Genomic DNA, 288,358 nt, shown 5'->3' on the forward strand with positions numbered 1-288,358 from the left:
GCAATGGCACAATCTCGGCTCACTGCAACCTCCACCCCCTGGGTACAAGCAATTCTCCTGCCTCAGCCTCTGGGGTAGCTGGGATTACAGGTGCCTGACACCACGTCCCGCCAATTTTTGTATTTTTAGTACAGATGGGGGTTTCACCATGTTGGCCAGGCTGGTCTCAAATTCCTGACCTCAGGTGATCCACCTGCCTCAGCCTCCCAAAGTGCTGGGATTATAGGCACAAGCCACCGCACCTGGCATGTATGATAACTTTATTTTTGAGATATTATTAATTAACTGTTCTGTTAATTCTTTTGTCTAAAATTATAAATTATGTATCTGCTATCCACCAGGCATTAGGGATCGATACAGCAGAAACAGAACAGAAAAAGCCTATTCGTGGGTTCATTGATCTTGTGCTCTGGCGAGATGATAAAGTCAATTGAAGGTACAAATAAGTAATATATCAGAGGGTTGTTAAGTGCTATGAAGTACAATAAAAAATTAAGCTGTGTAAGTCAGGGTAGTGAATTCTTAGTGCTATTTGCCCACAATTTGGTTGAAGAAAAAATTAAATAAGTCCTTTATGAAACCTGTGACCAGTGTCATGATGGAGAGGTGACGGGGGCCAAGGGAAAGCACTACAAAGGGAAACACACAATATTAAGTGGAGACCCAAAAAATAAATTCAATGTATTTAGCAGAGGAAATACCACTTCTGAAATATCATCTAAGGCAGGAGGGAGCTTGTGGTGAGAGACTGAACATTTAGGCAGAGGCTGATTATATTTAATGATCTGGTGAGGCACCCTGTTGGCTTTGTTCCATTTGTGATTGCCTCCAGGTGATGGGCATCAGAGGGAACCCTGGAATGGAGCCATGTATTTGGAGATGGCAATGAAGGTATTGGACTAGATGAAACACCTCCCAGGGAGAGGACCATGTGTGAGAAAAGAAAAGGGACTGGGCAGGCTTTAGCTAACTTTATCATTTGTGGCACACAGAGGAAGAAGTCTACGCAAAGAAGGCTGATAAAGGGCCGCAGAGTAAGGAGAGAACCCTGAGAATACTTCATGAGAAGTATTTCATGAGAGTACTTCTAGAAAGAGCTGTCAGCATGGCCCAATGCTTCCTGGAGGTTAAATAAGAAATAGGCTGACAAATATCTATTTACCCAAAAGAGGTCTTTGGTGACTGCTATAGTTTCAATGTTTGTCTCCCCGCAAAGTTTATATGTTGAAATGCTAACCCCTTAGGTGATGTTATTAGAAAGTGGGGTCTGGCGGGCGCGGTGGCTTACGCCTGTAATCCCAGCACTTTGGGAAGCTGAGGTGGGCAGATCACGGGGTCAAGAGATCGAGATCATCCTGGCCAACATGGTGAAACCCCATCTCTACTAAAAATACAAAAATTAGCTGGGCATGGTGGTGCATGCCTGTAGTCCCAGCTACTTGGGAGGCTGAGGCAGGAGAATCACTTGAACCCAGGAGGCGGAGGTTGCAGTGACCCAAGATCATGCCACTGCACTGCGGCCTGGGTGACAGAGCGAGACTCCATCTCAAAAAAAAAAAAAAAAAGAAAGTAGGGTCTATGGGAGGTGATTGGGTCGTGAGGGTGGAGCCCTCATGAATGGGTTTGGTGCCCTGTCTATTGAAGAGACCCCAGAAAGGTCATTGGCCCCTTCTACCATGTGAGGGCACAGCAAGAAGGTATAATCTGTGAACCAGAAAGCAGGCCCTCGCTAGACAACAAATCTACTGTACCTTGATCTTATACTTCCCAGCCTCCAGAATGGTGAGTAACACATTTCTGCTGTTTCTAAGCCAACCAGTCTATGGTATTTTGCTGTAGCAGCCTGAATGGGCTAGGACAGTGACCATACAGGAGAGCCAATTTGACTGAGAAGTTGAGTGGAGGTCAGATTGCTGTATAGAAAGAAGTAGCTGGTTAGAAGGTTAGAAGATGAAGAGGAGATCAGGCTCTCAAGAAGTTACCGTGAAACTGATGGACAGGGAAGGCATTTAGCTATGTGGGCATGAAGGACAGGAGGTCAGGGAGCATAGCCTGCCCTCTTAGTATTTTTAAACACTGTACATCATCCTTCCTACATCTGCCAGACCTGTAGGACCTAAGTTCTCCCTAATTACCAACCTTATATTGAATTAAGAATCATGAAAAGATCTAAGCTGCAGCTGTCGCTAAATGAAATTGCCTTCTCTGGTACTATGCAAGGTGCTAGAAGAGAGATTCTCACCTGGGCAGTCTACCAGCCTCTTGAATGGAACTGTCCTTTAAATTCTGGCAATCCCATGCTGCTGGTGCCTGGTTTTCTTATGTATGAAATAAGAAGGCTTGATGAGTGGATTGATTAGGTTTCTTTTAGCCTCAAAACTCTATGCAGATATCACTATTTTATACCAGTTTGACTGCATCAATACAAAATAATTCAGTTTCCTCAGAACATAAATTAGAACTCATTATTTATATTTCAGAAATGCTTTAAGAAATGCTCTTTCAGATAACTTGAAAAAGGCATTAATTGTGTGTGTGTGTGCGCGCGTGTGCATGTGTGTGTCTGTGTGTTTTAGGGAGATTGGAAGTAGGAGGAATAAAGAAAGACCAACTTAAAATATTAAGAGACACTACCCATTGAAACATAATTTAGGAGAAAATAAGGTATTAAACTAAATTAACTAGAAAATATTCCAGTTTACATAATTTTATTAACACACACCTATGTGAAGATATATTATCCTTGCATCATGTGAAATATGTGTCAATTCACACAAGTTTCTCAAAATAATTACATGGATCTTTGCCATGAAAAAAGTCATATATAACAATTTAGCTTACTCTTCTGATAAGATAAAAAAGCACAGTCTCTGGAGTACATTAATAAGATAATAATTTGAACTGTAATTTCTCATTCAAAATTTGTGGCTGTTTTGGCATTCTGAATGTTCAGCATAGATATTTAAGTAGTTATTAAGATTTTATCATGACAAGTGTTTGCAACATAGACAAAAAAACTATTAGTGTCATGCAGAACTTCAGGTTACAGAACTTGGTATTCCAGACGTGTTTTGATGGTTTAAAGTACTTTTATCTGAATGCTGTAGGGCAGTCTTTTAGAAGCATTATTGTTCTATTGACAGTGGTCCTAGAGAAATGGCCAGTCTATTCCAGAATTTCACAGGGTTCTGAGAAGTACCAACCTTTCAACCTGAGAGTGCCCATAGTAGAAATGAATTGCCTTATACAAGGTATGTGTAAATAACAGAGACGTTTGACTAGCAATCCTAGATTTTTGAGATCTGGGGATACAATTTAAAAGGAGAAATAAAAACAGTCCGATCAGGTATTATAACTTGAGGTTTTTGAATTTTTCTATCCAGGCACTATCTTTGGATAATAAGCCCTAACTCTGAATTCCAGGCTAACTTTTGGACAGTGAAACATATCCAGTTGGATTCGTTTCCACTTAGTTTCTCTAAGTCTTAAAGAACTTTTAACCAAGAGTTTATGACTTGTTTTTATAAAATATAAAATGGATATAGTTAAAGGGTTCTAGATGTGTGTTTGTTTATTTTAAACTACAGCTTCTTTGTTTCTTTTTAGAATTATTTATTATTTTTATTTTTAGTAGTTGTGGGATCTCATTATGTTGCCCAGGCTGGTTTCTAACTCCTGGCCTCAAGCAGTCCTCCCATCTTACTCTGTTTCTTATTTGGTTATTTTGATTGATGTCTAATGGGCTGTTTTCATCACCAAGATGTTGCAGAACTTTTTCCTTAGTTCAGCTAAAACTGGGCTCTTGTCACACAACCAAGAAAGATTAGGCTTGCAGACACGTAGAAGGGTGAGGAAAATGGAATTTATTGGATGAAAAGGAAACAGGAAATATAATTCTCAGCAAAATGAGAGAGAGTCCTGCTAGCAGGTTTCCCACCTCACAGATTGACTCCCAGGTCACCACACAGGAACAGGACAGCCCAGGCTCCTCCCCGCCGCAAAGGGCACGAATTTCGCATGGCTCCACTCCATCCTCCAGCGTGTGGGTGGGCATTATTCAGAAAGAATCAGTTGGGTGGTCGGACGTGGTGGCTTGTGCCTGTAATCCCAACACTTTGGGAGGCTGAGGCAGGTAGATCACTTGAGGTCAGGAGTTCGAGACCAGCCTGACCAATATGGTGAAATGCTGTCTCTACTAAAAATACAATAATTAGCTGAGTGTGGTGGCACGCACCTGTAGTCCCAGCAACTCAGGAGGCTGAGACAGGAGAATCGCTTGAACCCGGGAGGTGGAGGTTGCAGTGAGCCGAGATTGTGCCAGTGCACTCCAACCTGGGAGAGAGACTCTATCTCACAAAACAACAACAACAACAACAACAACAACAACAACAACAACAACAAAAAACTCGGGAAGGGTAGGCTTCATCCAGAACCAGCAGTCCGGTTTTTCAGCCTTCAGGTTGTTTTAGGCTTGAAGGCAGGGTTTCACCAAGGACCCTTTACTCTCTCCTGTCTCTATTAAAGAGAAATTCTGAATTACTATTAAACACACTATTCTGTGTACCACCACATTCAGTTAAGTGAGAATAGACACTGTGCTTACTTCTCAAGGCTCCTGAGAGGATAAATATAATAAAATCAGGACCTGTCATATAAGAAGCCTTGGGCAAATGTTAGCTACTTATAATGCGTAGGCTTTTATAATTATTTCTTCTTTTGCTTGTGATTTTTCTAAGCTTTATTTTGTTTTTCAAAGATGTATTGGTTGTTTCTTTTCTTTTTGGCATCACCAATTGCAGATGACTAGTGGGGTCATGTTACTGTGGTCACATAGCCCTTTCCTCAGAACACTGTAGATATCTCTCCATTGTCATCTAGCATTAAGTAAATATTAATATAACGAGTTGTGAGAGCAGCCTGATTTTTTTTTCTCTTTAGATGATTTGTTCCATGATTAGCAATTTTTGTTTTGTCAGTCTTGAATTGCAATAAGTTAGCTACATTATGTTACAGTATTAATCTTCCTGTTAGAGAAAGATTTGGTTCTTCTAATTCAACTCAAGGAAATTTTCTTGCTTTTTATCTTTGAAAATTTTTTCTTCTCTGTTAGTTTTGTTCTTTGTTTCATAGACTTGAATTATCCTAACATCAGATCAATTTTGGTGTTTTGGGGTTCTTTTCATTTTCTTCTAGTTAGTTAAATTTCTGTCCTTTTCTTTTACTATTATCATAATAGGCCTCTCTGTATGGCATTGATTCAGTTTTCAGGATTGTTTAGTTTGCTCTTTGCAATTTTTAATTTTGGTTTCAGTTTGTTTTCTTAGCTCTTTATTGCCTCTTAAATACTGTTTTGTTAATTGTTTGGCCTTTGAGCACTCCTTTAAAAAATATGTGTTCATTCTCATTAAAGTGTTTGCTGGATTGAAATATTATCAGGAATTCATTTCTGTTCCTCAGGTTAGGTTTTCTTCTATAAACCCAGAAAATTTGAGACAGGTCTCAGTTAATTTAGAAAATTTATTTTGCCAAGGTTGAGGATACATACCCGTGACACAGCCTCAGGAAGTCCTGACAATATGTACCCAAGGTAGTTGGGGGAAAACTTGGTTTTATATATTTTAAGGAGACATGAGACATCAATCAATATATGTAAGAACTACATTGGTTCCGTCAAGAAAGGCGGGGACAACTCGAAGGAGGGAGTGGGGCTTCCAGGTTACAGGTACGTGAGAGACAAATGGTTGCATTCTTTGGAGTTCCTGATAAGCCTTTCCAAAGGAGGCAATCAGAATACACATCTATCTCAGGGAGCAGAAGGATGACTTTGAAGAGAGTGGGAGGCAGGTTTGCATTGAGCAGTTTCCAGCTTGAATTCTCCTTTTATCTGTATGATTTTGGGGGCCCAAGATATTTTCCTTTCACACTTCTATACCAAGCTCCTAGGAACCACTTTACGTTTTTGCATTTTTATGCTGTTTCTCTCACCTGCCTTTATGGCTGTGCTGCTTCTGTTTTGCAGTCATGCTGGCTCTTTTTCATCAGACTCAGGCTGGGGCAGCTCTGTCCAAGGTGAATGATATGGGTCTGGCTGGTGACCACTAACTCATTTAATTCTTTTCCCTCCATCTTTCAGCATCAAGACCAGATACTGCAAGTTGTAGACACTTTTGAGTGGCCGGAGGGAATGAGAGTGGAGTGCGGGAGAGGCTCTCCTCTCCTTTCTAGTGAAATGTTGTTAAACGTCCTGGACCAGAGTTTACAGAAACCACCACAATGGGTTTCCTAGAGCCATGAAATGGATCCCTGGACTTTGCACACTCCCTAAAAGTCAGAACCTTTCATAACAATCATATCCACTACCCTGAACTCCAACCAAAAAATCTACCTTCTTTCCAGAATTGAGGGATGGGTAAGGATTCTTGGGGTTTTGTGTCTACCTCAATGTGCACCTGTGCACCTGAGGTGTGGGGAGACAGAGCCTGGGGTAGGACTGACAGCAAGGCATGCCAGAATATTCTACATTATTACATTACATTAAACAATGGCATGTTTTTTCCCCCTTTCTATATGTATTTGCTGCTGCGGTTTGCTTCCTCTTTGTTGATTTTTCTTACTTGGGTCATTTTATTAGGGACTGGGTGCCATGCAGGCAACAGCTTGGTCTTCAGCTTCAGCAGGAATGCGAGGGATGGCTGTGCTGGGCATCATCTGCCCACCCCCTGCATCTTCTCCACCCTTTCCCACCGGCTCTTGGCTCCAGTTATCTAGTGCTGCATAACAATCCCCCCAAAACTCAGTTGTATAAAATAACCATTTTATTTTTCCTCATGATGTTCTGGGTTGAGCATTCACACAGGTCACAGTGGGATTGGCTAGTCTCCTGAGCTTCCTATAGGGCAACTCTAATGGCTGGACAGGGCTGGGATGCTTGACTGTGGCCTTGTGCCCGGTACAGGACTAGGTTCCTTTAGTACTCTCCATCTGTCACCTGCTGGAGTTGGAATGTTGGAGACAGCTTTCACTTGCTTCTGCACTCTTCACTGAAGAGGGTGGTTGGGCTGGGAGGACAAGGACAGCTGGGGTCTGGTCAGGCATCTGTCTCTCCATGCAGCCTCTCCAATGCTCATGACTTGGCAGCCCAGGAATGGCAGCCTCCATGGCCCTACTTCTTACCCTGTAGCTGGCTTTTCCCAGAGTGAGTGGCTCAGAACAGGGGGTGGAAGCTGCTGATCTCTTATGGCCTTAAACTGGAAACCTGCACTGTGTCACTTCTGTTTGGTCAAAGTCACACAGACACAATCATCAATCCAACACACTCCCCTTAAATTCAGGAAGACATACTTAATGAAATGGAGAGAGGTCCAAGACATGGCTGGAGATGACATACACTTTTTCCACTCCAGGTGCCCTATTATCTCAAAATGATTCAAAGTTCAATACTTTTTAAAATGCTGCACATATTGAGACATACAAAAGACAGTAGTGTAGGTGAATTGCTCAGATATTGGATTATTTGGGCTAGAAGTGGTTTGAAGAGCATATGCTGTAGCCCCATTATTTCAGAAATAAGTGAGCCACATTCATCTAACTCTTGCTATGTTTAAAGTCTTGGCAAGATTCGCTGGTATTTCCATTACTTACAATAGTATCGAAAAGAGAAGCTCCATTTAGAATGTGTTCCATGAAAGAACCACTGCATTGTGATGCTCAAAGGCGTCTCTGGATGATGCTTATTTTATTCTTCAACAGTTGACTTCTCAAGTGTACAAAAGGATAAAAGTCCTAATAATAGTGTATACCCTAGAAAATATATTTTCCAAAGGATGGCAAGAAGTTGTAAAAATTAGCTGTCTGTTACAGGAGGATCTTCATTTTTATCTGGAGTGGTCCATGTAACTAGAGCATCAGCGGAGTACTTTTCGTAGCACCTGCAAAAGTGGAAGTTTAATGTGTACCATGGACTTTTTAGACTCTGCTGCACGTATTTTGTTTGTTCTTTTATTTATTATGAAAGATTATTTCTTCCTCTTTTCCTTTCTTTCCTCTTTTTTAAAGTTTGGACTGAACTGTATTTATTTGTTTGTTCTTTAACTAGTTTTTCTTTTTTAACTTGAGAAATAATAAGTGAATATAATAAAAGGAAAATGCCAATGTTAAAGATAGTTACCCTGTAACAAAATAATTTTTTCACTCCCCAGAGGCAACCATAGTTGCCAATTTCTTGTGGGTCCTTTAAAAACATGCTGTTTCTGATTGGTATCCAGACACTAGACATGTGTGTGTGCATACAAATGTGTGAGTATGCCCCTCCAATTCCTTTTCTCAAAATGTGGGGACTAGATAGAACAAAACACACAAAATTGTGTACATTACTTTTTAAAATTCTAATATTTGTTGGATAAACTGCTGTGATCACTGTAGAAGCAGGAGGATTCCCACACAAAATTTGGTTCAAATATTGACATTGATGACACCATCACACCCTAGGCCAGGAGCATGTGAAAAGGTTTATCACTTAGATAACTGCTTTCTGGGGAGAACAGCGCAGACCTCTCAAGCAGATCCTGGCCTGAGAGAGCCAGGAAAGGACATTGGCCTCAAAAATTAAATTATCTTTTTCTTAATGATTTAAAAAACGTATTCTGAGCATTAGTCTTTTGCCACCTACATATAATATGTATCACAAATCTCTTCTACTCTGCAGCAAGCCATTACTTTTTTATGAGATATTTTGATAAATAATGCTTGATTTTAATGATTCTAATTGATCAATCTTTTCCATTATGTTTTTTATCTTGTTTGAGAAATATTGTCTTATCATAAGACCATATGTTATTTTTTGAAACGTTGTTAATTTATTTTTCACATTTAGACCTATAATCTATGAAGACTTAATTTCTCTGTATCCTGTGAAACAGAGTGACCATTTTTATTTTTTCTCTATTTATATTCACTTTACTTGGTACTGTTTTTTTTAAAGAACCATACTTTCCCCTGTCCCATGGTGTTACCGCTGTCCAAAATCAAGTGTCTTTTTATGCTTGGGCCTGTTAATAAACGTTCTATTGTGTTCCATTGGACTATTTATCTATCCTTGTCCCCACACTACACTGCCTTGTCAAAAGACAAAATGCAACAGATTTAGTTTAAGAATCGAACTGGCTTTTGTTAGTGAATCTAGAATGGGACAACATCTCATTTTACCAAACAAAATGAATGCTCTGATGAGCTGAGCAGAGAAGTCTGGCTTTATTGGCAATAAGAAGAAAGCTGAAACAGGAAACGAGATGGAATTTGTCTTTTCAAAGTTACGTTCTCTGTAGGGTTAAACAAGCGGGACTTCTTGATTATGCTGGCTCAGGTAAACTGGGCCCCTTTTGACAGGTGAATCTCCCATTTCTCAGAAAACTGGCCCATTTCAAAGTTCAGTTTGATCATGTGGTACCTAGACTTGTGACTCCATTCTGATTTGGTCTGATCAGCTGGGGCCTAGTGGAGGAGTTCAGTCCAAAACAACTGCTTCCCATGAATTCTATTTAACAGTCTTTACAATATCTCATATCTGATCGTATAAGTCCTCAAACTCTGTTTTTCTTATTAAGATTATTTAGGTTATTTCTGGCCTCTTATATTTCTGTATGGGTTTTTAAAATGAGCTTGCTAATTTTTGCAAAAAACGAAAAATGTAAACAAAACAAATCAGGGAAGATCTGCACAGGACCAACACTGATTCCTTAGTCTCAGTACAGGGAGAGCTGACATTGCTACAGAGTTGAGTCTTTTAACCCTTAAGTACTATATATTCTTCTATTGGTTTAGGCCTTGCTTAATTATTCTCAATAATATTTTTTTAGTTTTTTTGTGTAAAATTCTCATGATTTTGAGAGTGTTTTATGCTTAGGTATTTGATTTATTTTATTTGTTATTGTAACAAGTAGAATTTTAAAGCAGCATTTTCTTATTTCCTCCTGTTGGCATGTAGCAATACAATTTAGTTTTGTATAATAAATTTGTATCTAGAGACTTTGTTAATTTCAATGATTAACATGCTAAATTTATTTGTGGATTCTTTTGGATGTTTTCCTTGCACAATCATGTCATCCTTTCTCAGAATGAGGACATTCCTATCTGTTACATGTGAGCTGAGAGTTTTAATCATAGTGAAGGGTTTGTAAACCAACCAACCAACCAAACAAAAAGAGACTGAGGCCAAGTCTCAACTGGTTTTGAGGTTTATTTTGCCAAAGTTGAGGACACACTTAGGAAAAAAGAAACACAAGTTACGGTTGGTTTTGTGACTTGTGATTCTTCCAAAGAGGGTTTTGAGGACTTCAGTATTTAAAGGGGGAAAGAGTGAGCAGGTGGGAAAAGACAAACGGCAAAAAGAGAGTAAGAGTATAGGCAATGAGGAAGTGGTTACATTCTTGTTAGGCTTTTGTTAGCACTCACTGAATCCACATTTTACTTATGGAAGGAGGGGATAGAGCAAGCTTGTCCAACCCACAGCCTGTGGGATGCGTGTGGCCCAGGACAGCTTTGAATGTGACCCAACACAACTTTGCAAACTTTCCTAAAACATTTGTGAGATTTGTTTGTGATTTTTGTTTTTTTGTTTTTGTTTTTAGCTCATCAGCTATTGTTAGTGTTAGTGTATTTTATGTGTGGCCCAAGACAATTCTTCTTCTTCTTCCAATGTGGCCCAAGAAAGTCAAAAGATTGGATATCCCTGGGGTAGAGGAACAGTCTACTATGCATTCCTCCAGTGCTTGGTGACTGTACATTTCACATAAGATAAAGTAAGCATATGAAGTTACAGCTATCTTTCTGGGAACAAAAGGAAGGCAGTTTTTGTGTGACTCAGTCCCCGACCTTAACATTCCCTTTGGTGTAGTGAGTTGGGAGTCCTGAGATTTTATTTTCCTTTCACAGGTTGGATTTTAATTCTTTTCCAGCATTTTTAGGATTATGTGATTTTTCCCCTTTATTCTGTTACTATCGTGATTTTATTTATTTATTTTTGAGACGGAGTCTTCCTCTTGGTGCCCAGGCTGGATGCAATGGCGCGATCTTGGCTCACCACAACCTCCACCTCCCATGTTCAAATGAGTCTCCTGTCCCAGCCTCCCGAGTAGCTAGGATTACAGGCCTGCACCACCAGGCCTGGCTACTTTGGTATTTTTTTTTTTTTTAGTAGAGACGGGGTTTCTCCATGTTGCTATGTTGCTCAGGCTGGTCTCGAACTCCCAACCTCAGGTGATCCACCCGCCTCGACCTCCCAAAGTGCTGGGATTATAGGCTGAGCCACCGCGCCCGGCCTATAGTGATTTATATTGATTAATTTTCTAATATTAAACTGACATTGCACTGCTGAAATAAACAAAACTTGGTTATGATCTAGTATCATATTATGCATCTCTTTATTTTCTTTGCTACCATTTTACTTGGAATATTTGTATCTATGTTCACAAGAATGATTGGTCTACACTTTCCTTCCTTTTAATGATACATACATATTTTGATCATCAGATTATATTGTTCTTATTATTTAGTGGAGAACCCCCTTTTGCTATACTCTGAAAGTATATGTGTAAGGTTTATGTTATTTCTTCATTAAGTGGTTTTTTTTTTTTTCCTCAAGGCAGGGTCTCAAAATAATTATCTGCTGAAGCCATCTGGTGTGGAAGTTTTCTCTGTGGAAAGAATTTTAATAATGGGTTTCTTTAATAGTTACAGGACTATTAGCACTTTTGACTTATTGTCACTTATGTTTGGGTTAGTTGTGTTTTTCTAGAAATTTGTCTAAAATTATTGCCATGAAAGTTTTATAAGGATCTCTGATTATCATTTCTGTCTATATTTGTAGCTTTGTTCCCTCTTTCACCCTGAAGTATTTATTTATTCTTTCTTTGCTGTAATCAGCATTGCCAGTCATTTATCAATTTTTTAATCTTCTGAAGAGCCATCTTTGTCCATCTCTATTAAGTATTTTTTCTTATTTCATAATATTCTGCTCTTGTTTTAACAATTCATTCTTTTTACTTTATTGGAGTTTAATTTGCAATTACTTTTTACTTTCTCAGCCCTTACGGATTTTCCAACCTTTCTTCTTTTCTAATATGCACTTTTAAAGCTACACATTTTTCTCTAGACACAGCTTTAGAAAAATTTCATGTTTGATCTATTGGATCTTCATTATTATGAAGCCATTGTGATTCTTTTGACTCATAGACTATATCCAATGTCATTGCTTAATATTTCCACATTTAGAGATTTTCCAGCTTTCTTTTTATCATTGACTTCCAGCTTCATTGTGATCACAGAATCATACTTAGTATAATTTCAGACCTTTGAAATTTATTGACTTTTATGGCAGATCATATAGTCAGTTTTGACAAATATTTAATGGACGCTTAACAAGAATTAACATCCTTTTCTCTGTGTGTGTGTGTGTGTGTATGTGTGTGTATGTGTTTCTTTTCTTTTTTTTTTTTTTTTTTGACACGGTGTCTTGCTCTGTCACCCAAGCTGGAGTGCAGTGATGTGATCATAGCTTACTGAAGCCTTGAGCTCCTGGACTCAAGCAACCCTCCCATCTCAGCCTCTCAAGTAGATGGGACTACATGTGAGCACCACCATGGCTGGCTAATTTTTAAATTTTTTTATAAAGATGAGGTGTTTCTATGTTGCCCATGCTGGACTGGAACTCCTGGAGTAAACTGATCCTCCCTTTTATTTGTTCCAATACTTACAGCTTTTCTGTCTCCTTCTTAAGGCTTCTCAAAGTGCTGGGACTACAGGTGTGAACCACCCCACCTGGCCAAGAATGAATATTTTATGTAATGGCTTATTTCCATCCTTTGCTTTCTTTCCTTGATTTTGGAGCCTGGTTGCCCTTCCCACTCTTTATACTCTTTTGGTTGAAATTTTTGAGATAATTGTTAATTCATATGTAGCTATAAGAAATAAAACAGAGAAATTTCTTGTACTGTCTGCTCGGTTTTCCCAAACGATGACATTTTGCAAAGCAGGAGTATGTCACAACCAGGAATGACATGAGTGTGGTGCTACTCCCCCTGCCATTATCCACAGGCAGACCTGCTGTCTCTGGGCAATGGAGGAGAGTCTCAAGGCCAATGGGGACAGAGCAGCTTCCCCAGTCACGCACATTGCTATGGCTGTGCCCCTCCTCCTGATTTCACCTGCCTTCCCAGTTATCTTTCTTCAGAAAAGGGAGTTTCAGGCCCAGATTGGGAGGAACATGTCTCCACTGGGCATGTATTTCTGGTGGGTCCCCAATCCACTCCACTTGCCAGTGGTGTCTGATGGAGTCTTCTTCCATTGGTGTAGGAATAAGCCTGCTCAGATGGCCTCTGCTGTACGTGGGAGTTGGGAAATGCCAGGCCTGGAGGGCCTTCTTCTTTTAGAAGATGCTTATGCTGTTGGGCCAGTCCTGGAGTCCCCAACCAGTCTGCTGTCCTGTTTCTCCCTTTCAGAGTCCTGCCTTGCTTGTCTGGTGTCATTTCCAGGGTCTACGGTTGTGCATTGCAAGGAGCAGGGGGAGAAACCAGTCTGTACCATCTTGTCTGGACCAGAAGTCTCTGATTTTTAAAAAATATATTGTCTGGATTACTAGTTGGTTTCAAAAAGTCAGAGAGGAATAAAACTAGAAAGCCAAAAACAGAAGAAAAATGGGAAAATCCACAAGTATGTAAAAATTAAAAAGCATACTTTTAAACAACAAATGAGTCAAAGGAGAAATCATAAGAGAAATTAGAAAATATCTTGAGATAAATAAAAATGAAATGACAACATGACGAAACTCACGGAATGCAGCAAAAGCAGTACTAAGGGGGTAATTTATCACCATAAATGCTTACATTTAAAAAAAAGGTGTTAAATCAACAACTTTAAAATGTAAGGAATTAGAACAAGGAGGACTAACAGGGGCTGGGTGCGGTGGTTCACGCCTGTAATCCTAGCATTTTGGGAGTCTGAGGCAGGTGGATCACTTGAGGTTCGAGACCAGCCTGGCCAATACGGCGAAACCCCGTCTCTACTAAAGATACAAAAAAATTAGCCGGGCGTGGTGGCGTGTACCTCTAATCCCAGTTACTCGGGAGGCTGAAGTAGGAGAATCACTTGAACCAGGAGGTGGAGGTTGCAGTGAGCCAAGATCGCTGCCACTGCACTCCAGCCTGGGTGACAGAGTGACACTCCATCTCAAAACAAAAACAAAAACAAAAAAACAAAAACAAAACAAAAAGACAAACAAAAAACAGAGGAGAGAAAAACAATAAAGAAAATAAGTGAAACCAAGGGTTGGCGCTTTGAAAAGATCAACAAAATTGACAAATTTTTAGCTTAAGCAAAAAAAAGAAAGAAGACTATTTAAATTCTAAAAGGCAAGACTATCATGGCTTGAGATGCTCTGTGGAGTCACTCCTGATCCGTTCCTATGTTATCCTTTCCTTTATTATCTCTCTTTGCTACAGTCCCTGTTTATACCTGGTCTTCCGCAGAGTCTCACTTCAGTCTGTCCCAGCAGCTTACCAGAGGGTTCTCTCAGCACAGGCACTCTCAGTACTCAAATCTGCATTATTCAAACACACTTCAGGAAAAAAAAAATGCGTTGTATCTAGAAACCAGGGTCTGAAGCTGTGAAGGCAAATGAAGCCATGGAGGATTTTTAAAAGGATCTGGAAGTAGAGGCCCAGGGCACGGTATGAGCCGTTCTGTACAGGGCTGCCTGAAACCCAACCCTCTGCAGAAAGGAGCCTCCAAGGTTCTGCTGCTGCTCCTTAGCCTTGGTAAATTTCAGATGGCTGAGCATAAACAACCAGGGATGCCCCAGGCCACATTTTGCCTTTATATTTTTTCTTGGGGGAAACCTTGTTTTAAAGGCACTGTTAAATTTCTTTAGTCCTTTCCCTGTAATATTGAGCTATTATTAAAATATCCCCAAATCTTGATAAATTTTTTAGAATGTAAAATGAAGGGTTTTTTTGCCCTTCACCATTAATGATTCTATAAAATTGAATTGCAGAGCAAACTGATTTTGAACCTCCCAGACTTGATGTACATGTTAATGTTCAGCTAACTCAGCGTTTCCCGAGATACCCCCGGAATTGAGAAGCTGCTGCTGACCAACATTTCTGCTGCTCACCACGTCCCTTTGCCTCATTAAGAACGGCCTGAGAGACCCAGGGGAGTTCTGAAGCATAGGGTCGCAACTGAGTTGGACTTCAATTCATGTAATTGCTTTACCCTTTGGTGGTTGATTTAAAATTTTTTACAAATGGTAAATAGTAGCCGTGAATTCCTTCAAATGACATTTTTTTGAGTACTGTTCTAAGCATATCTCTTATGTGTAAATAATGCTAAAGGTCTCAGCCTTTGATTCTATTAATACGGGATATACTTGTGGACAAAAATGAATGTGCAGTTTGTTTCAAGATGGTGGAGGCAGCGGGAGGTAGGGTTTAGGCAATTAAAAATGCCAGGGAAGGCTGGATGTGGTGGCTTACACCTGTGATTACGGCACTTACGGAGGCCGAGGTGAGTAAATCATTTGAGGTCAGGAGTTCGAGACCAGCCTGGCCAACATGGTAAAATCCCATCTCTACTAAAAATACAAAAATTAGCCGGGTGTGGTGGCAGGTGCCTGTAATCCCAGCTACTCAGGAGGCTGAGGCATGAGAATCACTTGAACCCGGGAGGCAGAGGTTGCAGTGAGCTGAAATGGCGCCACTGCACTCCAGCCTAGTAGATAGAGCAAGACTTTGTCAAAAAAAAAAAAAAAAAAAAAAAAGCCACTAAGGAAGTTTGTCAAAAAGTCCCTCACTTCTTTTCAAAATCTACTCTTGTAATTTTTGTAAGAAAAGTTCCATCTCATATAAACTAGGTGTTTTTGTCTTTAAACCTACCATTATTCCTCTGAACTTTTAATATTGAAGCAGCTGGCAGAGCTCTAAAGTACTTTTGATTATTTAATGCAAATTTTTGCAAGAAACCCCAGCAGGCTCTCCACTTTAGTGGAACACAATTCTTTCAAATTATTGCTGAAGCTGCTCACATTTAAACTAAATGTGCATAAAATTTAAGCAAATGCCACATTAAAGAGTAACTGCACATTGTCAATCAGGGCAGGGTAATCACACTGCTTGGGGAAGGGTGATGGGGTGGGCCTTGGGGAGGGACTAGGCACAGGCCCTGGGAGGATTAGTTGCTGAATATACTCAGCAGGTGTGGGCTGGGAAGAAGTCCAGTTGTTGGAACTCAAGATGAGCCCAAAACTGCATACTGGGGGAGGAGTGTGTCCTTATTGGTCACAGATCTCCTTTGGGGACCAAAACAGGCTTCAAGTGCTCCGCCCTTGTCTTCTGGGCATTCAGTTCTCAGCACCTGGGGCTCCTAGTGAGAGCTTTGTTTTGCTGACTGATCCCCCTCCAACCCATCCACAGCAAGCTGGAAATGCCCTCCAATAGTGCAGGGCAGGAACTGTATCTTGCTAGCTCCTGGCTGGGATCAGTCTTACAGGTGCTCCACAGCCCCCACAGCCCTAAAATGTAACTTTCTCATTAACTTCCCCCCGCAAGTCTGGGCTTCCTACTCTGCCCACCTCTCAGAACTTCCTGGGCTCATCTCTCAAATACGGTCCCTTGAAAACAATTATTCCCAACCCTTGTTGGAGATGGTAAGACAGACTTGATCCAAGCAGGCCACAGTGATGGGGAACACAGCAACACGGTTGTGCAGTGGAGGAGAGATTGGACTCAACTCCAACTTCAACAAAGACAAGGGGGGTTTTAGCCAAGCAGCAGGGTGGGGTCAAGGGGTGGGAAGTGATGTAGAAAAACACCAAGAGTAAGAAGTTTCTGGCTACATCGACTCAATGGGATTCTTGCTGAAGGCAGGCCAGGGTGATCAGGTACCAACAGTGTAGTGAGATACTAAGGGTGAGGTGTCTTTATTGAACTGACTTCGCAGGATTCCTGATCAAACTGGATTCAACAAGACAGAGAGGGAAGCCCAAGGTCAAGTCTCTTGGAAAGAACTCACAAGGTTGACTCAAGTTCTGGTCAAAGGAAAGAGTGTTTGCCAAGTCACCTGTGCTTGCCATGAAAGCTCAAATTTGTGCCAATGGGACTGATGTACAGTCATGCATCGCTTGACGATGCAGACACGTTCTGAGACATGTGTCGTTAGGTGATTTCATCATTGTGCGACCATTGCAGAATGCACTTACACAAACCTAGATTGTGTAGCCTCCTACACAAGTAGGCTACATGATGTAGCCTCTTGCTTCTAGGCTACAAACCTGCAAAGCATGTTGCTGTACTAAACACTGTAGGCAACTGTAACACAATGGGAAGTATTTGTGCATCTAAATATATCTAAAGATAGATACAGTAAAAATACAGTATTATAATCTTATGGGACCACTGTCATATATATGGTCTGTCATTAACCAAAATATGACTATGAGGTACACATGGTTAGGCATGTTAGGTAACATTTAGGTAACTATGAGGTATACAACTGGGTGTAAGTGGGCTTTGAATTTGCTTTTACTGTGATTTACAAGACAGATGCCAGAAACAAACACCAGCTGACTGGCACTGAACAGGAATCTAAGGCTCCTGCCTGCATTTCCAACACACCCTGGCTCCCTGAGCACTGTGCACCTCCGGCCTTGCAGCTCGGGGCCACCAGTAGCCCTTCATTACTGCTCAGTGGCTCCAGGCTGTAGTCCACACCCTCTGCCCACTCTAATTTTCCCTCTTTCCTCCTGTCCTAGTTCTATCCATCCTCTGTTCTTTCTTGCTCTCTCTTTTGTTTTCTTCCTCTGGCACACAAGACATAAGAGCAACATAGCCACAAGCAAGGCTTAGTTAGGTCTTTTTCAAGGTGAGATGCCATGGGTACTATAACGCTTTTGTACATCTTAACTGTATAGCATGGAAAAACTGTGTTACTATTGTTATTAGCTTTCTGTCTTTTTATGTGTCACTGGCAGTCATGGAGTGTTGTGCCAATAACCCCATTTTCCCATCTGCCCTGCAGCTTTCACTTAGTGACTTTAGGAAGGCATGTGTGCATTATGGCAAAAGTGGCTTTCAACTTGGCGACTGAATTTTTGGCTCAGCCTCTTCTCAGCTAGCTCAGTATGCTCCATTACAAGGGAAGAACTGATAGGCTAATTGGGCTAAATTATAAATGTCTGCTAAAGATTTAATGTCTTCTGTCCTCTGAAGGGTGTTTGGAGACTCCCACAGAGAACCATGGGAAAGCATAAGCAATACATTTCTGAGATTGGGAAGGATACTTGCAAATCATATATAGGAAGCATTATGTTCTATAACCTCTGTACCAGGAGGAAGTCCTTTCAGATCACTTACTTGGAAGTAGATCCAATCTCTCCATGCTCCTTCTCTCCCTTCTTTTAACTTAGGTGTGCAGGAAAGCAGAAGGAAGGAAAGCCAAAAGGAGAGATTCTCCAACCACAGAACAAATCCTTAAGCCACATGGAGCAAATATCTGATAGTGAATAGTCTAGAAAGCTGTTGAGGGGAAATAAACAGAACTGAGCTAATGCTGGCTGGAAATAAGCATGAGCAGTGTGTTTCAGGGCACACTGGGAAGTCAGATTTCCTGTGGTCCTGATTGAATGGACTTGTGCAGTAGTGAACCAGGAACAAGAAACTCTATGGAAAGAATAAGACTTTAAGAACTATTTTTACATGCAATTTGGAAAGAATAATACTTTGAGGACTATATTTAAATAAGTATGGCCCTTAAGGAATCACAGGTAGAGTTACCAAGACTACCTTAGAATAGGCATGGGAGCATTGATATCATGAAGTCTCCTGCACACTGTAGGGTCGCATGGGCATGAACATGGCACTTCTTGGCATTCAACACAGAGGATGTGAGTAGCATAGGGATGGAAATCTCTTCTGATCATATTTAGCTCAAGTGCTTCATTTTTATGCTCAGTCCTCAGGCAGACAATATTAATCCCAGGAAAACAAAAGAGATTATATATGATTTGATTTATACATGTTAATGCTGCTTTTATCATTTTAGTAAAATGCATTTACAAGTTCTCATTTAAAAATATAGGTTCAGTCTAGTCATTCTCATTCTTTTTGATATTTTTACAGAATAGATTATTAAGTATTAATGATTCCTGAGATTCTGGTGTTCAAAATGAACATAATTTATGATTCTGCCCTAACATATTTGTTTTAAGAGGACAGCTCCTTGATGTGTGTGTGTGTGTGTGTGTATATATATATATGTATATATATGCAAATGTATATTTGTATATGTATATGCTTGTGTTTATTTGCTCATGTGTATACCCCCCCCACACACACACACATATGTATTTGGTTTTTAGGCATAATTTGTTATATAAGAAGGGTTTGCTGTTTTGTTTGTTCTGTTATTCTTGTTTGGTTTGCTTTTTCTTAATGAAGGACTCTGAACACAGCATGGTACAACAGAATGCCTTAGGGAATTTTAGCTCCACCAGTGTCCATCAGACCTCACCAGTCATTCCAAATAAATCATGAAGAGGAAACAGTGCAGCTGCTATGCAAATATGATGTCAAGAGAAGAATTCTCCTCTTTCACACACCCAATATGCTGCTACTGCCCCAAGACTTCGTTAGACAGAAATCCCTGAGCCATTGATTGCATCTGCAAATGATGTAATAATATTATTTCTAAATAATATTTGAAGAGTACTTCATATTTTACAAATTGTATTCATGCATCACCTTTCTGAATTTTTACAACAGTCTTGTGAATTAGATAATATCAATGCCATTTTACAATAGACTCTGGTGCCTTTGTGCTTTGATGAAAAGAACACGTTTGCAGGCAGATAGTGAACTGGAATTGGATGTCATTTTGGTCACCAATCCCACTTATTTTAGGATGAATTTAGAATTCAAAGATTGGAATAATGCATGTATAAGAAAGGGATCTTTCTCAAGACCCATTTGCAAAACAGACATGAATGCTGATTATTTTGAGGGTGGAAAACAGAGGTGAACTATTACTTGTTGCAAAGTGTTAGGAATTTTATGTTTATCTGAATCCTGTTAGCCTCTGGTTAATGGGGATCCTAGTCATTTTTTCAATTTGCAATTTTTTCAGTTTGTATAAGAGTTGCCAGACTGTAAACAAAGTGAGAGTGGCTGTGCCAGTGCTGGGCTCGGCAGTGTGTGCTGCTGTCAGGTTGTAGCAGCTGGCTAAAGCTAATGTTAAAGGAGTTTCACCTTCTTCTCATAAAACCACTAGTAGCTAGGCCAGGCACGGTGGCTCAGACCTGTAATCCCAGCACTTTGGGATGCAGAGGGAGGCGGATCACAAGGTCAACGGATCGAGACCATCCTGGCCAACATGGTGAAGCCCCCATCTCTACTAAGATACAAAAAATTAGCCAGGCATTGTGGCACGCACCTGTAGTCCTAGCTACTCGGGAGGCTGAGGTAGGGGAATCACTTGAACCCGGTAGGCGGAGGTTGCAGTGAGAGGAGATGGCGCCACGGCACTCCAGCCTGGGTGACAGGGCGAGACTCCGTATCAAATAAATAAATAAGTAAAAATAAATAAAAAATCCCTCTCTACTAAAAATACAAAACTTAGTCGAGTACAATGGCCCACGCCTGTAATCCCAGCTACTCAGGAGGCTGAGGCAGGAGAATCGCTTGAACCCGGGAGGCGGAGGTTGCAGTGAGCAGAGATGGCGCCACTGTACTCTAGCCTGGTGACAGAGAAAGACTCCATCAAAAGCAAACAAACAAACAAAGAAAAAAAAACATTAGTAGCTTGAAGTTGGCCATAGTGGGAGAAATTACATCATGAAAACTGGCAAATTCTTCAAATGAGTGCTTTTTATTTTTATTTATTGCAGAGAGCTGGCTTACCAGAGCACCGATGGACTTGGATACCTGAGATATCTGCTTGGGATCCCACACTTTCAAGGTCTCTCCTCTGGCCTTCTTCTGGTTCTGCGACTCCTTACAGTGCTGGGAGTTGGTGATGCCAACAGGACATACGCTCCCAGAGCCTACCTCTCCCAGATCACTTTAAAAGGCACCCAGGACCCCAGAATTCTCATCCTCAAAAGCATGGAGCTCAGCTCTTGGCCCTCAACAAATCTCTTCCCCATAAAGATCCTTTTGAGAGCTTAGGATGTCCCCTGGATGGTTTTGGTTGCAGATTGTGGTGGTGGAGGGAGCTATACAATTTAATCTATTACCATTAATTGGATGCGCTAATGGCAGATTGGGTAGTGATAATGCCATAAGAGGTAGTGTGTGAGCCATGTGCTGCATCTGTGCTAGCTCAGGTAAGTCAGCACACAGCACCTGCAGCCTCCTCTCACCTCTTCCCTGAGCAGCACCTTTTCACCTGAACATGCTGATCCCCTAGTGCTTCATCTTGACAGCAACTTAACAAGCCCTGGGCAGCTTTTTAAAATAAATGACTATGATATTGACTATGAATCTACATAAAAGCCACTTGTTTTTTAGTCATAATCTGTGTCTAACTGCAGAAGAAATTCACACCTTTGAAAAACAAAAATGTAAAAAGTGAAAATTGTTTGTAACCACAATATTCTGAAATAGAACCTTTTTGTTAGATCATTTTCAAGAGGATTTTTCATACTTTCCTACAATAATACCAATGTATATGCACTTGTATAAATTCATGGTTAAAATATTCATAGGGTGTATGTGTCTAAATATAGAATCATACCCTATTGTACAGTTCTAGTAAATAGCTATTTTTTTGCTTTTAACTCAGAAAATATATATTTTTATTATGCTTTACGTTCTGGGATACATGTGCGGAACGTGCAGTTTTGTTGCATTGGTATACACGTGCCATGATGGTATGCTGCACCCACCAACCCATCATCTACATTAGGTATTTCTCCTAATGCTATCCCTCCCCCCACTCCCTGACAGGCCCCAGTGTGTGATGTTCCCCTCCCTGTCTGTGTCCATGTGTTTGCATTGTTGAACTCCCACTTATGAGTGAGAACATGCAGTGTTTGTACCTGTGTTAGTTTGCTGAGAATTATTGTTTCCAGCTTTGTCCATGTCCCTGCAAAGACATGAACTCATCCTTTTTTATGGCTGCACAGTATTCCATTGTGTATATGTGCTACATTTTCTTTATCCAGTCTATCATTGATGGGCATTTGGGCTGGTTCAAAGTCTTTGCTATTGTGAACAGTGCTGCAATAAACATAAAGTATGCATGTGTCTTTATAGTAGAATGATTTATAATCCTTTGGGTATATACTCAGTAATGGGATGGCTGGATCAAATGTTATTTCTGGTTCTAGATCCTTGAGGAATTGCCACCCTGTCTTCTACAATGATTGAACTAATTTACACTCCCACCAACAGTGTAAAAGCATTCCTATTTCTCCACATCCTCTCCAGCATCTGTTGTTTCCTGACTTTTTAATGATCGCCATTCTAACTGGCATGAGATGGTAGCTCATTGTGGTTTTGATTTGCGTTTTTCTAATGACCAGTGATGATGAGCTTTTTTTCATATGTTTGTTGGCTGCATAAATGTCTTCTTTTGAGAAGTGTCTGTTCATACCCTTTGCCCACTTTGTGGTGGGGTTGTTTGCTTTTTCTTGTAAGTTTGTTTAAGCTCCTTGTGGATTCTGGATATTAGCCCTTTGTCAGATGGATAGATTGCAAAAATATTCTCCCATTCTGTAGGTTGCCTGTTCACTCTGATGCTAGTTTCTTTTGCAGAAGCTCTTTAGTTTAGTTAGATTCCATTTGTCAATTTTGACTTTTGTTGCCATTGCTTTTGGTGTTTTAGACACGAAGTCTTTTCCCATGCCTATGTCCTGAATGGTATTGCCTAGGTTTTCCTCTAGGGTTTTTATGGTTTTAGGTCTTAAATTTAAGACTTTAATCGATCTTGAGTTAACTTTTGTATAAGATGTAAGGAAGGGGTCCAGTTTCAGTTTTCTGCCTATGGCTAGCCAGTTTTCCCAACACCATTTATTAAATAGGGAATCCTTTCCCCATTGCTTGTTTTTGTCAGGTTTGTCAAAGATCAGATGGTTGTAGATGTGTGGCATTATTTCTGACGCCTCTACTCTGTTCCATTGGTCTATACATCTGTTGTGGTACCAGTACCATGCTATTTTGGTTACTGTAGCCTTGTAGTATAGTTTGAAGTCAGGTAGCGTGACACTTCCAGCTTTGTCCTTTTTGCTTAGGATTGTCTTGACTTGACATTCATGCAAAATATTGTATATTTAAGTTCTTTATTTGCAAAGGATACATAAATTTCATTTCAAAAGCAATACAACAAAGTGTTCCATTTGACAAAAACAGGGTAACTTAACTTTTCCAGGATAAATGATTCATGCTTTTATTAATTTATACATTTTCTTCTGAGAGCAGCTTCACATAGTCAAGTCTCCTTTTCAAGGCACCTGTTGGTTATATTGCTATTTAACCCTTAACCACATGCTCCTATGGAATATTTTTTATGTGATTGACATGCACTTTTACTTGACTTTAAGGAATTTTTCTTGCTTTTCTAACCAGATTGTGTCATGAGGTCAAGAAACTTGTAATATCTTATTCTATTATCTATGGAGCTTAAAACTCTACTATGTGATGGTAGTTTTATTGGATAGGAAACATGTGAGGGTAGGGAACAGTATAAACACTCAAAAGTTTCCAAATAAATAAATGATGGGTGCTCTATAAATGAGCACCAGATATGAGCTGCCATCACAGGCTGTCTCAAATCTGGAGGTCATTTCAAAGCACAAATAGACCCAGTGCCCTTAGAGATCTTAGTATGACCAAGGGTTGTAGAAAAAAGGAATCTGTGTTTTGAAAAGTGTTTTTGGGTCACTGTCATTTACCTGTTTTTTGCTTGTTTGTTTACTTTATTTTTTATCTTATTGAGATCAATGAGCTGAGATTATCACCCGCAGTTAGACCTCAAAGGGACTTCAGGGATCCCTCAACATTTCCCAAACTGGTGAATAGTAAAAATGTCCACCTTGAATTCTCCGGTCCTTCCCTGGAGATTCTGACGTAATAAGTCCAGGGTGGGCCTGGGTCCATCTACTTAAATAAGGACTTTGGCTGCTCTGTTTATGGGGCATTTGAGGCATGTGAGGAAGCATGTCCCCAGGAGCACTGGTAGAACAGACAGAAGGCATGCATGGCAACAACAAAGGTTGCTCTGGCGTTTGCCAAGGTTTATTGTGTCACTGTAATTACAGGTTGAGCACAGCTACATTCCTCAGCACAATAAAGTTGTCGGAGCCCACTCCGAGGCAATTGTTTCCCATTAGGGAAACGTTGGGTTTCCTTTAGTGATGAAAGGCAATAACACAACATGTAATTCCTGTAGCTGTAATATAATGCGTCCAGAACCAAAACACAACCCTCCCGGGAGCCACATCTACAGAGTGCCCAGAAAGGTGAGATTTTCTCTCAGATTGAGAGGTGACCTCTTTATCTTTTGCTGATGTGAATTGACATCTCTACTCCCCAGAAAGCTGAAATGTGACAGTCTTTGGACCTCATTTTCTCCCTCACAGCAATTAAGCAACACGTACATGCTGAGATTCACAAGGCTTCAGGCTTAGCTATGCCAAAAGAAAAAGATGGTTTTTGTCGGATTTTTTTTTTTTTTTGCTGAAATCTTTATAAGTATTGTAGATAATTCTAGTCCTAGAGGTTTTGTAAAAGTGATCTGAAATTTCTCCTTCTGAAGCTTTCAGTATTATAGATAATTATAGCTCTGCAGTGATCTGTAGAAATGATCGTGGACACACAGCATTTTCCCTGCCTCTCTCTCTCCTCTTTACGGCGTACTCTTTCTTTGGGAGCTTTAGCCTCACTCAAAAAGACTCAGGCCTATATCTTCTTATAGACTCTTACAAAAAGAGTAATGAATCAACAAGTGGACATAAATTAATAGTAACTTAGGCCAGCTTAAATATAGAGAGATGCAAACTTTTATGTTAGAATCCTAGTATACCTTTGTTTTATGTTTGTGGGTAAACACATTGTAATAAGAGGATAACAAGGGAAGTTGTTGAAGGTGGAAGGGAGAAGATAGTAGATCTTAGGGCCTTTGTCAGTGTCATCTGCAGACAGCTGCACACACTGTAGATGTTTGCATAAACTTCTGATTTCTGATCTACATGTGCCTCGTGGGCTAGTTTCAGAAACTCATCTCTAACTGAAAGCAGTTTCACAATTTCATGTTGTGTTCATGGACAAGAGACAAAATGGGAGTTGTTTGCCTCGGATTTGTGGGGAAAATTGTTTTGGAAAGATCTTTGTCAACTATTTAAAAAATTGATTTCCAGCCAGGCGCAGTGGCTCATGCCTGTAATCCCATCACTTTGGGAGGCCAAGGTGGGTGGATCACGAGGTCAGGAGATCGAGATCATCCTGGCTAACACGGTGAGACCCTGTCTCTACTAAAAATACAAAAAATTAGCTGAGCGTGGTGGCGGACGCCTGTAGTCCCAGCTACTCGGGAGGCTGAGGCAGGAGAATGGCATGAACCCAGGAGGCGGAGCTTGCAGTGAGCTGAGATCGGGCCACTGCACTCCAGCCTGGGCAACAGAGCGAGACTCTGTCTCCAGGAAAAAAAACAAAAGAAATTGATTTCCAAGAAAATTATATTGTGATTTGACCTGGCAAGTGAGGGTCAGAAAGTGTCATTTGGAGTCTATATAAAAAATAACTTTTGCTTAAATTGTTTCCAGTCCAATCCAGTCCAGTCCAACCCAAGTGTTACTGAAAACAAAATATCTCTTTATGAAAACCTCCACAGAATACTGAGAGCAGAAGGCCACAGCAAGACTGGCGCCTGCAGCCTTGAAGGGTTGTACCCAGCAGCGGGGAAGGGGAGGCAGGGATGGTGCTGCTGACATCCATCAGCAAGCTAGCCCAGCTGTGAGGTCTTCCTTGGTCACCAGCAGGTGGCCACAGGGACTCTGGCAGTACACAGGAAATGACCCTTGGACTCCATAACTATCAACGGGCAATCACTGCTTCAGAGAGGCTGGGAGCAGAGCCAGGGAAATACTATGGACATGCAGGACTGCTCTGCACACCACGTTGCTGTGTCATGGAAACAGTTTTAAAATTTTGAGAAAATTAGATTTTCTATTTTGCAATAAATACCAAAAATAATTTCTGCAGGAAATAAACCTTTTTTTTTTCTTCAAAATATTTACCAAGGGCCTTCTTATATGTGCCTCATATGTTTTGGGCTTAAATTAAAAAAAAAAAAAAAAAAGAACCTCCTTATTAAATACTGCCTTACTTAATTTTTATTCACTTCTATTTCAGAATTCTTCTGAGATTATTTAATATAACTTATTACTTTTGCAGAATTGTACAGTCTCCTAGGACAATGTAATAGCAAAACCTAAAAAATAAAAATAAAAGTCAAAAACAAAAACCCAACCCAATCCATCTTCTACTAGCAGCTGATAAAATATACACTGCAGAGACTTGAGTATTATTTATCACTTCTTTCTCCTAGATACACATCACAGTGCACACACACACACACACACATCCCCCCTACAACACACATATTCCCACACACACAAACACCACATGCACATCCCCCACACAACAGAATCTTATAGACAGGCATTAATCAAATAATTCTAAATTGCATGGGAAATTTCCAGAGTGATCAGTGCTATATAAGGGAGACCATCGTGCCCTGAATACATGCAGTTGAGTCATCTAATTCAAGAAAAATGCCTCAGGGAAGGTTTTCCTGAGGTAATGAGGAATAATCTGGAATACAAAGGATGAGCCTGGATTTACTAGGAAAACAGAAGTGAAAAGGGCCTCTGACCACAGGAAAAACAGCACGTGTGCAAGTACAATGGCCGTGAAGGCTGACCAGCTCGTGGGGCCCGAAGGGTGTGGACACATGGCTGGAGAAGAAGGCATGGGCTGGTCCTGGACCAGCGGGTCACATGCTGCCAGGGTAAGGACATTTTTCCCTAAGAGCAGTAGCAACACAGAGCCATTGGGTGTTTTGACAGGCACAGCAGGAGGACCTGGAAACTGATGGAATCAGGCTTGCATTTCAGAGCATCAGCGCAAAGGATGCAGTGGATGTGAGTGGGAATGCATCCTTGTAGACCCATTAATGGGGCTAGGGAAGGAATGATGGTAGGTAGAGGTAAGGTGTCAGCACCTATTCCCTCTACCCGAAATTCCCAACCAGATCATCACATGACTGTCTCTTTCTCATCATTCAATCTTAGTTCCAATATATTCACCTCAAAAAGACCTCCTTTCACCACTCTATATATTGTTGCTCCCTCTTCTTCTCATGGTGTTGCCAGACCTTTGGTCTTGAATTTCTTATTCATAGCACTTGCCATGATCTGATTCAGCAGGGCCTCAAACAGCATGGTTTTGTTACAACATTGATAAGAAAAACAAGTGGCTCCCGATTTCCAAGGGCCACTGAATGTGTGGCGTTTGCAAGTTCTCCCTACAGAGAAAGTGGCTCTTCTCAGGGTACTCTGGTTTCTCCCATATCACAAAGGTGCGTCCGTTAGGTGGATGGGTGTGTCCACACATCCCAGTGTGAGTGAACGGGTATGGGTGGGTGTGAGTGCACCCTATGATGGATGGCATCCTGTCCAGGGTGGGCTCCACCTTTCACCCTGCATTGCAGGGACAGGCTCTGGCCACCCACTACCACAAATTGGAATAAATAAGAGGACTCAAAAAAGGAATGAGAGGATGAATACAAATTATTGTAAAATAAAAATGTGCAAGGTCTATGATCATCACGCAGATGTGCGACAAGGACCGATGAGGTACGAAGATGCTCAGCGGGCCCGTCAGATTGGTTCTTGCTTGCTTTTGAACTGCGTTGTGGTAGGAGGTGCTCCTGACAATTTTTGCCTTGCAAACACTTATTGCCTGATTTAACCAACCACTACTGCCACTGCAGTCCCTTGCTGATTCACCAAAAATGGAATAAAAAATTATCTTAAATATATGTATATCTCACATGTATTTCAGTGTTTAATATTACAAGTGTTTGGGTCTTTTTATTATTTTTTTCTTATAGAGTCTCGCTCTGTCACCCAGGCTGGAGTGCAGTGGCACAATCTCCGCTCACTGCATCCTCCGCCTCCTGGGTTCAAGTGATTCTCCTGCCTCAGCCTCCCGAGTACCTGGGACTACAGGTGCCCACCACCATGCCCAGCTAACATTTTTTTGTATTTTTAGTAGAGACGGGGTTTCTTCATGTTGGCCAGACTGGTTTCAAACTCCTGACCTCAAGCGATCTGCCTGCCTTAGCCTCCCAAAGTGCTAGGATTGCAGGCATGAGCCACTGCGCCAGGCCATGTTTGGGTCTTTATTTAGAAATTTGGTGATGTTTTTGTGACTAGAAATGTGTCATGGGAATTTAACTCTTGTTTACATAAATTAGCTTATGGCAAAATTGGTTTAGTTATATATCATTTTGCTTAAAGTCACAGTTTCCAAGAACCAGTTGATGACATTAAGTGAGGACTTACTGTACTCAAATGTTCGCTTCTGTGAGTTCATGTTTTTCTCCTCCCTAGAATGTAATCTCCAGGGAGCATGAACCTATTCTTCTTCCTGTATCACTGTGTCCCCACTGCGTAGTAAACCCCTGGGACATGAGAGATGCTCACTGACTTATATTTTATGAATAAACAGAGACCAATAAGCATATTCTAGAGGTACCAGAGAGGCCACACAGGCAGGTGTCAGCAGTAGATTGGCTGCAGTGAGGAAGGAAGGCATTAGGGGCTACTTTTAGGCTTGCATCGCTGGTAGAAAGAAAATGTTAAGATCATTTAGGGGGCCCGGGGGACAATGAGTATTTGGAATAAACAAACAAATAAATAAATAAATAAACGAGTAAATAAATCAATCAATATTTGTACCTTATGGCAAAACAATGGCAGTTCAGAATTGATGGAATCATAGGAGCTCTACTCTAGGCCAACAGTTTTGGGTTTTGGGAGACCTGACGTTCCAGTTTCAATCAACCTGCCCAGCAAAACAAACAGGAAGGAGAGCTGAGGGCCCTCATATTTTGCTGCTTACTGGCTGCGTTTCTATCTCTGGCCTTGCCAGGGCAGCCCGCTGGAAATGATCTAAGATAAGTCCTCTGTGTTCTCTAGGAAGCAAGGTCTCAGAAGCCACTGGATCCTGGAACACCTCACTCTTGCTGATTAAATTCTGCAGCCTGCAGAGAACCCCCTTGTCTCTGGCAAGCACCTTCTGAACACAAAATAGAAAAGACCTCAAGCAGAGCTGTGGGGAGAAAAATGTTCTGCCTTCCAGTGATGTGAGAAAAGAAAACACAGTGAAGCCCAGGGTAAAGGAGAAGATGGAGTTGTTTTGATTTTCCCACAGGGGATATTCAGCAGATGAATTTGCCTATTTTCTTTCTCCTAAACAGCCAGGCTACCTTGAGAGAAGCAAGAGATCCTCTCCCTTTTGCCAAAATCTGCCTCCCCCAGGAGACTGTGCTTTGCTCATACACATCATTAGAAATTATCCTTAAATATTAAAACATAAATGAATATTCAGTGAAAGACTAAAGTTTCTCTTGTTTGAAAGCAAAGCCTGTAAACCTTTATATATTCGATTATACAACGAAGATGAAAATGAACTGATTCATGGGCAACCCTAATTAATAATGAAGAAGGCCAGAAAAGTGGCCCTGTCATTGGGGGTGGCTGGAAGTGATGGGGAAAGCCTAAGGGAACTTTCAGGAGTGATGGCAAAGTTCTATATCTTCATGTGAATTCGGTTACACAGGTGTATACCAAATTTGTCAAAACTCATTGAATGGTCCCCTCGAGCTTTGTGCATTTCCCTCTCTGTAACTTTAACTAGAAAAAAACATAGAATAGGTACATCTTGAACTCAAGTCAATGATATGTACCCCAAAGTATTTAGGGTGAAGAGGACTGACCTCTACAACTTACTTTAAAATGTATTAATAAGTGAGGTGGCCTGGTGGTGGCTAGAGGGAAGGAGGGATGAATAGGTAAGTCAAAGCAAGGGTAGTAACATGAATGGTTGGTTCTGAGTCCTGGTCGTGTTCGTGTTCACACTGCCATGGCTTTTCTGTGTTTGAACACTTGCAAAATGAACTGATGGGAAAAAATGAACTAGTTAGAATTGTGCCCAATGACCATTTCCCACCATCCGAAATATCTCTTTTCTTAGAAATGCAGGAGTATAATCACAAGGGGTATTTCTGCTTTGAACTTCTGACTTAGATATTGAATTTGTATGTTACCCCAAATCCAATCAAATGCTAACAAAGGCAAGTTCCTTGCTGCAGAGAGACCAGATAGTATTGTTAAGGAACATTATCCTAAACTAGTCTACAGCAGTGGGTTCAAATGACAGTGCTGTGGTGTTTACAGTTTTAATTCTGCTCTCTTCCCTGAGTTATATTTATCCTCACTGAAACAAGTTTTGCAGCATGAGTCCTCATGTTCAGATGCATTGTTTTGATTTAGTGAAGATATATTCCATGTATCTAAAAGTATCATGCAAGTATCTAAAAATATATTTGAAGAAATGCTTATTATTATCTCCAATTTATAGATGTGTTTATACTGGACAACAGCATCATTACCATTAAGCGGAATGAAACTTTTTAGCAGCAGGTCATATATTAACAAAGAAGCTTGCATAATTATCATGTAGACAGTAAAATGCACAAATATAATTCATCTTTATAATTTTATGTTTGTAACTCTGATTTGCCTATAGTAGCCCTGAAATGGACCTGTTCACCCACCCATATGGTCATAATGGCTATTTCCTGGTTTAAATATATTGTCAGAAATCCAGGTTCCCATGATAGGTGGTTTCAGGCACAATGTGTGCAAAGTGGATGCAAAGGAATAGCAGTTAGACTGAGCACTGATGGTAAGCACATCTTAGCCAATGTTTGAACTAAGGTGTCTGGAATGAGAAAACTAGTAATGATCCTCCAAGTATGAGAAGGCCTAGAATTCCATGAAGATAATGTGGCAAAATTCAAAGTAACCTTTATGTAAGCCCTTTTTCATGCAAGCCAGGAGTGGTTGAATAGTGACCTGTGCAAGAACCCACACAGCATCTCAGATGGATGTTCAAATAGTCCAATGCTCTAAAAATCTATGCTGAGTGGTGGCAGGGACAGCTTCATGGGCTTACAAATTGTGCAAGCATCATAGGCTTGCAGCAGGGTCCTGCTCTCGGGAGGGTCCCCGTGTTGGTTTAATGATTTGCTGAGATTCATTGGAACTAACTTAAACTTTTACCTTTAAACTCATGTTTTTTAAGTGAGGCATGGACATTGGAGAACACACATGAGTGAAAAGCTCTGCTTGGGGACAACGCTTCCACACACAGGCTCAGGCTTAGGAACATGGCTGCAGTGTGTGCACCAAGCAGTTGCCCTGAGCACACCTGGGGCAGTCCGGGGAATGGTGGGGCCTCAAAAGCACAGGACGGTCTGGGATCTGGGTCCACACTGCTGGGGGGTACTGTGGCAGTAGACAAAGGAGGAATTCTTCACGGGCAACAGTGGACTCAGAGCAGGAATCTCCGGGGCTCATGACGTCAATTTTGTCAGCAAATTGTTACCAAAAAGTGCACATATGGGGATTGCAGTAATGCATATCAGAAAGTTATGAGGTTCCTTGTAAGGATTTAGAATCCATAGTTTTAAAAATTGCTGCAACATTGCAAAGCAAATACTCATAGTACCAGAAATAAAAATTACATTTAAAGTTTATCACATTGAACAGAAAAAGCCACATTTCCATAAGGGGCTTCTGATGAATCCATTATGAAGAAGAGAACAACGTTGGAATTAACTTTTCCCTGTAATTGAAGTTGCAAGGATAACTTGCAAAACAGGCCTTTGAGTTATATACAGATCACAAAGCCACTTAGCTCTTCTTGTACACCCTCCGCAAGCTATCAGAGAATGTTGCCATTGCATTTACATTTGAAGTTAAATTCAGAATTGGATGAAACCTGTTTGTGTCAAGAGTTAAACCATTTTAGAAAATTTATTCCATAGGAATCGTCAACTCCAGATGGCCTAAAATTAATATATTGAAATCAGTTATAAGAAATTTATCCCAACATTTTATGGAAAATTTCCACAATTCCCATAAACACGCTTAACAGCCTCACTAATGTTTTCATTAGCATAAAGGTCCTTCTCACTTTAAGCCATGAGTAAAAATTATTTGCAACCTTGTATTTGCCAACATTGACTGACATTGCTTTCAGTTATATCAATCATAAACAAGTCGTAAAAGTAAAAATTTTGATGAGATAATAAATGAATTTCAGAATAACAGGTCAGGAAAATCTTACAATCAATCAAAATCTCACATTAATAAAGTATTATTTATTATATTATATTAAATTATGACACCATTATGTATAATTTTTTCATATGTATATATATATATACATATGTATGTATGAATTTGCAAGTGAATTTTGTTGTTACTCAGGTAAAACTATTACCCCTTGTGAAGGTTAATTTTATGTTACAACCCAACTATGCTGTAAGGTGCCAAGATATTTGGTTAAACATTATTTCTAGGTGTGTCTGTGAGGGTGTTTCTGGATAAGATCAGCATTGGAATTAGCAGATGACCCTCCCAGGTGCAGGTGAGCATCGTCCAACCTGTTGAAGGCCTGAATAGAACACAAAAGGTGGAGTGACAGAACTTGCTTTCTTTGCCTGTCTTTGCACTGGGAGATTGGTCTCCTTCTGACCTCAAATTCAAACTTGGATTGGAACTTACATTGTCAGCTCTCCTGGGTCTGTAACTGCTGACTGCAGATCTTGCAACTTCCTAGCCTCTGTAATTGTGTGAACCAATTCCTTATTGTGTATCTCTCCTCTTCCTCTTACTATTTATCTGTATTACTTCGTTCTCCCACTGCTATAAAGAGCTGCCCGACACTGGGTAATTTATAAAGGAAAGAGGTTAAATTGACTCACAGGGCTGGGGATACCTCAGGTAACTTATAATCATGGCAGAAGAGAAAGCAAACACATCTTTCTTCATGTGGCGGTAGGAAGGAGAAGTGCCAAAGCAAACGGAGAAAAGTCCCTTATAAAACCATCAGATCTCGTGAGAACTCACTCACTATCACGAGAACAGCATGGGGTTAACCACCCCATGATTCAATTACCACCCACTGGGTCCCTCTTATGATACATGGGGATTCTGGGAACTACAATTCAAGATGAGATTTTGGTGGGGACACAGCCAAACTATATCACCATCTATCTTCTATCTATCTGTCTACCTATTTATTATCTATCTATCATCTACCTATTAACCTATTGGTTCTGTTTCTCTGTAGTATATTGACTAATCACCCTCAAGTTTTATCAGTAATAAAATAGTTTTAAAAGAAAATGCTTTACATTTTAATACCTTTAATTATACCTTTTTCTATTTTGTGAATGAGGAGCCCCACATTTTCTTGCATGGAGTCCCCAGTCATGTAGCAAGCCCTTGGTGGAGGTTTGAGAATGGCTTCTCAACACTAGCCCATATTCCACTTTGTTCAGTTGCTTGTCTGGGTGGGCTGGGATGGAAGGCAGGACACTTCATATTCTGAGGCTGTTGGAATAAAGAAAGAGGTTCTTGGTTTCGTTTGGGATCAAAGCGATTGTCTAAAAGATTTCACAGGACTAGGATTAAATTCTTAAAGATTCTGTGTCTATTCTGGTAAAAGTATCTGTCTCCTTCTCTGCCTTGAGTTGCATCATAGAAGAGCCCTCTCTCCCATCTTCTATTTCCACCAAATGCATCTCATTTCATCATGACTGTCTCCCCAGATCTTCCCTGGGTCTGAACAGATCTAGGTGAGGAATACAAGCCCCTAGAATGATTTTCCTACAATCTCTGTGCTAGGCTGGAAGACTTTTTTCTGGACATATACGGTAATCATTGCAGCAAATATATTTTGTTGCTTTGAAGTCAAGCTTTGCAGACAAATGACAATGGGGGTTATTTTTCTGGATTTTCTGGTCTGAATCAACTTGGCATGGGTGGATTTTGTGAGAAACACTTTCCACCAAATACGGACGGTGCAGGGGGTCAAGTTTATTTTCTTCTCTATCTAGCTTCTATCCCTAAAGAACTATATCCTATTTATCTTTAACATCAATCCTTTCTATTTTCTAAATTAATTAGCATTGTGGGGTGGTATTTCTCAGGCAGCATCCACTATTTCCAGAGCAGGTGCTGCAGTAATCGCCATAGCATTCCCTTATTATCAGTGTTTTCTGTGGGCAGAAGCTTAATGACTGGGGAGGTAGTCTGGATCCACCCTCTTCAAGAGCTGTCTGTCTATCCCACAACTGGTCCACGGCAGCAGCAATGGGCTCAGTGTGATGGATCCAAGGCCAGCATCTGAATAGCCTCTGGGGAGGGCCCAGGCTCTGGAATTGCCCTGGGTCAAGGTGGCCCCTCTCATAGCTCAGCAATATCCATGCCGGCCTTCAGGGGGACTTGCATGGGGAGCTTGCCATCTTACATGGCTCTTCTCTTATCTGAGTCATTTTCAGTGCTAATATATCTACTTTACGAGAGAGAAGCATTGGGCCTCTCTGTTAGACAGGCCCCCAAGTGGCCAAGGGCTTTTGCTGTTATGCGTTCTTATGACACATGTCAATGATTCTCCAAGTATGGTCCCCAGACCAGCGACATCCATGTCACCTGGAGCTAGTTAGAAAAGCAATCACTTGGGCCCTCCTCAGGCCTTCTGAGTCAGAAGCTCTGCAGATGGGCCTCAGCAAGCATGTTTTCACAAAGCTTCCAGATCACGCTGCCACACAATGAGGTATGAGAACCACTGAACCACTCAATGCCCACACACCTTCCATCTATCACTTTGTACCTGAAGAACTGGAGTCACGTGTCAGCTCTGCAGCTGTCAGAACAATTTCCCATGATGTCAGCCCCCTGGCTTCCTCTGACCTTTCCCCAGATGAAGTCAGGGCTGATGGGATCAGCTCTCCTCAAGATCCCAGTTCATCTGAGGCCAAGCCCCAGACCCCTGAAGGGTTGCTCTATCAACCAACAAGCTGCCCTTCCACATATCAGTAGCAGGTTTTCCTGTCTGCTGTGTTTACTCTGCAAAATGATGGCATGGATTAATGAGCAATTCCTATCTAAAAGTCTAGGATAGACTAAGGACCCAGGGCATTGGTGTGCTATGTGCGGTTGGTTCACAGTCTGACATTCCACACTCATCACACTTGTTAATGTTTCCTGCCACAGGCCCCTCACTGAGATGTGGTTGGAGTTTTTTGATGTGATTGTTTGATGTGTCTGTATCCGACAGCAGACTTCCTAGGAGGTTCCCTAAAGCACTGCTCATGAAGGAAGAGCCCTCAGGTCATCGTATGTAGTTTTCTTTTCATATCTCCTTTCATTTCTCAGACTTCAGGGAGCATGAAACTTCTGATGACTTCTCCCTCCAGATACCCTTCGCTGAAGAGTCATGAACAACCCATGGGGTGAGCAGGCCTCCCTCGGATGGGTGCACTCACATGGATGCCTGTGTCACTAGGAAAGGGCCAATGTTACCCCCAGCAACCCCAAGAAGGGGATCCCCAAAAAGTCCTTGCTCCAGTTGGGCAACAAGGTCCAGAAACACCACCAGAGCAGAGGCTCCAGTTACCTCAAGGCACCCCAACATGGTAGCTCTGCACCGAAGCCGCACGGAGACCCCTTGTGAGTTTGCAGAGGGTGAGGATCACAAGTTGCCCCATGGACTGACTGAAAATTGGCAATGATATGAGGTTCCAGTTTTCAGCATCCCAGGGGGAGGCTCCTGCTTAATCTTAGCTGGCGTGTGTCCCTGGGGCCTCACCAATCCCTGTATCGAGAGAGCTGGGAGCTGCTCATGACCATTGGGGTTGGGGGTCGCGCCTGGACAGGGTTAAGCCCAGGTCAGCTGGGGGCAAGCTCTCCTGTCTGAAGCCCCAAACCCTTTCCCTGGCAGGTCCCAGCCCATCTGAATTTCTATCCAGGAGGAATTATCCCACTGAGGACAGAAGTGTGGGTCAGTAGAGAGCACACGGCTCATCCCCTGGAGAGGGTGGGGACTTGGGGAAATTCAGTGTCCCTTGTCTGAGAGCATGCTCCTGCTTCTCACCATGGCTCTCTGGTGACACTGCACTGCCCACCACTGTGGCAGATGGCAGCCCAGCTGCACAGGACATGTATACAATGTTAGCACCACTGGTTTTCTCCTCTTTCCCTCAGCCACAAAGGCCAGAAAAATTCTGAGGGTTCTAAAGGAGATAGCATGCAGCCTGATGCTGGTCAAGAAAGCTGGGTAGGAAATTACCCCAGGGCAAAATGAGCTGGGAACATAATCAGGGATTGTGAGTGGTGGTGTCCACTGCTTGGCCTGTAGCTACCAGGTGGCCAAGGATTCAGCAAACGCTTTTTGGACATCCTGCGCCCTCACCAAGTCTTACTCTAGAAATAAGAACCATCATGCATCAAACAGGTGCTTCCTTCCTGACTTTCAACCTTCGTCCCATGCAGCTCTGAAGCATTCTGCCTTGCTCCTCAGCCTCTGACCTTCCTCCTCCATTCTGGGCTGAACTCCCAACTTCAAGTACCCCAGTGGAACTCACATAACCATCTCAGGCCTTTGGTACTTGACAGCACTCAGCAAGGGCTGCCTCCTCAGACTTACTGCCGACCCAGGTCCTCGGGCCATGGTTTTTGAGAAGCCACCATTGAATCCAATATCTGCCTGAGTCCTTCTGCCAGCTCTTCCAGGGTATGGCTTATCATGGACCTTCTCTTTCAATACCACATTCTCTAAACCATTTTCATAGGTCACTGTGGGATTATAAGCTGCTCTCTGACGCTTCCCCCTCTCCTACTTGCTCATGGGATCTCATATGGAAATTGACCCAGTAAACAAACATCTTGCTCAGCTGTAAAAACACCTTCTCTGCTATCCACTGTATCCAGTGGCTCTCGCGTGGAGCATACATCTCTTCTTGATCCTCTTCACACCCTCAGTCCAGCACTAAGAGAAAATCTAAGCCTCATTATTTCTCTTCTGGGGACATTGTCACTTCTCTTCTTAACTGTGTAGACATCCGGCATCTAAATATTCCTTGACTCATCTCTAGAAACCCTTTTTTGGTCCTCTAGCAGGTGTCTTGCAATCAGTAGTCCTATCCTAGATGAAAGCCTCATATCTCTCCTCAACATAACCCAGCACAGAGCTCAGGATCATCAGGGGAGGCAAGACCCCTGAGCACTGGCCTCAAAGTGGATTATTTCAGACAGAGCCAACCTCTTTACACTTCCCAAATTAAAGACTGTTTAGTCTCTTTTGTTCATTTTTGTGCAAAATAATGTATCTCTTTCCCTGCCTCAAGTTTTATTGATAAAGAGCCCTTCTATCGGCCGGGCGCGGTGGCTCACACCTGTAATCCCAGCACTTTGGGAGGCCAAGGCAGGTGGATCACAAGGTCAGGAGATTGAGACCATCCTAACCAACATGGTGAAACCCCGTCTCTACTAAAAATACAAAAAATTAGCCAAGCGTGGTGGATGGTGCCTGTAGTCCCAGTTACTCGAGAGGCTGAGGCAGGAGAATGGCGTGAATCCAGGAGGCGGAGCTTGCAGTGAGCCGAGATCACGCCACTGCACTCCATCCTGGGTGACAGAGCAAGACTCCATCTCAAAAAAGAACCCTTCTGTCATCTGCCTGTGCTGTGTACAAGGCCAAGGGGTGGCAGGGGAGCTTTCTGTCTGACAGACAATGGACATGTGTTTAACAAAAAAGAGACAGATGCTCAGTCAGAAAGCTATAAAGATAATTATGTCCTCCAGGCCAGGGTCACAGAGCTGCTGCAAGTGATTCACAGGTCACTTGGGAATGTTCTCAATAAAAGCTTGATGCATTTCTGACCTGAGAAAGCAACACAGCCTGTGCCCTGTTGGCATTTTATATGATTTAGGGCAAGAAAGGAGATTCAAATACCATCACCAGTGCAGCTCAACTATAGTCAAATTAATTAACACGACTGTGAGAACATGAGGTGACATGAAACGTATTTGCAGGGGAGCCACTTTTTAGTGATAATTAAGTAAGAGGAATTTAACACATTACAAATCAGAGACGAAAAATGTCAGAGCATAGCTTGCTGACTCCTGGAGAGAACACGTTTGCAGACAACCTGGTGAAAGGCCTGATGATCCTGTACAGAACAGGAGAACCAGAGTGAGATCTCATAACGTGGGCATTACTGTCATGATGTGATTTTCTGTGTCACTACCTTAGTCATGCCATGTGGCTTGTCAGTGTGTCCTGGTGGGTTATATTGCTTGATTTTTATAACATTTAAAGTAAATGAATGCTCTTCCCTTTAGATGAATTCTTACAAGGTTGAGTCTCTATATAAAGACACAAAACAGAATTGCTGCTAGAAGGAAACCGGGTTGGGGAAGGAGGACCCAATCTGCCCTGGACCCATAGAGTAGCCCCTAAGACAAGAGAGGTAGGGGCCGGGCACGGTAGCTCATGCCTGTAATCCCAGCACTTTGGGAGATGGAGGTGGGTGGATCACCTGAGGTCAGGAGTTCGAGACCAGCCTGGCTAACATGGTGAAACCCCATCTCTTCTAAAAATACAAAACTTAGCTGTGCATGGTGGAGCACACCTGTAATCCCAGCTACTCAGGAGGCTGAGGCAGGAGAATTGCTTGAACCCAGGAGGCGGAGGTTGCCAAGAGCCAAGATCATGCCATTGCACTCCATCTCAAAAAAAAAAAAAAAAAAAAAAAGGGTGAGATGTGTGTGTGCATGCTCAGGTAGGGTTGTGTGCATGAACATATGTGTGTATGTAAATTCCAAAACAGAATTGCATTAGCTGCAAAACTTAATAAAAATTTCTACCGAGAGTGAGGTCATGTCTTCCCGGACCTCTGCTTTAGAGGCTGCACAAGGGAAAAGGTGTAGAATTTAAGTGACTAGGACAGTGATTCACTGCTTGGGAAAAGGGCGGATTGTAGGTTGAGATAAGCTCTCTCTGGTCTGCAAAGCTGTCTTCCTCCTTCCTGTGTTTGAACAGATCATTTTTTCCCCCTTGAATATCAGCAGTGAGTGGGTATGTTTTTAGAAGCCATGTGGAAAGAAAATCATATATCTTCAAATCCTCTATTCACACATAACAGGGAAGTTTATGCTGAAATCCTGTAAGATGCACGGGAACTGACAGGTATAAGTGGCAGATCCCCATCTGGCTTCTCACAATCCTTCTGGGCAGACACACTCTGGGTGGGACGGGGCAGAGCAAATCTGCTATGTTGCTTCCCACTGCCCAGGGGTTTAGCGATTGTGTGGCTTCAGTGGAATTCACAAACAATGAATCCACATAGGGATCCACTGTGCAAATCAGTCGCGTGCCCTGACTGCTTTGGGGACTCTATTCATCTAATTCTTTATTTTAAAAAGTGACTAGGTCCACAAAAATTCTACTCCACAGCTTCTGAGCATAAAATGGAATTTTAGAAACTTGAAAAAGAGCTGATTTATGGTGTCTTGCAGTCTGTTTCTTTCAAATGTGCATAACTTATATTAAGGAGCATGCTCACAAACTACAATAAAATCTGATTCAACACTTCTGAATAAACATTCATCCAAGAGCCCTTCAAGGGCAGTTTTGAATCTGCAAGTCTTTCTCTGTCTTCCTTATTTATCACACAGCTCCAGTGGGGACCCTAAGACTAGAGGCTGGGGCGGTCTAGCAGTTGACATTCCGCCGAGCATCCTAAGAAGATCAGAGAGGCTCAGAAGCACTTCAACAGTTGATGATCTCAGTAGCATCTTTGGATTTTTCATTTGCTAAGTGTCTGATAAGGAGAATGGATAGCAGAGTGTTGATCTTCTCTTTGCATTTACAAAGCAGATAAGGTGTTAATGCTTCCACAAGTCAATGAAAATTATGTCAGACAAACTTCGCTTCAGGTTCTCCAGCATTAAAGAATATGGTTCAGAGCTGTGCCTTCTCCGTATAAGTAGTGATGTTTGGGGCCTTGCAAAGTCCATTGGCAAAAAACAAACCTTGAAAAGGTGTCGAATGCATCGGGGGCTTTGTAGCTTCCTTGAAAAATAGGCCGCTGACTTCCATGACACTGATGCACACACGACACTGTCCTGTAGACCCAGCTTTCACAATGTTCACCAAACTCCTTAACACAACCAAGCAAGCACCCTTATCTTACTAATCCTGACACCCACGTTGCAGCTCTCATCTCTATCTGGGGCAGCACCTGGACTCAAGTGTGCCCCACCTGCACACAGACTCTACCTGCACGGAACTCTAGAGTTACATGGTGCACCTGCTTGCCGTCACTAAATTTCACTAACACTGCTTGGAACAGCTAAAGCCTCTGGGATGCCCTTGGGTTGTAAAGCGGAGGCTACCATATTCTCAATCTCAATTGAGCAAATATCCTGTGGTCACACATGGAAGCTGGACCAAGAAGAAGTATGTTTTCCATCAACAAAAGCTGATTTGTCTGCCATATGCATGTCCAAACATATGCTGAGAAACTGGAGACATCAAATTTGCTTTAAATATCCATTCTGATTTTCCCCAATATTAGCACCATATTTCCAGAGGTGCCAGACTTTGTCACTTGTTGCCTTAAGAACTTTGACCTGGAAGAGAGCACAACAGCCTTTGGAAGCCTACGTTGGCCATAAGGTTCAGGTCCAGAGGAGATCATACATACAAGGACCTCTAGATGGGAAAGGCGGAGCTCTGGAGCTAGGAGTCAAGAAGCAGAGAGGGGCCTGGGGAACTCGAGCAACAATAGCACTTGCAATTACTTCTGCTTCTCTTGGTAGAGGTTAGATCTCAGAGAAGATGCTGCTGTTGTGATGGTTTTACAGGAGTCAGAGCACTAAGAGTGGGATTTCCTGGCTCATAAAAGATTATTAAAAGCAACAAACAAACAAAAAAACACACAAAACATATTTCCAGCCAGATTGAGTGCAGAAATGGTGTGTTGTCCTTGAATCGAGTAGGCATCTAGAGGTGGTCTCTCCATGTCATGGGTGGCGTTTGCGTAGCCCGCAGCATCGCCAAACTGTCAGTGCCCAAATATCACACACACACACACACACACACACACACACACACACATACACACACACTTCTGGGATGTAACTGACCACACAAGGTTTTTGCAGTGCTGATGCCAGTAGCAACCAGGATATACTGGAGGATGGAAGCCTTCTCTCTTCATCTGCAGGGACCAAGGAAGCCTCCAGGATCTCATGCGTCTCCTGGGAGAGACCCTGGGGAGAGATCCCAATTGTCATGGGCATAGAATCTTCTCATGAGGCTGCTGGGACTTAGCATCAGAATATAAGCTGATTTAAGTGATCGAAAGAAGAGGATATTTCTTGCCTACTGAGTTAAGAGTTAATCGTGCCCGGCTCATCATCTTTTTTAAAAGCCGATCTTTTTAAAGTCAGATAGCTAACTATAATCTCGTCATTTCCAAAAGTTCTCTTCACAGGCTTAGCACCAGGAATGGCTTTTGGCAGATGTTGTCAGGTATTTTCTAACTTTAGTTGGTTGTCTTTCTAAATCAGGGTGGTGGTAAATTGCTCTCAGATTAGAAACAAAGCCAAAGAGTGAAGACACAGACAGGAACACACTTAAAATAACAAAAGCCTGTTTGATGTTACAGCAACACAGTTTGCCTCTGGCACTGAGGGTGCCTAGCTTGGACTTTTGATTTTCCAGAGGATAATTTAATTCCAAAAGGGTCTTAGTTTAATCTCAAATTCTTTTGATAAACACCTACATGGAGGGAAAATGTTAAATGATGGGGTGGCGGTTGGTGGACAGAGCTTCCTATTTTCTAACAGGGCAGGAGGAAAAGAAAAGAACATAAGGAAGGACATGGGAAATATATTCCCTGGACATGAGGCTGGGAAGCCAAGCTTCACTCTAATAAAAGAAAAGGGAGAACAGTCCACAGTATCCTTATGTCCTCATTTGAAGCAACCAACACGCCACTACATTTTGCTAAAGAAAAACCAGAGCTAGACAGTAAAGTGGTGAGAAAGAATTATTCAGGAACTACTGCAGTCAGGGAAAAGACACCTCAGTGCAAAACTGGGCTTAATTCCAAATACAAGGAAAAGTGAGAATTTATAGCTGAGAAGCAGGATGGAGGGGTCGGAGGATGAAAAATTACTAAGAGGAAACAGCTGGGGTTGGAAGAATTCTATTCTCTAAAAAGATCTAACAGGATTCTTGCTGAAGACAGGCTGGGGTCACCAGACATCACCTGGGGGAGGGGGAGGATGAGGAGGCCGATGAGATATGGAGGGTGGGGGGTTCTCACCGCACTGACTTGGCAAGATTTCTGTTGTAACTGAGCGACTCAGTCCTGACAAAGATGCACACCATGGTAGAAGCCTGCAGTGCTTAGAGGATGCTGACTAAAGTTAAGTCAAGCAGGTGCGGGGTCTTGTTGATTAATTCTTTGTTTGTAGACTATAGTCATCTACTCTGGTTAATTATTACAAAATAGGTATGTGTCAAAAATATCAGAGATACCTCACAGAATGAGCCACAATCTGGAAATCCACCCTGGCAGAACACAGGGCAGTGCCAGGGGTGTAAGTGGCAGGTGCCAACACTTGGCCATCTCCTCACGGCTCATTTGACAATTGCATGAGCATTACCTCTTGTCCTTGTGTCAATCCATTCAGCATCTGAGGGCCTCACCCAGACCTTTGCTAAGAGAGAGGAGGGCATCTTAATTACACCCCCACCAGACAGTGCACACTGGGAGGAGATGATCCCACAGGTGTTCTGAAAGATGAGAAAACACTCGTCCTGGAAATGGGCAAAGGGGTGCTATAAAGAAAAATAAATAAAACAAAGTAAGATTAAGTCTCTGAAAGAAGCCTTTAAATCATGACTTCTCTGCAGAATAGTCTAATTTAGGGGCTAGACAAAGACCCAGATTCCTGAACCCTCAGGTAACTGTTTACAATGTGGATGATAGAATCAGCTACAGCCAACATTAACTGAGATATGCACACTACTGGCTTTTGCTAATTGCATTTAACTTTTTTTTTCTACAGACTAGTAAAAGAGAATATCAGCAGAACTTTAAAGATGCAGACTTGAGCTTGAATCTCAGCTCCATCATATACGATTTTTTGTGAGTTTAGGCAAGTTAATCCGAAATTTTGAGACTCAGTTTGTTTTTCTGCATAACATGATCCTGCCCCAGAATCATGGGGATTAAACGTAATAATGCATGTGCACTGCTGTATGTCTGGCACCTGGTAACAAATTGATACATGTTAAAGGTTATTAAGGTTATTTTCCCCTCTTTTATAACTGTTTGTCAATAATATGGTTTAAATGTGCCCCCTCCAAAATCCAGTTGATGCCAATGTGGTGATGTGAAGAGGTGGGACCTTTAAGAGGTGATTTGGCTGTGAGGGCTTCTCCCATGTGAATTGAATTAGGGCTTGTTAAAGGGAGTCCATCTCTTCTCACCTTTCTGTCTGCTATCATGCAAGGACACAGTGTCCCTCCCCATTAGAGGACTCAGCATTCTAGACACCATCTTGGAAGCAGAGAGCTAAGTTTCTGCAGACCAGCGAACATGCTGGTGCCTTGATCTTGAGCTTCTAGCCTCCAGAATTGTGAGAAATATATTTCTGTTCTTTATAAATTACCCAGTCTGACATCCACCATCCCAAGACTGAACCAGGATGAAGTTGAATCCCTGAATAGGCCAATAACAAGTTCTGAAATTAAGGCAGTAATAAATAGCCTACTAACCCAAAACAGCCCAAGACCAGATGGATTTACAGCTGAATTTTACCAGCGGTACAAAGAAGAGGCAGTACCATTTTTTTCTGAAACTATTCCAAACAATTGAAAAGGAGGAACTCTTCCCTAACTCATCTTATGAGGCCAGCTTCATCCTGATACCAAAACCTGGTAGAGATACAACAAAAAAGAAAACGTCAGGCCAATATCCCTAATGAACACTGATGCAAAAATTGTCAATAAAATACCAGCAAACTGAATTCAGCAGCACATCAAAAAGCTTATCCACCACGATCAAGTTGGCTTCATCACCAGGATTCAAGGCTGGTTCAACATACACAAATCAATAAACATAATTCATCACATAAACAGAACTAAACACAAAAACCACATGATTATCTCAATAGATGCAGAAAAGGCCTTCCTATTTTGAATAAAATTCAACAACCCTTTATGTTAAAAACTCTCAATAAACTACATATTGATGAAACTTACCTCAAAATAATAAGAACCTTTTATGACAAACCCACAGCCAACATCATACTGAATGGGCAAAAGCTGGAAGCATTTCCCCTGAAAACTGGCACAAGACAAGGATGCCCCTCTCTCACCATTCCTAGTCAACATGGTATTGGAAGTTCTGGCCAGGGCAATCAGGCAAGAGAAAGAAATAAAGTGTATTCAAACAGGAAGAGAGGAAGTCAAATTGTTTGCAGATGACATAAACCTATGTCTATAAAACCCCACAGTCTCAGCCCAAAAGTTTCTTAAGCTGATAAGCAACTTCAGTAGTCTCAGGATACAAAAATCAATGTGCAAAATCACAAGCATTCCTATACACCAACAACAGACAAGCAGAGAGTCAAATCACGAATGAACTCCCATTCACAATTGCAACAAAGAGAATAAAATACCTAGAAATACAGATAACAAGGGAAATAAATGACCTCTTCAAGAAGAACTACAAATCACTGCTCAAGGAAATCAGAGAGAACACAAATGGAAAAACATTCCATGCTTATGGATAGAAAGAATCAATATTATGAAAATGGCCATACTGCCCAAAGTAATTTATATATTCAATGCTATTCCCATTAAACTACCATCAACATTCTTCACAGAATTAGAAAAAACTATTTTAAAATTCATATGGAACCAAAAAAGAGCCCATATAGCCAAGACAATCCTAAGCAAAAACAACAAAGCTAGAGCCATCACACTACTTGACTTTAAACTATACTACAATGCTACAGTAACCAAAACAGCACGGTACTGGTACAAAAACAGACATATAGACCAATGGAGCAGAATAGATAACTCAGAAAGAAGACCACACACCTACAACCATCTGATCTTCAACAAAGCAAGCAATGGGGAAAGGATTCCTTATTTAATAAGTGGTGCTGGGAGAACTGGCTAACCAAATGCAGAAAATTGAAGCTGGATCCCTTCCTTATATCTCATACAAAAATTGATTTGAGATGGATTAAAGACTTCAATGTAAAACCCCAAAACTATAAAAACTCTAGAAGAAAATCTAGCAATACCATTCAGGACATAGGCACAGGCAAAGATTTTATGATGAAAATGTCAAAAGCAATTGCAACAAAAGCAAAAATTGACAAATGGGATTGAATCAAACTAAAGATCTTCTGCACAGCCAAAGAAGCCATCATCAGAATGAACAGACAACCTACAGAATGGGAGAAAATTTTTGCAAACTATGTATCTGACAAATGTCTAATGTCCAAAATCTACAAGGAACTTAAACAAATTTACAAGAAAAAAACAAACAACCCTATTAAAAAGTGGACAAAGGACATGAACAGGTACTTCTTAAAAGAAGACATTTATGTAGCCAACAAGCATATGAAGAAAGCTCAACATCCTTGATGTGTTTTCATGTACCCTCTTCCACCCACTGCTTCAAGACTTATCTGTTTTTCATGTCTGTGCAGGGGAAAGCTGGGGGAAGAAATAGAGTGTCTGATTAACTTGCAAACAGGAGAACACCAAAGAGTCAAGAGGTGTTCACTGCAAAGAGAGGATGGTGCTAAGAGAAGGAGGCATCCATCACTAATTTGGAAAAATCCTCGGCCATTATAAATTCAAATATTTTTTCTGCTCCATTCTTTGTAACTTCTTTTATTCTAAGAAGGCATATGTTATACTCATGTCTTTGGAAAATGTCCCACAGCTATTGAATATCTGTTATTTTACTGTTTTATTCTTCTTTCATTTTGCATTTTAGTTTGGGGGAGGTCTCTGTACTATCTTCTTTAATTTCAAAATATAAAGTTATATAAAATAGACTCAGTTTGAACCACAAAGTGCCAATAAAAAAAGAAAGAAAAGAAATGATGAAAGATGTAAAAATCTTTTGAGAAGGTGACATAATTGAATGTAGGCAAGTAAGATGTAACATAGATGTAATAAGAATCCTTTAAGAAAAAACAGAAGCAAGAACAGAGCAAATAGTAAACACTATAATTTAAGACATTTTTAAAAAATTGAAAACAAAATGATTTTAACCTAAATAATGAAATACTACATATCTGCAAATATTGACCCAGAATGACCAACATAAAAATATTCTAGTAAGACAACTAAAATTTAGAAGCTTCTAGTCACAAAGGGTCTGTGACTTAGAAGAAAATGTATTAGGCTATCATCAGGCTTATGAACAAGAATGCCAGAATAAGACAGACTAACATAGTCAGGATGGTCAGGGAAAGAGAAAACCGAGCTTCCAGTGTCAAAGGCACAAATTATAATCAACATATAAGAATCTGGGTAATATTATTTGTGTGAGCCTTTCCTGAGAATTCTACTAGAGAAAGAACTTTAGAAAACCTGTGTAAGAGTGTTAATGGTGGTAAACATTGAATGTGTAATTATTTGTGGACATCTAAATGAAGGTTAAAAGTGAGTGATTAGATGTCCAATGAGACTGTGGTGTGACAATGCAGATTTAATATAGCCATTTAAAAACTATGGAAAATGGAGATATCTATTAAAAACCAATGGTTTCCAGTGATTATAATCAGTAGTGGGAGAATTAGCAGTGTTATTTTGAGTTTATTATATGTGTAATGTAGAATTACAAATGGTAATTATGAGATATTCTAATTCTGTTGTCCCCTGTGTCTTTGGGCACCAAGGTTTTCAGTGTGGAAGAAAAGAAATGTTAATATAATATTAAAAAGGTCAAATAAAGTCCTGCAGTCCTGAATTTGAATTGGGAATGGTAGTAGGAATTTACAAATTGTTTCAGCTTTATGTATAACAACAATAGATTAAACTGTCAAAAACTTAAATCCACGAATACATAATGATATTCCAAAATAAAATCAATGACTTCCTGAAGATGATAAGGAATCAATTCACTAGGTTGAAAATGGGGAAATGAAAGGATCTGCCTTCATCCTCTCTTTCCGCTGTGCTATCGATTAAGCAAAGTATAGAAGAGGGACCGCAAGCCCTAATAATGTCATTCATAAGGCTCCTGATGAAATGAAACACCACCAACCCTGATACTCTGATCATCATCTTCCTAAAGAGGTCCATCCCGAGTCTATTTGAGCCTCCAGATCTAGAGGCCAATGTGCAAGGAATACAGAGGGCAAAGGAAATGCTGAACTCAATTTGAGTTTGAATTAACCAAGCCAGACCGTGGGAGAGTACAGGTTAAGTAACCTGGATTTTCCAACACATAAATTCTAAGAGTAAGAGTAGATTGAAAGGCTCGAGAACAAAAAAAGACATTTTGAAAATCAACTAAGCCATAGAGTGTACAGAAGTACACCAGAGCGAAAAAACTGGGAATGGACACACTAACTGTGAAATTCTTATCCTTGAAGTTCACATGAGCTCACTTTGGCCAGTGGAAGTATCTGCCAGTGGCTCCTGAGCCTTCCTGACACGAGCTTGTGACCACTTTCTTGCATTCTGATGAGACAAGATGCTCCAGGTTCAACTTGTAGAGATCCTGGTGTAGACCTAGAATCAGCCAGGTCTCCAAAGAGCCTGGGTGCCATTCGGTTGGCAATACTAGTTTAAAATCACAAGCGGGGTGCTAGTTTTCTAGTCCTTTACTGTGAAGAGGGCTAGGCCTTTTTAGAGATAAATACATCATGAGTTTATACTAGTACTTTCAATTCAAATTCAGGACTATAGGTTTTTTTATATAACCTCTTCTGTCTTATATTTTTATCTACTTTCTCCCATGCTGAGTACCTTATGAAGACCTATTCAGATGCTAATGAGCCTTGTCTGATAGAGACAGGAACAACAGTGTGGGGGTTAAATTCACAGGCTTTGGATTCAGAATGAACTGCATTCAAATACTCCACTTGCCCAAGCAAGTTACCGAAGTATTTTAAAGGATTCAGCATTCTGATCCATAAACAATAATACTTCCATCATAGTGTTGTTATGAAAATTACAATTAACCTGGAAGATAAATACTTCCTTTAAGGGCATCTTGAAGGATCGTGCAGCTGGATCTAATGATTGCATTCAAATTATTGCTTGGACTGTATGGCTCTTCCCATTTTAAAATGTCCGTAGGAGGTTACCAATGATTTCCTAGCAAGCAGACAATCTTGGGTTAAGTTTGAACTTCTGATGTGAGAGAACATAATTCCAATTAGCCAACTCCTAATTTTTCTATTCTACTAACTTCAAAATTCCAGCTAAATTGCAACAAAATAAAATTGCACACTTAAAATTTGTTAAAATGTTACATTTTATATTATGTATATTTACCACAATAAAAAATATGTATGATAAATATTTAAGTGATTGGAAAGTAAATATCTTTAAAAAATGAAATAAATGATAAAATTTTCTTTTTAAAAAATTTAACTATTGGATGCAAAAGTTAGGGATCAGATCTGCATTAAATATTATAAATATAGCTATTGTTAAGACAAGATAAATAATCAGATTTAGGATAGTAATGTTTGGGTTATACATTAGAATTGCAATTATTCATCCTATAAGAAAGAAAATAGTGCAAATAAATTAAATTTTTAACATGCAAAGTATTGCCATTGGACCTCAGTCAACTTCTGCCTCCATCTTTTCCTTGCATGAAACATAGCTGATAGTATTTTCTGTTTTTTGTTTTTCTGGTGGCCCTTCTCTGGATGGGGGATGTTAATGGGAAAGCCTGTTGAGGAAAAGCCAAAAGGTAGTTTATGTGCCTGCAGATAGGAAGAGTAACTGCTGCCCTATGTGCTCCCATTCCCAGGAGAGTAGTTGAGTATTTGGAGAGACTCAGGACCATTCTCCTCTGCCCCACTGTCTCTGCGGGAACTCATACATTCCAGGGAGGAGAATAGCGGACTCACATTAACCCCAAGAAACTCTTCTGTGAAAGCGAAGCATATCTTCTTGATTTCCAGAAGGCAAGCACAAGCTTAGCCTTGGGAAAGAGTTCTGCAAGATGCTCCCTTTTTGAGGACTGGGAAATTCATGTGTGGGAGTAGGGGAGAGCAGGACACCAGGTGCTGCTTGATCAAGATGGCAGTAAACAGATCATCAGAAGTGAGATTTTATTTTTCCATTTTAAGGAGTTTCATGTATGTTATCTTTCAATAGCTCTCAATTCCGGGATGCTCTGCTGCTCAGGGAGCACATCAGATTTTTGGTTATTTCAGTGACTGGAGAGAAATTCCTGGCATATACTGAGCAAGATGTTTGCTAATAAGGCTTCAGCATAGAAAAATAGTCCTGCCATAGAAAGACTACTGCTGCCCGAAATGTTTCCCTCGACAAACTCTGATAGATGAACAAAATTTAATTTCTTTTAGTTCCTTGACATAAACCTTGATCTTTTAATGGTCTTTCCTGCTGTCAATTTTTTTGAATAACAGAAGACTGAGAGTATTTATAGAAATATTTAGTTTTATGCAGGTCAGAAGCACTGTGCTATGGCAGGAATCAGTGAAAAATGAGAGAAGTACAAAGCCTGGTGCTTTTGCTGTCAAACACAGGTCCTCAGCTGAAGCATGAAATTATCAAAATTGTTTTTTTCCTCTTTCATCTTCATTTATTTACATCTTCAGAGAATAGAGACAGTTTCTGAAATTTTCTTGTGAATACCAAAATTTTATGTTAATAAATAAATAATACGCAAATAAATAATATCCACAGTAACCATGCATACGGCAAATTGATTAGTAACTGTTTTCACATTGAAACCAGCTATAATGAAAGAACTGATTATCATTAAGTACTCAATTGCTTTTAGTATTTGAGATATCGGATGTTAGAACTAAGCTTAGAAATCTAGTTTGGAAAAGATGAATCATTTTTTATTCTTTCACTTGCTGTTTTCCCTGTTTATAACAATTTATTTTCCTATTCTTCTTAATGTTCTTGTATGTCTATGATCGCTTGTTAGTGTGCTGTAAATTTTTAAGAGTGTAAAGAATATAATCTCATATTCTAAGGAAATGAGGAATTGTGTAAAATTGGTTTTAAAAACTCATTGACCTTTCAAATTACTTTTGAGCTCAGAAGTAGAATTGGCTATAAGCGTACACTCCTTTTGGTCCATTACTGAACCACAGTGATGACTTGTGCCATAGAGTTTTAGTTCCGGGATGACCGTTTGAAATGATTTTACCCATCTCCCTCATCGCATGTGTGATATCATTCGTTCTACATGGAAAGTTGTGTCTAATCAAACTATTGGATTTCTACTTTCCTGATTGGTAACTCCAGGGAAGAGATTTCCCATGGAGCTGGGTGGAGGTGAGGATGGGGGGATGTTTTCAGGATGAAACTGTTCCACCACAGATCATCAAGCATTAGATGATTCTTAAAAGGAGCACGCAACCTAGATCCCCCGCGTGTGCAGTTCACAGTAGGGCTCCGCTGCCATGAGAATGGAATGCCTCTGCTGTTCTGACAGGCGGCGGAGCTGGGCGGTAATGCTGGCTAGGCTGGGCTGCTCACCTCCTGCTGTGCGGCCCGGTTCCTATCAGGCCACAGACAGGCCCGGGGTGGGGGAGGGGGATCCCTGCTTTAGTTGAAAGGAGGTGAGCCCTTATATAAATAGAAACTAACAAGAGGAATCTTCAGAAAGTGGGAAAGCCAGTGAAGCTCGACAAATGACCTCGGGGAAAACGTCAGCATTCCTCAAAGCCCCTCTCAGCACAGTAGGGCACTCCCAGCTCCCTGAGGGCCTGGCTCTAAGTCTGAGGAAACACACTCTCTCTCGAACTTGAACTTGCCAGACAGAACTCAGGCACTGACTGTGACGACGCGGGTGGGGAGAGACTGTGCACCTACACGTGTCACTTCACAAAGGCCTCCAGGTAACAAGCACAAACCTGAGTCCCAGGAGGAAGAAGAACGGCCCCTGGGTTTTTTCGTTTGTATATTTGTTGTTGTTGTTTGCTAAAGAGCATGTGATTCGTGAATTGGCAGTAAGAGAGACGGAGGATTTCTTTTCGGAGTTCCACCCTGAATACAGTCCTCTCAGTGGATGACTTAGACTGCTGCTGTGAGAGCTTGAATTTAATCACAGCCTCTGTCATCCTACTCCACCTTCAGGATGAGACCAGGTCCTTCTGAGCACATGCAGTGCCGTGCATGTGTGTGCGTATGTGTGTCTCAGTCATACAGGCATAAGTCAAGGGATAACATTACTCCTAATCTGCATGTACACCTCCGCCCGCCTCCTGACCAGCGTGGTCTGTTTTGCGAGTCTAAATATCCACAGAGAAAACTGGTTCATGAGGAAGAATATCTGTTTAAGGCAAACCCCTCTCCACCCCCATATCAACCCACTCAGCTTCTCCGCTTTATGGATAAAAACTTAAAATGGAGGCTTTCTGTTAACTGCTTTCAGTCTTAAGGCAGAAACAACTCCATTTCATACATTTGGAACTTGGCACTAGCATCAAAACTGGGTCAGGGAATTTAAGCCTAAATCAAGGACCCAGCTCGGAAGCTTAATTTTAATAAATCCAGATTATGGGAATAAATATCAATGTGTATTCACTCAAAGATGAGTGTCTCTTTATAATTAAAAAAATATCAGATTGTCACAATACATAGTGTTGTTTGATTTGCTATAGGTATGTTTGTATTTAGGAAAATTATAAAGTCATGGACAAAAAGAATCCCAGCCAATCTGCGATATTTATTACATCTCAGGGGAATGGGGAGTGTTCACCTAGTTTTTAATTTTGAGAAGATTTCTCAAATGCTGTTATTGATGCATCAGATCTTTGTCTAATGCAGGTATTACGTGACCTGATTGCATTACTACTAGTATTACATTAATTTGGGGAAGAGAAAATAGACATCAGATTTTTGTCTAATCATCACCTATGAGAAACTTTAATACCATGAGTACACTGTATATCTGCTTATGTAGTGTACATGTCTGTGCTTCATACGAAAAGAAAAAGACTAAATACAAACCTTACTAATTTTATTCATTGCCAGGTTAAGAATGACTAAATAAAATGCTTAAGTTAAAACTTAAAATTAAAAGCTATAACATTTAACTTTCTCTTTTTAGCCTAATAACTATTAATGTAATTTATTGCTTTATACAAACTGCAGTGGATCACATTGTTTATAAATATATAATAATAGCAATGTAATATACATTTTAAACATCATTCATAACTGCTTTTTCCCATCAAAGGTGAATAATTGAAAAATTAATTTCTTCAAAAATTTAGTGAAGTTAACTTTTGCTTGATAAGAAAAGATACTTTTTAACTATAATTCATCACTGCTTTTTTTTAGCACTTGACATAGTCAACAATGAGTTGAATAACATTTTTATAATTAAATGATAAAATACAAACAATTACATTTAATTCCCAAAGCCTAAGTCACACATAAAATCACTGAGATCATATGAGAAGCAATGCTTACAAGGTGACCAGGGCAGCCAACAGCACAGGCCAGCTCTCCCCATGTGACTTTGAAATGGAGCAAGGGATGGAGAAGAAGCCCCCTACTCATGGCCATTTGCCACATTTTTGTAACATGACCTTGGATACATTTTGGGTCTCTGCCAGGAACTCAGTGTCCATGCTGCTTTGTGATATCTAAGAAAACTCAATAGGAGAAATTAAATACTAGAGAATAAGGTCGGTTCTCCTGCCTTAGTCTCCTGAGTAGCTGGGATTACAGGTGCCCACAACCACGCCCAGCTAATTTTTGTATTTTTAGTAGAGACGGGGTTTCACTAAGTTGGTCAGGCTGGTCTCCAACTCCTGATCTCAAGTGATCCACCTGCCTCGGCCTCCCAAAGTGCTGGGATTACAGGTGTGAGCCACCACACCCTGCCAGAGAAAATAAGGTTTTGTTGGGTAAGGTTGAGCTTTGGAGAGCCACAAATAAATATCATATCTAATAATTTTTTTGCTTCAGGAATTTTTACCTCCTAGGGAGTGATATTGCCTCTATTGAAAATGCATGCTCTAGTTATATTTATGTTATAAAACTGGAGTATTTTGATTTCCTTCTTTTATTTATCACATAATTATATTACCACTATTCTTAGATCAAAAGGAAGATTACTTGAATCTTCTATACTTTTCTACCTCAAAAAATGAAGCAAACAAACAAATTAGATCTGTTTACTTAAAAAATACTGTTTGGGACCTTGAATTCTGTCTTTTTCTGAATTACAGTCTATTGATTTAAAGCACAAATCTTCACCTTTACTTTGGAGTTGCCAACTACTCCCTAAGAATTCTGGAGCATCTCATCAAACCATTCCATTTCCTGAACTATTAAACTCCAGTGCCTCTCCTAGAATACAAACCCTCAGTTTTCCAACCTTAAGCTCACTTATTCTCCCTGTCCTTTTGTTCAGAAGGCCCTGGGCAGCCACATTTCCCTCCTGCCCTGATCCCATTAGTTTAACACTGGACCTGACTGTTCCCAGAATCCTTAACTCCCTCAGCACCTTATTTCTGTACTGTGCTCAATTCTACAAATCCTGATTTCATACCAGCGCTATCATCTGTTGCTTCATGGCAGTTAATCCCGAGAGAAAATTCTACAACTCTACTAAAAATTTACGTTTCTAGACTTGGTTGGGGCCTCAAACTACTAGTCCATCTCTTTACTTGTCCATGATTCTAAAGCTTTTTTACTCTAAAACCATCCTATTATAAATGGACACATGTATAAATGTATTAGATTCTCACTACAATTGTTGAGACAGATACCATTTTAATTGCTTTTTACAATTTTTATACGGAAGCTGGAGCACAGAAGGTGTGATTTACCCAAGGTCAAACAGCAAGTGACTGCCTAATGAGACTGGACTCCAGGCAGTCTAATCCCAGAGTCTATGCACTTAACTACATTGCCTCTCTAGCTACTGTTTGCCCAACTTTTAAGTAAATAGATCTACATATGCAACAATTTATTCCTTACAGGATTTATAGTCATCTGCTGCTTGAAAGTTTAGGCAATGGAAAACTTATAAGGGGAACGAGGACTTTTGAGTTATGCTGGTTTAGATTCCTACCTTTTTTATCTCTCTTCCTTAAAAAGCTATTATTGGCTTTTAAAATCTTGTATTTTCGTGGAACCTAGATTCTGTAAAGGAATTTTGGAAAATAAAAGCACAAAAGTCTTTGCATGGAAATTTAGCCTAGACATTCCATCTGGGTGAGGTGGCGTATATTCTCTGACATATTCATTTCCAATTATGAGATGAAAATAGGGAAAAGGGGATCTGGTCAGGCAATGGCTTCCTTATTGGAATAGAGGGAGACACTTTCTTCCCCTGTTTCCTTAGCAATCGTTGGTTTCTGATATTGAGAGGATTTCATCTCCACTGGCATAAAGCATGGTTGAGGTTTTGTTTTTCAGATAATGAATTGCAGCCTTCTAGCCTTCCAAGAGACTTACTATTACCTTGACAAATTGCCCCATATGCTGCGTAACATAAAGAAAGCATGTTTGGCTGAACTGTGAATAGATTTTTTTCACCGTTATTCAGAAAGAGCATATTGAGCAGACAGAAGTAGCTAGTGGTGGAGCGAAGTCTCCTTAATGGTCCACTGATACCATATGGGAAGTCTAGGACCTATACAGTGTGTGGGTCAAAAGAGAGCATCACACAGGGACACTGTGACAGGACAGGAGATTGGAGTTGGATCTGTAATCCAACTGTCTTCAAATGGTATAACAAAAACTCTCCCAGGTATGAAACAGGCATTAGGGACTGCGCAGGTGAAAAACTTCCCTGCAAAATGTGGAGAGTTTGACTGAAATGGTCAGTGATTCAAAGAAATCCATATGCAACTGGATTGGTAGATTTTCTTCTACTTTACAACCTTTATTCCTCCCTCCAGAGAAGTCCCTAAGTCTGCTGTATGCACATTTTATTCATATATACATTAAACATATATAACTATATACATCTATGTGCAAATAGATGTATATACACACATGATGTAAACATGCATACATTGTCTCAGCTGGATTGAAAGGCAGGAAAAAGAGAGGTCATTAGAATAAAACAGGCCAAGGGTAAAAATCGAATACAATTTTTCTACACCTGTGAAAACAAAGTATTGCAGAATTCTATTTTCTAATAGTCTTAGTTTTCTTCTGAGAAGAATCCAGGAACCCAGGCTGGTTTTCCCATGTGAAGAGCTCACCTTTGGCTTCGGGCTAGTGTCCCGCTCTCAGATTCAGAACTTGGCTTGGACAAGGATGATGAGAACAGCGGCATTTTGCAGAGAATGCTTTGTCATAATTAAACAAAAGAGACCAAGATATGATGTCAGAATAGCAAGTGACATCTTAGGAGATGCAGAATCTTCTCAGCAGGCTGGCTGGTATAGCTGCAGGGTGACCCCAGTCCTCCATCTGCACAGATGTCGGGGGCTGCCCGCGGAACATGGGCTCAGAGTGGGAGTAGTTAGTTGCACAGGCCCAGTGTCCAAGGGCCTCAGGCCAAGGGGACAGCTGCAGCCACTGCATTCCAGGCTGGCTTTCCTTGCCACTACTGCTCCGGGAGTGGGGTCTAACCAAGTGATGGAGCTGTTTGCTGCTGTCTCTCACTTTTTCCTGGCTTCCAAACCTGGCCAGACACTTGACTGACACACATACTCTTCAGGTAATCTGGTGTGGGCGACCCTCAGGTAATCCGGTGTGGGCGACCAGTTAGCAGCTCAGCCTGCCGGTCTGTCTGTCTTCAAGACGGTCTCGAGGTTCTTTCTTCACCTTGCCTGATCTTTAGGGACTTTAAGAGGCTCATCTGATGTCTCTTCTTTTCAAGTCTTTGGGAAAAGCCTGTCTATAGTCTAAATGCAAACACCACAGATTAGTTACTAGTAGATCATGTGCTAAATTATTCAAGTAATTTAATTACTTAATGGGAAGAATAACACCCTCCCCCTCTTTTGGGAGGGAGTAGACCTTGAGGAGGTCAGCACATACCCAAGTCTGATACATTTTTAATGTGAGAGGTGTGTTAGTAGTGAGAGGTGAAGCCAGCTGGACTTCCTGGGTCGAGTGGGGACTTGGAGAACTTTCCTGTCTCACAAGAGGATTGTAAAACGCACCGATCAGCGATCTGTAGCTAGCAAGAGGTTTGTAAAATGCACCAATCAGCGCTCCGTAAAAATGCACCATTCAGTGCTCTGTAGCTAGCTCAAGGTTTGTAAAATGGATCAATCAGCGCTCTGTAAAATGGACCTATCAGCACTCTGTAAAATGGACCAATCAGTGCTCTGTAAAATAGACCAATGGGCACTCTGTAAAATGGACCAATCAGCAGGACATGGGTGGGGACAAATAAGGGAATAAAAGCTGGCCACCCCCAGCCGGCACAGGCAACCCAGGTCTTCTTCCAGATTGTGGAAGTTTTGGTCTTTCATTCTTCACAATAAATCTTGCTGCTGCTCACTGTTTGTGTCCGGCCCGTCTTTAAGAGCTGAAACACTCACGGCAAAAGTCCGCAGCTCCATTCTTGAAGTCAGCGAGACCACGAATCCACCGGAAGGAACCAACTCTGGACACAATAGGTAGAGGAGAATTCTTACCACTGTATGTTTATAAGAGTGCATTTAATTTTTAAAAACATTTTTCTTCTGTTTCTTCTTTACTGTTATTGCTAATGCTCCTTCCTGTGGGCTTTTTCTCAAGACTTTCTAGGTTTTCAATATTCTTATGACTACTATTCCCACTCCCTGAAAAAAAAAAGCAGGACTATCTCAGAGCATTTCCCCTAGCAGGTGTGCAGTCCATGGCGAGGCTGGGCCTCAGGCCAGTGGAGTAGCCATGTTTATGACATGGTTTCACTTCTTACACCATCAGGCTCTCTTGGTCCTGCGTGTCTTCTGCTTTTTAATCTGTGGAGACAAGTGATCTCTATGTTCTCATGCCTTACCATGCCCCACACAGAGCCTACCATCGAAACAGATCACCCTGGTTCATGTAACTACTAAACATCAGTGTTTCCTTAATTAGCACAGCTATAAAGATTTATCATCTCTTGGGAGAGTAAGAGTGAGTCTGATTAAATAGTTCTTTGCAGAACAGCCACGTATGACAACTGAGCTTTTGAAAATGTGTCTAGTGCCACAACTGAAAATGCTATTACATTGAATATATTGGGACAAATGAAATAGCTTGTAAAAATTAATTTTACTTGATTAATTTTACTTTATTTTTTTAAAATTGGGTCACTAGAAAGTTTTAAATTGCACAGGTGGCTTAGAGTGTCTTTCTTTGGATGGCCCTGACTTAGAGGGTTGTAGTTAATTCTACCTTTGGAATTTACCGGTGAAACCCATTTGGTTACTGGACGAGACCACTGAGATGGGTTCTTGTGAAGCACCCTTACTGGTACCACTCTTTGCTCTGATCTAAATGTTCTGGCTGGGTGTTTGTTTCGCAGGGCTACCTGGTTAATTGACAGTTCTCAGTCATTGCTTATTCTTGCTCACATAGAAACTAGTACAAATAAATTCCTTACACACAGACATATACTAACTAGATGCAACCAAAAACGCACATGCACAAATAACTCTATAACTTACTAAAATCAATAATGAATTAAAAATGTCTATCATACTCATCTTTTTTATTATAATTATCTATTTCCTTTTTCTTTTCTTTTCTTTTTTTTTTTTTAAGATAGAGTCTTACTCTGTCACCCAAGCTGGAGTGCAGTGGTACGATAGCCCACTGCAACCTCTGCCTCCCGGGTTCAAGTGATTCTCCTGCCTCAGCCTCCTGAGTAGCTGGGATTACAGGCACCCGCTACCATGACCAGCTAATTTTTTTTTTTTTTTTGTATTTTAGTAGAGACAGGGTTTCACCATGTTGGCCAGGCTGGGCTCGAATTCCTGACCTCAAAGTCCTGAGATTTCAGGTGTGAGCCACCATGTCAGGTATCTCTTTACATTTTTAAATCAATAGTTCTCTTTTGTCATTATGAGATCATGCCTCATCAATTTAATTAATATAAGTTAATATGCCATTAACTATTATTATTTTGATGTTTCCTCAAATTGTCCAAATTTGGCTGTCTATTTTCAGCTTTTCCAGTAATAGTCTTAAAGGGTGGAAGCTCCACATTTTCTGGAAACATCTTAAATTTTTACATGAATTATGTAATTATGAATTATGAGATAAATACCCATCAGGAAGTCCTGATCTCTTCCAGGGGAGGAGAGGATTAGAGATCAATATCTGGGCTCATGAGAGCTGGTATTGGGTAGAGAGCTGTCCTTGCTGCAGCTGCTATATTCGGAAAATATATTTTGTGTTAATGACTTGGAAAAGACCCTTTCTTTTACATTTTTATTTCACATTGATTTTCCAGTTTGATATGATATATCTATTTGTTAGAGAATAAATGGAATAAATGGTTTCATCTGTAGAAAAGACTGCGTTCTCTACTAATTCATATGATGACATTGCTCTCTTCTCCATATTTGTTCAAGTATAGAGGGAAAATGGAGAGGCAGAGAGTTGAGAACACACACACACTCACACTCATATACATGCAATGCTCGTTTGACTCCACTGCCCCAAAAAGCAGGATCTAGGTCTTTCAAACACCTGTAAGGAAAGCCTCAGCAACTTGAATTTATATTTAAGATTCAGTGGATCAAGATTTTCACAAGTCAAATAGGTGCTGCCTGACTGCAGAGTGATAGTCACGTGAGTAGTTCCTATTATTTCTTCAATTGTGATTAGGAGCACTTCCTGGGATGTGTCTAATTTTACCACAGATCACCTCCTGTCACACTGATTATATAAAACTTCCAGGATTTAGCTGGGACTTGGGGAAATGTATCTCATTGTGGATGAGAAAATGACTTCTGTATTTTATATACATATATCTCTTCTCTCTCCATTTCTGTCATATTGAATCTTTGAATCTGTATAACAAAATGCAACTTCCATACTTTACTTCCTTTAATTTTCTTGACTCTCCTCTGAGCCAGATATTACCCTCTCTGTTTTTTGTGTGAGAAAGCTGGGGCCCAGATTGGTTAAGGACTTGCTCAAGAACTTACAAAGAAGTATCAATTCTCTTTGAAGTTTCCTCATCCTAATCTTTTAAGAAAAACCATAGAACCTACCAGAAAACTACTAGATGTTGACTGGTTCATACCTCTAGAGTTTGAACCCTAGCCAGTTGCTCCTTCTGAAAACTGAATCATTTCCAAATAATTCACAACACACCTGTAAAAGAAAGGGCACACACGAAAGGGTTTCTGGACACAGCCCAGAAAATGTGAATAAAGCAAATTTTTCAGCCATCTACTGAGGCTACTTGATTAGCTTGGCTTGGAGTGAAGTACTAAGAATCAGATATGTTGGAACTCAATATTGCTGCCTGATAGTCTAGCAAAAAAAGGTGTGTTGATCCCAAGAAGATGGAATTCCCAGATGAAGATGGTTAAAAGCATCTTATCTGCCCAGAACAAGTGTGCTTGTGGATGGGTTTCGAGTTGTTTCTGAAATTAGCAATTTTTCAAGGATTGCACTTTATTTTTACTTCTTCTCCATTATATTTACTAGTATTATTTCATTTTTCAACTCATGATTTTCTTTTCTCAATGGTAAATCTAAAGTAGCTGTCACTCCAAACATTGTTAGTTTTCTTCCATTAAAGGATATTAATAAAGAATTAGAGATAGTGTAGAAGTGAAAACAGTGTAGATTCAGAGTTATACACGTATTCATTCATTTGACAAATATTTCTTGAGTCCCTGCTATGAGCCAGTTATTATTTTAGATGATGCACACAGCAATAAATAATGAGACAAAAATCTTGTCTTTATGGAGTTGTCATTCTGATAGGGGAAGTGGACAAAAATGAGATAAATAGGTAAAAGATGTAATAAGTGAAGTTGAGTAAAAGTAAAGCAGTGGGAGTTTAAGGGCATTGAGAGAGTTGCTGCAGTTGTGAAAGTTGGCCACAGAAGAGACTTGTTGTGAACATGATGCTCAGACAAAGGTCGGAATGGTGAAAGGGAGCCCGGCACATACACGGGGGAGAAGCTCAGGCAGAGGGAACAGCAAATGCACTCTCAAGGCAAGCGGCTGCCTGTTAGGTTTAAGGGTTAGCAAAGAAACCAGTGTTGCTGGAGCAAAGCAAGCACGTAGAAGAGAAAGTAAAAGAGCTAATGTGTGTGAGTGTGCAGTGAAGGGGGTAGGGGGAGCCATAAGGCTTCCATATTTACTTCGAATGGGGTAGAAAGGCCGTGGGAGGCTTAAGCAGAGAAGAGAGTGTTGAGTCAGGAACTGTGAAGGATCTGAACTTTGACCCTACTCACCCGCCACGATGTTTTACATGTATGCTGACCAAAGACGTGCACCGTTAATTACTCACAGCAAAGTCAGCGGCTGCAGAAACATCTTGCCCTGTTTCCTATGCCCCAAGCTCTGCAAGGAGTGTAGTGAGGACCTCACATCACTTGTATGGGTGGTGGGATCTAACGGGGCATCATGGCAGAGGAACCACACAGTTAGGTGGCTGTGAGCTTTTATAGCGCTGCTATGTTTGCTTTTTTGCCTTTCCTCCTCTCTGAAGAGAGATGACTTACTACCCTGGAATGTAAGCGGGTATCTCCGGGAGGAAAAGAAGAGAGCTTTATTTTTACTATCGTGGATGTCTCTGTGGTGGTAGGTTCTTAAAATTTCTGTACAGGGATACACCACCTCTAGCTTCCAAAGCTGTCTACTATTTAAACATGTCTTTGCTCAGAAGGCCCAATCTTTGCAGAAACAAAAGTGATCCATGGAATTGTCTCCCAACAGTCAACTCTCTCAGCACAACATGACAAGTTTTTAATAGCAAGCTCAGTGCTGGATGGAGAACAAAGTGGCAGGGGTGAGACAGAGTGGAGAGGGGAGACCAGTTAGGAGGCTATTATAAGGACTCAGAGCAGGGATGATGGTTTCTTTCAACTTGTCTGTCTACTGTTCATGTGAGATTGGCCAAGTGTCTTAAGCGCTTTGACTCTCAATTTCCTTGTGTGTACCATGTGGACAAGAGTACTTTCTAGGGCTGTTGTCGTTTATAAAGTAATGGACATAAAGTAATCCTGCATCTAAAACTTAGTATTTCTGTCCCTATTCATTTAAAGTAGCACCACTCAGATTTCACTTTGGAAAACAAGCTACATGAAAAATGTTTGAATTGAAAATTAATACTTATTCTGGTAACTCAAGCATTGCATTAAATAAACAATACTAGACTTACCCATAATTACTTGATAAATCTTTACCACAATTATGATTCTCTGTGAAATCATAATGAATCTATGAATTTTATAATATAAATTTCATAATTAATCTATGAATTCTATGAATGAATCTATGCATTCATATGAATCTATGAATGAAATTCTATAAATGAATCTATGAAATCTATGAATTTTGTAATTTATGAATTTTACATTCATAGATCTCTACAAAGAGTAAATTAAGCAGTTTTCTTTGCAAAAATAATTTCATTTGCATCTTCCTTTATCAGAGAAATGTTCAAGAAAGATAAACCAAAATATTTTGGTGTATCTTTTAAAAAGAAATGTCTGAACATTTCTTTTGAGGTAATTATTATATTTCCAAGTTTAAAATATGTGATGTTTTGAAGGTTTATTTAAGATGGAGGAGTAGAAAAGATTCATCTACCCTACGTCTGGAAAGCAACAAATAACAAACAGAAAGTATAAAAGCAGAGGAGACATAGTTCAAAAAGCAGGAAACAGGCACAACACAACCCCAAATATGAATAATGAAGAGTGCCTGCCAACTATGTGCAATTTGGACCAAATTTACAGTATTTCCTCCTACCAGATGCATTGCAATACACCAGAAATAATGGCGGGTACAGATCTGAACACCCCACAGTGCTTCCCTGGTGGCCAGTGGACCTGCTATTTGCTCATAAAGGGTGAACTACTAAGAGTTTGAAATGCTGAGGACAAAAGGTATGCCTAGATGTGCCTCGGACATCATGCACAGCATGGACCAGGAAATGATCAGACATAACAGCATTTCATTGAGATGGCTGATACACCTTGTCATTCCCTTGACACTTATTTTTCACTCTGTTTTCTGAAAATGCAGGTCCAGAAAGAAAAATTTTTCCTCTGAGTACTAGACAGAAGAGTGCCACTAGGAGATAGGAGTTTACATGCTGATCCATTAACACAGACAAAAAGCAAGAACCTAATATCCAAGTAAAATTCCTGCAAGGAAAAATGATTAAGGAACACAGTGCCTCGTTCCAGAAGAGATGACTGCCAAGCATTTGGCCCTCTCTGCCTTGACAAATAGAAACAAAGCCCAGTGATTACTGAGACCATCTGGCATTGGCACTCTTGCGCACCCATGCAGAGCTCTTGATGGGACCCGTCTACCTTTGAGTGGAGCCCCCACCAACCCAGTTTCCTAGAGACCCTTCAACTGGCCACCAAGGCCACCTTCCCCGTGAGCCCCACTTTACCACTTAAGTTACAGGTCTTGGTAACATCCTTCCCAACTCCCCATTTGCCAATTAGACCCTATGGCAAAATGCACGACCACTGGCCAGAGGACCCTGCTGCACTTTGAGACCCATAAGCTCCCAGCATTGGCTAAAAATTATACACCCTTTCAGAGAAAATTACTGTCCTGTTCTTGGGCTTTTGTAAATATTGAACACATAATCCATGGTTGTAAAATAATCTTAAAATTCCAAATCCCTATTATATTGTGAGTCTAAAAAAAGTCTCAAAATACTAAGTGGGAACAACTCAGATATCTTCTACAGTAAAACAAAAATGATACCCACAAGAGCAGGCATGACTTAGGCTAGCTGGGATACTGCAACTTCATGGAAAGATCTCAGGAGTGTCCCTTCACCTCCGCTGCACATCACCTAAGGAGATGCTGTCTCCACTGGCTCAGATATAGAGACCTCTCTTACCACATGTGGGCCTGCTTCACTGATGACTCCTCCCAGGTAACCTTTGCTGGGCTGGAACAGGGTGTGCCTGTCATCTGCCCTAAAAGAAGCCTGTCTCTTACAGAGCATGGTAAGGGATATTCAGCTCCATGGCAGAGCTTTGTGGGGTTCTGATGGCTATACAGGCCACCCACAAAGGAGCCCTGTTGTGGTTTCGTGGACTCATGGGCTGTGGCTCAGCCCCAGACTGACATCAAACAAGCCACCCTGTGGGGATGAGACATTTATATAAAAATTAGCTCCACTCCTAATAAACGTTTTGTTGCCAATGTAAATAGTCTCTAAAAAGGCTGCTGAGCCAACAAGAGAAAACATAAGCAATGAGCAGACTGCTTGCCAAGGAAATGAGGAGACTGAAGTGTCTGCCCCAGAGCGAGCAGATGTGTGACTGTTCGCCTCCTGGATCCACAGGAAGGTGGCCCAGGCATATCCAGACACTTGCTAGACTGGGCATCCAGCCACAATGGCCACTGTCCTCAGAAGCTGCTGGATCAGCATAGAAAAGCCATACTCCTTGCCAGACTCTGGCCTAGGCTACAAACACGGCCCAGGCATTCTTGGCAGGTGGATCCCACTGGGCCCTTCTTCCCACCTTTGGGGCTCCTCTGGATGCTGACTGTGGTTGACACTTTCTCCAAGTTCAGCCTCACCATCTCCAAACGTTTCACTGGCCTGGGCCACACTATTCAGGCCCTACAAGATCACGTTTGTTTCCTAATCAGGTTTCCTCAACACATTGCATCTGATGATAGCCAATCATGGGGCATGGAGTGGACTGTCTTATCTCCACATCACTCCCAAGTTGCAGAGATGATGAAATATTTTAATAAACGATTTACAAACAGGCTTAAGTGGCTGCTAAGAGGAGACTAACCCCAACCTGCAGTACACATCTCAGGTGAGCAGTGCCCCAAGAGGGCACTTCTCAGCTGTGGCACGTAGTTGGATGGGCCTGGCTGCCCATCCTTTACCTGTGTGCCCTCCTACAGTCACTGGCCCTGTGGTTTCCGTGGAAGACCCAGCAGGGGCCTTCTATCCCCTTTGACCCATTTCTAAATACTTTATATAAATTTTTAAAAAATGTTTTTTAAACAACAGAGGGTGAGAAGTTATGGAAACTCATTTAAAAATTTTTTAAAAAGTGAAACCTCTGTGCTAGCCAATTCTTAAACATGGTGTGTTTTCCTACTTAAGTTATATAGAAATATTTTCCTGTGAAAATACTTTGTCTCTATGACAATTCTCCCAAACAAAAAAATCTAAATAAAAATTAAAAAATAATTTTAAAGAATACGAAGTTTTTGTTAAAGAAGACACACTAATGACAGCAACAACCAACACCAAAGGAAACACAAAACCCCAACTCCTAGAAAGGTACGGGGGAGAGAAAAGACGTTAATAATCTTTGTTTTGTCAAACTACATGCCCTGTAAAGCTTTCTCCTCATTCCCATGCCTCCAAAACAAACAAAAACCAAAAACCTTGCCACACTGCCTCTCCCAGCAGCGGTGAGTGCTGTGGGTTCAGACAGACTGCTGAGCCTATACCCACGCCTGCAACCCTGACCCTGAGAGACAGTCTCAGCTGCCATGCAAAACATCTCCAAATGACATCTACACTCCCAAGGCTGATAAACTGATGTCACAGACAAACAAAACTGTGAAACCTACTGCCTCAGGCAGTTCCTCTAAAGCCAGGGACTAAATTATTCAGATGAAACTAAAAAGCCCAGGATAAGGGGCCCCGTGATAAAAGACTCCATTCAAAACCCTGTTAACTTAACTACTTCATTAATAAATGTCCTACTTGGGGTGCCATGACATTACAGACTCTTTATTTCCAAGCAGAGGAACCATGTGTGCCCTCTGGGATTACATTTCTCCTGTATGAATCTGATTTTCATGACAATGCTTCAGCCCTGGGAGACATACATGACAGCTTCATCTTACTGGTCAGAGCTCACTTGCCTCAGGCCAGCTAAAAAGGTTCATATAAAAACTTTTTTTTTAAAGCTCTTAACTCTCTAAAGCAGAGCCAGATAGTCCAGGAGACATCTTTCCTGGTTTGGTAGACACTGTATTGAGACACAGAGCTCATACTGAGACCCAGTCCTCCAGGTGGGCCTCATCATCCTACGTAGAGTGACTGTGATCCCAGTCTGGGTCTTTGGTCCCCTGTTGGCTCTAATTAATTACCCAGCCCTTGACAGAGCCCCTCAAAGTCTAACCTATTCCAGTCCCTGATAAAATAGCCCATGTTTCTCACTTCAGTCCTAAAAAATCCAGGAGTCGAGTGGAAGAGGTGAGGCCAGAACCCTCTGTGTCATCTCTCGGGTCCCACGTGGGCAATCACAGAGGCACTGCACAGCAGACTTGGGGACCCTGCCCTGCCCTGCCCACATCAGACTGGGGGGCCTGCCAGGGCATGGCAGGCTCTGCAGGGAGCTGCAGTCAAGGACTCAGGCCTCCTGCCCAGCCATGCTGTCATTCATAGCTATATTTCCAGCCCAAGTGGCCATATATGGAGGCCAGCTGCAGAGGCATCCTCAGGCATTTTGAACAAGACCTTCTTCCGAGGGGAGGGGTGACCTGAAAGACACTTGCCCTACTCCAACTCAGAACTCAGTGCTCTTCTACTCCTAGGCTTCCCCCAAGCCCTGCTCTCAGCCCCCGGGGCCCACAAAACTGCAGAAGCCTTTTGTGTGGGGCTCCCTCCAAAGTGAGATGACCCCCTAGACCCTCACGTCTGGGCTGGTTCACCTGACCCTCTACCCACAAGCTGTTCTATGGGAGACAAAGAGAACGAGGGGAGGATCAATGCCTTCCCTGATTTAGCCTCTTGGATGGAAAATTCCAGAGTCTTAAAAAAAACTCAGTTGAAAGATGCAAAGTCAACATACAAAAACCAGTCATCTCTGTATATACTAGCAGTGGAAAATTGGAAACCAAAATTAAAAGCACCATACCATTTATTTTCATGCGCGTCCCTGTGAAGAGACCACCAAACAGGCTTTGTGTGAGCAATAAAGCTGTTTATTTCACCTGGGTGCAGGCGGGCTGAGTCCGAAAAGAGAGTCAGTGAAGGGAGATATGGGTGGGGCCGTTTTATAGGATTTGGGTAGGTAAAGGAAAATTACAGTCAAAGGGGGTTTGTTCTCTGGCAGGCAGGAGTGGGGGTCCCAAGGTGCTCAGTGGGCAGGAGTGGGGGTCGCAAGGTGCTCAGTGGGGGTGTTTTTGAGCCAGGATGAGCCAGGAAAAGGACTTTCACAAGGTAATGTCATCAGTTAAGGCAAGGACCGGCCATTTACACTTCTTTTGTGGTGGAATGTCATCAGTTAAGGTGGGGCATGGCATATTCACTTCTTTTGTGATTCTTTAGTTACTTCAGGCCATCTGGGCATATACGTGCAGGTCACAGGGGATGCGATGGCTTGGCTTGGGCTCAGAGGCCTGACATTCCTGCCTTCTTAATAAGAAAAATAAAACAAAATAGTGTTGAAGTGTTGGGGCGGCGAAAATTTTTGGGGGGTATGGAGAGAGAATGGACAATGTTTCTCAGGGCTGCTTCAAGCGGGATTAGGGGCGGCGTGGGAACCTAGAGTAGGAGAGATTAAGCTGAAGGGAGGTCTTGTGGTAAGGGGTGATATTGTGGGGATGTTAGAAGAAACATTTGTCGTATAGAATGATTGGTGATGGCCTGGATATGGTTTTGGATGAATTGAGAAACTAAATGGAATAACAGAAGGAGAAAAACAGGTATAAAAGGTCTAAGAATTGGGACGACTGAGGATATCTGATTAGAGAGTGCCTAAGGAGATTCAGCATAGTCCTGCCAGCAAAGATTATTTATTTACTTCAAGAGTTAAGAGTGGCAGTTTGGGGATAGCACCAAGAGATATCAGCTGTGATGGCTTGGAAAAACAGTGTAAACCGGCAGTGTAAACAAGAGCAGGGCATGTATGAGTAGTTGAGAACAGTGAATAGGAGTATGACTAGACAGAAGGTAATAGGGATGATAAGTATTTTTTGGGGCACAGTCTAAGTTGGTCTGGTGTCTGGAATGAGACTGGGGCCTAATAAAAAGGAGCGTCTATACGGAGCTTAAATGGGCTGTACCCTGTAGCATTCCAAGGACAGGCCTGAATTCTGAGAAGGGAAAGTGGTAAAAGTATTGTCCAGTCCTTTTTAAGTTGGTGACTGAGCTTGGTGAGGTGTGTTTTTAAAAGACCTTTAGTCCATTCTACTTTTCTTGAAGACGGAGGACCGTAAGGGATATAAAGGTTTCACTGAATACTAAGAGCCTGAAAAACTGCTTGGCTGATTTGACTAATAAAGGCTCGTCTGTTATCAGACTGTATTGAGGTGGGAAGGCTAAACTGAGGAATTATGTCTGACAGAAGGGAAGAAATGATTGCGGTGGCCTTCTCAGACCCTGTAGGAAAGGCCTCTACCTATCTAGTGAAAGTATCTACCTAGACTAAGAGGTATTTTAGTTATCTGACTCAAGGCATGTTGAGTAAAGCTAATTTGCCAGTCCTGGGTGGGGCAAATCCTCGAGCTTGATGTGTAGGGAAGGGAGGGGGCCTGAATAATCCCTGAGGAGTAGTAGAATAGCAGATGGAACACTGAGAAGTTATTTCCTTGAGGATAGATTTCCACGATGGAAAGGAAATGAGAGGTTCTAAGAGGCAGGCTAGTGGCTTGTACTATAGCATAGCCTGCCTTTGCTGGTGTGTGGCCATTAGGCCTGGTGGAACCACCATCAATAAATCAAGCATGATCAGGGTGAGGAACAGGAAAGAAGGAAATTTGGGGAAATGGGGTGAATGTCAGGTGGATCAGAGAGATACAGTCATGGGGGGTCAGGTGTGGTATCAGGAATAATGTGGGAGGCCGGATTGAAGTCTGGGCCAAGAACAACGGTAATTGTGGGAGACTCAACAAAGAGTGAGTATAGCTGAAGGAGCCGGGAAGCAGAAAGTATATGCGTCAGGTATGAGGAAGAAAATAGACTTTGGAAGTTATGAGAACTGTAGAGAGTGAGTTGAGCATAGTTTGTGATTTTGAGGGCCTCTAAAAGTATTAATGCAGCGGCAGCTGCTGCACGCAGACATGAGGGCTAGGCTAAACAGTAAGGTCAAGTTGTTTGGACAGAAAGGCTATAATAGGGTGTGGTCCTGGCTCTTGTGTAAGAATTCTGACCACGCTAACCATGCCTAGGAAGGAAAGGAGTTGTTGTTTGGTAGAAGGTGCTGGGGTTTGAGAGATCAGTAGGACACAATTGGCAGGGAGAGCACGTTTGTTTTTATGAGAATTATGCTGAGATAGGTAACAGATGAGGAAGAAATTTGGGCTTGATTGAAGTAATGGGGGCTGTCTGTGAAGCTTTGCGGCAGTACAGCCTAGGTAATTTGCTGAGCTTGATGGGTGTCAGGCTCAGTCCAAGTGAAAGCGAAGAGAGGCTGGGATTAAGGGTGCAAAGGAATACTAAAGAAAGCATGTCTGAGATCTAGAACAGAACAATGGGTTGTAGAGGCAGGTATTGAGGGTAGGAGGGTATATGGGTTTGGCACCACGGGGTGGATAGGCAAAACAATTTGGTTGACAAGGAGCAGATCCTGAACTAACTTGTAAGGCTTGTCTGGTTTTAGGAGAGGTAAAATGGGGGAATTGTAAGGAGAGTTTATAGGCTTTAAAAGGCCATGCTGTAGCAGGCAAGTGTTAACAGGCTGTAATCTTTTTAAAGCGTGCTGCAGAATGGGATATTGGCGTTGAGTGATTAGGTTTTAATGAGATGGTAAGGGGTGCATGATCGGTCGCCAAGGAGGGAGTAGAGGTATCTTATACTTGTGGGTTAAGGTGTGGGGGGGAATACAAGAGGACACAAAGGAGGCTTTGGATTGGGAAGAAGGGCAGCAATGAGATATATCTGTAGTCCAGGAATAGTCAGGGAAGCAGATAATTTAGTTAAAGTGTCTCAGCCTAATAAGGGAACTGGGCAGGTGCGGATAACTAAAAAGGAGTGCCTAAAAGAGTATTGTCTAAGTTGGCACCAGAGTTGTGGAGTTTTCAGAGGTTTAGAAGCCTGGCCGTCAATACCCACAACAGTTATGGAGGCAAGGGAAACGGGCCCTTGAAAAGAAGGTAATGTGGAGTGGGTAGCCTCCGTATTGATTAAGAAGGGGACGGGCTTACCTTCCACTGTGAGAGTTACCGGCAGTTCGGCGTCAGTGATGGTCTAGGGGGCTTCCGAGGCGATCGGGCAGTGTCCGTCTTCAGCCGCTAAGCCGAGAAGATCTGGGAAGGCGTCAGTCAGAGAGCCTTGGGCCAGAGTTCCAGGGGCTCTGGGAGTGGCTGCCAGGTGAGTTGAATAGTCCGATTTTCACTGGGGTCCCACACAGATGGGACGTGGCTTAGGAGGAATCCCGGGCTGCGGGCATTCCTTGGCCCAGTGGCCAGATTTCCAGCACGTGTTGCAAGCTCCTGGGGGAGGAGGTTCTGGAGGAACACCTGGCCGCTGCGGTTCAGGTGTTTGGAAGTTCTTGTGTGCTGGAGATGTGGCTGGGGTTTGTCTCACAGTGGAGGCAAGGAATTGCAACTCTTTTCTATTATTGTACACCTTGAAGGCGAGGTTAATTAAATCCTGTTGTGGGGTTTGAGGGCCGGAATTTAATTTTTGGAGTTTTATTTAATGTCGGGAGCAGATTGGGTAATAAAATGCATTTTGAGAATAAGACGGCCTTTTGACCTTTTAGGGTCTAGGGCTGTAAAGTGTCTCAGGGTTGCTGCCAAACAAGTCATGAACTGGGCTGGATTTTTATATTTGATGAAAAAGAGCCTAAACGCTATCCGATTTGGGATAAAGAAAAAGAGCATTAACCTTGACTATGCCTTTGGCTCCAGCCACCTTTTTAAGAGTAAATTGCTGGGCAGGAGGGGGAGGGCTAGTCACAGAACGAAACTGTAAGCCGGACCAGGTGTGAGGAGGGGAGGTGATAAAAAGATTATAGGGTGGAGGAGCGGAGGCTGAGGAAGAATTGGGACCTAGCTCGGCCCGGTGAGGAGCAGCCTGGGGAGGAAGGGAGAGGTCAGATGGGTCTGTAGAAAAGGAAGATTAGAAAGACTCAGTGACGCTTGGGGTTGGTACTGAGGGGACAGGCGGGAGGGAAAGAAGGAAGATTTGGGACAAGTTGCACTGGGCACAGAGACTAGGAAGGGACTGATGTGTAAAAGAATGCCTGGACGTCAGGCACCTCAGACCATTTGCCTATTTTACGACAAGAATTATTTAGATCTTGCAGGATGGAAAAATTCAAAGTGCCATTTTCTGGCTATTTGGAACTACTGTCGAGTTTGTATTGGGGTCAAGCGGCATTGCAGAAGAAAATAAGGCATTTAGGTTTTAGGTCAGGTGTGAGTTTAAGAGGTTTTAAGTTTTTGAGAACACAGGCCAAGGGAGTAGAAGGACGAATGGAGGGTGGAAGGTTACCCATAGTGAAGGAGGCAAGCCCAGAGAAAAGAGTAGAGACACAGAGAAGGGGTGGGGGGTTCTTGCCCTCCAGAAAAGCAGAGAAGGGGTGGGGGCACGGAAATAAGGGATTGGGGCACAGAGATAAGAGGTCAGGTGCAGAAATAAGGGATTGGGGCACAGAGATAAGAGGTGTTGGGGTGCGGAAATAAGCGATTGGGGGCTTCTCGCCCCCTAGGAAAGCGGGACTTGCCGCTAAGGGTGAAGGAGAAGGGGTTGAGGGGTACTTGCCCCTGCCCCAGGAAAGCAGGACTTGCCGCTAATGGTGAAGGACCAAGGCAGGCGTCCCTGCGTGGTCTGACACCCTTGAAACGTGAGTGTGTAATCAGAGAGGTGTCCCTGCAATGATTAAACACCAAGGGAAGCCTGCCTTCCCAGTCCGGGACTGGCACTGGAGTTTTGGGTTCATGGATAAAACATGTCTCTTTTGTCTCTACCAGAAAATGGAATGAATTGAAATTAAGAGAAGGGAGAGATTGAAGTGTGGCGCCAAGATTGAAAGGAGAAAGAGGTTGAGGGATAGTGAGGGAGGTTGGAGAAGAGAGTAAAAAGAGGCCGCTTACCGGATTTGAAATTGGTGAGATGTTTCTTGGGCTGGTGGGTCTGAGGACCTGAGGTCCTAGGTGGATCTTTCTCACGGAGCAAAGAGCAGGAGGACAGGGGATTGATCTCCCAAGGGAGGTCCCCCGATCCAAGTCACGGCACCAAATTTCATGCGCGTCTGTGTGAAGAGACCACCAAACAGGCTTTGTGTGAGCAATAAAGCTGTTTATTTCACCTGGGTGCAGGCGGGCTGAGTCCAAAAAGAGAGTCAGCGAAGGGAGATAGGGGTGGGGCCGTTTTATAGGATTTGGGTAGGTAAAGGAAAATTACAGTCAAAGGGGGTTTGTTCTCTGGCAGGCAGGAGTGGGGGTCCCAAGGTGCTCAGTGGGCAGGAGTGGGGTCGCAAGGTGCTCAGTGGGGGTGTTTTTGAGCCAGGATGAGCCAGGAAAAGGACTTTCACAAGGTAATGTCATCAGTTAAGGCAAGGACCGGCCATTTACACTTCTTTTGTGGTGGAATGTCATCAGTTAAGGTGGGGCAGGGCATATTCACTTCTTTTGTGATTCTTTAGTTACTTCAGGCCATCTGGGCATATACGTGCAGGTCACAGGGGATGCGATGGCTTGGCTTGGGCTCAGAGGCCTGACATTTATAGTTACTAAAAAACCCGAAAAGGACATAGCTAAAATAGATATTCTAACAAAGCCTTCTCAGATTCTGTTTAGTGAAAACTACAAAATATAAATGAAAGAAATCAAAGAGTAACAAAATAAACGGACAAACATACTGTGTTTATCTTCATAGTAAAGGTGTCAGTACTTCCCAAATCTGTAAGTCTAATGTAATTCTTATCCAAATCCCAACAGAATTATTTGTAGATATAGAAAAGCTTATTAGAAAATTTACGTGGAGAAGCAAATGAGAGAGATCAAATAGTTTCAGAAAAGACTAATGCAGGAAGGATAACACTATGCAATTTTTTTTATTGTGGTAAAATATATATAACAAAATTTGCCGTTTTTAAGTATTTTAAGTGTATAACTCAGTGGCATCAATTATATTCGCAATGTTGTACATTTATCAACACTATCTACAGTTATTTCAAAACATTTTCATCACTGTAACAGGAACTTCACACCTATTAAGTGATACATCTCCATTCCTCCCTATCACAGCCCCTGGTAATCTATAATCTGCCTTCTTTATCTATGAATTTGCCTATTCTAGATACCTTATATAAGTGAAATCACATAATATTTCTTCTTTTCTATTTGGCTTTTTTAACTTAGAATAACATTTTCAAAGTTCATCTATGTTGTAGCACATGTTAGCATTTCATTCCTTTTTAAGGCTGAGTAATATTCCATTGCATAAATAGATTGCATTTTGTTTACACATCTGTTAATGGACACTTAGGTTCTTTTTACATTTTATAATGCTGCTATGAATGTGGTGTACAAGTATCCATTTGAGTCTCTGTTTTCCGATCTTTTGGTTATATTACTAGGCAAGGAATTGGTAGGTCACATGGTAATTCTTTGTTTAACTTTTTGAGAAACTGCCAAATTGTTTTCCACAGTGCCTTTACCACTTGACATTTTAATCAGAAATGTATAAGAACTTCAATTTTATTGTATCTTTGTCAATGCTTGTTATTTTCTGTTCTTGCTTTCTTTTATTATAGTTGTCCTTGTAGTTGTGAAGTGGTATTTCATGATTTTAATTTGTATTTTCCTAATGGCTAATGAAATTGGCAATTTTTCATTTGCTAATAAGCCATTTATTTCTTCTTTGGAGAAATTCTATTCAAGTCCTTTGCCCAATTTTTAATTGAACTGTTTGCTTTTTGGCTGTTGAGTAGTAAGAGATTTTATATATTTTTGGTATTAGGTCCTTATCAGACATGTGGTTTGCAGTTTTTTCCATTCTATGGTTTGTCTTTTCACTCTCTTCATAGTGTCCTTTGAGTCACATAGATGTTTAATTTTAATGAAGTTTCATTTATCTTTTTTTTCTTTTGTTGTCTATGCCTTTGATGTTGTATTTAAGAAAACATTGCCAAATCCAAGGTCATGAAGGTTTGTCCTTGTTTTATTCAGAGTTTTATAATTTTAGCTCTTGAATTGAGGTCTTTTTATTTCATTTTGAGCTAACTTTTGTATATAGTTTAAGGTAAGGTCAAACTTTATTCTTTTGCATGTGTATATCCATTTTTCTAGAATTATTTCTAGAAGACACTGTTCTTTCTCCGTTGAATGGTTTTGGTATACTTGTCAAAAGTCAATTGCACTTTTTTTTATTTTTTTAAGACAGGGTTTCATTCTGTCAACTTAGGCTGGAGTGCAGTGGCACAATCACAGCTCACTGCAGCCTCTGGTTCCTGGGTTCAAACAATCCTCCCTCCTCAGCCTCCCAAGTATCTGGGACTACAGGCATGTGCCACCAAGCCTGGCTAATTTTTGTATTTTCTTTCTTTTTTTTTTTTAATTGTAGAGACAAAGTTTTAACATGTTGCCCAGGCTGGTCTCGAGCTCCTGGGCTCAAGAGATTTGCCCTCCTTGGCCCCTCAAAGTGCTGGGATTACAGGTGTGAGCCACTGCACCCAGCCTGAACATCTTTTAATGGTCATTATAACTAAGTTTTGTCAATTTTATTGATCTTTTCAAAGTACTAATTTCTAGTATTGTTTATGGTATGCATTGTTTTCCTACTCTTTGTATCATTTCTACTATAATCTGTATTATTTCCTTTCTTTTATTTTGATTTAAGTTTGTATTTTTTTTTTCCTTAAGGTGACAATCTAGACTACTGATTTGAGATCTTTCTTCTTTTCTTAATGTAAGTGCTTTGGGCTATACATTTCTCTCTAAGCACTGCTTTAGCTGCACTCCAAAATAAGGATTAACTGCTTTCACTTACGTCCCAATTTTTGGCATTTTGTGTTTTTCATTCATATCAAAGTATTTTCTGAGTTTTTTTTAAAACTTCCTTCTTAATCACAGGTTATTTAGTAGTAGGTTTTTAATTTTCACATATTTGTAATTTTAAAAAATTTCCTTCTGCTGTTTATTTCTAGCTTTATTCCACATGATCAGAGGAGACACTTTATGTAATTTCAGCCTTTTTAAATTTATTGAGACTTGTTTCGTGGCCTAGCACATGGTCTGTTCTGGAAAATGCTCCATGCATACTGAGGAGATAATCTATTTTGCTGTTCTTAGGTAGACAGTTTTAAAAATGTCTGTTAAATGGTGTTGGTGCCCAGTGTTGTTCAAGTCTTCTATTTTCTTCTATTTCTGTCAAATTATTCTATTATTAAAAATATGATATTGAAGTTACTAACTAGCATTGTTGAACTATTTCTCTCTTCAACTCTATCATTTTTCTCTGTGTATTATGGGGCTCTATTTTTAGGTTCATATATACTTATAATTGCTATAATTTCTTGATGGACAAATACTTTTATTATTATAAACTACCTCTCTTTATGTCTATTGACATCTTTTGTAAAAACTCTATTTGTCTGATATGTATAGCTATTCCAGCATTCTTATAAAGTTTGCATAATGTATTTTTCCACTTTTTTACTTTCAACTTGTATGTCTTTGAATCTAATGTATGTCTCTTATAGACAACATATAGTTGGATCATTTTTGTTTTGTTCTATTTTATCTAATGTTCTCATCTCTGACCATTTAGACTTAATGTAACTTTTAAAGTATGTTTTGTGCCTGTCATTGTGTCATTTAGTTTCTCTGTGTAATATGTGATTTTTGTTCATTTAATACTCCATTACTATATTCTTTTGTATTAAATCAATATTTCTACTGTATCATTTTAATTCTTCTGGTTTTTCTTTTACTACATTTTTCAACTTATATTCTTAGTGGTTGCCTTGGTGATCACAATTAACATCTTAATTTATAACATTTTGTTTTCATTAATGCTGACATAATATTATGGGTATATAGCAGCTTTGCTCTTATGAAGCAAAGCTGTGGTGCCATTATCATACAAATGACCTCTTTATACATGATAGGTCCATCAACATAGTTTTGTAATTATTACTTTATTCAGTTGTTTTTTTAAATCAGGTAGAAAAAGAAAAGTTACAAAGAAAAACAAAAATCTATTTATACCGTCTTTTGTATTTACCTATGTAGTTACCTTTAACGGTATTCTTTATTTTTTTATGTGGCTTTGAGTTACTGGCTAGTGTTTTTTCTTTTGAGCTAGAAAGAATCTCTTCAGTATTCTTGTAAAGCAGGTGGTCTAATGATAAATTCTCCAGTGTTTGTTTATCTGAGACTATCTTAATCTCTCGTGTTTTTGAAAGGTTTTTTTGATGAATATAGAATTGTTGTTGATAGCGTTTTTCTTTTAGTGCTTTCACTATGTCATCTACTGCTTTTTGGACTCCATAATTTTGAATGCATAATCAGCTGTTAATCTCATTAAGGAGCCTCATGGTGCTATTTTGTTCTCCTCAGTTTACCTGTTGCCACAGGGGCTCCCTCTAGTTACCACTGGTCATGCCTAAGGGGCCATATGGGGTTTCCCCTGGCTAGGCCACCAGTGTCTTTCTGTGAGGGATGGGAATCTTAGGCCTATGGAGATAAGGAGACATCCCTAATTTGGGGCTTGCTGTGGTAGGATCCTCTTTGTCTGTGGGGCATGGAGAATGCATCTGTGCTCTTGTGCTTGTTCTGGCAGAATACTCCCTGGTGGTGCCCGTTGGCTACTCTGATGTCTCTAGGTGGTGGAGTGGCATCTCAGGTCTGTGAATACAAAGCAGCTTCCTGGGCTAGGCACTTGTTGTAGTGTGGTTTCTCTTTCTAGTGCCATCTGGGCACCCTGTATTCTCTTAGTGGTAGAGGGGAATCCCAGGTTCAATGGTAAAAAACACTACCCCTGGCTGCTTAATGTTAGCAGTGGTGCTGGACTGACTTGCCCTTGTATTCAGGACTCTCATTCAGTTTTGGGAGAAATATGCAAATAGGGGCTACCTTCATATTGGTAAGAAACACCAGGGTTGGACAGCCTGTGTTCTTGTGTTGGGTGAGGAGATGAGAGACTCCAGTTGTCATGTTTCTCCTTCAGTCTTGTCATTCAAAGCAGTTCACCTTCCTCTTTCTACCCCTCAAAGATCACATGTAGTCACATCTTGCATTATTTCCAAGGTATACAGTTGTAACTGCTGGAGAGAAGAGGGTAAAGGAGTCTTCAGAATCTTATCTGGACTGGAAGTACCCCAACTGATTATTGACATTGGTGCAAAAGCAATTCAATAAAGAAAGGGATGCTTACTCAACAAATGATATTGGAGCAATAGGACCCATAGGTATAGAAAGGAAACCTCCAACTAAACTTTGCATCCTATATAAGTATTAACTCACTATGGATCACAGACTAAAATTAAAATATAAAACTCTCAGTTTTGCAAAAAAGATAAAAGAAAATTTGGGGAATTTGTAAAAATAAATGAAGAGTACTTGAACTTTACTCCATATGTGTGATTCATATAAAAATATGACAAATTGATCTCATCTAAATTAATAACTTTTGCTCGGTGATAGCCAGTGTTAAAAGGATGAAGAGACAAATTACAGAGAGAGAGAAAATACTTGTAAGCCACATATCTGACTAAGAACTGGTATATAAAATACATATAGATGTATTTTATACATTTTATACAAACTGCACTCTTTGGCATGTATTCCTGAGTAATGAAACTTTATGTCTACACAAAACCTGTGCATGACTTCTTTAAGAAGCTTTATGCAAAATAGCCATATCCAGAAACAACCTGAATGTCATCAATGGATGAATGATCAAACCATGATTCATGTATACCTTGGGATAGTCAACAATAAAAAGAAACAAATTATGGATACACAACTTGGAATAATCTTCAGGGAATTATGCTTTGTAAAGAAAGCCAATCCCAAGAGGTTACATACTGTATGATTTCATGTATTTAGCATTTTTGAAGTGATAAAATGTTATAACTGGAGAAGAGATCAATGGCTTCTAGGGTTTAGGGGTGGGTGGGGGTGGGGGTGGACATGAGGGAGGTTAGCATTATTATCCAAAGGCAACACAAGAAATCCTTGTGTTGCTGAAACTTTATCATGACTGTAGTGGTGGACACACAAACCTACACATATAATAAAATTGCGTAGAAGTAAACACATACACATATGCACACGGGTAGTATGAATAATACTAGGAAAATCTGATCAGTGGATTCTATCAATATACTGTTTGTGATATTTTACCCTGATATTTTGAAATGTTAACATTGTGAACAACTAGGATAAAAATATATGGGACCTCTATTATTTCTTCACTTAATCACAGTAAATGAGCTTTGCGTCTCTCTGGAATTTGACCTCAGAGGTCCTGGTTGACTGATACAGATGTTTTGTGTATTTTCACCTAACTCTTCTAGTTGCTCTCAGTGAAAGTATTGGTTTACTATAAGTTACTCTATTATAGTCCTGTTCGATTGATTTTTGCAAGATGATTAAAATAGAAAACTTTAAAAAATGACACTGTTAGATGAAAATCTATGTTTTTGCAAAATGGCTAATTGTCTAAGAAGTAAAGCTACCTGGTTTCATTATCCTCATCTACCCATAAAATTTGAGGTTTTATAACACAGATGAAATAAGGCATAGGGATTATAAACATTATTTTATCTTTGCCTAATTATGTTCAAACTTCTAGTGCACAAAGGACACACCACACCACTTAGATGAGATCATTTCCAAAGTCCCTTGGAATCTTCTTCCAGTTTACAATGGGATAAGATCAAACTGGTCTTCACATGATTGATTTTAGTTTTTTCTGTAAAAACAATAAAGTAACTACTCTTTAAAACACACACACATGCAGGCATGCACACACATTTTGCCCACTGACAAATATTTTTATGTGAATAACTTGTTATTGTAGTTTTTTCAGATGACACATTCAGCAACCATATTTAAGCAAATGCAGAAGACTTAATTTAACTGCACCATCTGTCCATACAACTTTGAATAAATTTCATTTGTTCAAAATATCTTTAAATATAGATCATTTTAAACATAGATTATTTGTCAGGATCCACCCATTCCTCTGGTCTTTCCACTCACATAAATTAAAATTTTTCGCACATTCTCTTGTAATATTTTTGAGAAGAAGTGTAATTTACCTCCTGTTGTTTGACAGCCTCCTTCCCCCAAATGCTAACTAGATGGAGGTCAGAGTGAACACATTCTATTTGTACTCATGGGCCATCTATCCTACAAGTTTCACTTCACAAAACCCTGCATAGAATCATCCAGCAAAGGCAGAGAGTTAAAAAGATCTGATTGTCACGGTAAGTCTAGGAAGATTGGCCAAGAAAATTTGGGTTAGGCTGTTATGAAAATGCACCATAGAGTTCTCTTATGTACAAGAGAGTATAAAAGCAAAACTTACCATTTTCTTCCTTGCAGCATAAAGCTGGGTGTTTAAACAAAACAGTGGGAGGGGATTCCAAATATATTCTACTTGAGTTAATTGTTTAATAATGGGCCAAGAAGTATTCTATCTTGCTTCCAAATATTTAAATTAGAAAAAAAAATTCCTTTCAGCTATTTAACAAACATTTTACTAAGAATAGTATGTAATTCAAACGATGATGAATTGAAACAGCTCTATGGAGCCAGATAACAACAGCAACAACAATGAAGGGTGAATGAATGCGCTGCATGAATCAGTACTAAGTAGCATTTGGGGAAACAAATAAAATGTATTCAAAGAGCATGCACTTCCTAAAATAAAAGGATGTTTCACAGAAACATAGCAGCTGATCTGTCTATACCATATAATCTGTTTAACATTAGTGCAGGACTTCTTCAACCACTATTGTTTAAGGGGCTATAAAATAGCCAATGAACTGTTCGCATTGGGAAAACATGGTGTATTGATCCAGGGGTCGGCGTTTCTGGTCAGACCTCCTGGGTCCAAGTGCTGTCACTAACATGGTTTCCTTGCAAGAAGGGCTGCTTCTCTGCCTGACCCCTAGATTCCCTATCTGTAAGATGAGGAATCTTATGAAATCTTTATGAAAAGTCACGGAGACACTGTAAACAAAGTGCTTGTCACAGAGCCTGACAAAGTGGGGCAAGATGGCCCCACAAAATTTGGTGCTGTGGCAAATGTCAAGTTACTTTGGTATCAGTAGGTGTCATCATATAGACGTTCTATCTCTACAGCCTTGGCTACCAAGAAGTAAGTCACAGTGGAAGCAGGTTTTGGTGCACATCCTGCCAAACACACACGTGCAGAAGCAAGCACGTGTAGGAGCCATGCCCACTGCCATCAGAACCTCAGAGGCACTTGGCATGAAAGGCTCTTCTCAGAGAAAATGTCCTAGATGCTAATGTCAAGCTCAGCAGGCAGGACTTACACCTGGGTCTGGTGGCAAAATGCAAACTGAAGTGGAAGCAGCAGGGTCAGCCCGGGACCCTTGTTTCTTATGTCCTGTGTAGGCGAAGGTGACAAGCTCTGCCATGCCACTCTTTCCAGTCACGGGTGCAAAAGGACAGCAATTGCACCAACTAAGAAATTAGTTTGAGCACCCCTATATGAATTATCTAAGCTTAAGGTATTGATTCAGAGAAAGGATACTTCATAAATGGATTAATCACCACTAAAGTGTTTATTAGAATGCCCTTACACACATGCATTACAGAGTGTTTTCAAGTAATTTGCTCCACAACAAATATTAATATAATGGAGGGTAACAGAAGGAATAGTGTAAGTCCTTACTGTGTACTGGGAATCTTCTAAAAGTTTAACATGAACTACTTTATTCAAGCCTCACCATCCCCTACTGTGCTAGATATGTTTATTCACATTTTACCGATGAGGAAAGTGAGGCTAAGAAATTAACAACTTTGCAAAGTCGTGAGGCTAGTGAATGACAGAGTCAGGGTTTAAATGCAGACAGCTTTAATTACATCTCTCCAAATGACTTTCTACTTTACTAAACTAATAGCAATTTTATCACACTGAATCATATATCAAAGTAGCTTGAAAGCTATAACTGTTATATGAACACAAATTGTATGTATTGTTATTATTGTTATTAATTTTACTATTATGGACATCATTTTATTGCCATAATATAGTGCCAATTAATAAATGGTAGCTATTAATACTTTCATCAATCTAACTTGTGTTCCAAATCTCAAAAGGCAGAAAGTATCAAAATATAAAACAAAAATAAAGAAAAAAAAGCTACTAGTTTGGCCCAAATACTTGTGGAATACTCTGTACTTTTATCTTCCAAATGGACAAATTGAAGTTATTACCTAATGATAGAAAAACACAATGGAAAATGTATCCCACCGCTAACATGGGCCTCATCAAATGACTGCCACATTAATTGCACTTGCTTGGAAATGTGTATGTATAAAAACAGTGAACGAACCCAATTTATGTAAAATTATGTTCTTAATAGTAAAATTAATGATAATAACACATACAATTTGTATTCATATAACAATTATAGCTTTTAGGCTATTTTGATACATGATTTAGTGTGATAAAATTACCACTTGTTTGGTAAAGTAGCAAGAGTGAATCATTTGCAGAGATATGCTTAGAAAGCAGTCTCATGCCTGCTAGCCAAATTCCCTTTCTACTGTTATTATTAGTAGGTTAAATACATTTTCAAACAAAACTGTGGTCATATACAGTGAGCAAACCAAAGCTAAATACATAGTTTGGATTATGTGATTCAGCTTACCAATAGAATAGCTTAAACATTATTATAGTTGGCTGGGAGCAGTGGCTCACACCTGTAATCCCAGCACTTTGGGAGGCCGAGGCAGGCGGATCACTTGAGGTCAGGAGTTCGAGACCAGCCTGGCCAATACGGTGAAACCTCATCTCTACTAAAAATACAAAAATTAGCTGGGCGTGGTGGTGCACACCTGTAGTCCCAGCTACTTGGGAAGCTGAGGCAGGAGAATCACTTGAACCCCAGAAGCAGAGTTTGCAGTGAGCCGAGATCACACCACTGCACTCTAGCCTGGGTGTCACAGCAAGACTCTGACTCAAAAAAAAAAAAAAAAAAAAAAAATATATATATATATATATATATATATATATAATAGTTGGCCATTTAAAATTTTAATATAAATTTAATGTCATGCACATCTTATTTAACTTAACTTTCCATATTCATACCATTTAATATAGCAGAGTTATCATTTTTGTGGTGAGAACATATTACACCCCTCGGCATTTTTCAACAATACAATCTATGGTTAACTAACTATAGTCAGCATATTGTACAATAGTTCTCTTAAATTTATTCCTCTTATCTAAGTAAAATTTTGTATTCTTTGACCAACATTTCCTCATCTCTCTGCCCCCAACACCAACCACTATCATCAAACACCCCAGATCCTGGTACCACCATTCTACTCTCTACTTGTATGAGATTAATTTTTTTTAGATTCCACATATAAGTGAGATCATGCAATATAAGTGAGATTTGTCTTTCTGTGCCTGGCTTATTTCACTTAACCTGATATCCTCTGGGTTCATTTATGTTATCAAAAACAACAGGATTTCTTTCCTTTTGGTGGCTGGATAGTATTCCACTGTGTATATATACCAAAATTTCTTTTTTTTTTTTTGAGATGGAATCTTGCTCTGTCACCAGGCTGGAGTGCGGTGGCGCAGTCTTGGCTCACTGCAACCTCTGCCTCCCGGGTTCAAGCGATTCTCTTCCCTCAGCCTCCCGAGTAGCTAGGATTACAGGCACGCACCACCACACCCGGCTAATTTTTGTATTTTCACTAGAGACGGGGTTTCACCATGTTGGTCAGGATGGTCTCGATCTCTTGACCTCGTGATCCACCCGCCTCAGCCCCCCAAAGTGCTGGGATTACAGGTGTGAGCCACCGTGCGCAGCCCACAATATCTTTATCCCTTCATCCGTTGAAGGGCCCTTAGGTTGACTCTGTCTCTTGCCTTTTGTGAATAGTGCTGCAAAAATATGGGAGTGCAGATACCACTTTTATGTACTGATTTCCTTTCCTTTGAGTATATACCACGTAGGGGAATGTCTGGATTATATGGTAGTTCTGTTTTTAATTTTTTTGAGGAAACTCCATACTATTTTTTCATAACGAGTATACTAATTTACATGCCCACCAACAGTGTGCGAGGCTTCCCATTATTTTTGCTTTAAACAATTGCCTTAACAGAGATTTTAAAATGAGAAAAAAATTGTGTATTTAACCATATACTTGTGATTTCTGATTTTCTTCATTCTGTCTATTATAATGTCTTGTGACTTTGAAGGGCTTCCTTTAATATTTCTTGTACTGCAGGTATGCTAGTGATTAGTTCTCTCAGATTTTGTATGTCTCAAAAAGGTTTTATTTAGCCTTTGTGTTTTAAAAATATTTTTCTAGGTATGGAATTTAAAGATCATTTTCTTCCTTTGCTACTTTTAAAAGTTGCTTCATTTTCTTCTGCTTTACATTTTTTTCTAATGAGACATTTTTATTTCCTGTTATATAAAAAATCTTTTTGCCTGTTTATGTAATATGTCCTTTTTCTACAGCTGCTTTTAATATTTTCTTTTTTTAAACCAAGTTTTCAGCAATTTTATTATGAGGTGCCTGGTATGACTTTCTTCTTGTTTCTTCTGCTTGGATGCTTTTGGGTATCTTGGAACTTTGGGTTTTAACAGTTTTCATCATATTTATAAAAATAATTGGCCATTATTTCTTTAAATATCCTGCCCCCAACCTTGTCCAGACTCTAGTTACTCACATGCTTTGTCACTTGTGCTGTCCCACTGCTCACTGATATGCTTTCTGATATTTTATTGATCTCTGTGTGTCATTTTGGGTAGTTTTTATTCCTATGTCTCTAGGTTCACCCATCTTTTTGTCTATAATGTCTCATGCTGTTTATTCCATCAAGTATACTTTTCATTTTGGATATTGTATTTCATCTCTATAAGTTTGTTTGGGGCTTATTTTACATGTACCATTCCTTCCCTCATGGTGCTTGTATTTTCCAACCTTTTTGATCATATGGAACACATTTATATCTGTTTTAATGTCCTGACATGCTAAGTGTATTCTTTGAATCACTTTGAGATCTGTTTCTGCTGATTGATTTTCTCAAATGTATGAGTCCTATCTTTCTAATATTTGATTCGTTGTTGAACATGAGGAATGTATGCTGTTGAGTGGCTGGTGTTGTTGTTTATAAAAATATATTTGAACTTTGTTCTGGGATGCAGTTAAGTTACACCTTTTAGGTGGCAATCGCTTTGTCCTTTTTAAGATGTACTTTAAATTCTACCTTTTCTATAGACGGAATTTAATGTCATTACTGACTCACATATTCACATCGCTAATACTTTCTGTACATAGCTAAATTCCATTTCATTTTCCTGAATTTTGCTTTTTTAATAAATTTTCTTTTCTTTTCTTTTCTTTCTTTTTTTTTTGTTTTCGTCACTCTGTCGCCTGGGCTGGAGTGCAGTGGCTTGAACCTGCCTTCTGGGTTCAAGCCATTCTCCTGCCTCAGCCTCCCAATAAGCTGGGATTACAGGTGCCCGCCACTATGCCCAAATAATTTTTTGTATTTTTAGTAGAGACGGGGTTTCGCCATGTTGGTCAGGCTGGTCTCAATCTGCTGACCTCATGATTCACGACCTCAGGTTATCTGCCCACCTCGGCCTCCCTAAGTGCTGGAATTGCAGGCGTGAGCCACCGTGCCGGGCCAACATTTTGTTTTATTTTCTAACTGTATTGGTGATATGTAAGAAACTTTGAATTTTATGTATTAATTTTGTCATGTTATAACCTAACTTCTGGCTTATCACACTCTCAGTGGTTTGAGATTTCTCCCCAGTTATTCCATTCTTTCATTTGCAAATAATGGCCACTTTAATGTCTTCTAACACTGCCCCCTCTTTTTTCTTCTCTTGCTAGAGTTTACTGGTATGTGGCTGGGAATCTTTGGGTTGCTACTAATGACAGTGGAAAAGCATTTCATGTTTAATAATTAAGTATAGTGCTGACTGTTGATTTGTGCTGGTGGATGTGGTGGAAAACAGAGCTTCAGATCATGGCCTCTGGAGCCATATTTACAGCATTCCATCCAAGCTTCGTTACTGCAACTCTGCGACGTCACAGAAATTATTTAAACTCTCTGTGCCTCTGGCTGGGCGCAGTGGCTCACGCCTGTAATCCCAGCACTTTGGGAGGTCGAGGCGGGCGGATCACGAGGTGAGGAGATCGAGATCATCCTGGCTAACACGGTGAAACCCTGTCTGTACTAACAATACAAAAAATTAGCTGGGCATGGTGGTGGGCGCCTGTAGTACCAGCTACTCGGGAGGCTGAGGCAGAATGGCGTGAACCTGGGAGGCGGAGCTTGCAGTGAGCCAGATTGCGCCACTGTACTCCAGCCTGGGCGACAGAGCGAGACTCCATCTCAGAAAAAAAAAAAAAAAAAATTAACTCCCTGTGCCTCAATTTCCTCATCTGTAAAATGGGACAATGACACTTACAGAGTTTTCAGAAATTAATATTTGTAAAACACAAAGAGTTCCTGGCACATAACAGGTGCAAAATAAGTTTGCTATTTATTATAGCTTTCTACAAAGTATTCTGTTAAAATAGTTTAATAGTTGCTGAACTTTAGCTATTTTAAATTTTAAAATGTTTTAGGTTTGCTATTTATGTTTTGTATATTTTTATTATCTTTTATTCTGATTAGTATTGTGATTTGTTTTATTAGATTTTGAAAAAAAGAAGTGATGAATTTGTCAAACCTCTTTTTCTACTGTCAATTAATTTGTTTTTCCCTTTTTGTTATAAATGCCATTCATAAATGTGTTTTAGTTTTATGAAATACGCAAAAAATCCATATACAAAAGAAAAATATAGAAAAGTAGAAATTTCCTCTTCAATTCTCAGTTTTAGTCTGCCTGGAAGTTTCCATAGCCACAAATTTGGTTGGGATCACCCTCTTTTACTCTGATGAATGTGCGTACATATTTATGTATTTATGCAGCTACAAATGCATTTTACATGAATATATATTATTCTAAAACTCTCCAGTTTACAATATGTCTTAGCAAGATACTTTGTTTGATATAAAAATATCTGCCTGTTTCTCTCCAACAGCTACCTAGTATATTCCATAGACAAGATGCAGACTCTGCTGTATAAGCACTTCCATGTTCACAGCTGCAATAAGTATTCATGCACTTGTTTCTATTAACTCATGTGCAATTAATTTCTAAGGGCAATTCTGGGAGTGAAATTATTCTATAAATGGCAAGCCTGTTTCATGACGTGGTACCCAGAGTAATACTACTTCCCAATGAGTTTCTACCATTTACAGAACCACCAATACTTCGTGAAGAGAGTACCAGTGCCTGCATCCTTTCTATTATTAGGGCTTATTAATGATTTTAATTTTTGCCAATGGATGGGTGACAAATGTTTCCTTCTTACTTAGGTATCATTTTCTGTAAACACTGGAGAGTCTAAGCATCTTTTGGTATAACCAGTTGCTTTTGGGTGTGGGCTCTTTTTGACCCCACTTTCAGTGGAGCAGGTTGCATGTGTAAAGTCTAGTTTACAGCAATTGATCACAGTTCATAGGGTTTTTGCTGAGTGGGTCAGTGAGCGCTTTCTTTTGCAGGGCCGCCTTTGAACAGCAGGTGGATTGTTGACTTGGCTCCAATCACACTTTTCAAGTTAATTTTAGGAGACAGACTAATTTAAAATCGCTCCTTTCCTGGTCCCTCTCTAAGTTCACTCACTGCCAATCTGAACTAAGGTGTCCTTCTCTAATGGGTGTCCATTCCGTGTTCATATATTGCATTTGACCCCTGACAAAGATTCTCTTCTTGACCAAACTCACCTCAGGGTCTTCTCTGCTCGTTTTCAACTGGACCTCATCTTTGGGTATGTTCTCAATAGCCCAGTGTTAGCCGTAATTCTGTCAAACCCATTTAGCCAGAATCTGCCACCATCAAAATCTGATCCCTGTGAAAAGAGAGTAAATCTTGGGACCCCAAAAATCACTAAGCCGAAGGGAAAAGTCAAGGTGGGAAACACATCAGGCAAACCTGCCTCCGTTTTATTCCTAAATAAGATAATTGCAAAGGTAAAAAAGCTGCATGTCTCCCTCACAATTTGCCCACAATGAAACTCCTTGTGGGCCTCACAATCTTTACCCTAAAACAGTTCTGTTGAATGTCACTGTCAATGTAAAAAAAATTTTTTGTGAGACAGAGTTTCTCTCTTTTTGCCCAGGCTATAGTGCAATGATGCAATCTCAGCTCACTGCAACCTCTGCCTCCTGGGTTCAAGTGATTCTCCTGCCTCAGCCTCCCAAGTAGCTGGGATTACAGGCACGTGCTACCACACCTGGCTAATTTTGTATTTTTAGTAGAGATGAGGTTTCACCATGTTGGCCAGGCTGGTCCCGAACTCCTGACCTCAAGGGATCCACCCACCTTGGCCTCCCAAAGTGCTGGGATTACAGGCATGAGCCACTGCACCCGGCCTGCCAATGTAAATTAATAGCTTATCTTCACAGGTATGGTACAAAGGACATAACTCAAAGTCATCTTTCTGCTCACCTGAGACAAACGCATATCTGATTGTTCCTCTGTCCTATTGTTTATGCAAAAATGCAGATTCACTGAGCCAGACTAAGGCATAAGTGACTATTTCTCTACTCCTTCTCTCACATATAAACTGTGATTCAGCGAAAGGCTGATCAAAGACTTGAAAGAATGCAAGTGTCTCTCATCTATCTGTCCCCTGGAAGTTCCCACTTTGAGTTGTCCTGCCTTTCCGGACTGAAACAATGAACATGTTATTATTTATTGACGTCTGCCTAAAATGACACATAATTGATTGATGTCTCATGTCTCCCTAAAATGTATAAAACCAAGCTGTACCCCCAACTTGGGCACCAGTCGTCAGAAACTCCCGAGGCTGTGTCACAGGTACATCCTTAACTTTGGAAAAATAACATTTCTAGACTGATTGAGACTTGGCTCAGAGACTTTTGGATTTACATCACTATCCACATCTGATCAAATTCCTCATGCTCACTACCCCCAGGTGATCTCTGGTTACCCTGGGCCTGCTCTCAGTTAGATCCTGTTAGATCAGGTTAGCAAAGCATTACCCCACCCTCTTAATAATTTTTCATTCACCCCCACCCCCACTTTGATCCTTGTCTATACACCCCCAAGTTTTCCTTCTTGTATTCATAGTTGAGTCCAATCTCTCTCTTCACTGCAAAGCCCTACTGTAGTAGTCCCCGGAATAAAGTTTGCCTTTCAGTCCCTTAACAAGTGTCAAGAATAATTATTTTCTTAAACAGAAGGTCAGCTCCCACTGCTGGGGTAGGGGTGCCTTCAGGGATCCATTGAGCTTATGCTTGGCATCATGAGGATTTTATCAGCTCCAAACAGTTTCTTTCAATTTGCTTCAAAACATTATTATATCAGGTGCAATGTGCTGAGAAGTTGCCAGTATGAAGTTTTAGTCATTTCCTAGTTAGAGTAGAGGAAATTATCTTCTTCAAAATTCATTTTAAGGAGATTTGCAAGCAGGCTTCTGTGTTGGTATCCTTCCTAGAAGTCTGAAGTCAATTCTTTATCACTGAGGGTCAGATTTTTATTCTATCCTAGGCTAGTGGGTTTTCCAGTAGTTTTGCTACTTACCAGTTCCGATGAGGTGTTAATATTAGTCAGAACCAGGCCTAAAACAAGGAACACTGGTATATTGCCCTTTGGTTAGTAGAGAAATCTGTAAATTTATACTTTTCCTTTTTTCTTTTTTTAGATGGAGTTTCATTCTTGTTGCCCAGGCTGGAGTGCAATGGCGTGATCTTGGCTCACCACAACCTCCTCCTGGGTTCAAGCAATTCTCCTGCCTCAGCCTCCTGAGTAGCTGGGGTTACAGGCATGCACCACCATGCCCAGCTAATTTTTTTGTATTTTTAGTAGAGATGGGGTTTCTTCATGTTGGTCAGGCTGGTCTCGAACTCATGACCTCAGGTGATCTGCCCACCTCGGCCTCCCAAAGTGCTGGGATTACGGGTGTGAGCCACCGCACCAGGCTATATTTTTTCATAGTAGTAAGATGATTCAGAAAAGTTGTTCAGTGATGTAACCATCAGATGTCTGAGTAAATCAAGCCCAGATGGGAAGTCTGAGTGAACTGCCTGCCTGCTGGCAAGGCTGGGGAGGGCACAGGAGAGTGGAGGAGCAGGACAGGTCCAGATGGGGTCTGGGAGAAGCACAGGTCCAGGAAGGGAGCTCGTCTGAGCAGAAAGGGCATGGAAGTGAGAGGAGATATTGGAGTGAGGACGAAAAGGGGGTGTCAAGACTTGGGAAGGTGAAGCAACAGCAGGGAGAGGAGTCCCAGGAAGGGCAGCTGGGAGTGACAGTGGGGAGGAGAAAGAAGGGGTACTAGGGGAAACAAGCATCAGACTGAGGGACAAGGAAGAGTGCAGGTGGTGGAGGAAGGCAAGAGAAAAGGGATGAGAATGAGAGATACAGTGAGGGAAGTGATGGTAGGTGAGGGTGTGGTGGGGGGTGTCTGTCAAAAGAAATTTGGGGCTGCTGCTGAAATACTTCTATTTAAGTCCACCTCACATTAAGAGGAAATTCTCCACTTTTTTAGCTTGCAGTGAGTCTCCATTGTTAATGAAAAAACCAAACACTGAAATATTTTAAAAAATTTATTCTGAGCCAATATAAGTGACTGCAGCCTGGAGAAAACACAAACTCAAAAGCCTTGAGTAAGTGTTCCCTAGGCAGTGGGGTTACAATTTGGTTTTATGCATTTTAGGGAGACAGAAATTGTAGGTAAAATTATAAATCAATACATGAAAAGCATACTTTGGTTAAGCCCAAAAAGGCAGGGCATCTTGAAATGGGGGCTTAGAAGGTATAGGTGGGTTTTAGAGATTCTTTGGTTGACAATGGGTTGAAAGAGTTAAGCTTTGTCTGAAGACTTCAAGTCAGTAGCAAGAAGTGCTTAAGTTAAGATAAGGGGGTCTGCTATCTGCCATATGATGTTATACTAGAGTCAGGTTGGAAAGTAAGCCACATTATACTCGGTTAATTAAAAAACCCATTTAACAAGATTTTATGGTTTGCAGGGCATGACTCAACTCTTTCCTTACATAGCTTTAGGTCTTTTTTATGATTTGCTGTCTTATTGCCACAAAGAGTCTGTTTAATATTTAATTTTAGTGGTGTAAGCTAAAAGTAAGATCCTAAGCCCCCAGCCAACTGAACAGACTCCCTGTTGGTCATGGAGATCCCAGAAAAACATTAAAAACTGAATTCCTGGCCATGACAGGAAGGGCGGTCAGACATGCCTCGTTACACTTTCCACCTTTTGGAGTTTAGGCACAAGCTACTATCATTAATGTTAACATAGAGATTATAAGATTTAATTCACCTTAGATTTTCTGGGGTCTCCTTGTCTGTTCAGTCTGTTGGGGGCTTAGGATTTTATTTTTAGCTTACACCATTAAAACTTCATATTCACTGTGGGGCAATGAATAATCTGCCCCTAAGATGAATTAAATCAATAGGGATAATGCATGCAAACAGTAAGTAAAGAGTAGGTTGGATGAAGTTAAAAAATAAAAGCAGGCCGGGCGCAGTGGCTCATGCCTGTAATCCCAGCACTTTCGGGAGGCCGAGGCGGGCAGATCATGAGGTGAGGAGATTGAGATCATCCTGGCTAACACGGTGAAACCCTGTCTCTACTAACAATACAAAAAATTAGCTGGGCGTGGTGGCGGGCGCCTGTAGTCCCAGCTACTCGTGAGGCTGAGGCAGGAGAATGGTGTGAAACTGGGAGGCGGAGCTTGCAGTGAGCCGAGATCGCGCCACTGCACTCCAGCCTGGGAGACAGAGCGAGACTCCATCTCAAAAAAAAAAAAGAAAGAACAAACAAACAAACAAACAAATACCCAAAAATTAGCCGGGCGTGGCGGCGTGCACCTGTAGTCCCAGCTGCTGGGGAGGCTGAGGCAGGAGAATGGTGTGATCCCGGTAGGCGGAGCTTGCAGTGAGCCGAGATTGCGCCACTTCGCTCAGTCTGGGCAACAGAGTGAGACTCCGTCTCAAATAAATAAATAAATAAATAAATAAAGATAAATAAATAAATGAATAAAAACAAAAGCTACTCTGATCCTGAGTGTTTAAATTATCTTTAACTCATACAGACTGTGTAAGTGCAACTTAATTAATTAATAAAGTAGTGTTTCAGACTAAGGAAACTGAATTGTTTGGGACGCCTGTTGCTCTCCCATCGGGAAGCTTGGAGTCGAAGGCTCGCTGCAAGCTGATTGAGAGTCTGGCATGTTCTTTCCGCTTCCTCAGTCTTTTGAGCCACATAAAGCAGGAGGAGGTGGCTCTTGGAGAACTGAGGAACAAACCTGGAATTGTCTCCCTGAGTTCAGCACTTATAGGCATGAGCTTTCTCAAGTTGAGTGGCAGCAGGAAGAAAGTTGCGTCAGCTCCATTGAACTCCATGTGACACCAGGAAGTGTTTCTACCCAGGAGCGAAAGCACACCTTAATACTCACACGGAAAGGTTAGGTCACCTGCGCCCAGTCTGATTCGTGTTCGGTAGTGACTTTCTTAGGCTATGCTGGGAAGTTTAAGGCCAAGTCAGGACCTAAAGGGAGAGAGGGTGGTCCTCACCTAGCGATGTATGAGTATCTGTATTTTAACTTTGTAAAATGTTTTCATTTAAAGTTGCTTAAGGAAAATATAGTTAAGTAGTGGCTGATATATAGAGTATTTTAAAAATTACTTACAACATGACCATAAGACAAAAATGCAAGTGTCTATCTCTCAATGTCCTTTGGGGGCAATTTAACAGGCCCAACAAGGGCTTATTTGGAGGAATAGGCCTTGTGTGACTCATTGCTAGCTAATGGTCCCCAGTTAAATGAAGTTACACTTTAACTTGTAGATTTTTTGGCTGATAGAGATACAAATAGTTTCTGTCTGGTAGAGAACATATGTCCCAAGGTGTTACAGACTCTGGACCAGTAGGATTTTAGCCAGTTTTCTATCCAATTTAACAAACTTAGAATACCATTACTTTAAATTGGGTATACAACCTACCTCTTTAAGGCCGGGCACGGTGGCTCACGCCTGTAATCCCGGCACTTTGGGAGGACGAGGCGGGCGGATCACGAGGTCAGGAGATCGAGACCATCCTGGCTAACCGGCGAAACCCCGTCTCTACAAAAAATACAAAAATTAACCTGGCGTGGTGGCGGGCGCCTGTAGTCCCAGCTACTCAGGAGGCTGAGGCAGGAGAATGTCGTGAACCCGGGAGGCGGAGCTTGCAGTGAGCCGAGATTGCGCTACTGCACTCCAGCTTGGGCGTCTCAAAACAACAACAACAAAAAAACCTCTTTAAATACTCTTTGAACCAGCTTTATAAGCTTACTGACTCCCTCATTAATAACTTGAATAAAATCTTTGATATCCTTTCATGTCTTTGAGTGTATGTTTGTGTTTTGAGATAGGGTCTTGCTCTGTTACTCAGGTTGGAGTGCAGTGGCATGATCACAGCTCACTGCAGCCTCGACCTCCTGGGCTCAAGCGATTCTCCCACCTCAGCCTCTTGAGTAGCTGGGCCTATAGGCGTGAGTCACTAAGCCCAGCTATTTTTTTTTTTTTTTAATTTTTTGTAGAGACGGTGTCTCACTATGTTACCCAGGCTGGTCTCAAACTCTTGGGCTCAGTAATCCCCTTGCTTCAGCCTCGCCAAGTGCTGAGATGACAGGCATGAGCCACCTCTCCTGGCCCTGCATTCATTTTATATTTGTATGATGGTCATTTTTTTTTTCACTTTTGAAAGTTATACTTTTAACATGAACATGGTATCAAATTGTGCCTAGATATTTGCATATCTCTGAATCTTCCTTAAAAACAGTTTTGCAAATGCTTAATTTTTATTTTAACAATTTTTCAGCTGAAGCATGATTATTGACAGAAAAAAAGTTTAGCATGTTTTATTCCTCTTAGGAGAAACCTGGTTATAGACTATATGGCTATTGACGTATATAACAGAAAATGAGTGGTAACTTTCTAATGCGTCTTCATAAGAAACTACAAGGAATAGTGAAACATCCTGCTGCTGGGATTAGGAGACAGGATAAAAAGTTGAAAAAAAAATACTTTTTTAAAGAGATAATTTAAATATTTCTATTTGCACTGCATTGGAGGTAGATAAGCCTTCTTGTCATTGCAACCCAAACTATAGTTTTGGCATTTAAAAAATGTTTTTGAACCAGTATAATGATTATTAGTCTTTGTGAAACCCTGGAATCACTTGAAGGACTTTGAAACTGCCAGTGCCTGGTTCCGTTCCCAGCACATCCAATTTAATTGATGTAATCATGGCCTGGACACTGAGATTTTAAAGATATATTTAATTCACAAATAAAGAATTGTATATATTTAAAATGTACAACATGATGATTTGATATACATGTACATTGTGTAATGATTAGCACAATCAAATTAATTTACACATTGTCTAGGTGAGAACCATGGCCAACATAGACAATCACCAAGATGTTCTCAGGACCTTATTAAAAACCAAAATTGGTGGTTCCCACCACTCAGAGGTTCTCATTCAGGTAGTTTCAAGTGGCGACAAAGAATCCTCAGTAAATGCTAATGATCAATCAGGTCTAGGATTTTAGTAGAATTGGTAACAGGATTGATTACACAAACCAGAAATTTTTGCCTTATCATATCCAGCTCCAGCTATTATCCTTAGCTGGCTTTGTTCATTCACATGTTGGAAATTTAGTTTTCAGTATTTTAGTAGGGAAATCTTATTTTGGGAAAGGAGGAGGTTCAATGTAATATTGAGAGGAGACAAGGTATTTTCATAGGAGGAAACAATAGCTCCATAATTGAAGTACAAAAATTGTATTTTATTGAACTTATGTAATTTCCACTGGCGAATATTTGTTAATTGGGGAAATGAATTCAATCACAAGGGGAGAAAAATCATTTCTCGGTTTTCTAAATTGAAATCTTCCAGAAATACTGAAGACTGATAAAACCTTGGCGCCACTACAACATCCCGATGTGGAATGGGGCTGCTGCTGCCCTAACACTGGATAATTATAAACATCTCTCTGAAACGCACAGAAAGCTTTCAGCATAGGAACCTGCTGTCTCTAAATTGGGCACTAAGAAGCACACTCCAGCTGGTGAGCGGCAAGCTCCATCTAGCCCTCTCTTTACCTGTTTGACTGTTTCTCTCAAAGGGGATGAACATGAAAGTTTACTTTCAGAAACAATAAACATTAATCGAATTTGTTCCACTTTTTAAATTTTATGTTCTCCTAATGGTATGGGAACTCTGTTGTCCCCACCCAAATCTCACCTTGAATTATAATAATCCCCAAGTGCCAAGGGTGGGACCAGGTGGAGATAATTGAATCATGGGGACGGTTTCCCCCATGCTGTTCTCGTGATAATGAGCAAGTGCTTACAAGATCTGACGGTTTTATAAGTGTCTGACATTTCTCCTAATGGTTCTCTTTTTCTCTCCTGCTGCCCTGTGAAGAGGGGCCTTCTGCCAGGATTTTAAGTTTCCTGAGGCCACCCCAGCCATGTGTAACTCTGAGTCAGTTAAACCTCTTTTCTTTGTAAATTACTCAGTCTCCAGTATGTCTTTATAGCAGTGTCAGAACAGACTCATACACATAAGGAAATTAAAATAACATTAGAGTTGCATGCTTAACATTGATGCTGGTTGGAAAATCAAATTTTCATTCAGGTAGAGATAGAGGATATAGAACTTGGGATTCACTGAGTTAAACAGAATTGCAAAAAGTAACTAAGTTAATCATTCAAGGTCAGATATTTCCTTGTTTGCAAGATAGTTTTTATTTTTATCTTATAACTTGACCATTTCAGGCTTCTCAAGGAATTTTTATGATAAGCATGCATTTACACAAGCATAAATAGTATATAATGAATAGCATAGAATTATATAAGTATAAATGCTGTTGAGGCGAACATGAATAGAAAAAAATAAACTTATATCTACATGCCACCAAACTACAAAATCTTAATATAAAATTGTATTTGTTTTGTTTTAGATTTTACAAATATTAAAACTAGATATAAAATTGAGGCTCACAGTGTTTCTATCAGAGATCCAGTTCCATTTATTCTATCCCCATGTATAACTTCATGCATATATGTTTATATACATCTATAGGCATACACACATACATGCACATATATATGTATATGTATACAAGAATGCACTGCATTCTTTTGCAGGCTTTTATCTTTTATATAAAATCATACAGTGTGGACAAAGAAACTTGATCTTTTCTCTTAAAATTGTTTTTGAAATTTGTACATGTTGATCCAGGAATCTCTAGCTTATTCATTTTAATTGCTCAGTTAAGTTTCATTTTAAGAATATTTTGCCAATATTTATAAATATCTTTACATACTTAAAATATTATATATTTTCATTTATTAGAGTACTTTGTGATGTACATTTTCATCAAACCAAACTTATCGATTTTGCTATCCCAACAGTCTATAGTATTTCCAGTGTATTCTGATTTTTCTACCCATTTCTGAAATTAGTCCATTAAAAATCTCCTATTATGATTGTGGGTTGGTCCCTTTCTCCTTAAATTTCTGGCAGGTTTTGCTGTATGTATTTAAAGGTTGTAAATATTAAGTGCATATAAATGTGACTAACACGGATACTGGGCGGATTTTTCCATGTATTAATATGTAGTGATTGTTATTGCTTTTTGACATAAAATCTATTTTGTCTGTTATTAACATTACCATACTGGTTTTTTGGTCAATACTGATATAGTATTTTTTTATTCCACCACTTTATTATTTTTTTCCTCTGTGTGTATATATAACAGGGCTCCTTCAATCAGCTTATAGCTACACTTAATATATCCAGTAAGATGCTTTCTGTCTTTTAATAGATGACCTTGAGTGCATTTCTATTTATGGTGATTCCAATATACCCCAAATTAACTATCATGTATGGTGGGTTTTCTTTTAATATCCTTTTTCCTCTTCCACGTTGCATTGTTTGTTTGTTTTCTTTTTCCTTATCTTCTTTTGGATAAAGTCTTTTTTCCTGCGCATTCCATAGTTTACTCAGTAAGCATTAAACCAGAAGTCACCTCTTATTCTAGAATAGTCTGATTGTTCCGTATCTAGGTTACCCTTGCACTTTTAAAAAAATCGACAGATAACATTGTACATTTTTATCATGTACAACATGATGCTTTGAAGCATGTATATACATTGTGGAATGGTTTAATCTCATCATCAACAAATACATTACCACACATGGTTATTATGTTTTTGGTGACAGCACATGACATCCACTTTCTTCACATTTTTCAGGCATACATTATATCATCATTAACTTTAGTCACCTTGTGGTACAGCCTATCTGTTGAAATGTATTCCTCCTATCTGTGATCCTATATCCTTTGACCAACATCTCCCCATCCTCTGCTCCCTGCTAATAACCCCAGCTTCCGGTAAGCACTGTTCTACTCTCTACTATGTGCTCAACTTTTTCCATATTCCTCTTAAGTCTTCGTATGTCTGAAAATGTTCTTTTTTTGTTCTCTTGCTGTTTTTAAATTCTAGGCTAACAGTTATTTTCCTCAGCAATTTAAAGATTTTTGAACTACTGAAATTTTGCTCCATTGTTGTTGAAAAGGCAGTCAGCTGTCTGTCCAGTTAATGGCCTTTGTACATAATTGGCTCATTCATTTTGATGTTCTACAGTTTTGCTTCAGTATGTCTAGGTATGGACTTAGTATTATTTATTCTGTTTGGGGCTTGACATACCTTTTTAAAAGCAAGGATTCATGTTATTAGTTCTGGAACATTCTCAGATACTATTGCTTAAAATAGTGTTTTTTTCTTAATTAGAGTTATGTTGTATTTTCTCGTTTTATCCTCCTTACCTCCTACCCTTTCTTCTTTTTTTCTTTAATTTGTTGTCTCTGTGATGAACCTCATGTAGTTCAGACTGTTGTATTTTTATTCCATCACTTCTCCCTTCAGAGATATCTAAGCTGCTATTTAGTATACCCGTTTACGATTTAGATGTCATTATCTATATTTTTCTGGCCAGAAGTGGCAGCGTCTCCAGCCATTCTTCATCCCCAGCAGGTCTCAGCTGCACTGGGGACCTAGGCCAGGAGCACCATGATCCTCTAAGAATAAACAGAACCAATGAGAAGAAATCAAAAATAAAATAAACAGAAAAAAGTAGAATAAAAACTTCATATAGATGAAGACCCAAAATGATGAAATCGTATAGAAAATAGTGGTAATTTTATTTAAAAATATGAAGTTACTTGTATTTTGGTTATTTATATTGCTTGAAATAATCAAGGAGCGAAAACCTTTGACAAGCCATTTAAAATGAAAGAAAAACCACACTTCAGAAATAATAACGGTCATATATTAATATCTGCAGCAATAATAGGATTATTAGGTTGATACAAAATGTAATACTTTTATTACATTGAAAGTAATAGCAAAAACCACAATTACTTTTGCACCTACCTAATAAAAAGCAATAAGGTTTTTTTGTATGAACCTACAGGAATAAACTGGCAAGTCTGCATAAAACTAATGGTTTTGAAGAAGATGTGCTGTCAAAATTAACTCAGATATAAGAAAAAAGTGAATAATAACACATGAGTAATAGAAATTATGTTAATGCAAAATAGTAAACGTAGTAAAAGTTTCAGATGTAATACAAGAAAGAAACTTGTGGCGGGGGGCATTTCCTGATGAGAGATGGGGACAATATGGCAAAGCATTGGCTGGTTCTTGCTGCAGGAGAGCTGAGGCTATGGTGTCAGAGTCTTTTTTTTTTTGGTTGTCACACAACCCCTAACTCCACTCAAGAGTTTTTTTTAAAAGCCACGTGAGTTCCTACAGATTTGCAAAAACAGTTGGTAAAATTCTACGTGCCTTCGTGACTAACAGTTATCATGCTGGTATCAGAAAGGTACATTTTAAAGAAGCTTGCCAATAGCTTTGTCTTGATAGGCAAACATTAGACATATTCCCAGCAAAATAAGAGACAAAGTGGCTAACATCACCACTTCAATTGTGGCTTTTATTTATTTTTTGAAAAGGCTCCACATCACTCTTGGTTCGAAAGAATCCTGCTGCAACTTTCCTGAAAATGATTTTACTGGAACGCCACAGAATCTACACAATTCAAGAGCACCGCTATTTAAAACCTGGCAGAGAGCATCCATTTAAGTTTCCTTTTCTCCTTTATGCGGAAATGATTTTCTGGGAATTACTGATAATTCATATTAATGAATTTTTCTCAAAATTGTCGCCCCCAGCTGGCCCCTGAGCTCTGGCTGTCCGGTGTTCCCAGAGCCACCTGGGCCCAACCTTCTACATTCCTGGAAATTGGGGCTCTGACAGGGCCAGTGTCAATATGGAGTGATTATATTGGTGCCATCCTGATCTCTTTCAGGGCAGTTTTATATTATCCACCATGAAACCAACTGCAGCCCTTTAAGGGAGTGTGGGTGGTGGATACAGGCTTCAGTGGGAGCGTTGACTTGCCTAGCATCTCAGGTGGGAGGGAAGAGCTGTAAGCAGAACCCAGGTCTCTGACCAGCCGTGCCTGCTCCATGGGGCCTCCTTCCACTCGTGTTGAAGCCAGGAGGAGGAGCAAATGCAGCCAGCAAGCTGCTTGGTGCCGGCCCCCTTGCCCAAGTCTACCCTGCGGTGCTCCGTGTACTACTACCTCTGGTCCTCTGGGCACTATGTCACTGTTTGCCATGTGGCTCCATCGAGACTGTTCTCTCCTGCTTTAATGATTTTCTTGATAGCTATGATTCTTCTGTCATACAATGAGGTTGATGATAAAAACACATGATTGTAACAAGTATGAGTTATTAGTAACAGCTGTGATTCAAAGATAAAATTAAGAACAAGGAGAGTTTCCACTGTTTTCTGATGATTAAAATAATTCTGCATTGATGGATTCTTTGTCATTGTTATGACTAGTGTTAGGGAATAATTTTATGTGAACAAACTCATGAATGAGTCCAGTCAATGTGAAAGTTGTCAAAGAGGATGGCTTTCTGAAAGGATTACATAACAACAACAACAGCAAACCAGCAGCAGAGAAGACAACCATTATTTATTTAATGTGTACAGTTTGCTAGGAAGGCAAAGTGTTGTGTTTTACTTTAAAATCTCACAAAAATATATGAAAAGTTTATTTTATTGTTCCCATTCCACAGATGGAATGGATTCTCTGTTTCTTCTACTAAAGAAACAAAGCTCTGATATAATATAATGTGCTCCTTCATGCAACAGCAACCGCGTACGGGGCTTTGGAAAGTTCACAAGCTTTGTGTTAGAGATGGAGGGATTTTAAAGTGAGACGTGTCTTGGAAAGGGCATTTCTTTAATTTACAGCCCATGTTATTTCCGCTCTGCCATGAGTATGACAAAAGCCAGCTAATGCAGAGTCTGCCAACATATGTGGACTAAATTGTGTCCACATGAGGAGCTGAGTCTGTGCAATTAGCAGTGACACTTTGTGATTAGTTAGGATGCAGAAGTGGAAATTCTGGGTCTGTTGCATATTAGAATGGAAAATCGTTTCTTCTAACACAAGTTCAAAAATAGCTATTCAGGTGGTAGCTTATGCTGAGGAGGAATCATATAATTCCAAATTTTAAACACAAATATCATTGCAAGTATTTTGAGACAATGTCTAATTATCCTACAGTAATCAAGATGTTTGAGAAGATTCTACATCATGCCTAAGGGTTCCTTATTCACTTCTCCCTCCACCCAGATTCCAACAAGTTGACAAACGGTGCAAATGTCAGAGATTAAAATATCTCCTTCATTGCTGATAAGGCTGAGTTGGAGAATTCTTCTTGGATCCAATACAAAAATGATATTGTTTCCATTTCCCACCTGAATTAAACTTACAGGGCAGAGGTGACCTGCTTAGTGAGCAGGCCACGTTCAGCAGTAGCAGATCAAAGACCCGTATGTCTTGTGATCTTCATGAAGTGGCTGGCAAGGCCAGAGATTCTGATCCCATCACCACGTGTTAATCTCCTGTCAAGAGAAATAAGGAGCTACTGAGAGAAAAGCAGATCCTGACTCCCCTCTACTTGTGAGTGACTACAAAATCCTATTTTGTGGCGTGAGGCAGGAGCCTAGAGGGATTGGAGAAAAAAGCTGCTCCTCTAGAATATGAAAATACAGTTTAAAGGGAAAGAGATTAATTAGTGATTCAGCGCATTCAGTGCTGTCTCTCCTCCTATTTATCTGGCTGCCTGTTGTCTGCATGGCCTCCTGCTACTCATTGTGGGTAACATCGGAGACCTTCATCTGCAGGAAGATAGAAAAAGGTACGTGCACACAAACATTGAATTCAGTACTCAAATAATAACACAACAAGCATATCACAACACACCAGATGCTCTCGAAAAGCAGAAATTTCATTGTATCCATATAGATGAGAAGCTTATGAATTCTGATGAGGACAAGATCATTACTGACTGAGTCATGAGGGGGATTTCCATGGGGCTGGTGCTTCCTTAGAAAAATGTGTTCTTGAAGGGCAGGCAAGGTCGTGTAAGAGAGGCTTGTAGGAGAGAGGTTGTATGGAGTGTAAAACTAAGGAGTCTTTGGGGATCACTGATGAGAATGACACGTTTCAAAGTTTCAGGCAATGCCTTAGGAAAGCATGAGGAGCCTGTGCCTTGTTCACTGGGAGAGGTAACTTGGGCAAAGAGGACTTTGGGAGGGGTTGGAAACAATAGCCTATGCAGGGGGTCATATCCTAAATTAGGAGAAAGGGGAATGGAATTAAAAGGGTGTTGGATGTGGGGATTGTTACACAGGTGGCTTCTATGTGATTCCATTCTCTTCAGATTTGTGATGCAGAGACTATTAACAATACAGTATCAGGGACAGGAAAGTGTCCAAAGGACTTGCTGAGAAAGATAACTGGGAGGCACAGTGGGTCACAGCTTCTCTGCACCATAGAGGGAGTTGCCTTGGAGCCTTGCAGATCATGGCCACATTCACACTGTCTATATTGGTTGGGGTTTGGTCTGTGTTCTGATGACTTGAATCAGTTTGGGACAACTTAATCTCACCTGGCTCATCTGCCGTCTATTCATCCTTCCTCAGGGAAGGTACAGCATAGAACTGCACCTCACACAAAATGGGCATTGATTATTTGTGGACTCTGGATGCATGTAATGGCAGGGATTGGTTGAGACATCAGAGAATTCTGGGGACAAATCCTGGCTTTAACACTTCCTAGAGAGGTCACCATACATAGACAAATACAATTTCTGTGAGTTCTTAAAATAGTGAAAATAATACCTCTCTCAATGAGTTGTCTTAAAAAATAAATAATGTAATGGAAAGTGCCTGGGACAAAGCATCAATGAATTGTTGTTCAGAAAATGCCAATTTACCTCTGAATTCCTTTTCTATGTATTCCATGATTTGTTGCTACTTGTGGCCTCCATGACCTTGAACAATCTCATCTATAAAATCCTTCGTCTCTGTGCTTTTCAGTTCCGTTTAGATAATTATGTACTTTTAGTGAATTCTCATAATATGCCAGACACAGCACTAGGTCCTGAATACACAGAGCACAGTAAAATATGGTCTCTCTCTGCTTTACAGGGGCTTATGATCAGGCAAAGGAGACACCAGGAAAGAGGAGCAGAGTGGCTAGGGCAGTGCACTGCAGATGCATGGACGAAAGCTCGCAGCGACACAGGCATGGGGTGTCTAATCAGGGATGAGTGTGAGCAGCAGAATGAGGAGCATGCTTTCCCAGAGGAAGAGAGGAAGCCACTGGAGAGATGAAGGATGCCATGGACAGGTAAAAGAGTGTGGAGTGGCATTTGTTGCCTACCACCACTTTCATATTCTATGCTTGTAGAGGGAGTGGCCTTGGAGCCTTGCAGATCATGGCCACACTCAAGCTGTTGATCTTGGTTGGGGTTTGGTCTGTGTTCTGATGGCTTGAATCAGTTTGAGACAACTTAATCTCACCTGGCTCATCTGCCCTCTACTTGTCAAACAAACATTTTGCAGCAACTCTATATTCTGCTACTTTTTTTCTCCTATGCTTGGTGCCCACAGAGAGCGACCACAGTGACAAACATAAAGGCAAACAAATATCAGTATATTGAGCATTAACTGGTTCACTCACTGTTTTAGATACTTCATGTATACTCTAATTTTCACTTTTTCGTACAAAAATTGGTTCAGAGAGGAAAAGTGAGTTAGCCAATGTTATACATAGTAAATAGTAGTAGAACATGTAGTTTGGTCCACACATTAGGATTCCAAGTTCAGCGTTCTTTCCACGGTGTTATATCATATCTTTACTGTGTTCCAATGAGGACATTTCTGTGAGATGGTGCAAAGCTATAATGTATCTTGTGTATGTGTGTGTAATACAAGAGTTTTGCCTAGCTAATGTATTTAAACAATTTTCATATAAAAATTATCCATTGTAAGTGTGCAATTCAGTGACTTTAGTTACTTTAAGTTGTATAGTCATCATCACAGTCCAGTTTGAGGCATTCCTTCACTCTGAAAGTGGCCCCTGCTCATTTGCAGTCATTTTCTGCTTCCACACCCAGTCCCGTGCAGACACTGATCTGCTTTCTTTATATATAAATTTGACTGTTATAGATATTTCATATAAATGGAATGTATAATAAGTAGTCTTCCTTCTTTCCTTCCTTTTTTTTTTTCTGAGACAGAATCTCTCTCTGTTGCCCAGTCTGGAGTACAATGGCGCAATCCTGGCTCACTGCAGTCTCCAATTCTGGGGGTCAAGTGATCTACCCACTTGAGCCTCCTGAGTAGCTGGGACTACAGGCACATGCCTCCATGTCTGGCTAATTTTTATTTTTCATTTTTAATTTTTTTAGAGATGGGGGTCTTACTTACTATGTTGCCCAGACTAGTCTTGAACTCCTGGGCTCAAATGATCCTCCTACCTCAGCCTCCCAAAGTGCTAGGATTACAGGCATGAGCCACTGCACTATGTCTGTAGTCTTTCTTATACAGCTTTTTCTGGCTGCAGTTAATGGAGCTTCCTGTATGTGTAGATTAATTCATTCATCAAATTTGTGAAGTCTTCAGCCACTATTTCTTCAAATAACTTTTCCTCCTCTTAGAGTCCTTTTTCTGGGACTCTCATATGCTTATGTGGGTATACTGGGTATATTTCTATAGGTCTTTGAGACAATGTTTATTTTTACTTTCAATTTTTCTGTCTCTGTGCTCTTCATATTGGATACTTTCTATTAATCTGTCTCTAAATTTACTGATTACTTCATCTACCATCTCAAATTGCTGTGAAGTCCCGTCTCTAGGAAACTTCATTTCAGGTTAATTTACTTGTCAACTCCAAAATTTCCATTTGGTTCTTTTTTATAATTTGTATATGTTTATCAAGACTCTCGATTTGTTAATTCATTGTTATCATACATTAATTCTTTAAACTTGAATAACTTTAATGCTATGAATGTATTTATAATAGTTACTCTGAAGTCTTTGATTACTAAATCAAAGACTGGGTCAAAATAACTTGTCTTCTGTGATGTGCAGCCATTGATAATTCAGCTTAAGTGCTTTTTGTTGCTGTTCTTGAATTTTTGTTTTCATACTTACTTCCTAGGGTTTGTATCTGTGTCAGCCTAGCTTAGTAGTCTATTGCTCAAATACTTACAGCCAACAAGGCTTCTATCCCCTGCTCATGGATCAGAGATCAGGTCATTTTCAAGTTGCCAGGCTTTGGCTTTCCATGGGGCCCTAGAGAGTCTCCTGTGTACGCATGTGTAGCCCCAGGCTCAGCCAGGAGAGTGTGTATAAACTGAGCCCTCTGTTCTTCACTGCATACATGTGCAGCCTGAACCAGGAATATGTGCTTTCCAACCATGACCACAAACTCAGGCTCATAGAGACAAAAGTTAGACTCCCACTTGCCCCCCACCTCTCCAAAGTCCCTTCCCCAGAGGGCAACTTGGCAGTGGGCATCACTGCTGCTCCACGTCAAGTGGACTTCCTTCCATCATGGCAGAAGACAGAGAGCCCAGTCCTAGCAGAATCTCCATAGTGACTGATCCGGGGCTGAGTCCCCCAGGCCAGAATGCCACACATCACCACTGTTCTTATTCAAAATTGAGTAGTTCGCCAATTTCCAGAGCAACAAATGGTGGTTATTGAAGATTTTTTTCACCTTATATTCGCTTTTTGGGGAGAGAATTCACTGATCTTTTCTCTTGGCCATGGCCACTCTCCTTACTATTTTTGCAACTGCTCTGGACATCTAAAGTTATCTCAAATAAAAAGTTTAGGCCAGGTGCAGTGGCTCATGCCTGTAATCCCAACACTTTGGGAGGCCAAAGCAGATGGATCACAAGGTCAGGAGATCGAGACCATCCTGGCTAACACGGTGAAACCCCGTCTGTACTAAAATTACAAACAATTCGCTGGGCGTGGTGGCATGCACCTGTTGCCCCAGCTGCTTGGGAGGCTGAGGCAGGAGAATCACTTGAACCCGGGAGGCAGAGGTTGCAATGAGCTGAGGTCGCACCACTGCACTCCAGCCTGGGCAACAAAGTGAGACTCCATCTCAAAAAAAAAAAAAAAAAGTTCAATTAATTATGACATTTCTTCCTTCCTTTCTACTTTTTTTTTTTGTCATGAAATCCTGGAACGAAGGAGGCAGAAGTGGGTTAATAATTCTGTATAATTCATCCTCTGCAAGTATGAATCTGGTAGAATTCTCTGGAACACTGACTTTGCTAGCCATTAAGAGTCCTAGGCCCTGTCCCATCGGCTGGGGGTGGGGAAGTTGGAAGGTGGGAAATATCTGCTGGAGCCCTTTCCCCACAGCAGAGGTAGATTAGTAAGATGAACCTTTCGGTCATAAATTTGGGACATCCTTCAGCATGTCTAGCAAAAATAGTTTAAATAGAGGAGATAAGGTAAAAACTTAATAAAACTTCTTATTTGGGGGATTATAACAAATGGGTGGATATACAAAAAGCCTGCCACATTCTGTAGATAAATGTCCAACTTTAGGGACACCCAGAATTCAATAACATGACATGAAAAAAAGTATCTGAAGTGTATAAAGCAATGATAAACCGCACAGAATCACTTACTGTCTCCTAGGAGATGAGTCCTGGTCCAGCCTGTAATAAGATGGAAATGAAGAGAGCTGCCAAATAATGAAAAATCACTCAAAAGGGGCAGATTCTGATGACGGCGCAGGGGCCACCAAAGACTGGAGATATGAAGGGTGGCTGTGAGCGTCAGGGAAAGGGGGGTGTGCCTGAGAGCCCCGTTCATCTCCTTGCTCGCCAGGGCTCCACTATCTGACTGCTGGGTTTGAATCCCAGCTTTGCCCCTTTACTGGCTATGTGACTGTAAACAAGCCACCTGAGTCCTCAGTCTAATCCTCCATGAAAATGGGGATTAAAATGGTACTTTTCTCGGGGGTGGCAGAGTGTTGTGCAAATTGATGATTTAATACATGTAGTGCCCTTTGAGGTAGAGCATGGTGCTTAATACATGTTCCACAGCATTTGCCATTTTGTGATGAGCCAGGCTGTGTCCTGTGTGTTACCCAAAGAGCCCCATCCTCAATCAGAGCTTACATTTGAGTCACGACCACCAACCAGGCACACCCAGGATGACATGCTGCAGGGGGGTGGCTGCCATAATAAGGTCCAAAAACTGGCTGGCTTAAAGCAATGAAAATGTATTGTCTCACAGTTCTGGAAACTGCAAGTCTGAAATCAAGGTGCTGGCAGGGCTGTGCTTCCTCTGAAAGCTTCCTTGCCTCCTCCTAGCTTCTGGTGACCGGCCAGCCATGTTTTGGTGGTCCTGGCTCACAGTTGCGTGGCGGTATTCTGCCTTCCTGGTCACAGGGCAGTCTCTGAGTGTGTCTGTCTTCACTTGGCTGTGTTCTAATAATGACTCCAGTTACATTGGATTAGGGGCCCCCCTTACAATACCACCTCATTTAAACAAATTATATCTGAAATGACCCTATTTTCAAATAAAGTCGCATTCTGAAGTACTAGGGGTTAGGACTTCAACATTGATTTGTGGGGGGCACAATTCATAACGTGTTGTTGAAGGGACTAACAACTATTACAGCAGATGTAGAAAGAGATCTTAAATGAACTTCTCCTGTCAGACTAGAGCGGAGACTCCAGAGAATTCAGCTGCCATAAAGCCCGAAACCAGGGTTTCCAGTCAGGGAGACAAATGAGTCCTTTAACATCATGACATTTCAAGTCAATGGTGTCGGTGTCAGCAAACCTCATCAGAACCTTCCATTCTTTCCCTAACCCTCTCTGCCCTCCCTTCTTCAGTCAAGCTCCTATGTAAGCCACAGTCCCTAGCTGTTCAGAGATGCACTTCTTTGGTGTGCTGCTACATGTGTGCAGAGAAATTTTGTCTTTTCTGCTGTCAATCTGTTCATTGCCATTTAATTCACAGGCTCCTGACCACTGGGGTCTAAACTGATAGAGGAAGATCTCCTTCCCAACATGGTAAAGAGAGAGCCAAAGGGGACATTTGAGCAGAGGCCTGAAACAGGGACAGCTGGGCATCAAGAAATACTCACCTTGTGCTAGAAGCCTTGTGCCTAGACTTGTGATTCATCCCAGGTTTCCTAGGTTACAAAAATACATGCTAGTGGGACTAACGTGGAGATTAAATTGAGGGAATTTTATTTTTTTTGACGTGGAGCCTCGTTCTGTTGCCCAGACTGGAGTTCAGTGGCACGATCTTGGCTCAGTGCAACCTCTGCCTCCTGGATTCAAGCTATTCTCCTGTCTCAGCCTCCCAAGTAGCTGGGATTACAGGTGTGCACCACCATGCCCGGCTAATTTTGTATTTTCAGAAGAGACGGGTTTCATCAGGTTGGCCAGGCTGGCCCTGAACTCCTGACCCCAAGAGATCCACCTGCCTTGGCCTAACAAAGTGCTGGGATTATAGGCGTGAGCCACTGTGCCCGGCCCACTAAATTGCAGGAATCTAAACCCTGAGTTGAAAGAATCTGATTATCTCAAATGCAGAAATTTAAGTCGCTGCAAACATCTTGCTTGTACCTAGCTTGCTGAAAGATGCTGATCAAGAACAATTATGAAAATACAGAGTGTGCAGTATTTAATCCCTTTTATCATTTCATAGTTGTGTGTCAATTAGATTTTGTTGCACAATGAACCATCTCAAAATTTATAAGGTGTGAAACAATATATTTTTATGATTGGTCATGGGGTTATGGGCAGCGGAGTAGTTCCTCTGCTATGGAGCTACTTGGGTAGTTAGCTGTGGGTCTGGTAAATTGGGTAGAGGGTGGGTCTGCTGAAATTGCTTAGACTCTGTTGTGTGTTTGGGGTTCATTTTTAAACAGGCTGGGGTCTCAACTCTCCTTTTCTTACCTTCCAGCAGGCTAGCCCAGGCTTGTTCTTATGAGATGCAAGAAAAGGAGCCAAAATGTGCAAAACCTCTTCAAGTGCAGGCTTAGAACAGGCATGCCATTATTGCACCACATTCTATGGGCTAAAAAAATAAAAATAAAAAGCACGAGGACAGCCAAATGTAAGGGCTTGGGAAATAGACTCTACTTCTTGATGGAAGAGTTACAAATTCACTTTGTAAAGAGCATAAATATAGGAAAGAAAGGTGAGCTCTCTTTGCAATCATTTTACACCAGCGATTATAGCTCCAAGTGTACATCAGGAGTTGACAAGTGTTTTGTGTAAAGCGCTAGAAAATAAGCATTTTAGGATTTGAGGGCATATATGTTCTTGGCTGCTTATAATTATTATATTTCTGCTTTTTCTCCTTCTCTTTTTTTTTTCTTCTTCTCTGTTTTCTTCTACTTCTTTACCCTTTAAACTTGTAAAAACATTCTTTGCTCAATGGCTGTACAAGAACAGGCTGTAGGCCAATTTTGGCCTGTAGACTCTCATTTGGAAACCATTGTAGATAATTAAAAAGGCAACTGGCAAGGCAAAGTTTAGTTCTCTATGTATTTAAGAATTGTGAGTTGAAACTGGTACAATTTGAAGCAAGAATTTTTAAAAATTTTATTCTAAATATGTGCTTATATTCAGCACTGAGAGAAGATGCTTATGTGAATAAACACAGTGTAATTTCACCATATGATATGTCCATTTGCAAGTCTTTAGTTGAAAAATCGTTGCATGGATAACACCTGAGGAAGAACACTGACAGGTCTTTGTTCTGAAAAAATCCACTGGTGTTATGCAGGTAAGCACTTTGATTTCTGTAGCTTTGTAACAGGTTTTGAAATTTGGAAGTATGAGTTTTCCACATTTGTTCTTTTTTCAAGATTGTATTGGCTATTCCAGATCCCTTGGATTTCCATATAAATTTGAGGATAGATCTTGTCAATTTCTGCAAAGACTCCAGCTGGGATTTTGTTAGTGTTGGTGTGAAATGTGTGTATCAGGGCAGTATTGCATAGAAGTGCCAAGAGTGGACAGCACTGCCTTGTTTTTAACCTTAGTAGGAAATCCTTCCATCTTTCACCATTAAATATAATGTTAGTTGTGAGTTTTTCATTGATGCCCTTTTTAAGGTGGAAAAAGTTCCCTTGAATTCTTAATTTGTTGGGTAAAGTCTTATCAAGAAAAGGTGTTGGATGTTTTAAAGTGCTGTTTCTTTGTCTGTTGGGATGATCGTGTCGTTTTTGTTCTTTATTCAGTTAATTGATTTCTGAATGTTAAATTCGTCTGACATTCCTAGGATTAATTCCATGTGGCCACGGTGTATGTTGTTGGATTCTATTTAAAATTATTTCTGGAGAATTTTTGTCTGTATTCGTAAAATACATTAGGCTATAGTTTTGTTCTCTTGTGAGGTCTCCATTTGATTTTCTATCTAAATAATACTGGTCTCAAACAATGAGTTAGAAAGTGTTTCCACCTCTTATGTTTTAGAAGATTTTGTAAAAAAAAAAAAAAATTGGTACTAATCATTTTTTAAGTGCTTGGTAGAATTCATCAGTAAATTCGTCTTAGACTGGGCTTGTCTTTGTAGGAAGTTTAAAAATTACAAATTCAATCTCTTTACATGTTATGGTTCTTACTGAGTTGGTTTTGGTAGTTTGTATGTTTCTAGGAATTTGTGTAAGGCATCTGTGTTATCTAATTTGTTGTCATTGATTTTTCATAGTATTTTCTTATAATTCTTTTACTTCCATAAAGTCAATATAATGTCCCTTCTTTTGTTCCTAATTTTAGTAATTTGAGTCTTTTTTCTTTTTCCCTTGATCATTATTGCTAAAGGTTTGCCAAATGTGTTGAACTTGTCATTGGTTTTTTCTACTATTTCCTCATTTCAATTTTATTACTTTCCACTCTAATCTTTATTATTGTCTTCATTTTGTTTGCTTTAGATTTAGTTTACTCTTGTTTATCCAGTGACTTTGCAGGAAAATTTTGTTATTCATTTGAGATCTTTATTTTTCTTTAGCAGAGGCACTTACAGCTGTAAAATTTCCTCCAAATTCTGCTTTAGCTGTATCTGATGTATTTTCATATGTTGTCTTCATTTAATTTATCTTAAAGTATTTTCATCAAGACCAGCCTGGCCAACATGGTGAAACCTCGTTTCTACTAAAAATACAAAAATTAGCCGGCATGGTGGCAGGTGCCTGAAGTCCCAGCTACTTGGGAGGCTGAGGCAGAGGAATCGCTTGAACCCGGGCAGGGGGAGGTTGTGGTGAGCCGAGATCATGCCACTGCACTCCAGCCTGGGTGACAGAGCGAGTCTCTGTCTCAAAAAAAAAAAAGAAAAGAAAAAAAAAAAGATATATATATATATATATACAAATTTCCATTGTGATTTGTTTTCTGATTCTTTGTTTAGCAGTATGTCATTTAACACATATGTTTGGATTGCTCAAATTTGCTTTTGTTATTGATTTATGTAATTCCATTTTCGTCAGTACACTTTTCATTATTTTAATTCTTTTTCATATGTTGAGGCTTGATTTGTAGCCTATTGTACGGTTTGTCCTGGAGAATGTTCCATATGCTATTGAGAAGAATGTATATTGTGCTGTTGGTGGGTGATGTGTTTCACAGATATCTCTTAGGTCTACTTGCTTCATGGTGCAATTCAATTACTCTGTACCCTTTTTGATACTTTCTTAGTTGTCCTGTTCATTGCTGAAATTGGGATATTGAAGTCTGCAATGATTATTATTGAATTGTCTATTTTCCCTTCATTTCTGTCAGATTTTTTCATGTATTTTGGAGCTCTGTTATTAGGGTACATATATGTCTATAATTCATTTCTTCTTGATTGATTCATTCTTTTATTATTACTGTGTGTTCCTTTTCATTTCTAAACACAGTTTTGGTCTGTTTTAAAGTCTGTTTTGTCTGATGTTAGTACCACCATTGCAGCTTTCTTATCTTATGGATGCTTTGGCATGACATATTACTTCCATTCTTTTACATTTTTTTTTTTTTTTTTTTTTTTGAGATGGAGTTTCACTCTTGTTGCCCAGACTGTAGTGCAATGGCGCAATCTCGGCTCACTGCAAGCTCCACCTCCCGGGTTCAAGCGAGTCTCCTGTCTCAGCCTCCCATGTAGCTGGGGTTACAGGTGCATGCCACCATACCCGGCTAATTTTTGTAATTTTAGTAGAGACGGAGTTTCATCATATTGGTCAGGCTGGCCTCGAACTCCTGATTTCAGGTTATCCGCCCGCCTCAGCCTCCCAAAGCGCTGCCATTCTTTTACTTTCAACCAAAAATAAAAAGATAAAATGTGTCTTCTATAGACAGCACATAATTGGACTTTTAAAATCAAGTCTCACAACACTGTCTTTTCGTTGGGTTTTAAAATCCATTTAAATTTAATGTTCTTTATATGCTTGAATTTACACCTGCCATTTTACTTTTTGTTTTCTATATTTGTATATTTGCTCCACTATTCCTCCTTTCCAGGCTTTTTTTTTTCTTTGCATAAAGTGAATATTTTCTAGTGTAATATTTTAATATCTTTAACAATTTTTTCACTATGTTTTTGTTATTATCTTATTGATAGCTCTAGGACAGACCATATCCTTCTTAAATAATCAGAATGTATTTTAGATTTATACTAACTTGATTCCAGTGAAATACGGACATATTACTCTTCTGTAGTTTTCGTGTCTCTTAACCATCCTTTGTGTTGTCGTTAGACATATTACGTTTATATATTTTGCAAACCCCAAAATACATTCTTCTAATTATTATTTTTTTACTTTTACAATTTTATGTCTTTTAAATAAAACTATGAGAAGGAAGATAAGTAATACATACTTAGATAGTTTGATGTATTGATTTTCTTACTTTCCATTTCTGGTTCTCTTCATTTGTTCCTTTGGATTCTAGTAACTATTTGCTGTCACTTCCTTACCCCAGTTCAACTTTAGTGCCACTAATGTCCTCTGTACTGAGACTGTAAGGTACACATACATACCCAGAGATATTGTAGGTTTGGTTTCAGACCACTGCAATAAAGCAATATTGCCATAAGGCAAGTAACACACTTTTTATTTTATCTCCCAGTGCATATAAAAGTTACGTTTAAACTACACTTTAGTCTATTAAGTGTGCAATAGCATTATGACGAAAAAAGTATGTACCTTAATTTTAAAATACTCTGTTGCTAAAAAATGCTAATGATTATCTAAGCCTTTAGTGAGTCTTAATCTTTTCGCAGGTGGAGGATCTTGCCTTGATTTTGATGGCTGCTGATTGATCAGGGTGGTGATTGCTGAAGGGTGAGGTGGCTGTGGAAGCTTCTTAAAATAAGATAACAATGACATTTATCCCATCAATTGACTCTCCCTTTCACGAAAGATTTCTCTGTAGTATGCAATGCTGTTTGATAGTATTTTACTTGTAGTAGAACTTCTTTGAAATTGAGGTCCGTCCTCTCAAACCCTGCCACTGCTTTATCAATTAGCTTTATGTAACATCCTAATCCCATTATTGTCACTTCAACAATGTTCACAGCATCTTTACCAGAAGTAGACTCCATCTCAGGAAACCATTTTCCATGCTCATCCCTGAGAAGCAACTCCTCATGTGTTCAGGTTTCATCATGAGACTCAGCAATTCAGTCACATCTTCAGGCTACACTTCTAATTCAAGTTCTCTTGCTATTACTACCACATCTGCAGTCACTTCTGCTGAAGTCTTCAACTTCTCCAAATTATCCATGAGGGTTGGAATCAACTTCTTTCAAACTCCTATTAATACTGATATTTTTACCTCCTTCCATGAATCATGAATGTTCTTAATGGCATCTAAAATGATGAATCCATTCCAGAAGATTTCCAATTTACTTTGCCCAGATCCATCAGAAGAATCACTATCTATGGCAACTATAATCTGACAATATGTGTTTCTTAAATAATAAGACTTGAAAGTCAAAATCAGTTCTTGATCCATGGGCTGCAGAATGGATGTGTTATGAGGCATGAAAACATTAATCTCTTTGTACATCTCCATCAGAGCTCTTAGGTGAGACTAGGTGCATTGTCAATGAGCAGCAATATTTTGAAAAAATATCTTTTTTTCTGAGCAATAGGTTTCAATACAAGGCTTAAAATATTCAAGAAACCATATTATAAATAGATGTTTTGCCATCTAGGCTCTATCTTTTTATTTATAGAGCACAGACAGAATAGATTTACCATAAATTTTAAAGATCCTAGGATTTTCAGGAGATAAATAAGAATTGGTTTCAACTTAAAGTTACCAGCTATATTAGCCCCCATCAAGAGAGTCAGCCTGTGAACCTTTGTAGCCAGTCATTTACTTCTCTCTAGCTATGAAAGTCCGAGATGACAATAGCATATATAAGGCTGTTTTGCCTACATTAGAAACCTATCAATTATCTTAGCTAGATACTCTGGATAACTTCCTGCCGCTTCTCCAGCAGTGCTTGTGGCTTCACCTTGTGCTTTTATGTTATAGAGGCAGCTTCTTTTATATTAAACCTCATGAACTAACCTCTGCTAGATTTAAACTTTTCTCGTGATGCTTCCTCAACTCTCTTGGCCTCCATAGAATTGAAGAGAGTTAGGACTCTGTGTGAGACTTTGGCTTAGGGGAATGTTGTGCCTGGTTTGATCTTCTATGCAGACCCCCAAAACTTTGTCCATATCAGCAATGAGGCTGCTTTGCTTTCTCATCATTCATGTGCTCACTAGAGTAGCACTTTTCATATTCTTCAAGAACTTTCTCTTTGCATTCAGAACTTGGCTAACTGGCACAAGAAACATAACCTTCAGCCTATGTTGACTTTAAATGTGCCTTCTTCACTAAGCCTACTTATTTTCTTATTAAAGTGAGATATGTGTGACTCTTCCTTTCATATGAACACTTAGAGGCCATTGTAGTGTTATTAATTGGACTAATTTCAATATTATTGTGTCTCAGGGAATAGGGAGACCCGAGGAGAAGGGAGATGGGAATGGCTGGTTGGTAGAGCAGTCAGAACATATACAACATTTACTGATTAAGTTTACCCTCTTATATGGGGGCAATTTGTGGCACTCCAAAGCGATTACAATAGCAACATCAAAGGTGACTGACCACAGATCACCATAACAGATATAATAATAATGAAAAAAGTTTGAAAGTTTGCAAGAATTACCAAAAGGTGACACAGAAACACAAAGCGAGCACATTCTGTTGGAAAAATAGCAATGATAGATTTGTTCAACTCCGGCTTGCTACCAAACTTCAATGTGTAAATACCAAGATATCTGCAAAGTGCAACAAAGTGAAACTCAACAAAATTAAGTATGCCTGTATTACATTTCTCTATATTGTAGACCTAATGATGAAATTATAAACATATTGTTTTATACAACTGCTTTATAAATAAGTTAAGAGAATGGAGGAACAGAAATATGCACTTAAACTGCTTTTCATTATTACATTTATTGGTGCCCTGTGTGTGTGTGTATGCATGTGTGAGCACATGTGTGAGCACATGTGTGAATTTATGTTACTACCTGGAGTCACTTGCTTTCAGATTGCAGGATTTCCTTTAGGATTTCTTGTAAGGCAGGTCATATAGTTACATATTCCCTAAGTTTTGTTTATCTGAGAATGTCTTTATTTCACAGCGATTTTGGAAACTTACTCTCATTTTCATGTAAGAGTCTTGATTAAAAAGACTTTGTACGTGATGAGTTCCTTATCTTTTTCCACTTTAAATATTTTTCTTTAAAAAAAAAGTTTGAGTGTGAAATGATTACATTTCTCTTACTTGGAGTTTGTTGAGCTTCTTGAATGTGTAGATTCATGTTGTACATCAAATTTCAGAAAATGTTAGCTATTTTTTAAAAATATTTTTTCTGCTCCTTTTTCTCTTTCCTTCCTTTCAGGTAATCTCATTAAATGGTCATCTGCTTAAGGGTATCCCACATTTTTCTGAGGCTTTAGTTCTTTTCTTTCATTCTTTTTATTCTCTGTTCTTTGGATTTTATAGTCTTTATTTATCTATTTTCAAGTTTATTGATTTTTACTTCTGCCAGCTAAACCCTGCTTTTGAGCCACTGTAGTGATTTTTTAAAATTTCAGTCACATTTTTCTATTTTTAAATTTCTATTTTGTTATTTATTATATTTTCTATCATTGTATTATCTTCTATTTGATGAGACATTATCATTATACTTTTGTTTACTCCTTTGAGAATAATTTCCTTTAATTTTTACATTATATTTATAATGACTGCTTTGAAATCTTATAGTAAGTCTGTCATTTGGCCCTCTCATGGGAAGTTTCTGTTTCCTGCTTCTTCTTCCTGTATGAGTAAAATATTTCATATTTTTTGTTGAAAACTGGGAATTTTAGGTAATTCACTGTAGCAACTTTGGATATTTATCATACCACATCTTCTAGGACTTGCTCTTGATGGCTTCTGCTTGTGTATTGTTTAGCAACTTGGTGGAATTATTTTAGTGATGTCTACTGATCTCATTATGTGGAGAATCTGATGTCACTTCTCCAAGAGCATACACAACCATGGACATGAACGCAGCTGCCCTAGGATGGCAGTGTATGGATGTGGGCTCTTTCTGAATAGCGCTTTCCTTTGTCCCTCTGTCAAGCTGTCTGCCTCTACTGGTTTTGAGCCCAGGTTTACTAATTATCAAGTAGTTACTCATTTTTTTTTTTTTGAAAATTCCCTGGAACATAATTTTCTCTATAGCCTGAGTCAATTAAATATTGTCTCTTTTTAGGGATAGTTTTTGAGACCAGTCTTTGAGGTTTGTTCTCAAAGGACAGTAGGGAAAGCTGTGTCATTCTCTGGTTCTCCCTAGTAAATTAACGAGCTTATAGTTTAGCTCATTGCTCTCCTGGAGAGAACAGCCTCCTCTTCATTGCTTGACAACAAAATCACCTTTGGTTTTAAGAGGACACTTAGGCATGAATTTCTCCATATTCTTTTCTAAATAATGTTAGTCTCTTTGTGGAAAGCTTCGGAACTCTGTTCTGTGACCTGCCTCTCCACTTGGGCTAAGTTTCTGAGCCCCTGCTCAGGGAGTGAGCCACTTTTCTCAGAGTGGCCACTGCTTTGAGTTGTGTGCTGGACTGTGGTGACAGCCTCTGGTCCTCTTGGATTAACTCTACCAGCAAGAAATGTTTGCTCTGTGACTGAAATGTGCCAAGGATGATCAGGGCCCTAATATTCTTGGCCTGTCATGCTCTTGGCAGAACCTTCACACTCTGGTCTAGGAGTAAGAGGGAAGCCCCAACCCTCTCAGTCATGCTTGCTTGAAATTTAGCCTCTACAGCACAGAGCTGGCGGGGGATGAGTGATGCTCTCAGACTCCCCGTCCAAGGAGGAGACCGCAGCCCTCAACTTGGAGCCTGCAGGAGAGGGAGCCCCATCTCCTTGGCCACGCCGATTTGTGGTGGAATTTCCATTATGCTAAGTTGGAAGATGAATGAGGCAAGAGGTGGGCAAGTCTCAGGAACCGCAGGAATCTGCTGTTTCTACTTAAGATTTGGTAGATTTTATTGAATAAATGTGTATTTTCACTTGGTGTTGATCTGAGAACAATTTCCAGAGATTCGAAATAGTTAAAAAACATGTTTTCATTGGTGATAGTTGATTTGATTGGGAGAGCGTTCATGCAGTTCCTCATGCTGTCATTCTAAGTCTTGTTCTGTAAATAAGCATTTTAAAACTGCAAAGAAGAGAGAGAGAGAAAAATCAATAGTTTGACATTTATTTGCTTGTAGCTACAGTTGATTTACTTAGTTGTCTTTATCCCCTTGATGTCTAAAATTCTTCAACAAAAGGCTCTTTTATACCTGAGTACTAAATATAATTAAGAAATTATTGTAATTGATGCTTGGCTTAATAAGCACTTACTAAATGAGAAGCTATCCTCTTAGACAATGCAAATCCACACATGAGTGTAGGTGAAGAGTGACAGGTACATTCTGTAAACAGTGGGAGTGAATAATTTAGCCAGAATCTGCATACTTTGTGGGAACCTGAAGCTGGCAGTTCTTTTTAAGAAATATCAGGCTAAGAATTCTAGAAGAGATAAGCAGAGTTATTAAGAACCTTGTAACAGTTGAAGCTGTGCCACACACATATTTGCATTTCAGTGATGTCAGCCCCTGGCTCACATTCCTATTTCATATTCACCTGCCTACATTCTTTTAATACTCTCATATTTTAGTCAAAATCCACTGTGGTCTTTGATTTGGAATTTTTCTTTAGAAATATCTTAATATAAAATACAAACAATATTATAATAATCATCCTTATACCTCCACCCAGAATAATTTGTTTTAGATCTTCATTTTTAAAAAGGGATATTAGCTTATGTATACTTTAAGATGCCTTTGTTTTTTTCTCCACTTCAATTTCCCTCTTCAGAAAAAAGGTCAATATCATAAATTTGATATGTGTTCTTTCTATATATATCTCTACATACATACATATGCACAAGTAAGCATGTGCATACACACACATGCATGCACACACACACATAGAGGTTTGCTTCAATGTTACCTGTTTATAAATGTGCTTACCAAATTTCTGTCAACAGTCTAATGCCTTCATTTCTTTCTAAATGAATGAAAATTTAAAGTTAATGCCTGGAATTTGGCATGTGTGACAGGGATATGGTAATTCCACTACTGTGAGCAGAGAAAGTAACAGGCAGACATATTTAGAAGGAAGATATTAAGCCTGGGTTTTTGTGTTTAAAGTGCTTCTGAGGCATTCAGCAGGTTATCTATGAACATATGCACACATGTAAATCTGGGAAAAGAGCTCTGTCTAAAAAAATCTCAATTTTGGAGACAAAAAATAAGTAATTATGAAAATAATTAGTGTGAAGGAAAACACATATGGGTGAAAACTTTTCTAAACCTCAGAAATGCTTGTACCAAACACCTCTAGCAAATGAAGTATTAATCATAAATCATTTAAAATACTCTATTAGAAAATCAAAATGAACAAGTGAGGTATGGTCTCTATCCCAGCTAATGGTCAACATACACCCCACTGAAGAAGGTAACCATGACAGTAAGACAAGAAATGCCAGCAGAAGAGTAAATATTGCGCGAAAGAGACAATAGCACTGTCATTATTCATAGATAATGCAACATTCTATGAGAATAACCACCAAAAAACGAAAAAGTGTTAGTCAATAGGATAATTAGTAATCCCAGCTTCTTGGGAGGCTTAGGCAGGAGAATCGCTTGAACCCAGGAAGCGGAGGTTGCAGTGAGCTGAGATCGTGCCACTGCACTCCAGCCTGGGTGACAGAGCAAGACTCCGTCTCAAAAAGAAAAAAAAAAAAGAAAAAAAGAAATATGCAACATCCCAGTTTCTTGTAACTCAAGAGCAACACGTTTGAAAATTGACAATGTGACAAATGAACCATATTTAAAATAGAACAAAATGTCTAAAGTACCTAGAAATATGCTTAACCATAAATTTTAAAAATTGTAGGGAGCAAATTATGAAATTACACGGAAAGACAGAAAATATGATTTAAATAAATCTAGAGGCATAAGCATACCCTTGTTTTGGGAGGTGACAGTTCTCCTCAAATTGTCTTACTAAGTCAATTAAGTATAATTCCAATAAAAGTCCCAACAGATTTTATTCATGGATCTTAGAAAACTTTTCAGAAAATTAACAAAGTAAGGAAATGTACACACTTTTATTTAAAACAATTTTATAAAAGTAATCAAGAAGGCAAGTATATTTGCTTTTTTAGATAGCAAAATGTACTGAAAACAATTCTAAGTAGACCAGTGTGGGTATTGGTGACAACACTTTACAAATAGAGAACAGAGTAGCTGGGACTACAGGCGCCCGCCACCACGCCTGGCTAGTTTTTTGTATTTTTAGTAGAGACGGGGTTTCACTGTGTTAGCCAGGATGGTCTCGATTTCCTGACCTCGTGATCCGCCCGCCTTGGCCTCCCAAAGTGCTGGGATTACAGGCGTGAGCCACCGCGCCCGGCTACAAATTCTTAAAAGGAAAATTGTTCTTGCTTTGATAACAGTGTGTGGAAATGCCTTTTCCAATTAGCAATGCTTTCGGGAAAAACAAACAACACATGATTAGGAAGCTTACTGACAGAACATTTCTTTGTTTTTGAATCGATATGTTTTTTGCACTTTCTCACGTAATGCAAGTGTAGTACACCTCTATTTTCTTTTTTAAAAAAAGAAAAATATGGTTTAGATTACCCTCAAATGTTACCATTTTAACACAATATTTGTCCCCAAATTCTTCATTCTTTTATCTATATGGATGTTTTTCTAGATACTTGAAAGGAAAATAATTGGGAATGTAGAAACAATGCAAACAGTCTGCGGATAATGACCCACAGAGAATCTTAATAAACTAGATAGCATCATGAAATGTAATTTCCAGCAATAATATAATGATCATGTAAACTATAAAAATAATATCATGTTCTAAAATGATATGATAAATTTTGAGTAGAAAAGCATAAATAGGATAGCAATAAAGTGGATATCATGACATCTTATTGGGAATATGAAAATTATTCTATTGCTTAACTTAATTGCATTTTGGTGGTGTGCCAGGAAAAGCTGAGTTTCTGTAAACATGCCTGGGCTAATATGAGTTCAGGCTGCTTTCACTGCATTCAGCACTGTAGCATAAGGGCACTAGATAGCCTTGCCCCCACAGGCGTTGAAGGAGGCTTGTCTATCTGTCTGTGACAACATCTCTTTCGTCTATAGACACATGGTCTTCGTAAATTTTCCCCAGGAGAGTTCAGCATTAATGCACTTCGGCCACTCTATTTCCACAAGGTCACGTAAATTATTTAAAAAAGAAAAAGGTGGGAACGGGATGGTCTTGGGCAGCCGATTAGCATCTTATGCATAATAAAGAATTTTGCATGTTTGCGGCCAGGCACAGTGGCTCACACCTGTAATCTCAGCACTTTGGGAGGCCGAAGTGGGTGGATTACGAGTTCAGGAGTTCAAGACCAGCCTGGCCAAGATGGTGAAACCCTGTCTCTACTAAATATACAAAAATCAGCCAGGCGTGGTGGCAGGCACCTGTAATCCCAGCTACTCAGGAGGCTAAGGCAGAGAATTGCTTGAATCTGGGAGGCAGAGGTTGCAGTAAGCCAAGATTGCACCACTGCATTCCAGCCTGGGCGACAGAGCGAGACTCTGTCTCAAGAAAAAAAAAAAAATTGATTAAATAGGATACTGAGTATCTTAATATAATGTTCAAAATGTGAAATATATAATACAACAAACACTCATAATACCAAGAACTAGGAAAATCAGAACATGATCAAGAAAAGACAGCCTTACAAAAACAACACTGAGATGAATTAGAAGCTGAAATTATCTGAAAATGTTTTTAAAGCCACCATTATAAAAATGATTTCATAAGCAATTATGACTTCTCCTGAAACAATTTGAAAAGTAGGAAATTTCAGCAAAGAAATAAAAACTAAAGAGAAGATCCAGTTGGAAAGTATAGAACTGAAAACTTCAATCACCGAAACAAAATAACCAAACAAAAGCTCACTGAATAATTTTAATATAAGGTGGAGAGATGACAGAAGATAGAATCAGTGAACATGAGAACAGATGAATAGAATTTGCCCAATTTAAACAATAGAAAAAAAACTGAAAAAAATTATAAAGTGTCAAGTACCTGAAGTACTATAAAGAAAAAGCTAACCTTTGTATTATCAGAGACCCAGAAGGAGAGAAAAAAGAATGAGATTGAAAAACTTCATCCTAAAAAGTAATGGCTATAATTTCCCCAAGTTTGAAGACATAAAGTAGTAGATTCAAGAGGCAAATACACCACAATGGATATACCCAAAGAATCACATAAAAAGACATCATCATTAAGATGCTGAAAATTAAAGGCAAAAAGAAAATCTTAGAAGCAATCAGAGAAGTAACATATTACCTATATGGGTATGCCAATTCAAATGTCAGTAAACTCATTTGAAATTTGGATGCCAGAAGAAAATGGCACATTTTTCAAGTCCTGAAGGACAGGGAGTGTCAATTGTGAATTCTATATCTGGTTAAAGTATACTTACTTCAGGAATAAAATAAAAATAAACACATTGTCAGATGAAAAAAACTAAGAGAGGTTGTTGCTGGCCAACCTACCTGTAAAGAATGGCTAGAAAAAAAATCATAACAGAATAAATCATATAACTTCAGAAAGAAAATAATAAAATTAGCATGTATAAAAATAGAAATAAATATACAAGAATGTGTGTGAGTTTTTAAATCATATTTTATGGTTGAAGTAAAAGTTATAATGTCAACTAATGTGATTCTCAGTGACCGTAGATGAAATACTTAAGATAATTACATTTAAACATTGTACAGAGTAGAGGGACTTAAATGGAAGTAAGCTTTCTATGCCTCACTCAAAGTCTAAAATGTTCATACCTGTCTCTCTGTGTCTGTGTGTCTTTGTGTGTGGTGTGTATATACATAGATATAAATACAGGGTGATAATTAATAATCTCTACAAGAACTCTCCAAAGAGATATACATAAAATCATTATAAATAAATGAAGATTGAATCAATTAAAATGTTTAAATAAACAACAGAAAGGCAAGAAAAGAGAAAGATAGAGGCTACCAACAGAAAACAAATAAAATGGCCAACTAAAACCATCAATAATTACTCTTTGTGTGTGTGTATTAGTCTGTTCTCACAATGCTATAAAGAGCTACCTGAGACTGAGTAATTTATAAAGAAAAGAGGTTTAATTGGCGGGTGGTTCCTACAATCATGGCAGAAGGCAAAGAGGAAAAAGGCATGTCTTACATGCCAGAGAAAAAGAAAGATAGAAGGGTGGGTGCTACATACTTTTAAACAGACAGATCTTGTGAGAATTCACTCACTATCATAAGAACAGCAAGGGGGAAATCCACCTCCATGATCTAATCACCTCCCAGAAGGCCCCTCCACTAACACTGGATATTACAATTTGACGTGAGGTTTGGATGGGGACAAATATCCAAACCATATCAGTGTGGATGGGATAAATACATCAATTAAAAGACAGAGATTGAGTGCATAAAAAAAAGATGCAACAATACATAGTCTACAAAATAACTCACTTAAAATACATGGTTATATTGAGTAAAAGAATAGAGTAAAGGAATAAAAAAAGATATGCCATGTGTATTATTCAGGGTTCTCCAGAGAAACAGAACCAATAACATAGGTATGTATATTGGCTCAAGTGATTATGGAGGCTGACACATTCCAAAATCTGCAGTTGGTGAGCTGAAGACCCAGGAGAGCCAATGGTGTCATTCTAGCTCAAGTCTGAAGGCCTGAGACCTAAGAGAGCTGATGATAGTTTCAGTCCAAATACCAGCAGGCTTGAGATCCAGAAAAAGCTGATGTTTCAGTTTGAGTCTGAAGAAGGGAAAAAACTGAAGTCCCAGAATGAAGCAGTCAGGCAGGAGGAGTTCTGTCTTACCTGTGGGAGGGTCAGCTTTGTGTTCTTTTAAAATTTCCAGCTGATTGAATAAGGCCCAACTACTTCAGGGAGGACAGTCTGCTTTACTTGATCTACTGATTCAACTGTTAATCTAATTTAGATGCACTCTTACGGAAACACCTAGAATAAGCTTGTCCAAATGTATGGTCACCCCAGTTAAATACCTAAAAATAATCATTACACCATGGATACTTTAAACAAAAAACATAAAAGCGGTTATGTTAATATCAAGCAAGATAGATTTCAGTGCAAAACAAAAATGTACTGGAGACAAAGAGGTACATTATGTAAAAAAAAAAAAAAAAAAAAAAAGCTACATCTATGTGGATCCTAAATGTGTAGGTGCTAAACAACAAAGCCTCAAAATATAAGAAGAAAATACTGAGGGCTGAAAGGAACAATAAAAACATCTACAATGATGGGTGGAGGCTTCTACAATCCACTCACGTCAATTAAGATAAACATTGAACAGTAACGATGAGGAACTAAACAACACATTCAGCCAAAAGGATTCCATATATAGAACACTCCTCTTAATAGCAGCAGAGCCTACAGTTGACTCTCCAACAACACAGGTTTGAACTGTGTGGGTCCACTTACGCATGGATTAAAAGTGACACTGAGTGTGCTTGCCTTTCCTGCCTCTCTTTATACTTGCTCCATCTCTTCTGTCTCTGCCACCCCTGAGACAGCGAGACCAACCCCTCCTCCTCCTCAGTCTACCCCATATGAAGATGAGGATGAATACCTTTATGATAATCCACTTCCCGTTAATGAATAGTAAGTAGATTTTCTATCCCTTATGATTTTTAATAACATTTTTTCTCTAGCTTACTTTATTAAGAGTACAGTATATAATATATATGACATATACAATATTTGTTAATTGACTATGTTATTGATAAGGCTTCTGATCAACAGTAGACTGCTAGTAAAGTTTTTGTGGACTCAAAATTTCACGTGAATTTTCTACTGAATGGGGAGTTGATGCCTCTGAACCTTGCATTGTTCAAGGGTCAACTATATATATATTTTTTCAAGTGCCCATGTAACTCACTAGATAACTCATAGCCTTGGAAATAAAATGAACTACATAAATTTAAAAAATATGAAATCATACATTGTATGGAGTGTGTCCTATGGTTATATCTGAATCAAATGAGAAATCAATAACATAAAAGGAACAAATCTCTAAGACTTAGAAATTGAACAACACATTTGTAAACAATACATGAGCCAAAGAGAGAAAGTCCCAGGGGAGATAAAAATGAAAACATAAAACTAAATAAAAATGGAAATATTACATTTCAACATATGTGGGTACAGCTAAAGCAAGGCTGAGAGGAAAATGCATAGTACTACTTGCTTTTATTAGAAAAAAGGACAGGTCACCAATCAGTCATCTAAGTTTCTAGCTCAAGAAACTAGAAAAATAATAGCAAAGTAAACCCAATGCAAGTATAAGGGAGAAAATAATAAAAATAATTACATAAATCCATGCATTTGAAAATATGAAACAGTAGAGTAAATCAATAAAACTAGAAGCTGGTTCTTTAAAAATCAACAAAATTCAGAAGCCTCTAACAAAACTGACAAAGAAAAAAGAAGGCACAATTACTAATATGAGAGATAAAAAAGGAAATATCAGCACAGGCATATATCAAAAAGATAAGAGAATACTACCAATTACTCAGCACATATAAATTTGACAACTTTCGTAAAATGGAACTATTCCTCAAAAGGTACAAACTTCCACAACTCACCAAATATGAAAAAGATCTGGACAGCCCCAAAACTATTAAGGAAATTAAACTTGTAATTAAAATACTTCTTCAAAAGAAATCTTCAGACCCAGGTGATTTCACTGAAGAATTCTATCAAACATTACATGGTTCAACATTTAAAAATCAATGAGTGTAATCCACAAGATAACAGACATTGATCAAAAATTAATATATATAAATAAACACAGAAGAACATTTGACAAAATCTATGGTAGAAAATTCTCAACAACTTAGGAACAAATTTACAGAGTTCCTAAAGCACCTTGCAGTAGCATCATTCTTAAAAGATTGAAGCTTTTTCACTAAGATTAGAAATAAAAGCAATTTTAATTCTCACTGCCCTTATTAAGCATAGTACTAGAATTTCTAAAAAACCCATTAAGACAAGAAAAGAGAGAGAAGGAAAAAAAATTGGGAAAGAAGAAATAAAACTTTTCCTATTTTCAGGTGGGCATGATTGATGCAGAAAATTTCGATGAATCTCCAAAAAAAACTCTCGTAGAACTAATAAGTGAGTCCAGCAAGGTCATAGGATATACTATCGACATACAAAAATCAATGACATTTCTTTATACACAATGAACATGTGAAAACTGAAATTGAAAACACAATACCATTTAAAATTCCTTCAAAGATAACAAAATATTTAGGCATACACAGAACAAAAGAAGTACAAAATCTGCATTTTAAATATAAAAAAACTAATGAAAGAAATAAAAAAATACCTAAATAAATGGCGAGACATACTATGTTCATAGGTTGGAAGACTAAATATAGTGACAATGTCGGTTCTCTTTAAATTGATCTAAGATTTGATGCAATTATATCAAAATTCCAAAAATGATTTTGGTAAACACAGACAAGCTTATTATGAAATTTATATGGAAAAGTACAGATCTTAGAATAGCTAAAACAATCTTGAAAATGAGGAATGAGGTGGGAGCGTAGCCTCCAAAAGGTATATACAGATGGCAAATAGCATCTGGAAAGATGATCAATTTTATTAGCTATCGGGAAAATGCTAATTTAAACCACAATGAGATATCACTATACACTTATTAGAATAGAAAACATTTAAAAAATAGGGAAAACATCAAATGCTGGCAAGGTTGCAGAGAAACTGCACCACTGACACATTGCTGATAAGAATGTAAAACCATACAGCCACTCTGGAAAATGGTTTGTCATTTCCTTATAAAACTAAATATGCACTTATCTGGTAAGCCAGCAATTTCACATTGGAGCATTTATCACAGAAAAGCAAAGATTCATAGTCACTGAAAAATTTCTACAGAAAGATTCATAATAGCTTTTGATTCATAACCCTCATAAACTGGAAACATTCCAAATGTCATTAAATAAATGAATGGTTAAACAAACTGTCATGCATATACACCATGGAACACTACTTGTCATTAAAAAGAAAGGAATTATTGACACATGTAATAATTTGGATAAGCCTCAGAGAACCTCAGAGAAATATAGTACATGAAAAAAGCCATTTCAAAAAGGTTATATAGTGAATGATTCAAATTATATTACATTTTTGAAATGACGAAATCTAGAAATGGAGTATAGATTAGTGGTTTCCAGGATCAGGGATGGCTGGGAGGTGGTTGGCTATAAAAGAGTAACACAACAGATCCTTCTGTGGATGGCAATGTCCGTACCTTGACTCTGAATGTCAATATCATGGTTGTTACACTGTGGGATAGTTTTGCAAGATGTTATCATTTGTGTAAACAGTGCATACGATTTCTGTATTTTTTTTACAACTGCATGCAAATTTACATTTACCTTAAAACAAAGTTTGATTTTAAAAAGGAAATTTGAAACAAAACAAACATAACTTCTTTCCTGGGGATTTTGTTCCTGTCAAGCAGCAGGAATTTTATTTTATTTATTTTATTTTTTATTTTTTTGGCCAGGATACACTTTCATTGCCAATGACAAGTACATGCTCATCCTTGTATCCTTCCCAGGTTATTTTGAATAATTGGGTCTGGGCTGGCACAGTTGTGATAGGACCACATTGTTGGTTATGACAGCTGCTAAAATGGTACTACCGCAGAATGGACACAAAAGATTCTAGTGATGGGCACCGTCACATCAACAATGAACATTGATTGAGTATTGGATTAAAAAGAACATATCATGAAATTCAGTAAGGACATTAAAGATCATTTTGTCTTTCCCTTTAATATTGCAGAAGATTAAACGGAGGCCTAGATTATCTCGTCCAAGATTAAAGCACTAGGTATTGGCAAACTCACAACTAAAAGCAAAGTTCGGGAATCTTAATGTTCCCATCTTTAAACCAGAAAAAGATGAATTTCTTTGCTGTCTCTCTTTCCCATCATCAGTGCATTCTCGTTTTGATAAAGAGACCTAAGGATCTGTAAGTTTCCCTCTCATCACTATATATCTACAGTAAGGATCCATTTTGTTGTGTTTTCATCTGTAAGTTTTATACATGCTACAAAACTAAAATTTTGAAACACATAGCATAATGCATTGTAAATTGTTTACAGAGATAAATGGAACAAATATTTGTTCAATGATTGAATTATCTTCAGAGTTCATCTATCCTTTGCTTTACTGTTTTGTCTTTTTACTATGTTTGTCTTGGCTGCTTTTCTAATTTTTCAATTTAAATAAATTTTACTATTTCTTGTGCTTCTATCTCATCACTATCTTGAAGTCAACTTTGAACCAACCAAATGCATTTTCTATGTCATCATCTAGATCACTAAACGAAAGGAACATGAATCGATCTTTCAGTATTCTTAGGATCACTGTGATCCAGACTAGTCTCTGAACCATCTAGGATGCACTGTTCTCAGTCTAGAAGTGTCTTTCCATGAGTATAATTTTTCAAGGAAAGAGTAAGGAATACTTCCCGGTTGTATACAGGGAGATGAATTAATGATGGTTTTTGTAAAGACTGCTTGACTGTAAGTTCTGACTCTGATGAACTATAAAAAATGAAATCATCGGATACTAAAATAGGACAATTAATTTTTTTATATCTGTGATATTTTAACACGTTTATGAAGTGTAAATCCTAGCTTTACTTTTTGCTTTAAAAATAATTTAAAAGAGATTCTTAGGTCCATCCTAACTAAAATAGTTACAAATGACAAATAAAGATAAGTGTATTATTTTGTTTTTTAAAAAAGGTCTGGCAGATGGAGTGAAAAAGGATAGAAGTTCTCATTTTCTCACTTACCTCCTTCCCCTTCACTCCTACTTCACCTCCTACTTCTCATGCATAGATATTCATAGACATTTAGCAGAAAACTAACACGCATTCTAGGCTTTCTTCCTAATTCAAGCAATGCCATCTGTACAGTACATACAGAGGTATAGGTGTCTTCAAAATGAAATTTATCCTTATTTTCATGAGCCAGGGACACACAGTTTTTTTATGACTGCTTAATACAATACAATTTAATTTGTTGAAAACAAGAATGTTGCGGATACATGGATTCAAACAGACAAACATTTTTTGCACCCCTTTGCAGTCAACCCCTCTCTCCACTCCCAGCCACTCTGCACGCTGCTCTGTTTTCTATCCCTATAGTTCTGCCTTTTTTTGCAATGTGGTATAAATACAATCAATTTGACCTTCATCTATGAAGTTGTGTATCAGTAGTTTGTTTATTTTAATGCTGAGTAGCATTCCTTTGCATGGATATACAACAGTTTATTCACTGGTTGAAAGATAGTTTCAGTGTTTCCAGCTTTTGGTAAGATGCATAATGCCAATAGAACTATCATACAGGTTTTTTAGTAAATATAAGTTTTTGTCTTGAGAAAATATTTAAGAGTAGGACTGCTGGATCATATGGTAAGTGTGTGTTTAGCTTTATAAAAAAAAGTTGCCAAACTGTTTGCAAAGTAGCCGTACCATTTTGGATTCACACCAGCAATGTATGAGAGTTTCAGTTGCTCTACCTGTTTCTTGTCAACATTTGCAACACTTGATAGTGTCAATTATTTTTTGCCATTACACAACACATACAATATTTGTTTTTTAAATTTGCATATTCTTAATGCAAATTTAAATGAAAATATTTTTGGGTACTTATTTGACATCCATTTATCTTCTTTCAAAGATTCTTTCAAAGTGTCTGTTCAAAACCTTTGCACATTTTATAATTGGAATGTTTGTCTGATAGTATTGAATTGGAGTTATTCATATATTCTGGATACAAGTCTTGTATATTTGGCAGATATTTTTGCTTAGCCTCTGCCATTTTTTATTCTGTTAACAATGTCTTTCATAGGGAAAAAGATGTAAATTTTGTCCATTTATCATTTTTTTCTTTTCTAAATGATGCTTTCAATATATGCCAGAGAAATCAAAAATATGTTCTCCGTTTTCTTTTAGAAGTGTTTTTGTTTTAAGTTTTACATTTAAGTCTGTAATCTACTTTGAGTTCATTTTTGCATATAGTGTGAGGTGTGGTTCAAGGTTTGTTCTTATAATTACATAGAACTTTTCCATCACCGTTTTTTGAAAAGATTATTTTTTATAAATTATGTTTTCAATTTGTTTAATACCAGTTGACCACATATGTGTAGATCTTCTTATAGACTCTCTATTCAGTTCTATTTATCTGCTTGCCTACCCTTTCAAAAATACCAACTGTCATAATCAGTGCATCTTAGTATGTCTTAAAATTATGTACTGTGAATTCTTCAACATTGTTCATTGTAAAAATTATTTTGGCTTTTTTAGTTCCTCGCATTTTCATATGAGTTTTAGAATAAGCTTATTGATTGTTATCACATTTTCTACTGAAAATTTATTTTGTGGTTTGCTTTAGTTTGTAGCTCAATTTGGGATAATTGACATTTTAACAATATTGAGCTTTCCATTCCATTTACATGGTGCATTTCTCAACTTTAGGTCTTCTGTGATTTCTTTCATCAATGTTTTGTAGTTTCTAGTATTTTGCACGTATTTTATTAGATTTATATTTAAGTATTTCATTTTTTGTGCTAATGTAGATGATAATTTTAAGAATAACTGTCCATTACTAGAATATAGACATACAATTGATTTGTATATATTGACATTGCATCTTGCAAACCTACTAAGCTCACTTATTACTTTCAGTAGCTTTAGAGAAAGATTTCATGGGATTTTCTCCATGATAATTATATCTTATATGAATACAAAAATTTTTATTTCTCCCCTTCCAATCTATATTCATGTTATTTCTTTTTCTTCTCTTGTTGCACTGATTAGGACCTCCAGTATAATGTTGAATAAGAGTGCTGAGAGCAAACATGTCCCCCAATCTTAGCTGAAAAGCATACAGGTTTTTATTAATAGTTGTATTATATATAAGTCTGTGTAGATGTTCATTATCAGGTTAAGGAAATTTCCTTCTACTCCCAGTTTGCTGAGAGCTTTTATCATGCATACACGCAGTATTTAGTAATGTGCTTTTTTGGCATTTACTGAGATAATCATATGTTTTTTTCTTCTTCTTTAGTCTATAGATACAGTAACTCACATTTTTTTTTTTGTGGTCAAACAGGCCTTGCATTCCACGGATAAATAGTGTCATAATGTATTGCCATTTTTATACATCGCTGAGGTTAATTTGCTAATATTTATTGAGGAATTTTCATCCATGTTTATGAAAGCTATTGGTCTGCATTTTTCTTTTCTTATAATTTCTGTGCTAGTTTTGGTGTTAAGATAATACTGGTTTCTGTAGATGATTTAGATGTGTTAACTCTACTTGTTTTCTCAAGGAGTATATGTAGAAGTGGTAATATTTCTTCCTTCAATATTTTGTAGAATTTGTCAGTGAAACCACCTAGACTTGGAACTTTTTGTTTTTGTTGCTGAGAGGTTTTAAATTATGAATTCAGTGTCTTTAACAGATGCACAAATATTCAAAATATGTATTTCTTTAGTAGTCTTTAATAGTAGGTAATTTCGAAGAAAATTGTTTATTATATTTGTTGTTGAATTTAGAGAGATAAAGTTGTTCTTAATATATCCTTATTATTTTAAATTTTATCTAGAGTAGTGATGAGGTCTCTTTGTTATCCTTGTATCAGTAATCTCTCTCTCTCTCTGTCTTTTTCTCTCCTGTTTTCCCTCCTTCCCTTTTTCTCTTATTTTTAAAGGTCAGGCTAGATGTTTTTCAGTTTCATTAACCTTTTTCAATGCATCAGCTATTGGCATTATTTATTTTCTCTATTTTTTTTTCTGTCTCCAGTTTTGCTTTTTTGATTGTTATCTTCATTATACATTTCCTTCCTCTTCTTTTGATTTTAATTTGTTCTCCTCTCCTAGTTGTTTATGGTGGAAGCTTTTATCATTGTTTTACTATCTGTGTGCCTTTTTAATTTAAGCATTTAATGCTATACAAGTCCCTCTAAGCATTGCTGTAGTAATATTTAACATGTATTATTAGGTTAAGTTTTCATTTTTATTTCATTAAGAACATTTTCCAATTTCCACTGTTTGTTCTTTGACTCCTATTTAAATGTGTTATTTTCAGTTTCTCAATATTTAGGTATTATCTTCATATAACTTTTATTCATTTTTAAATTTTCTTATGATCAGAGAACCATATTTTTACAATTCTCTTTTTGTTAAAATCGGTTTTGTGTTCATAGCATGTTCTATCTTAGAAAATATTCTATATGCACTTCAAAAGAATGTGTACTCAGTGGTTGTTAGAGTGTTCTATAAAAGTTAGTTAAATCCAGATAGTTGATGAAGTTGTTCAGTTCTTCCATAACCTTACTGACTTGCTGTGTATTTGTTTTACCTGTTACTAAAACAGGTAGATAAAACATCCAAGAATTTCCAAGTACACAAATTTAGGATTGATATCTGTCTATTGCATTGGCCTCTATTATTAGATAATGTCTCCTTTCATCTCTGGAAATGTTCTTGTTTTGAATTCTACTTGTATGATATTAAGATAGCCACTCTAACTTTATTTTAATTCATTTGTATGGCATACGTTTTTCTATTCTTTTATACTTACTATATGTTTTTCTCATCTTTAAAGTTAGTTTGTTGTAGTTAAATATTGCTTTTTGTCCATCCTGACAATTTCTGTCTTTTAATGAATACATTCAGACCATTCCCATTATTACTGATATAGCTAAATTAAAATCAACCATCATGATGTTTTTTTAAATTTCTATTTAGTCTAAACAGATTCGTTTGTACCTGCTTTTCTGCCTGTTTCACATTTTTAAATTCTAATTCGACTTTAGTATTGGTGTATTATGTATAATTGTATAAATTACTTTATTAATTGCTGTGGTATTTGGAATACATATTTTAATTAATCATGATCTAGCTTCAAATAGCATTGTAGTTTCACCTGCCGTATTAGAACAATATAACTGCACACAACTATTTCCTCCTTCATGTCCTGTGTGCTCCTTATCACACATTTTGCTTTTACATATGCTATAAACCCACAATACATTGCTATTAATTTTCCTTTAAATAGTCAATTAACTTTTAGAGCCATTAAACGTATTGCTCTAAATTTTTTTATACTTTATACTTACTCTCATTTTAATGAGTTCTGAATGTCTTCATTTATTTGTGTTGATCAAAGTTTTGATCTGATGCCCTATTTCTTCTGCCTGAGGAACTTTTTAACATTTCAGGTAGTGTAGGTTTGTTGGTAATGCATTTTAAAGTTTTGTTTGTCTGAAAACGTATTCACTTTGAAGGATATTTTCACAGTATAGAATTCTGTTGACATAACAACTTTGTTCTCACTTACTGTCACTTTAAAAATGTTGTTTCACTCTTTTTCGACTTTCATTTTAGGTTCAAGGGTACATGTGCAGGTTTGTTATACAGATAAATTGCATGTCACAGGGGTTTGGTGTAAAGATTATTTTGTCACCCAGGAAATAAGCATAGTACCTGATAGGTAGTTTTTCAATCCCCTCCCTACTCCCACCCTGCAGCTTCAAGCAGGCCTCAGTGTCTATTGTTCCCCTCTTTGTGTCACTATGTACTCAAAGCTCAGCTCCCACTTATAAGTGAGAACATGTGGTATTTAGTTTTCTGTTCCTGTGTTAGTTTGCTTAGGATAATGGCCTCCAGCTCCATCTATGTTGCTGCAAAGAATATGATCTCACTCTTTTTATGGCTGCATAGTATCCCATGGTGTATATGTACCACATTTTTTAATCCAGTCTACCTTGATGGGCATTTAGGCTGATTCCATCTTTTGCTATTGGGAAGAGTGCAGTGATGAACATACATGTGCATGTGTCTTTTTAACAGAACAATTTATATTCCTATGGGTATATACCCAATAATGGCATTGCTGGATGAAACGGTAATTATGTTTTAAGTTCCTTGAGAAATTGTCAAACTGATCTCCAAAATGGCTGAACTAATTTACATTCCCACCAGCAGTGTATAAGTGTTCTCTTTCCTCTACAACCTCAACAGCATCTGTTTTTTGAGTTTTTAATAGTAGCCATTCTGACTGCTGTGAGATGGTATCCCATTATGGTTCTGATCTGCATTTCTCTAATGATTAGTGATGATAAGCCTATCTTCATATTCTTGCTGGCCACATGTATGTCTTCTTTTGAAACGTGTCTGTTCATGTTCTTTACCCATTTTTTAATGGGGTTGTTTGATTTTTGCTTGTAAATTTAACTTCCTTATAGTTTCTGAATATTAGACCTTTGTCAGATGCATAGTTTGCAAATATTTTCTCCCATTCTGTAGGTTGTCTATTTAGCCTGTTGATAGTTTCTTTTGCTGTGTAGGAGCTCTTTAATTAGGTCCCATTTGTCAATTTTTGTTTTTGCTGCAATTGCTTTTGGTATCTTCATCATGAAATCTTTGCCAGGTCCTATGTCTGAAATATTTCTTGGGTTATCTTCCAGGATTTTGACAGTTTTAGATTTTGCATTCAAATCTTTAATCCATCTTGAGTTGATTTTTGTATATAGTTTAATGAAGGAGTCCAATTTCAATCTTCTGCTATGGCTAGCCAGTTATACAATTTATTGAATAGAAAGTCATTTCTCCATTGCTTGTTTTTGTTGATTTTGCCAAAGATCAGATGGTTGTAGATGTCTAGCCTCATTTCTGAGCTGTCTGTTCTGTTCCATTGGTCTATATGTCTGTTTTTGTATTAGTACCATGCTGTTTGGTTATTGCAGCCTTGTAGTATAGTCTGAAGTCAGGAATGTGATGCCTCCAGCTTTGCTCTTTTTGCTTAATTTGCTTATGATTGCCTTGGCTATTTAGGCTCTTTTTTGGCTCCATATGAATTTTAAAATAGTTTTTCTAGTTCTGTGAAGAATTTCATTCATTGTTCGACAGGAACAGCATTGAATCTGTAGATTGCTTTGGGCAGCATGGCCATTTTAGTGATATTGATTCTTTCTATCCACAAGCATGAAAAGTTTTCCTATTTGTTAGTGCCATCTGATTTACTTTAACAGTGTTTTTTAAATTCTCATTGTAGATGTTTTTCACCTCCTTGGTTAGCTATATTTCTAGGTATTTTATTGTTTTTTGGCAATTGTGAATGGGATTGTGTTCTTAATTCGGCTCTCAGCTTGGATGTTGTTGGTGCATAGGAATGTTACTGATTTTTGTACATTGACTTTGTATCCTAAAATTTTGCTGAAATTGTTGATCAGATCAAGGAGATTTTGGGCAGAGAATATGGGGTTTTCTAGGTATAGAATCGTGTTGTCTATAAACAGATATAGTTTAATTTCCTCTCTTCCTGTTTGGATGCCTTTTCTTTCTTTCTCTTGCCTGATTGTTCTGAATAGAATTTCTAGTAGTATGCTGAATAGGAGTGGTGAGAGTGGGCATCCTTGTCTTCTGCTGGTTTTCAAGACAAATGCTTCCAGATTTTCTGCATTCAGTATGATCTTGGTTGTGAGTTTGTCATAGATGGCTCTTATTATTATGAGGTGTAGTCCTTCAATCCCTAGATTGTTGAGAGGTTTTAATATGCAAGTATGTTGAATTTTATCAAAAGTCTTTTATGCATCTATTGAGATGATGATGTGGTTTTGGTTTTAGTTCCGTTTATATGATGAATCACACATACTGATTTGCATGTGTTGAACCAACCTTGCATCCCAGGGATAAAGCCTACTTCATTGTGGCAGATAAGACTTTTGCTGCTGGCTTCTGTTTGCTAGAATTTTATTGAGTATTTTTGCATCTATGTTCATCAAAGATATTGGCCTGAAGTTTTCTTTTTTTCTTGCATCTCTGCAGGATTTTGGCATCAGGATGAATGAGTTAGGAAGGAATCCCTCCTCTTCAATTTTTTGAATAATTTCAGCAGGAATGGTACCAGTTCTTCATACATCTGGTAGAATTCAGCTATGAATCTATCTGGTCTTGGGCCTTTTCAGTTTGGTAGGCTTTTTATTATTAATTCAATTTTGGAACTCATTATTTGTCTAATCAGGGATTCAATAACTTCCTGGTTCAATTTTGGGAGGTTACATGTTTCCAGAAATTTATCCATTTTTCTGGGTTTTCTAGCTTGTGTGCATAGAGGTATTCATAATAGTCTCTGAGTGTTTTTTGTGTTTCTTTGAGATCAGTGGTAACATCCCCTTTGTCATTTCTAATTGTGTTTATTTTTATCTTCTCTCTTTTCTTTCCTTTATTAGTCTGGGTAGCAGTCTGTTGATCTTACTAATTCTTTCAAAGAATTAGCTCCTGAGTTTATTAACTTGTTGTATAGTGTTTTTGCCTCAATTTCCTTTAGTTCTGCTCTGATTTTGGCTATTTCTTGTCTTCTGCTAGTCTTGGAGTTGGTTTGCTCTTGTTTCTCTAGTTCTCTAACTGTGATATTAGGTTGCTAATTTGAGCTCTCTGTAACATTTTGATGTGGGCATTTAGTGCTATAAACTTTGCTCTTGACACTGCTTTGCCTGTGTCACAGGGATTCTGATATGTTGTATCTTTTTTCTCATTAGTTTCAAGGAATTTCTTGATTTCTGCCTTAATTTTATTATTTACCAAAAGTTATTCAGGAGCATGTTGTTTAATTTCCACATAACTTTATGATTTTGAGTGGTTTTCTTAGCATTGATTTCTATTTTTATTGTGCTGTGGTCTGAGAGTGTGGTTGGTATGATTTTGATTTTTTCAAATTTGCTGAGGATTATTTTATGCCTGATTGTGTGGTTAATTTCAGAGCATGTGCCACATGCAGGTGAGAAGACTATATATTCTGTTGGTTCCTTCAGCCTTTGAAGTTGCTGTCCTTTGGATGTGTTTTTTTGCTTTTTTTTTCATCTTTGATGCCCTTGGTGGTTTGATTATGGTATAAGGTGAGTTTGATTGACTGACTTCAATTCTAGTCTGCTCCTAGGTCTTGGAGAAATGATCTCTGATTAGTCTCCATGCCCACGTTTCTTTTGTTGGGTGTTCTGGTCCATGGGGTCCCTCAGGCAGGGGTCTCAGTTGGCAGACAAGTCACATGCTTGCTAGGTTGGCCCTAATCTGCTGTCTGTGTGTTTCCTGGGGAAACACTGAGTTGTTCCTGCCTACAGAGTTCAGGCAGAAGCAAGGCCAGTTGGTTGGAAGCTGTAGCAGGTATGGCCCATCTGGATATGACAGGTGGCGGTGAGTAGAGTTGCTTGTCCTGCCATCCAGGTGTTTGCATGGCAACAGGCAGCTGCACCCCTTAGGAAATTTAGGCAGAAGAAGGACCACTGTGCCTAGCAGGCATGGCTCACCTGGCTACCAGCAGTAGAGGTGGGTGAGGATGCCTGCCCTGCCATCTGGGTATTTACTGGGACAACAGGAAGCTGTGACCTCTAGTGGAGTTCACATATAAGTGGGGCCATTGAGCCCGAAGCTCTAGCAGGTGCTGTCTGCCTTCCTGCCTATCAGTGGTGGAAATGGGTATGATCATGCACCCTGTTGTCCAGGTGTTTTCTGGGACAACAGGAGGCTGTGCCCACCAGTTGAGTTCCCATAGAAGCAGAACAACTGGGCTGAGAGCCCTAGCAGGTGTTGCCTGCTTGGCCATCAGCAGCAGGTGTGGGTGAGGTTGCTGGCTCTGCCATCCAGGTGCTTCCTGGGACAACAGGAGACTGTATCTGCTAGCTGAGTTCAGACAGAAGTGGGGACCACAGGACCGGAAGCTTTAGTAGGTGTTGCTCACCTGGATACCAGTGGCAGGAGTGGGTGGAGTGGCTGGCCAAGTTCAGGCCAAAGAGGGACCACTGGGCCAGAAGCTGGCACCATTCTCCATCTGACCAGGAGGGGTAGAGCAATCTTGCTGCTCATGGGCACCACAACTGCAGCCTCTATTGGGGATATGGCTCCTGTGATGGTCTGCTCTGGGTCATGAGGCTTATAGAGGTCCCCTTGGACTCAAGAGTTGCATCTGCAAAACAAATGGGTGGCTCTCTGCCTCAGTCTATAAGTCTGGTGGGGAGTGGGTGTGGGGAGGGGTGGCCAGGGAAATTCTCCCATTTCTAATCTTGCACAGGTGGAGAACATGAATCCCCTGAGGGCTCCCACTCACTCAGTATTTCCCATGTTAGAGAGGTCCTCCTGGCTCCATGTTGAGCCTAGACAGGCTGATGGCCAGCTTCTCTCCTCTCTGCTCTCTGTGTCTGCCTGCTGTCTTGATGTATCCCAGTGTGGTTTCTCAGATGATTGGCCTGCAGAGTCACTGCTCACTAGTACTTTTTTTTCCTCTCTCTGAGAGTGGTGCACATGAGCTGCTTCTAGTCTGCCATCTTGGCCTTGCCCCCTCCACTTTCTTCTGGATTGCATGGTTTTTTATTGAAAGTCTCCTATAATGCTTATCATCGTTCCTCTGTATGTCATGTGTTACATTTCTCCAGCTGTCTTCAATAATTTCTCTTCATCTTTTTTTAACCGTTTAAATATATTTATATTCCTCCTTTCCCCTTGGATATTTATCTTACTTTACATTCTCTGAGCTCCTTGGGTCTATGTCAATATGGCTAATATATCTTTAAATATTTCTTATATTTTATTCTCTCTGCTTCTCCTGAAAGTCCTATTACACATAGGTTAAATTATTTGGTGTTATCCCATAGCTCTTGAGTGCTTTGTTCTAGATTTCTTTAAACTTGTATTTTTCTCTTCGTATTTCAGTTTTGGTAATTTCAGTTGGCATATCTTTATGTTCACAGATTTTTTTCCTCAGCTGTCTCACGTCCACTGACGACCTTCTCAACAGAATTCTTACTGGTTTTTATTTCTAGAATTTCTGTTTGATTCTTGCTTTTAGTTTCTATCTTTCTGATAATACTCTACAACTGTTCATGTATGTTTTTCCCTACAGCCTTTAACATATTACCTATAGATTTCTTAAAAATTCCCTGGTTGATAGTTTAAACATCAGGTTTATACTAGAATTTAGTTTCGTTGATTGATTTGTCTGTCGACAGTAGTGTTGACAGTGGTTTATTTGTTCATGCTATCTTGTGTGTCTCATAATTTTTGGTTGAAGGCTGGACATTGAGCATAAAATAGTAGGAAATGAGGTAAATAGTATTTATGCCTGAAAATTGGCATAGCTCTTCTTCTTCTGGGTTTTAATATTGGGAGTGGAAAAGAGATTGGATCAATTTATCACAACTTTAACTGGGTTACATATTTTGTTCTTATGGTTACCATCAAACTATCACTGGATTCACATTCCTCTAGTGTTAACTCAAGCTTAGCGTGGGAGCCAATTTATCACCTTCAGGTTTAGAACTTCCTCAAGTACCTGATCCTCAAGGGGAATCTCTCTCCACAGTCTCACCCTCTCCTGTGGAGTGCTATATTCTCGGTCCAGAATGTGTTAGGCAAGTCCTCTATCTCTGGGTCATAGTGGTGGAGCTTTGTCAGTAGCCCTGCCCTTCTGCCAGCAGTAGGCAATCTCTAATTCCCTGAGCCCAGGATGGTTTCCTACCTCTCCCCAGAATTAAAAGGTTTCATTTTTTCCTATTTTCAACCTTCAGCAAATTTTCACCTTTGTTTTGGGGGCAACATGTTTTTCCTGCTCTTTGACCAGTAGCCTAAGGCTTTTGCATTGTATGGATGATTGATACAGGTGAGGCTATCTGCATTTCCTGCAGTAGCAGATCCTCCCTTTTTTCAGACCTATACCTCCAAGGGAATCTCCCTCTGGTTTCCTGCTTGACTCAAATTGGTTTTTATGAGGGCCATGGAGAAGAGCCTGCAAGGGAGTGTCTGAGACTCTTAAGGTCCTCTCATGTTGATCTGCTGTTGGCCTTTAACAATTCATTAAAAATGTTGGTTGCCATCTTACCTGCTTATATGGCTTGCATGGCAGTCCTGTCTACCTCTGCCTCAAGTCAGTGCTCACATATCATCAATCCTTGGAAGTGCTTCTCTTTCCTTAGATCTCAGGCTGCTTGATTGCTCTGCCACCTCAGCTCTCTGATTGATTCTAAAAACATTGATTTTGTCAATATCTGGATTTTCCTTGTTGTTACAGTAGAAGTGTAACATGGTTTCCATTTATTTTACATCCTCAAATAAGCCTGCATTCTCTCACTATATTTTAATAGAAAGTAAAATTTCATTTGTCAGATCTCTTACTTAAAAGTTGTGTATAAGACTTTGAAATATATTTAGGTCAGCTATATAACGGCATATAAAATATTATCAGTCTCAGAAAGAAACATTGTAATCATGTCTAATAATATTTACCAAAAAAAAGAAAGAAAAAAAATAAATAAAATTTAAAACTTAAATAGAACAGCCATACCAGCTTGCAACAATTTGGGAGAAGCCGTGTTCACACCTCGGGCTAGAGTATAAATTTAGAATATTCCTAATGTCTCTTTGCCTGTTCATCAAGTTCAACAAAATTAGGTCTGTATAACTGACACATTTGTTGAGCATCATAAAGAATGTGCCTTGCAATATCCATTCATTCCTACATGTGACAGGAGGGAATGCAAAAGAAGTTCAGCAGAGTCAAGATGTGTTTACTCAGTTGCACTTTCTGCAGCCTACCGAAACTCATAAGGCAAAAATAAAAATAAGAAAAGGAATACTAATTTCCAATATTATTTGCCAAGAATCATATCCCCAAACTTAAGACGCTAAAAAATATCTGCCAAATACAGAGGCTCCTCAACATGTAGAATTTCCACTAACAAACTCTCACAAATGTGCATTGTACCAATTCTGCAGTTTACTGATAGTTGGAAACAACCTTCTCACCATTGCTCAGAGTGTTCAGAAATTTTGTTCTCTGTGTGCCTTTTGGTCTCACAAATCAAAAAGCAATGGGAATGTTAAAAGGAGAAGAGGGACATGATTAAAATTAACATGAAAATAGATCTACAGAGAAATTTAAAAGAGAAAGGAAATAAGAATATTTGATGTATTTATGGAATTAATTATTTAAAAGTAGAAACAATTCAGAGGTCAGAATGATTCAGATGCCACATGAAAACGATTGTTAATGTGCACTCAGAAGAATTACAAAATACAAGACAAACTGACCAACAAAATGAATGTCAAAAATTTAAATATATTTTCAGATCTTTGGTTAGTCTAGCAACCAGGGATTGTTTGATGTCTTTTGGCCTAATATTAATTGAAGAGTTTATATTTTTAAAGATGGGCTTTCAGTGAGCCTTTCAGAACTTACTTTTTTTTTTCTTTTTGGTAAGAAGATGCTCTTCCACATAGTTAAATTTTGAACCATAGTGAGTGGGGTTGCTGAGAGACAAAGTGCAGCCCTCCAAAATGTGAGCAGGATGCAGCATGTATACACACATATGTTACACTACCAGGTAAGCCTCAAACAGCAGTCCTTCCTGAATACAGTAAGATACAGCAACATGAGTGGGGGGCCTGAGAACATTCCCCTAAGTATTGAGCTAAATACCACAGAATGGCAGAGGAAATGGGGTCACAATTATAAATTCTGCAGATAAGCAACATTTTAACTTCCTGTGACCTGACTTCCTTACCTGTAGAAGTGGATTAAACAGTGTGAAAAGAAGAGGGGAAGAAATCAAATGGATACAAGTACATGCTGCTATTTAGAATCAGACAAGCAGAAAAAGCAAGTACTCAGTCACCCAACAGAGACCTGGGCTGGAGGGGTATGACTATGGATCATGTCAGTCTCATCTCACTGCCAAGCATGGATGGGAATTGTGAGGCGGAGTGAGTGCCCTGGGCTGTGCTCGCATCACATGGGGAGAAAAATGAATCTAGCACAACGGAAGTCGCCACTGATGCTGTTCATTTTGTCTCCCTCCCCATCCCTACCACACATGATTACCTTAGAGACAAACAGCCAGTGTCAGAGAAGCAAAGGCAGGCACACAGTGACCTTGTATAAACCAGTGTAAACATGTACCAGTGTAAACACAACACATACAAACACCCACAAGAAAGAAAGAAAGGTGTAAAAAACAATAGCAGAAGCCCGGCACAGTGGCTCACGCCTGTAATCCTAGCACTTTGGGAGGCCAAGGCGGGAAGATCATGAGGTCAGGAGTTTGAGACCAGCCTGACCAACATGGTCAAACCCCGTCTCTACTGAAAATACAAAAATTACCTGCACATGATGGCGGGCACCTGTAATCCCAGCTACTCAGGAGGCTGACGCAGGAGAATCACTTGAACCCAGGAGGCGGAGGTTGCAGTGAGCTGAGATCGTGCCACTATACTCCAGCCTGGGTGACAGCGAGACTCCATCTCAAAAAAATAAAAAAAAAGTAGAATATGATTCTGAAGAATCACAATAGGAAACAGAGATTTTGAAATAAATATCCCTTCCCTTTAGGCAATTAAAGTAAACATGAACTGTGTGAAAAAATATGACAAAGATATAAAATCAAAAAAGAAAATGTGGGCAATTGAAGATAATATGCAAGCTGGGAGAAAGAAATGTAAAATAAAACTGAAAGCATTACAGAAATGAATTGCCCTGAAGACTCAGTCAGGGTCAGGGAGACTAGACTTAGGTGAATTGCAGAGGAAGAACTAGAAAGTGGGAAAAAACGAAGAGAGAAAATATTGCAGAGAAGTTGATTGATATGTGAGTCTGGCAAAAAAAAAAAAAAAAAAAGCCAGTTCCATATAACTAGTGTTTTCAGAATGAAGAAACAGAAAATATATTCCTTGTTTTAAAAATAAACTACGATTTCTTTAGTTAAAAAAAATCACTTCAGTCTGGGTTATTTAAAAGTAACAATAGATCTGGATGATCAACACTAAGTCATATCCCCATGAAGTTACTGAATTGGAAAGATTAAATAAATAAAAATAAAAATTCCTTGATCCTTTTAGCTAAAATCTCAGTCATCTCTAAGAAGGAAATATAACTGACCTCATACTTTTCCATAGAATTTCTTAATAACCGAGTGAGGACAGTAATATCTCCACAGTTGGTAGGGAAAGAACATATAAGGAAAGAACATTCTTTGAATTCCTCAGTTCACTGGCCAGATATATTCTTTTTATTTTCCAGTCTGACTCTTCTGTTTGTGGGAGAAATCAGAAGATGTAGGAGGTGTCAAAACTAGTTTTCTGGGCAGGATACAGCATGAATCAGTGAAACAAAAGAAAGCAGAATTGTTTCAAAGCAACCCATGGTAACAACAGCAAAAAGTGTTTGTGGGGTTGGAACAAAGATCATTTGCATAGAAGCAGCACACCCTGTGGCCTTTCCACTTGTCTGATTTATGCTTTGCCTGGGAGATGGACTCAGCCAAGCACCCATTTAAACAACTAGCATCATTCATGAGGCTCTGATGGAATTAAGTGACCGTATATCCTCTTGAGCTGCTCTGTCCTAGGAAAATAGAACTTGGCCAGTCCTTCCCCAAATGGATCTGCTGATGAATGATGATGGGGAGAAAGTCAAAAGGATGCAGCAGAATTTGTCCATGGATTAAAATTTAAAATTAGAATTTTATTTTACATAAATGGAAAATAATGAATCAGCTGGGAAAAATAAGAGTCTGTTGAACAACTGCTGTTTTTCTTTGAAAAATGTATTATGGAGCTTAGGAGTTGGACTGATTGGAGTTGGAGGGAGGACAGAGAAGAGTAAAAGAGACAGAGATAAAGGCTAAGAACAAAGAGGCAGAAAGATCAGTACATTGGACAGCAACAAAGGAGTGTTAAGGGCAGATGTTCGAAGGCGAATGGAGCCAGAGTTGGTGACCAGTTTAATGATCAGTGAAGACAAAAGCTAGTGTCTGCAGAGAAGCTTAGTAATGACACTTAAGCTAATTAGGCCTGTAGATCCTTTGAAATGGTCAGGGGTTTGGCTTAGGCTCACAGAAGGCTGAGTTGAGAAATTGGACTGAAAGCAAATACTAATGACTTGATTGAAAGTCAATGAATTAAAATGGCATCTCTCTACACTACTACCCCATTGTCATCCTGGGAAGGAGGCTGCAGCTGGCCTGGTTTCCGATGTTTAGAAAATGAGTTGGGCCAGGTGCGGTGGCTCACGGCTGTGATCCCAGCACTTTGGGAGGCTGAGGCGGGTGAATCACCTGAGGCCAGGAGTTCAAGACCAGCCGGCCAACATGGCAAAACCTCATCTCTACTAAAAATACAAAAATTAGCAAGGCATGGTGGCAGGCACCTGTAATCCCAACTACTAGGGAGGCTGAGGTGGAAGGATCATTTGAACCTGGGAGGCAGAGGTTGCAGTGAGCTGAGATTGTGCCACTGCACTCCACCCTGGGTGACAGAGTGAGACTGTTTAAAAAAAAAAAAAAAAAAAAAGGTTGGAAGAAAGAAGACGAGTCAGGGAAGGGGAACATGAGGCCCAATTACTTCCTAGGCAGACCTGTATTGAACTATCTTATTTTCAGCCCTGTGCCTCACTTCTGCTCTCTGCCACAAATAGTGTCCTCATGTCCCCACACTTCTCTTTCCCATATCTTCACAGATCAACCTCCATATTCTGCCCAACTCAGAGAACATTACTGGTGGGGCTTTAGACCCAAACAGAATATGGAAGAGTGTTCTCTGCCGTAACTCAATGGCTTCTCAGAATAGACTTCCATATCCTGATATTGGAGCATTCTGCAAAGAAAGAGTTGACTCCTCTTCCGATACTTCTAGAATGAATCTTAAAAGTCAATTAAATGTTTCAACATATTGACAGACAGAATATGGAAGAGTGTTCTCTGCTATAACTCAATGGCTTCTCAGAATAGACTTTCATATCCCAATATTGGAGCATTCCGCAAAGAAAGAGTTGACTGCTCTTCCAATACTTCTAGAATGAATCTTTAAAGTTAATTAAATGTTTCAACATATTGACACACTTTCTGTTTGGTTCTTTAATGTCTTACTCTTACATATGTAAAGACAGCTGAAGATAGCCTCATGTATTGGGTTTGGTTTCCCAAGAAACAGATGGAGATCTACATGCAGAGAGTTGATTGAAGAGTTCCCTTGCAGTCCACAACTGTAGGAGGAACAGGAGGGAAACATTGGGCAGAGAGATCAGTCAGACTCCCATACATGGTATAGGGTACTCTCAGATGATCCCACAGAGAGCTGTGGGCTAGGGAATCTTTAGAGTCATCCCAAATGGAGAAAAGAGGGGCAGACTTTTGACCCTATATCCAGTGATTGGAGGTCAGTTGCCCTGGAGTGGAAGTATAACTTTGGATGATGTGGGTCCCTTCAGCCGTGTCCACAGAGGTCGGAATTCATCTTCTCCCAAAAAGATCCAAGGTTATGTTGGACAAGTTGAATCAGCTGTCAACACCACACAAAGATGTTCTTCGATTTGTGTAGTTCTTAAGTTATCTATGCCTTCTCACTGAGGCTTCTTGGTCCCAGGAATGCCACTACATCACATTCCCATCTTGCTGAGGCTTCTAACCCCAGATTTGCCATGATTTTGGTGTGTGCTTGCATTATGCATCTTGATTCGTACCTCAGTTTCTCAATTTTGATGGAGACCACAGAGGATTTCTAAGCATGCAATCTCCTGAACATTGTTGGCTCGATCAGTGTTTTCTGAGTGCAAGGGCAGTCACTCAATGTCATTACCAGAAAATCTTCCTGTGCTGCAGTGATAAACTCCATTTACTTTTCTCCTTTTCTTGCTCCCATCCAAAAGTTAATGAATCAGACCATGGTGTACTTTAAAAAGTTGGAATTATTTGGTAATCCTGGCAAGGGAAACCCACCAAGGGGATTGCTTGTATTCATTTAAGCCTTTAAGAATTACCTTCTAATTTGGAATTTTAATTCATCCCCACTGGATGATATACTTTGATTCCTTGGCTCCTCAGTAAATAGGTGCTTTATCTCTTTTATTTATACAAGTTCTCTTTAGAGTATACAGGAGGAAAAACAGATGGCAGAGACTCCAGACATTTGGGGTTGAAGAGCAACATTTTGGGACTCTCTCAGACGAGTTGCAGCAACTAGTAGCAAGAATGCTTACAGGAAAGCAAGTTAAGAAAGTAAATGTCACATCTGTTTTCACGTCTTTTCCCTTCATAGAAGTGCTTTCCTGTAATATTTCTCTCAAATAGTCATATGCAAAAGTATAGGAATTATGTAACAGGAAACTTGAGAGTAGTCTAAATATGCATGACAGCCAATAAAAATGATACTCTGGGTATGTATTTACTGGAGTAGAACAATGTTCATATAAGGTTCCGTGAATAAAGGAGGTTTAAAGAAGAGGAATTAATGAATGATGAATAAAGATTTGCATTGTCTTCTTGGATTCAAAAAAGAGTATTTCTGAGATAGAAAAAAAAATAAGCTTTCACCTGTCAGAATCCTGCAGCAAGTATTTCAGAGGGAATGAAACCTCCAAGATTAAAACTCAATATTTTAGAATGACATTTAACCTTCCAAAATGGTATTATGAGTACAAGCTTAAATTCTTATAACTCTCGCAAAGTGAGGCATTTACAACCCTGTTAGAGATCCTAATGAAATTTTGACTACATCTTCATTTCAAGATACAGTGTAGACTCTGGGGCCAGACTGCCTGGCTTCAAAACTGGGCTCCTCCACTAGCTGCTCATGTGCCATTAGGCATTTTCTTAATTTATAAAAGAACAAAAATAACAGTTGCACCAGATGCTGTTGGCAGCCTGCTTGTATTGCATCAGTCTCTCTGAATGCCCCCCATCCTGACCCCTCTTCCTGTATTACTCTGCCTGAAAGTATTCTCTGGCCACAGGCCATGCTTGCCCTCTCTCTAGGCAGGCAGAAGTGCAGGAATCAGTGCCTTGAGAACACCATCAATCAACAAGAGCTGGAGTTTCAGCAGGGAGACCCCCTGTCTTAATGGAGGAGGTGTGACTTGTGTTTCAAACAGTCTTACAGAGGGTCCTCGAAGGATTTGAGCCCCAGTCGCTCACAGCGGTATTATGCTCATTATTACACTTTTCCCTTCTTTTTCCTGTTTCACTTGTAATTCTTCTTATCACTTTTCAAATCATCTTTTTGCATCCAAAGCTCTTCTCCAAGGGGAATCCAATCTAAACCTTATGGAGTTGTGGTGAAAACTGCATGAAATGATGCACATTTAGAAATAAGCATGGTGCCTATCCAAAGCGAGTGGCCAATAAATATTGACTATAATTATCACCATAAATATTATACAATCAATATTACACTGGAATATCTAACATAAACAACTATATGAAAGAAGTTTGTAAAAATATGCATCCAGGCTGGGTGTGGTGACTCACACCTGTGATCCCAGCTCTTTGGGAGGCCAAGTGGATGGATCACCTGAGGTCGGGAGTTCAAGGCCAGCCTGGCCAACATGGTTAAACCTCGTCTCTACTAAAAGTCAAAAAAATAAAAAGTAGCTGAGCATGGTAGCAGGCACCTGTAATCCCAAATACTTGGGAGGCTGAGGCACAATAATCGCTTGAATCCAGGAGGTGGAGGTTGCAGTGAGCTGAGATCGCACCACTGCACTCCAGCCTGGGAAACAGAGAGAGACTCCATCTCAAAAAAAAAAAAAAAAAAAAAAAAAAAAAAAAAAAAAAAAAGCATCCACTATAAAACAATTTTAAATGTATTTGCTAACAATTTTAAAATGCAAAATTATTCAAATTCCTACATGGCTGTAGATGAGATAAAATATAAACACATTTATCCTTTAAATTAAGTTTTTAGACTCCAATTTTTACAACCACAAAACCAATCCCTGTATTTCAAACTTCATCTACTTCAGTCTACTGATTTTACAGATAAAAATCCTGAGGCAAAGAGATGAGTTATAGTTTGTATATTTGACTCCTCCAAATGTCATGTTAAAATGTGATCCCCAATGTTGGATGTGGGGGCTGATGGGAAGTGTTGGGTCATGGCAGTGGATCCCTCATGAATGTCTTGGTGCTGTCCTCACAGTGATGAGTTCTCACTCTGTTTGTTCCAATGAGAGCTGATTGTTTAAAAAAGCACCTCCAGCCCTCTGGCCCCATCATATGATCTTTGCACATGCTAGCTCCCCTTCCCCTTCCAGCATGAATGGAAAGAGCCTGAATTGATCACCAGATGCAGATGCTGGTACCATGCTGCTTATACAGCCTGCAGAACCATGAGCCAAAAACCCTCTTTTCTTTATAAATTACCCAGCCTCAGGTAGTCCTTTGTAGCCAAACAAATGAGCTAAGATAGGGTGTTACATAGTTACTTGTCCTAGACCACACTCCTAACGGGGTTTTCCAACTTTCAGCTCCTGGTCAAGTGTCGTTGCCATCATGCCACATCCCATACACTTTATTAAAAAGATAACCAAGAAAGATAAAAACATCGAATAACCAGGTCATGCTGATCCTGGTGTGGATGAAGGGGTAAGGGGATAAGCTATTGATTGACGTTAGTTCATGGACAGTAGCTGTTTTAGTTCATTTATGCTGCTATAGTAGAATACCTGAGGCTGCATAGTTAAAAAGAACCGAAATCTATTTCTCACCGTTCCAGAGGCTGAGAAGTCCAGTGTCAAGGTGCTGCATCCTCTGGAGAGGAGAAATATCATGTCCTCACATGGAAGAAGAGCAGAAGAGAGACAGAGCCCAGTCTTGCATGCCCTTTTTATAGGGGCACTAACCCTTTCATGAAGGCTCCGCCCTAAACACCTCCCATTAGGCCCCACTTTCCCAAGCCTTGCATTGGGGATTAAATTTCTATCATGTGAACTGTGGGGGACACATTCAGACCATAGCAGTAGTTAATCATTTGATCAATTGTTTTGGGACTTAGAAATAGCATAATTAGAATATTTGTAATAAAGAAGCCTGGGGAAGAAATGGGTGGACAGATTCGTGGGAGGGACACCAAGTGTGAAGATACCCATTTCAGAGGAGGCACCAGATAAGTAGAGGAGGCATCAGATGGTGAACATGATTCTGCTATGAACAGTAGTCATCTTCTTTCCTTATCCACCCCAGCACCTGCTGCTCAATGGGTTCTTTGGCAGAAGGATAGAGGTTATACATGGAAATAACTCCCTTCCCAAGGCTGATATAACTGCCATTACCATGGAAATCAGTGCTGAGCTTCTTTGATGGTGCTAGGTCCTTGGGGGGTACCACAAGTGAGTAGCAAGTTGGTTATATGGGATTCCACCTGTCCTATGTGGATAATATATGTGTAGTGATATCTCATTGTTGTTTAAACTTACAATTCTCTAATGACAAATCATGTTGGCCATATGCTTATTTGCCTTCTGTGTACTTTCTTTCTTTGGTGAGGTTTGCCTGTTCAGATCTTTTGCCTATTTTTTACTTGGGATTTTTTTTTATTCTTAAGAGCTTTTGCATATTTTAGATATATGTCCTTTATCAAATATGTGTTTTGCAAATATTTTTTCCAGTCTGGGTTTGCTTTTTTGACTCCCTTAAGAGTGACTTTCACAAAAAAGAAGTTTTCCATTTTAAGAAAAATTATCAAATCTAACTTTCATGGATTGGTGGAGTATCTAAAAACTCATCACCAAACCCAAATTCACCTAGATTTTCTCTGCTGTTTTCAAAGTTTTCTAATTTTGCATTTGACATTTAAGTTCATTATATCTTTTGAATTAATTTTTGTGAAAAGGGTAAAGTCTGTCTGGGGTTTATTGTTTGTTCATATAAATATCCAACTGTTTTAGCCTCATTTGTTGAAAAGAGAATCCTTTCTTTGTTGAATAGTTTCAGAGCCTTTGTCATAGGTAAGGTGACTAGCCTGTTCCTTTGATCTGTCTATCTATTCCTTTGCTAATATCATGTTGTCTTGATGCTTGGAGCTTTATAACAATCTTGAAATTGGGTTGTATGCATCTTCAACTTATATTTCTTCTTCAGTATTGTGTTAGCTATTCTAGGGTTTTTTGCCTTTATGTATATTTTAGAATTAGTTTGTGGATACATATAAAATGGTTTGTTGAACTTTTCATTAGAATCATGTTGAATTTATTAAAATTGAGAATAATCGACATTTTAATTTGAGCTTCAGATTAAGAAATATGAACTATCTTTCCATTTATTTAGACCTTTCTTGACTTCTTTCATCAGTTTTATTTTTGTATATAGACCCTATACATATTTTATTAGGCTTATACCTTAAGTATTCCATGATTTTTGGTGCTATTGTAAGTGGTATTTTTAAAAAGTAATTCTAATTCCAATCATTTATTGCTGGTATATAGAAATGCGGTTGCCTCTACTATATTAACATTACAGTCCACAACCTTGCTACAGTCGCTTATCAATTCCAGAAGTATTTTTGTTGAATCTTTAAGATTGTCAACAGGTATAATTGTTAGATGTGAGCGAAAGTAGTTTTATGTTTTCCTTCCCAATCTGTATGCCTTTTATTTTATCTTCTTGTTTTGCTCCCTTCACTAGGTCTTCCAGTGGCAGGCAGAATAGGAGAAATGGAAGTGGACATCCTGCCAGTTCCCAATATTTGGGGGAAAACAACCAGTTTCTCACCATTAAATATAATGCTAGAAGTAGAATACTTATAAGTGTTCTTTACCAAGATGAGAAAGTTCCCTCTGTTTCTAGTGTGCCGAGTTTTTTTTTTTTATCCTGAATAGGTATTATATTTTGTCAAATGCTTTTCTTTGCATCTACAGATATAATAATACATTTTTTCCTTTAAGCCTGTTGATATAAAAGATTAAATATACTGATTTTCAAATGATAAAATAACCCTGCGTACCTAGAATAAATTCCTCTTGGTCATGATGAATAGATTTTTGATACATTGCTGGATTTGATTTGCTCATATTTTGTTGAGAATGTTTGTGCCTGTGTTCATTGAAGATATTGATTTGTAGTTTTCTTTTTTGGATGTGCCTTAGTTTGATTTTGGAGTCAAGGTAATCCTGGACTTATAAAATGAATTAGGAAGCATTACCTGTGCTTCTATTTTCTGGAAGAGGTTGTAAAAAAATAAAGTCATTTTCTCCTTAATGTTTGGTAAGATTAACCATTGAAACCATCTGGGCATGGTACTTTTCTTTTTTGGAAGATTACTAATTATTTATCCAATTTCTTTAATAGCTATAGGGCTATTCAAATGTTCTGTTTCTCCTTGTGTGATTTTGGTATTTTGGGGTCTTTTTTTAGTATTGATCATATATAAAAACTATCAATTTGTGGACATAAAGTTGTTCATAGTGTTATTTTATTCTCCTTTTAATACCCATGTTAGTAGTAGTAATGACCACTCCTGCATTTCTTGTGCTCTCTCTCTCTGTCTATCTCTCTCTCTCTTTCTCTGTGCTAGGCTAGCTAGATTTTATCAAGTGCATCTATCTTTTTAAAGAACCATCTTTTGGTTAGTTTGATTTTCTTCTTTTTTCATCTTTTGTATTTCTACTTTAATTTTTGTTATTTACTTCCATCAGATATATATTGTACTTCTTTCTCTTATTACTAAGGTGGAAGCTTAGATTATTGCTTTTAGTCCTTTATTGATTTGTAGCATATGCACCCTAAGCACTCCTTTCTCTACGTCTCCCAAATTTTGAGAAGTTGTATTTTCAATTAGGTCAAAATACTTTCTAGTTTATCTTCAGACTACTTATTTGGCATGGCTCATTTACCAGGATATATTTACATTTTTTAATATTTGTGGCTTTTCTAGCTATCTTTCTGGCATGTATTTTTAGTTTAATTCCATTTTGGTCTGGGAACATACTTTGTATGATTCTAATTATTTTAAACTTCTTATGATGGGTTTTAGGACCCAGAGTATTATTTATCTTGATGAATATTTGACATAAGCTTAAGATGAATGTGTATGCTGCTGTTGTTGGATGGAATATTCTATAAATGTCCATTTGACTAAGTTAATTGATAGTGCTGTGCAGGTCAACTATATGCTGAGTGATTTTCTGCCTGTTTGACTTATCAATCAATTGCAAAAACAGGCATGTTGAAATCTCCAACTGTGACAGTGCATTTGACTATTTTTGTTTTCAGTCCTATTAGTTTTTGCTTTATGTATTTTGATGCTCTATTGTTAAGTCACATATACTTAGATTGTTACATGTTTTTGGAAAATTGACCTTTTTGTCAGTACGTAATACCTCTCTCTATCTCTAATAACTTGTCTTGCTCTGAAGTCTTAGTATTAATATACATACTCCAGCTTTCTTTTGGTTAGATTTACCATGGTAAAATTTTCTTTACCGTTTTACTTGCAACCTATCTGAGCTGTTATATTTGAAGTAGATTTATTTTAAACAATATAATTTTATTTTTTATTCATGATGACAATTTTTATTGGTTTATTATGAGTATGATTGAATCAGTTTCTATCATTTTTATGGCTAGTCTCTATTCACTACATTTGTTCTTTGTTTTCTTCCCCTCTTCTTATGCTTTATCTGGCTTTAATTGAACATTTTTATGATTCCATTTTATCTTCTCTCTTGCCATATCAATTATACTTTTTTAAAAAACATTAGTTGTTTCACTAGAAGTGCAATATATGTTTTTAACTAATGTAAGTCCACCTAAATTATCACTATGCTGCTTCAAATGTAGTTCAAATGTAACAGAGTTTTCACAATTGCTTCTTCTTATCTAGTACAGCATTGCTGTCCTTTTGCTTAGCCCTTGGCAGTAATAACCCAATACATTGTTGCTACTGTTACCTTAAACAAAAACGTATGTACTAATACATTAATTGTATTAATACATTTGTATGTACTAATACATTTGTATTAATTAATACAATTGTACAATTATACAATTAATACATTAATTGTAATAAATTAATGTATTAATTGATACATTAATACATACATTAATATGAATAAGAGAAACAAAAGATTTATTCTCATTTGTTATTTAAGCGATGATCTTCCTTCCTTTATATAGATCAGAATTGCTGAACGATATAATTTTTCTTTTCCCTGAAGAACTTCTGTCAACACTTCTTGAAGAGCTGGTCTACCGGTGAGAAATTCCCTGAGTTTTTGTTTGTCTGAGACTGTTTTTATTTCTCCCTCACTTTTGAAGGATAATTTTTCTGGGCATAGACATTCTAAGTTGGTGATTTTTTTTCATCTAGTATGTAAAATATTCACTCCACTCTCCCTTGCTTGCATGGTTTCTGATGAGGAGTAAACTGTAATATTTATTTTGTTCCTCTACTTGTAAGGGGTTTTATTTCTCTAGTATTGTTTCAAGATTTTCTCAGGTTTCAATTTTTTTTTTTAATGTATTATGCTTAGTGTTTTCTGAATTCTCTACAGCTGTGTTTTGGTGTCTGTCACTAATTTCTGGAAATTCTCAGCCATTATTTCTTCAAATATTTTTTCTGCTTTTTTCTTCCTTTCTCCTGCCATTTGGGGTGCATGGTTTATGTTTTTTCAAGTTGTTTAACAATTCTTGGAACTTTTGGATCTTTTTTTTTTTCACATTTTTTCTCTTTACATTTGAGTTTGGGAATTTTTTATAGACTCCATCTTTAAATTCCTTTCTTGGCTATTTTCAGTATGCCGATGAGTGCATCAAAAGCATTCTTTATTTCTTTTGATTCATAGCATTTCCTTTTGATTCTTTTATGTGTCTTCTGTCTCTCTGCTTACATTATCCATCTCTATATGGTGTCTAATTTTTTATCAGCATTTTTAACATATTAATCATAGTTTTTAAATTCCCTGTCAGATAATCTAGTATCTGTATCATATCTAAGTCTGGTTCTGATGCTTGCTTTGTGTCTCGGACTGTGTTTCTCTTGTCTCTTAGCATGCTTTGTACATTTTTATGAAAATCTGAACACGATGTGCTAGGGAATAGAAACTGAGATAAATAGGCCTTTCCTGTGAAGTTTTATGATAATCTGACAAAGAGTTGGGCTATGTTTAATGTTTGCTGTAGCTGTGGGTGCCAGACCCTTCACATTCCTTCAGGGTTCTTGTCATTGTCTGCACTGTTAACTTTGAGCTTCCTTGCATGCTTCTCAAAGAGAACTTTTATCTTGCAGCTCTTTTTGCTGTAACCCACTGTTACTGGACTGGACCGCTGTTGGTGAGATGGTAAAAAGTTATAGGGGAGAGAAACTACTGTATAATCTTATGATTAAATCCCACTCTTTTAGTGGCCTTCCTGGTATGTGGCCTCCTTGGTATGCGACCTTCATAAATATTTTCTAGTTTTGTTTTGTTTTATTTTTGTTTTTCTCCCTCAGATGACACAGGAAAGCTAGAGGGGTCTGGAGTCAGAAAAATATCCTTCCCTCAGGTGGGATAATACTCGGTTATCCTTCACTATGGAGAGCAGGCCTTTGCTAGGGAGAAAGTTCTAGGAGTATTTCACAGTGGTGACTCTTCTCCCCCTGCCAGAATCTAGAAGGGAATTTTCTTCGCCTTTCTCTTTTGAGAATTTCTTGCTACAGTTTAGGCAGCATTTCTAGGTGTTTTTTAAGAGAGATTTTTAGATTATCTAATCTGCAATTGTGCTAGAAATGGAAGCTTCTCAGTTCTTTCTCTAACACATATATATTGAGCAAAAGCTCTGTGCCAGTCATTGTGTTAAGCTGTGAGAAAAAATTAAAAAATAACTTAGATATGTATTTTGCTTTTCCAAAATCTATAGTTTTAATAAAAAAAAAGATCTTGCACAAAAACTATAATGGAGGAAAATAAATGTTTATTGGATAAGCATCCCTTTGTGGCCATCTCCTAATGTAATCACAGTAGGTCCATTTTTCAATACATACAGCAAGTCAGGATGCTGAGACACCGAGTTGCCACAGAGAAAGAGGTTTAATCACAAGGTTGCCAAATGAGAAGATAAGAGGAAATCTCAAAAATGTCTCCCCCAGGAGCTGGGGCTAGGATTTTAAGGATTTTGGAGTGGGCTGAAGTGTGGAAATTATTGATTGGTCAGAGTGCAGGGTTGAGTCATGGGACAGGGAAATGAAGAAACTGCACTCTCATGCTGATTCTGTTTTTCTGTGGATGTTTTCAAACTGGTTTGCATCAGCTGTTTCACTGGAATTCAGAATCAGAAAAACATCTTAAGCAATCTTTAAACAAAAGCCTCAGGATTCTAACGTCAGGTATTTTATCTATAGGAGCAATAGGCATGCAAATCAATTCTTAAACAGAAGTCTTATGATCCTAACATCAGAAAGCCTGTCCGGAGAATCAGTGAGGAGAGAGGTGGTCTGCATCGAGTGCTACCTGACTTTCGGCAACAAGGAAGTGAGCCAAGTGCAGCCTGATGAATGCTTAATTAGGGCTATATTTCTATCCAGAACCCAGCACGCAATTCTTGACAACGCTGTGGGGATGGTTTTACTAACAGGCTCTATATTCTTTAATGGAATTTGCTACTGACTCAGAGTACTCAAGTTACTTACATATCCCAGGTCATTTTCACTCAGCTATGTTAGCTCATGTCGACAAAAAGAGTCAAACTCTGTAAAATATATTAAGAGATTTATTTTGAGCGAAATGTCAGTGACCAGGGCCCATGACTCAGCCCTCAGGAGATCCTGAAAACATGTGCCCAAGGTGGTCGGGGTACAGCTTGGTTTTACACATTTTAGGGAGGCATGAGGCATCAATCAAATACATTTAAGAAATACATTGGTTTGGTCCAGAAAGGCGGGACAACTCAAAGCAGGGGCTTCCGGGCTATAGGTAAATTTAAACATTTTCTGGTTGACAGTTTGTTGAGTTTATCGGAAGACCTGGGATCAATGGAAAGGAATGTTCAAGTTAAGATAAAGGATTGTGGAGGCCAACTTTTATTGTGCAGAGGAATCTCTCAGATAGCTGACTTCAGAGAGAGAGCAGGTTGTGAAATGTTTCTTATCAGACCTAAAAGGGTGCCCGGCTCTTAGCTGATTATTTTCTGAATCTGAAAAGAAAGGAAAAAAAAAAAAAAAAAACCAAGGGGGAAAAGGGGGTTATCTATAGGATGTGGATTTTTCCCACAAGAGACTTTGCCAGGCAGTTTCAAAGTATGGCAAGGAAATATATTTTGGGGTTAAATATTTTTTCCTTGTCCCGCCATGTTATTCCAGAGTCAGATTGAAAAGTAAGTCACGATACATAGGGTCAAATAAAACCCATCTGATGAGAATTTTTGGTTTGTAAGGCATGATTTCTTAGACCCCTTAGATAGGAATTTGGGCAAAATAAAAAATCAGAGCTTAGTCCTCACTTGGAAATTTCAAAGATTCTTTCCAGTTCTCAATCTGACAGGTATCCTCCATCTTCCTGCCACTTCCTAGGCTTCATAGGCTTAGCCCCTTTTATGCTTAGATTTAAGGCTTTTGCTTAATTAAAAATAAACTTTATAAATCATAATTCATTTGGATATCAGAGTTTTTCTATTAATTTATGATATATATCATAAGTTAATATATATTTATGATATATATTTGATATATATGATAAATTTAAATTTTTTCTCACACACATATTTGTTTATATTAAGAAATGAGTTTAAAAATAAAATGAAACTTTTGTATAAATTGTATTCTCTCCAGTTATAAGAAATATAGTCTGGTATATGACAAATATATTCCAGAATACTTTTTTTTGCAACTACTCATTACATCTCCTGACAATCTGAGCTGATTTTTACATATCAAAGGGATTTTCTTTTTTACAATAATAAGTTCAGATATACAAAGAAAATTAAGAATCGAGAGTTTGTCTCTTTTATTCAGAAAATTACTGTACTTTTCAGCCTTCCTTTAATTAGTAGAAAATGATACTCTTTCCATTTTATGCATTTTACTAAATTAAGCGAGCAAAGTGATAAAAAGAAGCCAACTAAAAGCTTTGGTTCCAGTTCATCAAATTTAATTTTAATTATGAGTGGTTAATCAAGATAAGGCCCTGGAGGGAAGGCTCAAGCAACTGGGATTGCTTAGACAGAAAACAGAAGCCTCGGGAAGGTGTGGGGACAGAGGATGATGACAAGGCCGTCACAGCCTCTGCGGGAAGAGTGGCCTGGAGGCAGAGCAGCAGAGATTTTAGGTTAGAGTTATAAATGGTTTATCTGATGTTCTTACTGAATTATAAAATGAATGCATTGGTCAGAAAGTTGCTTTAAGTTTCTTACAAGAACTCTAAGGTGAGTGTTTTTATCTTATAAAGGCAAGAAAAGTGGAGAAAGTTTCCAAAACTCACACAGTTACTCTATAACTGGGCCAGGATTTTTACCTAGATTTTCTCATTCCAAGACCTAAGGTCAGTGGGTCTTACTAAACTTCCCACCCTCATTCTGCCCAAGGGCCGGTGAATAAACTCGCGGACTTACCCAGTGCACTAGACTCTGTTCATTGATGAGAGTCCACCAAAACCATCCCCAGAAACTTTTGCCCAGTTCACGTGGTTCTGGAAAGTTGATGGATTGGGGGCCCATTTTCACCCCCACATTTATAGCCTTTTGGGGAAAGACTGGTGGATGTGCTCATGGATCATGGAAACCCTCAAGAAAAAAAAGTGAAAATCTGCGTATTTCATAAAGTTTCTGACCTCTTTATAATGCAGAGTGATCCATTTCTAGAGTAATAGTCAATGGATGAAAACACCATTTAACACCCAGTATCAGATTTTCAGGGTAAAATTATCACCAACTGATTAATAGAAATAAAAGAAATGGCCTGTAATCCCAGCACTTTGGGAGGCCGAGGCGGGCGGATCACCTGAGATCGGGAGTTTGAGACTAGCCTGACCAACATGGAAGAACCCCGTCTCTACTAAAAATACAAAAAATTAGCCGGGCGTGGTGGTGCATGCCTGTAATCCCAGCTACTCAGGAGGCTGAGGCAGGAGAATTGCTTGAACCTGGGAGGTGGAGGTTGCAGTGAGCCAGATCGTGCCACTGCAGTGGGACCCAGGTGACAGAATAAGACTGTCAAAACAACAACAAAACAAAACAAAAACCTCAAAAAAGCCATTTTCTATGTTTATGAGATTCTTCAAAACTGTAACATCATCTATCTTATAATTAAATATTTATTGAGTGTTGATAGTAAATACTAAAGAGTAAATTTCAGAGTGTTCTATTTTCCTCAGTAGGTGACCTGGCTTCCTAAATTTCACAGTGAAAATAGGATCTGTGTAGCAAATGAGGGTTTGGTTTAGTTTTATCATGGTGTATTTAGGCCATAGCAGTAATGAAGTGGAGGTTCTCTCTGTCAGTTTTATATGGCAGTCATTAATTCCAGGGCAGAATATGTGAGTGGTCTGAAGGTGGAGAGAAAGAAGCACTATTCCTTACTGCAGGTCATGAGGAAATGCCAAGTTGGGGACACAGGCACACGGCTGCTGCCAGGAAACTTCTCTAATGTTAGTAGCATGGCGTCATTCACTCAGCAAATATCAGCTATAATTCAACAAATTTCTTTTGAAGCCCTGCTATCTTCTAGATATTGGGATATAACAGCAAAGAAAGCCAGAAAGGTCACTGCCCTCATAGAGCACACATCCTGGTATGGGAAAAGGAAGACAAAACACATTTAGAAAAGCAATGCAGACAGCAATGGCACTATAAAGAAAATAGAATAAAGTAATGACCTCTGTGCATCGGATTTGGGAAAGCCTCTCTAGGGGGTGACAGATAAGTGAGTCCTGAGCAGTTCGAAGAAGCCATGGAGATATCTTAGGAAAAGAGCCTCCCAGACAGAAGACATAGCAATGGCACAGGCCCGCAGTCAGAACCACGCTCAGGACAAACCACAAGTAGCCAAAGGTCAAATAGCTCCATAGTGTTGAAGTAGAGACTGAGTGCCGGGAGACTGAGTTGGAGAAGCAGACAGCAGCCATTCTAGATGCAGCTTTGCAAACCAGAGCCAAGAGATTTCATGCAGGAAGTCACTCTGGCTGCTATGTTCAGAATAAATTGTAGGTGAGCAAAATTGGAAGCAGGGCAACTTCTAGTGACTCAAACCCCTTAAGGAACACAGAAAAAGGCACCAGTCACCACCTTTTTTGGGATCTTTTGTCTTCCTATGGAGTCTGAAGAGTTATGGACAGGTTCTTCTCAAGTCTAAAACTCTGCTCTCTTTTGTATTGCATTACCTGATCTCTTTGGCTTTTGGCGGTACCAGAGATTGCAATTAAAACCTGTGAAATCTGCATAAAGTCAGTAGGCTGTACCCAGGTCAATTTCCTAGTCTAATGTTGTACTAGAGTTACATAAGATGTTATGTAATCTGGGCAAAAAGTACAGGACATCACACTGTACTATTTTTGAAACATCTGTTATTTATGATTATATCAACATTAAAATGTTTTAAATGTCATAGAGGCACTGAAATAAACACTGTATAATGTGTATATTCATTGGCCCACCTTTAGTAAATCTACCAGTTGATAATGCCTACATGAGGTAACCAAGTTATATGTTTGCTGCTAGCATACTGAATAGTGTATTCTTGGCCTTGGGGTAGTTTTCAGAATAGGGATGATGGATAGCAATATTGGTGGTATTAGTATGAGAATCCATGAATCCATGATAATGGAACTGATAGTGGTGGCCAAGGCCCCTGGGCAGCCCCAGGGACAAGTTGAACAATTGGGAGACTCTGGGGATGGTGGTGTTCATAAGAAAGGTGATTGTGTCTTAAACACTGGCATCTTCAGAGGTGAGCTAAATCCATGGGGCACAGGTGGCTGTGAAACAGCCTCACAGATTGCAGTGGTCTAGGCGCTGGCTGTAGCAGACAGAGAGATGCTATTGAAGGTGGTAGTTGTTGTAGAATGAAGGAAAAAATACAAACTGTAGTCTCATTAAAAATTCCTTTCATGTAAAATTTAAAAAAATGTTTTTAAATATCTTACCCAGAGGTTGGCTAGTTTGTGAAAGCCAAAAATTAACCGAAACCATATGTTAGAAAGGAGACAGACACTTAAGGCTTAAACTTTGGTTCTTGGAAAATAACGCATATTTTAAAAAGTGCAGATGAAAAGGCAATCTGGAGAATGGAAAAAATATTTTAAATAATATTCCTGATAAGGGTCTAGTATAAATAATATATAAAGAACTCTTACTCTTACAATTAAAAAGACATATAATCCAATTAAATATATAGGCAAAGAATTTGAATGAGTATTGCTTCAAAAAAAGATATACAAGTGGTCAATAAGTGCATTAAAAGGTGCTCAACATCATCAGTTATCAGGCAGATGCAGACCAAACCCACATGAGATAGCACTTCACATCCACTAGGATAGGTATGATTATAATGTTAAAAAGAAACAACGAGTGATAGCGAGGATGCTTTAAAAATGGAATTTTAAAAAATAGATTGGTGGTGGGAATGTGAAATGGCACAGCCACTTTGGCAGTTCCTCACACAGTTAAACATAGAATTTTATATTCTAAACATAGAAATAAAAGTTTAAAATAGAATTACCATATAATCCAGCAATTCTGCTCCTTGATGTATGTCCAAAGTACTGAAATATATGTTCTTACCAAAATTTCTACATGATTGTTTGTTGCAATTACTTATAATCACCAAAAGTGGAAACATTCCAAATGACCATCAGCTGATGAATAAACAAAAAATGTGATAAATCTATATGAAGGACTATTATTCATCCATAAAATGAATAAAGTACTGTTACATATCGATCCTTGGATACAACATAGGTGAACCTTAAAAACAATATTCTAAGTGAATGAATAAAGACAAAACAGCCACATATTGTATGATTCCACTTATACGAAATGTCCAGAAAAGGCACATCGGTATAAAGTAGAGTATAGCTTGTTAGAGGATGAGAAGTGAGGTGTCTTTTGAGGTGCTGAACATATTCTGGAATTAGAAAGTGGGATAATTGTATAATGAATATACTACAACTCTTAAGATGAATACTTTAAGGGGATAAAATTTGTGATATATGAATAATATCTCAAACTACAAAGGTTCATTTGTTTTTACTAAATGGATGCTAAAGTTAAGAAGTATGAAGGCACATTAGTAAATAGCTAAGTCAGATATGGGAGAAAAGTAAGACAATTTAACATTGTCTTTTGCTTACTTGGTTTTTTAAGCCAAGTTGTACTTTTCTAAAGAGTACATTGGCTGGGCACGGTGGCTTACGCCTATAATCCCAGCACTTTGGGAGGCCGAGGCGTGCAGATCATGAGGTCAGGAGTTTGAGACCCGCCTGACTAACCTGGTGAAACCCCATCTCTACTAACAATACAAAAATTAGCCGGGCGTGGTGGCACATGCATGTAGTCCCAGCTACTTGGGAGGCTGAGGCAGGAGAAACGCTTGAATCCAGGAGGCAGAGGTTGCAGTGAGCCGAGACTGTGCCACTGCACTCCAGCCTGGGTGACAGAGCAAGACTCCATCTCAAAAAAAAGGAAAAAAGAATATAGTACATTCTTAAATATTTCATGGTTTATCCACTTTGGGGATTTTTTGAAGTCTTTATTTTTCTTCTCACTATGTCTCAGTTGTATAGTAAAAGAAGCATGCCAGGGGACAGACAGCAGACCATGAACATCAAATCAATTAATTTGGCTTTTAAGTGTTGTCATAAAAAATTCAACAGTAGAAACTCAAGTTGACATATTTTGGAGAAATTTGTGCTTCTCTATTCGTGCAAGCTTTAGTCATTGTGATGGATTATATATGATTACACTGGACATTTGGCATCTTGCCTTGTTAAAACATGAATTCCCCAGGTGCTATATAAAGGACCTCCGATACTGTTAGTTCCATTAGGAAGCCATGAAATGAAAACACTGAACTACTGACTGATCCCACACTAAATGTGCTGAGTCACAGTGTTTTCATTTTTTTTTTTTTTTCTCCAAGTGTAAGGACTTATGGGCTAAGATGTTGGCTTGTCAACTCTATCAGAGAAGTCCATCCTAAGTTACTAATAAAAGAGCTATGGAAATACATTTTTAAAAAACCTTCACAATTGCATTCAAGCAAGGAAAGCTAAACATCATATGCTACAATCTGGGGATAATTTCTATAGACTCTAGCAAAAGAAAAAAAAGCCTTGAGGAATGTCACTGTGGACTACGCATGTCCCTCCTGGGACCCAAATGATCCTTCCGGCTGGCGTTGTGAGAATACAGACAAACTGGGCTAGACTTACCCCAGGAAAGGCATCACATTCCTGAATTGCAATATTTTCTGAAGGAATATTTGGATGGGAATACGTGTGTGTGTGTGTGTGTGTGTGTGTGTGTCTCCCACTAATGCTTTCATATTAGTAGATTTTGTTCAGAGGCCATAGAATGCTAAGAAACTGAAGTTAGAGACTGAAACACAGTTTATACTGGGGATATACTATAAATCAAAAGAAAGCATTAGCTGAAAAGCAGTAAAGATTTCAGATTGAACAGATAAAGTTATCTTCTTTTTTAATCAGAATCTCATAGGAAAGGCAGAAAGTGTCTAAGATAGGGAATAGATTCATAACAACTTGAAAAATATTTTTAAAAATCATCAGTAGCGGCCGGGCGTGGTGGCTCATGCCTGTAATCCCAGCACTTTGGGAGGCCGAGGGGGGTGGATCACGAGCTCAGGAGTTCGAGAACAGCCTGGCCAACATAGTGAAACCCCATCTCTACTAAAAATACAAAAATTAGCTGGGCGTGGTGGCATGCGCTTGGAGTCCCAGCTACTCGGGAGGCTGAGGCAGGAGAATCACTTGAACCTGGGAGGCAGAGGTTGTGGTGAGCCGAGATCGCACCACTGCACTCCAGCCTAGGCAACAGATTGAGACTCTGTCAAAAAAAAAAAAAAAAAAAATCATCACCAGCATTTTTAGGATTTTTAAAAAATATGGGATGAAATAGAAACTGAGAAAATAAAACATTACTGAAAACATATATGAGCCTATCAATTTTATCAGCGAAGCCCAGGAAAAAGTCCAAGATAAAAATTACCAATGTCATGGGAAAATTACACTATTTTTCAACAAATGATGTTTGGAGAACTAGATATACACATGCAAATAAGAAAAGATAAAAATAGGCTGGAAACGGTGGTTCAGGCTTGTAGTCCCAGCACTGTGGGAGGCTGAGGTGGGTTGATAACCTGAGGTCAGGAGTTCAAGACCAGCCTGGTCAACATGGTGAAACCCTGTCTCTACTAAAAATACAAAAATTAGACAGGTGTGGTGGCACGAGCCTGTAATCCCAGCTACTTGGGAAGCTGAGGAAGGAGAATGGTTTGAATCCTTGAATCCGGGAGGTGGAGGTTGCAGTGAGCCGAGATCGCACCACTGCACTCCAGCCTGGGTGACAGAGTGCGTCTCCGTCTCAAAAAAAAAAAAAAAAAAAAAAAGAGAGATAAAAATATACCTTTATTTTATACCATACACAAAAATTAAATCAAAATAAACTGAAGCCCTAAATATAAGAGGTAAAGCTCTAAAACTTTTAGAGGAAACCTAGGAGAAATCTTTGTCTTTAGATTAGGCAAACATTTCTTAGATATGACACCAAAAATAATATATAAAAATATGATAAACTTGATCAAAATTAAAAATATTTTCTCCTGGACAACTGTTAAAATAATTAAAGATAAGCCACAGACTGGGAGCAAGTATTTACAAATCACATGTCTGACCAAGGACTCATATCTACAATATTTAAATAACTCTGAAAAACCCAAAATAAGAAAGCAAACAACCCAATTTTCAAAATTGGGCAAAAGATCTGAACACATACTTCACCACAAAAGATATATGGATAGCAAATAAATACATAAAACACTCAATGGCCAGGCACGGTGGCTCATGCATGTAATTCCAGCACTTTGGGAGGCTGAGGTGGGTGGATCACGAGGTCAGGAGTTCAAGACCAGCCTGGCAAAGATGGTGAAACCCCATCTATACTAAAAATACAAAAAATTAGCCAGGCATGATGGTGGGCACCTGTAATCCCAGCTACTCAGGAGGCTGAAGCAGAGAATTGCTTGAACCCAGGAGGCAGAGGTTGCCCTGAGCTGACATCGCACCACTGCACTCCAGCCTGGGCGACAGAGCGAGACTCAGTCTCAAAAAAAAAAAAAAAAAAAAGAGAAAGAAAGAAAAAAACGCTCAACATAATTTGTCATTAGGGAAATACAAATTAGTAAATACCTTGGTGATACATCACTACACTCTTGTCGGAATAGCTAAAATCCAAAAAGAACTGATGACACCAAATGCTGGCAAGAATGTGGAACAATAGGATTGCTCATGGGGCTGCAAGATGATACACTGCATTTGGAAGACAGTGTGAGAGTTTCTTATAAAGTTAAATATGTAGTTACCGTAGAATCTGCCAACTGAAATCCAAGGTATTTACTACAGAAAATCAAAAACTTAAATTGGCACAAGCTCTGTATTTGAATATGTATAGCAGCTTTATTTGTAATTGCTAAAAACTGGAGAAAAAAATCAACAAGATGCTGTTCAACCAAGGAATTGATAAAGTGTGATACATGCATAAAATGGAACGTTATTCAATGATATAAGAGAGAACAATGATTGATTCATTCAACAACATGAATGAAACAAACATATTTTGCTAAGTGAAAGAAACCAGTCACAAAAGGCAATATATAGTAAGATTTTATTCATATGATATTTGGGAAAACAGAAAAACTATAGGATGAAAAATGCGTTGCTCATTGCCATTGGTTGTGGGCGAAGAGGATGGCTGACTACAAAGGAATTGAACAGGGGGAAATTTTAGGGTGATAGAACTGTTCTGTACATTACTAGGATAGGATACATGACTCTCTGCATTGAACACAAAAGTGAACTTTAATGTACGCATATTTGAAAAAAATCAACCAGGATGTTCGGGGATACCGGGATGAAAATCAGACTGTGGCAGATGAATCTAGCTATATTACAAATGTATGGCACAACTTAACTTCAGGAGAGAGTGAAAAATGGAACTTTGGAAAATAGTGTTTTGACTGGAAACTACATATCTGAAGACAAAAAGAACTGTACATAAACAATATGCTCCAGCTGGTGAATAGTATTTCATATAAATGCAAAGATCTAGCCAAACAATCCTGAAAAATAAGCTGGAGGACTCGTATTTCCCAACTTCAAAAGTTATGACAAAGCTATAGTAATCAAAAGAGTGTGATGCTGACATAGAACAGTCGTATAAAACAAAGGAATCAAATAAAGAATTCAGAAATAAACCCATACATTTATGACCAATTGATTTTTGATAAGAATATTATTTAATGGAGAAAGAATAGTCTTTCTAAGAAATAATGCAGGGACAACTAAATATCTGCATAAAAAAATGAAATTAGCCCCCTGTCTCACACTGTATACAAAAACTAACTCAAAAGGGTTCAAGACCTAAATGTAAGAAGGAAAACTATAAAACTATTAGAAAGAAATGTAAGTCTTTGTGACCTTAGGTTAGGAAATATTTCTTGTTTACAACACCAAAACACAATGCACTAAAGAAAAAAAATCAATTTAGTCACAATGTTTTAAAAATTGCTTCAAAAGACACCCTTAAGAAAATAAAAAGACAAGCCACAGACTGGGAGAAAATATTTTATTTTCTGATACTATATCTGATGAAAGACATGTCCAGAATAATTCTTGTAACTCAGTAACAAAAATCAAAAGGGCTAATGAAAAGGGCCAAAAGATTTGAATAGACATGCCAGCTAAGAATATGTACAAGTTGCCAAAAGGCACATGAGAAGATGTTCAACATCATGAGTCATTCAGGGAAGGCAGATTAAACTGCTATGAAGTACAGCCTGCAACCTCTAGAATAACTATAATCAAAAATACAGATGGGAACAAGTGTTAGCAAGGGCATAGGGAAAATGGAACTGTCATACATGCTATTAGGAATGTGAAATGGAAAACAGTTTGGTAGTTTCTTAAAAGGTTAAGCATAAATTAACTCCACAAACCAGTAAATCCATTCCTAAAAATCTACACAAGAAAAATGAAAATATATGTTCACATACAGATTTACATATGACTGTCCCTAGCAGAATTATTTATATTAGTCCTAACTTGAAAAAAAACCGAATGTCTATCAACTGCTGAATGGAGAAAATACATCCATTTGGTATATCTATATGATGAAATAGTATTCAGCACTTTAAAAATGCACAAAATAGTGGCATATGCTCAAACATGGAAGAACCTCAAAATCATTATGCTAAGTTAAGGAAGGTGGACATAAAAACTTACATATTATATGATTTCATTTATATGTACAGAAAAGGTAAATCTATATATAGGCACAGAAAATGGATGAGTGATTGTCTGGGCCTGGGGCGGGATGGGAGGATTGGGGAGCGACTGCTAATGGGTAGAGACGGGGTTTCACCATGTTGGCCAGGCTGGCCTTGAACTCCTGACCTCAGGTGATCCACCCACCTTGGCCTCCCAAACTGCTGGGATTACAGGCATGAGCCACCACGCCCAGCTGTTTTGTCAAATTTTTAATGGAAATGTTTGCCTTTCTAACATTGAGTTGTGAGAGTTCTTTATACACTCCAGGTATGAGTCTCTGTCAGATGTGTGATATGCAAATCATCCTCTTCACAGGGTCTTCCTAAGAGAGGAACATTTTAATTATGATGAGGTCCAATGTGTTGAGTTTTTAATAGATCATGCTCTTTTGGTGTCATGTCTACATTTTATCAAGCCCTAGGTCTGGAAGATCTATGTTATCTTTAAAAAATTTATAGCTAATTCTTTAAATCTGTGATCAACTTTGAGTTCATTTTTTTTTAAAGTCATGAGGTTTATGTCAGGGCGGATTTTTTTATTGCCTATCTATATCCAATTGCTCCAACATGATTTGTTGAAAATACTATCCTTCCTCTTTGCAACTCTATCAGAAACCAATTAGTCAGGCTGGTGCAGTGGCTTATACCTGTTATCCCAGCACTGTGGGAGGCCAAGGCAGGTGGATCACCTGAGGTCAGGAGTTTGAGACCAGCCTGGACAACCTGGTGAAACCCCATGTCTACTAAAAATACAAAAATTAGCCAGGTGTGGTGGCAGGCACCTGTAATCCCAGCTACTCGGGAGGCTGAGGCAGGAGAACTGCTTGAACCTGGAAGGCAAAGGTTGCAGTGAGCCAAGATCGCGCCACTGCACTGCAGCCTGGGTGACAAGAGCAAAACTCCATCTCAAAAGACCGATTAGTCATATTTGAATTACTCAATTTCTAGGTTCTTTATAATGTCCTGTTGATCTCTGAGTAGCTCTCTCCACCAATACTATACACTCCTGGTTACTGCAGTGACAAAATGTCTTGAAATTGTTAGACTGATTCCTCACATTTTATTCTTTATTCTTTTTCTTTTTCAGGATCTAATTTCTTTGCCTTTTCATGTAACTTTTATTTCCTTTTAATATTTTGTATTTGCCTTTTGATATTCCTGAAATATCACCATGTAACTTTTAAAATAATCTTGTCTATATCTACAAAATATATTTTTGAGATTTTGATAGAAATTCTGTTAAATCGTGTACTAATTTGGAGAGAATTGACATCTGTACCATATTGATTCTTCCAGTCCATGAAGGCAAAATGTCTTTCCATTTATTTAAATGTTTGATTTTTTTGTCAGCACTTTGAGTTTTTAGTGTTCAGATCCTGTACATCTTTTATTAGATTTGCAACTATTTTTTAATGTTGTGTGCCATCACAATTATATATGCTATTGGCATTTTAATTTCAGTTTCCACATGTTCATTCTTAGTGCATTCATCTCATATATAGATCATGTATCTTATAAAATTGTGGAACTCATTTGTTGTAGGAGACTTTTTTTGTAGATTCCTTGTAATTTGCCATTTACATCATTATGCTATTTACAAATAGGCTGTTTTATTTATTATCTGTAAGTAGAAAAAGTTATAGGTCATTCATTTGTTACCTAATCACCTCCTAAAGGCCCCACCTATTAATATTATTGCACTGGGGTCTGGACATCAACATACAAATTTTTCAGGAACACATTCAGACCATAACACAATTAAAAAAAGAGAGACATCAATTTAAAAATTCTTGATAATAGAAGATTGAAGAGATATTATTTAACTTTGAAAAGGAAGTAATTCCACATCTGCCAATATTTTAATGAGGTTCACCAATTGTCTCATTCTTGGTTCCAGGTCAGAGGTAGGAGCTATTGGTCCAGTTTCAATTGTGTGAAATTGGCCAAGTACTTTCACTTTCTGGGCCTTAGATTGTTTTATCTGTAGGTTTCTCTAAAATTGTAAGAAGGTATTTTTCGAGATTATAATTGGAATGTGTAAATTACAAAGAAAACGTAAAGCAAGTTTATGTTACACCAGCAGCTTTTCTTTGGTAAAAAAGAACATTTTGATCAAGCTGTAAATACTATGATTTCTCTATTCCTAAATTTCTTTTATAAGTTTGCATTTTACTGGTAAATTTATTGTATAGGTTTGCATTGGCAAAGTGCAGGTTAGTGACAAATTCCAGTGTACTTTCCAGGATAATGAAAGCTGTCATTTGTTGATGGAAGCCAAAATAAAAAAGGTTAAGCAGGGATTTTTGAGGTCATTCTATTCTTTTCTTGTTGAGATTGATTCTAATTTTAATGCATTCTCTGCCCTGCTTTAAATATGGCAAGGGATTAAACAAAGTAATATTGATTGTTGCATCTGTGTCCAGGACTTTTGCACTGCATGTCCTGGAACCATGAAAACCACCTTGGGTTAGGACAGCTCACCAGGGACAACCTCTCTTCTGTGGATGATTATTTTATCTTTTGAGATGACTCTAATTTTTTTTTTTTTTTTTTTACGACCGAGTGATAACAATAGCAGGGACCTGTGGCAAAGCCGCATGGCCAGGTGACCAGGGCCCCACTGACAGTGATATTTTGTTGGACCCAGATGGTTTGCAGCCACTGTGATATGGCCCTACTTTGTTTTATGAGCGTGGAGCTCAGTGCCTCACCCTCCCTGATGCTACCCACCTCTGCTTCCTAATCACAGATATGCCTCCTCACCTCTCCCTACAAAGAGTATCTTAAGGCTGAGTTTGCTTTGATCAAGTCATGCTTATAATTGAGCAGACACAGCCTATGTTCTAATAGGGTGGCCCTTCAACTTTAAAGATTTCTGAGTTGCTGCTATTCCTCGGCTCAGGTCAAAATGAGTAAACTCAGCTGGTCAGCAAGGAGTTTAGAGTCTGATGGTGAAGAGGCAAGTGTTCAGGGCATGAAAGAGTTAGAAACAAAGGCCAGGACTCTGCCAGAAGGCCCACAGCACACTTGCCCAGTCTCTCTGCCACTGCTGGCTTCCAGGCAAGTGAACTCTGACTGGAGTTTCTTGGATGCTACTTGAATGTGGATTTGGCACCTTTAATTCAGAGCAGCCTCTGCTTACATGCTCAGCTCCACACTCTACCATCCACCTTCCAGATTCTTTTTTTTTTTTTTTTTTTAGACGGAGTCTTGCTCTGTCTCCCAGGCTGGAGTACAGTGGTGCAATCTCAGCTCACTGCAGTCTCTGCCTCCTGGGTTCCAGTGATTTTCCAGCCTCAGCCTCCCAGGTAGCTGGGATTACAGGCACATGCCACCACGCTTGGCTAATTTTTGTATTTTTAGTAGAGATGGGGTTTCACCATGTTGGCCAGGCTGGTCTTGAACTCCTGACCTCAGGTGATCTGCCCTAATGGACCTCATTTATTAGCTTCTGATCACTGGGCACCCCCTGCTGGAGGCAGTCAGGACCATCCTTCACACCCTGGCAGCTGGGAAACAGCTTCCATCCTCCAGCAGCCAGTAAGGACCTTAGTTGTGGGAAGCCCAACAGGTATGTTAAATTCTGCACTCTGTCCTGATCCCAGTTATCCAATTGTATCTACTCCAGATGAAGAGACAATGTTTTTACTCAAAAGACAAGGGCACTGGCACTTTACAATTTACTAGAAAAATAATTAACACTCAAACCAGTTATGCAATTTCTTAAAATTTACATTAAATTTACAACTGATGAAGCTCATTGCATTTCTTTGAATGTTTTCGCTCATTTTAAATTCTAATATTAAGCTATGATAGATGATTTTATTAAGAGCTCAGTGAGCTTACATATTTGGAGAATCAAGATCTTTCCTCATCTAAGATCCGGTAGCAAAAGAAAAAAAAATAAAGTAAACATGCACAGCATCCATTTGTTAATGCAGGCTCTATGGTCCTTGTAGCAGGAGAGGATGTTATGGGAGCTCTTTTGTTTGACAGGTGAGTCCTATGGATGTGGCAGAGCTATAGTCTAGCCAGAAGCAAAATTGTTCCTACACCATTACATGCTTCCTACATAGTTTTAATCTATGTTGATTCTACAAAGCACATGTTTCCTAAAAAAAAATTCTACCATATTTTGAATAATTATTTGTTTGTTTCTCCTACTGCACTGGGCTATATTATGAGGCTCATTTCCTCTGGGAATACGTGAACCCACCTTATTTCAGCATGTGAAATGCACAAATATAAAGGTTGTTCATCTCTGACAGCCAGTTGGTCATCTAGCGCTGGGTGCTGGAAGTTCTGTGTACCACCTGCTGCATCCCCACGAGGATTTTGACACTGAAGCAGGTAAATGGGTACCAGCCAACATGTGAGGAGTCTTGCCATGATCATCAGTCGCAAGGAATTTACCTCTGAAATCATTGGGCTAATGTGTCTTAAATAACTTAGAGAAGGCTCTCTTAGAGCATTTCTCTGGGATCTATGCATGCAGGGGCATTTGTGATGCAAATGATACATTCCCAAATACATGAGAATTTGTGTGCAAGTTAAGAAACCTCAGTCACAATCACTTCCTTGCAGATGGTTTAAGTCGAGGGTAGAAAAAGAGTGAAGAGGAAATGAAGGTAGAGAGGCCCGCATTTTGTCTAGGAATAGGGAGCAGCTTTTGTGGAGGAGGTTTTGTGGTGGGAGAACACCCTGGAGCCGAAAGGTGAGGGAAAGAGACCCATCTGACTGGCAGATGGAGCGGAAGTTATGGAAAAGGTTGAATCTCGCCTGCAGGTGCAGAAGAGGAACCAAGATAGTTGATCCCTTGATGAACTAGAAATAAAAGAGAGACATGGGAAAAATGAGACTGTGTTAGAAGCGAACAGAAAACCCCCAGGCTCCTCATTTGAGCTGTGACAGAATTCACTGTAGGGGATTTATAGCAGCTGAAGTTGCACAGATGCTGCCTGTGTTGGGTACAGAAAAGGACTGATTCCTTTTTATTTATTTTTTATTTATTTTATTTTTATTTTTTCAGAGACAAAGTCTCTTTCTGTCGCTAGGCTGGAGTACAGTGGCACGATCTCGGCTCACTGCACCCTCCGCCTCCCAGGTTCAAGCAATTCTTCTGCCTCAGCCTACTGAGTAGCTGGGACTACAGGCACACGCCACCACGCCCAGCTAATTTTTTGTATTTTAGTAGAGACAGGGTTTCACCATGTTGCCCAAGCTGGTCTCAAACTCCTGAGCTGAGGCAATCCGCCCTCCTCGGCGTCCCAAAGTGTTAGGATTACAGGAGTGAGCCACCACACCTGGCCTGATTCCTTTTTAAATGGTGAGAAAAGAATTATGATGAATGATGTGATTGACAGTCTGCTGATAAAATTGGCTCCCTGGCTGGGCGTGATGGCTCACGCCTGTAATCCCAGCACTTTGGGAGGCCGAGGCAGGTGGATCACGAGGTCAGGAGTTCAAGACCAGCCTGACCAACATGGTGAAACCCCATCTCTACTAAAAGTACAAAAATTAGCTGGGCATGGTGGCAGGCACCTGTAATCCCAGCCACTCAGGAAGCTGAGACAGGAGAATCGCTTGAACCCTGGAGGCGGAGGTTGCAGTGAGCCAAGATCTTGCTATTGTACTCCAGCCTGGGCCATGGAGCAAGACTCCATCTTAAAAATAAAATAAAATAGAATAAAATAGGGTCCCAAGTCTACCAGGTTGTCTGTGAAGACAGTAATGCCTCGAATCTTATTTTCAGTCATTTAAATATAAAATGGGCATAGTAGAAGAGTCATGAAGTTTTATTATTTAGGGTAATTTTAAAAAATTTACTATTCTAATTGTGACATGAATCTCTTTTGGATTTGTCCTTTTGGATTAAAATACAAAGCATCTAAATTTCACAAAAGTAACAACGCAATCACCTTAGAGACAGAAGAATGAATTGATAAGACCTCTGATTAAACATGGCAGATTGGGCTTCTGAACCTAAATCTGCTTAGATCAGGTAAGGAGGGGAATGTGTAATGCCCACAAAGACAAAGAGCAGGAGAGGAGACTACCCCGGGAAGGCGTTCGGAAATTAGAAATCAGAGGGCAGAATGGTTACTATCCTACCTGACAGACAGGACTTGCAGAGAGAAGCCCTAAGGAAAGCCGACTCCAGGGAACGGGCGTAGTGGCTCATGCCTGTAATCCCAGCACTTTGGGAAGCCGAGGCAGGTGGATCACGAGGTCAAGAGATCGAGACCATCCTGGCCAACATGGTGAAACCCTGTCTCTAACTAAAAATACAAAAATTAGCTGGGCTTGGTGACACAAGCCTGTAGTTCCAGCTACTCAGGAGGCTGAGGCAGGAGAATCGCTTGAACCCAGGAGGCAGAGGTTGCGGTGGCTGAGGCAGGAGAATCGCTTGAACCCGGGAGGCAGAGGTTGCTGTGAGCCGAGATCCTGCCACTGCACTCCAGCCTGGGTGACAGAGTACGACTCCATCTCAAAAAAAAAAAAAAAAAAAAAAAAAAAAGAAAGTTGTCTCCATGAAAGAAAGTTGACTCCAACCATGGGGCTGGAGATGCCCAGCAAGGAAAGCAACACTTCCCATGCCTTGCACTTAACTAGGGAGATAACCAGAGATCAGCAGGCATTTGAGGAAGAAAGACCAGCTGAAAGGACCAGAGTGGAGAAACTCAGAGGAAACAAGCTGCATGAAACAGAACAAAATGACTTTTTAAAACTGTAACTAATATTCTCAATAAGAACAGATTGAATGTATGAACCAAGAACATGTAGCTATAAAAACATGCAAAAAAAAAAACATATTATTTTTTTAAAACCCATACGTTAAAATAAAATCTAATTGAATAATTGCAAGCTAAAGTTAAGGAAATCTACCAGAAGTCAGGGCTAAAAGAAACAGACATGGAAAATATGAGAAAAGTAATAATATTAGATAATATTTCTAAGGGGTTCAACTAAACACTCAGTATTTCATAATGTTAAAAACAACAAAAAAGGAAAAATAGAAAAGCAAACATTAAAGAAAATTCTCCACAATAAAAGCATATGAGTTTCCAGATTTAAAAGGATCCCTGAGGCTGTGCATGGTGGCTCATATTTGTAATCCCAGCACTTTGGGAGGCTGAGGTAGGAGGATTGCTTGAGCTCAGGAGTTTGAGACCAGCCTGGGTAACGTGGCAAAACCTCATCTGTACAAAAAATACAAACATTAGCCAGGCGTGGTGGCACGCACCTGTAGTCCCAGCTACTTGGGAGGCTGAGGTGGGAGGACCTCTTGAGCGTAGGAGGTGGAAGCTGCAGTGAGCGGAAATCACACCACTGCACTGCTGCCTGGGGGAGAGAAAGACTGTGTCTCAAAAAATAAATAAATAAAAATAATAAATAAAAGAGCCACTGAAAAAGACAGAACGAAAAGTCTAAAATTTCCCCATGTATAATTTCAGACCATTAGTGATAATGACTAGATCATAAAATCTTCTAAAGAAAAGGAAAAGAAAAGCTCACATAGATAACTTTGTAAGAATCTGAATGACATAGGACTTCTCAATTGCAACTAAAAAAGACAATAGTTCAACATAACTTTATGTAGGTCATTAATTAGCTCAGTTGTAAATAATATTTACAAAGCCTCTGTACTATAAACCTTGAATATTTACCTAGCAACAACCAAAGTATATATAATGTATTAGTCCATTTTCGTAGTGCTATAAAGAACTGCCAGAGACTGGGTAGTTTGTAAAAGAAAGAGGTTTAATTGACTCACAGTTCCACATGGCTGGGGAGGCCTCAGGAAACTTAGAATCATGTGGGAAGGGGAAGCAGGCACTCTTACATGGCGGCAGGTGAGAGAGAGCATGTGAGGGAGGAATTGTCAAACTCTTACAAAACCATCAGATCTCATGAGAACTCACTCACTATCGCGTGAGAACAGCATGGGAGAAACCCCCCTCCCCATGAGCCAGTCACCTTCTACCGGGTCCCTCCCTCGATACGTGGGGATTATGGGAATTACAAATCAAGATGAGGTTTGGGTGGAGACACAGAGCCAAACCGTATCAAATGTGTTGCTAACTTAGGACCTTAGAACTAAGGCATACAAGAAATAAGTTTTTGGTGATGTATTTAGAGGACTGGAGTATGTTCACCTCTCACAGGGAGGAAGAAGAATGTCATATCCACTTGGCTTAGCTTAGAGAGACCTGAAGTCTGATCAGAGAGATCTGAGTGGCTTCCTTGAATCTAAATGGAGGCAATTGGCCAGTGTTGAGCTTATACTTGAAAAAATTTCGGAGTAAGAAGTTGTGGACATTCAGAGAAAAGAAGCACTTTATATGGGATGTGTACACTTACAGATGCAGGTGATAGAATATAATTTTTAAAAGGTCTGAAGCATGACTTCCATAGAAGCACATAGATGAACGCACATCAGAGATTTGATTCAACTCATTAATCTGTGAAGGAGCCAGTGAGATGATAAGGCTGGCACAAAGAGCATTTAAGGAGTGGGGTGTATCTAGAAAGCATGATAAATGAGCATGTGGATAAGATGACTGGGTGGACTGAGGCTCGTTTGACATTCAGAGAACATGCTACCTACTTTAAACAAAATAATTTCTATATTCTTAGTAGAGACGGGGTTTCACCATGTTGGACAGGCTGGTCTCAAACTCCTGACCTCAGGTGATCCACCCACCTCGGCCTCCCAAAGTGCTGAGATTACAGGCTTAAGCCACTTTGCCAGGCCTACTAAAAACAAAAAAATTAGCCGGACATGGTGGAACGTGCCTATAGTCCCAGCTACTCAGGAGATTGAGGTAAGAGAATGACTTGAACCCAGGAGGCAGAGGTTGCAGTGAGCCAAGATGGCACCATTGCACTCCAGCCTTGGCAACAAGAGTGAAGCTCCATCTCAAAAAAAAAAAAAAAAAATTTCTAAGTGTAAAACAGTTTTTTAAAGAGACAGAGTCTCCCTCTGTTTCCCAGGCTACAGTGCAGTGGAGAAATCTTAGCTCACTGTAGCCTCCAACTCCTGGGCACGAGCGATCCTCCCACCTCAGCCTCCTGAGTAGCTAGGACTACAGGAGTGCACCACCATACCTGGCTAGTTTTTCAGTTTTTGTAGAAATGGAGTCTCCTTTTGTTTTCCAGGCTGATCTCAAGCTCCTGGGATAAAGCAATCCTCCTGTCTTGGCCTCTCGAAGTGCTGGGATTACAGGCATGTGCTATCATACCTGGCCTATTTTCTTAACATAAATGTACATTTCCAATGGACTAGATATGAGCTACTCAAGAAGAAGGAAGTCTAATGATGGTTTCAAGTGGAACTCACCCAAGAAGAAAGTTATTTTAGCAGAAGAAGCTGAAGGCATTAAATGTGGGTCAAAGGAGCTCTGAGCACAAAGCACCACCCAGGTCAAGGGGCTGAGTCAGTTATTTTCAATGGGAAAATCCATGAAGAAGTCACCAGAGGGACTGACAGAGACAGGTAGAGAGACAAAGACAGAGACAGAGATACCTGCCAAGCTTGGAAATCAGCTGACAAGTTCTAGCAATGGCAGTACAGCAAGACCCTTATCCATCAATTAACCTTCTCCAAATGATTAATAATGTTTTACTCCACAGGGGAGCTGTATTTTTTCCTGGTTGGAGGGAGAGGGGCAGAAAAAGGAGAGAAAAGGACAAAGAAGAGAGAAAGTGAGGGGTCAGACCCTGTTTTCCTTTCTCACTGCAGTCTGGCTGTCCTGGAAGAGGAGGCATGGCTTTAACTCTGTTGAAGTTCTGACTACTATACTGAACTAAACATTTTCATCGTGAATTTTATTGGGTGACATAGAGTAACCAGAATTCTTTTTGGTATCTAAAAATGATGTGAAATATTTTGCGGTTACTCTAGATTCCAAGGAGGAGTGAATAGGAGAAAATTGCAGCGTGGGTTGAAGGAGCAGTGAGGGAGTATAAAGTAATTTCCTCCTGCCTTCCCCGGATGGAGGCCCATTCATTCCATACAATTCCCCTTCTTACGCCATAGAAATGAGAAGGTTGTGGGCAAAGGAAGAGTGAGGGTTTAGGGGTGCAATGGGGTGAACAGTATCAGACAGCAAAATCTTCGTCTTTAATGTAAGGAAGTCAGCTGATAATATCTACAACGAACAGATAGGAAATGGTGAAATAAGAGAAGCAAATAGCAGAGGAAACACTCAAGATTATTTCTGGAAACTGAGGGTGGCAGTGGGGGTGAGAGGAACCTCTTTCTCCTTGTAGACTCATTTGACTCAACCAAACGGTCCTGCACTGCATGTGTTTCAGCTGAAGAATGTCATATTTAGCACATACAACACCTGCAGGAGGAGGGGTGCTGGGGGTGGGGGAAACAATTTCTAACAGAAATGATTTTTTTTTTTTTTTTTTTTTTTGAGGTGGAGTCTTGCTCTGTCACCCAGGCTGGAGTGCAGGGGCGCGATCTTGGCTTACTGCAACCTCTACTTCCTGGGTTCAAGCAATTCTCTGCTTCAGCCTCCCGAGTAGCTGGGACTACAGGTGCGTGCCACCATGCCCAGCTAATTTTTTGTATTTTTAATAGAGACGGGGTTTCACCGTGTTAGCCAGGATAGTCTCGATCTCCTGACCTCGTGATCCGCCCGCCTCGGCCTCCCAAAGTGCTGGGATTACAGGCATGAGCCACCGCTCCCGGCCTAGAAATGATATTCTTCTATTAGTGAGTTTTAAGATGTTAACTAAATGTCAAACTCTTGGTTTAGCTCCATCATCTAAATCACATAAGTTTAAGGAAGAAGGGAAAAGACAGTGTCATAGTATGGGAGGGGCAGGCTCTTGGATTTTGTTTAAACAGTCAACTTTTTAATTCGTGAACAAAACGAGTTAGATGCAAACATAAATTTACTAATGTAATGTGACATTAGAAAATCGCTTAACAGCTATTAACAAAGTACCATAGACATTAGCTAAACTATTTACCATTTCATTTCATTTCATGCTTTGACTTCTAAAATCTAAATCAAATTTTATGAAACATTTTGAGTAAACCTCCTCAACTCGTCTACGAAGGTTTGGTATACCAGCAGCTTTTCAATGTAAATGATTTTTGACATTTCCAGGAAAGATTTTTAAAAAATTTTTTAAACTACCAGTCTTTCTTCTCTTCAGTCTTATAATGAAGTAGAACAATGTATTCAAAAGTACAGATATGGCTTTGTATAATGCTGATAATTCAGAAAGAAATTACCCAATTCATTCTTTCCAGTGCCGGACAAAGTTTAACAGGAAATAAACAGGGTATCATAAACTGTAACAGTGGACTCTAGAACTATATGGCAGAAAATAATATGTTTCTGCCCCAAATGGGCTCTGTTCTCTATTAGAGTGAAAGTAGAAAATAGCTATTTTATAGCGGGAATTTGAATGCTAAATCTGTAACTTATGACACAAGTTCTCACTCATTGTCTTCTGCTCAAGCACAGCTTAGGCCTTGCAGATGAGGTTACATTACATGCAGAGGCTGCCCACTGTAGATGGTGAAGCCACCATCACCAAGCCGTGTGTGCACAGCTGACTCTGACCTGCTGAAATCGGTCACATCAGCCACTTCTCCCATTACAGTGGATACAAGAGCTTTGCCATGATCTGTTCTGCTGCTATGAACTGTCGTGGGCTCCCTGTTATGGGCTGTTTATGGCTTAATTCTATGAGTGCTTTGGCTCTGAGGTTCTGTTAATGATTATGGTTCTATTCCTTTCTCATGAGTAAATGTGACCCAGCCCTTTGGAGACATGTAATGGAGCTGAAAAGATGCTGAAGATAGCATTTTCACCACTTTCCCCAATCCACGGAAATCAAAATAAAGCATTAAACATTTACTAGCTGAAGGGTAGATTCTACCCCCACCAAGGTATTGAGGGAATCAACAGCTGCAGCACCAATAACACGGCTACTGTTCAAAGAGCTTTCTCTGTGCTACACATCGTGTTGGTGTTTTATATACATTACTTCCTTTAGTGTTCATAACCACACTGTTAGTTCAGCCTCATCAGCTCCAACAAACAGAAATTAAGAATTGCCAAAGTCACACAATTAATTGAGGGCAGAACCTGGATTTTTATTTAAATCTGTATGAAATCATGAGAATGTATAGCTTATACACAGTGCTATGGAGCCCCTGGAAATCGCACGTCAAGACACTCCAGTTCAAAGAGCTAACCATTACTTCACGTTCCCATAGGAGGTCTACATTTGCACTAGGACTTCTAGATACAAAGATTACAAGAGTAAAAGGGGGCCAGGCGTGGTGGCTCACGCCTGTAATCCCAGGACTTTGGGAGGCCGAGGCGGGCGGATCACCTGAGGTTGGGAGTTCAAGGCCAGCCTGACCAATATGGAGAAACTCCGTCTCTACTAAAAATACAAAATTAGCTGGGTGTGGTGGTGCATGCCTGTAATCCCAGCTATTTGGGAGGCTGAGGCAGGAGGATCACTTGAACATGGGAGGCAGAGGCTGTGGTGAGCCAAGATTGCACCATTACACTCCAGCCTGGGCAGTAACAGCAGCAAAACTCCTTCTCAAAAAAAAAAAAAAAAAAAAAAAAAAGTAAAAGGGAAAAGATAGCTGTAGCTGTAGCTCAAAAAAATATATACACCATACACAGTGGACGTTTCTTGCTATGCCTAGCAGTCAGGGTTCAACCAGATAAGAGGAACCTGCAGGGTATATGTATTTATGTACATGTGTATGGTAAAACATTAAGGAACTTATTACATCAACAGATTGATGACCAGAAATGAAACGATGCAGTTGTGGTCCCAGGACAGGCAGGGAGGGAATGCCGTCAGCAATCTACACCCTGACAGGCACGTGCTAAGCCTGTTGTCCACGGGCAGCAGTCAGCAAGGAGAATATGGAAGGATGGAAGAGCAATTTCAGATGCAGCTGCTTTTCAGAGTTGCTAGATCAAGGAGATTAAACTCTCTTTTAAAGACTCCAGCTGATTCTGTCAAGCCACTTGGATGATCTCACTTTGGATTAACCTTTGGTCAAGCCATGAGGGATTTTAATGGCACTTGCGGAGTCCCTTCACAGCAGCACCTAGGTTCATGTTTGATTGAATGCCTGGGAGAAGATGCCTGCAGGCTACACGATGGGCTGCTTCCTCCGGGTCTCACAAGGGAATATCCCTTGGAGCCTGCCTTAACCAGAAACATACTAGGAAGGGAGTTCTGGGACTGTATTGTAGCTAAGCCAAGATGATACACCAAAAAGCCTGTGCATGATGTGCTTAGAGCTGTGTTCTGCACAACTCACGTGTGACCTACTGTTAACCTCAGAATAATCCATGAAGTAGGAGCTATACGCTCATTCACTTTACAGGGGAGGAAACTGAGGGCTGGAATGATTAAACAGTTTGTCCAAACTTCCACCAATTGGAAATGATTAAGCCGGGAATAGAACAGAGCTGTGAACTCTGCTGGGCAGGGATTGGCTTCTCAGGACCTGTCTAAGTTTGACCATTGGTCTGTCTTCAATATCAGATTCCTTTCAGGGCTACACACAATACTTACCTGGTCTCTATTTTCAGACCACCACTTTGAAAAAAGATGTACAGCCTTCATATAAAGAAAATAAAGATTTCTGGGATTTACAAAGAGGGAAATAATCTAGATACACATGTTGGAGTTTAAATTACTTTTTTCTAACTCTTGGAACAGGATCAAAGAAAAAATGTTTTCCACCTATTTCCATCCATTACTAGTCATTTTCTGTTTGTTTCAAAAAAGCATTTCTTTTACCGGAGCATGCTTTTGTTTCTAGTAAACACTGTGTGTGGGAGTAAGGGCTCTGCGGAAAGACATGCTTTACAGACTGAATTCCAAGGCCTGTTCTCTGCCTGCACTTCACTTTATAGCTCTGTATCCGTACTAATAGTTTTGTTCTGAGTGTAACTCGTGAGTGGAGAGTCAGGCAGCCCACTCATAATACACACTGTCAGCCTCCTATCAGAACACTACTACGTTTTATTTTTTATTAGCCACCAGCTTGACTTTTTCAAGTCCTGATGTATATTTTTTAAAATTCCGTAGATGGTCAAAGCCTGCAGCAACCATTTGGGAGTCCAAGTGTGAGGTTTTAATTTTTTTTAATGAGGGGTTTAAGGTAGAGCATCCTTCAAGGAGGCTGTTAGTAGCAGGAATGATGAGAGATCGTTTTCACCATGGAGGTTTTACCTGGCAGTTTCCTCAGCTGCTCCTATAGCCTAGGGTTGAACAAATGTCCTCAAGGCAAAAATGTCAGTGGCCTTGTCAGCATCTCCCAGCTATGTGTCCTGATGACACGCAGCCTCCAGGCTGTGTTTGTTGATCCCAGGTGCTGAAGAAGCACAGATTTTGGGAAGCAAAGCTCTTTTCTAGGATGTATTCTAACTCCAGTGTTCTGCAATATGCTGCCTGCAGCTCCATTTATTGGTGACTGTACAGACCCTGCTGTGTGCGATTCAGAACAGTCCCTTGTAACCGCAGGAGAAGAGGCTAAATGGAAAAATGTCTGTATACCCCACCCCAAGCTGTCACTTCAACATTTTCCTAAGTGGCTCCTAATGGCTTCTCCCGCCAGCAAATCAGCCACATGGAGCTGAGCCAGGCCTACTGCTTTGTCTGCAGCTGTTTGGGGTAATGCGGAGGTCACCACAGAGAGGGGATGTGAGAGGCAGCCAAGCACCAACATGCATAGGTCAGACCTGGGAAGCAGAAAGCAGCCCCAATTCTCCAGTTCCCTTGGCACAGAGAAATCCTGATGCCCCCTAGGCATCACCATTTGACCTAAGGACCTGCAGGCAGAGCTACAGTAGGAGACAAAGAATAGAACATTGGGGATGGCTATGTTGATTGGCAGATTTCATCATTTCACAATGCATGTATACATCAAAGCATCATGTTGTATGACAAAACGTATACACTTTAAAAATTTGTCAACTATACCTTAATAAAGCTAAAAATAAGGAAATGGAATCCACAGTGCTTGCCAGTGGAGTGGCTATGAAGGGTGTAGTGAAGGAGAAATAGACGTTGACCTCTTGGCTCCTGCAATCTGATCTGTCTTTCCTGAGCCTCCCTCATCTCTTGCAGGGACTGCTCTTCAAAAATTCCAAGTTGGCCAGGCGCGGTGGTTCACGCCTGTAATCCCAGCACTTTGGGAGGCCGAGGTGGGTGGATCACAAGGTCAGGAGTTCAAGACCAGCTTGGCCAACATGGTGAAACCCGTCTCTACTAAAAATACAAAAATTAGGCAGGCGTGGTGGCGGGTGCCTGTAATCCCAGCTACTCCTACTGGGGAGGCTGAGGCAGATAATTGCTTGAACCCGGAAGGTGGAGGTTACAGTAAACTGAGATCGCACCACCGCACTCCAGCCTGGGCAACAGAGCGAGACTTTGTCTCAAAAAAAAAAAAAAAAAAAAAAGCAAAAAAACAATAAAGACTCCAAGCTGGCCCTGTCTTCTGTCATTTCTCTCTCTATAATTCAGTTCCCATAGAGAAGCCAGGGCTATTGCTTACAATGTACACCCAATCCTGTCATGGACTTGCTGAAAATCCTGCGATGGCATATCCCCTGCAGCCCCGCCCCCTCGCCCCCTCATATTTCACACACGCTCCGCTCCCTCCACCCAGCCGCGCGGCTTCCTTGGCTCCACAGGCCGTCCCCAGAGCAGCATGGGGCTTAGCTGTGGGAGCCTCCAGCCAAGAGGAGGCCACCGTTTTTGGCAGCCAGGGGACCAAGGAGAGAAGGGTTCTGTGCTTGCTGCCCACCAATATTCATGCCAGGTGACAAGGTGCCCAGGGAGTGTCCAGGAGAAAATCAGGGAGGAAGTGAAGAAAAGAGTGGCCAGAACCTGAAGCAGCATTGTTTGAGGGTGGGGAAGAAACTGGAAAAAAATTAAACTCAACCTTGTGTCCGCTCCTGGAAGTAGGTGGGAAGGGAGGTCAGGCCAGCTTCTGCCTGAGAAGGCTGCAGGGAGGTGGATCCTCAGAGGAGAGTTGGGACCCGTGAAGTCCAGGAGGTGAAGCCTGGGAGGGGTTGGGAGCATGGGGCAGTTTGTTAATGACAGGAGTTCAGAGGTCCTGGTGCAACAATCTGGGAGTCACTGGAGAGCAAGAGCATTGCTGTGTGTGAAGAGGGAGGGCCTTTCACCTCCAATTCTACCTCAGGCAGGAAAGGAAGTTACAGAGACCCCATAAGAGCCATTTCTCCCCAGAGCAAGGACAGCGCCACGGGCATCTGCTCCACTCTGAGGGTCGGAGTCCACTCCATGTCACGGTGTCTGTGAGCTATACCTGAGGGTTGTGACAATGTGGCTTCAGCAGCATCCATGCAGACCACTGGGAGACGTGTCACCCTGAGCACCAGGATTCTTATCTCCACTGTTCCAGGGAACTGTGTTAGGCGACATTTTTGGTTTGGTGAGCCTTGCAGTTCTTCTGTTTCAATGAGTTAAAATAATAAAATATCAGTCGCCAACTCTCAAAAGAAAGTAGATATTGGTGTAGCAGGAAGTATGTTTTCTGAAATGTGTCAGCCGTGTTTTCATGTCCTGTGAATATTATTTTCCTGAGGTGGGTTCCCACCAATGGAACCACGGCCTTTGTTTGGGAAAAGCCGGATACCAATGAGAATAACAGAGCCATTCCCCAAGCTTGAGAGATGGAGAATTTTGAGTGTCTAGCAGGACAGTGAATTAAAAATCAGCCAGGATTTGAAGTAAAAAGGAACTCTACATGTCCAAACTCGGCCTTCACATACCAAAAACAAAGCTTTCACATTGGAGCAATATGCGCTGGATGTGCAGTGGGTAGGGGAATTCAGGATTTGATGTGAATGAGGAAGAGGAAAGTTGATGATACTCGGCATGGAGCACATAGCGGATACATGTGTCCTGGACATCCCTCTCTGGGGCAGAACCCTGGATCCAAGAAGTAACAGAAACATCAAGGGAGGCTTGAAGGAATCGGGAGCTTCGGGATCAAGGCCATGTTTCTGCCTGCATGGCCTGGGCAGGCTTGGTGTTTCTCATTGGGTACCTTCACCCAATGCCTCCACTTTCTGCCTATCCAGGAGCTGTAGTAATGTTGGAGGAGCAATGTCCCTAGAGAGACTGACAACTGGGCTGGCTCCCTGCACATGGTGTCCCAGGCACCCAGAGGTTTCTGTGTACCATCTGAGGGATGTGCTAGTTATCAACGTTGTATAACTGCCTCCAAACTTAATGAGCTAAAAAGACAACTGAACTTCTTTTTCTCATAAATCTGCAATCCGGAAAGAGCTTGGTGGGGACCGCTCATCTCTGCTGTGGTGGCTGGGCTGTTCTGGAAACTCCTTGCTCATTCTTGGGGAGCAGTGGGGTTGGGTCAGTGGGTACCTTGGGTGCCCCTCCTGTCTCCTTGTGGTCTCTCCTGCCTGGTGGCTCCAGGGTGGCTGGACTTCTTACATGCCAGCTCAGGTCATTCAAGGCACATTTCCCGAGAGAGAACCAGATGAAAGCTGTCTTACTTTGGTTGGCCTAGCCTCTGAGGTCACGTCGTGTCGTCCCCTGCACATTCTGTTGGATGAGGCACTTATAAGGTGCACCAGCCCAAGGGGAGGAACACAGACCTCATCTCTCAATGGAGGAGCACCACAGGCTCTTCATCAGCAAAGAGCTGTGGGCTGGGATATATATGGACGTGACCTTTTTGGGAAAATACAACCTGGCACAGAGTGGTGGGGTGGGATGTTGTGGCGTTGGCACAGGCAATGGACAAGACAGGTCTGGGGTTAAACTGACAAGTTATAGGCAGGGCAGAGCTGTGACAACTGGAGGCAAATGACCAGACCGTGAATTTCAGCAGAAGATGCAAACCACAAAAGCCAGTCCCTCAGGGGACATTGACCCAGTGACAGACCAGCGGAGCCTTCCTGGCTCTCCATAGGAGCCGGGCCCAAAGTGAACTCCCTCACCTTCCCAGAGACGATAAAGGGAATGCATGAAAATGCTTTGAAAAATGGAATTGTTACCTTAAGATGAGGCACCTTTACTTGAAAGACCTTGGCACGGGAGGAAGCTTGATGCGGTAAGTGCAGTTTCCTGCTTCCTGTGGCTATGAAGGAGCACATAGGTCCAAAGGCTAATAGTGACTGCCTATAACAAAGTACAGATCAGAAACAAAAAATAAAGGGCTACACTTTCCTGAGCACTTGGATGTGGGTGGGAATCACAATTTTTATATATGGCAGGAAGAACTGACATCTCTCTCCCACCCACAATTGAAAGATACAAAAAGTCAAAATAGATTAGTGAAGACTGTCCCCCTAACTTTGGCCACAAAGAGAGGGTCTTTAGAGGCCACGGGGTTTCCAGGTGGCTGTCACATCCCAGGTGGTCCCTCGGCAGGGGATGAGGACCTACTGCCTCAGCACAAATGGAAGCTCCACTGTTCCTCGAGGTCAGGACAGAGATGGAAAATAAAACACTGTTCCTTCTTCAACACATAAATAGTTTTGATCGTGCCTGTTAACAACAAAATTCATAAACCAATAAAAAATAATCAGATGTAAGAGTGTCATGGTTAGGGAGAGAACCAGCTGGAGAGACAAGAGTTAATTTCAAGAACATCTGAGGCACAGGACAGGATAGGAAGGTCCTAAGTAAGAATGTGAAGTTACTTAAGAGACTGGTTTAACTTCTGCAGGACACCGACTCCATAGCAACCTTAGGGACCCCTTCTCCACTAGCCTGTGAAAGGGTAATGACTCACTAGCCTCTGCATCCACCTCTGCCCTGACGGGCCTGTAAAGCAACTGTGCTTTCTGGTTGTTAATAGTTAGTCAAATACACTTATAGTTCAATTGTCTGTTCCTCAAAATCCCACCACTAAGTCAAAAGCTGTATGAAAAAATAGGTCCACTCATTTTAATGGGAAAAATTATGAGATATCCTAAACTATTTCATGTAGAGGAAACATACATTGATTGGCAATGGAAAGACATTCACAGACATAGTAGACTCCAGTTACAAGTACTAAACAGCAACATAGAGTCTGTTCAGTGCTGTAATTGAATGACAGTTGATTGTATTCTACACAGGAAAAAGGCATGATAGTGAGTGGGGCATGGTGGAGGAGGGCATGGGGAATTTTACCCTTTGGAAGGTAAATACTTCTTTTTGCACCATTTCTTCAATAATTTCCCATCTCCGTGCAGTTTATAGTTGTCTTACACCCTGACAGCATTTAAAACTAAAGTTAGAGCAAAGAAAAACATCTTCAGTGCCTGGAAACATGCAAAGAACACACTTTGTACACATACTGGAAATCGTAGCGGATCCTCCCCCTCTATGACTGGGCTCACCTAGGTAGAGCAAAGCACCTTGTGTTCATCACGTTCATCACACATGGCACAAACGCAACCATGTGATGCTCTCTGGCCAGAAAATGCTGGGTGGAATAAATTCGTAAGTGTTTCCTTGCCTGAAACTGTCGTGTTGAAATAGTACTTTTTATAGAGTATTCATGTAGTGTGTTTTTGTATGAAAATGCCATTATATTCCCCAAAAAGTAGTCTTCCAGAAAATGGTATAATTTTTCAAGAGCTGCTATGCTAAAATGTGATTATGTAAGCTGGTCTTTATTTAAAGGCTTTTGTGTGCCCTTACAGCAGAGACATTCCCTAGGGGTGTTCAGTGAGAGTCAAGCAGGCCTAATGGAAAATCATGGAGTACTATACAGCCACAAAAAAGAATGAGATCATGTCCTTTGCAGAGACATGGATGAAGCTGGAATCCATTATCCTCAGCAAACTAACGCAGGAACAGAAAACCAAACACCTCATCTTCTCACTCATAAATGGGAGTTGAACAATGAGAACACATGGACATGGAGAGGGAACATCACACACCGGCACATGTCAGCAGGTGGGGAGCAAAGGGAGGGAGAGCATTAGGACAAATTCCTAATGCGCTGGGGGCCTAAATCCTATCGGACAGGTTGATAGGCGCAGCAAACCACCGTGGCACATGTGTAACTATGTAACAAACCTGCACAATCTGCACATGTATCCTGGAACTTAAAGTAAAATAAAATATAAAATAATTTAAGAAAGAAAGAAAGAAAAATGCCCCCATGGCAGGGGTCCCAGTTTTGCTCAAGAGGAGGATGGCCATCTGACTGAGGAACATCCAGAAGGGGTCCTGACTAAGGCTCAGATTTTGAAGGGTCGTGCAGTGGTGGAGGCAAAAAAAAAAAAAAAAGTGCCTTTGCTAGAACTTCAAACTTTCTTCTTTATGCCCATAGGAGGTGGTGTCTCTGGAGCCGCCGAGCAGCAGCCTCATTGCTCAGAAGATGAAGATGCTGACAAAGACCCAGACGGGAAAAAAGGAAGAAAAAGCATCCTGATTGTTCCATTAGCAAAGCCACAGTCCCGGAGAGCAAGGGGAGGGACACAGCAGGCAGCCGCACCCATGGGATGCATCTGCAGCTTGTGAGCAATGCATGAGAGATGAATCACACAGCAGCAATGCCTTCAGCTTCCGTGTGCTATGGCTCACTCAGCACCAGCTCTGCAGGCTGCCTAAGCCAGAAGTCAGTCTCTGCCTTTAGACTTGCTCACTTCTTTTAGGAACGGAGATATCCTCTGATCCCTTGTCCTACAACCTCGATTAATATCTTTGCAACAGCCATCTGCCAAACTCAAGAAGACCCTGGAACAACCTAATTGGAAAAGTTTCCCTCTTATCCCTTGGAAAACTATAGAAAAGCAGTGTCACACAAATGTTTAATTTCTGATTTCTACAATTTCAGATACCAGAGTTTATCTGTTACCATGACAACTAAGAGCTTTATAAATGTTTTCTAGCCTCTGCTATTTTCTGGAACTTATCTACCTTTCAGTATTTGCTTAATAATTTTGAGCTGACACTAGCAACATAATTGTGTCTGGATTGTGTATGTGTATGTCTTGTGTGTGTTGGCAGGGGGTGGGTATAACCTATTGTCAGTGTTTTTCAATGTGAGCAAATTTTAATAAACTTTTATATTTAATGTGAACATTAAATGTCACATTCCCTCTGCCTGGATTCCAGTTAATTCATTGCCTGCCTGTTTATTATTCCCTCCAAGCTGAGAAATCATCACTAATGTGATTGTTCACTCCAGGCATTATCAGGCCACGGACACTTGTGGGGAGAGGCATTATCAAAACGACTACCAAACTGAGTTTATCAACACTAGCTGGGTTAATGACAACTTGTGGGAGACAGTACAAGCAGCGCTTTAGGTGAAATTTACAGCCTTAAGTATTTATAGTAAGCAGTAGTAAAGCTAAAAATTGATGGGCAAAATGACTAAACTAATTAGTAATGAAAAGCAAAATAAACTCAAAGCAAAAAGGAGGAGGTAAAATTGTGAAAATAAAAAGCTATAATAGAAAATCAACAATCAACTTTCAAAAAAGTAATTGTCTGTTCTGACTTGCCCAGGATAGCCCTAGTTTCCCTGCCATCTGGCGTCATGTTCCAATTAGCTTACCTTGTGGATTATTTGTTATTGAAATATTATTAATAGTTGAATTCTGCTTATCCAGGATGAATTTGATAAACCTCTCTTTTGTATTTCTAGCTTGTTTCGTGGTCTCATCTCGCAGTGTGTGCAATTAAGCAGAAATCTCATTGTAACATGTGTTTTTAAGTCTGAGAGACGACCTGTGATAAACTGCCTCTCTTTTTACAATCTTTTCCAGAGAGGACGTGACTAGCACCTCCCCTAGAGGAACAGCATGCCTGCAGGGTTAGCTGATCAATCGTGTGTGCCGAGACACAAACAGTTAGGGACAGATAACTTCTCCTGATGGTGGGGACATGCTTGGCCCTGCCACTTTTGCCACACATTTGGTGTACCAGCTAGTTGGTACACCAGGCTGCTTCCTAGTGAGGACAATCATTAAACGTGGGAAATTAAGGGTCAGGTGTATGTGAAATATACATGGGAAATGGAAGTAAACCAATTCTTTTATAGAGTGTAAATAGCCTGAACATGCTTGTTATGGCATTCTTCTCATCTTATGTAGGGTAAATCTATAATTATTTATTATATTGTTTGGCAACACTATCTCCTTTTGCAATTAAGTACTTTGTTTTGCAACAATGAGCTAACAACTCCAAACGTTTATGTTCAATTAAAAAATATATACAGAAATTCTATTCCTCAAGAAGATTGATGATGGATAGTTAGTTACCTTGCACAGAATATTCAGTGGCACAGACCTCCCGCCATGGGGTTCATGGTGAACACATGGAAATGAGAAGTGACAACAGGGGAATCAGAAGACATAAATAATTCAAAGGTTAAGAGTTATTGTAAGAAGACCATACCTGAAAGTGAAAATTGAACACATCTTCAGAAATGTGTTAACATAGCATGCTATGAAGGAAGGCTTTTCATTTAGATCAAATAGCTGTTTTCACTTTCATGTTCAAATTTTCATAGCATCTATAAAAAGTGAAGCTATAGCTGTAAATGTTTTGCCTCCTTTTTTTTTTTTTTTTTTTTTGTTATTGTTGTTGAGATGGAGTTTCACTCTTGTTGCCCAAGCTGGAGTGCAATGGCACGATCTTGGCTCACTGCAACCTCCGCCTCCTGAGTTAAAGCAATTCTCCTGCCTCAGCCTTCCGGGATTACAGGTGCCCGCCATCACATCCGGCTAATTTTTTGTATTTTTAGAAGAAACAGGATTTCACCGTGTTAGCCAGGCTGGTCTCGACCTCCTGACCTCAGGTGATCCACCCACCCCGGCCTCCCAAAGTGCTGGGATTGCAGGTGTGAGCCACCACATCTGGCTGTGTTTTGTCTTCTGTTAGCAGAAGAACATGGTCAACAATTGAATAATGCCAGATTTCTATCGATGAATTGGATTCCTCAAATAGATCATGTATTTCATTCCAATACTGGCTTTATTGTTTCATCTAATCTATAGAATCAAAGTAGGTCTTTGGAATTTTATTTTGTTAAAGGTGAAACATCTGATATTATGTGAATGCTATCAGGATTTTAGTTAAAAAGTTCAATCATGAATACGAAAGTATTTGTATCTGTGATAATAATAGAATTTTGTTGGTGCCAACGTTCATGGAAAAAACAATTTGTTGAGTTAAATCTTACAGCAGAAATATACTAGAAAGTGATTGTGGACACAAAATTCATAATTTGTTCCAAATAAATTTCAGTGTTCTGCCAACTGGAATAAAAATATAGTTAACAAAATTTACAAATATTTTATATATCCACAGCTCAGAAGCTGAACAACAAAATGTGTGAAGAAGCTGACAATTAAATTAAAAATAGCATAATGGAATGTGCTTTATTCCTCTTTTTCACTCAACACAAATCTTATTTTAAATCACTGAACCTTTGAAGTAACAATTTTATGGAGTAATCCAAGTAATCAACAATGATATTTAATTTTTATTTTAAGATATTTGTCAATGAAATATATTCTGAGGGAAAGCACATTGTAGTACCGTACCTAGAAAAATACTTGAACTAAAATATTTACATTTTAATTTAAAAATTGGAACTGCGAATAACTCCTGCCAAACTCTGCTGACACTTTAATTTCAGCCTGTGAGACCCTGAACAGGGAACCCAGTCATGCTCTGCCGGATTCTGACCCACAGAAACTCAGATGAGACATTTATGATGTTCTAAGCTGCTGAGTTTGTAGTAATTTGTCATGCAGCAAATTAAACAATAAAATAACACGATAAAAAAAACCCTAGAAATAAATACTTAACAAAATACTCCCAAAGACAAAAATGGCATTTCATAAGGAAAAAGACATACATGGCCAATAAGTATATGAAAGATATATTTAAATTTAACCTCTAACAAGCAGTGCAAGTGAAGCTATGATGAAATAATATTTTATATCTATTAAATTGCCATTACTTGAGAAAACCATCAATACCAAGATTTGCAGATGATATAAATCAAGAATCTTGTATATATTGTGCATAGAAATGTAAATTAATATAACTACTTGGGTAAATTATGTAGCATTATGTAGTAAAGTGGAATATTTGCATATCTTATTATGACTAGGAAAGTCTCTTCCTGGGAACATTCCCAAGAACTTTGCAAGTGTGCATTAGGAATGACGTATAAGTTCAAAACAGCACGGTTTTTGTTAGACATACCTTGGAAATAACCAAAACCCCTGTTAGTGGAAGAATGTATAAATCAACTGTGGCACAGTCACACATGAAATATTATGTAGTAGTCAACATGGCAGCCACACAGGGCCATACAGTTCAATCTTAGCAATATACAGTAATAAAATGCAGCACATTTCTGAAGGTTAAATATAGCAGGATGTCATTTTGATAAAGTTAAGAAATTAATTATCATAAGAACTTTTAAAAAGGTTTCTAGAAACTTTCATGCTAAAATAGTATTTTGCAAAAGCATCAGAATGATAAACACAAATTTCAGGAGAGTCATTACCTCAGATGGCAAACAGCAGGAGTTTGGGTAGGGAAGGAACACAGGGGAAGACGTTAAAGTGGCAATTGGATGTAAAATCAATGTGGCCTCTGGGAAATTTCTAGTAAATAGAATATTCAATTTAGCTTTCATTTTTTTCTATCTAATTTGCTTATAGTTCATAATAGCAATATAAAAACTTTCAAGGAAATAAAAAACCAGTTATCCCACTATGAAACAAAATACTTAATTTTCTTAATTTTTCCATGTTTTTTTCATTATGTCCATCATATGTCAATAGATATTTTTTAACAGTTTAATTATGTCAGTAATTTATTGCACATTTTCTCTCTCTTTATAATTGGCTTTTGGATATAAACTGAGCGCCACAACCTCTGATGATTTATAGTCACAGATGCTCTAGAGGATTAATGCAGTATCATGCTGTGCGTCAAATTTCTTGGAAGAAATCTATGAGGAAATCACTGAGTATTATTAGGGGATCAATCATGTGACTGAGTCTAGCTTTTAGCACACTGTTACTGCATCAGTCAATTGAAGAAATAAAACTAGTACATCACACCTGTGTTTGCAAAGACGTTGGATTTGTCTGTACTGTGCGTAGCTCAAAATACTGGGGAAAACCTGCCTGCAGTCGTCTGCAGCGACCCAGCTGTGTGCACTGAGACTGACCACATGTCTTCCAGGGCAAGGGCTTCCTTATGGATGAAATGAGAAACTGGATTTGATGAGCTCTAACCTTCTTCTAACATCTCAGGTTTTGTAAACCTCAGAATGAAAAAGAACACTTCCAAGCAAGTTAATGCAAATACTGTCACTTGGAGATGTTTTTACTTTTGTGGTTAAATTTTTGTTGCTAGAAAAACAACACACAATTCTAACTCACTGCATTTTGGAGGCACAGAATATTAAACACTGATAGTAAATGGAAGCCTCTGTTACTCGCTCTTAAAAATGAAAGAAGGAAAGGCTAAGACAACATTGGCAAACTGGACAGTTACAGAAGGAGTGTTTAGCCACTAAGACAAAAATATGAGGACATTATGTGAATAAGGGAACTGGATGTGCTCCTCAAAAAGAACTGGTGGTTGGGGCAGAGACGTACAGAGTCTGCCTTCAAACATTTGAAATACTGTCCATAACTAAACAGGATTAAACCTTCCCTATGCAATTACAGAGACAGAATTAACACAAATAAATAGAATCAGACAGGCAAATAATAAATATCCAAATAAAAAATAATCTTTTAAATATTAAACTTATTCAAAAACGAATTAGTTTCTCATGAAGCAATGTAATTAGTTGCATAATTATCAGAATTTATGGAGAAATATTCTAAAATTGGCATAGAAGTTTAATAAAATGACCCTGAATTCCTTCCAATGTTAAGATTCTTTATATTATTTTGACATTAGAACATTATAAAACAGTACATAATCTTTTAACCCTCTTTATTTTTGCATATGAAACTTAAACACATCTTTTATGTAATCTCACAGACAACATGTATGTCTTTTTCCTTATGAAATGCCATTTTTGTCTTTGGGAGTATTTTGTTAAGTATTTATTTCTAGGGTTTTTTTTATCGTGTTATTTTATTGCTTAATTTGCTGCATGACAAATTACTACAAACTCAGCAGCTTAGAACATCACAAATGTCCATCTGAGTTTCTGTGGGTCAGAATCTGGCAGAGCATGACTGGGTTCCCTGTTCAGTGTCTCACAGGCTGAAATTAAAGTGTCAGCAGAGTTTGGCAGCAGTTATTCGCAGTTCCAATTTTTAAATTAAAATGTAAATATTTTAGTTCAAGTATTTTTCTATTTAGTTCAAGTATTTTATATTTTGTGTTTGAATTTTGAATGCCCACCTATTTTCTGGAAAAAAAAAATCTGAAAGGGTAAACATTTCCCTTCAATGTGACACTGAAGCAGAATTAGTATGTTAAACAAACGTGTGTTCATTTGGTTCGAGATATTTTCTAATTTTCCTTGTGACCTCTTCCTTAACCCATTATTTAACAGTGTGTTACTTTCCACATATTAGTGTTTTTTTTCAGTTCTCCTTTTGCTATTGATTTCTAGTTTTATTCCCTTATGGTCAGAAAAGATACTTAGTATGATTTTAATCTTTGTAAATTTTTCAAGACTTGTTTTATGAACTAAGATGTGGATAATCTTGTAGACTTATTTGGAAACTATAAAAAACTCTTACAACTTAAAAATATGAGGACATATAACCCAATTAAAATGGGGCAAATAATAGATATTTCTTTAAAGAAAATATACAATGGGCCAATAAACCCATCAAAAGATGCTCAACATCATTAGTCGTCAGACAAAAGCAAATCAGAAACACAGTTCTATACCACCTCACTCCTACTAGGCTATTAAAAAACAAAACAAAACAAACAAAAAACAAAAAAAAAAGAGAAAATTAAAAGTGTTGAGAGGAAGTGAAGAAATTGGAATCCTCATACATTGGTGGTGGGAATATAAAACCGTGCAGCCACTTTGGAACACAGTTTGGCATTTCCTCAAAAAGTTAAATGACCTAGAAATTCTACTTTTAGGTTTACACCCAAATACAAAAAAATGTGAAGATATATGCCCCCACAAACACTTTTGCATGAATGTTCCTAGCAACGTTACTCTTATTATTCAAAAATTAGAAGAAACCCAAATTTCCATCAATGAATGAATTGGTAAAAGGTGGCATATTTATATAATTAAATATTATTCAATAATAAAAAGGAATGACATGCTGATACATGCTACAATATGGATGAACCTTGAAAACATAATGCTAAGTAAAAGGATGCAAGCCAAAAAAAAAAAAAAAAAGAAAAAGCTACATATGGTATGATTCAATATATAAAAAATATCCAGAATAGGCAAATCTATTAATGGCCGCTTAGCACCAAGGAGAGGGGTTGAGGAAAATGAGGAGTAACTGCTAAATGGCCAAGTTTCTCTTCGGAATGATGAAAATGTTTGAAAATTGATCATGGTAATGGTTGCAAAACTGTGGATATCCTAAAAACCATTGAATTAACCATTTTAATGGGCAATTTATATATGAATTATATATCAATAAAACTGTTACATAAATATTATGTACAAAAATATTCATGGGGCATTGAGAAACAAATGAAAAATCAATTAAAATGTCCATTAGTTACAACTACATTGAAGAGCATCTTTTTAATGGAATATTATGTAGTCTCCCAAAAGAATATGGCAGAGAATACACCCACTGATGTATTCTGAATACATTCACTGATGAGAAGCAAGCTCTGTGCAATGAAAAGCCGGTTTTCTAAAAATATATGCATACCATATTCCAATTTTTAATTTAAAGTGTATATATTTAGGCCAGGCGCGGTGGCGCATGCCTGTAATCCCAGCAGTTTGGGAGGTCAAGGCGGGCAGATCACCTGAGGTCAGGAGTTCAAGACCAAGCTGGCCAGCATGGTGAAACCCCATCTCTACTAAAAATACAAAAATTAGTTGGGCATGGTGTCACGTGCCTGTAATCCCAGCTACTTGAGAGGCTGAGGCAGGAGAATTGCTTGAACCCGGGAGGCAGTTTGTGGTGAGCCCAGATCACACCATGGCACTCCAGCCTGGGCAACAGAGGGAGGCTCCATCTCAAAAATAAAAATAAAAATAAATAAAGTGTTTACATTTATTAACTATTTGTGTAAGAGCACTACAAAATAAACAAAAGACAGAGCTATTTGCCAAAATCATCATTGGAAAGTATGGGAAGAAGAAGAAAAGAAGAAAATATGAGAATGGGAGGCCATCTGAACCTTTTAATGTTTATTTTACATACTCTGAAATTGCTGGAATGTTTGAGGATGAGAATGTATTTTTGTATGATGTGGATAATGAGTTATAAACAGATAAACAAATAGTTAAATAGAAACACCAAGTGTGTGGAAATTAAGAGTTTGACAAAGGCTTACCATTCATTCAGTGTCTTCTGACCCAGCCAAGCAGGGCCACTGCTGCCGGTACAAATGGCTTCTGCCAGGGACTGTACCTGCAGGCTAGTCAGAATCATGGTTTTGAGGAGGACAGAGATTTTTATTCTGAGAAAAGAAAAGAGGGGCTATCCCAAGGTTTTGTGTTTTTTTGTTGTCTTTACATTTTATTGAATTATTTTCTTCTTCCTTTCCATTTTTTTATTTCTTGTAATTCATTTCTAATTTCTATTTTCATAATTCATTTCTATTTCTTGTGATTTATTTCTGTTTTTTTTAATTTAATTTTATTTTAAGACGGAGTCTCGCTCTGTTGCCCAGGCTGGAGTGCAGTGGAGCAATCTTGGCTCACTGCAACCTCCGCCTCCTGGGTTCAAGTGTTTCTCCTCCCTCAGCCTCCCAAGTAGCTGGGATTACAGGCATACGCCACTACGCCTGGCTAATTTTTATATTTTTAGTAGGGATGGGGTTTCACCATGTTGGTCAGGCTGATCTCAAACCCCTGACCTCATGATCCATCCGCCTCAGCCTCCCAAGGTGCTGGGATTACAGGCATGAGCCACCATGCCCAGCTCTGTTTCTGTTTTTAATCGTTTATACCTGTTGATAAAAGAGAACATACCAAAGTCTATTGGTCAGGTGCCAAATTAGAATTAGTTAAGGAGGATTTATTCCTAAAGAGAGCCTTTGATGTATGCAAGAAGATTGCAGGGTTGCCTCAGAGATAGTGCAGCTGTATTTTATATCAATATGTACATTTATCTATATAAGTTTATTTTAATATATTGGCTTACTTGACTACAATGGCTGAGAAGTTCCATGATCTACCATCTGCAAGCTGGAGACCCAGGAAAGCTGATGGTGTAGTTTGAAGGCCTGAGAGCCTCAGAGCAGATGGTATGGATCCCAGTCCAGGTCTGAAGGCCTGAGAACCAGCTGAGTGCAGGACAAGATCAATATTCCAGCTCAAGCAATCAGGCAGAGAGTTAATGCAACCATCCTCTGCCTTTTTGTTCTATTCACACCCTCAATGGATTGGTGATACCTATGCAAATTGGGGAGGGCCATCTGCTTTACTCCATCCACCAGTTAAAACACCAGTCTCTTCTAGGAACACCCTCACAGACACAGCCAGAAATCATGTTTAAGCAGCTATCTGGGCATCCTGTGGCCCAATCAAGTTGTCTCATAAAGGCAACCATCACAGCAGCGTGAGAGCTATGACCACCCTTAGATCTAGCAGGACTCAAGGAAGAGCTGGTTCAGAAACTGAAATGAGAGTTTGAGGAACAGTGGTGTTCAGCAGAGGAATCCATCCTCCAAAGGTTACCTCACTTTGTGAACACCAGAGAAGCACCTGACCTCTCTCTGCTCTCCCTACAATCTCTTGCCAGAGGTCCCCACTGGGAAATTTATGGGAATCCCACAGACATTGGCCTAGCCTCCTGGGGCAGAGAATAAGATAAGAAGAGTCTGAATTTGGAAAATAGTGTAAAGATCTGGATAGAACATTTTGACCTCTATTTGCTGTACAGCGTACCAACTTGCTGTGTGAACTTGACATTTCTTGCAATTCTTCTGAATTGCAGTCTGTTCTGATTGGCATTTTAAATGTCAAGAATAGCCTTAAAACAGATTCAGCCCAATTGCTCCACAATAGAAAGTTGTATTTAGTTTAGGCAAGGTCTCACGTGACTACAATTTGCACAGTACTTTCTTATCCAAAACTGCTTTTGAGAGAACTCTTGTAGGCTTAATTTAACCTTTATCTCAATAGTTTTAGAAATGAAGCACTCTTTTTCAAATACTGCCCACAATTCATTTTTAATTGCTCCTTCAAAAGCAATACTTGAAAATATTCCCACAGCAAAAACCAAATCACTTTTTTTTTCCTTCTCAGAAGATGGAGAAGGGAGGAGTCCTTTGGCAGAAGGGACACATTCAGTCAGCCACGTGATTGTGAGTCTTCAGGGAGACCTTGCTGTAGCTCTGTCTTTCCAAACCAAGCATGTTCCTTCTGGTGGGCAAAACAGGGCTGTGCTTTAGCCCACATGGAAAATAAACATCCTCCTCATGGCCTCCACACGAGCAAGACAAGAATGGTTTACGATGTCTACTTCATGTCCATGTGAGGTATAGGTGCAAATCTAATTAATTTTGATTAGATTGTTCTGATCTTTTTAGATTTGAATAGCTGGTTTCATTATGCCCATTTACCAATGCCAGCCATACCCAGGCTAACTATGCATATATCATTGCCTCACATATAAGTAAGTTTTAGGAAAATGCTTATCTCTTTAGAACCAGCGTGTAACTCATGTGGTCAAGATAATGCTTGACTGGGATTCAAGTTATGTGAGTCACATACAGTGTGTTTTTATGTTACCATAAACATTGAAATCCACTGCAGAGTCCCTTAAGGCAGGCTTTTCCAAAGCAGAGGACTTGTCCGAATCACCTGAGAACCAGATTTACTCCAGGCTGATTGAGCCAAACTGAACCTAGAATCTGTCTTTTTAAAGAGCTTGTCATTTGATTCCAATGTGCGGCATGTTTGGAACCCTGCAGTACAGAATACTTTCTTTAATCAGTAAAGAGGACATTCTATTTTCTACAGGATAAGTACCATGGAAGTATATGTGTGCATACACACACACACTTACAGGTGTTATGTCGGGGCAGTAATTGGTGAGGCTTCTGTTAGGAACACTTTGGAGGGTATTTTTCTGGTGCTTCCTCACATAATGACCTAAGGCAGGTAGAGAGATGACTGGCAGTAGATGGGTAACTGCAGAATAATTTTTAATATTATTTGTTAAATGACTAATTTTAATTTCAGGAACCTGAGGAAAATGTGTTGACCCTATTTAAGTCCTCAAACTTTTTCTCTGGTAATTAATCATAACTTCCAATTTTATTTTAAATCTATTTACATTTTGCCCCCAAGATGATAATAGTACCCAGAGAATGTAAAACAGGTAGGGTAGGATGGTAGATGCAACCCCCAAATATATCACTAATTTCATTAGCCGTAAAGAGGATAATCTGTTATATTAAGTGAAAAGTGAATACTCCAACTAAAACTAGGAGATTTTCAAACTAGATTTTTTAAAGTACCTAGTTATATATGGCTTACAGAACATATGCTTTAAATATAAGGCTGTATGCAGTACCTGTTAATGGGATGCCACATTTATAAACTAAAGAATTTTCTCCAGATGAAATGGGAGTGTTCCGTTATCCCCCCTCACAGGGCGTGTGGCAGGAATATGGCTTGCTTCTTTAGTGCCCCGCTGCTCAAACCCCTAGGGGGAGCATGCAGACAGGCAGGCCATGGGGAGCGTGGGCTCCGACCCCACGGCAGCATCTAGGGTTGAGTGTTTACAGCTCCTGGAGCCCCAGTGGGTGTGTGTTACAGTGCACTCTTTCAGCTTTACTGTCTGCAGGTGGCTTGTGTTAATCTGCTCAATTAGACCCTCTGCCTTATCACAAAGACAGAGGGCTTTCTATATCCTGGGTTCTTGCCCTAGTGTACAAGAAAAATTGGATCACATGTGGGCTTGGAGGATGGGTGCAAGGTTTTACTGAGTGGTGGAGGTTGCTGTCAGTAAGGTGGATGGGGAGCCAGAAGGGGGATGGAGTGGGAAGGTGGTCTCCCCCTGAAGTTGATCCACCCAGTGGCCAGAATCTCCTCCAACCACCCCTGACCGAATTCCACATCGTCCTGCCTTGATGGCCTGCCAGTGTGTGCTGGTGTCTGTCGGTGTGTTGTTCTGCCCCTCTTGACATCCAGCCACTTGTGTCTGTGCCCACTAGGGTCTTGGGATTTTATGGGCACACAGTGTGGGAGGTGTGGTGGGCCAGAGTAGTCTTGGAAAATGTAACATTTGAGTGTGAAAACGGGAATGCCTCTTCTTACTTACATCTGTGGGCACAGGTCCAAGGGTGGAGACCTTGCCAGGGACTCTGCCCTTCTCTATCCAGCATTTCCCTGCCTTCCTGCCATATCAAAAATATGTAGAAAATAAAATAAAATAAAATATTCATTAGTGATAAGCACTTTTAACAAACTAGAAATAGCAGGAAACTTTCTTAATTGGATACAGGAGATCTAAAAAGCAAATAAAAATTAAAGCAAACATAATTAGAAGGTTTAAAACGTTTCCTGTAAGACCAGAAACAAGACCAAAATGCCTGCTATTTCCGTTTTCATTCAATTCTGTAGTGGAGATACCAGCAAGTACAATAAGAGACATAGGAAAATAGAAATAAAAAAAATAAAAATTGAAAAGGAATAAATAGAATTGTCATTATTCTGTATGTGAATTACTCCATGCAGAAAGTTCAAAATAATCTATAGTCTACTCAAACTAATAAGCAAATTTGTTAAGGTTATAATATGAATATATGCAAATCTACTGTGTTTCTATATGCTAGCAACAAATCATTAGAAAATAAAATTTAATGCAAAGAGACCATTTATAAAATTATCAAAAACTTGAAATACAGGAATAAGTCTAAACGAAGCCTTGCTAGTGAACTCAACTCAGGTGGTGAGAAGCTGTGTTTGTAATCCCTTAGCCTGGGCTGCCTCCAAAAAGGAACAACCTCCCATAGGCTCCTCCAGTGGTGTTTCTTTGCTGGATCCCATCACTAAAGCCTCTTAAACTGGTGCTATGGACTTAGTGAGCCTATTTTCTCCCCTACTGCAAATCCCCAAAACACCATAACCAATTGACTTTTGCCTAGCTAGGACAGCAGTTTGCTTTTCTCATATCATTTTCAAGGATATATCGCCTCTTTAGCTTGGTGTGACCTTGATTACGTCATCCCAGTTTATCATGTTGATACCCTACACTGATAAAATTGAAGTTTTTTTTTAAGAGGGAGCATCTAAATCACATGAAAAGAGTTAGTAAGCTTATTGGGAGTCCTGTGGTCTGGGACTTATACCAATATCCTCTGCAAAGGTAAGAATCTTGTATGCTTTCTGCCACAGAGAAGGTAACCTGATACAAGGGGGCCTCTGGATTTACTAGGCAGCCAATTCCACATTTGCTGGCTGCGCTGTGGTCTGCCTGGCTGAAGGGTTTGAGCATCTCCCTGGGTAAGAAAGAGCTCTCCAACTGGTCAGACTGCAGTGCCACTCAGCCCTGTCACTTGGCCCAAGCAGACCCCGAGGGAAAGAGTTCCAGTAGAATAGGATGCTGTCTCTGTGGCTGGGGCAGGCTCTGATGGGAAAGCACAGTGGAAGGCCCCAGAATTTTTTTTTTTTAACAAAACTCGTTGTTATGGCTATTTTCCTTCTGAGAAACGCCTCCTAACTTATCTAGTGGAGAGTGTGTGTTTAACTATGACACACGAGGTGAACAGGGGAGCCAAGAGGTCCTACACGAGCTGCATTCTGCCTGACTCAGCTGCCATAACGTCAGTAGGCTGAGAAGCATTCCAGTGTCAGGTGGAGGTGTCTGTTGTGCAGGGGACCTGCCTCAGGCTGGCCCTGAAGTGCTAGCATGATGTCCTTATAGCACTGCAGGCTGCCCTCAGCCCACCCCTGAGCCTCCTGGGGATTCCCTATGACGGCTTCACAGAGAAACTGAAACTTCAGGTCTCTTTTACAAATGGCTCAGGTCGATATCCAGAGCAGCTGGAGAGCATCGTGATTCTGCAGGCTTCTCATTTTAACTCAATGTCACCTTCTCGGAGACACCCCCTTTTCTTAACTTTTCTATCCAAAGAAGCACCAACTCCATACCTTTCCGTCATACCACACAGTTTTATTCTCATCATACAACTTAGTATATTAAATGGTCTAGCTTGTTAATTTCCTTTGTTTTTGTCTGTTTCCTTTGTTTAAAATAATAAAACACCTAAATGTAGGGAGCTTATTTGTCCAGGCACATAGAAAAGTGTTTGAATTCACACTGTTCAACCCCAGATATGTAATTTTAAGGTTCCTACAAAATATTTTTTACAGTTTTTTTAAAAAAAATTATTTAAATAACATATCTTATTTAACCTAATATATATCAAAATATTATCATTTTAACGTGTAATCAATATTAACATTTCTTTAAATGAGATCCAATGTGTATTTTACACTTACAGCTTATCTCAATTTGGACTCTCTACGTTTCTGGAACTCAAACGCTGCAGGTGACCTGTGGCCGCTGTAATGCACAGGGCTGATCGTCGATACTCAGTAAAACGTGCTGAATGCATTAACGCATAAAGCATTCAGCACTGTAACCCGAATCAGAAGAAGCCTTGAGGCAATGTGACAACTGATACCCTTAGTTGGTCCATATGATTTTATAACAACAGTTATGCTTTGTTTCCCTTTTTTCTCCCATGCCCTATTTTTGCTGGGTTCATTGTGTTTCTTTTCCCTCCTCCTTTACATTTTGAGTCTTAACTCTGCTTTTCAGTTCCACCAGCATTAATATTGTCATTCTTGGCTGGGCCCAGTGCCTCAAATCTGTAATCCCATCATTTTGGGAGATCGAGGCAGGCGGATCACAAGGTCAGGAGTTTGAGACCAGCCTGGCCAACATGGTGAAACCCCGTCTCTACTAAAAATACAAAAATTAGCCAGGCATGGTGGCAGGCACCTGTAATCCCAGCTACTCGGGAGGCTGAGGCAGGAGAATCACTTGAACCCAGGAGACGGAGGCTGCAGTGAGCAGAGATCGTGCCACTGCACTCCAGCCTGGGACAGAGCAAGACTCTGTCTTAAAAAAAAAAAGTTTCTTTACAGTCAATTTCTTTATAATAATATAAAATTAAATAATTATCAGACCACTCACTAAGATGCCTTATTACACATTTCTGTTTCCACCAAAAGGCAGCATTCAAACTCTATCCCTTCTCTGTTCTTCCCCACGCAAGAACTCTGATTAGGAGCCCTCACTTATTCCACCATGCACATTCGTAAATCTTGAGATTGGTTGAAGAGGTATATTTTTGTGTCAAGCCACTATTAAGATTCTTTTATCATATAATATGTTTCACTTCAGAAATCCACAATGGACCTTTCCCCCTCAATCCCAGCCTCATCATCACCATCTACTAACTGTACCTATTGTAACAGTCTGTGCTCATCACTGCTTGCTAATTAACCACTGCTGTTTTGACATATTTGTTCTGCTCCAGTTAACATTTGGGTTAAGAGCTTCAAGCATCTTTCTCGGATAAGATTCACAAACTGAATTCTCTCTGAATCCCTACATTAATAAAAATGCCTTCATTTTGCCCTGACAGCTAAATATCTTTTTTTAAAAGCTTCACTGAGTTATAATTAACATAATATAAAATTCATCCTTAAAATTACAAGTAAATTGATTGTATTATATTCACTGAGTTGTGCAACCACTACCCCAATCAATTTTAGATCATTTTTGTCACCTCAGAAAGAAACCCTATATTATTACCGGTCAATCTCCATTTCCTCAGGCAAACATTAATCTACATTCTGTCTTAGTAGATTCGTCTATTCTGGAAATTTCATATAACTGCAATTATACAATATGGTGATTTTTGTGACTGGCTTCCCTACATGGCACATTTTTCAGATTCACCCATGTTGTAGCATGTATCCGTACTTTTTCAAATTGATTAATAATGTCCATCGCATGAATATACCACATTTTCTTTAGTCATTCCTCAGTTGGTAAATGTTGCAGTGGTTTTCTACTTTGAGTTGTTGTGAATAATGCTACCTTGAACATCTGTGCTTAAGTTTTTGTGTGGACAGAAATACATTTTCCTTTCTCTTAGGGATATACCTAGGAGTGGAATTGCTGGGTCATATGGTAACTCTATGTTTAACCTTTTGAGAAAACACCAAACTGTTTTCCAAAGTGTTTGCACTATTTTACATTATAAGAGGATTCCAGTTTCTCCAAATCCTAACCAACCCTGGGCAACAGAGTGAGGCCTTGTCACACAGACACACACACACACAAACCTCATTGTGGTTTTGATTTTCATTTCCCTGATAGCCAATGATTGGAGCATATTTTTGTTGTATATATAGGTCATTTATATACCTTCTTTGAAAAAAAAGTGTCTCTGAATCCTCTGCCCATTTTAAATTAGATTATTTACGTTTTAGCATTGACTTGTAAAAATTCTTTGTATATTCTCGATTATAAGCACCTTATCAGATATATGATTTGCAAAAATTTTATTCCATTCTATCAATAATTTTTTCATTCTCTTAATGGTATCATTTGCAGCACAATTTTTAAAATTTTGATAAATTTAATGTATGTAATTTTTTTCTGTTAATGCTTATGCTTTTTATGTCATATATTGCCTAAACCTAAGTTATTAAAATTTGTACCTAAATTTTCTTCTGAGAGTTTTACATGTTTAGTTTCTGCATTTAAGTCTAGGATCTACTTTGAGTAAATTTTTGCATATGATGTGAGAGAAGAGTCCCAAATCTTTTTTGTGCATGTGGATATCCAGTTGTTCCAGCACCATTTGTTGAGAAGACTATTTTTTCCCCATTGAATTTTCTTGGCACGATTGTCAAAAATCAATCGCCAGGCCGGGCACAGTGGCTCATGCCTGTAATCCCAGCACTTTGGGAGGCCAAGGAGGGCAGATTGCTTGAGGTCAGGAGTTCGAGACCAGCCTGGCCAACATGGTGAAATCCCATCTCGGCTAAAAATACAAAAATTAGCAGGGTGTGGTGGTGCGTGCCTGTAATTCCAGCTACTCGGGAGGCTGAAGCAGGAGAATTGCTTGAACCTGGGAGGCAGAGATTGCAGTGAGCCGAGATTGCACCACTGCACTGCATCCTGGGAGACAGAGGGAGACTATGCCTCAAAAAAAAATAAAATAAAATAAACCCAAAATCAATCTCCCATAAATGTACTGCTTGATTTCTAGGGCTTGTTTCTCTCAGTTCAATGATATACGTGCCTATTCTTATACTTATACTACAGTCTTGCTGACTGTAGCTTTGTAGTACATTTTAAAATTGGAAAGTGTGATTTCTCTAGCTGTTTTGTTTTTTAATTTTCAAAATTATTTTGGCTATAAGTGCATCTAGCATTTTCATGCGATTTCAAGTGCATCTGGCATTATTATTAGCTCATCAATTTCTTCAGCAAACATTAGCTGACTGGAATTTTTATAAGGATTGTGATAAATCTGTAGAACAAGTTGAGGAATAGTACTACATTAACAATTTTTTTCAATCCATGAAATTTAGAATAGCTTTCCCATTTATTTAGATCATATTTAATTCTTTTAACAATGTTTTGCAGTTTTCAGTGTATGTTGGGCCCTTCTCTTTTTAATTTGTTTCTAAGTATTTTGTTCTTTTTGATGCTATTGTGAATTAAATTGTTTTCTTAGTTTTACTTTCAGATTTTTAAAAATTGTACAAAAATATAATTGAATTCTATAAGCTGATTCTATCCTTCAACATTTATAACTAATTTACTCACTATAATATTTTTTGGTGGATTCCTTAGGATTTTCTGTATACAAGATGTCTTGTATACATCTTGTATACATCTGCAATTAAACATAATTTTACCTATTTTTTTCCTATCTAAATACAGTTTTTTCTTGCCTAATTGCCCTGAATAGAAATTTCAGTATAATATTGAATAAAAGTGGCAAGAGGGCACATCCTTGTCTTTTTCTTCAGAGTAAAGGAAAAGTATTCAGTTATTCACCAAAAGCATGGTGTTGTCTGTGAGTTTTTCATAAATATACTTTATCAGGTTAAAGAAGTTTATTTTTAATCCTAGACTGTTGAGGGCTTTTACCTTGAAAATATGTTGAATTTTGTCAGATCCTTTTTCTGCATCTACTGAGTTGATGTGGCTGTTTTCCTTTATTCTATTAACATGACATATTTTACTATTTATTTTTAATTGTGATAACACACATAAATGTATTATTTATAGATTTTTTAAGTGTAGAGTTCAGTAGCATTTTTTCACATTGCTGTGCAGCCAATCTATAGATCTTTTTTATCATGCAAAACTGAAACTCTGTACCCATGAAGCAACAATTCCCCAATTCCTCCTCCCTGAGCCCTCTGCCACCATCACTCTACTTTTGATTTTTATGAACCTGACTCCTCTAGATACTACATATAAGTGGAATCATGCATTATTTATCTTTTTGCAACTGGCTTATTTCACTAAGCATAATATCCTCAAGATTTATCCATGTTGTCGCATGTATCAGGATTTCTTTAGGTATATACACATTTTGTTTACCCATTCATCTGTTGATGGATACGTGAAGCCTTCTGTTTCTTGGCTATTGTGAATAATGCTGGTATGAAACTGGGTGTACAAACACCTCTTCAGAGCTCTGTTTTCAATTCTTTTTTATATGTACCCAGAAGTGGGATTGCTGGATTATATGAGCTTAATTTTTTGAGGAATCACTATACCGTTTCCCACAGGTGTACACCATTTTACTTTTCACCGACAGTGCACAAGTTTCCAATTTCTATGCATTCTCACCACCACTTGTTATTTTCTGAGTTTTTTGGTGTGTGTGTGTGTGTTTGTTTGTTTGAGACAGAGTATCACTCTGTCGCCCACGCTGGAGTGCAGTGGCACAATCTTGGCTCCGCCTCCCGGGTTCAAGCAATTCTCCTGTCTTGGCCTCCTGAGTATCTGGGATTACAGGCATGCACCACCATACCCAGCTAATTTTTGTATTTTTAGTAGAGACGGAGTTTCACCATGTTGGCCAGGCTGGTCTCGAATTACTGACCTCAAATGATCTGCCCGCCTTGGCCTCCCAAAGTGTTAGGATTACAGGTGTGAGCCACCGCACCAGGCCAAGTTTTTGGTTTTTTGATAGTAGCCATTTTAATGAGTCTGAGGTGATATCTCACTGTGGTTTTAATTTGCATTTCTCTAATAATTAGTGATGATAATCTTTTCATATGTCTATCGGCCATTTGTATATCTTCTTTGGAGAAATATCTACTCAAGCTCTTTGCCCATTTTTTAAATCAGGTTATTTGCTTGTTTGTTTTATTGTTGATTAGTTGAAGTTCTTTATGCATTCTGGATATTAACCCCTTATCTGACATATAGTTTGCAAATATTTTCTTCCAGGCCACAGGTTGCCTTTTCAGTCTACTGAATGAGTCCTTTGATGCATAGAAGTTTTTCATTTTGGTGTAGTCCAGTTTATCTATTTTTAGTTTTTTTGTCTGTGCTTTTGGCCAAAAAAATTATTGCCAAATTCAATGTCATGTCACTTTTCCCCTATGCTTTCTTCTGAGTTTTATAGTTTTAGGTCTTACGCTTAGGTCCTTGATCTATTTGAATTAATTTTTGTATATGATCTAAGATAAGAGTCCAGCTTCATTTGTTTACCTGTGAATATCCAGGTTTCTCAACACCATTTCTTGAGGAGCCTCTCTTTTCCTATTGAATGATCTTGGGATCCTTATGGAATAGCATTTGACTATTTAAGCAAGGCTATATTCTGGGCTCTCTATTCTACTCCAATTGTCTATATGACTCTTCAGGGCAGTACTGCACTGTTTTGATTACCGTAGCTTTGTAATAAGTTTTGAAATCAGGAAAACTGCACATTTTTTCCTTTTTCAAGATTGTTTTGGCAGTACAAGATATTTTGGAATCCTTCAGATTCCTTAAGAATTTTTTGATGATGTTTTTCCTTTCTTCAAAAACACCTCTGGGATGTTAACAGGGATTGCTTTGAATCTGCAGATCACTTTGGGTGGTATTGCCATCTTAACAAAATTAAGTCTTCCAGTCCATAAATACAGAATATCTTTCCACTTATTTGTGTCTTCTTTAATTTCATCAGCAATGTTGTATAGTTTTCAGTGTACAACTCTGTAGCTACCTTAGAGTTCATTCTAGTTTTATGTTGCTGTAAACAGAATCATTTTCTTAATTTTCTTTTCTGTTCCTTGTTAGTATATTAAAGCAAAACTGCTTTTATGTGTTGATTTTATATCCTGTAGCTCTGATGATTCTGTTTATTAGTTTCAACAAGTCTTTTGTGGAATTTTTAGTGTTTTCTATATGTAATATCATGTCATCTGCAAACAGAGATAATTTTACTATTTCTGGCTGGGGCTTACAGTACTGTGTTGAATACAAGTGCTAAAAGCAGGCATCCTTGTCTTGTTTCTGATCTTAGAGGAAAGACTTTCAGTTCTTCACAACTGAGTATGATGTTAGCTGTGGGTTTTTTTGCATAGCCTTTATTATGCTGAGATAGGTTCCTTTTATTCCTAGTTTCTTAAGTTTTTTCATCATTAAAGGATGTTGAATGTTGTCAAATACTTTTTCCATATCATTTTAGGTGATCGTGTGTTTTGTTTTGTTTTTCTCCTTGACTCTGTTTTTCTCATGATTCTGTATTATGTTGACTAATTTTCATATGTTAAACCATTTTTGCATTCCAGACATAAATCCCACTTAGTTATGATGTATAATTTTTTATACATTGCTAGATTCAGTTTGTTAATATTTTATAGATAATTTTTGCATTTACATTCATGAACAATATTGATCTGTAATTTTCCTTTCTCAAAATGTGTATCTAGTTTTGGTTCTAAGGTACTAAGTTGCCCCATACAATGTGCTAGGAAGTTCCTCTCTACTTCTATTTTCTGGAAAATATTGTAGATAATTTGATGTCTTTTTTTAAGTAAGTGTTTGGTAGAATTTACCAGTAAAACCACTGGACCTGGTGCTTTCTTTTCTGAAGTGTTATTAATTATTGACTCATTTCTTAAACAGATATAGGCTTACTATGATTATCTATTTCTTCTGGTATCAGTTTAAGTGCATTGCATTTTTCATGGAATTGCATCTTTTACCTAAGGGTTGTGGGAATAGTGTTGTTCATGATATTTTTATTATCCTTTTAACAGTTATGGGATCTGTAGTAAGGGTCCCTCTTGTATTTATGATATTAGTTATTTGAGTTTTCTATTTTTTTTCTTGTTAGCCTAACTAGAGGTTTATCAGTTTTATTTATCTTTGCAAAGAACAAGCTTTTAGTTTCATTGGTTTTCTCTAGTGTTTACCTCTATTTCATTGATTTCAGCTCAAATTTATATTATTTATTTTCTTCTTGCTTGCTTTAGGTTTAATTATTTGTCTTCCTCTAGGTTCCTAAGTCTGAAGCTTAATTTATTAATTTTTGAAATTATTCTTATTTTCTTTCTTTTTTTTTTTTTTTTTTTGGAGATGGAGTCTCACTTTGTCGCTCAGGCTGGAGTGCAGTGGCGCAGCCTCGGCTCACTGCAACCTCCACCTCCTGAGTTCAAGCAAGTCTTCTGCCTCAGCCTCCTGAGTAGCTAGGAGTACAGGTGTGTACCACTGCACCTGGCTAATTTTTGAAGTTTTAGTAGAGATGGGACTTCACCATCTTGGCCAGGCTGGTCTCGAACTCCTGACCTCAGGTGATCCACCCACCTTGGCCTCCCAAAGTGCTAGGATTACAGGTGTGAGCCATTGTTCCCGGACTAAAATTATTTTTCTTTTCTGATGTATGCATTCAATGATATGTTTCCCTCCAAACACTGCTTTCTGTGATGCAAAATTTTGACAAATTGTATTTTCACTTTCATTTAGTTTAAAATATTTTTTAAAAATTCTTCTGCCACTACTTGACTGTGTGTTATTTACTAGTGTGTTATTTAATCTCTAAATATTTTTTGAATTTTTCAACTGTCTTTCTATTACTGTTTTCTAATTTTATGCCATTGTGGTCTTAGAGCATACTTTATATGATGTCTAGTCTTTTAAAATTTTTAAGATGTATTTTGTGACCCAGAATATGTTCTGTTTTGGTGACTATTTCATATGTATTTGAGAAGAATGTGTATTCTGCTATTATTGCATAAAGAATTCCATCAATGTCAATTAAATCCAGTTGATTGACGGCCATAATTTTAAATCTATGTACATTTTGGGGTATTTTTTAAAATAAAATCTGTGATTATCTATCTTTTAATGAATGCCCTAGATCATTCACATTAAAGTGATTGTTGATGTAGTTGTGTTCATGTATACCATACTTATAACTGTTTTCTATTTGTTGTTTCTGTTCCTTTTTTTCTTTTTCTTTTGTCTTCCCTGGTTTTTTTTTTTTTTTTGGATTTTTTTAATTCAATTTTAACTTCTCTTAATGTATCAATTATATTTGTTTTATTTTTAAGTATTTACCCTAGAGTTTGCAATATGTATTTACATCTAATCTAAATGTAATAATTCTCAACATTATACAGCTTCACAGGTAGTGCAGGTAACTTCCAACAGAGTATTCCCAAGTCCTCCTTTCTACCCCCTCTAGCAGGGGTGTCCAATCTTTTGGTTTCTCTGGGCCACACTGGAAGAAGAATTGTCTTGGGCTACACATAAGATACACTGATACTAACAATAGCTGATAATCAAAAAATCTCATAATGTTTTAAGAAAGTTTACAAATTTGTGTTGGGCCACTTCAAAGCTGTCCTGGGCCACAGGTTGGACAAACTTGCCCTACGGTATTGCTGTCATTCATTTTATTTACACATAAGCGATAATTACACAATGTATTGTTGATATTATAATGTTGAACAAACCACTATCTATTAGATCAGTTAAGAATGAGAAAAACTAAAGATCTTTATTTTGCCTTGTTTCTTCTTCAATTCTCTTTCTCTGTTTATGTAGATATGAGTTCTGACCTATATCATTTTTCTTCTTTCCAAAGAATTTAACATTTCTTCCAAGGTAGATCTTTAGTGACAAATTCTTTCAGCATTTGTTTGTCTTGGGATGTCTTTTTCCTTTACTTTTTATTTTTACGTTATTTTTCATTTTACTTTCCTTTTGAAGAACAATTATACCAGATACAGAATTCTCAGTCGATAGTTTTTCCCTCAAATCTTGAAATATTTCACTCCACTCTCTTCTTGCTTGCATGGCTTCTGATATCATTCTTATTTTTGTTGCTCTGTAGGTAAGGTTCTTTATCTCACCTCTGGTTTCTTTCAATATTCTCTTTTTCTCTTTGGCTTACTTCAGTTTAAATATAATATACCTAAATGGAGATTTTCTCGCTATGAATCCTTCTTGGTGTTCTCTGACCATCCTAGACCCTGAGTGCCCTGTTTTGGTGTCTGTCATTGATTTTGGAAAACTCTCAGCCATTATTCTTACTTCAAAAATTCTTATGCTCCTTACTTTCATTCTTCTCTTTCTGATATCCCCATTATGCATGTTATAATTGTCCCACAGTTCTTGGATATACTGTGTGTTATCTTATTGCTGTTCATCTTTTTTTTTTCTCTTTGCACTTTAGTTTGGGAAGTTTCCATTGGCATATCTTCAGGCTCACTGATTCTTTCTTTGATCTTCTCAAGTGTACTGATGAGCCCATCAAAGGCATTCTCCATTTCTTTGACATTGTTTTTGATATCTAGCATTCTTTTGATTCCTTAGTGTCTTCACCCGACTGCTTGCACTACAAGTCTGTTCTTACATGATGCTCACTTCTTTTTATTAGAGTCCTTAGCATATTAATGATAGTTATATTTCTCGTCTGATAATTCTAAAATCTCTCCTAGCTGTAAGTTTGGTTTTGATATTTGCTTTGGGTCTTCACAGTTTTTTCTTATGTTGAAGCTGGAAATGATGGATACAGTAATAGGAGCTCAGGTTAACAGGCCATTATTGTGAGGTTTTATGTTTATCTGGGTAGGAGTTAGGCTGTGTTTAATGTTTGCTTTAGATATAGACGTAAGAGGCTTCCATTTCCTTTAGTTTCCCTGTTTTGATCTCCTCTGTTGCCTTTGGGTTTTCCTAAAAATTCTATCTTAAGTAGAGTTCGTGTCTTGCAGCTCTCTCATTTGTAACCCGCAGTTACTTTACTGGAGTTCTGTTGATATGATGGTAAGATGTTGGAAAGGTTAAGAAGGATTCTGTAATCTCCTCATTAATGTCTGTTTTTTTAGTATGCCTAAGTCCCTGGATTGTGACCTTCAGAGACATTTCCTAGTCTTTTTATCCCCTTATGTAAACTAGAAAGGCCAAGGCCAGAGAGGGCTTGAGACATCCCTTCCCACTGCACTCCCCCTAGGTGAGTAAGGTTCCAGCAAAGTATTTTCCCGGTGGGCAAACTCCCGCCTCTGAGAATAGGAAGCTCTGGTGCTATCTCAGAATGGTTGCTTTTCCCCGTGCCCTGCCTGAAGCATAAGAGGATTTTTCTGCCACCTTTACCATGAGAGCTTGGTCACAACAGTGCGGTGCCCCTCCCTACCCCAGGAATGTTTTAACTCTCAAGCTAGTATTTATTTCAGCCTCTTGTAATTTTCCAGTTGCTGTTTAAGTGCCCTTTGCAGTTTCTGGCTCCAATAATGTCTGTGGTCCTGGTAAGCTATGACTCTCCATATCACCTGTCTTTTCATCTTTTGACATGCAGTAGACCTTCTAGTTTCTAGACCATTTATGGAGAATTGTTGTTAATCCATTTTGGAAGTTTTTTCTTGATGTGAGGATTGGAGTGAGAACTTCCAAACTCATATTGGAGTGGAAAGAGGATGATAATTTTAAACAATTCTATTTCCTGATGTACAAGAGTAAACCTCGTTCAAAATTACGATCTTTATGTTAATTATTTACCCCATAAGTAAATTAAAGGTAGCCTGGTGTTCAGCCTCCACTTCACTCTTTCTGTTGTTCTTTCTTGAACTGCAGAGGGTGAAAAACCAAAAAATGTTATTTTCTAGGCTTCCTTGCAGTTAGGGAGCTGTAGGTGATTTCAGTTCAGCTAAAAAGATGTGCTCACTTCAGATCTGGAAGGGGAAAGTGAAGCTGTATTTCCGCTGATTCTACTGTTTTGACTGCATTTGGTCATGAAGACATCTGTTTTTTGTTTGTGTGTGTGTGTGTGTCCTTTTTTCCCTGTGTTAGCAATACCATCATGCCCTGCATAGTAACATTTTAGTCAACAATGGACTACATATATGACTGTAACCCTGTAAGATTATATAGTAGAGATAAAAAAAATTCCTATCATCTGGTAACATCTTGATGATCCTGACAATGTATAGGCCTACGCTAAGGTAAGAACTTATCTTGTAGGGTTTTTCTTAAGTTTAAAAACTAAAATGAAAAAATTCAAAAATAGGGAAAAGATTATAGAAAACAATACAAGGAAAAAAGATATTTTTGTATAGCTGTAAAATGTGTTTGTGTTTCTAGTTAAATGTTATTACAAGAGTCAAAAAATTAAAAACATAGTGTATAAAGTAAAAAAGTTACAGTAAGGTTAATTGGTTATTGAAAAAAAATTTTTTTATTAATTTAGTGTAGCCCAAATATCTAGTTTCTATAAAGTCTACAGTAGTGCACAGTAATGCCCTAGGCCTTCACATTCACTCACCACTCACTTACTGACTCACCCAGAGCATCTTCCAGTCCTGCAAGCTCCAGTCATGGCATGTGACCTCTATGGGTGGACCATTTTTTAACTTTTTTTTTTTTTTTGAGATGGAGTCTCGCTCTGTTGCCCAGGCCGGAGTGCAGTGGTGTGATCTTGGCTCTCTGCAACCTCTGCCTCCCGGGTTCGAGTGATTCTCCTGCCTCAGCTTCCCAGGTAGCTGGGACTACAGGCACCTGCCACCATGCCCAGCTAATTTTTGTATTTTTAGTAGAGACGGGGTTTCACCATGTTGGCCAAGCTGGTCTCTAACGCCTGACCTCATGATCCGCTCACCTCAGCCTCCCAAAATGCTGGGATTACAGGCATTAGCCACCGCACCTGGCCTTTTAAATCTTTTATACTATATTTTTACTGTACCTTTTCTAGGTTTAGATATGTTTTGATAGACATATAGTTACTATGGTGTTACAGTTGCCTACAGTATTCAGTGCAGCCGCATGCTGTACAGGTTTAACCTAGGAGCCATATATAGGCTCTATAGCCATATAGGAGCCAGGTTTAGCCATATAGCCTAGGTGTGTAGTAGGCTACACCATCCAGGTTTGTATGAATACACTCTACGATGCTCACACAAGGACAAAGTGGCTTAAGGGTGCATTTCTCAGAATGTATCCCCATCCTTAAGCTATGCATGACTGTAATTGAGTTCCACTATCCATTCACTAGCTTTCAGATGTCAAGACACAAGAAATCTACTTTGTTAGTTCAGTTCATGCTGGAGCTGGTGGTAGGATCAAAGGCTGAGATCTGCGTGAAGCTGCTCATGATGATAGCATGATACGGAACCAGCAATGCCCTCGTGTAGAAGCCGCAGCAGCTCCCCTGCTGGCCTGACTTGAGTGTGGTTCTTGGAGTCCTGAATGTTCAACCTAGAGCAGTAGTTCTCAGCCTGGCTACAAACCAGAGTTGCCTGGAGGGGTTGTATGAATCCCACCATCTGTGCCCCAGGTGGTTACTATTTTACACTTTGGGAGTGAATTCAGCACCTCTCTTCGGTGGATACTCATGCAGAGGGATGGAGGGCTTCTGATCTAGAATCTGTCTCTTGGGCCCTCCCAACAAACCTGTAAGCTATTTGCTTTCCTGTAATACTTATTTTCTTACTGAAACTAGCTGAAGTAGATTCTGTCTTCTGCAACTAAACCCTGACTAATACACGTATTTGGAAGACTTCCAGGTTTTATATAATGACTTATTTTCTCATCTGGACAATTGCTGATTTAAATAATGTTTCAAGCTACAAACTTAAAGAACTTAAAACATGAGAAGTTACAAGAAGGCATTAATATGAAGAAACAGAGTGTTGTCATTTTTCCCCTTGTCAAGGATAGGACTTACATTATAATTTTATATCATCGTGTTTCCTGCAGTTTCACTCTGGTGTAGCTTAAGGATAATGGCATGCTGCGGTATTAAATAACAGCATTACAAGGCATTTTCAGTGCAATGATACAGTTCCCACCATAAACAAGAGCAATCAAGCCTGGTCCTCAGTCAAACTGAAGAGTGGTCCCAATGTCTCTATGTCATTCCTCAGTGGTCCTTCCTGACTCCAGGAGTTAATTTGCTTTCCTTCAGGAGTCATCGATTTATCCACTAAGTTGTTAGCTAATGATGCTCTCTGAGTCTTGGCCCTGCTGAAGGCATTGAGGGAACATTTATAGAAATAAAGTAAAAAAAGAATGACTCTTGACTTAATAGAATTTTATACCTTGGCAAGCCAATGAAGGAAATTATTTTGTGTGATTGAGGGTGAAGACAATATGTCAATATTTCCAATCCCTTTTCAGAGTCTGTTTTGGCAGGAGCTTCTTCTTCTAGCCATTAATTAAGTTGCCCCTAACATGAGTGGTCCTTATAACATGCTGAGAAGTTTTGGATACATGACATGAATTTTCCAAAAGAGTAGTTCATAGGATGCAACTCCTTTGCGCAGCACACAGTCTATGTAGTAAAGGACCTTTGCCACCTGTCACTTGCCTACATTTCTAGGATTAATTATCAATATTATCTTAGTTAAAGCTTGATGAAAATGTAAGTATCGTTGCTCTTTTACCCCTTTGTATGATTGCACATGCTATTCTCACTCCTTGAAATACATATATATTTTTAATATTTGAACACCCAGGACATTCTTGCATGGTTGAAGTTCTAGTCAAATGTGACCAACGTTGGGTGGCTCCTCCAGAATGTCCATCTTTCATGGTGGCAGCTATTAGATTGTAAGGTTGGTTGGATGCTGAGTACAATTGTGCAGAGCAAACATAGAGAAAGATGGGCAGAGATGACAGGCAGCTGGTGTCTCCTAGATTTTCCTGAGAGCCTTCTCCAAAGTGCTGGCTTTGTGGTGGCCGGTAGGCATGTGCACACCGGGAGGCACAGCTTCCCGACCCAGGCCTGCCTTCATCAGCCTTTCTGGGGGCCTCCAGCCAGTTAGTGAACAGCCTTCAAAGAATGTACTGATGACCTGAGTGGCTTGCAAAATTCCATCGCTGCTGCCAGGGAGCCACATTGCCTTCCCTGTCAGCCATCCTGCATTCATAACCAGTGGGCCTTTCGAAACAAAAAGAAATAATGTGGTAGCAGCTCAGCTTGCAGTGGTGATGAATCTGCATCTCATACCAAGCAGCAGATGCCAAGTGAACTATGCTAAATTTCACTTGTTTTTCTACACTATGCTGCAGCAGAACAGAAAGCTTGGGTTTGCGAATTACTTTCTGTTCCTCGGTTACATAACTCACTTGAATAAGGTAATGTAGGCAGAATAATTGTCTCTTTAACATTAAATACTTTTTAATGCATTTTTAGTGTCAGCATGGACCAGCTTCTCCTCCACAAGGACGCAGGGAAGAGGGACAGAGGTGTGTGTGAGGCTGGGATCCCCCACTGATGACATGGAATACCTCATCAGCAGTGCAGGGACTGTCCTCGTGCAGTTCCACTGGGATGCTTCCCTCCACTTTCCTCTCACATCCACTCCATCTCATCTATGTTGAAAGTGTCTTCCAGGAAGCATCCCCAAGACAGAGTCACACACACACACACACGACTGGTAAAGGGTAGGGAGTGGGAGAGGCAGGGAGAGCCATTGGCATGATGTGGGTTGGACAGCCCTGAAAGGAGAGTAGGAAGGAAAGAAGATGGGAAAAACCTCAGCCCACAGCGGAGCTCTGAGAAAGTCCTGGCCGGCTCGGTGGTGAGCTCCAATGCAAAGGTTGTCTAGAGAAGAATCCCACATTGCATAGAAATAACCAGACCCAAGGACACAGCCATGCTAAGTCACCAGGCTCCTTTGGTACAGTATGTTCTCAGCTCCAGTGTTGCAGCCAACAACTCTCCTAACAGCTGAATGGCAGGTCACTTCTTGATGGTGAACCCACATGGCACATGCCTGGGGCTGCACAGCCTCCTGTGGAGTCCCCCGTGGAGTGAATGCAGCACTTTCTACCCGCTTCCTGCTTCCCAGAGCACCTAGGATTCTCTAAAATACTATGCACTTGAAGTGTTTGTTGTTTTTGCCCCTTTCCTTCACAAACACTAGAACAGCATTTCCATGAAGGAAGAATTTTTTTCGGGGTTGCACTTTCCCCTGCATCAAGAACTGTTCTTGGCAAACAATAGGTGCTCAAGAATTACTTGTTAAATAAATACAGAGAAAATGCCCGTTGCTCAGTTCCTACAAGGTCCCTGGGCATGTGTTAGATTCTCCATACACATTTCTGATGATCACAAGTACCATGCAAGGAAAGCATTGTATCCATGAAACAGAGGAAAAGAGGAGGTCATAGAGTTTAAGTCCTCTGCCCGAGGCCACACAGTCCCGGATCACAGGTGAGCATTGCCTCTGAGGCTGGCACATTTCCCATATTCCAGGCTGGCACACCATCAATCTGCATCAAGACAGCAATTTGGGAAGAGATTTTTCTCTTAATGGCACATTTCTTTGGGAGAGAAGCTATGTTATGTATTCCTCACATCACACATTGAGGAAGCACTCAGTTATTTTCTTTTCATTTTACAGGCTAGTATTTGTTCTCAATATATTCAGAAGCCATGAAAGCAGTTTGCCTGCTGAATCCAGAATGCTGTCTTGTGTTGTTATTTACTTGCCAATGGTCTAAGAACCACATTTAAGCGGTTTAATTTTCTGCCACAGTTTTAGTTTGCCTCTGGGTAAATCCTCTGGATTCTAAACATCAAGAGTTTTCCAATTTTCAGACCTGTCAAATCCACATGACTTATTTTCTTATCTAGACAATTGCTGATTTAAATAATGTTTCAAGCTACAAACAAGATAAAAAATGTATTTAATATTGATTTAAAACTTCAAATCTACAACACTTGTGTCAATACCTACCTAAAGAGATTTTTCCCTAAACATATAACCATGTTCCACAGTTTCATAATAAAATGAACTTAAGAAGTAATTTAAGGCTAGTTACAGCTATTAGCCTACACGTGACCACACAAGGTGAATGTGACTATATTCCAGCAAGTGTAATAATTCATGAGTCATCACCATGGTCTATGAGGGGCAGTCTGGCATCAAGGAACATATTTATATATACTGGGAAGGAATCATTTGTTTTCTCTCAAGTCTTTCAATAAAAAATTTTCAGTTAATGATTCCTCATCTTATTTCCTGCTTTCCCACATAAATTTCAATCTCTAGCTCCCCAAATATTTTTACCACCTTCTAGCAGCTTTTAAAGGTCTCTTACACAAAGAGGGAACACTAGCCACCTGCTGGAGGGTGGAGGTTGGAAGGAGGGAGAGGATGGAAAAACTGTCTATCGGGTACTATGCTTATTACCTGGGTGACAAAATAACCTGTACACCAAACCCCCACAACACATAATTTACCCATGTCACAAACCTGCACATGTACCCTCGAACCTCAAATAAAAGTTAAAAACAAATAAAGATTTCTTTATCACTATTCCTCAGATAACCAGCTGTTAGGGGCCTCTTGCTTCTATCAGACATTGGTCTGTTCGGCAGTAAGAGCCTGAATGAATATGTGCCCATGCTATGACTTAGCATGCTCATCAACCATAAATCATAACAACACACGTTAGCCATAGTAGCCCAAAACTCAAAACCACTCAAATGTCAAACAAAAAAAAAACACTAGGCAATAGACTGTGAAGTGTTCATACCATGGAATTCTATTCTGCAATGAAAACCAACAAGCCACTGCTGATACCACAACACAGTTGAATACAAAAAATACTGAGTGAGCAAAGGCAGACCAGAGGAATGCACATTTCATGTTATCATTACAAAGTGTGTAAAAAGACAAAACTAAAATGCAATGTTTAAAAATGCATAAGTGGTACAAAGACTGTTGGTTTTAAAATGTGAACATTAATAGCACAACAGAGAGAGTGGTCACCTTTGGAAAGAGTAAATAGTCATTTTTGTGTTGCTACAGAGGAATACCTAAGACTCAGCAATTTATAAAGAAAAAAGTTTTACTTGGCTCACAATTCTATCTGGAAAAGTTCAAGATTGGGTGTCTGGTGAGGGCCTCGGGCTGCTTCCACTCCTGATGGGAAGCCGAGGAGAGTCAGCATGTGCAGAGATCACACAGCAAGAGAGGAAGCCAGAGAGAGGGGAGGTGCCAGGCTTTTGTCTTTTGTCTTAAACAGCTAGCCTTCATGGAAACTGAGTGAGAACTCACTGACCCCAAGAAAGACCATCAATCTATTCATAAAGGATATGCCCCATGACCTAAACACCTCATATTAGGCCCCACCTCCCATATTGGGGATTGAATTTCAATAGGAGATTTGGTGGAAACAAACAAACCATATCCAAACTATAGTAGGGAGCAAGAGTGGCTTCTTCTGCAAGGCTGATGAAGCTTATTTCTGGACCAGAGGCTGTGGCTACATGTGCACATTCACTCTGTGATAACTTGTGGAGGTGCGCATTGGCAGTTTGTGCAGTTTTAGGTATGCATGTTTTACTTTCTGTATGCAGAGTTTTACAAACTCTGACACTTGCAAACTCCACTGTGCTTACTCTCTCACTCTCCCTCCCTCCCCTCCCCTCCGTCTCCCTCCCCAGTTGTTTCTGTAACAATTTCCTCATCACGACATAAAGGAGGTGGATTAGATGATTTCTAAACCCAACTCCAGTTTTAGCGTTTTATGATTCCAATATGCTGACGATTATTTGTAAGATATTATTCTGCAAGAAAACTGCATCTGTTTCCTAATAGATATTTTAACTTTTCTGGGGATTTATTTTCTTGATTTTTGTCATGATACTGCTGAGGCAGTTATCAACTGCTCTTTCAGCTTGCTTGACAATTGGTGAGATCATGCACAAAGGTGGTGGTGGCAAGGGAGAAAAGCTATTTACTTCATTTTCTTCTAACAAAATGTCAATTGAGACAGAAACTGGTGGTGAGGAGAAAGTAAGAGGGTGCTTTCTCCTTTCAGTATCTCAAGTGCACCAGGACTGTTGGGAGAGGGAGGAGGAACAAGGGTCAAGTTTAAAAGGTGTCCTGAAGAAAGTAGCTAACAAAAAACAGATGGGAAAGTAGTTTTAAATTTTGCTTTGTTCTTTAATTCATTCATTTATTTATTTTGAGTTCAAGAAAGGCTCTAGTTTTATTAAGGAAAGAGTCTGCTGCCATTTGATGAAGACAGAGAAAGGAATAGACTAGGGGCCATCAGGAAGGTCTGAGGGTGCTGAGGCTGAGGATCCTTGGGAGGAGCCCAGTGCAGGGTCCCAACCTTAGACTTGGTGGTACAGCACCGATGGTCTGCCTGGCTCCATCTCCAACAGTGGACTCACACTAACATGGCTTTCAGAGGCTGACAAGGCAAAACCGGAAACCTTCCCTTCCTTTCCAGTGAGAATTGCAAGTTGTCAAATGGACTGAATGGCCACATCTACAGATGCCACGTGGAAAATCCAACATCAGCACATTAGAGCACAGGGATTCAGGGAGACATCAGCAGTTTTTCTCAGTTGTGCTACATGGAAGTCCTGCAGTGATCTTGGCGGCAGATAGGCAAGCTATTTAGGGAGGTGTCAGCTTTGTTGAGGGGCTTGCTTCTGAGACATTCTTGATTCTCTGCATCTCCTTCTCTTGACTGTTTCTTCCCAAACAAGAATAGTGCAATTGATCGGGCCTCCACTTAATCACAGCCAGATTCTGGTCTCGGCCCCTCAGCCTCCTCATTGGCATGATTGGACTTTGGGTCCCACCTTATAGTAGTGCCTTAGCTTGGGCTACTGAAAGAAAATATCTTAGACTGGGTGGGTTACACCACACACAATTTTTTTTTTTTTTTTTCACAACTCTGGAAGCTAGAATCTGACGTTAGTTTCTGGTGAGAGTCTTCTCTCGCTTATAGATAGCTTCCTTCTTGCTGTGTGCTCACATGACAGAGAAAGAAGGAGCAAGTCTTTCCTGTCTCTTTTCATAAGGGCACTAATCAGATCATATCAGCTCCACCCTTACAACTTCCTCTAACCCCATTGCCTCCCAAAATCTTTGTCTCCAAATACCATCCCACTGGGGATTAGGGCTTCAATACAGGAATCTGGAGGGGTGGATACAACTCAGTCCTTAACAGGTAGTTTATTTTTCAGAAGGCCCTGGAAAGGAGAGTGGGAGGCACCTCGCTGGCCAGTTCCAGCCCCCGTCTTCCAGACCTTGAGCTGGTCTTTGCAGACAGCTTGAGGAGCATGCTGGGGATAGTGTCCTGGCCCAAGGAGATGGGACCAAGGGCTCGTGCTGACATTTTAAAAAGGGATGGACCTTCATGGAGAGAAGCCAGGGCTGACTTCTTTCTCCCAGCCAGAGATGTCAATGGGGTCCTGGTCTACCAGCCTGCCTGGGGGCCTCTCCTGAGGAGGACTCCTGGGGTCTTTCTCAGCTCATGCCTGAGGACAAGTCCAATGAAGAGGCACTTTGTCCAGTGAAGAGGCTGCCCCGCCATTGTCCTGGGCCTGCTGGAGAGTGGCCAGTGCAGCCGCTGAGTCTGTGGTCTCCTACAAGGGGAGGGAGAGCAGGAGTGGGGAGAAAAAGCACAGATGAGGAATTTCTCTTATGTTTTTCTATAAGTTTTACAGTTTTGTGTTTCATATTTAAGCCCTTGATTCATTTTGAGATTGTGTGTGTGTGTATGTGTGTGTATAAGATGTGAGAATTAAGTGAAGGTGTTTACTCTGCTTGTTTTTTGCCTGAGTATGTCCACTTCCTCCAGCACCATTTGTCAGCAATGTTATCTTTTCCTCTGTGAATTCCCCTACCAATTCATTTGTACCTCTGTCAAAAATCAGTTGCCTACACTACTGACTACCCTAACTCTACCCTAAATCCTATTTCTGGATTTTCTTTTCTGTCCTTTTGGTCTATGTGTCTCTCACTCTTCTTTTTTTTAATTATTATTTTTTATTATACTCCAAGTACCCACAAAAGGGAAGCCCATCAGACTAACAGCAGATCTCTCTGCAGAAACCCTACAAGCCAGAAGAGAGTGGGGGGCAATATTCAGCGTTCTCAAAGAATTTTCAACCCAGAATTTCATATCCAGCCAAACTAAGCTTCATAAGCAAAGGAGAAATAAAATCCTTTACAGACAAGCAAATGCTGAGGGATTTTGTCACCACCAGACCTGCCTTACAAGAGCTCCTGAAGGAAGCACTAAACATGGAAAGGAACAACCGGTACCAGCCACTGCAAAAACTCTCACTCTTCTAATAGCCACACCTTCTTGGTTGCTGTAGTTAAATAATAAGTGCTGAAATTGCTGCACTTATTGACTGGTTTCTTCCACTTTATTCTTTTTCAAAAACATGCTTTAGCTATTCCAAGTCCTCTGCCTTTCTATGTAAATTTTAGAATAATCTTGTCTATATCTACAAAAAATTTTGCAGGCATGTGTATAAGAATCACATGAAATCTATTTATCTGTTTGAGGGGATTGGCACTAGAGGAGAGTCACTACGTTGACTTCCAATGCATGAACACTTAGTTTGGCCTCCTCTGATACAGCTCCAGTGGGAGTGTTAGGCACCTCCTTCTGGCCTGGCTAGGCGGAAAATCTCTTTGCTGGGGCAGGCGGCATTGGGGGCCATAGATTATACATTATTTTGTGTTGTATTTGGCTGGAGTAGAGTGGTTACCATATAAAAGTGTTCTGTCTTGCTGGGCTGCCCCTTTCCTGGTCCTTTGGCTAGAGAGAGAACGGACTTTTCTTGCCTGCATCCAGTAACATTTCTAGGTTGCTGGATTCTCTATTATCCAATCTAGAACATATGAAGGAAAAGAAAAAGAAAAGAAGGAAGGAAGGAAGGAAGGAAAAATGGAGGGAAGGAGGGAGGGAAGGAGGGAGGGAAGGAGGGAGGGAATGAGGGAAGGAGGAAAAGAAGGAAGGAAGGAGGAAGGAAGGAAGAAAGAAGGAAAGGAAGAAGGGAGGGAGGAAGGAAGGAAGGAAAGAAAAAAGGAAGGAAGGAAAGGATGGAGGGAGGGGAGGAGGAGGGAGGGGAGAAGGGACGGAATGAGGGAAGGAAGGAAGGAAGGAAGGAGAGGAGGGAGGACCCAGTGAACTTACCACCAAGTCGTTCCTCAGGTCCCAGTGTCCTTAGCTGGTCTGCTGTCTTTTCTCCACCTTTCAGAGTCTTCTTAAGTTGATTAAAATACCCAGGTTATTTATTTGTACTCAGTAGAAGCATGAGGGAAAAGTACATCTACCTCATCTTCCTGTGTAGTTAAATTTTATTGTTTAAATGGGATGTATATGATTTAGCTCAAAGACAGAGACTGAAATAAAACTTGCTTAAGATAGGCAAAGATGTACAGAAAGAACTGCAAATAATTTATCCAAATTAACAGGCAATCATAATGCATATTAAAATCTATGATAACTTTCTCTGGTCTGAGTCACTTTTCTCCTTGAATGTGCTTGATGTTTCCTACTCTAATGAATTTGACAACTGTAAATCCCTAACTGGATATGATATACACTGTTGAAAAATCACACAATGAAAACCTGATCACAATTGTGTTTTAAACAGAATGCAATTAGCTTCACCACTAATATGTTTTGGTTTGTTTAGAAAAGGACATTTACAAACAGAAATATGAACTTCAAAGCAAACCTGTCTTGAAATCAAGAATTGTGTTCATTTAAAAGCTATGGTTTATGTGTTCAGAGGCGAGTTTTATTACAAGCCAAGAATGGAGAATGTGGCATGAGGAACATTTCCACCACACAGGAAGAGGGGACACAAAGGGTAGAATTGCATGGGGGATATTTGGAGGGTTATCAGGGTAAGGATGGAAACTGGGTCCCTGAAAAGGGATCACAGACTCAGTCATCCTCCAGATTTTATTGAAAGCAGGGGTGGTGAAAAGCAAAAGCTCTGATAGAAACCTCAGAGAGATTAAAAAAGAACCCAAGAATCCTGGCCAAATGATTGTGCTTCATTGCTATATCTAGCCTGGAGCAGGAATAAGACAGTAAATGAGGGAAAAGCTAGTTCCTGTTGTCATGAAACTCATGTTCTAGTGAGGAGCGAATCCACAAATGACTAATAATAGATGTAAAACATTTTAAGACACATGATAACATACACTACTGAAAAAAATAAATTATAATGATTAGAAGGTAATGAGGAGTGTGGCAGGGGGAACAGTTCAAATTTGAGCAAAAGACCTGACAAAAGTGTATAAATAAGCTAAGTGAAGACCCACAGGAAGTACAGCAATTGTAAAGGTGATGTGGTAGGAACACTCTTAGACATTGGAGGAATAGCAAAAAGACCAAGGTAATGGGTGCAGTATAAGTGATGGGAAGAAGGACAGGAGATGGGGCTGGAAAGATTAGCGGGGGTAAGTCACATCGGGCTGAGTGGATCGCAGTGAGAAGGCTGATGATTTTTGTTTCACTATAATGGGAAATAATTGCAAGGTTTTGGGGGGAGGAAGTGGATAATCATATTTGCTCTTTTAAAAGGCCACTCTTTCAAGAATATAGAGTGAATCAAAAGGTGTAAGGAGGGCCGGGCACGGTGGCTCACGCCTGTAATCCCAGCACTTTGGGAGGCCGAGGTGGGTGGATCACGAGATCAGGAGATCGAGACCATCCTGGCTAACATGGTAAAACTCCGTCTCTACTAAAAAATACAAAAAATTAGCCGGGCATGGTGGCGGGCGCCTGTAGTCCCAGCTACTCGGGAGGCTGAGGCAGGAGAATGGCATGAACCTGGGAGGCGGAGCTTGCAGTGAGCCAAGATCACACCACTGCACTCCAGACTGGGTGACAGAGCAAGACTCCATCTCAAAAAAAAAAAAAATGTATATATATATATATATATATATATATATATATATATATATATATATAGTGTAAGAAGTGCCCTTTGGAGACTATTTCCAAGCCCAAGTGAGACAAAATGTAGGCTGGTTAGGGTGAGAACAGTAAAGTTGGTGAATGGTTGTTGGGTTTGAGACATATTTTGAAAGTGGAGCTACTAAGACTTGCTGTTGGATTGGATGAGTGTGAGTCTGGATAGCCAAGTGAAAATGATGCCATTAACCAAGATATAAAGAAATGGGGTGTGGATAAACCAAGAAACCATCTAGATGGAGCTGTTGAGTGGTCACTTGGCAAAATGAGGAGAGGTAGGGTGGTGATAAAATTTGGGAGTCATTAGGGCATTGTTGGTTTCTAAAGGCATGAGACTGGATAAGATCACCCAGGGAATGTATGTCAAGGAAAAGAGAAGAAGACAAAGGGCTGAGCCCTGGGGCCCTGCAACATTCAGATGTCAGATGAGGAAATGTGTATGCAGCAGAAGAAGCCACTAAGGAGTTCTACTTCAGAAGCCAAGAGCGAAAATATGTCCAGGAGAAAAGCATGGTCCATTTGCTCCAGGTCTCATGGTACTGCTTATGTAAGGTGAGACCTAATAACTCACCACCCAGGAGTCATGGGCCACTGGCAAGGGGTGATTTCAGTGATCTGGTGGGAATTCCTTACTGGAGTGAATTTAACAGAGACTGAGAGCAGACAATGGGTATGTAGAAAAACGGACAACTCCTTTGAGAAGTTTTGTTGTAAATATGAGTATAAAGAAAGTGTGGTGGCCAGGAGGAGATATGGAAATCTAGGAAAAGTTTGAGAGAACTACTGCATGGGAGAACTACTGCATATTTTATGTTAAAGTCTCCAGTGGAGACTGAATAACTTATTTCAAGTAAATAAGGAGAAGATGCAAGAGCAGAGGGTCCTTGAAAAGGCAGGAGGGGTTAGAGCCATTCCCATGGGTAATGGGGCTGGCCTCAGAGCTAGGGTTTATCTGTCTGCATGGGAGGAGAGGTGGCACATAGGAGTGCAAATGGAGAGGAAATGTGAGAATGAGAGATGATTCTGCTCTGATTGCTCCTAATTTCTCAGCAAAGTAGGAAACAATGTAGAGAGAGATGAGGGGAGCAGTCATTGGAGATGTGAGCAAAGGAGAGAAGGCATGAAATAATTATTTCAGCGGGGTAGCAGGGAGAGGAAAATGTTTAGGGAAATGTAAGTCTGTTGCTGGACAGCACCATGCTTTCTTAACATTTGGTGATAAACAGAATGTGAATTTGATCAGCATGGGGTTTGTGCTTGTCTTTCATTATATTCACTTGGTTGAGTGTAGACTAAAGTGGGTGGGAAATTGCATCTAATCAGGGTTGAAATTATGTCAGGGAAGTTTAATAGAGGTTTGGAGGATCTTGAGATTTGAGAGTATATTTAAAGGAATGATTAACAAAATAGATAAAAGAATCTCCTGTGGTTAAAAAATTGAAGGTGTAGTGGCAGAGATGAACAGTCAAAAAGTAGAAGGAGGCCTATGAATTGGAAGTGTGAGTGTTTCTGAAAATTGTTGGAGTAGAGGTTTTAGAAACAGTGAACTTGAATACATTGAGATTTTTTAGGTGATTAGATGATTGTAATGACAAGTTTTTGTGGCATTTCTAAGGGAGTGGATGGTTAAGGTGGTGTAGAGGGGAAAATTATTAAAAATAAAGAAATCAAAGTGTTTGGTGAATTGTCCATTGGATTTTTAAGGCACCAAAAATGATTTTCAAGAAGAGGCCCGACCATGATGATATTTTTATAGATGACTCGTGAAATAGCAAATATTTATAAAATAATTTGCAAAGTATTAATTATATAGTATTGGAGCTTTCTTACACTTGCCATTTAATAAAATGCTTCTATCATTTTGGATAACATAATTTCCCCAAGTGAAACCACCTTTGCAAAATTACAACAGTGAGAGAAATCTAACATAAATGACTCCATTTTGCTTCTAGCCTCACAAGCTAACTGTACTTGCTCATTCTTGGGCACAGGCCAACCTAACTATGGGAGACATTTTGTTCATAGTTTAACTCTAAAGCAAGGATGATAATAGATTTTCCTGAAATTCACACCCTCCTTGTTTGGGGACAGAAACTACCTTTGTAAAACAAGTGAAAGACCAGAAGGTTAGAAATACGGCAGGGGCCTGAGTTCTGCTAAGATATAGACATAGTTGAGTAATAACCAGCCATTGTTTCCTAGCTTGCTTTTCTATAATCACTTACTGCTCAGGAGTCATGTACCTGGAGGTCACAAGATTTGTAACTTCCCCAATTGTTCCCATAGGTAACATCGGTACTGTGAAACCTAAGATTGGTCTTTGAGCTATTTTTCAGACTATTGCATTCTGGCAGACCAACAGACAGTACCCAGGCCTGTGACTCATACTGAGCAACAGACTCAGCCCATCCTGTGCCCCACCACACCCCACCTAGAAACCGACTCAGCACACAAAGACAATTTAGACACTTGTATAATTTCATCCCCAACCAATCAGCAGCACCTATTACCTAGTCCCTGCCTTAGCTTCCAAGCTCTTAGAGGGGTGGATTTGAGAAATATCTCCTGCAGTTCCACTTAGCTGCCTTGTGCTAATTAAACTCTTTCTCTGTTGCAACACTGCTGCCTCAGTGTATTAGCTTTTCTGTGCAGCAGGCAAGAAGAACCTGTTAGGTTGTAATGCAAGTAAATACTGAAACCATAGGTCATGTTTTATTTTTATTTCCAGTCAATCTTCTCTATGATCCCAAAAAAGAGTATCTCATATAAAATTAAGGAGGATATAAACACATAAATTATTCACTATTATTCTAACAAGAGCCACAATATTGATATTATTGAGCATCCTTTCATCATCATAACCAGCATGGGCTCACATAGGAGAGATTCTCCATAGAAGACAAATGCTGAAACACCACTGAGATGTTCAGAACTGAACAAAGTGGATATAGAAAGATTTCATGAGAAGGGATCATATGAAGACCTTTCTCAGGGACTAGAAAAAAGCAAAAAAAGAGGGAAGAAGAGAAACAACAAAGTTGAGGATTCTATAAAACCACTGCCAAAAACCCCCTGAGTGTTGGCAAAGGCACCTTCTTGTTCTTAGTACTTTCATATTTCCTTTTGTGGATTTATGGGTAGATTTTTGTTACCCTTATTTTCTTGCTGTATGGAAAGTCTTCTGTGTTCAGGAACTATATCCAGCTATGCAGAGAGCATGTGGGTGCTGTCCAGATTTCTATAGATGTGGAATAAATGTTATAGAGTGATAACATCTCACATCCTGTGCACCCAGTTCCTGGACAGTAGTTCACAATCTCCTTTTTCTGGAATGCTGGCCTCATGGGCTAGAAACACCTAACTGAGAAAAAAGGCAGATGGTTAGCATAACAAAAGACCTCAGTCATGTGAGAACAGGGAACCCTGGCGATAGAAAGATACCACTGTCTTTTAGCTTCTCCAGTTTGAAGCTGGCCTTGAAAGGACTACTTCCTTTATCCCTTATGCACTGGACTTGAGAACTCATCTTTCCTACACCTCCAACCCTTACTTCATTAAGGAGCAAACCATGCACCTAAATGATATTGTTTCTCTCTACTTTTCCAGGTAGCCAATGCTGACCTTCAATTTACTAGAACAGGTCAAGCTATTTGCCACTTTTGGGCCTTTGCTGATTTTCTTTCCTCTTCCTAAAACATTCTTCCTGGTGCTTTTTGCTTATCCTCCAGCTTCTTCTCACTTTCTGATCTCATTCTCAATCTCAGCTTCCATGTCGCTTCTTAGAGGAGTCTTCCCTCACCCCCCAGTGTAATGAAGATAGCCCTGTGTTAGCCTTTTCTCCAGCACACAGTTTGTTTCCCTCGTTGTCACTCACTGCTTCTGCAATTGTTTCCTTGTGTATAGTCCTTCTAACCAACTGGAATACCATAGCCATGAGAGTCAGGCTCACATCTGTTTTTCTCATGTTAGGATCTCACTTGAAACAGAGCCTGTCACACAAAGTCAACAGTTGATAAATATGAATAAGTTATAGGTTTCTAAAAGAAGCTCCTTCTTTTAGTGATATTATACCCACATACTAACTCAGTTTTTCCAAGGCAGAAACCTTTTCGTCCCCAAGCCACTTCACTTTATTTATAGCTGAATTCTACAGTCCACAACAAATCTCAGTATTTACAGTGTGACTTCCTAATCTGTCCAATCCTTCACAGTCTTCTTTCATTTCACATCACATACATCCACCCCCAGAGAAATCCTAAAATATCAAGAAAGCTACATGCTGTATACTGTAGACTTAAAACCCATGTCTGTGGTGACAATGACTGTAGAAGTGCATGCTTTGAATAAGTGTCTTGCATGGTTAGTGATCAACACTGGTATGGCTTTCAATGTGTTTCTCTATGTCACACCCCTGTAAAGAAACAAATGAAAGAGAATGCAAAAATCAAAAGCTTTCCCTTTCCAGATGTTCAAGAACTACTTTTTGTTCTCTTTCGATTCAAGACAGAAACTGCGTTTTAAAAATGCTCTTTATTACTCTCTATTTCAATGCTCTCTGTTCTTCACATGGTTCTTAGAATAAGCCAGTGTCGTACATAAAATTATCCTGTTTTTGGCAGGAAGGAAACTAAAACTCAGAAGTTAAGTAAATTACTCAAGATCAGAAAACCAGTAAGTGACATAAGATTTGAAACAGACCCCATCTGATTCTAGTTTTGAGACTCTAAACCTGCAATGCACTTTGTTTTAGTCACTTCATCTGTCCCATATCGCCTGCCCCTAGTACTTTAGGCTATTTTGAATGAATTACCCCATCATATTATTTACACCAATAATGTTCAGGAAGATCATGTCTAACACTTATGAAAATCCCAACCACCAATGTCAAACCTTACTGCTTTTGCTCTCTTAATCATCTAGTTTGGAATCATCTTGACAAAAAGTCAAGATGCTCAGTGTGAGTCACTTTTGGGGTCAAGTGAAAGGAGACATTCCCATAAGCCAGTGCACATCACAGTCTCTCTGCTCGCGAGTGTGCATGTGATCTCTGACATCTTCCAAGCCCACGTGGTATATTTCAAAAATGGTTGGTTAAGTGAGGCCGTATTCCCTCTGTTCCAAACTGGAGCACAGAAACCTTTAGCTCAGGCTCCTTGACAATGATGTTTATAGGGTTCAGCCCTCCCTGGGCAGCTCACACAACTATCCTTCCATCTAGATTGCTGGGAGGCAATGATGCTGAGGTCTAAACTTTTATGGTTTTGGGCAGGCAGCACAGCCCCTTACCGTACATTGGGCCATTGCCATCTCTTATCCTCTAAACATTTACATCTATCACATTCTTATTTGGAATGATCCATAAAATTTTTCCCAGGAGAATGGAATGCAAAAAGCTAAAAGGGGAGGAACATAAAGAACTCCCAGTATTTTCAGGCATTGCAAGGTGGCTCATGCCTCTAATCCCAGCACTTTGGGAGGCTGAAGAGAGCAGATCATGAGGTCAGGGGATTGAGACCATCCTGGCTAACATGGTGAAACCCCGTCTCTACTAAAAATACAAAAAATTAGCTGGGCGTAGTGGCGTGCACCTGTAGTCCCAGCTACTCAGGAGGCTGAGGCAGGAGAATCGCTTGAACCCGGGAGGTGGAAGTTGCAGTGAGCCAAGATCGCACCACTGCACTCCAGCCTGGGCGACAGGGTGAGTCTGTCTCAAAAAAAAAAAAAAAAAGAACTCCAATATTTTCAAAGAATGTAGGTGTTCTGTTCTGGAAAAAGTGTGGGAAAAGATGTGCTTTATTTTGACATAATAAAGACACCGTATTAAAACTTAACAGTAATAACAGCAAAGGTCTCAGATTACCGTAATAGGTACAATAATGATGAAAAAGTTTAAAATATTGCCCAAATTACCAAAATGTGACACAGAGACACAAAGTGAGCACATGCTGTTGGAAAATGGTGCTGATAGACTTGCTTGACACAGGATTGCCACAAACATTCAATTTGTAAATAACACAGCATCTTCAAAGTGCAATAAAGTGAAGTGCAATAAAACAAGATATGTCTGTATCTGCCCAAAGTTCCTGTACTTCTTTTCCTTTTAATCATTTCTCAGCTCACCCCAAATAAGTTTCTATTTCCACCGCTCAACCTAGAAGAAATTACTCTTGTCTGAAGAATATATCTGTGTCACAAATGATGTCCATGCAGCTAAGTGCAATGGGCCTTTCTCCATTGTTATTTTATTTGACCCTCAGAGACATTTGTCACACTGACTAGTCCCTCCTTATTAAATTTTCATTATATCCCCAGGAAGCTACCAATTCCAAGGTGTCTGATTTCCCCAGCTCCCTTTATTTAATATGTAAAGCTGTATCGTTAGAACTCACTATGTATGTGAGTCTGAAAAATATAAAACAGAGAGATTTTATTTTTCTATTGTTTTATGTTATGGTGAGCATATCACTAACTTGAGAGGACTTTTGGCCATAAATACTACCCTTGTAATACATATTTCTTCACCATCTTAAGGAAAACCTTATTACACATCCATAAACGCCCAGCTCCAGTCTGGGTTCAAATCCCAGGCCTATACCACTTTTTCCTCATGTAAGAAATAATAGTAATAATTATCTACATCTTAAGGTTGTTTGAAAATGGAATGCATCCATAGCAGTGTCTCTTGATTTCATGATTATATGAGGAATGCACAACCATAGTTTTCTCCATTGGAACCAGGTTCTCATAACTTAAAAAAAAAAAAAGGAGATTATGGTGAACTCCAATTTCCTCAGTTAGTAAAAAGATAAATCAAAGAAGAAATTAAAAGAGGTTAAAAGTGCTCACCAGTATTGTTAGGTGGGTATCACAAGTCACCTTTATTCATGCACATTTACTACCAGGCAGTGATGACTTTTTGGTGTTTAAAGAGGTCTTTAGATAAAGCAGCACAGAAATCAAGATCATCAAAGAAACTGGGCACGGTGGCTCACGCCTGTAACACTAGCACTTTGGGAGGCCAAGGAGGGAGGATCACCTGAGGTCAGGAGTTCGAGACCAGCCTGGCCAACATGGTGAAACTCCATCTCTACTAAAAATACAAAAATTAGCCAGGCATGATGTCATGAGCCTGTAATCTCAGCTACTCAGTAGGCTGAGGCAGGAGAGTTGCCTGAACCCAGAAGGTGGAGGTTGCGTGAGCCGAGATCATGCCACTGCACTCCAGCCTGGGCAACAGATCAAGAGTCTGTCAAAAAAAGAAAAAAATCAAAGACTCTCTTCCATACATAACAATATATCCGTTGATACATCATATATTAGGTGTACAGCTGCATCAAAGAGAAAATCTAATTGCTGCATATATAAAGTTTTAACGTAGCCATAAAAAGGAAATGCATATCTTCTTATATTTTGATGATAATAAAACAATAAAAGGCTGGGTGTGGTGGCTCACACCTGTAATCCCAGCACTTTGGGAGGCCAAGGCGGCAGACCCCCTGAGGTCGGGAGTTCAAGACCAGCCTGACTAACATGGAGAAACCCTGTCTCTACTAAAAATACAAAATTAGCCGGGCATGGTGGCACGTGCCTGTAATCCCAGCTACTTGGGAGGCTGAGGCAGGAGAATTGCTTGAACCTGGCAGGTGGAGGTTGCAGTGAGCTGAGATCGTGCCATTGCACTCCAGCCTGAGAAACAGGAGTGAAACTCCATCTAAAAAAATAAAATAAAATAAAATAAAATATACTGAATACTGTCTGCATAAATAATAAGGAGAAATGAGCTGATGAGAAGCAAGTACTGGCAGAGTGGGCTGTAACACATATTACACATCAGTGGGTTATCTACGGTTGGTGTCAAGTTAAGAATTCTGCAATAAGTACGAAACAGCAGAAAGTGTCTCACAGGCCCATAAGCCCTCAAGCTGCACTGCACTGTTTCTGGTGGGAATCTGACTTAGTGTTTGCTGTGGAAACAGATGCCTGAGCTCTGCCCTCCTCCTCCTTCACCTCCTCTTCACTATTTCACCATGTTCTGCTTGTCAATGTGATTCTCTCAGATAAATGAAGCCACAGAGAATACAGAGGACACAATTTCATGTTGACATTGAGAAAGCAATCTTCCTTATGATTAAATAATAAAGGCTTTAATTGTAAAGCTAAATGAAAATAACAACTCTTGGGACAGAAAACCCAAAGTTCCTTTCTTAAACTTATAGATGGCTAGATTCAAAATAACAAACATTTCAGACTGGGTGCTGTGGCTCACGCCTGGAATCCCAGCACTCTGGGAGGCCGAGGCAGGTGGATCACTTGAGGTCAGGAGTTTGAGACCAATCTGGCCAACATGGTGAAACCCCATCTCTACTAAAAATACAAAAAAATAGCCAGGCGTGGTGGCGCATGCCTGTAATCCCAGCTACTTGGGAAGCTGAGGCAGGAGAATCACTGGAACCCGGGAGGCGGAGGTTGCAGTGAGCCAGGATCGCACCACTGCGCTCCAGCCTGGGTGACAGAGCAAGACTCCATCTCAAAACAAAACAAAACAAAAACATTTCAAGTCATTTTTTTTTTGCCATGAACACACATTTTTTTAAACAAGAGGGAAAACTTTGCTTCTTCCTCTCAGAAGCTGCAATGTGTGAGGACCGTGACCTGAGAGTCCACCACCAGCTACCTATTTAGCAATGGGATAAACGGTGACCCAGTTCCTTCCTGTGTGACACCCTTTGAGGAAGAAAGTCAAGTTAAAGTAAGGTACTAGTTAAAGTAAGGACTAGTTGAGACTGTGCGTTATTAATGCCAATAAATTTTAGACCCCACAAAGTCTGGAGCCATCTCTACTGAAAACACACTTCTCAACAACCACATGAAAGTTCAAATGCCATTGAAATGTCTTTGATATTGAAGATGTTATGCTCCACATAAGAACTGTGCCCCTTGCCTATCTATCTATAAGTAAATTTAAGTATTGTTTGTATACGATAAAAAGCGATAATAATGATATCTAATCCATGGAAATTAAAAGTACAGAACTAAGCACTAGGAAAATAGTATGCATGTGAGGAAGTAGTTGGAATCAATTTTTGTCTAATTTTCTAGTGCTTTAGGGCAGGGTTTATGGTACTGATTAATTTTAGAATAGCTAAGAATGCCTGATACGATTTGAAAGATAAGCACTAAAGAATATAAATAATATTGGGTTAACTTCCCAATGAGAAAAGGGAAAATAAACTAAAACACAATTCTGGTTGTATTAAAGACTTAACGGTTAATACTTTAAAACTTGCCAATATTTAGTGGAAAGCATAGGAGAATATGATAGTGGGGTAAGGAAGAATTTCTTAAATAAAATACCAATAATAAAAACTATTTATAAAGTTGATTGAATTCAATTTAAAACTTGTCTTCCTAAAAGACAGAATGGGATGGGCGCGGTGGCTCACTCCTGTAATCCCAGCACTTTGGGAGGCTGAGGCAGGTGGATCATCTGAGGCCAGGAGTTCAAGACCAGCCTGGCTAAGATGGTGAAACCCCATCACTACTAAAAATACAACAATTAGCCGGGCGTGGTGGTGGGCGCCTGTAATCCCAGCTACTCGGGAGGCTAAGGCAGAGAACCGCTTGAACCCGGGAGGCGGAGATTGCAGTGAGCCGAGATCATGCCACTGCACTCCAGCCTGGGCGACAGAGCGAGACTCTGTCAAAAAAAAAAAAAAAAAAAAGAATATGAAAAAGAAAAGTCACAAATAGTGATATGTTTGCAACATGATAATTCAAAAAGAACATTTTAGAAAGTTTACGACTCAATAAGGAAAAGAGAAACCCAATAAAAATTGCACAACCATGACCAGTGATACAAATGATGAAGAAACATATCAAAAAATGCCTAGCCTCATTTTTACTCAAAGTCTTACTAATGTAAATTACAGTGAGATGCCATTTCTCATCTGTCAGAGCAGCTAGATCAAAAGGCCAGTTAATAAACCTGAGAATGATAGTGAAGCAATAGAAACCCTTGGGCCTAGGCGGTAGATGTAAAAAGGCCTGATCCCTTTGGAAAACAATTTGCATTGCATAATCATCCCACTCCTGAGTTTTTGTCTTGGCAAACCCTTGCACATTCCCACTAAGATTAAGAACAAAAATGCTCATATATCTGCATATCTTCTGAGGAAAAACAGAATCTGCTCTGGGTAATTTTGACTGAAGGAAGATAAATCACAGAATATTTCGAAGCTTGGTGAACCTAGGAAAGGCCTTCAGAAGCAGACTAAATCAAACTTCCAAAAATGTTGGAGAGAGACATACTGCAGAAACAGTCTGCAGAACCAGCCAAGGCAGAAGCTGAACCGGCTGCCACAAGCTCCAGAAACCCACAGCAAATGGCCTGGGGAAGGGCTGCTGCAACCTGCGCTCAGCTCCAACAGTGACAGCAGAAACGGCTACCTTCTGCAAAACCTGCACATTTCCGAGCTCACTTCCTCACGGAAAACTTCATGGATGCCTTCTTGACCTGCACTGTAGCTGCAAGACATATTTGCGGAAAACAAAGCTAGCAACGTGAGAAATTTCCAAAATATGAAAAAGGAAGAATGTTATTAACAACATTAACAAAATGAGAAAAAATCATATGATCATCTTAATAGATGGAAGGAAACATTTGACATAATCCAATACCCATTTATGATAAAAATTTTCAGCAAAGTAGGACTAGAAGGGAACTCTACCTGAAAAAGGGCATCTAGATGAAAAGCCCAGAGCTAAAAATCATACTTAAAAGTAAAAGGGTGAATGCCTGCCCCTTGGGACTGAGGCATGGATATTGGCTGCCACTGCTTTTATTCAGTCAATGAAAAGAGTCAAACTCTGTAAAATATTTGAAGAGATTTATCCTAAGCCAAATATGAATGGCTGATGGCCTGTGGCACAGCCCCAGGAGACCCTGAGAACATGGGCCCAAGGTGGGCAGGCCACACCTTGGTTTTATACATTTTAGGGAGATATAAGACATCAATCAGTACATGTAAGATGTACCTTGGTTTGGTCCAGAAAGGCAGGACAACTCAAAGCAGTGATGAGGGGGCTTCCAGGTCATAGATGGATTCAATAATTTTCTAATTGCCAATTGGTTGAAAGAGTTACATTATTGTCTATGGACCTAGAATCAATAGACGGGAATGTCTCAGCTAAGATAAGGGGTTGGGGAGGCCAAGGTTCCCATTATGCAGATAGAATCAATAGAAGGGAATGTTTCTTATCAGACTTAAAGAATCTGTTCTACCAGTCTTCAGATCTCCATTTTAAATGTTAATGCAGGCCAGCTGTGCCTAAATTTCAGCGAAAGGTGGGTATAATGAGGCATGTCTGACCCTCACTTCCCATCATGACCTGAACTAGTTTATCAGGTTAACTTTAGAATGTCCTTGGCCAAGGGGAGGGTCCATCAGTTGGTTGGGGGTGCTTAGAATTGTATTTTTGGTTTTTATCAGTATTGTGCTGAAAGTTCTGACCACTGCAATAAAGCAAGAAAAAAAAAAAAGACAAAAAGATTGAAAAGGATAAGTTAAAATGTTTCTATTTGTGAATGGCTTAACTGAGTACATAGAAAACTCTAAGGACTCTTTGTGGTAGCTACTAGAACTAATATGCGAATGTATCAAGGTTACGGGATACAAAATATACATACAAATAATTATATTTCTACCTACTAGCAACAATGAACAGAAATTGAAATTGTAAGAAATACCATTTACAATAACAACAACAACAACAGCAAAAGCCCTAGGATTCAATTTAACAAAACATTTGCAAGACCTGTACAATAAACACCACAAAGTATTGTTCAGAGACATTAAAGACACATAAATGGAAAGATATAGTATGTTTCTAGTTTGGAAGATACAACATTATTAACAGGGGTTTCAATGATAATTGGGGTTTCAATCACCCCAAATCAATCAATAGATTCTTCACAGTAGGCATTTTTTGGTAGAAATTGGCAAACTGATATACAAATTTGTATTGCAAATGACCTAGAATAGCCAAGACAATCTTGAAAAGTAAGAACAAAGTTGGAGAATATGCACTACCTGATTTCAGCCTTACTGTAATGATAAAGCAACCATGACAGTGTGGCATTGGTGAAAGGATAGGCAAGTAGGTCAACAGAATAGAATAGAAAATTGAGATATACAGGATAGCCAGCAAGTCTTGGAAAAATAAGTAAACATATAATAAATTAGTACTCCATAACTATACATGATAAAATAATTATACATGTCAAAATTTTACGGAAACCCTATAAGTCTACACATGTGCAATGACTAGATTTTCAACAAATATGACAAGCTAGCTAACTAAAAGAGAAAAATATTTTCAAAAACTCATGCTGGAAAAATTAGATATCCACAAGGAACAAAAGAACCTTAAACTAAAAACCAAAGATAACTTCAGATCAATCATAGATTAAATGTTAAATCAAAAAATATACAGTTGTTAAAAAATAGAAAATATAACTTTGTAATCTTTTATGAAGTAAAGATTTCTCATATGAGAAAACACTAATCATGACATTAAAAATAGAATTTAAAATATTGCTTTGCAATCTTTTATGAATTAAGGATTTCTCAGATGATAAAAAACACTAATCATAACATTAAATATAATAGAATTTAATAAAATTAAAAATTACTGCTCATCAAAAAAATCATCATTGAAAGAATTGAAATACAAACCAAAGAGTTGGAGAAAATACTTGCAATACATACATGCACTAGGAATTGCATCCAGAAAATATATTCTTATAAAGCAATAATCAAATTAAAAACAACCCAACTGAAAAAAAAAAGGCAGGGGGAAGTGTGGGCAAAAAACTTAAACAGACATTTCACAATATAATCAACATCATTAGTCATCAGTAAGACAACAATTAACATTACAATGAATAACCACTTCAAGGTACTAGAATGGCCTTTGTCTGTGACAGACAATGACTAAATAGTGGTGTGCACAACTAATGGAATCATGCATCAGTGAAGATGAACTATTTGAAGTACACACACCAACGTGAATGGATCTCTCAAACATAAAGAGCCAAACAAAAAAACAATTTCAGAAGAATACCTGTGCTGTGAATCCACACTTTTTGTTTACAATTAAACAAGAAGTAAACAAATCAAATCAGTTTGTTTGAGGATATATGACAAAAGTATAATAGACTTAAACTGTAAGAGTGTGGTTTCCCTGTTATGTGGAGGAAGACGATGGGGTATGAGCACATCCTTCAAGGAGCTCCGAAACTACTGGTAATAACCCATTTCTTCAGCTGAATGGTGAATACACTGGTGTTTTTGTCACTTCCTTTCCTTTACAGATTATTACTCATATACAATATCTTGTTCTTATGAAGTACACAATAAAAAGGTAGCTTAGAAAAATTAAGTATGAGAGTACCTATACAGCATATGCATAACAATGGCATACATATCCATAGGACCAAAAAGTAGGGTGCATGTAGATTTTGATGAATCTCATAGTATCTGTGGAAGATTATATTTTCTAGAGGTGGCATTATCTTTCTTTTCTTTTCTTTTCTTTTTTTTTTTTTGAGCTGGAGTCTCACTCTGTTGCCCAGGCTGGGGTGCAGTGGTGTAATCTTGGCTCACTGCAACCTCCGCCTCCCGGGTTCCAGGGATTCTCCTGTCTCAGCCTCCCAAGTAGCTGGGACTACAGGCATGCACCACCACACCTGGCTAATTTTCGTATTTTTTAGTAGAGACGGGTTTCACCATATTGGCCAGGCTGGTCTTGAACTCCTGACCTCATGATCCACCCACCTTGGCCTCCCAAAGTGCTGGGATTACAGGCGTGAGTCACTGTGCCCGGTACATTATCTTTCATCTTACACATTCTTTTGTCATTATGTCTGGTCATTTAATCCTCATGTGGAGGATCCATTCAAGTCAACAAACCTGCATCTCAATACCTCAATTTTCTTAATGCCAAATATATATTCTATCTTCAGAGCTACTAACTACTAACTACTAAATCAGTCAATAACTTTCAAAAACCTCAATTTCAGGCCTGCAATTTTCTGATCACCTTCTCTATGCTTTCCAGCTCACTCTCTCCAAGACTGAGGCACCAGCTATCCTTTGAATTCACTGCACCCTCTCCACGCCTATGAGCCCTCTCACAGCCATTCTCTCCATATTGTGTCTACATTCTGAGATCTTTCATTATAATAAATCTTGTATTTACCTTGCTAATATCTTCAACTTATTTGCCTAGCAAAATGATTACTCTGTTCTCCATTGACTTCTCACTCACACTCAAGCAGCTAAATATAATTGGAATATATGTGTGTGTGTATATATATATATATGTATGCTAATTTATCTCCATTTAAATATATGACCCTAAACTTAAGGGGATCTTAATGCTACCCTACGTCACATTTGATCACCACCAACCCCCCCAGTTTCATTTCACCTGTATCTTCCCTTCCCTCCTGGAAAAATAGATGAGCTCTCCTGCTTTGTCCTGAGGCCAATGGCCCATTTGTTTAATGGGGCCCATCCCTATTGCCTTCTTGTGACATTGGCTCCAGCAATTACCTGCCCTCCCTCTGGCATCATTATTTTTCTCTCCGTATTGGATCATTACTGTGGACATACAAGTGGACTTTAATATATCACATATTTTTAAAAATAACCTATTGTCTTAACATCTCTTATTAGCTACTGACCCATTTCTTGGAACTCTGGAAAAATGAACCCTTTCCCATGAGTCCTCTGTAGCTGCTGTTTTTAATTCCTCTTCTCACATTGTCTCCTGAATCTGGAACATTTGGACATCTGTGCCAATGCTCAGCAGAAAACACTCTTTTCAAGGTATACTATAATTTTTACATGGCCAAACTTCAATGAATATCCCATATCCTTATCTTACTGAACATCTCAGGAGGCTTTGAAACAGAGTGCTAAACAGATTTCTCCACAAATATTCAATACTACCTTCTTGAAACACTTTTCTCCACTGGCTTCTGAAACAACAGACTCCTAATTTTCCTTCTACATCAGCAGCCACTCCTCATTCTCCTTTGCTGGACCATCCAATTCTTCATAACCTCTAAATGATGTTGTGTCCAAGAGCCCAATCTCTGGATCTCTCCTCTGTTTACTCTTCCTTTCTGTGTGATTTCATCATGTCCCTTGGCTCCAAACACCTATAGAATTGCATCACACAGAAATAGTTATCTCTAGCTCTGATTCCTCCCTCTGAGACACCTCTGGGATGGCTTTACTCAAAATAAGCCCTCTATCACTTTCTATTATCTTTTTATTTTAATTTTAGTTTTTCTTATAGCCCTTATAACTATCAGATAGTATGTGTGTGTCTGTGTATATGTGTGTGTGTCTGTGTATGTGTGTGTGTAAGGGTTTAATATCTGCCCCTACCCTGCAAATATATGCTGCATGAGAGTAAACCTGTATTCATCATGGTATGTTCCTAATGCCTAAAATAATGACTATTAACTACATAGAATAAATACAAACACATATTGAGTGAATGAATAAATAAATAAATGATTGAATCTATAAATGACCAGAAAAATGATCTGGAAAAATAGCCTTGATGAGAGTAGTTACATCTCACAAGGGGAATCAAACTTAGCCCAAGTTAAAGTTGGAATTGGGGAATGTTCAACAAAGACATGGCACTGTACCTCTAAGGCTGAACTTTACATAGTGGTTACATTTTCATGTAGCTATTATATTACAAAAAAGTGACTCTATAATATAAAAGAATGTATTAGTTAAAACTCTTCAAAGTTCTGAGAGTAAATATCTTTGATATTAGATTCTCTGAGCAACCAAATCATCTTTCAGGATGGGAAATTATTATTATTTTTTAATACAAGAAGTCAGAAATGGTAACCAATTTGCAAACTGCATGGTAGTAAAACTGAAAATAAATCTCATAGGTAGATTTGAAATACAAGTAACAGTGGTAAAGCAAAAAGGAAGTAAAACTGAAGTTTAAGTAAATGTGAATTTAAATGCTGGTGAGTAAGAACCAAAATCAATAAAAATCAGAAACTGGTTAACAGAACTTTATGGTCCTTAAGATAGCTTTAGGAGAAGTGGCTCTTGTAGAAGTGAAGGATTCCCTGGCTCTTTTCTCTTAAAGGAAGGGATTATAAATACTGAAGAGCTAGAGAATTTTAGAAAAAAATGACAAGTTAAATATGTGCTAAAATTTGATTACCATGACTGTAAAATGAAATACTATATGACATGTCCAAGATTTTAAGAAAAGAGTAAAACTCAGAAAACTTTAACAATTCAATAAAGTCCAGTCAAGGAAAAAAAAAAAGACAGAAAAGAACAAGAAAGCATGGTAAATAGAAAATATAAAATAAGATGATGGGAATAAATTATATATAGCTACAGTCTAAATAAACACACTTGGGTGAAGAATATTTCTCAAAAGACAGATATTCTATGATTAAATATTTTTAAAAATAGCTATTTCATTTACAAAAGACAGGCCTACAACAAAACGACAAATGCATGTCTAAAGAAGGGGATTGAAAAAAGCCACTAAAAAGATAAAAAGATATTTCATATTGATAAAAAGCTACACTCTACTAGTAGATATAGGAGCTATAATATATCTGCACCTAATATATAGCTTCAGAATATATTTTAAAAATTAAGTTCAGAGTGAAAATACAAAATGTGTAATTCTAGTGAGATAACCCTTTTAGTCTGAAATGAACAGACGAGATAAAGTAATTATAAAGTACAGAGATGTTAATAACACAATTAAAATACTTGAACATAAGTACTGTGTTGATAAACCATATGCATACTTATAGTCATCAATCAACTGGAATACACATTATTTTCAAACACAAAATTATAACTACATGCTAGGTTGCAAATTTAAAAATAAAAAAATTATGTAATATAAATAAATTGTGGCAAAAGCAATGCTTTGCATCAATGTCAACTATGTAGATGATTAATGAGTTAGTGTCAGGTTCATGCTCATGTAGGGGAAGAGTTATATTCGTATATTACACTCTGTACAAAATTAAAATCAAATGGAAATAGAGTAAAATGTAAAAATATGATATTAGTAGAAAATACAGGAAAAATTTTACGCTCTTGGTGTAAGAAATGCCTTCTTAAGCAAGATACACACATACAACAACATAAGTAGTTAATGGAAAGATTTAAATTCAAAACTCCCTTATGGGAAGACATGATATACATAAGAATAAAAGAAGAGCCACATGTCACAGACATTAAAATATTTACAACAAATAAACTATGAAAATATGAACACTGAAAATTTGTTTAAAATTTCATTCATTCAACAAATAGTGGGAGATTTCCATATGCAAAGCAATGTCTGAGGAGCTGAGCATTAGTAGTCAATGGGAAAGCAAACTTCTTGCTTTACTGCACCTTTCATGCAAGTGGGAGAAATAAGAACCAAACAGAAAAGCAAATTATTATAGTATATTATTAGGAAGTTGTGAGTGATATAAAAGTAATAAAGTGGCTGGGCACAGTGGCTCTCACACCTGCAATCCCAGCACTTTGGGAGGCCAAGGCGGGTGGATCACCTGAGGTCAGGAGTTCACGACCAGCCTGGCCAACATGGTGAAACGCTATCTCTACTAAAAATACAAAAAATTAGCCGGGTGTGGTGGTGGGCACCTGTAATCCCAGCTACTTGGGAGGCTGAGGCAGGAGAATCGCTTGAACCTGGGAGGCAGAGGTTGCAGCGAGCCGAGATCATACCATTGCACTCCAGCATGGGCAACAAGAGCAAAAATCCGTCTCAAAAAAAAAAAAAAAAAAAAACAAAGAAAAAGAAAAAAGTAATAAAGTAGGGCAGGACAAGACAATAGCAAGTGAGAAGAGATACAATTTTAGATAAAATGCATCTCTAAGTATTGATAAAAAAATAAAAAAAGCAGAGCCACCGAATGATTTGTAATAAGAGGCCTTTATAGGATTGGACCCTGTGCAATTGTGCAAGCTGGAGGAGAAGCCTAGACAAGACCTGTGGCTCTGGTGTCAGGACTAAAATCACTAGAGGTCAGTTGGGATAACCTGGACATGGAGTGGGAGAGGACAAGGATAGACTAGAATCCCTGAGGACAAAGTGAGACCCAGGAGGACAAAGCAAGTTTCCTTACCCCCAACCTCAATGAGGCAGATGGCTTTCAGGAGAAGCTGAAGCTCCTCACTGTAGAACTGCAGAGTTACAAAGCCCAGGACCTGCAAGAACTAAAGCACCGGCAGTGTGGACACTGCCTCACCAATGACATCAGAGACAATGTGCAAAACCTGCAGTAGCACCTGGGGTCTTACCCCAATCTTCAGAGCATTGAAATGGCCTCTGCTTCCCTTCAGCCTTCCACACTTCGCATACATTTCTAATGTATGTAACCACAGCCTGGAAGGATACTGAGAAGAGAATCTGGAAAATATAGCTCCTGATTATCTAAGGTGACACAGTGCACAGTCACCGTGCAGGGTATCTTCCTTCCTGGGAAATCTGATATGCAAGCAGAAACCTGGATGAACAGAGAGTAATTCATTCTGATGTCTGAGAGAAGACAGCAGACAGAGGGTGAAGGCCTGAGATGAGGCATGCTGATAAAGTATCCAGGACAGGAAGGAGGCCAGTGTAGCGGCAGTAGGATGAGTGGGAGAGAAAGAGGTCATCAAAAAGGTGCCCCGGGGATCAATTATTTGGAAACCTTGATCAACATCAAACTCCAGTTTCTGTGCATAGAAGACATCCAATAAATACAGGTAAGTAACTAATACATAAATAAATATTTTTCTTCAATAACATTGGGAGCTAAAGAAATTCAGTTGGTTTAGAGCAAAGCTCTAATGTAGAATATTCAAGTTCTTGAACTGTGACTTCAGGTGTTTGTATGTGGCAGCTACAATATCTTTATTATTGTAATATGAGGGTTGCCTTATTTGTTTTTCCACAAAACGTAGAGAGACAAGGGTGCAGATGACAGGGCCAACTTCTGTACAGTAATCCTATCCAAGACAAACATCTTAGACGATATAGACAAGGATTATATGAGAAGGGTTAACATCAGATGATAGATTCAATTCAGACCTAATGCAAATCCCAGGTAGTTTCTGAGATGGATATTTACAGGATGGAGAAGCAGAAGTTAACCCCAGACAACAGCTCAATGGCTAAACCATGAGAAGACTATAAAGAAGCAAAATAACCTATGTAGTTAAGAATGAGAGCAAGGGCCTATACTGATTCACATACAGAATATAAACAATTATCTGACTTACGTGTGGGTGATATTCTTGTTAGAACCCATATAAAGGCAGCACCTCTCCAGGAAAGAGCTACACTGATTGGGGAACCCAAGACTGCCATTAAATAAACTACTCGAAGCAGTCGAAACCCTAGAGGAATGTTCATTACATAGAAAATATAAATTAAAAGTACAGGTGTGGCTGGGTGTGGTGGCTCATGGCTGTAATCTCAGCACTTTGGGAAGCCGAGGCGAACAGATCATCTGAGGTCAGGAGTTGGAGACCACCCTAGCCAACATGGTGAAACCCGATCTCTACTAAAAATACAAAAAATTAGCCGGGCGTGGTGGCATGCGCCTGTAGTCTCAGCTACTCAGGAGGCTGAAGCAGGAGAATTGCTTGAACCCAGGAGGTGGTGGTTGCAGTGGGCCGAGATCATGCCACTGCACTCCAGCCTGGGTGACAGAGCGAGACTTCTTCTCAAAAAAAAAAAGTCCAGGTGGGAAACTATCATATTCCAAGCACTGTAAACCAGGATAAATTTCTACTTTTAGGTCCTTAAAAACCTGATCCTAAATGTCTGAGGATTCAGTGAGCTACAGAGAAAGCTCTTCACTGATAAAATAAGTGATAAAATAAGTTCTTCACTGATAAAATAAGTGAATAAGTAGGACAGCCCACTACCCTTATTTGAACAATGGAAACACCTGCCATGTGGACAGGTAAGCCCCATGAGACAGAAACACAGACCACACCTGGATAAATAGCACAATTCAGGTCACACACTAAGTAACCTCCAAAACAGAGGCAAAGGGAGGAAAAGAGACTCTGTTCACCAAAGAGAAAGTTCCCAGGCGGGTAACTGAGAATCTAGGACTTTGGATGAGCAGGTAGATGGCAGATATCCTTGATGGACTGAGGAGGGCAGGCAAGTCAGTTATGTCAAAAGTAACACAACCAGGAAAGAGGCATCACATGCAGAAAGGCACTCTGAAATGATCAATTCTTGTTCGCGTGAATAACATTCAATGCCCTAACAATTTGATCCTCGAAGTGAAAAATAAATAATAGACTAATGGACAACCAATGTGGAAAAAGCTAACAGGAACAGAAATACACCAAATAGAACCAAGTAACCTACCAATCAGATATGTTTCAATGCCCCAGAAAGATGACTCAAAAATCAAAATAAAGAACTAATGAAACTAACTAGAGTTATAATATAAATTAACCAATTGGTAGAAATACTAACTAGATAGGTCCATCCAAAATTGGACATTTGCAACAAACTTACCAATTGCATGGTCAAGGGAGAGAAGTATTCATAACAACAAAGCATGTCATAGAAACAGTGTGAGATATATCCACTATCCAAGGAATATGTAATAGAAAAGGTACCACAAGGAAGATACACTGGGGAAATATGACAGATAGACTAATTTTAACCTGCGATTGAACCACAAAGACAAAAGTATATGCTATGACTGAAGACTAGGATTTGCACACCCGATTGCACCCCAAAACACTATAGTCCTTGCTTAGAACATCAAAGAAGCAGACCAGGAAACATTTTTATAGCTAGAGAAATGGAGGAATGAGCCCATTAGAAGGTATATTATGGAAATTTCATAGTCTTTAATCCAGCTACAAAAGAATAAATAATTGAAAGGTTTAATGGCTATAAAAGAAACAACTACCCAAAAAACCAGGAGTTGAAATAAATGGAAAATGGAACAGTGCCAGAGCCTCTCCACAATCATAAAACTATTAACACAGTCAAAATATAGTCCCATAACTTTGTTGTATAACATCAAAATTGCTTATAAAGGTAAAAGGTTAGGGATTCATTAACCCAAGCAAAGTTCAAAAAATGGGCAGAAATGTATAGAAATGAGGGATAAAATTTTCTTGTTACCTCACAAATATCTCAAACTAAAGAGACTTGGAGGAGAATAATAATGTATGCAGTGACAAATTGTTAGCAACTATCTTGACTTATATCATCAATTTTTATTGTAAATTGAATTAAAAAAACATAGTATGGAAAGGAAGTTTAGTGCTATGACCCACTCTCTTGACAGTAGAGGACACCATAAGGATTATAGGGACCCAGCTATCCTGACATGGCAGGTCACTGCACTAGCAGTAGACCCAATAAGAATGATAAGACCTTTTAACGTCCCAAGGACATGAAAGTCCCGCTAAAGCAACATTGCTGAGAGCCATTGTAAAAGCAGAAGAAAAGAACAGAGGTAACAAAGAATATCTAAATCTTCATAAACATTAAACATGGACTCATTGAGCTGACAAGACACTTGGAATGATTGAAACAGAGATGCAATGTATAAAGTTAATGCATTTTTTCAGGTTTAGGGACTGGGTTGGGTATATATGGGTCTCTTTTCTCTTCTCCTTCCCTCCCCTCCCCTCCCCTCTTCTCCTCTCCTCTTCTCTTCTCCTCTCTTCTCTTCTCTTCTCTTCTCTTCTCTTCTCTTCTCTTCTCTTCTCTTCTCTTCTCTTCTTTCTCTTTTCTTTTCTTTGAGACAGAATCTTGCTCTGTCGCCCAAGCTGGAGTGCCGTGGCACAATCTTAGCTCACTGTAGCCTCTGCCTCTAGGGTTCAAGCAATTCTCCTGCCTCAGCCTCCCGCGTAAGTGGGATTATAGGCACATGCCACCATGCCCGGCTAATTTTTGTTATTTTTAGTAGAGATGGGGTTTTACCATGTTGGCCAGGCTGGTCTCGAACTTCTGGCCTCAAGTGATCCACCTATCTTGGCCTCCCAAAATGCTGGGACTACAGGCGTGAGCCACCAGGGCCTGGCCTATATGGGTCTCTTAATAGGAATTGAGTTGAGTCCCTGGACAGGTTAGAAAATTAGACACACCTAAAAAATATGTGATTATGACAATATGGATTTGGGTCTAGGGTATGGCGTAGCATATTGGATTGACTGTGAGGCAGGATTGAGTTTTAGATTGAGTTTTAATTGTGAGTCTGAGTCCCAGTGTGTGGCAACCACAATACTTTCTCAGCATCAACATCTGGGAGCTGTCTAATTTTTATTTCTGTAAAAGCTAAAGCCAGTTTGGTGAGAGAGGCAGAACTTTGCAGTAATCATATCTGGAGTTGACGCCAGAGGCTCACTAGATTGCATATTGCCAGTCACAGTGAGGGCATGGAAGGTAAGGTGATCAGAGAAACAAATCCCCAGTAAAGGAGCTCACCACACAGCCTAGAAGGACCTAAGCCTTTATAACTCAAAACTACTTGCCCAGCTGCAAGAAGAAATGCAGCCCCTCACCTCTAATGCCTGAAGGTTGGATTTATGGCCCGAAGCTGTCTAGATGTTGCTCTTGACAAGTGCTCTTATAATAGAATCCGATCCAGAGCGATGCCCTTGGCAGACCACCAGGAGAGTGTCAACCAATGGACAATTACAGACACCACCAAGAAAATACAGCATTGCAGCTTAAAGAGGTGCATGTGTGTTGTATGTATTAGTAGTTTCTATTCAAACCATCTTTTTATTGGGTTCCTTTTTTTTTTTTTTTGGTTCCATTTAGATTTAGGTATATTTACTTTAGAGAGCAAATATATTGATAAAGACCTGACTTACTCTTCACAGTCCTGCTTCAGACCACATTGTTTGGGACTGCATGATTTATGTGATGGAGCCTGATACGACTCACCTTTCAAAGATAAAGCAAAGATCTCACAAAGTTTTCTAGAGAAACAGGAGGCTGATGAAGCTTTTACTAAAATGAGAATTCAATATGAAGAGAAATTATTTGAAAAGTATCAAATTATTCAGACTGAAAAAAAACTTACATAAAAAAGTGCCTCTAACATATATTTCAGGATTAGCTCTAACATCTCTGAAACTTTTAATAAAGATGGAAGTTTCCTGCCATGTCATCTGATTGCCGTTGATTGCCTTATGTTTACAGAAGAGCAAGGTCTCTCTGTAGAGGAAAATGAACCTTTAATTTTATTCACACTTCATCAAACTCAGTGGGGATTCTAAAATCCTTTCAAGTTTCCTGCCAGTAGGAATTACTTTTTATGCTAGAAACATCTTCTTAATACAAGTTATAGGCTACAGAGAAAGAAAAGGCATGAACATAAAGTAAGGCCATGAGAAGAAAATATGTTTCATCAAAGGAGTGAACATCACTTTGAATGATGAAAGAAATAGTACATAGACCATGGCCAGAAAGGAGAGATAAAAGAAAAATAAGACAGAGGAACAGGCATTTTGGAAGACTATTGAAAAAAATAGCATGTGAGTGTGACTGTGTGTGTATACCCATGTGTGTGTGAGGTTTGTCATGTTTCAGCAGCCAGATGCAAGAGATGAGGCTGGAAATCCCTCACCGGGAACGTCCAGTATTTCCATGCTGGATACATTTGCATAATGTACTCTGATTGTTCCAAAGGGAAAAGGATCTTATAATGACAAGTATGTCTGAATCAGAACAGTGAGAACAGACACGCAGTCACAATAGACACACCCTTAGGGCTACGGAGGCAGTTATATGAGAATGTCAGCAGGATGGCGAGGTGGGAGAAATCTCCAGTGGAGGCAAGACTCAAAAACAGTTCATGCCATTGTAGGGCCGTCTTCGTGAAGGAGGCTCTACTAGACACGGTGGACATGGAATTATACTTGGAAGCAGAATGGGAACAAAATGCACAGGAAGGCTCTCACAGCCATGGATTTATTCACATACTCTCAGCAGTGCCATTACTTTATCGACTAACAGATGCCGTTCTCATGCTGCTTGAGGTCCATTTCCATAAGAGTCAACATCTGTCCTTTACATTTGGTACTTGTTGGGTTAAACACTATAGATAAAAATTCTACATGGACTCTGCAACTAAAATATCAGGCAGGGAAAAGAAATGAGAAACATGCAATAAAGTCTGACGGCAAACAACTCAACTCCCAATCTTTTTAGTATTTTGATGTTACAAAATTTATATTAACAGACATGTACTATCCTGGGTGGATTCACCTACTGTGAAAGTGAGGCAATGGGTGGAATTCAATAGCTGCCTTTACAAGTATGTGGCATGAGTACCAGTCCTGTTTCCTACATCTCATAAAGACAGCAGTGATAGCTGCGGTGTGTGCTTCATAACAGACTCAGGGATTCCTCAAACTCCAAGCAGCTCTGATCTGCCCTGGGCAGTACTTCAGACATTCTGCCCAAAGAAACATGCAAATCATTTCTGTGAAATATCTGAAATCTACTTTCTTAAAATCTGCAGAACATGAGAAGACAGTCCAAAATGTCCCTATTTTTTTCTGATGTAAGATCCAAAGGGCAAAATCACTGTGAACTCCAGAAATTCCTCAGTAGTCTGTAACTCTTCATATGAGAATTAAGCACAAGATAGAAATTTTCCTTTTCAACTACTTCATGCAAAAAAAAAGAAATTATTGTCACCTTAAGGAGTAAAGACTATAATAGATTTTTCTGGCTGGGCATGGTGGCTCAAGCCTGTAATCCCAGCACTTTGAGAGGCTGAGGCGGGCAGATCACTTGAGGTAAGGAGTTCAAGACCAGCCTGGCCAATATGGTGGAATCCTGTCTTTACTAAAAATACAAACGTTAGCCAGGCATGGTGGCAGGCACCTGTAGTCCTAGCTACTCCGGAGGCTGAGGCAGGAGAATCTCTTGAGTCCGGGAGGCAGAGGTTGTACTAAGCCAAGATCGTGCCATTGCACTCCAGCCTAGGAGACAGAGAGAGACTCTGTCTCAAAAAAAAAAAAAAAGTAAAATAAATTTTTCTGCCAAATGACTATTCCACTATTTCTTCCTCTTTGAAACCCCCCTCTTTCATTACCTAATCGTGTTTCAAAGTCAGGTTTATGATCTGTAAAGAAGGCATTATCCATCATGCTTGGCCTTCTCTTACCAAGAAACCAGCTCCTCATTCTTCACTCTAATAACTCTTTTCCCTTTCTACCCTCAAGAATGGGATTAAATAAAAGTTAAATATTTGGAAGACTATATATTCCAAATATATAGTACTACTTTCACTATCCTTTGATGAGAAGTGCATTTTTCTATTGTCTATACTTCTAGTGTAATATTCAGCATAAATCCAATTTTATCGGATATTAGAGATCTTAGATTTTATTTACTTCTTTGAGTTACCATATTGATTTCACTTTATTACTCTCCACTCAACACCAGTACATAGAGACCTAAAGCCAAAATCAATGTGTTTGGTCCACATTCCTATGATTTTCTACTGATGGTTACTGACAAACTAAATAAGAATTAAAAAAAAAAAAAAAAAGAGGATAGCTTTGAGCAACAAGGTTCCCTTTTATGAACTTTTCCCAAACATCCCTATAAAGGCCCCAGAATGAAAGCATCAACCTCATGACAACATGTTCTGACCAATTTTTGTGATGCACTGTCCTCCTCTTGAGAATCTGTTATTCTAACATGGTAAACTGTCAATCAGAAAAGGAAATCCCGTTCTAGACAATCCGGTAGCTGTGGAATCATTTTCTACATCCTCCTTTCACTCATCCAAAAACAACACTTCCAATTTTGAAAGAGAAAAAAACTACAACTTTTCAATTCCTGGGGAGATTGAAAAATATCTAGAAATATACTTTAAACTATTATTATTGTGCTTATTCTCATTGAAATTTCCAGAAATGAGTAGCGATGAATTTGTCCCTCTTTGTCAATATAATGTGGAGTCTATTCGGGATAATTTTAAGGGGAACATAATAAAGCATCTAATAGTATTTGTTGAAAAAACGCGTCAGTCCCATAAAAGAAAAGAAGTAGAATCATACCCTTAATGAGGCGTCCAACAACCAAGCCTGTAGGCACGCACTTTGTTATAAAAACTTTAGGCACTATTATAATCTAGCATAAGTCACAGTGTTATGACACATATGTTAAAAGAATGTTGTCTGTAACAGAGGCTCAGAAAATGGAGTGAATTTTTGTTTGTTTTCTTTTTTTGAGACGGAGTCTCGCTCTGCCGCCCAGGTTGGAGTGCAGTGTCGCAATCTCGGCTCACTGCAAGCTCCGCCTCCCACGTTCAACGCCATTCTCCCGCCTCAGCCTCCTGAGTAGCTGGGGCTACAGGCGCCTGCCACCAGGCCCGGCTAATTTTTTTTTTTTTTTTTTTTTTTGTATTTTTAGTGGAGAGGGAGTTTCACCGTGTTAGCCAGGATGGTCTCTATCTCCTGACCTCGTGATCCGCCCGTCTTGGCCTCCCAAAGTGCTGGGATTACAGGAGTGGGCCACCGTACCCGGCCGGAAATTTTTTCTCTATAAGGACAATACATAAAATTCAAATGTGTAGTTCAAATGGAAGCAGAAATGTGAACTCATGCTCTTGTAAAAAAAAAAAAAAAAAAAAAACTCAATTTCTAGCTTTGCCTCTATTAACTTAAAAAAATTAATAAATACAATTTACAAATTTAGAAAAAGAGAGGAGACATTATTTCTTGTAAAAGGTGACCATCCCTCAGGCTAGAAAGTGGGCCTCCAGCCAAGCCCAGAGACAGGCACTCTGAAGGAGGAGGGGTTAGGGCAGGAGCTTTATGCCAAATAGGTTGGATAAATATAAATACTCAACAGGTTACAGGAGGAGCTATGAATATTCATGAAGGTGGTCCTGACACATGCTTATCAAGCAAACATGCATGTAACATGCATGTTCACTTTGGGGTGGTGACTTAACATTTAAATGTGTTATAGTAAGGCCCTGCACATCAAAAGGTTTTTTAAGAACACGAATGCACGCAAGAGCACAGCCAGCCAGGGCCAGTCCATGGTCAGTGGTCTTCTTATCAGGAGAAAGTTACTGAAATCAGTCTCTTGTCCAATCAAAGCTGTAGCTATGGCTAGTGCAACAGGCGGTAAGTTAGTCAGCATCTGGTGGAGCTGCAAATTGTTTTAATATTACTTATCTCAAGAGCAGTGCTTATTTACCTGCTGGAGAAAAAGAAAAACCTGTGGCAGCTAGAACATAGTTTGTTCATTAGGTGTAGAGATGTGTAATTTAACCCTTGCCTGGTATGGTCTTAGATCTTGTTTATAATTTGGTATCTTATTGTCACAAAGAGTCTGTTCTGTCAGTCTTATGATCTCTATTTTAACATTAAGGCTGGTTACTTGTTGTGTCCAAACCATAAAAGAGAAGGGGTAAAAAAAGGGCCTGTATGACCTCCCATCCCACTGTGGCTGGGAACTAAGTTTTTAAGTTTTTCCTGGGGTCCCCTTGGCCAACCGGGGGTCTGTTCAGTCAGTGTGGGCTTAGAATTTTATTTTTAGTTTACATCTCTAAAATTACTGAAAAGTGATTTCAGCTATTACTTGTGCTCAAGAAAAACAATCAGATCGTTGTTTCCACTAAATGAAAAGTGTAGCTCTGTGAAAAGACTATAGGCATTTCCACAGGCAGAAAACATCAAGTTGAGGCTACACATCTTTTTATTGGAAGAGTGAGAATAGTTTGAAATATATCCTACATAATTCTGGAGCAAAGATGCTCCTTGAAGGGGCTCCGCCACCAAGTTCAAACCATTTGAGCAACACAAAGAGAATAATAATCCAATGAAAATCCATGAGCTCATAAGATTTTAAAAGATCAACTGCTATAAAATATCCCAAAGGGTGAGTATAGAAGGATTTTTAATGCACAGAAATAAGGCATAATGATCAACACAATCATGTGTATATTGCATAAAGTTTTTAGTAAATAACTAACACACCAATGAAAATCAATCATTAAGAGATTTGCTGACTTACAAGAAACTCTGGGACACAGCTAAGGCAGTGTTAAAAGGGAGAGTAATAGCACTAAACATCCACATCAAAAAGTTAGCAGGATCTCAAATTAACAACCTAATATCACAACTGAAAGAATTACAGAAGCAAGAGCAAACCAACTCCAAGGCTAGCAGCGGACAAGAAATAACAAAAATCAGAGCTGAACTGAAGGAAATTGAGACACACACAAAAAAATTCAAAAAACCAATAAATTCAGGAGTTAGATTTTTGAAAAAATTAATAAGATACATAGACCACTAGCTAGACTAACAAGAAAGAAGATCCAAATAAACACAATTAGAAATGACAAAGAGGATGTTACCACTGACCCCACAGACAGAAAACTAACTATCCAAAACTACTACAAACACCTCTATGTACAAGAACTTGAAAACCTAGAAGAGATGGGTATGTTCCTGGACATATAAACCCTCCCAAGACTGAACCATGAAGAAATTGATTCCCTGAATAGAACAATAATGAGCTCTGAAATTCAATCAGTAAGAAAGCCCAGGACCAGATGGATTCACATCCAAATTCTACCAGATGTACAAAGAAGAGCTGGTACCATTCCTATAGAAACTATTACAAAACATTGAGGAGGAAGGACTCCTCCCTAACTCATTCTGTGAGGCCAGCATCATCTTGATACCAAAACCTGGCAGAGGCACAATAAAAAGTAAAAACTTCAGGCCAATATCCTTGACAAACATTCATGCAATAATCTTCAACAAAATACTTGCTAACTGAATCCAGTAGCACATCAAAAAGTTAACCCACCACAAACAAGTAGGCTTCATCCTACTTGGTTGAAGGTTGGTTCAACACATGCAAATCAGCAAACATAATTCACCACATAAACAGAGCTAAAGACAAAAACCACATGATTATGTCAATAGACTCAGAAAAGGCCTTCAATAAAATTCAGCATCCCTTCATGCTAAAAGTTCTCAATACACTAGGTATTGAAGGAATGTACCTCAAAATAATGAGAGTCATCTATGACATCAGCCAATATCATACTGAATGGGAATGGGCAAAAGCTGGAAGCATTCCCTTTAAAAACCAGTAGAAGACAGGGATGCCCTCTCTCACCACTCCTATTCAACATAGTATTGGAAGTCGTGGCCAGAGCAATCAGGCAAGAGAAAGAAATAAAAGGTGTCCAAATATGAAGAGAGGAAGTCAAACTATCCCTGTTTGCAGATGACATGATTCTACATACAGAAAACCTTGGAGTCTCAGCCCAAAAGTTCCTTCAGCTGATAAATAACTCCAGCAAAGTTGCAGGATACAAAATCAATGTGCAAAAATCAGTGGCATTTCTAAAAACCAGCAACAGCCAAGCCGAGAGCCAAATCACGAACCCAATCTCGGCTCACTATGTTGGAGTATACAGGCACAATCCGGGCTCGCTGCAACCTCTGCCTCCCGAGTTCAAGCGCTTCTTGGGCCTCAGCCGTCCGAGTAGCTGAGACTACAGGCATGCGTCACCACGCCCAGCTAATTGTTTGTGTTTTCAGTAGAGACAGGGTTTCACCATGTTGGCCAGGTGGGTCTCAAACTCCTGGCCTCAAGTGATCCGTGCGACTCGGCCTCCCACAGTGCGGGGATTACAGGCCTGAGCCACCACACCTGGCCAAGATTTTCTTTTTTGTTCCTACATGGAAGTGAAGATATGAAATATTTGTCATTCTGTGCCTGGCTTATTTCACTTAATAATACAGACCTGCAATCTCATCCATTTTGTCTGCAGTGGAGAGGATTTTGTTTATTCCTTTTTAGGCTGAATAATACTTCACTGTGTGTGCATACCACAGTTTCTCATTTGAAACAAATTCCTAAAAAGCAAATATTTTTAACATGTCTCGGAATGTGAAACTTCAGGGATACTGTGCCCATTTTATTCTTTTCTATTTCCCGTCTTATGTATATGCAAGTGTATAACAAAGCAGCAATCAAAGTGTGTATAAATCTATAATTTCAACAAATGTAAAATGAAAATGCTAAGTGGTGGCTGGGCGCGGTCGCTCACGCCTGTAATCCCAGAACATTGGGAGGCGGAAGCGGGCGGATCACCTGAGGTTGGGAGTTCAAGACCAGCCTGACCAATATGGAGTACCACTGTCTGTACTAAAAATACCAAAAAAAAAAAAAAAAAAAAAGCGGGGCATGGTAGCGCATACCTGTAATCCCAGCTACTTGGAAGGCTGAGACAGGAGAATCACTTGAATATGGGAGGCAGAAGTTGCAGTGAGCCGAGATCATGCCATTGCACTCCAGCCTGGGCAACAAGAGTGAAACTCTGCCTCAAAAAAAAAAAGAAAAGAAAAGAAAAAGAAAAAATAGAAAATGCTAAATGGTAAGAAAAAACAGCATAATAAACATTTGTATGGTGTTGATGGACAATGCATTTGAAGATAATATTTGAAGAAATCATACTACAATTAACTTCTGTTCTTACTCATTGGAGCTTGATGCCTCTAAAAACTTCATCATTGCAACCACCTCTGGTGCTTAAAAAAAAAAAAAAAAAACCACATACACAGGTGCAGGGAAATCAGAATCTCAGGTAATGAGACCCAGGCCTCATCATTTGTAAGCTCCCCAGGTGATTTGACTCAAAGTCAAGATTGAGGACCGGTGACATGGATCTCTACACATAACCTGCCTAAATAGATTCTCTAGAAGCAGTTTATAAAGAAATTCCACATGAACTCTGGAAGAGGATATGAATTTGATGTACAGTATGTCCTCACTTAACATCTTTGAAAGTCTCTTGGAAACTTCACCTTTAAGCAAAATTAGGTATAGTGAAACCACTTATTCCTTACCAACATTACAACTACACAACTTTGAACGCACCAGTGGTGTTGGAGGACCTGCTGTACATTGCTTCCATAAAGTCAATTTTCAGGGAATTCCAAAATGAAGTGAGGACTTCCCGTATGTAAAAAGATGGTTGTGATTCCACCTGGATGACAGGGTTATTGCTCAGAAACTAAAGGAGGCCGCCTAGGTATAGAGGATTCAGTCATGAGGTTTCTGCTAAACAAAGGATCCCAGAATCCTCACCCATTCCAGTTAAAGGCATAACGAAGAAAACAGTATTCACATAGGAAATGCGGAAAGGAATAAAACCATCAAGCCACAAAAATAATGTGACTAAGGGGCAGGATTTGCAGATGTAGGGATTTAATTTGGTTGCCCTTTCTTACCCACACAAGAAAAACAATGGAACAGATCATGAGATTCGACTGTTCTGCTGCGCAGCCTCCACAGGGCGCTTTGAATGTCCCTGTTTCTCAGGCTGTAGATGAAAGGGCTCAGCATGGGGGTGACCACGGTGTACTTCACTGACGCCACCACACCATTGCTGGGAGGTGGTGCCACAGCTGAAGTCAGGTACACGCCAATGCCTGTTCCATAAAATAAGCAAACAACTGCCAGATGAGAGCCACAGGTGGAGAAGGCTTTATACTTCCCATCTGACGATGAAATCCTTAGAATGGAGGGGACAATTTTATAGTAAGACAAAAGGATCCCTGAAATGGGAAGAAAACCAAACATAGTACTATTGAAATACATGAATATGCTATTGATGACGCTGTCAGAACAGGAAAGGTTGAGAAGTTGAGATGGCTCACAGACAAAATGAGAGATTTCCACATTCTTGAAGAAGGTGAATTGTAACACCATCTAACTGTGCAGCTGGGAATCCAACAGGCTAAGGAAAAAGGACCCCAAAACTAAGAAGACACAGAGGTGAGGATTCACGATGACTGCGTAGTGCAGAGGGCGACAGATGGCTACAAAGCAGTCCTAGGCCATCACAGTCAGGAGCATGTCTTCTATACATGCAAAAAGGACGAAGAAAGACATCCGTGTCAGGCAGCCCGCATAAGAGATGACTCTGCTATGCAACTGCATGTCCACAGTCATCTTGGGAACCGTGGCCGAGGTGAAACTGATGTCAGCCCAGCACAGGTTGGAGAGGAAGAAGTACATGGGGGTGTGGAGGTGGGAGTCAGAGCTGACAGCCAGGATGATGAGCAGGTTCCTTAGCACCGTGACCAGATACATGGACGGGGATAGCCCAGCGAGGACAGGCTGCAGTTCTGGATCCTCTGAGAGTCCCAGGAGGAGGAATTCTCAGACACCTGTGAGATGCCGTGGCTCTGTGTGACTTGGACACCTTGGGAAGAAAAGAGGATTGGAAAAATAAAAGATAAAAACCAGCCCTTAATGCTGTGTGTATATTTTGGATGCAAGCAATTCACAAGGAACATTTTCACATTTAAGGACCATACACCGTCAGCAATATTTCTCAGTTGTGACAAGTCCAAAAGTCTCAGAATTATTACATGATTTACTTTTTTGCTATTCAACTCCTTCTGTACATACTACTTTGGAGAAAATCCACTGAAGAATGTTAGAAGACCAAAACATAATATATAACAAATCCATGATCTCAGTAAAATACGGCCTACTCTTTTCAGAAAAAATAAAATGCAATGAAGATGCTCTTCTCTCTTTAAGAAAAAGATCTCAGTCTAATTGAAAGAAATTAAGAAGCAGTGAAATACACTCTGTTTTATTCAGACACCGTGCGACAAATTCCTTTGATGTAGAATATGTAAAAGGATGATACAAGAGCTAGGACCGCATTATCTAAAAACAAAATCGAACCTTAGAGTTCTTAATCGGAAGACCTTTTAACATGCCAGTTACTTTTCATATTTATTATCATCCTTAGGTTTTCTGACATCATTTCTTCATAAAAGTACATGCACACTCAAATATGGGAGCTGTGTTTCCACATTAATTGAATATATAACTCTTGGCCGAGTGCCATGGCTCACACCTGTAATCCCAGCACTTTGGGCGGCCGAGGCCGACAGATCACCTGAGGTCAGGAGTTCCAGACCAGCCTGGCCAACGTGGTGAAACCCTGTCTCTAGTGAAAATAAAAAAAAAATTAGCGGGGCGTGGTGGCGGGTAACCCTAGCTGCTTGGGAGGCTGAAGCAGGAGAATCCCTTAGAACCTGGAAGGCAGAGACTGTACACCCTGTGATATTATTTTGGATATCCTAGGGAGATATTGCTCCTGACATCAGAGTGGGCATACACCCTGTGATATTGTCTGTAATATCCTAGAAAGATGTTGCTCCTAATATCACAGTGGCTGCACACCCTGTGATATTAATTGTAATATCCTACAGAGATATCACTCCTAATAATACAGTGGGTGTACACCCTGTGATATTATTCATAATATATTAAGGAGATACGACTCCTGATATCGCAGTGAGTGTACACCCTGTTTGTACACCCTGTGATATTATTTGTAACAACTTAGAAAAATATAACAGCTAATATCAAAGTGGGTGTACACCCTGTGATGTTCTTTGTTATCTACTCGGTAGATATTACTCCTAATATCACAGTGAGTGTACACCATGTGTGTACACACTGTGAAATTATTCATAATACCCTAGGAAGATATTACTCCTAATATCACAGTAGGTGTACACCCTGTGATATTATTTGTAATCACCTAGAGAGATACGATTCCTAATATTCCAGTGGGTGTACACTCTGCGATGTTCTTTGTAATGTCCTAGGAAGATATTACTCCTAATATCAAAGGGGATGTACACCGTGTGTGTACACTCTGTGATATAATTCGTAATATCCCAGAGAGATATTTCTCCTAATATCACAGTGGATGTACACTCTGTGATATTCTTCGTACTATCTTAGAGAGATATTTCTCCCAGTATCACAGTGGGTGTACACCCTGTGATATTATTCATCATATCCTAGAGAGACATTACCTCTAATATCGCAGTTTTTGTACACCCTGGGGTATTATTCATAATATCCTAGGGAGATATTATTCCTAACATCACAGTGCGTGTACACCATGGATGGACACCCTGTGATGTTTCTCATCATATCCTAGGGGGATATTACCCTTAATGTCACAGTGGGTGTACACCCTGAGATGTTACTCGTAATATCCTAGGGAGAAATTACGCCTAAAGTTACACTGGGTGTACACCATGTGTTTACGTTCTCTGATGCTATTCATAATATCTTAGAAAGTTATTAGTCCTAGTGCCACAGTGGGTGTATACCATGTGTGTACACTCTGTGATGTCATTGGTATTATCCTAGGGAGATAGTTCTCGTAACATCACCGTGGGTGTACATCATGTCTCTACTCCCTGTGGTGTTATTGGTTATGTCCTGGGTTGATATTACTCCTAATATCACCGTGGGTGCACACCATGGGTGTACATTCTGTGATGTTATTCGTAATATCCTAGGGAGATATCACTCCCTGTGTCATAGTGGGTGCACCGCCTTGTGATATTATTGGTAGTATCCTTGGGATGTATTACTCCTGTTATCACAGTGGGTGTACACCCTGTGATAGTATTTGTCACATCCTAGGGAGATATTACTGTATACCTTGTGATATTATTTGTGACATTTTAGGGAGCTGTTTCTCCTAAAGTCAGAGTGGGTGTACACCCTGTAATATTCTTCCTAATGTCACAGTGGGTGTACACCATGAGTGATATTTTTTCTAATATCCAGCGGGGAAGAGGATGATATTGCTTCCAATATCACAGAAGGTGTACAGCCCCTGTGATATTGTTCCTAATATCCAGGGAAGGAGTGGATGACATTATGCCCAATATCACTGGGGGTGTACCACCTCCCGCCGGGTTATTGTTCTTAATATCTGGAGGTGGAGAGAATGATGTTACTCCCAATATCACAGGGGGTGTACACCACCCCTGTTTGTAAACACCCCCCGTGATATTGTTCCAAATGGCCTGTGAAAGAGTAAATATGACTCCCATTATTGCGGGGGGTGTTCAGCCCTGATGATATTGTTTTCTAACATCCAGGGAAGGAGAGTATGCTATTACTCCCAATATCGCAGGGGTTGTACACCCTTTTGTGCTTTTGTGCCCAATATCCAGGAAAATAGAGGATGATATTACTCCCAATATCGAAGTAATTGTACAGCACCCCTGTGATATTCTTCATCATATCCAGAAAGGAAAAGAATGATATTACTCGCAACAGCTTAGTAAATGTATACCCAGGCTTTGATATCTTTCCCAATATCCAGGTAGGGAGAGGATCATATTACTTTCAATGTCGCACGGTGTGTACACCCCCTCTGTGATCTTGTTGCAAACATCCAGGTTTGGGGAGGACAACATTACTCCCAATATCGCAAGGGGAATATACTCCCCCGTGACCTTGTTAGTCATTTCCTGGCTGGAGAGGATGATATTACTCCCAATATCGCAGGGAGTGTACACACCCCTTTGAAAATCTTCCTAATATCCAGAGGGAGAGAGGATGATATTATTCCCAGTGCTGGAGGGGGTTTACACAGCCCTGTGATACTCTTCCTAATATCCACAGGGAGAGAGGATGATATTACTCCCAGTACCGCAGGGGGTGTACATAACCCTGTGATATTGTTCCTAATATCCAGAGCGGAAGAGGATGATATGACTCTCAATATCGCAGGGGGTGTACACCCCTCCTGTCTTATTGTTCTGAATACCCTGGGAGGGAGAGGATAAAGTTACGTTGAATATGGCAGGGAATGTACACCCTCCCCCTCTGATACCCTTCCTAATGTCCAGGGGAAGAGAGGAAAATTTTACTCCCAATATCGCAGAGGCAGTACACCCCACCTGTGATGTTGTTCCCAATATGCAAGGGGGGAGAGGATGATACTACTCCCAATATCGCAAGGCTGTTCACATACCCAGTGACATTTTTCCTAATATCTAGGGGAGAGACAATTATATGACAGCAAAGGTCACAGGGTCTGTACATCCCTTCCTGATATTGTTCCTAATATCCAGGGGGGAAGAGGATGATATCAAATATGAAAGGGGGTGTACACCCCCCACCCCTATGATATTGTTCTTAATATTCATGAGGGGAGACGATATTACTGCAAATATCGCAGGGGTTGTTGACACCCCCGTGTGATATTGTTTCTGATATCCGGGGGGGAGAAAATCATATTACTTCCAATATTGCAGGTTGTGTATACCCCACCTGAAATATGGCACCGAATATCCAAAGAGGGAGAGGATGGTATTAATACCAATATCGAAGTGTGTGTACGAAGGGTGTATCGAAGGGTGTGTAAAAACCCTTGTGATACGGCTTTTAATATCCAGTGGGCGGGAGGATGATATTAGTCCCAACATCCCAGAGGGTGTACACTACCCCTGTGATATTGTCCCTAACTTCCAGAGGGGAGAGGATGATATCACTCCCAATATCTCAGAAGTTGTACATCCCCCGTGATATTGTTTGTCATATCCAGGGAGGCACAGGATGACATTCCATTGAATTTCGTGACAGGCGTACACGCACAGTGTGATATTGTTCCTAATATCCAAGAAGGGAGAGGATGATATTACTCCCAATAAAGCAGTGGGTGTACATTACCCCTGTGTTATTGTCTCTAATATCCGGGGCCGGGGCAGAGGGGGAGAGGATAACAGTCCCTCAAATTTAGCAGGTGGTTTGACGCCCCTTGTGGTGTTGTTTTAAATATCCAGCGGGGAAGACAATAGTACTATTTTTGATACTCCGATTCATCTGCTGCACCTTTCCGGAACTCTGAGGCTGGGAGGCGGCATGCAGTTTCCGTGTGATCCCCAATACCTTTGCCGTCTTCTGTACCAAGGCAGCCAAAAACGCAGGCCCGTTATCTGAGCCGATCCGTAATGGCAGTCGAAATCTAGGAATCAGATCTCGAAGAAGCACAGGGGTTGCTTCACCAGCTTTTTCGGTTCGTGTTGGATAGGCCTCCACACACCCAGAGTAGGTACGCCCAAGAACTAGTAAATACTTGGTACCTCCACACTTTGGCATCTCTGTGAAGTCTACCTGGAGATCTTCAAAGAGGGCTGCTCCATAAGCTTGTATGCTGGGCGGAACGGCTGGCTGGACGTTGCCTCGCATTATGCTGTCGGCAGGTAACACACCGCTGCCTCACCATTTTGGCAAGGGCTCACAAATGCGAGATGTAGAAATACCAGCCTAATAACTTTTCCAGTGACTCCTGACCTACATGGGTAGTTTCTTGCACAGCCAGTACAACTGCAGCTCCTAGCAACTGTGGCACAGCTACTCTCACATCTGGTAACCGAATCCACCCTTCCTCCATCACTTGTCCTTCCCTCTACCTGGAGAAAGTCCTTTTCTTCTTTAGAAGAAGTAGGTCCAAGATCAGGTGCTTCAGGGAGCACTGATGCCCGGAAGGGGGCAGATGCTGCTTTTCGAGCCTCTGAGTCAGCACGAGAATTCCCCAAACCCAGCAAGGTGGAAGCTCGCTGGTGTCCTCTGCAATGCATAACTGCCACCTTGTGGGGTTTCCATACTGCTTCTAATAATTGCAAGAATTCTTGTTGATATTTTCTATGTTTTCCCCTGGAGTTCAATAGGCCCTTTTCTTTCTATCACGCTCCATGCACTTGAAGGGTTAAAAAGACATACTGAGAATCAGTGTAAATGTTTACAGTCTCACCTTCACTGAGTTCTAAGGCCCGAATGAAAGCAATGAGTTCAGCCTCCTGGGCTGAAGTGGCCTCGGGCAACGATCTGGCTTCAACAACAGTGTCCAGGGTTACCACTGCATACCCTGCACCTCTCTCTCCTTGGGGGTTGAAGAAGCTGCTCCCATCCACGTATAGTTCCCAGTCTACTGATGCCCAAGGCTGGTCCCAGAGGTCATGTCTGCTAGAGTCAACGGAGTCCAACACTTCTACACAATCAGGCTCGACAGGGCTCTCTGGTACCGGGAGCAAGGTGGCGGGGTGTAGGGTGTTACAAACTTCAATGGTTATACAGGGATTTTCACAGAGCAAAGTTTGGTGCTTGGTGAGTCCGGCATTCATTAGCGAATGATGTCCTTTAGTATTCATTAAAGTCACCACAGCATGGGGGGCCTTTATGTTCAGGTTTTGCCCAAGAGTCAGCTTATTTGCTTCTTGTACTAGCAGGGCAGTTGCTGCCAAGGCCCTCAAACAGGGGGGCCATCCTTTAGAAACCCCGTCTAGTTGTTTAGAGAGGTAGGCCACCGGCCTCAGCCAGGGCCCCACAGTTTGGGTTAAAAGTCCAGCTGCCATCTTTTCTCTCTCTGATGTATACAATGGAAAAGGCTTTGTCAGATTGGGTAGCCCCAGGGCTGGGGCTGCCAGAAGTTTTTCCTTTAACTCATGAAAGACTTCCTGTTGTTGGGATCCCCATTCCAAAGGTTCCCGGTCCCTGCCCCCTTTGTGACCTCATACAAAGGCTTGGCTAATACTGCAAAGTTTGGGATCCACAGTCTACAAAACCCCACAGCTCCTAAGAATTCTCTCACCTGCCTTGTGCCCTTAGGCTCCGGTAGATTGCAAATGACCTGCTTTCTTTCTGATCCCAGGCTGCGTTCGGACCCCTGTGGGATAGTAAATCCCAAGTAAGGTACCTGCCATCGGCAGATCTGAGCTTTCGTCTTGGACACCTAATACCCACAGTCCTCCAGGTGCTGGTGTAGGGCTTCTGTTCCCTTGGCGCACCCGACTGCTGTGGGGTGTCCCAGCAGAAGGTCATCAACCTACTGGAGCAACACGCAGCCTAGGTCTCTGGTGGGAAACTTCTGGAGGTCTCGAGCCAATGTCTCCCTGAAGATGGTGGGGGAGTTCTTGAACCCTTGGGGAAGTCCAGTCCAAGTGTACTGTGTAGTGACACCTGACTCCGGATCTTCCCACTGAAAGTCAAACAGCTTCTGTCTCTCAGGGGCTAATCTGATAGGAAAGAAAGCATCTTTCAGGTCCAAGCAGGTGAACCAGCTGTCCTCAGCTGGCAGCAACCCCAACAATGTGGATGGGTTAGGTACTGTTGGATGTAAAGTCAGTGTAGCTTGATTAAGCAAGTGCAAATCCTGTACCGGCCGGTAGTCCTTGGTCCGTGGCTTGGGAACAGGCAGGAGGGGAGTGTTCCATGGAGACTGACAAGGAACAATAATTCCAAAAGTTCTTAGGTGCTTGAGATGGACCTGGATACCTTGAAGAGCTTCTCTGGGGACCGGGGCCTGTTTTTGCCTAACCGGCTGGGCCCCAGTCTTAACTGGCCAATCCCGGAGGTTTGTCTTCTGCCCGTACTCTTGGCCACCGCTTAGCCAGAGCTGGTCTTCGCTCTTGGCCCGGCTCAGTTAAGAAAAGTCTCCATTCCTCCTCTCGGGGGACCGTAAGGGTCATAATGACTCCCTTTCCAGGTAACTTTAGCAGCAAAGAGCCGTGCTCTGTCAAAGAGATAGTGGCTCTCAGCTTGCTGAGCAAGTCCCTTCCCAAAAAGGGCAAGGGACAGTGAGGCATGTACCAAAACTGATGAATGACTTTATGTCCTCCTACAGTGCAAGTCCGAAGCAAGCAGAAAGCTTGCTTTGCTGAAACCCCCATGGCTCCGATGACGTCAATAGTCGTTTTGGATAAGGGGGCGATCGGGGCGGTTACTAGCGAATGTTCAGCACCACTATCTACAAGAAAATCAATGTCTCTACCCCCGACTGTCATTCTGACCAGAGGCTCTTTGGGGACGCTTGAGCCTGGTCTCCCTCAGTCCAATAACCCTTCTGCCAGGTTGAGCAGGGCCCCTTCCTCCTTGTCCGGGGCCTCCTGCTCTGAGTCACCTTGTTTTCTTTTGAGCTGAGGGCATTTGTTCTTCCACTGTCCTATTTCTTTACAATAAGCACACTGGTTACACTGCAAACTCTGACAGCCCAGCTGAGTTTCTTTCCCAGGGCCCCCCTTCCCTTGCCTCTTTGAGGGGGGCCCTCTGATTGCTGCAGCTAACAAACAGGTCAGTGTTTTGCCGGGCCTGACCTCCATTCTCTTTGCCGTTTTCCTTACCACTTACTGCATCCCTGCTTACAAACACCTGGCTAGCTATTTCTAGTAATTGTGATGTATTCATCCCTGCAAGCCCAGCCTGTTTCTGCAATTTTCTTCTCATGTCTTCTGCGCTTTGACGGACTAAAGCCATGTTAATCATGCGCTGATTTCAGGGCTATCGGGATCAAAGGGAGTATACATACAATAGGCCTCACACAGTCTCTCGTAGAATTGTGCTGGACTTTCTTCTTTTCCCTGAATGACCTCAGAGACCTTGTTAAAGTTTGTGGCCTTCTGAGCTCCCCTCATTAATCCTTCCAAGAGAGCTTCCCTATCTCGGTTTAGCCTTTGCATATCCTCTCTTTCATGTGGGTCCAACTGGGGGTCGGTTCCTGGTAACTGGGTCCTTACATACTCTTGGGGGTTTTGATAATCAGCTGGTGCATGTTCCTCTAGCCACTTAGTTGCTGCTTGGAGGACTCTCCGCCTTTCTTCGCTGTTAAAGAGCAACATGAGCAACAGGTGCCAATCAGCCCAGGTGTGGTTGTGGGTCTGGATAACAGTTTGAAGCAAATCAATTAGGGCTTGTGGCTTTTCGGTATAGGGCGGTGTATTGGTTTTCCAGTTGAGAAGGTCAACGCAGGTGAAGGGCTGGTACCCAAAAACACGCCTCTCCACCACGTGACCATCCTCATCTATCCCAGTATACCGCTGCTCTCTCAGGGGCATTTGTATCCCCGTTTTGGGTCGTAAACGAGCTGCCGAGGGAGGGGTGGAATGGCGCAATGTGACTTACCGCAATTAATAATCTCAATTATTAATTGACACTAATAATTATCAATATTAATAACTGATAATATAATTTTAAAAATCAATACCGATAATAATGATAATTAATATTAAATAGTTATACTAACGATAATAAATGATTAATAGTAAAGATTAATGATGCCTGATATTAATAACTGATATTGATCTTATTCATTAGAAAACAGTATTAGCTCCTACTAATTAATATTAATATTAATAATCTGAAAACTTTTTATTAGCAATTATTTCTTAATATTAATATGAGTATCGGTCATTCATATTCATGTTAATATTAAATGAGGAATAATTCATTCTACTATTAAGCCTAATACCTCAGTGGGTGTACACCCATCTGTGATTTTGCTCCTAATGTCCAGGGAGGGAGAGAGCATGATATTACGTTCAATATCGCAGTAGGTGTACACCCAGCCGGTGATATTGATCCGAATATAATCTCCAGGGGATGGAGTACGACGTTACTCCCAATATAGCACTGGGTGTGCATCCACCCGGTGATTTTGCTCCTAATAGTCATGGAAGAAGAGAATGCTATTACTCCCAGTATCGCAGGAAGTGCACACCCCTTCTGTGACATTATTCCTAATATCCGGAGGGGGAGAGGGTGATATTACTCACAATATCGCAGGCTGTGTACACCCACCCTCTGATATTGTTCCTAGTAGCCAGGAAGGGAGAGGACAATATGACTCCCCATACAGCAGGAGGTGTACACCCATCCTGGGATATTATTCCTAATATCCATGGAGAGGAGAGGCTGATATGACTCCCAGTATCGCAGGGGGTGTACATCCAGTCTGTGATATTGTTCTTAATATTCAAAGGCAGAGAGGTTGATATTACTCCCAATATCACAGAAAGTGTACAAACCCGTGTACTATTGTTGCCATTATCCAGAAGAAGAGAAGATGATATCACCACCCCCCCCCCAATCCCATCGCAGGAGGTGTACACCCACTCTATATATTTTTTGCAATGTGCAGGGCAGGGGAGGACAATATTCTTCTTAATAGCACAGGGTGTGTACAGCCCCACTGTGATATGGTCCTTAATATTCCAAGGCGGAGAGGATGATCTTACTCCCAATACCGCAGAAAGTGTACACCACCCCAGTGATATGGTTCCCATGATCCAGGAGAGAAGAGGATGATGTTACTTTCGATATCGCACGGGGTGGAAATGCCCCCAGTGATATTGTTCCTAATTTCAACGTGGGAGAGGATGATACTACATGGAATGCCCCTAGGGGTAAAAACACTCCTGTGATATTGTTCTTAATATCAAGGGGAAAGAGGATGCTATTACTCCAAAGAGTGCAGAGGATGTGCACCCGTCTGTGACATAGTTGGTAATTTCCAGAGGCGGAGAAGATATTACTGATAATAACGTGAACACGCTGTGTGACCACCGTGGATCGTCATATCCGAGGGGGGAGAGGGGGGTGATATGACTCCCCGCATCGCGGAGGGCGTCCGCCCCCCTGCAATGTGGATCGTCATAGCCGGGGGGGAGAGGGGGGTGATATGAGTCCCCACATCGCAGGGGCCTCACCCCCTTGCGATGGGGATCCTAAGATCCAGGGGCGGAAAGGGGCTGGCTCTTACTCCCCGTATCGCAGGAGGTGTGTACAACCCCTGCGATATTGGGACTAATATTATCCTCTCCCCCTGAATATAAGAAACAATATCACAGGAGGAGGTACACCCCCTGCGATATTGGAGGTAACATCATTTTCTCCCCCTCGGGATATTCGGAACAATATCACAGTGGGTGTGTACAGCCCCTGCGACATTGCCGCTAGTATCTTCCTCTCCCTCCCAGGATATAAGGAAGAATGTCACAAGGGGGTGTACACCCCCTGCGATATTGGCTGTAATATCTTCCTCTCCCCCACTGCCCTTTAGGAGCAACGTCACAGAAGGGGTGTTCCCCCCCTGCTGTATTGGGAGTGATATCATCCTCTCCGTCCCTGGATATTAGGAACAATATCCCTAGGGAGTGTACACCTCCTGCAATATTCAGACTAATATCATCCTCTCGCCGCCTGGATATTAGGATCGATATCACAAGGGTGGTGTGCACCCCCGGCGAAATTGGAAGAAATATCATCCTCTCCACCTTTGGCTATTAGGGACAGTATCACGGGGGAGGTCTCCGCCACCTGCGATATTGGGAGTCATATCATCCGCTCCCACCCAGGATATTAGGAACAAGATGACCGAAGGGATGTACACCCACTGCCATATTTTCAATAATGTCATCCTCTACCCCCTGGCTATTAGGAGTAACATCATAGAGGGGTGTACACTTTCTGCGATATTCAGAGTAATATCCTCTCCCTCACGGATATTGGGAACAGTTATATTAATTATTAATATTAGTAAATATAAACAATAGTAATCATTGATATTAATAATTACAGTAGAGACAGTAAAACTTAGTACGGATTAAAAATATTAACGGTTACTATAAATAATAGCAATATCACTATTAATAATAAAATAATGATATCAGTAATTAATGTTACTTCAATCAATCATGAGATGTTGGTAATAAAACAATAATTAATATTAAGATTAATAACTACTATTAAAATGATATTAATATTAATTATTTTAATCATGCATAATCATATCTTGAAAATAAGCATTAATGATTAATAACGTTATTCCATTAATATTACCATTGATAATTATTAACAAGACTGATGTTTAATAATTCATAATATTATTAGTGCTAATACCGCAGGGGGTGTACACTTACCTGTGATATTGTTCCTAATATCCAGGAATGGAGAGCATGATACTAGTTTTCATATCGCAGTAGGTGTACACTCACCCTGTGACACCGATCCTAATACCCAGCGGGTAGAGTATGCCATGACTGCCAACAGAGCAATGAATGTACAGCCACCCGGTGATATTGCTCCTAATATTCACGGAAGAAGCCTATGATATTACACCCAATATCGCAGGGAGTGTAGACCTCTTCTGTGATATTGTTCCTAGTAGGCCGAGAGGGAGAGGATGATAATAATTCCAGCATCGCAGGCTTTGTTCACCCAGCCTGTGAAATTGTTATTAATATCCTGAAAAGGAGAGGATGATATTACTCCCCATAACAGACAGATGTGACTCCCCATCATAGAGCAGGAGGTGAACACCCACCCTGTGATATTCTTCCTAATATTCAGAGGCCGAGAGGTTGATGTTACTCCCAACATCGCAGGAAGTGTACACCCGCGTGTGAGATGGTCCTTAATAATATTCCAAGGCGGAGGCGGTGATATGACTACATATATGACAGAAAGTGGACACCCCCCCAGGGATATTGTTCCCATGATTCTGGAGGGAAGAGGATGATATTACGTTCAATACGACAGAAGGTGGACACGCCCCTACTCATATTGTTTCTAATTGCAAGGTGGGAGAGGGGGATATGACACGCGATACCGCAGGGAGTAGAAACACACCTGTGATACTGTTCTTAATATTCAGGGAGGAAGAGGATGATATTACTCCCAATACTGATGGGTGTATATTCTCTGTACACCAACGGTGTACACGCCTCTGTGAACCAGTTCATAATCTCCAGAGGGGGAGATGATATTACTCACAATATGGTAAACAGGCTGTGAGACCACCGCGGATCCTAAGAGCCAGGGGGGCGAGAGGGGCTGGCTCTCCTCAGTCCCCGCATCGCGGGGGGCGCCTCGCCCCCCTGCGATGGGGGTCCTAAGAGCCAGGGGGGCGAGAGGGGCTGGCTCTCCTCAGTCCCCGCATCGCGGGGGGTGCCTCGCCCCCCTGCGATGGGGGTCCTAAGAGCCAGGGGGGCGAGAGGGGCTGGCTCTCAGTCCCCGCATCGCGGGGGGCGCCTCGCCCCCCTGCGATGGGGGTCCTAAGAGCCAGGGGAGCGAGATAGGGGTGATATGACTGCCTGGATCGCGGGGGGCACTCGCCCCCCTGGAACGTGGACGGTCATATCCAGAGTGTGGGAGGGGGGTGTTATTACTCCTCGCATGGCAGGGGGCGCCCGCTCCCATGCGATGTGTGTCGGCTTATCCAGGGGCGGAGTCGGGGGTGATATTAGTCCCCGCAAGGGGGGAGGTCACCCGCCCCCCTGTGATGTGGATCGTAATATCCAGTGTGGCAGAAGTCAGGTGACTTTAGTCCCCGATTTTTCCTAGGATCCTTTCTGTACTGCCACCCTCGGTTCCCACCCTGGGACATTATCTTCCATATTCTAGCAAGATGCGGCTGCTAAAGTCGCAGGGGGTATACACCCTTCCTTATTATCTGTAATTTTGTAGGGGAATGTTAAACCTGATGTCACAGGACTCCGTACACTGTGATTTTATTCCCAATATCCTAGCTTTCCCTTAATAATAATGTCACATTTTGTGTACACCTTGTGGTATTGTTCTTATTCTCCTAAGGGGAAGTTGCTTTTATTTTCACACGGGATATGTTCCTTTTAATATTATTCATAATGTTCTAGAGGGATGTCACTCCTTATGTCACAGGGTTTGTACACCTTGTCAATTTACTCGTATTATCCTCATAAGATGTCACTCCTCATATCACAGAGGGTGTACACTCTGTGATATTGTCGTCATATTCCGGGGAAATGTTACTTTTAATGTCACAGAGGGTGCACACCTTGTGAAATTATTCATTATAATTTTGTGGGATGTTACCCCTAATGTCACACGGCGTGTACACACAGTGATGTTACGTGCAATATGCTATGGAAATGTTACTCGTAATCCACACTTCCTATACACCCTTTAATATTCTTCGTAATCTTCTAGGAAAACGTTACTGCTAATGTCACAGGGCCTGTAGACCCTGTCATAAAATTCCTAATATCCTAGCGGGAGTTCACTACTAATTTCACAATGCGTGTACACACTTTGATATTATTCGTATTGTCCTGAAGAGATGTTACTACTGATGTCCCAATGCAGGTACATTCTCTGATCTTATTGGTTATATCCTCGGGGGATGTTACTTCTAATGTCACACGGGGTGTACTCCCTGTGTTCTATTTCGTAATATCCTAGGGCAATTTTACTTTTAATGACACAGGGGGTGTACACATTGTGATATTATTCGTGATATTCTAGAAAGACGTTACTCCTAATGTCACAGGGCTGTACACCCTGTGATAGTATTCATAATTTCCCAGGGGTCTATACTCCTATTGGCACAGACGATAACACCCTGTGACATTATTCGTGATATTCTAGCGAGATGATACTCCTCACGTCACAGGGGGTGTACACCCCGTGTTATTATCCTTACTATTCTAGGGGGATGTTACTCCTAATGTCACAGGGATGTACACCCTGTGATATTATTCATAGTGTACCAGAGGGATATTAGCACTAACGTCACGATGTGTGTACACCTTGTGATATTATTTGTCATATCCTAATGTCACAGGGGGTGTGTTCCGTGTGATAGTCTTCCTAACATCCTAGACGGATATTGCTCCTGACGTCACAGGGTGTGTACACCTTGTCACATCATTCATAATACCCTAAAACTACGTTATTCCTCAGGTCACGGGGCGTTCACCGTGTGATATTTTTTGTCATAGTTTTGTGGGATGTTACTTCTAAAGTCACACGGGGTGTACACAGAGTCACACAGTGATATGAGTTGTAATATTCTATAGACATGCTACTCACATGTCTATAGAATCACATGGGCTGATGTAAATCACAGGGGCTGTACCTCCTGTGATATTATTCGTAATATTCTAGGGGAATGTTGCTACTATTGTCACGGGGGTGTACACCCTGTGATATGACTCATCATATCCCAGCGGGATGTTACTACTAAAGTCACAATGCCTGTACACACTGTGATATTATTTGTAATATCCTAAAGACATGTTACTACTAAGGTCGCAATGCATGTACACCCTCTGATATTATTCGTTATATCCTCGGGGGATGTTACTCCTGATGTCACACGGGGTGTACTCCCTGTCATATTATTCGTAATATCCAAGGGGGATGTTATTTTTAATGTCACCGGGGGTGACATTATGCATTAAAGATGCGTATTCAATGCCTGTGATACTATTCCTAATATCCTAGGGGCATGCTCTTCCGAATGTCACATGGTGTGTACACCATGTGTGTACACCTGCTGTGATATTATTCGTAATATCCTAGGGGAATGTTACTCCTGATGACACAGGCGGTGTACACCATGTGTGTACCCCTCCTGTGTTATTATTCATAATATCCTAGGGGGATGTTTCTTTTAATGTCACAAAGAGTGTACAAAACGTCACAGAAGGTGTACACGTTGTGACGTTATCTGTAATACCCTAGAAGGATGTTACTCCTAATATGTCACAGGGGTGTACACGCTTTGATGTTATTTATAATGTCATAGAGAGACATTACTTCAAATATCACAGTGGACGTACACACATAGTGTACACCCTGTGATAGTATTCGTAATATCCTAGGGAGATATAACTCCTGATATCACAGTGCGTGTACCCCTTGTGTGTACACCCTTGATATTAGTCGTAATATCCAGGGTAAATATTACTCCTCATATCACACAGTGTGCACACCCTGTGATATTTTTCCTCATACTTTAGGGAGATATTGCTTCTAATATCACAGTGGGTGTACCCCATGTGTGTATACTCTGTGACAGTATATTCTATATCCTAGGGAGGTATTACTCCTAATATCACAGTGGGTGTTCACCCTGTGATATCATTCTTATTTGACCTTGCTGCCTTTTTTAACCAACACTACAAAAGGAATGGAACAGATAAGAAGATATCGAGATTAGACCATGCTGCCGTGCGGCCGCCGAAGGACACTTTTAATATCCCTGTTTCTCAGGCTGTAGATGAAGGGGTTCAGCATGGGGGTGACCACAGTGTACATCACTGAGGCCACCGCAGCCTTTCTCGGGGAAGATGACCCATCTGAACTGAGGTACCCTCCAACGCCTGTTCCATAAAATCAGCAAACGACTGACAGGTGAGACCCACAAGTGGAGAAGGCCTTATACTTCCCACCTGATGATGAAACCCTCAGAATGGAGGAAACAATTTCATAGTAAGAGAAAAGGGTCCCCGAGATGGGAAGAAAACCAAATATGGCAGCAGGGAAATACATGATTATGTTATTGGTGAAGTTGTCACAACATGCAAGATGGGGGAGTTGAGAAGGGTCACAGAAGAAATTAGGAATTTCCACATCCTTGAAGCAGGTCATTTGTAAGGCAATCAAGTTGTGCATCTGGGCATCTAAAAGACTGAGAAAAAAAGAAAAGACAACAAAACTAGAAAGCCACAGAAACACGGGTTCATGATGGCTGAATGGTATAGAGGGTGACAGATGGCTACAAACCGGTCATAGACCATCACACTCAGGAGCATGTCTCTCTTCCATGCCTCCAAAAATGGCAAAGAGAGACGTCTGAGTCAGGCAGCCTGCATAGGAGATGACTCTGCTGTAAGATTGGATGTCCACAATCATCTTGGGGACCGTGGTGGAGGTGAAACCGATGTCAGGCAAGGACAGTTTGGAGAGGAAGAAGTACATGGGGGTGTGGAGGTGGGAGTCAGGGCTGACGGCCAGGATGATGAGCAGGTTCCCCAGCACCGTGACCAGGCACATGGAGAGGAACAGCCCAGCAAGGACCAGCTGCCGTTCTGGATCCTCTGAGGTTCCAGGAGGAGGAATATAGAGACATCTATTAGATTCTGTGGGTCTGTAGAGATTGGACACCTTTTGCCTAGAAAAGAGGGTTGAGAAATTGGAAACAAGTAAACCAACACCCAGCATCGTGTCTCCATTTTGGATAGAAGCAATTCACAAGTAATGTTTTCAGATTTCAGAGCAATCCACACTCAGCAATATTTTGCAGTTCTGACAAACTCAATTGTCTTCTAATGCTTTCATCATTGATTTCTGTGTTATTCACTTCTTGCTCTACACACCTGCCTCAGAGACACTAGATTCAAGAATGTTCCAAGAACCAGATCATCATATATAACAAATTCGTAATTGCTAGAAAAGACAGCCTGTCTTTACCGAAGGAAACTATGTGATAAAACCATTCTCTTCACTTTAAGAAAAAGGTTATCCTAATTAAAGGAAATTAAGAACTCAGATATTTTATTTTATTCGAATAGATTGATACAAATTCCCTTGATTTAGAACATCTGTAAACACTGTATAACTGCTGAGACCATGCCATCTGGAAATGAAATTAAAGTTGATAGTTCATAAGCAGAAAATAGTTCCACAGGCCAGTTAGGTCCTAGTGATTTCATCATTATGTTTTCTGACTTTTCTCCTTCAAGAGAGTAATTGCTTACTCAAATCGGTGGGTCTTGTTTTAAAATTCGTGTAAGCTATAACTCCTGTCCTTAGCTTCGGTGGACTTAGAGTTTTCATCAGAACGTTTGGCCGGACGCGGTGGCTCACGCCTGTGATCCCAGCATTTTGGGAGGCCGAGGAGGGCGGATCACGAGGTCAGGAGATCAAGACCATCCCGGCCAACATGGTGAAACTCCGCCTCTACTGAAAATACAAAAACTTCGCCCAGTATGGCGGCGGGCACCTGTAGTCCCAGCTACTCGGGAGGCTGAGGCAGGAGAATGGCTTGAACTTGGGAGGCCAGAGGCTACAGTGAGCCGAGATCACACCACTGCACTCCAGCCTGGGCAACAAGAGCAAAACTCCGTCTCAAAAAACAAAAAACCAAAAACACACGCTCTGTCACACTGACGTCACACTGATGACAGCCAATTTTTGTGAACCAAGGAAGTGTCAATTCAATAATTCACGTAGATGTTTACTTTTGCTATCTCCTTTGTGCCAAGAAAGATATAGGCTCTGGGGAATCAGAAACAAAAGAGACTCACTTGTTCCTCTCACAATACTCAGTACTTACTGAGATAAGGACAAAAGAAAATGTCCTGTCTGGAACGCAGGGAAACCAGAACTTCCGGTCAGGGGATATTTCCGTTGAACCGTATGGAGTTTAAGCTTAAAATATTAACGAACGTATCTAAATTCACTTTGCCTTTACTTTACGCATCCATCACATAGAGATCACGCAGCGGGCACCCACGGTCGGTTTAATCATCGCTCACTTCCATTGGATCAACTAGAAATCAACTCAGATGAGAGTGCTGAGTCTCAGAGGATGGACGTCTCACCCCTTGCCATACAGATAAGTAGAAAGGGTGGTATTGAAAATTAATGGCCAGACTCTATAAGTCCCGGGGACTATACTTGATGGTCTCCCAACCCTCAAAACGTTGTGGGTTCTTTTTTGTTTTTGCTTTTGTTTTGTTTTTTTTTTTGAGACGGAGTGTCGTTCTGTTGCCCAGGCTGGAGTGCAGTGGAGTGATCTCGGCTCACTGCAACCTCCGCATCCCAGGTTCAAGCTATTCTCTTGCCTCAGCCTGCCGAGTAGCTGAGATGACAGGCGCCGGCCACCACACCCAGCTAATATTTTTCTCTTTTTAGGAGAGATGGGGTTTCACCATGTTGGCCAGGCTGGTCTCGAACACCTGACCTTGTGATTCGCCTGCCTCAGCCTCCCAAAGTGCTGGGATTACAGGCATGAGCCATCGCGCCCAGCTTCCAAAAGTTTTCAACAGAGCTCAGAGGTCTTAACCATGGGCACATCTGAGGAGCATTTTTGAAATGGTTTCCAGCTTCCTCAATAGGAATGGAAGCCAAACCCCGAATTTATGACTCCTTTGAGGAAGTTGAGAGCTGTAAGGAAAGCCAGGAACAGGGGCAAGGGAGAGATGCCTCCCGAATGATCCTGTGCCAATTCTTTCTGGAATCTTTGATGTGATCTCATCTCAGCTGCCCTTTCCATACTTGACACAGTGATTGTGGCACCCACTGGTCTAGCTGTGGTCTACAAGGAACCCCCAAAGGGAAGGGCACAGTGAGCAGGGGCATCGGCCTGAGTGACAAGGATTTGAGAGGGCAGGTTGGATGCAGGGAGAGGACTGGCCAAATGCCATGTGTCTGGCCTTAGACTGCCTGGTTCAAATTGGGCTTCACCCTTTTTGACTTCATGATCTGGTACAAGTTATATGAAAATGTGTTGCTCCTTTTCTAGTCTGTAAAATAATCATGAAATGTGCACTAATAACTGGGAGACTAAGCAGATGAAATGAAGCAAGCTGCATAGAGCACAGAGCTCAGAGCCTGGCCTTTAGGAAGCCCTCAGTAAGGGTTCATGATGCCATGGTGTCTGTCATCATCCTCTTTATCCTCATCATCACCTTCATCATCTTTTTGTTGTTCCGAGGGAATAGTTTAGAGGGACTCATTCCCTGCTATCGTGGGTGAGATGTCTATGAAAAGGACAACCAGTGGGGGAGGGAAGCAAAATTTCGAAGAAGATTCCTGAGAGAAACCCCCCACCGCAACAAAGAACTGAAACTCCACAGTCTGCTGAGCTGACAGTTTGCACATTGGTCTCCTCCCATCTGCCCACGGCACTCTCCTGTTTGTCCTGAGGATGAGGAAACAAACAAGGCTCCCGGGGGTCCCTCAGCACTCACTGAACTGCCCTTCCCCTCTGCTGGGCCATGACCACGGAGCACAGATCCACTGTCCTCCCTGCGTGGTGCACATTGGAGGCTCAGACTCCGTCCTCAAGGCCGGCCAGAAGAGAGGGTGAGACATGAGCCTCCTGATACGGGTGACGGGGGTGGAGCCCACAGGACTACAACCTCATACTGCAGGGCTGGAGGCACAGACTGAGTATTTACTATTCTATGGCCTGGGGGGCTCAAGCACAGAGCTCCTCATTAGCCAGAGTCCCCCAAGTTCCCCAAGCTCTAAGGATTTCCTCATCATCATGCAAGAAGAAGAGGAAAGTGAGTGTCCATAGAAGCTCTGGGGCTCTTCCTCTAATCAGGAGAGAGCTTGTGTGTATTATTCGCTTCTTTCCTTTCTTTTACAAGATCCAAGTGCTTTAATTTTCATCTTTTATTATGGGAAAATATACCACGTATAAATGTTAAAAATTATAAATGTAGATTATTTCATATAGAATGGCCAGTATAAACATTTACAATTTCCACTCTTTTTCAGTTTACAGTTTAATCACATTAGGTACATTCACATTGTTTAGCAACCATCACCACCATCATCTCCAGAACAGTTTTATCCTTGAAAATGGAAATTGCACCCATTAAGCAAACTCTCCATTCCTCTCTCTCTCTCGCCCACCCCTGGGGGCCACCATTCTATTTTGCAACTGTATAAGTTTAACTACTCTAGACACGTGATATAAGTGGAATCATAGCGTGTTTAATTTTTTTGGTTTGTTTGTTTTGGAGACAGAGTCTTTCTCTGTCACCCAGGCTGGAGTGCAGTGGCGTGGTCTCAGCTGAACGCAACCTCCACATCGAGGGTTCAAGCGATTCTTGTGTCTCAGTTTCCCGAGTAGCCGGGATTACAGGCGTGCGCCACCATGCCCAGCTAATTGTTGTATTTTTAATAGAGATCAGTTTTCACCATATTGGCCAGGCTGGTCTCAAACTCCTGACCTTCAGTGATCCGCCTGCCTCAGCCTCCCAAAGTGCTGGGTTTACAGGTGCGAGCCACTGAGCCTGGTCGTCTTTATCCTTTTGGGATTTATTTATTTCACTGACGAGAATGTCTTCAAGGTTCATCCGTGTTGCAGCCCGTGTCAGAAGTGCCTGTCTGGTTGTTTGGGTGTTTTTTTTTTTTTTTTCTTTTTTTGGGTTTTGTTTTGTTTTGTGTTCACATGGAGTCTCACTCTGTCGCACAGGCTGGAGTGCAGTGGCACAATCTGGGCTCACTGCAACCTCCGCCTCCCGGGTTCCAGCGATTCTTGTGCCTCAGCCTCCCGAGTAGCTGGGACTATAGGCACGCGTCACCACGCTCGTCTAATTTTTTGCATTTTCAGTAAAGACAGGGTTTCACCAAGATGGCCAGGCTAGTCTTGAATTCCTGACCTCAGGTGATCTGCCCACCTCAGTCTTCCAAGATGCTGGGATTACAGGCGTGAGCCACCGCACCGGCCAGAAGTGCCTGCCTTTTTAAGGCTAAATAGTCTTCCATCGCATGAATGAACTGCAGTGTGCTTTTTCATTCATCTGTCCACGAACCCTTGTGTTGCTTCCACATTTTGGCTGTTGTGAATAATGCTGCTATGAATTTGGGTGTACGAATCTGTCTTCCGCTCCTGGCTTCTAATTCTTTTTGGCAGGTACCCACAAGTGCAACTGCGGGAACATCCGATAATCCTGTTTCTACTTTTTCCGGTACACGCCATACTATTTTCCCTGTTCCTTCACGGTTTTACATTCCCTCCAATCAGATTCGAGCATTCCTACTTCCCTCTAGTTTCACCAATGCTTGTTTGTTTATCATATCCATCCGAATGTGTGGTATCACAATTTTGGTTTGATTTGCACTTCCTTATGATCAGTGATTTTGAACATCATTTTAGACGCTTATTGGCCATTGCCATATCTTCTTTAGGGACACGTCTACTCGAGTCTTCTGACCATTGTCAATGGGATGCTTTGGATTTCTTGTTGTTCAGTTCTAGCTGTTCTTTGTATATGTTGCCTATCAGCCTGTTTTCAGAGATATGATTTTCAAATATTTTTCCTAATCCATGGGTTATCTTTTCACTCAGTTCACAGTGTTTGCTGATGCACAAAAGTGTCTGTCATTTAGATGTAATCCAAGGAATCTAATTTTCTTTTGTTGCCTATGCTTTTGGTGTCATATCCCAGAAAGCATTGCCGAATCTGATGTCATGAAAGTGTGGCCAATGTTTTCTTTTAGGCATATTATACTTTCAGCACTTGGGGTTAGGTCTTTGATCCAGTTTGTGTTAATTTTTGCACCTGGTGTGACACAGTGTCCACCTTCATTCTTCTCCATGTGGAAATCAAGTTTCTCCAACACCATTTCTTGAAAAGGCTGCTTTTCCACCAATGGACTTTCTTAGCACTCATGTGAAAAATCATTTGAACAAACATATAGGTGAGAAGTTATTTCTGGGCTCAAAAACAAACAAACAACAGACAACAGATAAGGATGCAGCATGGGCTGGGTGCGGTTGCTCACGCCTGTAATCCAAGCACTTTTGGAGGCCGAGGCGGGCGGATCACCTGAGGTCAGGGGTTCAAGACCAGCCTGACAGACAGGAAGAAAACCCCATCTCTACTACAAATACAACATTAGCTGGGCGTGCTGGGGCATGCCTATAATCCCAGCTGCTCGGGAGATGGAGGCAGGAGAATCACTTGATCCCAGGAGGCAGAGGTTGTGGTGAGCCAAGATTGCACCATTACACTCCAGCCTAGGCAACAAGAGCGAAACTCTGTCTCAAAACAAAAAACCAAAGACAAAAAATCCAGCATGATTTCGAGAGCAGAAAGAGAATAGCTGAAAAACCAGCATAATGAGAAAGTTAGGAAGCTTCTTACCAAAGCATCTGGAAAAATGCAAGAAATTCTTGTGAACTAAAATTTTCATACTGTACTGTCAAACACTAGAACTCACTTATTCCATCTTTCTGTATTTTGGGACCCAATTATCCACTTCTCTTCATTCCCCATCCCACCCTTTTTCTTCCTAGCGTCTGCTAACCACCTTTATACTTTCCACCTTCCTGAGATTCCTTTTGTGTGTAGGTGTGTGATGGAGTCTCTTTCTGTTGCCAATCTCATTCACAATTGCCACAAAAAGATAAAATACCTAGGAATACAGCTAACCATAGAGGTGAGAGATCTCTACAATGAGAATTACAAAACACTGCTCAAAGAAATCAGAGATGATAGCCGGGTGCAGTGGCTCACGCCTGTAATCCCAGCACTTTGGGAGGCCAAGGTGGGTGGATTACGAGGTCAGGAGTTTGAGACCAGCCTGACCAACATGGTGAAACCTGAACTCTACTGAAAATACAAAAATTAGCTGGGCATAGTGGCGGGCCCCTGTAATCCCAGCTGCTCAGGAGGCTGAGGCAAGAGAATTTCTTGAACCCAGGAGGCAGAGGTTGCAGTGAGCTGAGATTGTGCCACTGCACTCCAGTCTGCGCGACAGAGTGACTTGGTCTCAAAAAAAAAAAAAAAAAGGAAAGAAATCAGAGATGACACAAGCAAATGAAGAAAGAAAAAAACACGCCATGCTCACGGACAGGTAGAATCAATATCATTAAAATGGTCATACTGCCCAAGCATTACAGATTCAGTGTTATTCCTATCAAATTATCAATGAAATTCTTCATAGAACTAGAAAAAACTATTTTAAAATGGGCATGGTGGCTCATGCCTGTAATCCCAGCACTTTGGGATGTAAGTTTATCTCTTCAGGTCAGCCTGGCCAACATGGCAAAACCCTGTCTCTACTAAAAATAAAAAAATTAGCTGGGTGTGATGGCTACAATCCCAGCTACTCAGGAGGCTGAAGCAGGAGAATTGCTTGAACCCAGGAGGTGGAGGTTGCGATGAGCTGACATCACGCCACTGCACTCCAGCCTGGGAAACAGACAGAGACTCCATCTCAAAAAATACTAATTAAAATAAAAATAAATAAAATAAAATTCACTTGGAACCAGAAAAAGAGCCCAAATAGTCAAGAGGATCCTAAGCAAAAAGAAAAAAGCTGGAGGAATCATATTACCCAACCTCAAACTATACTACAGGGCTACAGAAATCAAAACAGCATGATACTGGTACAAAAACAGACAAATAGACCAATGCAACAGAATAGAGTCTGGAAATAAGGTTGCACACCTACAACCACCTTATTTTTGACAAAACCGACAAAAACAAGCAATGGGGAAATGACTCCCTATTCAATAAATGGTGCTGAGATAACTGGCTAGCAATATGCAGGAGATTAAAACTGGAACCTTTCCTTATACCATATACAAAAATCAACTCAACATGAATAAAAGGTTTAAACTATAGAAACCCTGGAAAACAATCTAGGCAATAACATTCTGGACATAAAAGCAGGTAAAGATTTCATGACGAAGATGCCAAAAGCAATCACAACAAAAGCAAAAACTGATAAATGGGATCTAATTAAACTTAAGAGCTTCTGCAAAGCAGAAGAAACTATTAGCAGAGTAAACAACCTACAAAATGGTAGAAAATATTTGCAAACTCTGCATCTGACAAAGGTCTAATATCTAGCATCTATAAAAAACTTAAATTTACAAGAAAAAGACAACCCCATTAAAAAGTGGACAAAGAACATGAACAGACACTTTTCAAAAGAAGACATACATACAGCCAACAAGCATATGAAAATGTTCAGTATTACTGATGATTTGAGAAATGAAAATCAAAACCACAATGAGATACCATCTCACACCAGTCAGAAAGACCATTATTAAAAAATCAAAAAATAACAGATGCTGGCAAGGTTACAGAGAAAAGGGAACCCTTATACACTGTTGGTGAAAGTATAAATTAGTTCAACCTTTGTGGAAAGCAGTGAGATGATTCCTCAAAGAGCTAGAAATAGAACTATCATTCAACCTGGCAATCCTATTACTGAGTATATGCCCAGAGGAATATAAATCATTCTACCATAAGGACACATACACGTTCATGTTCGTTGCAGCACTATTCAAAATAGCAAAGACATGGAACCAACCTCAATGCCCATTAATGACAGATTGGATAAAGAAAATGTGGTGCGTATACACCATGGAATACCATGCAGCCATATGAAAGAATGAGATCGTGTCTTTTGCAGGAACATAGATGAAGCTAGAGGCCATTGTCCTCAACAAACTAACACAGGAGCAGAAAACCAAATACTGCATGTTCTCACATATAAGTGGGAGTTAAATAATGAGGACTCATGGACACAAAGAGGGGAGCAACACACACTGGATCCCACTTGAGGGTGGAGGGTGGGAAGAGGGAAAGGATCAGAAAAAAATAACTATTGGGTTCTAGGCTTAATAATTGTGTGACAAAATAATCTGTACAACATACCCGTGACATGAGTTTACTTATGTAACAAACCTGCACCAGTACCCCTGAACCTAAAAGTTATAAAAAAGATTTGTTGAACTTTGTTCAGAGTATGTCTATGAAGAGTAGGTTATGCGGCAATAACAAATAGTCCCCAAAGTATGAGTAGATCAAAGTTCAAAAAGTGCATTTCTTTTTCTTTTTTCTTTTCTTTCTTTTTTTTTTTTTTGAGATGGAGTCTTGCTCTGTTGCCCAGGCTGGAGTGCAGTGGTGCATTCTCAGCTCACTGCAACCTCTGTCTCCCAGGTTCACACCATTCTCCTGCCTCAGCCTCCCTAGTAGCTGGGATTACAGACATCTGCCACCACGCCCAGCTAATTTTTGTACTTTTTAGTAGAGATGGGGTTTCACCATATTGGCCAGGTTGGTCTCGAACTCCTGACCTTGTGATCCACCCTCCTCGGCCCCCCAAAGTGCTGGGATTACAGGCATGAGCCACCACACCTGGCCCTTCTTTTTCACAAATCAGTTGCAAGTGGTTTTCAGGTTGCCAAGGCACCTCTCAGGCATATGATCATACAGGAACTGATGTCTGCTTTGCCACCTTTTTTTTTTTTTTTTTTGAGGCGGAGTCTCGCTCTGTCACCCAGGCTGAAGTGCAGTGGCATGATCTCGGCTCACTGCAAGCTCTGCCTCCCAGGTTCACGCCATTCTCCTCCCTCAGCCTCCCAAGTAGCTGGGACTGCAGGTGCTTGCCACCATGCTCTGCTAATTTTTTGTATTTTTTTAGTAGAGATGGGGTTTCACCATGTTAGCCAGGATAGTCTCGATCTCCTGACCTCGTGATCCACCCGCCTCGGGCTCCCAAAGTGCTGGGATTACAGGCGTGAGCCACCGCGCTCAGCCGCCACCTTTTTTTATAACTTCAAGCTTTGTGTTATATTTCCCAATCAGCCCAGGGAGGAAAAGCTGAACATAGACATATCACTCCTGCTCACCTTGCACTGGCTAGAATTTAGTCACATGGTCAACCCTAAGTGCAAGAGAAGCAAGGAAATGTAGGTTATCTGTATGCTGAGGATGCAGAGAAAGTGGGTTTGGGTGACTAGCTTGCCACTCTGCCTCAGTGCAGAATAGCATCATTTTAGTCAGGAAACAGTTATAAAAGGGGTTATGGCTGGCCGCGGTGGCTCATGCCTGTAATCCCAGAACTTTGGGAGGCTGAGGCCGGTGGATCACTTGAGGTTAGGAGTTTGAGACCAGCCTGACCAACATGTTGAAACCTCAACTCTACTAAAAATACAAAAATTAGCCAGGCGTGGTGACTCGTGCCTGTAATCCCAGCTACTCAGGAGGCTGAGGCAGGAGAATCCTTTGAATCTGTGAGGCAGAGGTTGCAGGGAGGTGGAGGTTGCAATGAGCCAAGATCGCGCCACTGCACTCCAGCCTGGGTGACAGGGCAAGACTCTGTCTTAAAAAATAAAAAAAAAATCGGCGGGGGGAGGCAGATTATGGTAAAATGTGTTAGAAGTGGTTTCAGAAGAAAAAAAGATTGTAAGAGAACAATTTATGATGTACCATGTTGCAAGAAAATGTAACTTTGAAATGTCCATTAAAATAAGGGCTAAGTCCAGTTTAGGTCAAGTAAGTTTTTATTTATTTATTTTTTTAACAAGTCTCAGACCTTTATTCCAAATTTCCAGTTGATTACCTAAATATTTTCTCTCAGTGGCTCTGGAAGCCTGAGATGGCAATTCTCTTTCTCTGGTTCGGGTGAGTAAAAATGTGTAAACCTGAGTGATGAAATAAAGCAAACCCGTAGCCCCAGTCCTGTTGTGTATGATGTATCCCACTGAGAAAGCAACAGCTTTCTAATCCCGGTGCTCCTTTAGGGCAGGCTTTGCTTTTAAGATGTTTGAAGCACTTTATTATATAAGTGCAATTTCTTAGAGTTCTAAAAGCTGCTTAAGTGATCAATAAAGTTTTGTTTCATTTGTAAGTCTAGGTAGGTGTTTGAAGGTCTTTAGAGAATCACATGTGTTACCTTTGTGGTTTTAGGTTTGTGAAGTCACGATCAAAAGAGAATGTTTTTAACAATATCCCTTCGCTAGATTTAAAAATGAACTGTTAGTTGAATACAAAAGTTCATTACCCCAAAGTTAATAAATTATTAACTGAAAACACTAGTACCAATAATTATAATTTTCTTTGGACATACGTTTTCCTCAGACACAAAAATTCCAGTTGGGACAGAATCTTTTTTTTTTTTTTTTGAGGCAGTCTTGCTCTGTCTCCCAGGCTGGAGTGCAGTGTCACGATCTCGGCTCACTGCAAGCTCTGCCTCCTGGGTTCATGCCATTCTCCTGCCTCAGCCTCCTGAGTAGCTGGGACTACAGGCACCCGCCACCACGCCTGGCTAATTTTTTTGTATTTTTAGTAGAGACGGGGTTGCACCGTGTTAGCCAGGGTGGTCTCGATCTCCTGACCTCTTGATCCACCCGCCTCAGCTTCCCAAAGTACTGGGATTACAGACGTGAGCCACCGTGCCCGGCCCCGAGACAGAATCTTAGACCTGTTACAAACATCCTCTACTCTCAAGTAGTCAGTTCAATGACCGAATCCCCCACTCTATGGAGACACCCGCTGTGAAAATGCACACCTGATAATAGAGAAGAAACTGCTCACAAATACTCTGAACACAGAGAGATTTCTAGAATGACACTTGTGGGATGTGCCAGAGAACAGGCTCTACACGGGAGGGGACACAGTGTGCACACCTTCTAAATTGGGTTGGAAGGAGGGAAAACTGTATTTTGTTTTACCCATACGACCATCTTTGTGATAGAAATAAGGGATATATTAGTACCTGAACTATTGATTGCAGGAGGTCAGAAGAGCTACTAACTACCCCCCACTCTCTTTTCATGCTTCGGAGACTGATCATAAAATAGCAATTACTCATTTGAATAGTGAATATTGCTTAAGTTCAGAAGATCCAAAGGTCTTACTCTAGACCATGCTGTCCCCTAAGCACAGGAGTGTGACTTTTGGGCAACAGGGCATCGTTTGTCTGGGAGCAGGTGAAGGGCACCTGGCTGGACAGGAGGAGGACTTCTCCCTTTCACGACTCCCCAAGGCCTCATCTCTGGTCTCAGGGGACAGCAGCATTCTCGTCTGTGGTTGCAGCTTAGGTTCGTACCAATGATCTTTAAAAAGGTACCTGCTAATGCACCACCAACCTGGTGGACCATCATATTGAAAACTCCTTTGACATTTGTGGAAAAGCTCTTCTGGAATATCAAGAATTAAGGAAACATGCCAAAGAAATGGATAGAGAAAAAAAATGTTCTTGGCTTATTTCTTGTCCCATCATTTTTATTTCAACCTTTGTCTTATGCCTGCTTTACTTCTCCATTCTGTCCCCACTTCAGCCTCCAGTGGGGCCTTCACTCCTCTTTGGTTTCTCTAACGCTACCAACAGAGTTGCCATGCAAATGTCTGCTGTTCGATGCTGTAAGAGACTCAGTGGAAGATGCTAGGTAACTAACCAAGCAGAAGGTTAGTTCTGCTCTAAACTAAGCTCTGGTTATCTACTCCAGATGCAGGCTGTCTAACTCTCCTCTAAAGTATTTATTTATTTATATATTTATTTATTTGAGACAGTTTCACTCTGCTGCTGGAGTGCTGTGGCACAATCTTGGCTCACTGCAACCTCTGCCTCCCTGGCTCAAGTGATTCTCTTGCCTCAGCTTCTTGAGTAGCTGGGATTACAGGCATGTGCCACCATGTCTGGCTAATTTTTTCTTTCTTTCTTTCTTTCTTTTTTTTTTTTTTGAGACAGAGTCTCACTCTGTTGCCCAGGCTAGAGTGCGGCGACACATTATCAGCTCACAGCAACCTCCGCTTCCCGGGTTCAAGTGATTCTCCTGCCTCAGCCTCCTGAGTATCTGGGATTACAGGTGTGCACCACCACGCCTGGCAAATGTTTGTATTTTTAGTAGAAATGGGGTTTCACCATGTTGGCCAGGCTGGTCTTGAACTCCTGACCTCAGGTGATCTGCCCACTTTGGCCTCCCAAAGTGCTGGGATTACAGGCATGAGCCACGGTGCCCAGACAATTTTTTTCTATTTTTAGTAGAGTTGGAGTTTCACTGTGTTGGCAAGGCTAGTATGGAACTCCTGACCTCAAGTGATCCACCTGCCTTGGCCTCCCAAAGTGCTGGGATTACAGGTGTAAGCTACCATGCCTGGTCCTCTAAAGTATTTATGAATGTGCAGTGGAGGTAAAAATTTACAACTGAAAAATAAGCCCATCAGGCAATAATTTGCCAGAATCTTGCAGGCATTTCCATTAGCTAAGATGCCAGTATTTCTTCACTTAGCAATAAATCAGAGTCTCGCAGAAAAATTTTACACAGGGGTCTCCCAGAGGTGGCCTTGATTTGCACGTGGCTGAGGTGATGGCATTGGATTGAAAAATTTAGGCAGCAGGATACAGTTGATGTGGAAATTAAAACAGAGCACCTCACCAGCCCAAAGTGAGGCACTTCCAGAAAGTTAGCAGTATGGTACAGAAATGCAAACTCCACACCTCCCATGCTTCCCGCTGCCTTCAGAAGTCAGCCTGCTGCCTGCTCTCTCCCCAGCAACACTCACCTGCTCTCCCCATTGCTGTCAACCAAATGCTCTCCATAGTCATATGGAAACTGCACCAGACACAAGACAGGCAGACAGTAGGTGAAGAAATATGTAGTGGCAAATTGTGCCCTAGGAACTGCAGTCTCCACCAAGGAGCTCCCTAAGAATAGGGCTACCAGGGAAAGAGGCTCTATTGATGTATAAAAATGATTGCAATATGTCATGCAATGTATTTCCTCAGTGCATCAGGAAGCAGCCCACGGGATAGCAACATTCCTCATTTTTCCAGAAGAGCAGTTGTAGATGTAGATGAACACCAGCTGGACACCAGGAAGGGGGCTAGGATGTAAGTCTAGTGCAAGGCATGCAGCAGAAAAGCAGAGCAGAGTAGAAACAGGGCTGACAGTGCTAGGTGACAAAAATAGCGTCTTACATGACAGCATCTTTTTTTTTTTTTTTTTTTTTTTTGAGACAGAGTGTCACTCTGTTGCCCAGGCTGGAGTGCAGTGCCACGATCTCGGCTCACTGCACCCTCTGCCACCAAGGTTCAAGTGATTCTCCTTCCTCAGCCTCCCGAATAGCTGGGATTACAGGTGCCTGCCATCGGACGTGACTAATTTTTGTATTTTTAATAGAGATGGGATTTCACCATGTTGGCCAGGCTGGTCTTGAACTCCTGACCTCGTGATCTACCTGCCTCGGCCTCCCAAAGTGCTGGGATTACAGGTGTGAGCCGCCGCGCCCAGCCGACAGCATCTCTTTTGAAATGAAAAGAAGAAGCTGGTGAGGCACATGTTGAAGTGTTGCAGATTAACACATTAAAAACTATTTACTATAGGAATCTAAAACTATAGGAATTTTAGAAAGTGCAATTAATATATTTAAGTAAGCCATGTCTAAAAAATTTGAGCCAAAAAATCATAGTTGAAATAAGCTAATATTAAGTGGGAGATGGGTGAGACAGCAAACCATGTAGGACAATAAGAAAAGCAATAACATGATTAAAACTCTACACTGAGGCAACTGGAGGCTGAATTACAGTGTGGGATATTGTGTCATGGTTTGGTGAAATAAATATGAGCTTTTCTAGAATATAGAGTGCACCTTTCAAATGCAAACCAGTCAGGGCCCAGGGTCTTTCTATCGTTATTCTTTGTCATGTGGTTTTTATTACGGTCACAAAATGCCTGTAGCAACTCCAGGCTTTGCTTCCAAAGTCCAGGCAGGAAGTAGAAGAAAGGGTAATGTCAAAGGGCAAAAGACATTTTTTTCCCTCAAAGTGGTTTAATGTTCTATAACTATGTTGCCACTCACTGAGCTACCCTTTGCAAGAAAAGTCCCAAAGCCCTGTGGCTTCTGCCTCATATTTTATGCAGCTGAAACTAGCAGAGCTCTTTCCAGCCTTCCTCAGGGACTCTGAAATTCTCAGGCACGGAACTTGGGAGCTTGTTGAAAAGACAAACTCTGCTGGAAATAAACACCATGTTGTATTCAGAATAGCAGCTCCTCCAGCCACCTGAAGTTTGTGATAGAGCTGAGCTCACAGCTCTTCTGCCGTTCTTTTTTTTTTTTTTTGAGACAGAGTCTCGCTCTGCCACCCAGGTTGGAGTGCAGTGGCGCGATCTTGGCTCACTGCAACTTCCACCTCCTGGGTTCAAGCGATTCTCCTGTCTCAGCCTCCCGAGTAGCTGGGACTACAGGCAAGCGCCACCACACCCAGCCAATTTTTGTATTTTTAGCAGAGACAGGTTTTCACCGTGTTAGCCAGAATGGTCTCGATCTCTTGAGCTCGTGATCCGCCCATCTTGGGTTCCCAAAGTGCTAGGATTACAAGTGTGAGCTATGGCGCTTGGCCTCTTCTGCCTTTCTTTTCTGAGAAAGCTTCTGTCATTCAAGCATACAGATTTTGGGTAGACCAACCCCACTGGTTTACCCTCTGAGTCCTAACCTGTAGTTGGCAATATATAAGATGTCACTTCCTAAACAATGACGAATTGTTTCCATTGTGATTGTTCTTTTTTGTTTTTGTCCTAATTTAATGGGCCTTTGACATATAAACTAAGGAGTAAGATTTACAAAATATTTTTAAAAACTAATGGTCTTGCTGAGAAAAGTACATGTACTTTTTTCTATTCCTCCCATTAAGAACAAATAAAAACCTGACATTATATATAAAACAAACACAGGAAGACTCTGAAAAAGTGCAAGAAAGCAGAGCATCTAGTGACACAGAGATCCAAGGAAACACTACTGAATTCCCCTGGTATTATTTTTGCCTTATATATCTTACATTAGGTAATGGAAAATTTAGTGACTTGGGAACATTAACAGGCACAGACAAAAAATGCCCCAATAAAAGCCTGCTCTCTATAGCCAAAGGACCATGAAAAGGGCATCCCAAAAGGAGAGAAAACTTTGGGATAACAGTTATTCTGCTCTAGTCAAACACAATGGAAAAAAAAGGCATACCGATCTGAAAGGAAAGCATAAAACTGCCCCTATTTGCCATGACATAATAAATCTCAAGGAATCCGCAAAATTAACTCCATGAATGAATAAGCGTGTTCATTAAGGTCTCAGCATACAAGATACACGCACACACCGTCAGCCCTCCATATCTGCAGGTTCTGCAGTCACAGATTCAACCAGTCATGGATCAAAAAGATTTGAAAAAATAAAGATAACAATAAAATAAAAATCAGTGCAAATGAAAATATAGTATAAGAACTATGTATGTAGCATTTACATTGTATTTGGTATTATAAGTAATCTAGAGACAGTTTAAAGTATATGGAGAATATGCACTGATTATATGTAAGTACTATACCATTTTATCTAAGGGACTGAAGCAGCCACAAATTTTGGTATCCTTCTGGGATCCTGGGACCAATTCCCCATGGATACTAAGAGACAAATCTACTAACATATTGGCACCAAAATTAACAATACAATATCATTTAACATCATTTGAAAAATACTTAAGTATAAGTTTAACAAAGGACTTATGTGCTGAAAACTAAACAATGCTGATGAAAAAAGATCCAAACAAATGGAGAGACATACCATGTTCATGTTATGAAAGACTTAGGACTTAACATAGTGAAGATGAAAATTATCCAAATGAACCAAACTGATATACAGATTTTATGCAATATCTAGTATAATCTTAGCAAGATTTTTTATTAAGACTTTATTGCAAAATTTATATGAAAAGGCAAATAAACTAAAATAGCTAAAAGAACCTTGAAAAAGTACAATAAAGTTGCATTAACCAGCTTGCACAATCTCAAAATTTATTATATAGCTACAATAATCAAGATTGTGTAATATTGGTCAATAGACAATGGCAGACACATAGACCAATTGAAAGGAATAGAAAATCAAAAAATAGAATTACACAAATATGCCCAACTTATTTTTGAAAAAGTTGAAAAAAAGATTCAAAAGAGGAAAGATAACCTTTCAACAAATAGTGCTAAAACAATTGGACATTTATAGGCAAAAAATAAAATTCAACCTAATTCTCACATTTTTTACAAAAATTAGATGATGAACTTAAATGTAAAACATAAAAATTTTAGGTAAAAAAACATAAGAGAAAGTCATCAGGATCTCGAGCTAGGCAGAGTTCTTAGTCTTGAGACCAAAAGCACAATTCATGGAGAAAAAATTAATGTCAGATTACACTAAAATTTAAAATATTTTTCTTCGTTAAAAAAAAAAAAAACCCTGTTAAGAGAATGGAAGAAAACTACACACTGGAAGAAAATATTTGCAAACCACATATCAAACAAAGTACCAGTATCTCAAATCCATAATAAACCTTTAACACTCAACATTAAAGAGAAACATCAGCAAGATGGTAGAACAGGAAGCCTCAGGTACTCATTTTTCTACAGAGACACTGACATAACAACAATATGTGGACCAAATTGTCTTTGTGAGAATTTTAGAATTCAATTAAGGGATTGCAGCACTCCAGATGGGCACAAAGCCAAGAAGAGGCTCACTGAAGTGGGTAGAAAAATGTATAGCATTCCCCTTCCCCCCAGTTCTCTCTTCCCTTGGCACAGTGTAACAACTTCAGGAGTGAGTTTCTCCCTGATTAGGGAAGGAAAAGAGCAGAATGTTCATTCAATGTTCTGGCTTTTTTTTGAGGCGGGGGCCGGCGGGGCACTGCTGGAGGGGGAGGGCGCTGCTTGGGCAACTGGTTTCTTTCTTGCATAACTTGAAGTAGTTACAGGAATCAGCATAGTTTAGACGCCAGTTAGGGGGCCACTGAGAACAGAGGTGAGTGCTGTGGATGGTTATAGTTCCAGAGATACTGCAGTACTATAGATTGACACAAGGAGAGATTGTGAAATACTGAGAAGAAGTAGGGACAAATAGCTTTAACAGAAAGTTATTCACATAAGCCCAGAGAAGACTTATCCCTAGAAAGGCTTTGAGAGGTCTCCAGAACCTCTAGCTGGGTTTATTTTTGAGGGCCTATCCCTTCTACAAAACCCGTCAGGGAGAGGTGGCTTTTTAAAAATATTCAAATCTAAGCAAAAGATCACAAAGTATATAAAGAAACAGAGAGAAGTAGCCAAATCAAAGAAACAAGGTAAAACTCCAGGAGCTGACCCTAAAAAACCTAAGAACTACGAAGTACCTGACAAAGAACCCAAAATGCTTATCTTAAGTATGCTCAATGAGATAAAAGAGAACATAAACAACTAAATGAAATAAGGAAAATAATGCATGAGCAAAATGAGAATATCAACAAAGAGTCAGAAACTATACAAAAAAAATAACTAAATAGAAAATCTGGAGCTGAATGATAAAATAACTGACATAAAAATGTAATAGAGGAGTCAACAGCAGATTTGATCAAGCAGGATCAGAGGAAAGAAACAAAACTTGAAGACAGGTCGTTTGAAAGTACTGTGTCAGAGGAAAAAAAAGAAAAAAAGAATAAAGAAAAGTGAAGGAACCTAAGGCATTTATGGGGCACCATCAGGCAGACCAATAAATGCATTATGGAAACCCCAGAAAGAGAAGAGAAGCTAAAGAAAAAGAGAGTTTGTCTGTTTGGTTTTTGTCCTTGTGACAGTTTGCTGAGAATGATGGTTTCCAGCTTCATCCATGTCCCTACAAAGGACATGAACTCATCATTTTTTATGGC

The 288,358-nt window shown here is 39.9% G+C and overlaps 2 long non-coding RNA genes and 1 pseudogene across 2 annotated transcripts; 1 reads left to right on the forward strand and 2 right to left on the reverse strand.

The window, feature by feature from the left end:
- Positions 1-33,526: 33,526 nt before the first annotated feature.
- Positions 33,527-55,707, reverse strand: LOC104007929 (uncharacterized). The gene is made up of 3 exons (XR_682304.4): positions 55,631-55,707; positions 42,863-43,037; positions 33,527-33,730 (listed from the first exon to the last, which is right to left on the reverse strand). It is a non-coding gene; the product is annotated as an uncharacterized LOC104007929 (long non-coding RNA).
- A 1,098-nt stretch (positions 55,708-56,805) lies between these two features.
- LOC134807649 (uncharacterized) lies at positions 56,806-151,015 on the forward strand. Its single transcript, XR_010148643.1, has 3 exons — positions 56,806-57,001; positions 101,357-101,558; positions 150,938-151,015. It is a non-coding gene; the product is annotated as an uncharacterized LOC134807649 (long non-coding RNA).
- A 118,359-nt stretch (positions 151,016-269,374) lies between these two features.
- LOC472980 (olfactory receptor 7E24-like) lies at positions 269,375-270,293 on the reverse strand (annotated as a pseudogene).
- Positions 270,294-288,358: the final 18,065 nt, after the last annotated feature.

The sequence above is a fragment of the Pan troglodytes genome, chromosome 11 (assembly GCF_028858775.2).
Source record: "Pan troglodytes isolate AG18354 chromosome 11, NHGRI_mPanTro3-v2.0_pri, whole genome shotgun sequence".
NCBI classification, from domain to species: domain Eukaryota; kingdom Metazoa; phylum Chordata; class Mammalia; order Primates; family Hominidae; genus Pan; species Pan troglodytes.